Source organism: Pipra filicauda, unplaced genomic scaffold (genome assembly GCF_003945595.2).
Source record: "Pipra filicauda isolate LSUMZ 115617 unplaced genomic scaffold, ASM394559v2 scaffold162_size1660881_pilon, whole genome shotgun sequence".
NCBI classification, from domain to species: domain Eukaryota; kingdom Metazoa; phylum Chordata; class Aves; order Passeriformes; family Pipridae; genus Pipra; species Pipra filicauda.
In genome coordinates, this window is record NW_024104129.1 from 851,534 (window position 1) to 1,139,891 (window position 288,358).

At 37.0% G+C, this 288,358-nt stretch overlaps 1 protein-coding gene across 1 annotated transcript; it reads right to left on the reverse strand.

Moving 5' to 3' along the window:
* Window positions 1-43,865: 43,865 nt before the first annotated feature.
* On the reverse strand, window positions 43,866-199,175 carry TBC1D22A (TBC1 domain family member 22A). The gene is made up of 13 exons (XM_027731912.2): window positions 198,985-199,175; window positions 196,860-196,916; window positions 194,806-195,146; window positions 193,859-194,038; window positions 178,125-178,195; window positions 172,795-172,923; window positions 171,585-171,647; window positions 164,943-165,057; window positions 140,659-140,768; window positions 125,884-125,959; window positions 111,582-111,709; window positions 73,648-73,743; window positions 43,866-46,968 (listed from the first exon to the last, which is right to left on the reverse strand). Exons 1-13 carry the CDS (start codon window positions 199,044-199,046, stop codon window positions 46,840-46,842), a joined length of 1,557 nt encoding a protein of 518 aa, XP_027587713.1. The 5' UTR covers window positions 199,047-199,175; the 3' UTR covers window positions 43,866-46,839.
* Window positions 199,176-288,358: the final 89,183 nt, after the last annotated feature.

The following is a 288,358-nucleotide window of genomic DNA, read 5'->3' on the forward strand; positions in this document are numbered from 1 at the left end:
ATCATTACAGCACTCTTTTATTTATTATCCTTCCACTCTATTTTCTTTATCTAATCAGCCTGTGTTGAATCAGCTGCTAAGCATTCAAGAGCAAATGGTTTCTTTAGCCTTGTAACCGTTACAAGTTGGTAGGAGCTATTCTTCAGACCAAATGTGTTACTGTTCTGCTAAAGATCCAGCTCTACTTTCATTTTTAAATACTTATACATCAAGATTGTAATGAAAACAAATGACAACCAAATGCTTTTTCAGATGGATATAGAAAACAAGCTTCAAATAAAGAGTTTACCCTTCTGATCTAGGAAGTTTGAGTGTGCCCATTGACACTGTCCTCCTCATTAACTGTGGAGAACAAGTACTGCCCACACCGAATTTATGCTGGAGGAGAGCAGGGCCTAAGAAGGAACCCAGGCAAGCTGGAACACATCAGCTACACCTCAGCTAGATGGCTGAGGTTCAGTTGCACGCAACTGGTCTCTCTGGGTGCCTATCTGATTAACAAGGGTCTCTTAGAAAACAACACATGGCATCTGAAATTCGTACTCATTTGCAATCACTGAGACTGAAATACTCAAACATCACCGGGCCTGTGATTTGTAGGAAGCAAGAGGAAACCACAGGTAAGGATTAAACACCATCTTTTGTATATAAAAGTTATCAAAATTCATATAAATAAATTACAGAAAGAGGAAGTGCTAGACACTCTTTTCAGTGGAAAAGAAGGAAAATAATTCCTTCTTTGGTTTGAAGGAAGACCAGAGAGCACCCTGTGCTAGTAAACAGGGCAAACACTACATACATCACCTATTTGGGCTGAAAATACCAGAGGGAACTGAGATGACAAGCTAGCTACATCCTTTGAGTCTTATTACTAGTAAGTACTAGACAAAATAAGAGATATCTATCTCCAGCACTAGATAAAAAGGGAAAAACCTAATTTCTGATTTATGATTTCCATCTCAGCTGTTTTTATTTACCTATAGTGTAATACAGCATGCAGTACAACGTTACTCTGAGCTTTTCTATTTTGATTTTACAACAGATGAGAGTTTAAAGATTGAACTGATTTAACTGATAATGGTTCATAAACTGCTAAAAGCACACCTTTGTAACAGTCATGAACTGACCATGGTCCCTCAGGCATTTGGGAAAGAGTATTTCAAGGGACTCTGAGATGAAATCTGAAGTTTCTAAGCTGTTCCAGGGGATGCTGTGATGGCTGGTTTTGTGGGACCCTGCTGTGCCAAGGGGCCCATCTTTGGCTGGTGGAAGGCAATGGCTCTGCTGACTGGAGACTATAGCATAGGAGAGTCTTCTCTCCACAGCTGAGTCAGATGTTGCTCACTTTCAATTTATGAGTGAAGTTTCAAAGTGGAATGGAAGACAGTACCAAAGCACCGGCTCCAAACAGGACAGCCACCTCACAACTGGAGCATCACAGCAGCATGTGGCTGATGTCCTGCTGTTTGAAAAGAACAGTTCATGTGTTTTACCCAAAAAAGGCACCCACATATCCCCTTTTCAAGCATTTTTTTGTGACTGAGGGAAAGAAAAAGTTGTCAAGACTTTAAAATATCTAAAAAACCCTGTATCTATTCATGGTATTTATTTAAGAGAAGTACCTTGGCAAGTGGCATCCCAATGGCATAGATTTCAAGGAAACAAACCAATTGTCTAGCTAAAGGCTATCTAAAACTTTCTATCAAAACCAGTCTCCTCAAGTCTATCTTTCTAAAGTGACCATCTCAGTGCCTGCCTCACTATTGAACTTTACCAGAACTAACCCTGCAACGCTGTCCTGTGTGTTCTCCTCCTGTAGATCTACAGAAATAACTCTTCTTTCCATCTGGGAATCTGTTCTTTTTCTTATATCTTGGACCTCAAGTCCAGACAGAATGGGTGAGAGACTCAAATCATTTAATGTTCTTAAGAAAAATGTAAAAGGGTCATATATAAACATAAAAACAGAGAGAGGAAGGATCCTGTTTCGGAGAAGGTGCATGAAGTGAAATACCTTTTTTTCAGTTGTTTTGTTTCTAACTGGTAGGTAGACCAGAAAGGTTTTTTGTAAGCAGATGTTTTCTCTACATTTCTCTGCTTCTCATATAATATGAAAATAACCTATACAATATTTTTTAGGCAAAATGTTAAAATGGTAAAATTTTACCAGCATAAAATACACCCGCACAAAAAAAACAAAGGTAGTTCATACTAACTGAAATAAGAACAGTAAACTATATAAACTAAAGCCTGAGGGCTCAAACTGATCAATGCTGGAAGCCAAAGAGGATTTATATCCCCTTATATAATACTTTATTCCTGTCTAGATATCCTGTGAGCCTTTTCTGCCCTCTTTGACAAGCTAGTAGGCTTGATGAATCATTGTTTGTTTTCTGATTTGGCAATTCCCATGTTCTTATAAAGAAAATAACATATGACAAGGTCAAGAATATGAACACAATTATAAAGGAAACTTGACAGATCAGATAAAACTTCTGGGGTATAAAGGGAAAAAAAGTAAATAAGGATTTTGAGAATAGACATTAGTGAGGATCGTAGGAACACAAGCAGAAATAGACAGCTCCAGTCCTGGAAAGGCACAGCAGTCAGTTATTTGTCAGCAACAGAAAGAAAGAGAGAAGAAGTAGGCATTATTACCTGGTAGCAAATTAAACCAGGAATGGTAAGGTATACAATGGTTGTTGGGATTTTTTTTTTTAATAGACCAAATTTAAAGGAAAAAAAAGAGAAACCAAATTCTGAGCTGGCATAATTGCAAATAAATCAAAATTGATGTCACCCCACCTACAGGGCATGGTCCCTGCAAGGGTCTGGTCTGGATAGACATCAATTGGTGTTCAGAAATGTGTAATGGCCAAGGGCGCAGAGTTTGTCAGGAAAAGAAACACTGAGATGAGTAAATTCAGAATGGAGAAAAATAATCATAAACCGCAATTCAGGTTTCAGGTAAGCAAAGAAAAGAAAATCTTCTTGAAGGAAAAGCAATTTACAAGTGAGCAGAAGAAAAAAGATTATCTGAGGAACATCAAGTCTTTGTAACAGGAGGGGAAAAGTTCAGTAAAAATTAAATGCTTTTGATATAGATTACAGAAAATATGAAAGGATTTGGGCTGGCAGTGAGAGATGGGCATACAGAAACAAGATGTAGAGGAGAGAGAAGAGCTGAGGTAGAAAGAGGATGGTGTTGCAGTCCAAGTGCTGTGGCGGGACTTGATGAATAGCATCTGTTTAATTTTCTGGTTTGCAGTTAGTATTTTTTATGTTCCTTTTAAAAATCAGTGGCTGGATTAGCAGGTAGGAAGACTGCTTGTTTGCCTTGCTTTGACCACTTTGCCACTGGGCTTTGGCAGCAGGGGAATGTTTTACAGGCGGGGCAGTTGCTTCTTTTCTGACAGCAAATGAACTTGCTCAGCAGGAAAAAGGTGCAGGAGAGCAGAGCTGGGCAGCTGGGAAGGGACAGACTTGGCAGGCAGGGAACTGCTAAGGTGGAGGAACAGGTGGAGGGGAGCAGAAGACAAACATGTAGTCCAGAGCTAAAGAAAAGGGAATTTTCTGAGGTACCTGGTGAGATGGTGGAAGTCGATCCAAACCAGCAGGCTACTGAAATTTTCTAGACTGAAAATAGGGCTGGAAAGGAAAACCTGTCCAGTACAGCAGAAAGAAGGTTTGCAGTCTTTTGTTTTCAGCTCTTTTTCAGTTTCTCACTTCAAAAAAATACTTACTGTTCCAATCTGTTCTAATAAAAAGTAGTGTTAGAAGTTCAGTGTACTCTGATATGTTTTACCGTAGCTGCTTTAAGAAAAAGAGGCAGACAGTGGTTTCTCTTCTTTCTGGTAGATTCTGGCCACCGCTGTCACAGAGTGAGGACATTTTCATCTCAGCTCTAGTCCAAGCACAGATTTTTTAGGGGATCTTGAGGAATTTCATTTCTTCAGTACTATGTTTCTGATATATAGAAGATATATGGTCAGTGTATGACAATAAACCCTTGCTTACTTCTGGAAATTGTACATATCCAGATAAGCAGCAAGAATCTACCCTTGTGTGTCCTTTATGAACTTGTCCAGTTTCTCTCACATGATAGCACTGCAAAAGCTTTCCCATTAACGAAGATATCCTAGTTTTTAGGTGTGGTATAGTACAATACTAGTGCTAGTGTAGACATGTAAAATGGAAAAGATTAAGCAAATTTTAAAGAGTAGGAGAATGTGATCAGTATAGTAAAACTAATGGTTTAGGCAGCTATTATGTATGTTTGTACCCCTCAGTAACAATGTGAGAAACATCAAGTGTCTATGACTCTTTGGTTAGAATTGCAATTCTGAATTCATTCCAAAGCATGGCAATAAGCTTTTGTAACACAACACCACCAGAAGAAACTTGGAAACCTCCAGGGAGAATTTTTAATCAATGGGAAGACTTCACCCTTGATCAGAACTGGGACCTAATCCTGAGCTAGGTAGTGTACACTAACTCAGTCTTAACTGAGCTACTGTGGATCTGCTTTGTAGCATTGCCTTTATGTATGTTTGCTCTGAAGACTAACAAACCAATTTTTCACAGTTTATTCAGAATAGTAGTCGTACTGATTTCAGCAGGAATGTATGGGAAAATGAAGTACTTCAGAGACTAGGATTAAATTTTAAGAAGGGAAAGGGAGCACTGGAGATGGAGTGGCTGTAGCTTTGTTGCTTCTGCTAGTTGGAAGCAATGATTCCTGCAGGCATACCACTGTCAGCAGTGAAAGAAGGGTGAAAACAGAATCTGTCATGAACTCACTCAGACCTTGTGTCCTTCCTATTCTGAAAATCCGAAGAAAGACCCACTGCTTTCTTCAAGCTCCTGCATAAGAAGACAACTGATCTTTGCCCTGAGCAAACCTGAGGATTCCATTCCCTTTAGCAGAAAGAGATAAAAAAGGGGTTAATTCCTTATTCTAAGGAAAGCCACTGCCAGCACACACATCCTAGGTCATGGATGTGCTGCAATGGAAGACATCTTGTCTGTGAGAATGCCTCTCTGGTCAAATGCAATGAGCGCATGAATGAATCATAATGTGGTTGCATTATTATAGACTGAACTATTAAACTGTGGGAGCACAACAAAGTGATGCACTTTCTCAAAAGCCAGCATATATATTCATTAGCTTTTGATCACAACAGTGATACCTACAGTTAAGCTGATAACTGGTACTGAGGAGAGCAAAAGCCCAGAATATCGACATATCATGGTGTGATTTAGCCAATCATATAGGTGAAAGAACTAGAGGCTGTTTTGTTTACTGAAATAGAGTGCAGACACTTCTTAACCTATATCCTTATAGTAGAGTTCAACTGTTCATTAACAAAACTGTTTAAGGAAGGAAAGCTGCTATTTATTTCATGAGATCCTTGTGCAATACTATTGCTTTGATTCCTCCAGTTCTGTTTTAGTGTGTATATTGTTTAGGAAAGAACTCAGATAAGTAGGTTGAAGAAATGCAGCAGATTAGTATGTTAAGAAAAGTCACATATTAAATCATGCGTACATTCCATTAGCAGACACTGTCTCCAATATCATCAACGTCTGCTTTGTGATTTTTTTTAATTGATCAGTTATAAACACAGGGAGTAAAATTTTTAAAAGGTGCACCTGTATTGCACCAATAAAACAGGCAATTTTGTGCCTAACAGGCCATACAAATGCACTCTCATGCTCTTGAGGATTTTCTGAGCACAAACATCATTATGGACCTAACTGAGATTGAAGTGACAAATGGTACAGCCTGAAGCCACGGTTATCTATTTATAATAATAACCTTTCCCTCTTGAAAGCTGTATCCAACTTGTGACATGATTTCAAGGTAAAATTAAGAAATGTGTCTCCTCAAATGGAGTTTGGGTCGATCCAGTCAGAGCTGCCTCGATCCTTTATTGCAGTCTGAATTTGTAGGGAAACACTGTATTTTGAACCCAAGACCTGTGCAACTGGAGAATGGAATAAAGAAGCTATAATAAATTGTCTTACTGTATTAAGAGATAAGAATCTATCAGGAAGCTGCAGCAAGTGCCTTACCTTTTAATTGTGTAAGATACCATCTTCAAACATAGAGAAAAACTTTGTTCACAACTTTGTACTTGTGCCGCAAAAATGCGCAGTATTGCAGGAATTCCAAGGCATTATTCTTAATGACCCATTTAAGGCCACGAGTTCGCAAGTGCTTTAAGCTGGCATTTGACAGCATTGCCCCTAATAAAAATGCCCTGCTGACTTCCTCCACTTCTCCTGCCTGCTGCTGCGTTTCTCCTGTCACAAAGCTACATGCAGCTGAGTGGTGGACTGGGACAGGGAGTTCATACAAGCTCAGTCTGAACTGGGAGTGGAAGACAGGACAAAAGGCTCACAGTATTATTGCATAAGAAATTTAAGCACAAGGATGAAGGTGATGAACTAGCAAGGTCAGGCAGAAGCTTCTGGGGAAGTGTGTACATCAAGAGTGGTACTTTGAGCACCAGTGCCAGCTCCTGGAATTACAGCATAAGATTGTTCTGCTCTTGCCAAGAGACATTCAGCACCCTTCTCCTTCACTGAGACATCTCCAAATGCTGAAAGAAGCAGACTAGGCACGGCCTTAACCATGTCAATGTGTGCCTCAAGCATTTCTTAAAGCATTTATAGACACTCCTAAAACTACAGGAAAACTGTAAATTACATCCTCCAGAGTTTTTATTTGCACACTCAAAACAACCCTATTTACTTTGGAACTGTCAAAGCAAAATGTCAGTTTTTTGGTGTTAGATTCATGGTAACTCTGTCCTGGGAACTTCTTTTTTGCTCTTCTGCAAGACTAATTGTTAAATTATGATACAACTTTAGTCCAGTCTAAGAGCTGTGTGCAGTGTAAGCATGGGCTAAGCTGCATCCTACGCTTCCAAATCAAAAGTAATTATACATCCTGAATTACAATTTGTTCAGAAAAGGCATCATGTGAATGCTCTGTGGGCAAGATTCCACGTTTTTTCTCCCATCCTAGCACATCAGAGCAACAGCTCTGCTGGGGAACTGTATATTTAAGGAGGCAAAGCAGGATTTCTAATTGCTATCCTGATAAATGTGCTATTTTACATGATTTGTTTTTAATGGAGATGAGTTCAGAAAAGAGCATTTCATTCTTCTATGAGATGAAATAGGAGTGGGAAGAAATATTCATCAAAAGTTGATAGGTGATGACATGCCTGGTTTGGAGTGGGCATTACCTAAGGAGAAAGGCTTTTGTTTCTCTAGGATGGAAAGGGAAAAATATTCAGTGAAATAGAAAACCTGCGTAATGATTTCATTATATCGGATCAGTGATCCAGTCAAATGGACTAGGACAGTTAGTACCAGCAAATCTTCTGGCTAAACATACAAAGGAGGAGGTTACTCGCCCTTCCAGGCTTATTAAACTGCAGGCATCATGGATGCTTTTAAGCACGGTTAAAGATGGCAGATGTCTTTGCTGGTCACATTTAGTTAGGTAACTTGTTGCCTGGAAACACATCCCAGTGGATTATACACTATAAAGAGTCAATTAAAAAGCTGTCTTTGTTCCAAATTTTAAGTATTCTCTTATTTTCAGCTTTTGCCTTCTATAAGGCAACCATTCTGTATTTTGTAAATTAGCCATAATAGACATCAAACTCATGAAATCCCTTAAAAAAAGTAACCCTTAGTAAAAGTAACCCATGGTAGGAATGGGTACTTAAAAGAGCACAGCTAACACAGCAGAGGTATAATGGAGTGAGCATCCTTTTGGCCATCCCTTCTTGATTGACTGAGTAGCAGACAAGTATGGGATAAAGATCACTTTACGGTGCCCAAGAGGTAAAAGTGAGGAAATAAAATAGCGGTGGAAAGCTATTAAGGGATCTGGCTGTAGACAGCACACTTGTGTTTGCATAGGGGCTGTCCTTCAGACAGACTCATCAGTGTGTTTGGCCCTTTATAGAACATCAGAGACTCCAAGGCTCAATTTAAAATAAAATCTGATCAAACACTGTATGTAACCTATGCCTATCCTGAAGTGAAGGGAAATACTCCTGAGGAATGAGCTATATGCTGCTTCTGAATTACAAACACCTCAGCCTAGATTACAAAGAGACAAGGTGCTCAGTCTCACAGCCTCATTTCAGGAATTTGGCTCCCTATCTGAAGAGATGCCTCAAGAAAGGATCAAAAAATAAACCTGCTGAGAGGGAAGCCGCTTATCTAGCCAAGAGGAGACGGAACAGGTTTTTCCTTTGTTTTCCATGTTCTCCTTACTTTCCATCTCCTTCCATCTGGAGCAGTCTGTCCGAGATAATCGCTGCCCAAGGGTAAATCTTTCTTCCCTGAAAGCAGCAGGCTTCATCCAGTCCTTTCATGCAGTCACTTAGTGTGTAACTCACCTGAGATGCAGGCTGTTTCATGCCCTTCACTTCTCCATATTTTGAAACTGCAATTTCAGAACAACCTCCCTGGAGGAGATTAAACTGCTGGTCAGGCTGAGGACAGGCTGTAAGGACTTAAAGAGAACAGCTGCCTGTCTCAAAACACTCTTAGGCCACAGAAGGAACTTGACATAAGATAAGCCACCACAGAGGGAACTTGTGATAAGCACAGAAGGGAGGAATTTGCAAGACGAAGGCAAAAATTCCAGGCTGACAAGGCAAGATCTTGTTAGCACATCCTGGTTAACATATCCGGACAAAAATTCCCACTGTGGCAAACTGTGGGAATGGAAACAACTTCTCATGCACATATAACCCCAAGTTATGAGAATGGCATCTCTGACCACCCCATGGATACCCAGAACTTGGACTGTATAAAGGTGGTACCCCCATAAGAAGAACTCTGGGATCCCCACCACCGAGAAGCCCAGGGTGACAAAAGACCAACAAGGGCCCTGCTGGATCCACAGGTGGTAATAATCTTCTGCTTGATCTCCCAATATCTCTCTCTCTCCCTCAGCCTCCCCCCAGCCCACTTTTCTATATATTTCTATCTCTCTACCTCACATTTACTGTTAAATAAAATCCACATTATTGACTTCAGCACGTGGTCTTCCTTGTACCTTAATTCAGGCAGAGGCACCCCCCACAATTCGGATCATAACACAGGCTGTCACTCTTGTCAAAGATGGGTCACAGTGCAGTCTTCTCTGCAAAACTAACCAAGACATAAAGAAAGCTTCCAGAAGCAAAACTGGATTGCTACCTTTACCACAAAGGAACAAGTTCAGGAGGGGGTCTCCTGCATTTCAGGTTCCAGTGTAAGCTTTTTACAACCTTGTTAGCATTTTACTCAGGTATTCCATAATATATCAACAGTCTTTAGAAAAGGACTGCAACGCAGGATTTTCCTTTCTTCTCTTTCAAGTGGGGATCCCAATTTCTCATCCATGAGCTAGGCTGAGAGCATGTCTAATACACCAAACATCCATGCTGAGACAGATGGCACAGCATCCACTTTGTGAAAACTGAAAGCACTCAGGTATAACACAGATGCCAAAATGCTCAATATTGTCAAATATAAGGCATCTGTGAGCATGCACAGAGGTGAAGTTTCGTGTTCCTGCAATACATAGGGTTATGCAGCAGCTGAGAAAAATGCTTTGGGATTTAGTTATCAAATTGTGCTTATGTCCTTCAGAGGGATATAGGATTTGATCTTTAAACCCATGAGTGGGACTATTGTTTGATACTTTATCACTGCCCCGTCTGGAGCCTGCCATTATAGTTCCCTCTGGGAACAACCATTTTTAACATGTGGATCTGCCACCATAAAAGAACTAAGGCCATTTATTTTGCAGGATTAGAAATCAGTCACACAGGACAGTGGTTTGTGGGGAATGGGTATTACAGAATTACAGAATCACAGGATATGTCCAGTTGGAAGGGACTCACAAATGTATCTTTGAGTCCAACTCCCAGCCCTGCACAGAACCATCCCCAAGAGTCACACCATGTGCCCAAGAGTATTGTCCAGACGTTTCCTGAACTCCATCAGGCTTGGTGCTGTGACCAGTTCTCTGAGGAGCCTTTCCCAGTGCCCAACACTCTCTAGGTAAAGAACCTTTTTCTAATATCCAACCTAAACCTCCTCTGACACAACTTCAGGCCAATCCCTCAGGTCCCATCACTGGTTACTATAGAGAAGAGATCAGTGTCTGCCCCTCCTTTCCCCCCCCCAACCCCGAGGAATTTGTAGACTGCAATGAGATCTCCCCTCAGTTTCCTCTTCTCCAGGTTGAACAGATCAAGTGACTTCAGCTGCTCCTCATACAGTTTCCCCTCAAGGCCTTTCACCATCTTCATTGCCCTCCTTTGGATACTTTATAACAGCTTAATATCTTTCTTATATTGTGGTACTCAAAACTGCACACAATATCCAAGGTGAGGCTGCACCAGTGCAGAGCAGAGCAGGACAATCCCCTCCCTTGACGTACAGTTTCCAAAGTAACAGAAAAGTCTACAAACTAGTTGCAATATAAGGAAACTAATTAGTAGCTATTAGCTTATTATCTGACTTATTATGCACTCCAGACCAAAGTCATGAATGCATTTATGTGTTCTCTCACTCAGTACTGCCCCGTTCTGTGTCCCAGACATGGGTTCCTTCTTATGTACACAGGAGGAAACGGGTACCCTGGTCTGGAACTGCTGCAGCAGCACTGGGAATGGTGGACAGAGGTCAGCTAGTGAGCAAAAAAGAGATGCTGAAGTAAAACTTGTATCTGAAATGTTTTATGCAAAGGGGGCTGAAAACATTTCTTAAGGTGAGGTATTTACATCACTCTTGATATATACACCTTTCACCTATGGGGGGTTTGTTTGTGTGATTTTGTATTTAATAGGATAAATTCAGATGGGAAGGGACTTCAAGATGTCTATAGACCAACCTCTTCCTCAAAGCTGCAGCATCAGATCTTATATCAGACCAGTTTACTCAGGGCTTTATCCAGCTGAGTCTTGAAAATCTAAAAGGATGAAGACTGCACAAACTCTGTGGGCAACCCAGCCCACTGATTCATTGTCCCCATGGAGAAAAAGGTTTCCTTACTTTCCTTTCTTCCTTTGCTTTCCCATCTGAACCTCCCTTGTTTCAGTTCATGACTGTTGTCTCATCCTCCTTGCATGCCCTGATGTACAGGGCCTGGCTCTTCAATGACTTCCTGCAGGCACCTGGGGCGGCTCTTCAGCCCACCAGAAACTATACCTTCTCCAGGCCAGACACCCACAGCTCCCTCTGCCTCTTCTCACAGGGCAAGGGCTCCAGCTGAACTCATTCATGGGTATGAGTCTCTGTTTGGGACTGGGGATCCAAAACTGTTTTGTCTCTTTTCTACAACACTTCCACTAGATGATACAAATAATCCCAGGAGATGGCAAACTCCTCTTTAGTGCCTTCTTCCCTTTGTGGAGCCAGCTTTCAAGCCTAAGTGCTGCTAAGAGGGCTTCCAGATACCTGATGCAGTAGGACAGGAAGGTGCATGCTCTGCAGATACACCTGGCCTGTACAGCTGGGGATGGAAGGTTGATTGAGCCACTGTGCCAGATTTTTATCTCTAAGTTCTTTGGGAAAGGATGAAGAAAGCTGATTGTTTTCCTTTTGTATTTCTTTGTTTTAGTTTAACAGCTGCTTCATTCAGTTGAACTTTATCATTTCTCATCCAGTATGATTTTGAAAGTCACAGCTTCTCTGGCTGTCTTGCGTGGTTCTAAGCCTTAAGTTTCCCCATCAAAATTAACTTCATTTTCCAGCTGTTTATCTCACCTTCTAAATTTTCCATTTCTTTTTGCAGCTTCAGCCAAATAGAAATGTTATTGCCGCTGACTGTGATTTTCTCACATGAAAATGAAGCTCAATGTATAATGGTATGTAAAGGTAATGAAACTAGATCATCATCTGAGAAAAACAGAGACTTTTACGAGGTAGCTTTTATGAAATTATTCTCTGTTTTCCTGTACAATGGAGGGCTATAATCTCTCTTGTCCTAGGTGGGGCACTACTAGGATGATAAAGATATTCTGATTCCATATAAATTCTTAATGATTCTGTTTACTCTTAGAGATTCACTTTCGGCAGATTAATGATTGTTTTCTTTCTAGAGAAGATGATTCAGTAATAATACTTTTGGGTAAGAAAGAAAAACTTACCCCATGGAATTGCTAATGTTTAGGTGAAATATTGCACAGGACAGAATTGTAAATTAGTGCCCTATACACATATCTGAAATGCCTAAAATTCAGCTAAATTGTTTGCACATTTACTCTTCTGTGAATGTGGGGAAATTATTTAGAGTCAAGTGATGATCATTAGTCAACTATCTGATTAAGATGTAAGAAACGTTAACTTCGTGGACCCACAGGACTTTGTAATTAATTTTTTTCCTATTTTTAATTAGTGTAACCCTAATTATCTATTCATAAACAAGCCTACTGACCAAACTACTCCATGCAAATTGTTTCTGTGCACAGTACCTCAGTTGCAGAGAGGGTATTTGTTGCAGAAATGCAGGGACAAGTAATAATTAGAAAAAAATTTCCAGAAAATATTTTTTCAGAGTACTATTTTACTGTACTTAAGACAGGTCTGTCTTACTGCAGGAAAGCCATAGTCAGCCAGACTTTCTAAGTGTCTAGTCTAAGCTCTGAAGCCTGATCCAATACGTCCTGGAAGCAGATGTTTCAGTGCCCCCGTAGTCAGCAGGGAGCCCTAGAGATTCCAATACTTCTCAGAGTGCAGCTCAGGCCAAGAGCAGTCAGATGGCGGCAAACAACTCAGGCATAATAGGTGGGATGCCCCTTAAGCCTGTCAGTGTCAGAACATGGACCTTGTGGTGTCTGAAGAGTAGCTTGGCTGCAGGACATGCTCAACACTTGTAGAGACTGGTCCATGGCTGTGGATGTATGCATAGTCACCTCATGTTTCCAGAGCTAGGGAAGGAGAAGCAGTGGCTGCCAGCCCAGCCAGGTGTCAGAGGGGTGACATTGCTGCTCCAGCTGGGTGTCCCCATCTGGGCCAGCCATGGGGCAAGGAAGGGACAGGCACTGCCCTGCAGCTGCAGAGTGAGAGCATGTAGCTGGGGCTGAGCCACTCAGGGACCAGGAGGACACAGCAGGGGATAAAGCAGGCTCTGGCCCCCAAAGTCAGATGGGTGCGAGAGCCATATGGATGGCACCAAATAAAATTTCCCTGTGTACTCCCAAATTAGCAGGACTTTGTGGCAGGAAGGCTGGCTACCCTCTACTACCCTGTGGATTTCAGTTTTCAGCTACCAGTTTCACAAGGAAGACACTCAAATACCCCAGGGATGGAAAACAGTATAAAACAAGCAAACAAACATCATTTTCATCCACTCCTAAGCAAGTTAATCACTGTGAATATTAATACAGCTGTTAATCCCCTATCTAATAATGAAAATGCCTGTCTCAAAACCTCTCTGACTTTTATCTGTAAGCAATGATGTTACAATGCTCTAGCTGTCCTTTGATCTTAGATACAATGAGACTTTGAAAAGCAGGAAACTGTCCATTCCACCCTCAGAAATTTCCTCTCTGATCACAATGTTTCTGTCTGAACAACCCCACCTCTATGCTGCACTTGCAAACAAAGATCCTGCCTTCTTTCCTCACCTCTTCTCATCTTTCTTGACCTATTTCCCAACAAAACTTATTTCTTTTCAGAATGGTAACCAAGAAAAATTTGCAATTTTTCTTAATTTCTTTTTTTTTTTGCTTTCTCTTCTTGTACCACTGGTGACACACTAAACTCAGGACTGTTCTCAGCACTCTCTTCCTCCCTCTGGCTCAGTTTGTGCCACCCGTCCCCACCTTCTTGCTCTCCTTCCTCTTTATACTATTTGTTTTATGAACTCAATGAATATAACTATTATGTTTAGGAAAAAAAATTACTTTTTCTTTTGATGCTCATTGTACTACCTCTTATTCCATTCCTTCTACAAAAGTCATTGTTAAGCCCCTTTTTTGAAAGTATATGCCTTTTTTTGATTCAAAAGTCACTACTTCAGTGCCTTTTGAGAACTCTTTTATCAGTGCTGGTATCTTTTGTCAACTCCCACCACATTTTCAATCTCCATTTCCCTCAGTATGATCCCTGAAGAGTAATGTTTCATTTTTCTTACATCTCTTCTCCTCAGTGCTCATTTCACACAGGTTCCCATGTTACAAACAGCACAGTTGCTGCAATCCTTCATATATTTGGACAAACTACACATTTACCTTCTGAACATTAGTACACTGAAATTTGTTTCATGTCTGCTGTTCCAATTCATAAATGTCATAATTTTTTCTCTGCAGAAACAAGGGATCCTGCAAGCAGTTAGATTCACACCTTATTAATCTTTGAACACAGTCTACAGTTTTCCCTGTTTAAAAAATGCCCATGTTGTGATTTTCCTCATATTTGTGAGGCGTTTATTCTCCAGATTGAAGATTCAGCGTCTTTCTAAACCATAACTTAGTTTTGTACTATTGTCCCGAGCTACTTAGAGTTCAGCTTTTGAGTATACTAAACATGATGCTGCACTGGAGCACTCAAACACTGACTTACTGTTCAGCATATGTGCAATCTGCTCCAGCTGCAAGCACCTGCTCATGTATTTAAATTTAAATATGAAATTAAGTCCTCGGGTGGACCAGGCTTCATGGGCTCAGTTACAGAACTGAGCCTTAAATTTTCCTCTGATGTCCTGCAGTGCTTCTCAGTGCAGAACCATGTTCATGCAGCACCAGGTTCTCCAGAGTCTGACCTAAAACATAACATTTTTTTATAATACTAGTGAGTAGGAACTCTGTGCCTTCTGTGACCTCAAATGCTGACATTTAATTTCAGTAAACCCAAATCCCCATCTGTGGATCAGCGCCCTAAAAAATAGCTGTCTGTAGATGTATCAAGTCACCTTACCAATCTCCTGTGAAATAATTCCCCCATGCTAGTCAACCACCAACCAGACACTCCCCCAATTAAACCAGATTTCCTACACTACTTTTTCAATAACTTTAGCATATATCCTAGATTGCTTTTCAGTACAATGGTCTGTCCCTTGAAGCACAGGAGGAAATACAGCCTGAAATATAAATTTGGAAATTAATAGAGACCAAGTAATTATAAAACCCAATATTGGAATATATTATAGTTATGAAAAGTATAACAGAAAAATTGGAATAAATTGAAAACTGGTAGGAGAGAGGATATTAAAAGGACAGTACAGTACAGGGATCAAATTTACTGATGTGAATATCTGAGCAAACTCAAAAGTGATAGTGCTGCACATGCTAAATGGTTTAGAGAATTTTAACAGGAAATAATTGTGTCTCTCCTACAAAGCTCTCTCATTTTCTACTGACAAAAGCAGATGATTAGTGTCCCTTGAATATCAACTTTTTGCCATGCAAATTTGACAAGGAGTGTCAAGTTTCAGCAAGTTATCTCTAACCCAGGCTTTCTTGCACATTTATCTTATCTAGTTGCATTTCCTATCTAGAGTATTTCTGCAAATTTCCTGAGGATTTTATGCTTTTACTCTAGGTCAAGACATTAATTTAGTCTTTCTAAAGTATGTTCCCCTACTGAAAATGCAAAATAAAAAAGCAAACCCTAAAAATTCTAAAACCACTTATTCTCTTTATCTTTTAAAAAATCCACTACATTGCAAAGAATAAGTACCAAATGCTAAACCTAATCTTCAGAAGTATGTGTTCAGTTTTGTAACACTTCCAAAACAGCTGGAGATTGAATAAGACATTTAAATTAATTAAGACATTTAAATTAATTATATATATATATATATATATATATATTCTGGAAACCTATTGCTTAAAAGCAAGTTTTGACTACTATTATTTTTAATCCTTTATCAATTTCAAAAATGAATGGAAGGTGAAGCATGTTCTGCAGATTTAAATAATTAAGACACAAATAGACTAAGGGGTGGATTACTAACAATTGGTGCTTGAAACTGCCAAGTGATATGACTGCTACAGCCATTGCACAGTTGCCCTGTGTTACACTGGAGTTACTGAAGTTACTCAGGTTTCCATGAGTGAAATATCCCAATATCTGGAGATTTTGTATATCAGGAAGTTAAAAGCTTGACCTGAGCATTTGACTCCAGAAAAATGAGGAGCAACTTCAATACTGCAAGAGCCTGTGCTGGCTCCCTCCAAAGTTGGGTCCCAAGCAGTGGGAAGATTGGCAGTGGCTGTGAGCTGCTTTAAAAGTTTCTTAAGACTCAATTGAGAGCTTGGGCACAGAGCTCACAGCTGAGTTAGGAGAGATAAGGACCTGAAAATCTCTTTTGTGGACTTTTTGGACGTGCTCCAAACACACGTGGCGTGCGCAAGGCTCACATGTTTGAAGCTAAACAGATGCTGAGACATCCGTGGGCCTGGGGACTGCACACATCTTTCAGGAATAGCTGTGGATATTCAATCAAACAGCAGCAGTAACCTAGCACCTGCCCAGCTGCAGAGATTGAAAGGCAAGCTGAAGAAGCTTGTTAAGAAATGCTTCCAGCAAAACTCAACAGAAAAAATCATTGTAAGGGAAAAAAAGGGAACACTTCAAACGCAGCCTAAAATGATTATTCTGCAAATAAGTGCTGCCTTCAATCTCAGTAAAAATACCTGTTTGCATAAATCCAGCTGCAGGGCAGAGCAGTACATGCTTTAATTTGCAAAGCAAGGGGAGGGAACCTTTGGGGTCACACACTGAAGCAGCACAGCATGTGAGGAATCTGCTTCCCTGCTCCACTTCCCCTGTGCCATCCCCACGGAGCCTTCCTCTGTGCCTCAGGGGACAGCTCAGTCTCACAGGGACCAGCCATGGAGAGAAGGGCACTCAGTCTCTCCCGGCTTTCTCTCACCCTCATCCTCAGTTCGCTACCAGGGCTGTCAGCAGACCTGCGGGCCCCGTGGGGCAGCCACTGACACAGCACAACACGATGTGTGGGCATGGCAGCACCTGCCCTGCAGCACCTGCCTGGCACCCCTCCCAAGCCACACGTATTTTCCTCAGCACCCAAACTCAGCAACAAAAACGGGAACTCAGTTGTTCACAGTAGAGACCTATTTAGGGAATATTTTGCCAAGTTTCTTTGAAAACAAAACATAGCTGACACAGCGATGTAAATGCAGACCAGCCAGCCCGTATGACAAATTCCTTCTTCCCTTACAGCCACTTTCATTCCTCAGTTCAGGGTGCAACAGGACTTGAAAACAGCCATAGTTCTCTGGAGGGAATTAGGCTTTGGGGTTTGCAGTGTCTTTGGACACTGTGTTAGCTCCAGCTCCTCCCTGCTGTATCCTCTGGAAACCCAGGAGAAGAGTAAGCAATGGGCCTTCCCCTGAGTGCAGGCCATGCTGCTGTGGGCTGCTGCAGGGCTGGGACACCCCACACCTGGGCTCTGTTACCCCATCTGGTCATGTCCAAAGGAAGGGTTCTCAGGCCTGTGAGCTTTCTACTGGGGCTGTGGTGCTTCTCCACTGCCATCACAAAGCAGCTCTGTCTTCTCCTGAGTACTGCCCACCATGGGAGGAGTTTTAGCACTACCCACCACTCTAATGGACCGAGGTTATGTTGGTGTTATACTTCTTCTCCTCAGATGGTTTCATTTGTGAAACTGCCAGGAACGAAGGCTGAACTTTGTTAGGTGTTGCCAAATCCTGTAGCCCAGTAGGAGAAAGGCTACCACTGCTCCCTGTTTCCACGGCTATCCTAAAGGGATTCCCATGTTGACTACTGGGGATCCATGCAGGATCCATGGGGCTCCAGGGGCAACTTACACCAGACGTTCTGGTCCCTCCAGCAGCCAACTCTCAAAGTCTTGGGACTCTCCACTGCCCATCCCAGGGTGGGAGCTGTTTGCCTAATTGAGCTACTGGGGCTTCCCCTCTTGCCTTCCCTTGTGCTCCACATTCTTTCACATGTGTGTGAAGATGATCTTTTAATCCCATAACCTAAAAATTTAAGTTAGTATCTCCACTTTGTGCTGAAATGAGAATTTTGACTATGGAAACTATAATTTGGTGGGTATTTAAATTTTACTGGTTTTAATGTCATCTGTAAAAATATGTACCTGTTAGGAATTTCTTTGTATTTCCACACAGCAGTCATAACTTGCTTCAGGTGGGATGAGATTTATCAGAAAGGATTAAGGAAAAGATCATGCTGTTTCTACAGCTGTTGCCTTATGTCTCTGTTTTCATCTGATGCCTGGCTATGTACCCCCCAAACTAGAAAAAGCTTCTCTTGTTAAGCAACTGAAAATCTTGGGAGTGAGATAGAAAAAGATACTGTGCACTCAGTTTTATATTTGAGACATTTCCAGATGATTCTTCTATTTCCATTTAGTAGGTCACTTACAAAGAGAAGAATATAAATTATTAATGGAAGAATGGATCTCTTTTTTTCTTCTGTATCACTCCCACTGGGCTCTGATCAGTGGAGTTATACCAGAGATGAACTGTACCACAAGCAGAGTTTTTTTACAGTCTACTTTGTACTAATCAAAATGCATAAGCAAAATGTTAATCAAATTATTTCAGAAGTTGAATCCTAGTGTTCAGAGGTTGTTCTAGCTCATTACTGCCAAGACAGAATCAACTTTCAGGTTCTTGTCTTTCTTGCCATTCTGAAAGTATATGCACTGCTACAACACAGAGGAAAAGAATAATGTTCATGTATTCACAGTAGAGATTTTGTGTCATTAAATGTTACCTGTTCATGCTATTGGTTACCTGTTCATGTTATTGGTCCTAAATAATCAGACCTTCAAATTGTGTCATAAAAGAATTACCATGATTATTGGGGAATCATTTTTTGGAGCTAAAAACCCACTCTGAAGTCCCAAACTACATACTGTGGCTCTCTGAGTTAAGGCCCACTGAACACAGTGGGACTTAACATACAGCCAGTAACAAAATTTCTGGCAAATTCAGGAGATAAAAGATCTGTCTTTTGATATTACACACCTCCTTTTCATCTCTATAGCTAAAAATACTGATTTTGTTTCCAATTATCTTTTATTAAGCCTGTATAATAAATTAGGGTTTTTAATTACAGAAATAGAAATACAAAAAGCAATTTGAAACACAGAATGATTCTGCCATCAGAGGTGGAAGATAATTACCACCAGAGTAAAGTATTATTTGTAAAAGACATCAGGAGAGAAAGAGCTTTTCAGAGTCACAAGTGGCAATTACACACTAACCTCTCCAGGAATCTCCATGGCCACCAAACAACTACCAATGCTTCTGTGAAAAATCCCCTTGTTAATGTATTTCAGCATCTCTTGTTAGCAGTAACATAGGTTATAACCTATTTTGCAAAATAAAACACTAAAAAAACACTGGCTAATCTACATATGCAATGGTTGATGTCTAGAGGTTTGTGAAAGTCTAATGACTAAAAGACTCACCACTGCTGTAGCCAGGCGAGCAGTGCAGAAAGCATGTCTGTAGACAAGTTTTACTTGGCAGGTATGTGGTCTCTTCTTTTTTGAATAGAAGCAGATAGTAATGCCTAAAATACTAACTGTATTCTTGGAGTCATGTTTTACACTACTGCTTTTATGGAAGAAGATGATACTGGCAATGGGAAGTGTCAGTAAGAACCACTCTGGAGTAGACACGAATTTTAGATGTTATTCAGTGGGAAGACGTGCAGTTCAGAAAGTGCAGGGATATATTAGATTACAAGAGTTAGTGCAGGCTAAGTAATGAAAAACATGCAGAAGCACATTCTGCAGTTATGAATCATTTTTCTATCACAACTATCATTTTTATTAGCTACAATACTAATTGAGTTTCTTTGCAGTTACCTCAGTTCATCTCATTATTAGCAGAAGATGTATTAAATTGCGAATCAGAGCCTGTGGTGATCTCATGGAGGTAGGTTCATAATGAAGGAATAAAAGCACCCATTTCTGCAGCTATGTTTCATGAAGTTTCTTCAGCTTCTGAAGCTGACAGGTAAATGTTTACATGCCACAGGAAAACTACGAAGAGTGGGAAGAAATATGATGTATAGGAACCAGTGATGGTTTCCTACTGCCATGAGCTTATTAGAGCCTTCTTAGGTGTGAGCCAGTGGAACCCAGGCAGGAACAGTGCCACAGCCCACTCAGCTGCCTTTTGTCACTTAAAGCCTTGCTAGCCTGGTTGCATCCTCTGCTCACAGGGCTTATGAGCAGAGTTCCCTGCAAACCTGACATCACCCCACAAAGATGTCTCAGACCCTGAGCTTAGCCAGAATAACAGGTCAGTATCAGTTTTTCTTTTCCACATAGCACAGGGGAATAGCTGTTACATGAATTCTGAGCAAAACTGTCTCCAAATTATGGGTTTTCCACATGAAAACCAGTCTGGCAAATATCCCTTGTGCCGTGTCACACAGTGAGTTGTGTTGGCAAGTTGATCAATTTTCAAATAACAAGTCAGCTGCATCAAAGTTCTGTAATAATGATCTAGTCTCTTTTTTTCTCTTAACTTTAAAAATATTTTGTATGCATTTATATATATTTAGTTATTATATATCTGAAATTAAGAGGTTATCAGGAAATGCTGCTAGTAATTGACTTTGGGGCTAGAAAATGGGTGTAGACATGAAATGTTAACACTGGAATATCCCCTGCTATCTGGAAGGACTTGGCGTGCAGTGAGCTGTAAGGTTTGGCATGTCTGACAACCAAGATCAAAGTTACCTTTTGCTTGCAGGTCTGTCCATTGTGAACAGAGCCAGGTTAATCACAAGGTTGGTTTATGCAGGTGAGGAGGAAAAGGGATTATGCCCACCAGTAGCACAAAGTGGTGAAGGAACCAAAGAAGGTGACTTAAAGCTGTAAAATGTCATTGGTGCCACCAGGTGGACTGAACAGAATGGCTGCCAGAGATAGGTTTGGCATGAACAATTCTGTAAGCAGCAGAGGAGCAAGAGAATGGCAGTGAGTTAGTTCAGAACAGGAGAGTCTCTATAGGTGAAGCAAACAGCCAGAATTGGTTAATCAGACTTCATACTTGAAGAGGAGGAGGAAGCCCATGTGTTTGCCTGTAAGTCTTTGGGTTTTTTCCAGAGTTTTTTCTCCTACAGAGCTGTATGTTCTGGGTTTTGTTGTAGGATATGTTCTTAGGCCTCAAAGTCACAACAGGTCTTACCTCTTTCAATCTGTGAAACTTCACCTAACACCCATTTGCATGTAGCAATAACTGCTTTCGGCTAAAACTGTGTCTTCTAGGTAAGTATTTAGAGCTGAACCATTCAGCACTCTCTCTGACAGTTTGCTGTAAGGGATAATACCCACGTTGGATCCGAGCTCTGTTTCTTGTCTGAAACAGGAAAAGAGCTTTGCTCAAGGCAGTAGTTGCTCACTGTCTTCCTGTTCTATTTGAGAGAGCTTTCTCACAACAATCCTATGCAGTGCTTGGGAAAGAGTGGCTGGAAAGCAACCAAGGTGAAAAGGACCTGGAAGTGCTGCTTGACAGCAGCTGAACATGAGCCAGCAGTGTGCCCAGGTGGGCAAGAAGGCCAATGGCATCCTGGCCTGCATCAAAAATAGTGTGGCCAGCAGGACCAGGGAAGAGATTGTGCCCCTGTACTCAGCACTGGTGAGGCCACACCTTGAATTCTGTGTTCAGTTTTGAGCCCCTCACAACAAGAAAGACACTGAGGTGCTGGAGCAAGACTAGAGAAGGGCAACAGAGCTGGTGAAGTGTGTGGAGCACAAGTCTTATGAGGAGCTGCTGAGTTGTTTAGACTGGAGAAAAAGGAGGCTTGTGGGTGACCTTATCACTCTCTACAACTTCCTGAAAGGAGGTTGTAGCCAGGTGGGGGTCGGCCTCTTCTCCCAGTCAGCTACTGACAGGACAAGAAGACATAGCCTCAAGCTGCACCAAGGGAAATTCGAGTTGGACATCAAGAAGAATTTCTTCATGGAAAGGGTTGTTAAGCATTGGAATGGGTTGTCCAGGGTGGTGGTGGAGTCACTGTCCCTGGAAGTGTTCAAGAAATGACTGGATACGGCACTTCGTGACATGGTCTAGTTGACAAAATGGTGTTCAGTCAAAGGTTGGACTCAGTGATCTTGGAGGTCTTTTCCAACCTTAATGATTCTATGATTCTTAGGAAACAAACATATTTTTCCTGGGAGGTACTTACACCCTGTGAGCAAATCATCTCTCTTTTCTTTCTGATAAAGCTAACCATAGCAATCTCTTTAAACTTGATATTATTAGGCCTAATCATATTTGAAGGGGTTTTTGACAGCCATCTGAATTTTATCAGTGTCTGTTGTTTGTTCAGTGTTTGCCCTAGGACTATTCACATGTATTTGATGAATTTATGGAGGGAAAGCCCCTTCTCAGCTTCCCCTCTCCCAGACTGAAGAAGCTGAGCTCTCATCTTCCAAAGCAGACTGTTACACTCCTCCATCCTGCACCCAGTCAACACAAAAATCCCCTTTCTCGACCAGGAGTAACGAGAAACACACACATACATATTATTCATCATCTTTCTCCCATGTCAGTGGTTTTTCTTACAGAAGATCTGGGGTTTTTGGGTTTGTTTTCTTTTGTTTTATTTTCAGGAGTGGCTAAATGCTAACATTTGTGCTTCTGTGCCATATAATTATTTCCCAGTCTGAACTTTATAGTGTTCTCTCTGTCTTTGACAGTAAATAAGTTCTAGAATATTCAAGGAGTGTCTTTTTCAGTCGTTCCCTTGTTGTCCATATCTGCTACCTGGTATACAGTGATAACCAGCAATCCAAGTGTGCTGCCTGTGCCAGCAAGCCCTGCTGGCACTTCAGACGGATGTGCTCGAGAATGAATGGGGCAGAAAAGGGTTCTGCGGGGACCTGAGAAACCCCTCTTCAGTTGTCATTTGTAGCTAAATAGAGACACATCCTCATCTCCAAAAGAATACCTCATAATCATATTTATTCTCTCTCTTAGAAACCAAAAACTAATTCTTGCTGTTTAGATCTGGTTAGTCACTGAAAGAGGGATCATTTGCGCTAGGACTGAAAATCTTGTCACCTCAGAAGTCTAAGGATATGAGCACAATGCTCCTCGCAGACATGAAGAAACCTCTTTCTTAGGGACCAGCAATGGCACATAATATCCAAAAAGACTGAAAAATACAAGGAAGTTTATTTGTTGCAGTAGTTTTTTTCCAGCCCTATACATGTGAAGGCAGTCAACTTGTTATTCAGGGAATTAGTGCCATGGGATGTGGCTATTGGATAGTCAAGGTCATTTTGAAATGTATTTGTACCAATTGAAGCACACTAAAGCATCCATGGTGCAAAGTTGACATTATGTAGTGTGAGTGCACACATAAAGGAATCAGTTTAACTTTTGGCCTCCCTGCATTTAACTGACTGGTAGCTACTTACTCAAACAACAAGAGCATCAGCAATGAAACGATTTCTGTGTTCAACTGGATTTCACTGAAGTGAAAATGAAAAGTCCTGACAAAGAAAGGGGATAGACAAGATCTTGTTTTACCATTTTGTTGGCTTTCCTCTTCTAAATAAAAAGAATAAATTGTAACTAATATCATAAATCAATTTTTGAAGTGAATACCTCTCTAAGTATTAACAATAGACAAAAAAAATCTTATTAAAGAAATAGGAAGATGGCATCTTATATGACTCAAAGTCTCAGACTCCTGTTGAAAATTGATGTCTAAAGAGTCATGCTCAGCAAGCAAAAGGGCACAATTCTGCACCTGTACTTTCAAATGTCCTATAGTATGAGTTTGAAAGAACCCCTGCTGTGTAACATCTAGGCTCAGAGCAAGACTAGGCACTGAGATCAATACAGACACTCAGAACCCTGCAATACTGATAGGCCATTACAGCAATTCTAAAATCAGTGGAGTATTTAACAAGGTGCTAATATAATTCCATTGAGACCAAGACAGTGAGTCAGCCAAACATGCTTGTGAGAAATTTTTGCAGAAGTATTTTCAATTACTGCATATTTTTGAGAAAAGGATAAACAGCAGTCTTCTTTGTGCATGGCATCCTAAACAACCCCATATGCCCAGCCTGCCCCCACTATGCAGCCCACATGGTGGTGTACTAGGTGGTGTGCTTGAACCAGCCCAGCTGCTAAGACAATCCTATCTAGCCACTCACTACCTATACCCAGCACCCATGTAATTGTTCTAATACACTGACAGGAGATGTACCACAGATAAAAAAAGCAATGCTCAGAACAACCTCTTCAGCTGCAGCCAATTATTTAAACTCCTGTAGAGCGACCTATATAGGATATTCCTCAAAGGTCACTTATAACTTAATGTAGGCCAGTAAACTACTCCTTCTTAACATCTAGTACATGGAGCAGATGCTGTGGCAGCAATACTGATGGAAAATTCTTTGTCTGCATGGAAATGTGTGATCTGCAACTGCAACTTTTTGACCCCGAAGTGAGAAAAGGGATGAGGGAACAGGAATGACATTGCTATAATCAGTCACCTCGTTCATCCAGTCTCAGCTAGTGACTAGATACCAAAAGCATCACTCTCTACAACAAAGGCAGTATAAAAGGCCCCTCATTCTGTCCATCCTCCCTCACTGCAGTTTTCTGCACCCAGTTGTGCAGGCATCTTTTGGGAAAATATTCTAAAGTGGAACAGTCAAATTACTGTGTTTTTAAAAACAAAAACAACAACAACAAAAAAGACAACAACTACAACAAAAAAAAAAGACAACAACTATCACCCAAAAGCAATTAACCTTGATCCTATTGCGCAAGTGGTTTGGATCATGGTCAACAGGCAATTGTGTAAGTGAGAGTAATTGCAGGTGGGGTGTGAAAAGGTTTGCATCAGAAGAGAAAATCTACATGGAACTATGACCTGAAAAAGCATGAGATGATCATCGTCTCAGTCCCAGAGACCTCAATTCTGGAGAGTTCATGAATCTGTCCTCTCTTCTACCCTGTTCAGCTGCTAAAAGAAGCTGTTGGAAGAAGCCTCTACCATACAAATTAAGATGCAAGCAGTGGACCAGGGAAACCTTTGATTCACATACAAGAATCTTTATTAAAGTTTCCTGACCTATGGAAACTGTTGCTCCAAAGATTTTTTTATGATCAGGTATTTGCACATAGGAATTTGAGACTGCAGAGAGAAAAGAAAGATGAATTAAAAAAAAAAAAAAAAAGTCAAAATTGGGGAGTCACTCAAAAAAGCAGATGCCACTTGCCATTGTTACTTCACACTTCTTATGTCAAGAATCATAGAATCATAGAATGGTTTGGGTTGGACAGGACCTTAAAGATCATTTAATTCCAACCCCTTGCCATGGGCAGAAACACCTTCCACTAGATCAGGTTACTCAGAGCCCCATCCAACCTTGTCTTGAACACCTCCAGGAATGGGGCATCTACAGCCTCTCTAGGTAACCTGTTTCAGTGCCTCACCACCTCCACAGTAATTAATTTCTTCCTAAAATCTAATCTAAACCTGTCATCTTTCAGTTTAAGGCCATTCCCCCTCATCCTATCACTATCATCATGGCTGGGCTTCGCAAACGAAGATTTGGGAAGGCTCTATCCACATTTGCTGCAGGCACGCTGGTGGCTTATGAGGCCAATACGTGACAGACATATCCGATTGCATCCTATCACTAAGAACTGAGAGTAAAGCAGCCGGGTAAAAGCTTAAAGTGCTTGGGCTCCAAACCTCCCTTCCAGTCAATATCTGGAGCTGTGGGATTGAACATAGCTTGGCTAGAGGGAGATTTCCTTCTTTTTCACTTCTTCATCTTGCTTTCCTCCTCTCCTTTCTCCCTGATCGTAGTCCCTTTTATCTGTTCCCTGAATTTTGCCAGTTTCATTTGAGATGTTTTAAATTTAGTATTCTAGTAATTGTTTAACTTATTTAGGGTTCTTCTAGAAACATTTGATTCAGAGCTTGGTCTTGTGAATGCTAGATCCAGCACAAAGTAAACATTGCTAGGAACCACAGAAGGGGTGGTGGATACCATCACATTTAAATCGTGGCTGCATGAAGCCATTCACGGGGTACCTAAACTCAGGTTCTTTTCAGGTGAGGTTCTCAAGTAATTTTCAATGGGATATCATGCTGCAGTCAGTAGTCATTCAAGGTAATATTGAATGGTGGTCAAATTCTTTGGATATTGATTTCAAGAATCTGGAATTATCTACTGCCTGGCAATAGTTAGACACACTTCTGAAAAACAAGCTCTTTTCACTTGGCTGCCAGTACTAAATTAGTATATTCTTAATTCTTGGTATAAAGTATTTGTTTAAGACTGTTTTTTATAGTATGTATCCATCTACAATTATAAATCAAATAGCTTTACAATCAAAAGACAATCTTAGCCTTTTTTATCTTGTGAAGGCTTGTGTGAAATTGGAGCCTTGCTGTGGGGTTTTTTACATAATTTTTCAATTCACAAATCCCTCTTAATTAAAATCTACAACAACTTTTTATAAAAAGAGCACAAATTCATCAAAACAAGTAACAGCCCAAATTGTCACTAAATTGTTGCATCTGTGTTTCCTTGTCACCAAGTTAGAGATCTGGAAAGTAATGCAGAGGTGTAGATGACATTTCGTCACTGGTGTCACTACAGACTCCCAGCCCTCTTCCACCTCTTCTCCTTCAGGACAGCAGAATCAGTGGTTCCTTTGGAGCATGAGTGAGTGCCATCTGCAGCTCACTGATAACATCTTTCTACCAAAATATTGTTTTACCTGGTCTTTACCAATAAAAGTGTTTGTGCCTGCATTAATACAACCCTTCTCTTCTCCCCAGCCCTATGAATTGTCTGTCAAAGTCATTTCTACTCACATTGAAGAATACATAATCCACTTCCTAGGACAACAAGTTATCTTTTTCTTTCCTATCATAATACTACTTAATTTCAGAGCAAATTCATTTTTATTCTGTCATAGGCTCCAACCTTCTCATATTTGTCTGCATCATAGTATAGTGCAGTAAGCCTATGATAAAATATGAAAATTTTTTGTGGCTGCAGAAAAAGTCATGTGTACTGTAAGCTGAAGTAATTGGGTGATCCTACTGGGACATTCTCATTGTCCCTGAAGGATTTGAAGCGGCAGGTGTTTAGGTGTGATGTATCCTCTCACGCCTGTGCTGCCTAACAGCATGAAGGCAAATCCAAAGCTTCCAAAAGCCTGTAAAACTCTGATAATCCTGCTAAGATTTATTGCAAGGTTCAAGAAAGAGATACAAGTGAGTCCTACGATCAGATAAAAAAAAAAAGAAACTTTTTTTTTGAAGATAAGCAAGTCCACTCGGAAGGAAGGAAGCCTGTAATTCACCTTAAGTACTATCCAAGGAGAAACTAATTCCTTTCAGATGCAGGGTCAAGTTTTATGTGGAGTCATCTTGACCTGTAATCAGTTTGGCTATGAATAAACATATGTACTCGAAGGAACCATGGAGCGAAGATAAAATATGATTACTAACAAATCTAGTCTAACTCTCTTGGAGGTCTGTGGAAAGGCTGCCATTGATTTTGATGGGATTTGGATGTAATTCTGTCATTCAACACAGGTGCTTTTATTCAGGACATTTTGGTTCTCTCAGTGTCAGAAAAAAATGCAGCCCACCTTATCATCAGAAGAAACCAGAAAAGCATGATACTTCTGAAAATTAAGCCAGCAAATCTTTTAGAAAGAAGATGTATTACCTCCAAATCAGTCCTTCTCTGCTGGTGATGAACACCAGTTCAAGTGCTGGCTTAAATTGGAAAAGGGTTTTCAGCACAGCTGGAAAAAGCAGGCAGAGGTTTTGTGAAGCTGGAGGATGCTACTTTTGTCCTTCCATGAGTGGTACTTTTTTTAACATATGAATTCTGGGGCGCTCATTGATGACAGCCATCACTACCCAGTGGATCCACTTCCTAAAGTGGAGGAAATGAAAATACATGATTGCGCTTCGCAATGGTCAGTGCACTAACAAAAGAGTTCCCTATTTCAGTGATTTCTATAACTACCAACAAAACGTCCCAAATAGCCGTTTCTCAGACACATCAGCTATAAAACTGAATTAATTTCACGGCTCTGAGATCCAGGGGCTAAGTTCTTCCTGGTGCATGACAAACAGGGCCATAAAAAAATTTAACTCATATTTCTAATTGTTAGAGCTTTGGAAAAGATGAAAAGAAAAAAGAAAATATAATTTTCCATTACTTGAAGTATTTGAATTTCAGCTTCTGACTGGAACAGAAGTTAGAGGGAATTTGTAGGGCCTTTGAGGGGAGTCTAGAAGCGGCTGTTTAAATCAGATTGAATAAGATAGTCATACTGATTTGCTCTGACCATAACATCATTGGACAGTAGATCAATGGCTGAGCATAACTTTGGCACTCTATATAGCCTGTTGATAATTTGCTGTTATAAAAAATTTGTGTCAGAAAACAGTCTGGAAATGAAAGCAAAATTCCTTGTGGAAAAAAGTCAATATCAATGACTCTTTCCACTGAGTAGAAGGAAGGACCCCACAGACTCTCATCAGTCAGACTGGATTCTATTGAAATATTTGTGTTTTTCAGCTGGCTTATCCTCAGCCCCCAACAGGACAGACTCCTTGGGGCTGTATCCCAGCCATCAGTCCTTACATACCATTTAAGGCATGCATCCTGGGGAGGCAGGGATGATGGGGATCCCCTGGCACAGCAGCCCAGGTGTCAGGTCCCACCTGGGCCACCTGATACAGTGTGTCAACTCAGTGCAATGCCAGTTCCTAGTGGCACTGACACCCCCTGTCATTCTTCCCTCTTTCCAGCTGCATGTCAGACACTTCCTGACTCGCACTGGCCTCTGAGGACCATTCTTTCTCTAGGCATTTAGGTTGGCTAAGTAGGAGCCCATTCTTCTGTCCTTAGGATAACCATCCAAAAATGACAGAGCCTTGCAATTTTGCCTGTTACTCTGAAATTGCTCTTAGGAAAGGGTAGGAAAAGCAAAAAGCAAATTTGTGTACCAAATTCAAGGAGAGTAACTCCACTGCCCGTGGAAACAGTTGGACAGAAATGAAAGGAAATGAAGCATTCCTCACACATGACTGCTCCATCAGCATGGTCCAGCTGAGAAGTTGCCAGCCACCCCCAACCCTTCTGTTGAGGACACTTTCATCCAGCCTCATGTCCTCCTTTTGTACTCTTGAAAGAGGATGGGAATAGAGGGCATCCTGGTTTCTTTTGCAACCCAGGTCCACCTCTGGGTGTAACTCAGATTCAGAACTCCCCCAGATTTTTTCTTTATTACCTCAAGCAGAAGTATCTCTACCTCCCTCACACAAAGTTATTGCCTGTTACAACCACTTTGCACAGGTAAAGCCTAGTGCTCCTCTCAGCTGGCCATTGCTGACTGGAAGCCACTGTGCCCAGCTAAACCTTAGTAGGGTATATCAGAAGGACTTGTTCACAGATGTTATGCAAAGGAAGGAATAAACTTCTTCACATGTAAACTTAAAGTTCTTCATATACATCCACCTTATTAGTTGTATTTATTAGAATGTCACAACCAGACTGATATATGTGGTTCATTACCAACAGTCAGTTTCGATAGGGTGGTAATCACCTCTGAGATGGCAATGAATTTAGGATTGTCACATCAACCTCTCTCTACAAGCTTGACTTTAAAGGCTCACTTTGAACACAATCAACTGAAGATTTTAAGGTACCTGGGAATACTTTGAAACCCATGTGCTTTCAGATCACTGGAACTAAACATTGCAATATTTCGCTGGCACATTTTTAACTTTTTCACTTGAGGCTTTTGTCACAGTTCTGAATATAGGTTTTCAAAATATCAAAAACATGATAGCAGGATGGCAGCTAAATTTTCTGGACTCTGAAAGCAGACACTCACAGGCTGGGTTTTCTAGGAAGCACCTTTCATACTACACATGGGTGTAAGAGGTGCATCTAACTCAAGGCAGGGAAGTAAATCTGTAGCCAAGCTGTTTCAAGCAGTTGAGAGAAGAAAAACTTTCAGTCATCGAGGCTGGGACATTACAGTGTTTGGTTTTCACAAGGTACAGTAAAACCTGAATTGTTTCCCACTGAAAAATTATATTTACAGTCTGTTGAGATGAAGTAATGTACTTTAATTCATGAAATTTAGAAGAGTTGAAGGGTTACTTTTTAAATAGCATTCTCTGTTTTTACTGCAGACTGTAAGACACAGCAGTAAATGTAGTCCCTCTCCAGAGCCTGAAAGCTAAAGTGGCAGTGCTGACATACGAAATAGTGAATAATACAATTAAAGTAGTCTGCTCTTCTTCTAATATGAGCTTGGAGATGTCAGTGCTAGTACTCTTCAGAGTAATAACATTGTGCATTATTAAAGACAAGATTTCAACAGCTGTTTAATGTTAATACAAGACCCCTGAACGCATTCTGAGAGGCTCCACGTTGGTCCAATATAGGGACTGCAATTTTTAACTTGCAGTACAATTACTGCCCTTTCTTGCACTCTGAAAGTTTATTTCCTGTTTTGTCAGGCAATCATTAATCTTAAAAAGAAAAATAAAATTGAATGTTCAGAAAAACTAGCCCCAGTTCTCCATATCCCTATCTGAGGAAAAAGGAAGTTACTTTAGAGGCAGCTAAACCTCTGCCCCCTTCCTTGAGCCTTGGCATTCATGCCTCATCTTACTCATCTTCATTTTGCCTTGAGTAGAATTCCACTGTTACTGTTTTTCAAGACCAAGCAATACTGGCAGCAGATGTGATTCGTAAAGAGCCTCATGCAGGATCTGAGTTTAAATTCTAGCTGTTCACACACTGTGTGCTAGCATATGTTATAAGCAACTATAAATTGTGTGCAGATGTGTTCCGGAATTCCAGTGAAGCCAAGCTAACAACATTGAATAACAACTCATGTGCTTTGTAATTATACATAATGAATGTGTTTTCATATAACAGAGTCCATCTCTGTGGCAGGATTTATCCACTGGCTTTGGAAGCAAGAAATAAGAAATATGGTGTGAATTTTTAAACAGGATTTTTAATACAAGATGTGCAAACCAAAGAGAGGAGACTGATTTCTGGGGAACGTTTCATGTAAAAGATTCTGATTAAATGGGCACACAACCCAGGACTTTAAAAAAAAGGATTTGTTTATAACACATTTTTAAAGTCTAAAGACAAAAAACATTTACATATAAGTAAAAAGAGAAAGTATGTAAAGATTGCCCTAGTTGGAAAAGCGAAGTGCCAACGAACAGGAAATAGAGGGAAGCACAGTAAAGAAATGGGGGGGCAGGGAGAGTGCAGCCTGTAGGGAGAGAGAGGTCTAACAGTCAGGAAGAGCAGGGCTGAAGGGACATGAGCATCCTTAAGGTATCTCATACATATCCTCTGCCACACTCTTGTGTGAAACTGATGATTTTCACCAAGAGAAGATTAACAGCTTTCTCTCTGTAAATTAGAGTTTGGACAATAAATGCTGGGAATACTGACCACCTCTGTTGTCTGTTGCAGGGAGAGGGCAGTTCCTTGTCACTGAAAATCGTTGGGAAGAAATGAAACCCTCCAACACCATCTTTTTAGTGTTAGTGACTGAGGTTCTGACCAGGACATGTAGCAAGTCATACCAGCTACATATGTTCTTTTCAAGACTTTTCACATATTTATACATTTTTGGCAAACAAAGAAATTAACATTCATTGGTTCCAAGTTACACAATTCTCTTCATTAATTAGTATTCTATCTTCTACTGGTTATTGATCTCTTAATGTTAATTTGGTCCACATTCTTTGGTCCTCTTCTCATTCTTCCTCAGAGAATCTCCAGTTTTCTGGGGTAATGTCTTTGTCAATCTCCTCTGCGTCTTCTGGTTACTCCCAACATGTAAATGTTAAGATCCCAGATATCCAATTTTAAACCCCTTCAGGCTTTGTTTACTGAAGCTTATGAGGTCTAGCCCAGCAAAACCGAAAGCCTCAGTTATTTAAGGACCAAATCAACAAGAAAAAGTCCATGAAGAGAAACCGAGCCACCCACTGGCAAAAGTGGACAAACCCATGACCATCTAAAATTATCAATTAAAAAGTTGCTTGAAACCGTTAAAAAAAATTTAGGAAAGTTATATCATTTCCAACACCCTCCTTGCTCACGTACCAGCTGTGCCCTATCCATGGGTCCAACAGAACAGCAGCACTTCTTTTCTTGTCTTCTGACTAGTGGTAAACACCAAGCAGATACAGGCAGCCTGCCTGGAAGAAATAACTTTTCTTTTAGCTGTGTGGACAAAGCAGCAGAGGAAAAAGAAAGGCCTGAACACAGTCTCAAAACATGAGCGTAGGTTAGCTAGCAGCTGGCAGAAGAGCACACCTCTGTGTCCTCTCCCATGCAGAGCCCTCAAGAAAGGCATCTCAGTACATGTTTTAAGCTAATCTAAATCAAGGTTGCTCTGGTCCCACTATCCTGCCTATTTCCAGCTTTTTATCCCCTTCTCCTGTGTGACTTTGGGACAGGCTCTTATTTGATTGCACAGTGCAGTGGTTCACAGAGCTGGAAAAACTCAAAACTTACCATGAAATTAAATTACCAGCTTTCAGCCAGGTAAGTTCCCTGGATGGGATCCATGTGAAGTCAAGAAAGATGCCAGGGATAATGCAAGAGTGAGGATGGAGATGTGCAGTCCTGGTCCACAGGGAAAGTGCAGGTTACAGTTACCCAGTCCTAGATTACCTTCAGCTTCTGTGGAAGCACACTTTGATGCCTTTCAGAAAATATCACAAGCTTCTTTGCAACCGCATAGATACAATTTTGTCCCTTCTGGCTAAGAGAGAGAGAGAGACCTTTTCTTATATAGTAAGACATTTCGTGGTTCCTCTTCCCCAGGTTGCTTTCCTGATGGAAAGACAGTTTGTAGGTTTAATGAGAGTACTCCCCAAGTAGACAGTAGTAGCAAATCATTAGTGAACCACATAAGCTCTGGCAGAGTCACAGCTTTCAAGATTCATCCTGCATTTGAAGGTGATTTGCTACATCAAAGCTGAAAAAATATATTAATAAGGGAAAGGAAAAAAACTCCATTAAAATTTGATTATATCTTGCATTTTTGTTATTCAACTTACCTTTTAGTATAAATTTTCTTTCTGCTTGTATTACACATTCCAGTGCATTTTTCCGTACACATAGTATTTGCATCATTTGGCAGAGAACATGAAAACCTAAATCATGATCAGACTGTGCTGGAGAGGGTCTGTTAACAGAAAACACAGGCAGTTAAATCACATCATATTAAATCAGCAACATTCTTAACCCTGAAGCATGGCATATTATTTATGGACTATTTGCTCTTGACTCTTTGGACTCCTTATATCTCGGGAGCCTGATTAGCTACATATTTGATGGTTATGTTTTCTCCTCTCAGGTTATGTTTTCTCCTCTCAAACTCCTTGGATTAATCCATGCAGGTCATTTTGCTGACCCACTTTGTTCAGACTTGTGATACTGCTTGGTACCCTGAGAGTCTACCTGACAATGTTGATATAGCTTAACACTGGCTGGTCTCCAGCCATCCTCTGCCACAAACAAGAAGATGAATACTCCTATCCCTTATCTGGGAGGAACAGCCACAGTTGTACTTCCTAGCTCAATTTTAACTGTATATTTCTGAAAGATTACGTGCTTTATACAAATTCAAAGTGAATCTTTTGAAAACATATCTATGGAAATCACGTAAAAGCATGGAAGAACTAATACTAGGAAGGGCCATGGCTCAAAAATCCCAGGTAACACTAGCTTGTCTGCCTACAGGCTGTAACAGTCAGTGAGCAACATAGATTTCTGCTATTTTATTGTTCTATTGCCTATTTTTGCATTGAAAGTTATACTCTTTCCTTGAGACTTCTATTAGGGCAGACTATATTAGACCGCATTATTTAGCAATGTTTGCTGATTTTCTGGAAGAACTGGTCTGAATTACATGGATAAACTGCAGTAGAGGAAGAGGACTTGGTGATAAGTTATGACTGGAAGAATTTTTGCAAGGGATGGCATTTCATCTGAGTGTCTTGAACTTCATCTTAATAGCATGTCATAGAATTGGGCAATTGATTTCAGTGGTAATGTGCAGGACTTCATAAAGGGCCTGCCACCAGCTTTCAGACTAGAGTCACTATGGTAGACCTGGTATCAAGTACACAGCATACAGGGCAACTTGGTAAGAAAGTAAAATATGGTAAGAAGGAAAATATGAAGGTAGTGTGTCATACATATAACCAGAATAACCCTGGCCTCAACAACAACAACAACAACCAGAGTTGTTGTAACTGGCTCTAGCCATTTTAATAATTTTAGAAGAAAAACGGTACAAGAGAAGTTGCTCCATTCCAAAGGATATGTGTTGCTACACCAAAGAGCAGCTAACTACATTTTTAAATGTTAAGACTGAACATGCTCCACTGTATTCCCAACCCAGCATTCCCTACTTAACAGATAAGGAGTTAGTTTGGTGATTAAATTATTTCCATCACATGCTCTCCTCTTTCAGCTATGCTGGTTGTCCTTTTGTTGTTTTATTGACCCTATTTTCCAGGCCATTGGATTTCCAAACAGCAGTCTTCAGAAGCATTATCCCATTAAGGAAACAATCAGTTTGCAGATTTTAACGTATCTGGGGCCTTATTGGTATCTGGTTGCATTTCTTCATCTGTCAGCTTGTTTCAGGAGGTTTTGCATGCTTTTGCTGCCATTTTAATGGATTGCTTTGATTTATTAGGAGAAGCACTGCCGTGGTTGCCAGATCCAATGCCCAAGTACTAGACCACATTGTGCTGATATGCAATAATGCAGCTCCAGATGCAGCTCCCCAGATTTCAGAGGCAGGGAGAGAACAGCTTGGAAATTTTTGCTAGGGGGCATGATTGTCATGGCTAAAGACAAGTTCAAACTTGAAAAGGTGACATAAGCACCACAGCAGAACTTTCAGAGGTCAGTCGTGTCTCTGTAAGGACTTTGGCATGGTCTCCCTGCTGCAGCAGGGAGACAGTGTTGCCTTGTGCAAAAAATCAGGCAGGAGTGTGACTTTGCTTTTTTCCTTCATTATACCGTTGGCCAATATCTGTCCTTGTAACCAAGAAGCCATAGAAGATTTAATTGGGATTCATCCCTACACAATGCACGTGTGCTTTTTGTCTCCTTCCGTTTCAATATTGAACCAAGTTGCAGAGACGAAATCTGGCCCCGTGGTATTACTCAAGGTGAACAGCTGAAGCATTCAGATAGTCATTCTCTGAATGAGCTTGCAGAGGCTAAGTAGCTAGATTAGAAGAGTACAGGTGGGAGAGCGATAAATCCCATGATCAGAGGCATTTACAACAAGCTATGAGGCTCTGCTTTGTGCTGTTTGTTGCTTTAGGCTGGGATTTTTAAATCCCAGTCTTTGTTGTTTTCCCAGCTTTGTTTGCTCAAGGCAAAGTGATTGTCAAATACCTCACACAGAGGCCCCTAATTCTGAGTGGGACAGCCCATAATATACAACTTTAATGAGACACAATACTAGTATGCAGAAATATGTGATTCCGGTCTTACTGCTGTTGGTATTTTACCATATGGTTGATGTTTTCAGTATGCTATTTTCCTATAGTTTCAGCCCATATGGCAAAGCATAGCATGATGTACCCTAAAGGCCACATTTTGCCAGATTTGCTCCCCTGCTGATGTGTCCTGTCAGACCTGACCAGCCCCCAAACAGCCACAGAAACCGAGCACTGGGTTTTCCTGGTTCTGAAGGCATCATCATGGCTAGTTAAGCAAATTTCTTTTGACTGACCTGACTGAGGAGAAGTGAGTAATTTCTGAAGCCTGGCTTGTAATGTAACTATCCCTATCTGGCATAAGCTTTTGGACTGTGGCTATTTTTACAATTCTTATGTTGTAGCTACAGACTTGATTGCTACAGTCGGCTGTTGTATGCTCAGAAGTAAAGGGTTACTGCTGAGGAGTCGAATGCTGAGTGCGGCTTAGGCTCTGCAATTGTAGGATAGATGCGCCCTCCCGTGTACCAGCTCCGAAGTGTTTGCAGAGCCAAAGCATTCAGACGTCAAGGCACCTCTCTAGAGACTTGAAGATTCTTTTTTTTTTTTAAACAAAATTTTGTCTCTCCAAAACTCTCTTTCAATCTTCCAGAATTTATTAATAAAATTTTTCATTTAAAAGAAATGTAGAAGCTTAGACTTGCAAAACAGCAGTAAAAAATAGTGGGGCTGGGTCCCCCCTCACTTCTTTTTTCTGGTTATGTAAAGAACCAAAGTCAGAAGAAACAAACGAAGAAACACTCTCCAAGAGTTTTTGCTACTCCCAAGATTGGTCTGATAAGATTTTGTACATCTACCTTTCATAAAATCAGTTCAATTCCTATCAAATAGAGAGGTAAAGAAAGAAATGTTTCAAGGTAACAGTCACTTTGCATGAACTTCTTTTAAGGAGTGTAGCGCCAGACGCATATTTTAATTTCAGGGAACCACCAGAGTTTAGCTAGAGCCGCTGAGAAACCTTTTATTTTTTACTTACTTTGATTTTGACACCATCATCGCTGCATCAATTCACCACAAAACATTGAATCAAAATAGTGCCCATCATATCTGTGTCCAACAATGGAAATTACCGTGTTTTTTGTGCCTGTGTTTTTTCCTAAAATATGAGAGCTTATTAGTAAATTGTAAGGTGTCCATATTACAGAGTTGTAATACAGGAGTCTCTAACTGCCCAGGGGAGTTTCTTTGTTGACAAGGAAAAGGTGCTGAAGATAGTTCTATTCAAATGGTGGAAGAGTTATGTCAGCTATTTCTTTATATTTTCCCTCAGCAATGGCATGGAGTGGAAAGGGGAGGTATTCCTATTGTCCATTTTTGTGTAGCTGACTAGTCCATCTCAGTTCTTGGCACATCTCTTCCCCAGTAACTGAGAGCAGGACATAGGCTGGAGGCTGTCTCTGTATCTTTGTCTATCCATGGTCCCTGGAAGCAAGTTAAAGAGATCCTCTGAGTAATGTAGGCAGTAAGCTAGCTGTTTAAAATTGGGTACTGTGAATAATACCTTTTTGGGTGACAATAGAGCTGCTTCAAAAATATGCTTTGCCTTCCCTCCTCCTTGCTACTGCTATCCAAGGCAATCAAATGGTTGGTATCATTATTCAGTATTGGATTGCTTTCCTTTCAGTGGATTACCCAGTCAGATTAATTTTTGTCTATTCTTCTTTTCCTTTTCTTTCTTCTACAAAAAAGGAGCGATATTTCTATCTTTAGGTAGTTTTCAAGCTATTTCTCTTCATCTCCTATTGTAGGTAGGGAAATTCCAGATGTATTTTGTTTCCATTGATCTATTTTGCCTAGTCACCATAAATTTCAACCTTTTTCCTCTGCTGCATTTGTTCCATCCAGTTGTCTTACTGGCAGTTTCTTTAATAGTCCTTGTTCACATATGAGAATTTCATAGCTCTGAGCTACTTTATTTCTCTAGAGAGAAAATTAATTTGCACTTTAAACATAAGCAACACTTAGTCTACATTCAGGCACTGGCAGCTTTTATGTTGTGGGTTGCCTCAGATCTATCAGGTTTGTTGTTGGGGTTTTTACCCCAATTTTTTTCTTTCCTTTTATAAAAAAGAATTTTGTTACTGGAACCTGGTTTCAGAACCTGAAATTACACTTTCTTTCACTCAGGTCAACCAAGAAAGAAACCTACCAATTGCTTCTGAAGTTAAAATCACTTCCTTTTCAACAAACCTGAAGCTGATGCTGTATCACTTTCTCATTCTGTAGCTCCTGTAAGGATGCCTTAAAAGCCAGGGGGAAAAAAGCTTATAAAGATGACTATATAAAAGTGGAGATTGACATTTGTACTATTGCTAAATTCTCAAATGTATTTAATGTACACAATATAAAGTTATCACATAATATGTCAGACTAGGAAGGGACCAAAATTGGATTTGACAAAAAATCCAAGAGTACACATAAATGTTTTTCCAGAGTTGTTCTTTTGAACTGAATTTAAAACATAGCTAGTAGTATTTACTATCTCCAAGACGTTGTCTAAGACTACATGCTGGGATGCAGGATTCCAAATCTATGCTGTTTCAAACCCAACTTCTATTTGTTGTAGCCATATTAATCCATAGATATAATCTGCAGGTACCTTGGATGAGTTCCACAGTATGTTGGTGCCTATTCCCTCTAACCTCCATCCATTTCTGGTATCTCCTAAGTTAGATGAAAGTTGTTTTTGTCCTGTCTGTTAGAAAGGAGTCTAACAAAATCTATATAAAGAGCTCAGAGTAGTATAAGGAATGAAAGCAATAATTCAGAATTAAAAGATGTGTCCTCATGATGTTCCTGCTCAATAAAACTTGATGTATTTTCCCCTAGATCTACTTGATAATTTGAAATTAATAGAGTAACACTGCTGTCTTACAGAAACTTTCTACATCAATACTTCACAAGCAGGTGGTGTAAAATACTATCAGTATATGCAAGTAGTAAGACAAAAGATTAATGTTATTCAGCTAAGGAGCAACGATTTAAAGTGGGCTAGTTGGGCTGTGATACAGAGATGGGTCTAGCTAAAGAGAGGACAACATGGAAACTTGCCATTTCTTAAATCCTGTTTGCCTTTTCTCCTGACATGGTAAAACAGTACAACTCCATTCATAAAAATGAATGCAAGGTTTAGAAAAGCTTTGAGAACTAGTCTAACCTCTGATATGCAAACACTATGCAGCACCTCCTATATGCAATTACTTTTCAGATAGCTGTTGGATTCACACTAAACTTCAGGAATAGCCTCCGATTTTTCCATTGCTAGTAGTGTTGCTTAATATTGGTGTACTTGAACAAACAGTTTAGTTTCACAACAATGAAGTTATTTTGTTTATTCCATGGAGTGATAATACGTTACTGATGGGTTAGTCATTTTGAAGGTTTGTTTGTTTTTGTTTTATTAAAGAACACATTCAGTCAGGACGCAATCAGGCCATTATTTTGCTGACATGCTGTTTCTGTGTTCCAGAGAAACACACAGGTATACGAAGTGAATGTAGTTTCACAATAATTTGTGGATTGGGAATCTGGTCAGAGAAGCAGGGCCTCCTCTGGACATGTCTCAGGTCCCCACTCCCTGTCAGAAATCACCATCCCAGCCAACACAATCTGTAGTGCTCTGCACAGTCCATTCTGTGATGTAGGATCTTTATATTCCTCGCTGTAGGGAAAACTGATTATATAGTTTGGATGTGACTTAAATAGGAAGAGTAAACCCGAACATTACTATTACTTTTGGTTAGACAGAATGGGAATTTGTGCCCTATACATTTTACTTAGCAGCCTATAATGTTTATTGACATAACAAGTGGTAGGAAGAAGATCCCAGTGCAAAGATTCCATTTTAAATGAAGTAATTTGTCAACATTTCCTTTCCCACTCATTTCAATTTGCATGCAAAGATACTAAGTTTTATCTCTGGCTGTGCTACAGGGCTATAGTTTATTCACAGCAGGAAAGAGAGCAAATATAAACAGCAAGCTAATGGGCTGAACCACTATCTAGCTGGAGCTGAACCTTAGGCTGATGTCACTGTACAGTAGCTGCCACAAACAAGTCAATGTGTCCTGCAAATTATAGCTTATTTGGGCCATGTGAATATAAGACTTGAAATTCAAGTGTGCATTTTAAAAATGCATCAGAGAGAGTTTGTGATTCTAATTTGTGTACAGAAACGCTGTTTCAAATTGCAATTGCTGTCAGCCACTTTAAAACATGAAACGGACAATGTTGACACTGAGTTACAGGCTTGTCCTCTGGGCCCCTTCAGTGCCAGTGGGGAGACAGAGAAGCTTTTTTGGTGTCACTCAGAATCATCGAACAGTTTGGGAGGGAAGGGACCTCAAAGAGCACAGATCACAGAATGTGCTGAGTTGGAAAGGACCCACAAAGATCATGGAGTCCAACTCTTAGCCCTGCACAGGACCATCCCCAAGAGTCACACCATGTGCCTGATTAGTTCCAAGCCCTCTGTCATGAGCAGTGATACCTTCCACTAGACCAGATTGCTCAATGCCCCATCCAAAGCTTCCAGGGAGGGGGCCTCCACAGCTTCTCTGGGCAAACTGTTCCAGTGCCTGACCAACCTCACAGTAAAGAATTTCTTAATATTTTTAACCTAATTTCCTCTTGTTCAGTTTGAACCCATTGCTCCTCGTTCCTGAAGAGTCTCTCTCCAGCTTCCTCCCTTCAGATACTGGAAGGTATCTTCTCTTCTCTAGGATGAACAGTCCAAACTCTCAGAGTGTCTTCATAGCAAAGGTACTCCAGTCCCCTTAAAAACTTTGTGGCCCTCTTCTGGACTGGCTCCAAAAGTACCATGTCCTTCTTATGCTGGGGGCACCAGAACTTGGTTCTGGCACTTGGCACAGTTCAGGGGTCTACTCAGAGGCAGGGGCGATGGCACCTGGAAGGATCTGTTTCTCTCCATTGACTACAAAAGGAGTGTGAGCAAAGCTCAGATGCAGATGTCTCCATTTCTGACATACTGTAAGACTGGGGAGATAATTACTTGCACAAATATAACAAAGTGACTACTTAACCAACACTAAGCCTTTTGTCGTCCCTGTCAGGACCAATATTTTGTGTTTACTACCTTTCATGGGGAATGCTTATTGGATTTGGGTGTCCTTTGCTGGCTACTAGTGCTTTTAACTTAAATGGATATGAAAATTGAATAATATTATATACTAATATTATATACAAAATATATTATTTTCAGAGCATTTCCACAATGAATACAAGTTTCCTAAACCAAACAGCTACCCTTAGATGAAGAAAGATGGGATTTTTTCTTATTATTCTTTTGTGTCTTATAGAAACAATATTAGCAAGCATAATTTGAATTATTTGCAATAACTACTACAACCCAGAGCACGACCGTGCACATATAGCAAGGTAAGGCTGGCCCTTACCATCAAAATACTTACATAAAGTTTCATGAGTAGCCACTGTACTGAGAATGCAGTGGCTGCTTCACCTGAATCTGTGTATTTGATGTCCTGTATTTGATCACAGTGATGGAGAGAAAAGTACTTCTTTTTCAAACTTATATGACCTTTTCCACTGATGCAATAATGGTAAAATATCTGGGAAAAAACCATAGCAATGAAAACTTTTCTTTACAGATATGCCAAGTTTATTCATTTCTGCATGCAAAAGCTGAATTATTTGTTTTCATGAGGCAACTTATTCTATAGGGTTGCAGGAAATACTTGATGTCTTAGGAAAAAGTTTTACTTCATCAAGTTGGTATAGAACTAAGTTTCTTTCTCCAGATATATAGCTTATTGTTAACTACAGTCTAAAAGTGCTTCTACAAGCACGGCTTTGAGCTGAAGTTACAGACCTATTTTTAGACCAAAAGCCACGAAAAACTACCAAGTCTGTTGAGCTGCCTTGGCTGTTTGAATGACATCTTGTGAGTAAGATAGCCATCTAACTATTGATAAGCCTGGGTATCTCGTTACTTCCTGTGAGCTGTCATGACAGCTGCACATTTTGTATTTCTGCTGCTGCTGGAAGAGTGAACAGAATTGATCAAATGGGCTGGTAGAAGGAACTGTTCACTGGAAATCTCAGATCTTTCTGGAGGAAGATGGAAATATATGAAAATACATAAGCTGAATTTCAAAAAAAAGCTCTGTGTGAAAGACTGCATCCTGAGTTTGAGGACGAAGTTGTCCAAATACCCCAAGAGGTGCATTTTCTCCTTTCTGGAAATCAGAAAGTAATGGGAATAAAACTCCTCTATTCTCCCTGTTTGGTTTTGATTTTGGGTTTTATTTTTCTATCACTCTAAAATTCAGAATGTTCTTCTTTCCATGAGGAGGTTCTCTGAGTAGGCCCATGTAAGTGATGATTGGATAAGAAATTTCTGGAATAAAGTGGTTTGGATCCCCAAATCCAGATCTCGCAGAAGTGAAATCTCAGTTGAGAAGGATACATTAACATGAAAATCAGTGAAATACGTATACTAAATCTTGATTAATCTGATAACAAAGGCAGACTAACAGACATTGTGGTACACTTCTGCTAGAAATTTTGGCCATTTCTGACTTACATTTCTGGATGATTCTGTATTAGGAACAAAATTAATATCTGTACTGTAGTTCAGACTTTTAGGCTTCTGCCTTGAGCATGGTTTTCAAGCATCTCTGTACATACTGGTTTCAATTTCAAACTTTAATTTTCTCTGATGTGGAAGCTTGATCACAAGCACCAACATAGAAGACAAATTCAAACAACTATGCTTTACTCACTGTGCACATTAATTCTCCTCTGGAAGCTTGTAGGAAATTCTTTCGTCCAAAAAAAGCCCAAGTTTCAGAGCACCTGTCTCTGAGAGGCTTTCTGTAGAATCACATCTCTCCCAGCATCTCGTTTCTGGCACATGTATTCACTCTAATGTGGGCTACATACAGAAGACTTTGAAGTGCTAAAAGGCTCTCTGATATGGTGCCACTGCAATTTAATTATTTTTTCCAGTGCTGCCTCAGCTACAATAAGCTTAAGGAATTAGATGGGATGCAAGATTTTTGCTTTAACTTATAAAAATGCAAATGATCTGGAATTAAATTGCTCAGGAACTTCACTCTCCATCATACAGTGATAAGAAGCACTTGAGCTGCAGTTCCTTCCCACGGCACAGCAGCTTGCCTGAGTGATTACTGGACTGGGAGCTTTTCCACCTCACCTCCTCTTCCCATCTCCAAAGAATTTAATGTGCTACAGAGCACTTACCTTCCTCTCCACTCTGTTTTCAAGGAGGAAGTGACCTGAAGAGCAGATCAGATTTCTGGAAAGTCCTTTCTGTTGTACTTCACATATATATCCATGGAAAGTCCTCCATCTGCCCAGGATATCAGTTATCCACGACTGCTTTTGCACAAGAAAATCAACAAATAGCTTTCAGCTTTGTCTGCCAGCACATACCTTGTCAGATCTTGGGCCTTTACTCCACCTTCTTGATCTCTTCTGCTTTTGAAAAAAAATAATTTGAAAGATCTCCCATTGCTGATTTTATTCAGGATCTTCAGAAGATTATTTCAGATGAAGAAACACAAATTTCATTCAAGGTGAGAAACCAGCATGATTACAATTCATCGTCACTCAAGCACATAACACAAAGATTGGCTGTTGCATCCCTCTCTCTCTTTTCCCCTAAATACTGTGTGGACTTTTAAAGAGAGAAGTTATTATTTTTGCCTTCCTTGTATATTTTCTCACCAGACACACTGGATTATTGGAAGTCTCCCACTAGTTTCCTTGACATAAGGGATCTCAGCTTCCTATACAGAACATCTCTCCCTGACTGTTAATCTACTTAAGTTTCTAGATCTTATTGACACTATCACTCACTACCTGTTACTGTTTCCCCCCTATGAGCTGAAGTTTCCTCTTCTCCTGCATCTCAGAGCTGTAAACAATTCTGTACCTCCTCTATTTAATTTGCCCTGATTTGCTCCACCTTCTCTTCAGTTTAATTCTGCTATGGTATCAAATTCATCTGCTTTTTGTAGAAAATGCTCAGCACCTGTATGGACATGGTATATGCAGAGACACACCCTTGGAATTTGCTTGAGTTGCAAAACCTACTCTGGGAACAGAGTTGCAGAACTGTAGCTGAGAACCCAGGTTCTGTTAATGCATTTGCTTTTGTTACAAAGGCTTTTAAGACTGTAAAACAGAAACACACCAAATCCATGTTTTGATGTAGTATGCAATGTGCTTGATGAAAACAGTAAACAAAAGCTTTCCACTCTATATAGCATTTCATAAATATGCGTTTATTTCCTCATCTTTCATCAGCTTTACAGTTTTAACCAGTGCCTCAGTGGTAATATTTGTCAGAAGCATACAATGGAACTTCAGATACTTCTATTCTGTAGTTCTGAAGTTAAAAACAAATTAACAGGCCTTTCCATAAGGAACTGCACCAAAAAATAATGCAACTAATTTCTTAAAACATATTACAGAGTTACATAAGATTTCAACTTACATTTCTATTCTACTCCATGTACTGTATTTACACAGTTAACTAATTTATTATTTACATTTTTCAAATTCTGTAGTCATAATTTTTTTTATATTGTACATTCTAGTTTAAATTTTTATTACAGAAATTATTTAACACGCATTTTAGACACTGCAATTTCAATATTTCACATGAGTTCTAGGAGATTACTGCCTGGTTTCACTAATGATGTGTCAAGATGCCTCCTTCATAAGAAAATACATATTACAAAGGAATTTTATAATATTCAGAATCTTGAATTTTGAAAAAAGGAAGTACCTTGGATGTAATAATGATAATGTTTTTTCCTTTTCTATGCAGTACTTTGTTTGGAATGATATTTTTCCTGAGATGTAAAATTGTTAAGTGTAAGTTGTGGGTTTTTAATAAAAATTTGAGATTTTACATAAATGTCGGCCTTCTATTTACTGAAAGCTACTCCATCTGTATAGATATATAAATGTTATTTATATATCTTATTTTCCAGAAAAGTCTATATCTACATAAATAAACATTGCTATTATATTAGGAAACTTCCCACTATCCTTAAAAAGCAATGTGCTCAAGTACAATATTCAACTTCTGACACAGACACAACAGTAAATGTGACCTCTAATGGTAATACTTTCTTCCAAGGGAAGCAAGAGGTACCGGTTGAATTTGGAAGACATGGCAGACAACTTACGTGGACCCAGTGAAGGAAATTTTATATATCCAGTCCCAAAAATGTTATGCAGGAGCATCTGACACAGCAGACAACTTTGGGTCAACTTTCCATGTTACAAGTAACTACCTAAATAATGTCCTAATAGAAAAAAGTTAATTATAGAAAATCCTTACAACATTTAGTGCTGTGTGTCTTCTCTCATTACAATAATAGGCATTTATATTAACAAATCATTGTAGAGACTAAGTTTAAAGCAAATGGTCATAAATTTCATGTTTCTTTTATTCTGTTATTGGTAGATACTGTTAGGCACAATATGACATTCTTTGTAAACATAAATTTTGATACATTAGACCATGAACTGAAGTTACAGAAAACAGTATACAGACACTCAAGAAGCACAGATCCACTACACGCTCCAGATACAAATGTAGCCATCCAGGAGGCCCAACCTTGCATCTACTGCAACTGAAACCACCAGCTGACACCAGTAGAAAAGAAATGCATCCTAGTGACCAAGCATGCCTGCTTCTGAAATAATTCATTTTTTTCTCTTCTACCAAAACCTTTGTATATTTTTAAAATATAGGTCTCATAATCGCATGTTGGTAAAAATGTATTTTACTTTATTTACCTTGAAACACCTAATTATTATAAAGTCAGTGTCAAGAACTAAGGCCCCTAAAGCAAGTAATGTAACTAACACATTTAGAAAGCTTTCTTCAAAATAGGTATCTACATATTTTTAAGAAGTTGAAAATAATCTTCCAATAACAAGTCATAAGACAAAATCTCTTGAAGGTTTTTTATTTCCCAAACTTAAAAGTGCACTACATTTTTGTGCAATGCTGTGCAACTCAAGAACCAAACTGAATAATAAGTCTGAACTTCTAGTATATTGCTTATTGCACCTCTCACCCTTAATAACCTATAAGTGTATGGTAGGCACAAATTAATATGAGTTATTTACATCCAACAGAGCAAAGTCAGAATTCTTATCATAAAATACTTCTTGAAAAAAAAATAGTGCACTTAAATTATGTAAGTTCTAAGAAATTATTCAGTATCCCATGGTTATATGAAGAAACATTAATTTTAATCTATAAACTCATAGAGGATTTTTGTTCTGCTAATGATCTGAGTATATAGTTACTGTTAATGTTATTGGGAACTAGCTTCTCACTTCCTCCAAATATTCAGGGAAAAAAGGTATTAAATTATTTAACAAATAAGCTTTGGAAAGATATAATAATTTTCCTTTTCTAACATGCTAGAAATGGAGAATAAGGCAACAACTGAGATAAAAATACGTCTTGCTTTGTAAACCAAGCTTCTTAATACATTTCTTAAAAGTGAACTTTCATGCTGAAAAATTGAAAGGCATTGAAAGAAAAACGTTAATTACTTTGACAAGACCATGCCTTCTATTTAATTCAGTATTTTATAACACTCCAAAACATATTGAGAGGGATTTATTTTATTGTAATAGATGAGTCTTCAGCTTTAAGTAACTCCTTTGTATGGCTAAAAAGCTTCTACAGTATCCTTCAAGACTGAGAAATATTCACCAATTTCCATTGCATGCTTCTAGATTCTTCCATTATTGAAGTATTATAACCTAATTCCATTGAAAACCAACAGATGATGTGCTAATATCACTGTCTTCTGAGTTATAGTAGACCTCAAAACACAGGCCTTGCTGTCTCTTATGGTCTTAATGATCACAAAAAGTTCTTTTGTCCTACTCAAACTAAACATAAATTAGACACACAAACTGCAATTCTCCTATTTAGAGAAGGGAAAAAAAGAAGAAAATTACGTGATAAGACTTCTGAACTTATTTTCTGAGCAAAAAAATTCACTTTTAAGTTCATTCAGTGCTTGATATCCTGCTTTGTCCATTTCTTTGGTATTCTGTTCTCATTCTGCAAATTCTAACAGAATTTTAATGGTTATCTTACTTCAAACGAAAGAGCAATGAGCTGAAAGCACAACCAGAACAACAGATGCCTTAATATTGCAGAACATGATGGATTTAATGATTTCTCTCTCTTTATAGTCATTTCTTGTAATGATTGGGGGCATCTGCAAAAGCAAACTTCAGTCTGTAGGCCTCTGCTAGGAGTACACTGATGTCTTCATTTCCCCATCGTCCTGTGGGCAAATTTTGTAAAAATATCAATAACTCCTAGATGGAGAAAAAAAAAAGAAATGAATATATTTTTTCAAGCAACAAGTAGTGTAATAGAAATATATTACTTATACAATGATTATTTATAAGCAATAACTCATGTAGTACCTCTGTATCCCAAACAAATCTGAGATCCCATTAGTGTGACTTTCCTGTAACTTTTACAGATACTTGCTATTTGACCCTTCAGTTCAGAAACTTGCTATTAATTGTAGCCACACTATGGTTATTTGTTAGATAATTTTTTTTTTTAGAAAAGTAATCCATCTGTGTTGTTGCCTATCCAAATTATTGTTATGCTCCAGGGCATGGAGTCATACAATTGGATACATTTTCAAAATTATGGATGCTTGCTAAGTCTGGGACTTCCTCACAGTGATGCAAAGATAAGATACTTCTCTATTTATACATGAAAAATTATGAAATAAATTATTGTTTCAGTCAGTTGCAGTCAACTCCCACTTCAATTCTTAGCCCTGGTTTCCCACTCTTTGCTGGTTTCTTGGCCCAAAATATTTTCCTGTGGGTCAGTTTTTCCTCTCTCTTTTATTAGGTTTAGGCAAAATTCACTTCCAAGCAGCCTAAGCCCAAAAATAGAGGTAACAAGGAGCTCACTGGGACAGTGCCTGTATGTTCAGTTCTGATGAACATACACCAGAATCCACCATGATCCAGAGCTGCACAAAGCTTCAAATACTCATGATATGGTGAAACCTGCCAGCCCTGAGAGGCCTCTTTGGAATATCAACTACCACAAATTCTCTCCTGAGTTCATGCCAATGACAATATTTTTTTATGAGGCTCATAATTTGACCAAACTCAGGAAGTTAGTTTGTTCTTTTTAAAAAAATGGTGACTCAAAAAGTCACAAACCCTCAAGTGTGATGCAAAAGCCACTCTAGATTAAATTTGAAGTCCATGTTTTAAACTTCCCAAAGAACAGATCACCCGGAGAACCCCTGTCTTATGCTCTTAATTGTTTTGATAATCTGTGGCAAAGCAGCAAAAGGGAAGTTTTGGGTGAATCAAAACAAAATAAATGCAGATTTTTATGATGGGAGGTATAAGGCAATCTTAGGAGTAAATGCAGTTGTTAAGCATGCTTGTATCTTCTGTGTGCTCTATTTTTGCAGAAAAAACACAGACAATTTGTGCACATTTGTATACATGCATATGTATTTGTGAGGATATGCATATGTATATTTATGCATGAATATGTTTGGTAAGGTTTATTCTAAAGATCAGAAATAAGTAAGCAGGAATGCAATTAAAACCACAGCCATTATCTTGCTATAAATCAGAATCCTGCAGTATCATGTACAAGTACCCAGGGAAATTATTCTTCATAAGAGTCTTATTTTCCTTGTTCCCTCTTCTCCCTCCTCTGCACCTGCTTTCACAGAAGACAGCTGCAGGAGCCCTTAGCAAGGATTCAGTGATTTTAGGAAACAGCGAGGAGCAGATATTAACATCAAATGATTTTTTTGTGTTTGTGAGAAAATTATTTTGAGGTTTGGTCTTGCTATACTGGTTCTTGTAATATGAAAAGAAAAAGGATAGAAGTTGAGCAGTACCCTATATTTAATTATGAATAATAAGTAGTAATACAATAGTTAGCATGAGAATGTCTATATTACACTTGAGAGAACATATTTTTAATAAAGTATTGTATAACTGTCAAAATCCCACTCTTTTTTCTTTTATTTCTATGTACTTATTTGACAATTACACTGATAACTGTAATTAATAAATTAGCCATGCAAAGCAGGAAAGTTGTGTGGAGGGATGATAAATGCCTACCTCCCTGAAAGTTCTTTTCTCCTTTTACACAAGTAACTTTCAAGCAGCTCTACAACACAGCCGTTAATTCAGCGAGCTTTGTGAAATTGCCTGTTTGCAGTCCCAAGATTTCTCTGGTGCAAACTGCTACAAATGATTCATATTGCTGGAACAGTGCTTTGGTTTTCCTTTGGGCTACTAGTCAAATTAATTTGGCCCAAACCAATCCTCCAGCTGCTGGAGAACCCTGAGCTTTCTACCAGACCTCAGCCCTTGTACTTTGTAGAACATCATCTCACTGGTGACACAGCCCTCACCTGCCTGCACAGAAGGTACTACTAAGCTACTCAACAGCTATGGAAGGAAAGCTGAAATGCTTGAGAATGAGACTAGAATGCAAGAATCTATGTTGCTTACACATTTGGTCCACTACACTGATTGTTTCTCTGGCAACTGTACATGTTTTTCAAACCAGTAAATGCTGCTACATATTTGTGCAACACAGATAATTCTTGTAGATGAATGAATTCTGTTCATAAATTCAGTTTTGACAGTAAGGCAATCACACTGGATATACATATAAAAGAGTTATTACAAAAATACGGTTTATTTTCTTAAAACCATCTACATAGCAGTTGATTTCTCAATCATCTGACTGCTCAATGACTAAAAAACAACTAAAGTAACAGTCACTCATATTAATTTTGTTACATTTACTTCTCCAAAGCAGCGAAGGTACATTATCTTACTGAACAAACCACGTTTTCTATAATAAGTTCACAATTATAAAGGCTTGTTTGGAAAGGACGCATGGAAAAACACATAAAACACATGATTTTTCTCCTAGGAGACACAACATAACAGCGGGAGAAATCAGGTGCTTCAGGCTTACAGCTGGAAAACCAGAAGCATTTAACCTTATGCTCTTCATTGAACGTGCAAAGGCTATAGCTTCAATATCCACATCATATGAAATTTCACCTGCAGCTCAAATCCAAAATAGGACTAGTTTAATACTTTTACCATTATTTTCAAATTATTAATAATTTTCATCAGAATTGAATATATAAATAAATGACAGAGTAATCCATTGAGTGTCCAAGTGCATTTCTGCACTTGACTGGGCATTTTTCTACTGTCACCAAGGCAAAAGATCAAACTATAAGACTGATATTGACTAGAGAATATGTGTTATAAATCCACATGAAGTAACTGGCCAAAAATATGCTAGTTGTGTGATTGTCTAAAGATAAGGTTTATTCTCCTGTGATCTATTACAGAGCTTTAAAACTCGCCCAGATAAATAAAACTTATATCTTGTTAAAAATAAAGTAAAACTTGGCAAAAACCTTACTAAAGAAAATTTGATATTTTTTTAAATAAGAAAACTTTATTTTCTATAACTGCTAAAGACAATCATGCTGCATTTATGGCTGTTTGAGTATGGCACATTTTTTGGAAACAAGGAAACTTCCACAAACAAACAAACACAAACCGCCAAACAAACAATCTTCAGGTTTGAAGAAACATACAGACATCAACTACTTAATATTTACAGGACCACATGACAAGCTTGTCTAAAACTGCTCAATTCAGCATTTTACAGTTAAAAAGAGCAAAGATTACTACAGGTGACTGGAGCCTACTGATTTATTTTTAATTATTATTCTTACTTTTTCACCAACAGATAAAGTAGGAACTACTAGACTGTATGTGCAAATAAGGTATCCATGCCAAGTGCTTAAATTAATTTTCTTATCCACATCAGAATTAAAATATGAGACACTCTGAAATATGATGAATCATAATATGAATTAGTATTTATCATTAAAAACTCATTGGTGACAAACTGCCTGGTCTATTTCAGAACAAGAAAAGTGAGTCTGAAAAGCGGTATTTGCAAAATATTCCTGAAAGAATTCTATTTTCTCCTTAATTTAAATGATATAGTGATGCCACCTGGCTGAGGAATCAGGGCAGCCAGTACATATCAAAGCTAGGGTTTCCAAAATCCCAGTCCAATGTTTGTTTATATTTTGGCTCTATCAACAAAAAAATAGGCTCAAAATTATATCCTTTGTATTTGGTGGATGGAGGGCCCTGGTTTCTTGGACTCTTACTGAGCGGAATAGCCGTATTTATCTCTTGAACTAGGGCACAGCTGCACGGCCCAGCCTGCCAGCACAACTTCAGCTCAGTCTATATGTCCTGCTTGCCCTCTCATGCCATACCCTGGAAAGGCATCTCCAACCTCCCTCCCCTCCTTGACAGTCAAGCAGTGGCAGATTTTCTCCTGACCGGGGAAGTCACAGGTATCTGAGGTATGTACAAGCAGCAGGTAATTCCTCATCTATGGAATAACTTTGTTAAATTAAAAAAACCAACCAACAAACCAACCAACACAACCACCCCACTCCTACTTTTAATTCATGTTTACTTTACCCCTGTTAAAACTTAAAGAAAAATGAGAGTGTTTTCAAAGAGGTAAAAACCTGAACATTGTAGAGAATGGGAGAACAGTCTGATTACCTTCTTGCCTCAGTCCTGACTGACCACATCTGCTCTGAAATATTACAAGTCTCCATGTTCAGGAGAAACAGTTGGGTGAAGAAGTACTACCCATAGCAGAGGAGGATCAAACTACCATGCACACTTGCTCCTGCGCCCCATCAAGCACAAGAAAAAGTGAAAACATTTTAAGCACGGTGTCACTAACGTGGTTAGGGGGCTGCAGTTGATGTTACAGCAAGAGTGTGAGAAAACTGAGAGATTTTTTAGTGGGGAGAAGAGAAGGCTAAGGTAGGATCTAAGAGCAGTTCTCCACTACATACAGTGAGGGTTAGAAAGAAGAAAGAGGGGCCAAGAGGCAAGAGTAACAAGTTGAAGCTAACTTGTCATAATCCTTTGCAGTGAGGGTGCTTGAGCAGCTTGCCAGAGAAACCCAGAATCTGTCCACTGAGATTTTCACGACTCGCCTGGGCAAGACCCTGAACAGGCTGCTCGAGCTCTGATGCCCGCCTGGCTTGCAGCAGCAGATTGCACTGTGGACCTCCCTTCCACACGGAAATTTTCCAGTCCCTTAATTTTTAAAGGACATGGACTTAATTAGAAAAGAAGTCCAAAAGCACAACAAAAACCCACTAAACATTTACTCATTTGGACCATTTCAAGAAACAATAAAGGTATGTTTTCTAATAAGTAGAAGTATGTATTTTTTATTTGGAATTAAAGAATATAGCAGGCTGGTGTAGCAGAGTTGCTGGATCAGACTATGAATAAATTAAAAATAGATCAAACTGACTTTTTAATATGGCAAAAGATCTGAATGTAAACTATACACTATATATTTAAAGCACAGTTTTTAAATAATTCTTCAGCACATTTGAAATTCAACATTTTTGTTACCAAACAAAAACCCCTTCTTTTATAGAATTTCACTCATTGTATTTCTGCTACTTTTACTGCACTTGAATTTACATGATACTTTACATACGTGTCTTTGTAAAACACATTAAAATATGCTAAAACATTTTATATATGGCATGCTCAACTGTAAGGTAGACAATAAAGTATTTTTAAACACTTAGAAGCAGCTGTGGAGAATCTAATTTTAAAGTAAATGTACTTTCAAAATGTAATTTTCCTTTGATAATTAACATGTATTCTAGAACTATCCTATTCACCATGTAGTCAAGACAAAACAGTGGTAAACATGCTGGAAGTGCTGTGGTATAAAAGTACCTTTAGCCATATGAGAAATTAAAGTATGAGATCTATGTTTTAAACACCACAACAGGAAGATCTAGGAGTAGCACCGCCTGTTAAGCAATGGCTCTTATCAGAGCCAGATTTATTCTTGAGGGAAAAAAATGATATGCACATCTAAAATATGACCAGACTACCACATAGCTCAAAAGGTGATTTCCAAAGCCCTTATCAATCACTATATTCCTTACTTTCCTCTAAAATCAAAAAGGTCAAGGTCTGCTCCTTGTAAACGAAATCAAAACTGAATGCTGATAAAACTTCACAAAATACATTTTAATGATTATTACAAAGTTATCACCCTCTTTCTCCTCATTGAGATTGCAACTCAGTGAAATCTCAGCCTATTAAAACAATCTTTAGAAACCCCAAACCCAGAAGCAAAGAAAGAAAATTTTATCGAGTTTTGAAATCTGGTTCATTAGCAAATCTCCTTAGAGTCTGAAGTCTGCTATAAACCCTTTAATCAATAGATTTTTTAGCATAAGATTGGGCAATAATACTGGTTATTTGGCAATGGCTATCTGTAGTTATGCTATTTATTGTCATCTCTACTTTGTGAATCTTGAAGGAAGGAATATCAAAACCAATTATAGAACAAATAACATGTTGATAGTTAATAAAACATAACATTATTCTAATGAGTAGAGCATGAGGGTATCTTCTGTGATAATCAAAGCAATATATTTACTTCGAAAATTCAGTTCAGACTTTTTGTCTTTGTGAATTAGGTCAAAGTTCAACTGCAGGTGTTTTTTTTTTAATAGAACATACTTAGATCATAAAAACCAGTAATCGTGTTTTTATTTCTAGATAATATAAAATGGCAATAACTAAAGTTAAAATTAAACTTGAACATACCGAGGACATAAATAGAGTTAGTTTTTAATGTCAAAACTGAGAACCGGTCTATTAATTTAACAAATAAAGGCAGTCCTAAAATGCAGTATTTTTCTAAGAGAGTTGTTAAGCCTTCCTGCTGCTAACTGCAATGTAATTATAGTCTGAGTACTTCTGGTCTACCACAGTCCTATTTTGTACTGATAGGCAGAACCTGCAATCTTACTATATTCTATGAGCATAAACTTTTCAATATTATACTTTAGAACTACATATAAGTAAATGAAAGGTAAATTTAATTTATATATAATCTTTCATTATTTCATAAGGAATTGCTAACAACTATATTTTTAACAGGAGCTGTATCTGTTTACACATTACACAGACATATAAAACACTGCAAAATTTATGCTGGTAATTTGATTAAATGGCTCCTTTATGACAGTTATTTGTACCTTCAAAAGTTGTGCTTGAAATTCTAGAACTTAGCACCTGCTTTTTAAAGAACTAATGAGTTGAAATTCCACTAAAATTTATTTAGAATAATTACTGAGACGAGCTAAAGAGAAAATCAATTATTGTCAGAAAAAAAAGCATATTTATATTTTTAGATAATATAAAAGAGAAACAAACCAAATGCATCATATATGATGCATGATTTTATGGGAAGTTGCACAATATTGTGCTAAATATGAACAGTGCAGGAAAATGATTCAAAATTTTTTTTGCAACCAGATGTAACTGTGCAGGCAAAAGAAATCCTTAATATGGGAATTCTTTAATTCCTTTCCCATTTCCTTTATAACATTCTTTTTCACATGATTCTATTTGGGATTGTTAAGTGTGAAAGCAAAGAGTTAGATGGATGGCTGGGGCGAAGAGTGCATCTTCTCCGTGGCCTTGGTCCCTTCCCCCACGCTATGAAGCCGACAGACAGATGTGCAGAGCTACAGCGTGGCTCACCCTGTAAGAGCTGCAGTGACCAGGCTGGTTATGTGCTGTGCTGTGTTAACCTCTCATCCTCTTCCCAGATATTCAGGACGAAGGATACCTGCTGCTCTGGGACTCAGCCAAGCTCAGTCCAAATCCTCCCCCTTCAAGCTGCTATCAAAGCAGTAACAACCACACTGGCTGTGACACCAAGGCACAGGTCCAGCGCACGCTGAAGAGCCCAGCTGACCTTGTTCAGCTGTCTTAGAGCTGCTTATCCCTTCTCTCTGCCCCTCGTTGTTGATACCATAGTGCACCAAATGAATAGGGCTCTACCTCTGAGACAAGTCCTCTTTTCTTTCTTGAGTACTGTTTCTCCTCTTTCAGTGTGCTCAGCAATATTCCCTGTGCTGCTGCCACTTCTTACTTCTCCAGCTGTCCTAACCTGCTACATGGAGTTGCAAATAATGAGCTGTACTTCTGGAGTACTGTGCATCTTATTAGTTACCTATGTCTTGGAGTCAGAGAAAACATTTCTTTCCTGTTGGGCACAGCTGTAATTGAGAATACTAAGATTTCAAAATCTAATATTAAAGAGATAGCAGGAATAGGTCACCTACTGCAGCTTAAGACATTTTTCCTTCAAATACAGGTTAAGAGGCGTTAGTGGACCTGGATCCTTCAGTGGTATAGCTGACTGTCTGCACTGTTTCCTGAGCATGGAAAGCTATGTCCCCCCTCATTCAGTGTAGGCAGATATGGCTGACAACACAGAACAGTCCATTTTAGATACTGGATGCAACAATGCCCTCCTTGTTCTTGTAACTTCGAAGACTATGGATGAACCTAAACTTTGATAAGGACAAGATGGGGAAACCTTGGTTTATCTCTGCCAAGTGGCAGGACTGTTGAAGCCTGCACTGGACACAGTCTGAAGGATTTAGGAGACAGATGTTCTTGGCCAGTCTCAAATCAGTGTCACTGAAGAAATCCCACCTTGAATGGGAAAGTTCACATCCTGTCCATGACAGTTTAGATGAACAAAAACAAAAAAAGCCTTCCTTTACTGTGCATTACTTAAATTATGCATCTGGAATTTCTTGAAAGGGTTATTAATTATTTCAATCAGTCATACATTTTAATTTTGACCTTTCCCTCATACACCATGAAATCTCAACCAACAGACCACAGCATACAGAACTAGGAACAGTAGGAATCTAACTACAGAGCAAAAATGTTATTCAGAATTCAAGCTAGACTTGTTGCATCTTAAAATGAATACTTAAAAAAAAAATCTAAATAGTTTAAAGGTTAATTCCTTCTGCTAACAGCTAACATAGTATAACAAGTATATATTTTTTTATCCTTTGATTCAAATATATATATATTCTTCAATTCAAATATACATATTCATTTCAACTGATCAATCTCTCATTAATCTTATTAAAACAAAAAGAAGTATGCTATTCTTATAATTAATTTCATATTCCTAACAACAACTTCATAGAAGCACACCTTAACATCCTGAAAATGAAAGCTTATGGAAAGTTGATGGTTCTATCATTTCCCTTTCATGTTTTTCTTTTCATGACTATTGAAGAAGATTCCTCGACTCAGCATACTAAACCAGCAATTAAAGTCGTGTTTCATCCACTATGGATCTCTTACACAAGTCATTAGCAACCTTAATTGCTAATCATAAAATATGTGGTTCTAAAGGACTATGTCAGAGAAGCTGTGCTCACTTAGCTGAAGAGAAGATTTACATCTTCATTTACAAGAGTATGAAAATATATAAATTAATATGATTAAAAAGTACATTGTAAGACCACATCTTAGCTGGTGTTATAGGTAGTCTTAGGTCCTTGCTCTCAAATGTAAACAAAACCAAACTCACAAGTAATCTCCATGCCTACAATGAGAAACAAATTTGCATGCTAGATCTTTTTCTTAACTAAACTTACTATCCACACATTATTATCTCAAGTGTGTAAAAGGTTAAGGAGTTAAAATCAAAGCAAGCATTGCCACAGAATCTAGAAGATTCTGTTCAACTCAATAAACAAACATCTTATTTTTGTAATACCTTTTTATGCTGAACTGTCTCAAAATGCTTCAAAATTACATGCATGTGAAATAGAAGTTAAGGTACTGATACAGAATATTCAATACTCAAGAAAGAAGACATCTTTCAAAAGTACCCAGGTCAGGGCAGTTCCAAGCACAAGAACAGGATGGGAGGAGAATGGATTGAGAGTAGCCCTGGAGAGAAAAACTTGGGGGTGTTTGTAGGCAAAAAGCTCAACATACACTTGCACAAAAAGTGGCAATGTGTGCTTGTAGCACAGAAAGCCAAACATATCATGGGCTGCACCAAAAGAAAGGTGGCCAGCAGGTTAAAGGAAGGTCATTCTGCCGCTCTACTCTGTTCTCCTGAGACCCCATCCGGAGCAGTGCCTCCAGGTCTGGAGTTTTCAGCACAGGAAGGATACAGACTTGTTGGAATGAGTCCAGGGGAAAGCCACTAAGTTGATCACAGGGCTGGAGCACCTCTCCTATGATGACAGGCTGAGAGAGTTGGGGTTGTTCAGTTTGCAGAAGAGAAGGCTCTGGAGAAACCTTAGAGCACCTTCCAGTACATCAAGGGGGCTACAAGACATCTGGAGAGGGACCTTTTACAAGGGCAAGTAGTAACAGAACAAGGGGGAATGACCTAAACCTGAAGGAGGGTAGGTTTAGATTAGATATTCAGAAGAAATTCTTTACAGTGAAGGTGGTGAGGCACTGGAACAGGTTGCCAAGAGAAGCTGTGGATGCCCTATCCCTGGAAGTGTTCAAGGCCAGGATGGATGGGACTCTAGTGGAAAGTTCCCTGCCCATGGCAGGGGGCATAGAGCTAGATGATCTTTAAGGTCCCTTCCATCCAAAACCATTTGATGATTCTAAGATACTTGAACACTTATCTAAATTCATACTTAAATCAGACAAACAAAACCAGTCTGAGGTCCTTTCTCACATTTAAACTAGAAAAAAAAGAGCTTCCATTTTACATATCTCATATGAAAACTGAATATCCCAGGAAGCATCCAGAAAGGTTTCACAGTACTCCAGTTGCTACAGCTCAGAGCAGAATGGCCCTGAACCACTGTGATTATCATTTTTTGCCGTATTGTTTTATGAAATATTGTTGTATTGATGGTATTTGGAGATATGTGTACTTCTTATGAACCAAAATATAAATCATAACAATAATTAAAAAAGCCCAGGTATATCACTTGCCATTAGTTCCATGTAAAACACAACAAACAAACAAAAACAGATGCAACTATCCAGAGCATAAAATAGTCATGAAGATCAGTTGTCATTCTATTAAAAGAAAATCCAAACAAAACCCATCCAAACATAGAATGTACTGTACCAATTAAGACTGCATCTATTACAGCAGCATGTAATTTCTGAAATTACTTGCCAATGAGTAAGTTACTGCATTCTATCTATTTTTTTCTGTAGTCAAGCAAGATCAAAATATTTGTACAGCAGATTCCAAAGGAAAATTTACAATTCTGCCTCTCCATAAAGTTCATATGCTACCCACTCTTCTTGGTTTGGTTTTCCTGACCATAATCTAGCAATGCATTTTAAAGGGAACAGCTTTTACAGCTACAAATTCGCACATATTTCATTTCCTTATCTACAACGACTTAGATTTTAACACTGTGGTATGAATAGCTAAAAGCTCAGCAAAAAAAAAAAAACCTAGAAAGAAAATCATAAAATACCAATTGAATATAATGAATCAGAAGGACGAGAGTGTACAAAAATTTTATGTATTTTGGACTTAAACTAATTAGTATGTTTTGACAAAAAGGTATTTCACACTGTAAAATTGTCGGTGTAAAATCTCATCTTGTTTTAGAGAAACCATCTATTAAGGATGGCTGATGCAAAATTGCCTGTATATGTAAGCTAAATAGTATTGTCTCAGATATAAAACTTTTACAACCAATAAAGAGTCCACAATGCAGTGGCTACTTAAACTAGTGTATTTTTAGAAGTAAAACAAGTAGTCCTAAACACAATTCAAATTGAATACTGTCGGTATCCCAGGGATATAGGATTGAAAGAGGTCATTTCCATTCATCATCATGGCTAGGCTTTGCGAACGAAGATTTGGGAAGGCTCTATCCACATTTGTTACAGGCACACTGGTGGTTTATGAGGCCAATACGAGACAGACTTATCCGATTGCAAAAGGCACAGCAGAAAGACTCCTTAGATGGTGTATTCTGCAAGACACGTTTCTTTCTGCGTTGCCTTTTCTCCTCGAGAGTGATCCTGCGTGTGCTCTCAAAGGAGACAGCTGCGTTATAGATGGTGTGCCTCCAGGCCTCCCGATTGGAGGCCAGAGTAGACCAGTTATGGTGATCAACCATTTGCATTACATTGCTCAATCACCACCACATCAAGCCATATATTGGTGCTTTGTTCTGTATAATAAACAACCAATCCCCACTTGCCATTTCAAAGCCCTGTAAAGCTTCTGTGCACCTCTACAGTCTTAAGGACAACAATATAGAGAACAAACGACTTGCCAGTGGAAGAGAAGAGCCAAAGCACCTTCATGAAGATATTCCAGCTAAAGGAAAGGACAGATAAAGAACCTGCTCAAGTCTTAGGTCTCTACATTGGCAGGGAATCTGACAACTGAAAATTTCCAAGTTAACCTGAGAAGCCTTGCAAAAATCAATAAGAAGTAATCAAAAAATTCTTTAATCTCTGAGGAGAACACCACAGTTCACATTAAGAAATCCTTTAAGCTTCCTTGGTGAGCACAGCACGCAGGTACAAGAGCACAAGACGGGATCATCCAAGCTGTACAAGTTTTCCCAAGATACAAAACCAACAACATCCCCACAGATTTCTATCCACTTCTTGATTCCTTAACAGAAAAATATATGATATAGATTGCTTCATTCAGAGAGAAATTCCAAAAGTGCATTCATAGACAATCAGACCGAAGTATCAATTCAAATTAACACAATATAATTCAATTCCATGCTATTAGATAAGAATGAAAATATTCTAAAACAGAATAAATACCATGCAAGAAACATGATTAACAACTATGCTCAAGACATCTTTTAATTTGTTTGGGGACAACAAAAAACCCAAACCAGGATTAATCTTAGTGTATCACACAATAACATAAATTTATTGAGCTTTGTCAGAAAATATATACTGCTCTTTACTTCCTGACATTTTACATAGAAAGTGCTTCCCTTTATCTAGTGGTTTATAAATCAAAGTGAAATAATTTATATACTTTTGATCTTTCACCAAAATTATGTTATGACTTAAATCTTTACCCTCATTAAAAAGCAATACAAATGCATTCAGGAAGATAATCATATTCCCTCTCAAGCTTTTTGCTTCACAAGGTTAAATAAGCAACATTCTTTTAATACTCTCTGCTAGGACCAGCTTTTCATTTCCCAGTCTACTGCTGTTAAACACAATTCTAAAGAAATTACATAAAACCCAAACACATAATTCTCATGCAAGTCCCAGAGAGATGCCATTTTTCAAAAGCACACAGACAAAGAATATATTACTGGGACCACGGGAAAATAATAACTCTAAACGGAAGCCCTGAGGTATGCACAAATATCCTAAGGCCCTGGACTTCTAAGACAATTAAAATACTATCACATTTTCTTTATATAATATTTGTCTTACTTACGTATCATTATACTGACAAAACCAGAAATCTACAACTTAACTTTGACCAGTCAGAATTTGAGATCAAATTTCTATATAAGATGATAAATACCTCTATGTTCATAGCAACTATGAGTTCGCAAAACAACAGTTGAATGCAGGGTTTATTCTTTGCTTATCTATGAAAGAACAGCCTCCAGACACAAACATGAGAGAACTAAATGTCTTTTCTGTACAGTGGGTGACAATGGGGTAGGTTAATCTTTTCTGACTGCTCATTTTCAAGACTTCCAAAATTAAACTCCTAAAAGCGCTTAGGCCATGAGTACCTCTTCTTGGCAATCCTGGTCCACACACGTAAGGAAATAACAAGTTTACACTTTAAAACTTCAAAAGAATCTGCATGTTGAAAGCAGTGGACTCTGTCATGGTATCAATACCAACAGAGCAGTTTGGCAAAGGAACACTGACAATTGCACAGCAGCTCCCAATCAGTCATCCAAGATCAAGCAAGCCAAAGTCCTTAATTCTCCCACTACATAAGAACAAATATTACTAATACCAGGGAAAATCAATACAGAGGGAGAAATCCTGTTTTCATAACAACAGTTTTATCATGTGACAATTAGCATTACATAAACTAAATATGAATAATACTTTGCAGTATTTCTCCCTGGTGTTGGGTTCTTACACCCACTGGGTTTCGTAAAAATTCAAACTGCACTAAGAAAAGGTTTGTTGCCTTCAGAGATTCAGAGAAAAGCCTCAAAAAATCTGTCTGAAGGGGTTATCCAAAGAATCAAAACCACACATAAACCAAATGGGCTTTAAGGACAACATTATACTCAAATTCATTTTCTTTGGAGAATTGGACTTTCGACAAAATTATTTCTTTTATAATGAATAAAATGCCATTGTTTTTAAATAAATGAATGTGATCAAAAGGTGTTTAAGGGTATGGCCAAAACTGTACCAACAATTCTAATGGATAAACACTTCAAGTGATGCATTACGTGGTATAACATAAGTGTTTGATGGTCTGGTTACCGATGGTGATGACATCCCCCATCTCTTCCTTAGCAGGCAGACGAGAGGAAGAATTCCTGTTATCACAACAATCTCCTAGAAAGGAAACTATAGCACAGCTTGGAAGATGTGGTCTTTTCTCACAGAAGAGAGTAAAGACGTCAGCTCCATGAAATATATCTTCCAGAGGTATATTACTGCTGGCTGAAATTGCCAGCTTTAACAGGCTTGCCTGTTCGCTTTAACAGGCTTGCCTGTGAGCTGGCAATTACAAAGCAGCTCCATCCTATGCTCCATCATCTTTTCTCGGGGATGGCAATATTTAAGAAAGGATGTGGTAGAGAACAACAGCTATAAAGGATTTCAGGTGCCCCTGTTTAACCTGCTGACCTATGCGGATCAGCACCTGAAACTAAGCAAGATGTGTAAGAATTGTGAGGAAAAAAAAGTTAACACAAAGCTTTAGTGAATCAGCTCCTGAGGAGTGGATGCAACTACTGTAATTTGCTCAGCTAACAGCAAGAAAATGCTACTGTGAAGAAAATGAATTAGGATGGGATAAATGGGAGCTCTTACTATATTTGCAAAGGGATATCTAATGCAAAAAAACACTACAGAGAGCAAATGAGCTGTCATTTGCAAAGACTTCACTCTTTATGGCAATTGAAAGAGCTAACTAGGAGGCTGCAACAGTAATAGTAAATCTGCTATAATGGCATTTCTGGAAAAAATTTAAATCTGAGTTGTTTACAAGTAGATGACAAAACAATAGGCATTTCAGTTCTTGTTATTCTTACTGTCTTTTAGTTGCAATAAGACAATTTTGTTGTAAGATAGCAAAATCTACATGCACCAGCATTTAGGAAACCATAAGAGAGAACAGAAAATTGAAAGAAAGAAAATTAATCCTCCTCCATCTGCTTGTCTCAAAGAAGGGCATATGTCATTTCATCCTATTATTCAGCTCATACTCCAAAAGCTTCTAGGTCCTCTTTGTTCTCTTATCAGTAGTTTTGATTGAGTTTGGTTGTCAAGTGTACAGGCTCCTGTGATTTTAGTCTTCTCCAGGGTTACACACTGATAAGGCCAATAACTGACATCATTATGCAGCAGTTTCTGCTGAAGAAATAACATGGAAAGAAAACAGTTTTCTTTGTAGAGAGATGTCTTCAGTGACAGCTCTGAATTACTAACTAAATGGAAGCCCCGCCAGTGCATTTAGTTTAGCAGGTCACTTAAATTGCTCACGACAAACAAGAATTCTTTCTTTGTTCAAGAACATACTTTTATATTGAAATGCAGAAATTTCTTCACGGTATTTACTGAAAATAAATAAAAATACTTGTTGATGAGAGAAAAATACCTTACAGGAATCAGAAAATGCTTTTTCTAGAAACTTACAGGACAATAAAATCAGATTTTCATTGTGTGGAAGATTTGATTTATAACTTGGATACTAACAGCAGCTCTGTGAAGTACAAGCCATAAAGAAAGGCTTACAGGAAATCTCTCCAGATTATACACACTCGGCATCACATCCTTCCCTTCTTTTAGCAGGAGCCAGACCAAACACAAGTCTTGACAACACGTGAAGATTAGGGGGGACCCCAATTCTACAATGTGTCCCTCCCAGCCCGCTAAACGCGCTGCTGGATCTGGAAGGAGTTTAGTCCCAGCATCCTCAGAGCTGCAGAGCTTTGAACAGAAAATATACATATATTTCTTTTTACTTCATACAGGCTTCCACAACAAGGAAGGACACAACTCATAGGCAGAACAAAATGAACCTGCTTCTAGAGTTCAATTATGTTATCATACATGGTGACAAAAATTCAAAATAATACGGAGAAAAAGCAGCGAGTACTCAACAACTATTGACCCTTTTTAAAGAAAATAGTGCTTTTCCTCTGCTACTAGGCTTTACAGAGAATCACAATTTTAGACATCTTTTACCACAGCGGTGTTGTTCTCACACTGTGTTCTCAGTTGGTAAGGATAACTAAAAACTACTAGACACCAGAATGTTTAGGAGGCATTTGTGTAAAGGCAAAAACATTATGCATGTTTTAGAATGATGATTGTTATTTCAAAATTATACTCTAAAGCCAAATCATTCTCTAATTGTTTCAACAACTGTGAGAGCCTCAGATGTCTTCTGTACCTATATACTATAGCAACCATGTATGTCAGTGGCAGTATTATTTGTCAGATACACAACACAAATTTGGGATAAGAGATTTAGCTGTTACTCATATGAGGGTAAATAGAGTTGCTAAAGATGCACTGTAAGAAGAACTACAAAAATCCAAACCACGGTATTCCTGAAGATATAAAGAATACACATGGCTAAATACAGATTCTTTGGATGAAAGAAAAATAAAAACTCTCATTACAGTCTCAGTATAACTGTTGTCCTCATGTGATTAATAGCTAAATCTTTTATTTGGCAAAACACGCCTGTATGTTTGTATAATCATTGAAATAGAGTTCTGTGTGACTATATCTGAAACTTGTAATGGTTCTTTATCACTAGAATTAATTTCACTTGATATATATATATAGACTTTATATATATACAAGCAAGCACATGTGAAGCTTCAAGTATTGCTCTTCAGCTCAGGAATAAGTTGTTATCCATCACTAAATATCTTATGTGTGAATGCTTTAGGATCCCATCAGAATATCTGGACCCAAAAATTAGAGTTTCCGTAACACTGTTCAAAAAGAAACCTCCTTTAAAACAGCAATGATTACACTACATGCAGTCCAGGCCAGTCTCACTAATTCAAAATTTGCATTTGCTATTCATTTTTGTTGCTACATCTGGGCCGATTTATTGGGTGGCAGTTCATTCTGCAAGGACAAGTCTCAACAAAAACAATCACAGAAGGGACATACAGTCATATTAAATATTTTCCTGCAATTAAAACAACAATGACATTAACAAAAATGAAAAAGAGCACTTCATCTAGCACAAATTTCACCAGGCAATCTCCATTAAATATTGAGAATTCATTCCTGAGGCATATAGGAATAGCTGACCAATTACACCATAAGGTTAATAGGTTCAATCTAATTACATTCAAAATATGTAATTTTCAGGGAGTATAACGAAATAAAGACTTTTGTAAACTGCAGAACTTTGCAGATATGCAACACTAGGTAGTCAGCTTTACAAGACGGAAGAGTTAGGATCCCAGTGTTTTTATGGTACCCAGAGTTCAAGACAGAAATTATTACTGTGTCATTATTACTGGAATGATCTCTGAAGCTGTACTTTCAGGTAACTCTCCATGTCCTCTCTGTTTTGTAATCTTTCCTATTTCCTTCTTCAAGAAATTCTGATTCTGAAGAAACTGGTCCCTTGGTCAGGAACCAAGTGATATGTTGGTAATATCCTTTTTTTAGGTTGCTCTGCTAATTAGTCACTATGCAAAATGGGTAGTAATTGAAAGGTTTAAAACCAATCAATTATTGGCAAGAATATACAGAACACATAGTATGATTTTACAGAATAATTGTAAGTAAAATAAAAATGCATTCTAGGTTACACTCAGTTACAGTAAAAGGCTAAAATTCATTACTAACCAAGAGTTAAAGTTATCTTCCTATTACAACCACAAGGATACATTTCCCACAGAAAAAAAAAACAAACAAACAACACAAACAAACTGTATTCAAATCTGTGACACTAAATTCCTTAAACTCAAATAATAAGAACAGAGTTGCACATAAAGGCAAGGGCTTGGGATTCTCTTGAGAGTCAAATAAGTGTCCCAAAGAAGGAAGGCTTGCTAAAGGAGCAGATATTTTTTCCATGAAAACATTCAGAATGTAAAGGGATCTTGCAAGCAATATGAACTGTATAAACACTATGGTCCACAGTTTTTCTCCCCACAACAGCAAGTTTTACAAGTGGAAGTACGTTCAGTATCTCTTTCCCTCTATTAAGCAGTCTCCACTGGATTTGCCCCTGGATGCTGCAGAGCTTCCATCCCTCCTCCTTACTGGCAACATCTCTGGTAACAATCACTGCAAGAAACAAGACTCAGGCTTTCAGGAGACATTCAAATCTTCAAGGAAGTCTTTACAGAATATTTAATATTCGGACCATTAAATGTAGGGTTTCTGTCAGTGCCATGTTCCTTAGTAATTAGTGGAGTGAAATAAATATTTGCAGAGGGTAGGGCGAGATCAGAAGTGACTGATTCACACTTATGTCTTTCCACTGACTGCAAATGTAATTTAAAAGTGACTTTATTTCTAATTTAGACCTGACTCACAGGATTCGCTTTCTTTCATTAAACCTTAAGCCTAGGTATATAATGTAACACATTTTCAATCTCACTGGTCTCTGTAACATGAATCATATCTACATATAGTATTTGCACTGAACCATGCACCTGGTTAACACCTTTTTTGTTACTTAGAAGATTAATATTGAAAAATAAGGAAGACATATTAGATAATATCACACAGAATTGATTTAGAAAATAGAAATGACTGCTCACATTGTCATATAGTTGCTTTGTTTTGGTTTTTTTGAAGGACACAGAGAAACATTAGAGCTAGAACTCTGTCCTACTAATATATGGTATAATGAACTCAATTGTCAAATACACTAAATCTGTTACTAAAAATTTTGTTCTGCAAGAAAGAAGGGGTAGAAGTTAATGAATTGCAGTGTATTGTATCCAAGCACAAATCTGCACTTTCAGTGCTTACGTTTGAAATTTTTAATTTGATGTATCATCTAGAATTGCAACATAATCCCTATCACAAAAGCCAACTATTCATATAGGAACTAATTTGGAGCTAACTGAAGAAAAATCTGATGAAATCCAATGTTTGAAATGGCATGAACATTCACATGGAAGGAAACACAGAATATTCAAGATTATAAATTACTATATCCCTTTTTGAAGATTTTTGTTTCAAACAGTAAACAAATGTAAAAGTATTACACATTGATACTAGGGTGTAATGAGTCAAAATATGTCTCCAAACTGTTCTGACAAGAGACATAAGTTCTTAAGACCTTTGCTCTTCAAGCATACTCCCATCTACTTGCAAGAAAGAGTAGCTGGCAATCACTGCAAAACACTTCTTACATTTTACACATTTCCTCTAGAAAGAGTCACTGCAGCTTTTACAGTGAAGTACCTTTTTCCCTTTTAGATGCTCTCACCTAATGTGCTGAGGTAGAAGGAACTTTCTACTATGTCCCAGTACCTTGATTTTCAGATTTGTTAAACTCCTGAGTAATAAATGACTTGGTAAAAGCCATGTGCCTTGGAATTACACTTAAAAAAGTTTAGAGTAAAAATGAAAATAAAGTTACTAAATCTCAACACTCATAACAAAGATTACAGTTATAAATACTTATAAAAGATGAAGAAATTGAGGAAATATATATATCCTACTTATATCAATATTGTAAGCTAAAGACTCTTGTCCTATTTCTCATCACCAAAGTTTTCAGCTTCCTACTTTTCATGCCGCATTCCAAATAAAAGTTCTGCTGATAAAGTATCTTGACCCTGTGGAGCTAGTCTCCTTCAGGAGGGATTTTGAAAATGTCTTCCTGTTTTGGCAAACCTATTTCATTACAAAAAAAATACAGACAGATTTTCCAAGATAACTCATGGCTGTAGTAATTAGGTATTCCAGGAGTTGGTTTTGCTCAACTGCTTTGGAGAGAGCAGGGCTTTGTTTCACCAACTCCTGTGATTTCTTTGATAATATTAGACTAGTTCATATCACAAAGTAACTTGTGAGTTTCAGCAGCAAATACATATATTTAAGCTACTTGCGATTCAATACCATTGTACTGTAACTTGCAATTTTACTATGTGCAACAGTTCCAAATGTCTCGAGGAGTAAGTATGACTTCTGGGAGAGAACTAGATGGAAAGAGGGCAACAGAAACAGGTGCAGATTCCAAATTCAGATATTACAAAATTTATCTGTGTTACTGTAGTCTATTAAATATTTTTAAAGTGCCAGGCATGAGCATTATTACTATAGACTCTTGGCCTATAAACTCAAGTAAAAGAAAGAAAAAGAGGTGAATTTAGGTGTAAAAATATGCACATGGCTAGCTGTATGAAATGTAAATAAAAGTGGGGCTCTTTTATTTGTTGCTATTTTTTTAATGATTTTCATTCTCAGCTTTGCACATTAAAGCCAAGCTTTGAGAAAAAACTACGTATAAAATAGGAAAAATAGGCCTACAATCTCATCAAAAGAGAAAGGAAAGCCACACTGAAACTTCAGAGATAAGTAAGGGTAGTGTTAGGATTTTTATTTCCTTCTCCATCCTTCTTAGGTCATTTTTAGTGTACTACATAAACTGGTCAGAATCTTGCAGTAACCTTCTAGACAGAGGGCAAGTCCACCTCCTGGTACAAGGCAAGCACCATTAGTTTCTCCAAGTGAAAAGAAGGATGACATACAGTTTATCTTTTATATTTCAGTTGAATATTAAAATTTTGCAATAATAAGTTCTGTGGGACAAAACTTATATTTCTAAGACTGCATGTCAAAACATCTCCATGTTTACTTAACAATATACTCACATGTGAAGTCAAGATATTCATGATAATCAAAACATGCTGAAGTTTTTGACAAAGTTGAGGAGGGTTGTTAAAAGATCAGTTAACCTTTTTCCAGTCACATCATTCTCTGTTCATTAAGCACTTTGCGTGCAAAAATAAAGTCAGTACTTTTATTATTGTAAATTGGCTCTTCAGAACATAAATGATTCAACGATGTTGAATCCCAGCTGTCTGCTACCAGTACTCAGAGATTAAGGAGCAATCTCACTTTAGATTGCTAGCTATGATGTTCAAAGTCTAAAGCAGCAGATTCCAGTTTCTTGCCAACACATGACAATATCTTGAACGTCTTCCAAAAGTGCTCACAGCAGGGAATAAAATCACAGCAATGTTAAAAGACAAGCTCTTTAAAGTTAGAAAGATTTCCATGTTCACTCTCCTTAATTCTTTACAGGTTTTAGTATATTCACAGAAAAGACCCACTTAGGTTCCATACACAGAAAAGTGAGGGTGCAGGGTCCAGAACCACAAAATCAACTACTCATAAAGCTCACAGTGAAGGAGGGCAAACACTCCTCTTAATCAAAAAACTAATCCTTTCAGAAACAATTTTTTTCTTTTAATTTAGAAACATTTATTTTTCCTGCAGTAGTAATGGAAATTAAATTTCTAGCAAAGTACACACCAAGAAGCTAAATTAAAATATATTTATTAGTTACGCCTCATATAATATGAACGGAGAACTCCTGGACTTTCATGCAGAAAAAGTAACTATTTAAAAATTTACATCATAAACTAGGTACAAAATCACAAAAGATTAATGAAACCTGTATTACTGTAGTTCAGTGTAAAAAGATAGAAAAAAATCACATTTCTGATATCTGATATGTTTCTAGAGTAGATAATTGCTAGGAAGGATATCAATATTAAACTTTTTAAATGAAAGCCTGTTACTTATATACACAGCAGTATGAATTGGTCTTCTAAGCATCTTGTTATTCAGCATATAGCTAAATTTTAATAATTTTCATAATGCACAATTGTGCATGCATTCACTTTGGTAATGAGGTCATTAAGGCTTGCTTCCTAGTACCTATCTAAAATAATAATTAAACAATAATTATTTTAAATCAGAATAAAGCACAGTCACTATTCTGAAGATTTTATGGCTCAAGTATAAAACGAGACAACAAATTCACAGAAAAGTAAAAAGAAGCAACAAAAAACTATTCAATGTGACTGTGCTATTAACAGATTCAAGTCTACATGTGAAATCTATTCTGGGCATTGCAAAAAACCCAGAACTTAACAGAAGGATTTAAAGAAAAGTAACTGAATACGTGCATTAGGTGCTCCATTTAAGTAAGGTGGTCGGTCACCTGGGAGACAGCACAGATACTTTCTTGAGAGCTCAAGTGCGTGATGAGGCTCTCTCATCACTGGCTGATAAACTGGTAGTCAGCACCTCAATGCTGAATCTGAGATGACATGCAAGGTGTCAGTATAAGTCCATTAAATGCCTTGAAAGACAAAGTGTCTAAATTTTCCTTAGTGCTATAAAGGAAAGGGAGCTAAGGGAGATGCAAAGCAAGAAAGTAAGAAAGAATGGTGGACTGAAAAATGATCTTTGCAACTTCTTTGCAATCTGGGTGAATGTAATTGAAGTAAAAATGCACTTGTCAAAGAAAAGGACACTGCAGTAATAAAGATGTGAGTTGATGACAGCACAGGTGAAAATGTCTGTTAGACAGACAGAAAAGCCTATATCTTAGAATCATGAATAAGAAAAGACAGATTCCTTACCACAGCATATTGAATATATTTTTACAGCTCAGCTATGTCAACAAAATGATAACTTACTTAAACTAGAAATTTGGACTAAATCTAACAAATAAACCAGTATTGGTCTAAGTATTACTTACTTAATAAGAGTTACTATTAACTTATATTCAATTCGACACCTGAATCTGTCCCTGAAGTCCTGTATCCATACAAATCTCTCAGGTATCTTGTACGTGACACCATTAAACTCAACAGCCATATTTTCTATTAATATTTTAATTCTAAATATGCTCAAAATTGTGCTTGAATATTTTATCACTTAAAAGCATCAACCATTCACATCTCTCAAGAATCCAGGAAAATTTTGGAATTATGGTTGTAAGTAGGAAAATGAATAAAAGTAAATCAAAGTCTAAGACATGCTGATGAGTAGAAAGGTTTTCATTACTTGCATGTTTAATTACTTAAGCTTAGATAGTAGAAACTAAATGAATTTCACATTTTTCATTCACAAGACATACTTTATCACATTTTAAAAAATTGTATTTTTATCTATATTAAACTTACTATCTTTTTTCTTTTTTTTTTAATCTGATACTAATATGGATCCAGTACATTAACACAGAACATTTATACCATCAACAGAAACATCCTAAACCAAGTATGACCTGTGTGATTCTATAAAACATCACACTGGTTACAAAGGAAAATCTGAGGCAGGATCAAAAGGTCTTCCATTTACTGTCTGCACATTTTGTTCCCTGCTCCCCCACATGTGAAGTATAAATTGCTAATCTGAAGTATGAACAGAGCTACAGAACTACCCAAACTAGCTCTCTGTACCCGGGTTTGTAGGGTACCCTGTCTAGGTAAAGAAGACTCTTCCTAGAAGTGAGAACTGTGAGAGTATAACAAGCTCTAATGAAAACTAAAAAACCCTCATACTTTTCAATAATATTAACTTTGGATTACATGATAACATGTAGGTTTAGTTTCACTGCTATCAAAAAGTGACACTGTGGAATTTGAAAATTACATGTAATAATTTTTGCCCTCATTACATAGCATTGCATCACACAGCTCATTGTATTAAGTAGTAAATTCCAAAATGGGATCAAAGCTTACTAGAAAGATTAAGCAGCAGGAAATGCAAGCAACTATAAACTCCTAGGAAAACAAAACCATTTGACATTTTCCCCCTCCCCATCTTCCTAAAATCAGATGTTTTCGCTTGGGGCACTGGAGTTTGATATAGTTGCTCTCTGTTGTCCACTGCATTTTACAATAGTCAGGTAAGAACAATTTATAAGGATGTGGAATGGAGAAGTGGTGTGGAATCTTCTCGGAAAAGCCAAGAGGTCCCAGTTTTCATCAGGCAGAAACGTGGGACAACTTCTACACGTAACGCACATCGCTTGACATTATATATATAGAGCATCACCTTGCTCCTCACTCGTCCTTGGTAAAACTTACATTAACCTGCAGATCTCACGTTTCAGATGAGATCTACACTGATATCTTATACTTAACCAAATAAATAGCAGTGAGAGCAATAACTTGTTCAAATTATTCAAAGATGACAACTTCTATCATGACTTATCACCTTACAGTGAAAACATGATTTTTAATGTTATTTGAAACAGGAAAAATATGTCAGAGAATCAACACATTTTTATATGCTTGTGTTGCAAGTCTATATATACACCTGTTTAGGTATATACATGTACATCTATAATATATACATATAATATAGATACATGACTATTTGAACATTGGAGGCCTGAGTTGGAACCTTTATTTCTTCCTCTATTTCCCTCACCAAAACTTTCTTCTGTTGATTTCTTAATATTTAATTCTACAGATACAAACCAAATACCAAGAAATTTTCAGGTCGTATCACTCTATAGTATGAGTCCAGTCAGCCTAACTTCTTTCACTGAAGAATTTCTTTTTCTGCTACACAACGATACACAAAAAGCCCCCAAAGCAAGAATGACATACACATGGTGTCTGTAATAAGGAACTATTATTATTGAGGGACAAAAATTTGGTACATAAGTCAATTAATCTGTTCATATGAGGAAGAATGAACTTCATACTTTTACTGATTGCTTAGTTGCAGCAAGACACACTTATGAGAATGCTCTTAAAATATTTGTTTCCAAACACTATTTTCTACCACTGTCCTGTCTGTAACATTACTGCTAATATACTTCATCAAATAATAGGAATAAAAGTATTGCATAACCAAGTCCTTTAAAACTGGTCTTTGATTCAAAACCTGATCAGTGTCTCATCTGGCATATCGCCACGTCTGATGTTCTGGGGAAATTATTCTGACTTAAAATTCCTGTGAGGTTTGTAATTCTACTGAAAGAGGTCAAATAGACATGTAAAAGAAGAGTAGGAGTTTTCACAGCTAGTAGTAAAGAACCTGGCCCTCTGACTGACAATTAGGAGAGACCTCCTTTATTCCTGTCATACGCAGAAAAACAAATACAACACACACAATGTGCAAGAGAAATTACTGGATGTATATGATTCTTGATACAGTTTATGGTATAAAAATCTTCTGTACAAAATGTACTATAGCTATGACTTCTCAATAATGTGAATTCAGTGCAATCATAGTACTCCAACAGCATACACTGAACTTCCCAATTTTCCAATGTAGTTTAAGTGCTTATTACTTGAGCTACTACTTTGAAGACTAGGCAATGATCTACAGCTATTATTAATGAAGCAGAAGAATAATGGATTTTATTCTTGCCTGTGGGACAGAAGTATCATTTAGAGAATTGATAACACTTTAGTTTAGTCATTTTAAAAGGTCATGTTACACAATAAAGAAGGCCAAGCCATTTAGTGATAACATATGATAGCGATAAAACTAGCACTGGTCTACAGATCCTCAAAATTACTAATTGCATTTCTATATTGTAAGCAAGCTAAAGCAGTCTGATAAATGTATTCCAAGTGTGTTCCTGATTTTTATACTTTAGAGTCTAGTTTACATAGCTTATAAAGAAATTAAACCAAAAAGAAATATCTTAATTATTAAATAAGTAAACAAATCTGAATGCATGTCAGGAGAACAAATCTTCATAGTACTATACTGTGGGATTATTTACTTAAAGCATAGTTGTAATATATTCAGTAGCGAGGGGAAAATTATACTTTTTGGTGCAGGAAAACAACAGGAAAAATTTAACAGAAAGGATTAACAGTGAACAATTGAAGCTGAGAGGCATGGATATCAACATTAAAGTTGTTTTTGATAAAATACCCTAAATTGAGAAAATCTGATAGTGTTAGCAGGTAGTATAAATTAAAGCTGTTATGTTGTGCCCTTAGGGATTAATTTATTGAGAAGATAGGCAACAACAACTAAAGTACTCTGAATAAATCATTTTATGAAGAAAGATAAACTAGATTGAAGTGATGCACAAATTTGCACAATGGTTCATTTGTACAGGGCCGCAGAGTTCAGTCAGATGGAGAGAAAATAAGCTGGTAATGGGCCATTTCCCCAGGGTAGGCAATGGTGTGGGCTTCACAGCATGGGTTGTTTACATTCAGCCTCCAAACAAGACTTTAAAGCCTTTCAGGCATTGAACGCATTATCATAAGATAAAATCCAATATAAACATTTCTATGAAAGTGAACTGTCACCAGTTCACAAAAATAACTGAACTTCTACAGATGTATGCAAATCATCTGCCTACCTCACATAATCAAATCCTCTTCTAAGCAACTTCCTGATATGCTCTTTGCTGGAAAAATGTAAAGTTTTGAAGTGTAGGGGCCTGAAGTCCTTTTACTTCCTACTGAAAAGCAGTCTCCTTATTTTAAGAGACTGCTTGACCAGTTTATTTGAAAGAATGAACATGACCTTGTTAGAGAAAGTTGTTACAGATGAGAAATTATAAATAAATACTTCAGTGATGCATTTAAGATTAAAAAAAATCCAATTACCTTTTCAGAAAATCTCTTTGTGAAATATCACGGTAACAGCACCTCCAGAAATCATCTTCTCAAAGTCTGCCTCAGTTAAAACAAGATTTTTTTTCCCCAGAGTGGACAAAGAAAATACATCTCCTACAGCTTACAGTACATCACTTCAGGCCCAACAGTTTCAGAGCAACTCTAACTAACAGTAAGACATTGTCAGTCTTGTTGCAATTGCTACTATTTGTCTTAAATTCATCCCCAAGAAATGTTAGGAAGGTAAATCTAAGAAATACCACCCTGTGCTTGAAAAAATATTCCCCTCACTTACCTGAAAATCTTTCTCTTCCAGGATCTCTTTCCTCCACCTGACAAGGAAGGCAGCACAGACGTACAAATGGAAGTGAGAAAAACCCTCTGGTTCAGACTAGAAAAAATAAAAATATATCATCCTTTCAATACACAAATAACAATACTTTTGATCACCATATACTCCAAGGGTATTTTTATGACATTCACTACTAACTACAAATGTCAGCTATATCTGTCTCTCTTTGTACCACAAACATGCTTGCATTTCATCTATGCCAAATCTATTAATAGCTATTATCTATAACAGGTATGGAGGTGAGGTATGCATCCATTTCTCACATTTAAATTCATTCTTTACTGACGTGTTTTCCATTTCTGGTGTTACCCATTAGCTTATATATAGCATGAAATATTGTACTGTCCAGCTCAACATTGTGACATGAACATAATGCTTCATCTCCATTATTAGAAGCAAACTCTATTACCAGTAGTAGCTTTTGAACTATAAATTCTGCTACAGGGAATTATAAAGCATTTTAAAAATAAACAACTTGCTCTATATTCAACTGAATTAGAGGTTTTCACTAAAGGAAAAAATCTATTCATTGTAACATGAAACATTTACAATTTACTTTTGCATTCAGATCTGCAGCCTTCAGTTTAGTTCCAGTCAGTAGAATCTGTCACTTTATAAAATTCCCTCTAGAAATCAGTATTTTATAAGTATACCTAAGAGTCCAGAAATATTTGTGATCCTATTTTTAAAAGACATCACTAAGTTTTCTCATACTACCAAATCAATCTTAGCTTTTATTTTCTATACCACTGAGAACTGAAAAAATAATTATGATATTAAATTATCAGTGTGATGACTGAACTAGGGCTATGTAAAATCTCATTTAAAAATTTAAAAATAATAATTATAATATTAAACTACATAATCTGGCAAACGTAGAGATATTTAAATGTTGATATCTATATAATTTACAAGATCTAATTATAGCGCTTTTAAAATATAGCAAGTTTTTTCATATTCTCTGCTGGCATTTCAAAACTGCAGTTTACTCTTTAGAAAAATAGAGTATTCTGACCAAGTATAGTGAACTGAAACAACTTCTTATGTAAAGCATAACACCTATAAAATATCTATTTTATTGCTATTTAACCAAGAAGAACATGGTATTTAAAATATGTGCTAAACTTCCCTGCTATCGTAAGGGGAGAAGGAAAAGTATTCCCCTGCTACTTTTCCTTCTTCTCTACCCTTACCTGATAAAAGAGCAGTTTTGTACAAGAGGTTTGTACAAACACCTTGTTAACAGCTACGGAAACTACAGATCAGCTGGTCCACCAAAGTGGTAAGAATTAAGAAAAGAAATAATGCCAATTATTTGGAGGGAAGATTTAAGTTTAAAAGTGTGCTTGGAACTGAAAATAAGAATTAGCTAATTTTGGAAGCAGAGAAGATATATTTGGGTTATAAAATCCTGTAATACGTTTCCTACTCGAGGAAAACACTCATTGTAAAATGCCAAGAGAGAGAAAGCATATGGTAATTTTAACTAAACTTCTCCCTAGAGTTTGTCTTAACCAGAAAAATCAAAGTAAAGTCCAATTTACAATACTGAACTTAGCATTTTACAGAATCATGTACTCAGTACCATTCTACTTGGGATGGAAAGTTAATATATATAAAAGCATAGAATAGTATCTCAAGAAGACATACTTGTAAGCCAAGTGCTGCTTCCACTTATCATGTCAGACAATAATGTGACAATATTTAAATAATCTAACACAACTCTGAAAAATGCAAGGAGCTAATTCTAAGAAAACAAACCTCCTCCTACCATACTGTGTAAATATTTTCACAGAACAGGAGGTATTTCTTTTAAATTCAGCCTTTGATAATATTTTATAAACTTTCATCTCTAAAATGAGAAAAATATTTTAAAATTTTAAAAGTTAAGTATAAAAACAGTACTTGTGGTCTATTTTTCTCAGCCTGAACTGCAACCTCTTTCTCACTTTTAACATGAATTTTAAAAATGTCCTTTAATCATACATGAAGTTTCTATTATTTTGGTGTGATGGTTTCAGTCTAGGCCTTCCTGGAAACCAGCTTGTAACCAGGAAGGAACTAGGAAGGTGACCAAGGAAGTATTCCATGCTATTCCTTTACGTAACCTAGGGTATAAATAAGGCATTGATAAGATAGTTCGCTCTCTTCCTTTCCGGCGAGGTTCGAGAACGGTGGGTCCCTGTTTCGGTCGGGCTTATCTGGAGCCGAGGCCTACAGTGACTGCTGTTATCTGCCACCCGTGAGGGGAGAGCCAAGGGCCGTGTCTAGCCATCCTGCCTGTTCGAAGGGAAGTGGTGAGATTTTTGCTAATTTGCCTTCGGCTGGTTGTTTGACTTGTGCGGTCCTTGCCCCTTTTTGTCCTTCTCCCTTCCCTTCCCCCCTTCCCCCCCCCCCCAGTGTGTGGTATTCTCCTTTTGTGTATCTGTCTCATATATAAAACATATATATATATATATATATATATATTTGCTATAGCTTTGGCTGCTTGTTTCTTTTTTTCCCTTTTCCCTCTCTGGGAGGCGGGTCCTCGTTGTCAAGTTTCGGGGGACTTGGCGGGAAGCCAGCTCGAAACTTGCACATTTGGGATATACAACATAACCTCATAAGTGACCACCTTTCTTCAAATCTGGAAGGAAACAGGGAAGTAACGTCCAATGAAAACAGACTGTGTTTAAGTCCACAGTCTGTACAAGAAAACATCAACACACTTTCCAGAAGCCCACTCTGAAGTGTGAGCTGTCACCAGTGAAGACCTTCTGACAGAGCAAGAACCAGCCCAGTTCACCATTACGTCATGAACTGTGATCTGTGTGAACTACAGATCTACTTCAAAGAACGAGTAACTGAAAATCACGGCACCAGCCTGAGCATCTGTAATCAAACAGAAAAGCAGGGAAGAAGAGAAATGATGGTTGTGGGATGAAGGCAAACAAAACTGGATTGAGATTGCTGAACAGATGAACTAAAGTACAGAATTACTGCAGAGGGTAGATAAGAAAAAGTAAGACCATTTTTGCAGATGAAGAAGCAGAAAGACTGAATAGCCTGTAGGTAGAAAAATTTCACTTCAAATAACAATTGTTAATCAGGATATTTGAGGTATTGGATTATATGTTACCCCACCTAAATATAATAAAGGTATAGACTGCTTTAATTACATGATATAAGCAAGAAAGAGAGAACTGAGAGGAACTTGGTTTCATAATAATATATCCTAATTCTCCTTACACCTCCTCACCCCTCCAACATTACATAATTTCTTTAAAAGCACATGGGAGAAGGAGACAGGTTTAAATAAATCTATCTGAAAGCAGCATTTTAACTTTGAAAGTCAATTTACAGTAGCTGTTGACAAAATTGTTTATTTTGCTCTCTCTTAAAGTGACTCGCAGAACCATATCGCATAGGTAGTCAAATTAGATCATCAAAGTACTCTCTTTTTCTTATAATAACCTAAGATTCTGATTTTAAACCTAAGAATTCATTCTATTATCAATTAATAAAGAAAATTCTCCCATAAAAGGTCAAGACAAATAGCTTAAAAAACAATTAAAAGCAAAAATGCCCAGAACTGCAATTCTGAAAATGGAACATTTTTCTAAGGAACTAGAGAAAAATTATCAGGAATTATATAAGAACAAGTACTTTGTCTTGTGATTTTTTTGTTCAACTTTTTTTTTTCCACCAATGCAATTTTCTTCAGCTTTTTAAAATGAAACCAAATAGGTTTAAATATGCAATTCATTAGAGAAAAAATGCATATCCCCTACAGATTTAAAAATTCATCATGTTTCAGAGATAAGTCTAGGTACAAAGTACTTCCAATGGATAGTTTTAGACAGTTTTAGAAATTGAGTAAAGCAGCTAATGCATAATTGCCTTTTCTAACACCTGCTACCTATTATACTTTTCCATTTGTAGCTTTTGGAGTTACAAACAGTTTGATCTCTAAATGTACAGAAATACAGACTACCAGCTAGAACCTATTTAAAATCAAGTATAAACAATGACCTTGATTTAAATATTTTAGTAGAAGATCTCAAGACAGATGTACAACCTTCCAGAAGACTTATTCTGAACATATTACAGACAATTCAGAGCACATTATCTAAGAACCATCTGTCATTATCAATAAAAATCATTTAGATTGTTAACATCACAAATATCTCATTGCCCTGCAAATGCTGTATCTCCTCTGCAGCTGAAATGAAAGGCGTACTTTATATTGCACTTCCCAAACTTCTTGAATTACACAATCACTGAAAGAATGCAAATTTTGTTGTATGACTAGACTGATTATTGTCTAGTCAGTGATTAGTCTAAGCTGCCTCCCACATCCTGGATAATTTAAGATTTAGGGAGGGTAACACCTCATGCTATTATATTTGTTGATAAAGTAAATACAATACATAATTATTATTTAAGTACTCAGCATTATTAAAGCTATGAAGTTTTGCCAGGGTTAGGTATTAAACCACCACATTTCACACTCAAACAATGTCTCAGACACAAGGACTTCCAAACACTCAATGATTACGTACAAATAAAGCAACTTTAAGCATCTCCATTTCTACTGCATTAGAGAGAGCAGATAGTAGAGATGAAAAGAGATTTAAATATTTTTGTCCAAATTATACAAGCAATCTATGGCAGAAAAAGAGAAAGAAGCCAGCACATGAACATCAAGGAAAGTGGAATATGTTTTGCCTTTTCAATCAGCCAGGACCTTTGACTTCCTAGGCACAGACTCAATGCACTGTCAAAACTGAGACTTGAAGTTCCAATCTGAGGAGAAAAGCACCATGACCACAGAGAGGTCCATCACAGTAACTTGCCTGCCGCCAGGAATGATCAACAGCAGATGATTAAGAGCATAGGAGAGCAAGCATATAGCAGTACCTCTCCAGAACACACTTCCAATTTTCAAAGATTTCATGCTCACATAGGTGTTAATGGATTTGTGTTCACTTGTTTTCCTAAATCTTTTTGCAACTCTAAGCTTTTTGGTAATCACTAAGTCCTGTGGCAAAGAATTCCAAAACACAAGTGCAGGCTACATATCATGTCTGTTTTAAACCTAAGACCTGCTAGTTTCATTCAAAATAGTTCAGTTATTGCACTGAAAGAGTATGAACAATCGATTCCTGTTCACTTTCTTCAGTCCATTCATATTTCCTTCTCTTTTGCAGACTAGAATTTTTTTGTCTATTCCACTGTCCTTCATGTACCAGTTCCACTCAGCCTTCTTAAGCATCCTTTCCTGCAATTTTCTGATTTTGAAATAAGGTCCAAACTATATATAGCATGTAAGTTGCAGAAAGAACATTACTCTTGTAGAATAATGCTACTTTTTTCTCCTTTTCTTTCCCAGTAATTCCTAGCCTTTGGGGATTTTTTTCTTTTTCCATTCTTGACTGTTACTTGAGCTCATATTTTCCTCTTGCTCTTGAGTGTAGAAAGCTACCTTGAAGCCCATAGTTATACTAGTAAAGCTTGGATTTGTCCAAACACACAATACCACTTTATATCTCTCCACATGAAATTTCACCCGTTATTTATGCCTGATTGTTAACAGCAACATGTGATTCATTGCTGTCCACCTCTCACCATTACTACTCTTAGTAACATGGTGTTGTCAGCAAACTTTGCTGTCTCACTTGCTCCTGTATCCCTTTTTAATCTCTTCAGTAGAAAGATCTTAAGCCTCATGACAAATCCTAAAAGAATGACATGTTATATCCTTTAATTTTGAAACTAGTCTGCTTGTTCTTACCACCTGTTTTCTATCTTTCAGGCAATTATTCAAGGGCATTCCCTTGAATTCCACAGTTGTGTTTCTTCTTTAATAACCTTTAGTGAAGAACCTTCTTCACTGTTTTCAGCAATCTCAATATTCTACATCAACATGTTCACTGGTTCTTAAAGCTTTGTGAGTTGTGATTTCTCACCACAAAAATCATGATAACACTTTCTTAGAATGACATATTTAGTCATGTTGAAAGAACATTACGATTAAGCTTAGAGAACACTGAATTGAAGTCAACCTAATCTTGTCATTCTAAAAGATCTTGGAATAGTTTGAGGACTGCAGTAATTTCTATTGTACAAAGCAACCCACCAACTCATGTAGGGTCATAACCTTCTCCTGCCTGTCAGTTTTACAGTCAGTTATATAATGAAATTTTGATTATTCAGTAGTGCTAAAATCTATATTTTAGTCATTATACATGTTAAAAAGCTTTTCACAGTTATATGTAAAAATAGCTATTAAACCACTTATTTTTGCTGAGTGTGCACATTTTGGATTGTCTTCTGTCATTACTTTTGCTTCACTATGACTATTCCCAAGAAGATGATCCTAAAAGCAATAAGTGACCAAGAGCACTTGTCTAAGATTAATCTAATCTCACAATAAACACAGCAATGAAATTAGATCCTTTATGTTAAAAAAAAAAAACAAAAACAAAATACACCCTCACTTATAGGTAAGGCCTACAAGTAGCTGCTTATAATGCAAACATCCATCAATTAACATAAAAATTTATGGGTTGGTTTGATCTTTGCATTAAAAAAAATCTGATCCAAACACATTTTGTAGCACTTCAAAATCTGTAATGGAAAGTAACATTTCCAGGTCATAACAGTAAGCTAGAAGTACCTGTCACAGCCAAAACACAATGCAAAAATTATTATTTCAATCCTTAGAGCTCACTAAGTCCCTCATAGAAGAGCTGTTTTAAAAAAATCTTTACAAGAACTGTGTTCACATTTCCTATTTCTGCTAGGCATGTTCAAAAAATTATTTATTTTACAACATTCTATTAGATTTGGTAAATTTATGCTGAAAAATAGGTGAAGATCAGTTTTCATAACAATTTAGTAATTGGCCCCTCTGATTTAGTCAACACCAACTTGGCAACAGTTCCTAAAAGATGACTTGTGATATAAATCTCTACTGTGAAATCCCAGCCATGAAGAACATAGACCATTGCTGGATTTTTTTTGGATCAATATCTTGCCCTGTTAGAATGCTCCATATGGCATGCAAAATTCATGTTAAGAATATTAATCAATATCAAGTATAAACGGATGATAGTGATAATTTACCTGATTTATCTACTCTCCAACTGTTTAGTTTTAAGAAGCATCTTTCATATAAATCTCCACATTACCTTGTATTTTGAGAATGGAGTTTAAATTACTCCCCTCTTCACTTGCTAATATGCTCAATTCAAATACAATTCAAAATGTCAAGTGGGTATTTGACTTTTTTTTCTACCTTTTCCAGAATAAACTGGGGTGTGTTTGTGGGGAGGGAAATCAATGTTTCTCATTTGGTTCATTTAAAGAATTCACCACAAAGTTTCTAAAGAGTTCAGCCATGACTAGGATGTCAAGCAGATTCTCACTCAATGAGGTACCTTCACATCCAATACAGAAATGTGATTTTCCTTTACAGTTATTTTTCTCCTCATGCGTGTTGGTTTATTACCTTCGCACACAGGAGTGTTGCTCGATCTTAGCAAACGAACGGAGCTTCTTATGCAACTCCCCTACTGTCCTTTCTTGCACAATTGGGTATTTACAGAAGAAAGTGGAGTAAGGCAGTCTTCTTGGAGAATGCCTTCGATATAAATGCAAGAAGATGCTGCACTGCACACAAAGAGAACACTTTGCAACACTTATTTCCAAAACTACTTTGAAAAGAACCCAGACAGACACAGAAGCATTATGTCTAGTAAAACGATCAAAAAGCATAATGATTTCTTCTCTCTAATTTCCCATGTTAATAAGCCTCTTTGCATCTGCAGTGAAGAGTGACCATGAGTTGTTCTTTGTACTTACTGGAGAAATTATTACTTAATCTGCTGCTTTGAACTTCTACAAAGCAAAGGCAAACGACTTTCATTTCACCTACTAGTTATGACTATGATGAACATAGCAAAACCACAGACATGGTAACATGAGCATGAATTCTGCCAGTGATGGATCAATCGCTGCCATTTTAGATAACAACAAACAACATAATGCTGAGGAATGATATATAACCCCCAAATCTATTATACATATTTATGGCTTCTCTAGTAGAAAAAAAATTACTTTCTGCAAAGTTTACGTCTATGTTTTTAAGATCTGAAACTCCAAACTTGTTTGGTGACCAGAACAGAAGAACCAGCAGCAAGAACTAATGGAAATCCTTCAGGCTGGTTTCAGTGCATTAAAAAGTAACAGCCACGTAACATTATAAGTCCTCATCAATAACAATAGATAATTCACACTGTTTAGGTTTTAGAGAATAGTTGATTACTTACAGCTATACTTTCTTTCATTCACCACAGCTGATGTATTAGAGAACAAAGTATTTCGGTTAGAGCCATTAATATGGTTCCTAATTATCTTACCAAACCATGATGCAGTGCAATGACTCAAAGCAGTGAATCTCTATGTAATTAACAGTGAACATCACTATACCCTTTACTTCCTCTAACAGCATGAAACACAACCATACAATTAATTTTGTTTCTTGAATGCACATAAAGTTGAAGCCCACACTTATCTACACTCCTTAGTTCCAAATATTTTCCTCAGGAAAAGGCTTAGGCAGTCAGATCATACGAGCTGTTAAGAGGATATGAGAAGATACCACCACCAACAGCCTTTTCAAAAACTTCCACATGCTTGAAAAGTCTAACCCCCTAGCTATTTCCCAGAAAACTAACTTTGCATCTTCAATTTACTGAGATTCCCCCACCTAAACCTAAAATCTCTCTTGCACGCATGAAGTTATGGAAGTACCAACTGAGTTGTTACGGAAAGGCGGAGGAGCAGTAAGGAGAGGATAAACCCAAAAGTGACTGACTGGTTGCCTCCCAGACACAGGTGAAGTTGAAGGAAACACTTTCTAAAAGCTGCAGGCTATTTCTTTTTTAATAGGTTACAGGGCAGATTTGATTGAAAAGCTCCAGACAAAACATTTTCAAAGGTATGCACATTTCGGATACCAAAATTTAAATCTAATCTTTGTTTCATCATTCAATGACAGAAAGAAGCAAAGGCTTCTTTTATTTTAAGCTAGGCTTAAAGTTAGGCTTCAATTACTCAGACATGATTATTCAGCTGGAAAGAAATTTGTTTTGAAGTTTCCTTCTAATTAAGACCCTATTAATTCTATCTGAAACCACTAACCTAATCTGAACTTAAACATTTAAATTCCATCTCAAGTAGTGACTTGATGCCAATTAGTTGGCTAAAAATGTGGTGGAAAAACAAGGGAAGCTGTGTTACACCAAAATCAACACTGCTTTTATTTCCAGAATTCTACTGAAAAGATACGATTTAACTTACAAAGCACAAACTAAATCCAGATCATTAGCAAAAATATGCTGCAACTGATTTAAATCTGAAGTACTTTGCTGTAAGGCAAAATATTTTTACATAAATGTTAACCTGCTTTAAGCAGACTACTGATTTGAAATAGGGACAGGCACAATTGATTAAAAATGAACATGGCAACTTTTCCACCTGTGAGGAGAACTTCAGCACATCATGTGAATCAAAACCAGGTCATACTTCCTCAGTAACCTGCTTTTAAAAGGCAAAGGAGCACAATTAAGCAGTATGACTAATATTTACTAAAATAATTACCTATTTCACCCTTTGAATTTCTAAATTATTTACCTCATGTATCATTTTAATTATTTTTACAGTTCATTCCCAGAGAACCTTGATGCTGAGAAATTAATTAATGGGCACAATAGAAGAACTGTCAGCATTGTTTAAATATAATTTCAGTACTAGCCTCATTTACATGTATCCCTTTATTCTAAGCAGTGGTACGGTTGAATTTTTTGTATGAAATTGTTAGTTCATTAAAAAGAACACAATGTTATCCTTTTCTGCAGATATTCATTGATTATCGCATTTGCTGAAATACATGCTCAAGACAATCATTAGAGCTTTTAGCCCATGGATTTCAAATTAAAATTGTTTGATTATTTGGCTTTAGTTTTATCATATTATTAGCTTTAATAAAAGTTATTAAATTAATACTTCAAAGTAGACCTATGAACAGTGTTAGCTCACCATTTCACAACCGAAAAAAAATAATTTGAATAACTGTACATGTATATATCACATATTTATACTGAAAGACTAAATCAAAACCCAAGCAACAGTATTAAAAAATAATGGTTGCTTATTCCAACGTCTTATCAAATAACAAGAATATGCTTACTGACACACTGCCAACACGTAATTCAAAGACATCCTCTCATTAAGTATGTTTTAAGCCACATACATCACTTCCAGATAGGGACGTTCTTGTGCCCTTCTGGACAAAAGTTGATAGTTTGGGTGCAATTAACTCTTATACAAAATATTACTGGTCATTTGATTAAAACATATTAAACAATCCAACAAAGATACTACTGAATTCTTGTTCAGCGAATAGAAACTCTAAACTCCTCAAATTCCCACTTCTGTAAATTGAGGGAATGACTACATCAATATAATGTTTAAAAGTTTTGTGAAGATTTCTTATTAGATTTAACATAAAATGACATCTATACCAAAACTTGTATGGTCTAAAAAAACCACTATTTTCTTATTAATATTAACAACAAATAAATTTTCAAGCAAATTATTCCAACTATTTTTTCTTTCTTTCAAAAAACATACCGTTAGCGCTGAGAATGAAGAAATATATGTATCACATTCAGTCATATGTTTTCTAATAGGTGGGCTTGTTGACTAAGATGGTAAATGGGAATACCAAGAAGGTATTTAGTAATCAGCATGAACCATTGCCTTCCTTTCCCGTTTTCCAAGTTAATCTTTACAGGCTTAGTCACAACAGAGTCAAGTTCATGACACAGAGCCAAGAACATCATCTAACTTTCTGGCACAGCCACTACAAAGATACTCAAGACTCACATCACTGGCTGTTTCCATCCCCTTCTCTCATCATTAAACCACATTACATTCTACAAACTAGAAACTAGCAACAAAATCCCTAACTTCTGATCATCAGTATCTGATTTCTGGTCAGCCTGTTGAGGCTGGGAACAGTTGGGACTGGTATTTTCCTCCATTTGCTGGCTGGCAAAAATCTTATTCACGAAAATACCGCTTCCTTGGAGAGCAACACTATCTGAATCAGTCACTACCTAAGGATGGAAATTTGCCTGAATGTTCAATCTTGCTTCATGATGAAGATCTAATTACACCAAGCTTTTTGTGATCATATAACTGCTTACAACATTCCTTGAACTGCATGCTTCACATTTCATTCCGCTTCTATTAAAACATACTAATAATGACACAGAAGCTAAAGTAGGCAGTTGCTGAATGCAGCAACATCTTGTCTGATTAAAAGAGAAGAAAAAACACATCTGAAAACATAATTCAGCTGCTCTTCAGCTACGTCCAGCACAGAGGCTCTACAGCAGTGATTGTGCAAAACTGCAGGTTTATAAAAGGGCTGATGTCAAAAGCAACTGAAAAGGCAATGGCATTACTCATTCCAAGTATCTGAAAATTGCTAGTCACTCAATATCACAGCTGGAAATGTTAATAATGCACGAATTTTAATTAAATTCATTAAATACTTGATAGCTATTGCCAGGAGCTTGATCTTATCTGGATGAATAAGACTAGCTGCTTCTTTTGTTAATACAAAAGACTTCCCAAGCTAATCCAAAAAATACTCTTCACCAATACTCTTCCCCATCCACCAACTGGTTAGCACACAAAGAATTAATAGTGATGATCAGGTGCAGCTTTGCCGAACTCTGATCAGAATGAGAGTACATACAATTGCCTTTATTAGCTTTAGCAAAAATATTTCCTGTGAATAACACTATGGTTCTGAAGATGCTAAATGTCTCCATGGATGCCACACCCTGCCCAGTAGTTAAATATCTTTCAGGACACAGAATCAAGGTAAGCTCTTTGATTTGAATCTTCTTAAGATGCTGGCCATCAACAGCAGAACAATCAAGATAAAGTCTACACTAATAATAATAATTCACACCAGACCATTGATTGAAGACAGCAGCATGAAACAAAAGACTCGTGGGAATGGCAACACCCACAGAGTTGCAATCTGCTTTATCAGGGTTCTCCAGAGGTTACCTCTGATGCTACTATTCTTACCTTGGAAAACTGAAAGTTCTGTCTTGACCCTGAACAGCCCTGAGCAATTATGAGATTATTACAATAGTAACACACTCATACTTCTCTCCATCTCAGGTGCATCATACATTAAGCACCAATGCTTTCCTAGCAGCCGTTTTGTTAGAAAAGATTCTACAACAATATCCATTAGCAGAGTAAATGAAAAAAAAGTGGCAGAATGTGAGGCAAATTTTAAGATATTATCATCTGCATACAACTGTATTAATTCTAATATCACCAATAATGCACTGGGGTTTTTTTCTGGAAAACCTTACTCCATCACAGATACAGCACAGGTGAGTAACCTGAAAAGATCTTGCTCTACAACAGCTTTTTCCACAGACAGCCTGAGGTAACTTGCTCTGCTTCATGTTTTGCCCATTTGACATGCCATCACCCTTCTGTGAAGTTTAAGTTACTCAAATCTCTTATTGCTGTCAATAAACATGACTTGCTGTTTTCTTTCCATCAGTTTTTGTGAGCAACTCTCCACTAATACGTGTTGACATTTAAATAACTGAGTCTTCAGTACCAGGAGCTTGAGACAGATGACAAAGCGAGCCAGATTGCCCTAATCACTACCTCCAGCCTTAAGCAGCTAAAGATAGGAAGACAGCTTTGATCCAAAGAAAAGCTTTCTGGCAGAGTTTTTTGACCGAACACAGAATCTTCAGCTGAAATTCACAGTTAACATCTACTATAGTACTTCTGCAAACTCCTTAATCAAAAGCTATTGACCAAATAATTTAAAAGCACAACACTAGTCCCACTGAAACAACCTGGACACTGCATACTGCATTAGATTCCTAAGCATCTCTCCAAATTTCAGAAGCATTTTACAATTTATTTTATTCAAGCCTTTAAGAGTGCCTATTGCAGTTATAAGTGACTCTTACTGGATTTATTTTCTACTATTATAAAATTAAAAAAAATATACTTACATACAATTTTTTTCAAATCTCTTTTATTAAGTTGTAACTGGCAACAAAAAGACAATCATAAAAAAATCATGCTGCCAGGCTTCAAGATGAATTTTATGAACAAAATGAATATGAAAGGAACAAATATGTAGCACAGTAACAATTCAGCATCTAGAAAATTACAACAGAAACTAAACAAATATTATCTACCCAAATTGTGAACTAAAATATTTATCTATTAAAAGATGTACTATCAATACGTAAATGCAACTGTCCTTCAGCTTTATAATATTTTTCAAATTAATTAAACCAATTTTTCCTACATGATTTTGCTTACAGCAATGAACACTGAAGACCCTGAACTTTTAGACTTTAAAATCTGACTAAAATATATTCCAAAATGGTGGAAAAAAGGATGTAAAGCTGTATGTTCAAGCATAAATTTAAGTCAATGCCAGTGTTTTAATATCTTGGAAATAATTTAACCTGCAAATACAACTTCATTTGGCTACAAGATTTTTGACACAGCTTATTCATCCTCGTCTACTTTGTGTATGTAGTGATTCCTTGATTCCCAAACACCCTAAATCAATATCAAAATGGCAAAGGATATAGAAAAATTAAATAAAATAAACTAGATTTAATGCAATTCGATACCTTGCAAAAAAAGCAAGCAGAGATTTTATGATGATCAGTACTGACCACCTAATACCATTTTGGAAAACTGTTTTCTATACACCTTGTTTTTCAGGATAGCATTAAAAACTTACTGGTTTGAAATCTCTGCTCTTACAGAATGGTTCTGTGGAAAGATGAAGCTCGTCACATACTGACAACATCTGTAGCTCACTCCAAACCAAACAGAGGCAGTACAGTGTTAACAGCTGGAAGAAATGTGCTCTAAACAAGCACTGTGCAACATGAGCTACAAAATGAAGTAATCAGCTCACATGAAGTTATACTGAGAGTTTATACACTGAAAAGACTCCCAGAGCCATGCAGAAACTGCTTGTCCAGGTGCAGGGATAGAAACAGCGGGGACCAACAAGCAACTGATTCCAGAAGTTTTACAATTCTCAGGACTAGTGATGAGCTACTGAACATGGATCCTGGCCACTTTTCAAGAATCTGCATTTGCCATGTAACTTTCAGACAGCAAGGACTCTATCAGGAACATTTCTAGGGCTGTTTATTTTTCAGGTTACCTCACTATAGCATGGACAGCCTTTGAAGGCTGTGAAAAGTCACTGCATCCCTGGGCACTTAAATTATAAACCAAATTAATAATCATTTCTGAAAAGTGACAAGGTGCTGCTACTATGGAAACAGGTGCAAAGGAATGGTTGTCAGCACTGCTCACTGAGAGCCTACAAGGAACTGCAGAGTTCTGTTTCCATAATGGGTACAGGACCAGAGACAAAAAGAATGTAAAACAAAAAGAAAAAAAAAAGTCATAGCCTAGTTAGAATAAGAGACACAAAGAATACATGCGTAATGAAACAAGACTCAATACCAGAGAGGAAGGGGATCTACAAGTCAGAAAACCAAAAACCTCTTTACCACATATCTAATTTACACAGTAGGTATTCAAAGATAATATTAATAATCACACTTAAAAAAAAATACCGTAATCATACAAAATTTAGTCTGCACTTAAATATTTACCTTTAAAAAGTGATACAGTGTCATGAAACAAAACATATTTCAAATTGTATTTTATGGAAAACCCAACAATTTTTTTTAAAGTTCTTAATTATGAAAATGTTTTATTAAGAAGCAGGTGTTGGCTTGTTTCAAAATTAACCAAGAGCACATCACCTCCAGAAAAACAATTTTTTTCTTAAATACTAAAATGAAGTTAAAACATACCTAAGAGTCAACTTTCCTCTGTCTGTAATTTAAGCTTTAAAAAAGTATCATTAATGAAAGTTGTTTATACCTCTCAGAAAGGACAGATTGATTTGTTTTCCCACTAACACACTGCTTTTCCACAGGTTTGACAAATTACTATGAACAAGAAAAGAATCCCATTAGAAAGAAGAAAAACCTGTTTTTTAACAAACAGGAAGACTATTAGAACTTAAAGCCTCAATCATGAAAATGTTACTATTAGTTTTGTGGAACATTCAGAATGTATAAGAACGTTTTTCAGCAGCATGAGAATTTATTAAAGAATAATCAGAAGATACGTTCTTTTTTGAGCTGATTTGTATTTAATAATTTATACAAAACTTTCAAAAAAAACTGATCTCCTTTTACAGAAAGGAAAGAAAACAGTACATGATGTCATCCGGAAATTTTCATCCATAACTTTTTGCAAAAGAGAAAAATAATTGACTATATTTAAATGAAAAAGGAGGAAAGCCCAAGCATTTCAAGTGTTATCTGTATTGCCCTATCTACTAGGCCATGTTTTCTCTCCAAAATATTAATTTCTGCCTAGAACACAAAAAAACCTGCTGTATAGCTTTTTATATCTATTTAGCTTATTCAAGGTATTATTACTATTTCCTAAGTCACTACATAAAACTTGTATTTTCAATACTATTTATTGTGTTTCATAAAAGTTCCATTAGAAACAAATTCAGAGCAAACATAAGTTGGAGGCATCATTTCCATTTATTACTTTTCATAATGCCTTTTTCATTCAGAGGTATCATCACAATCTACAGAATTATTGCCATTGTTCTCAAAGACAGATAAAGGACAAAAAAACCACAGCATGTAATTACTCTAATCTTTTAAAAACAATGGAATACATATTAAAGGTTATACAATACAATGTACAGTAATCATATGTATGTTTATGATGATCCAGTTTAAGAGTATTGTAAAAGATTATTATACATCTTCAGTTTGTGTGGGTTATATTCCTTTTCAAAAACAGGCACCAGGAGGTCAGGATGATGTCTATAGAGGAAAAGTGAGATCCTTTAGGAGCTTCCCTTCAGAACAACTGAGGAAGGAAAGTTCCAGGGACCACAGTGAAGATCAGAAGAAAAATTACAGCAAAGAACTGGGGGCCTGCACCAATCAGAGCTAGAAAGACTGATGAGAGGATCAGGAAGCAAACAGAGTTTGATGAAATGAATCCTGTAGAGGCCAGAGAGGGCTCTCAAGTGATTGCTAGGATTCAGAAAGTCATTTCTGAATGACACAGCTACTGCAGTGTTTTGGTTTGGACTGCAAGCATTCTTTTGAAATACATTCTCACTTTCAGTCATGTACTGAATCACATTTCTCTCCATAGATCCATTCCTATTGCATTATACTGTTTGCCAGTATGGACACTCAAAGACAGAAATCGAACCCAAAAGCAAACCCATCCTACAAAGATGCATTGCATAAATGTAGAGTTGCCTACAAACTCCTCTTACTTCTGCTCTCCCATAATAGAAAGAATTTTATGACTAGTAAAGTAAATAATTATTTTAACTTCTACTTAATAAAAAACAACCTTTAAACAATTCAAAAAACCATTTTGGAATGCTTTCAAGTGAAAGAGTTAGCCCACCTCAAAGCTCAGGCCAACCTAAGTTTCTACTGGGCATCCAGGATCTTGTCAGAGGTAGTAGTACCTGTAGTTAAGAACTATCCTCTTGCACTTGAAAGTCTGCTTGCAAAGATTTTTTAATCTCATATTCCACATTACTTATAAGTACAACATTTGATGTCATATTTTTCCATACACTCCCTCTCTGCAGGAAAAAACAATCAGACACAAAGTATTTTGTTTCAAAAACGTTCAGCCAAACTAAATCACAGTAGAGCCTTCGACTTTATCTCAGTCATCTGCTTCATTTATAAGCAAAGAATGTTCCATGTACTGCAATAAATTCAAAGCCTTCAATCTGTCTCCTGTCATAAGAAAAACAAGAACGTTGCAGTGCAAAAGATGGGAAAAACTGTGAATTTCCATTAATTCCTGAAGTGTCCAAACACCTTTTGATTCCAGACTAAAGCAGAACATCATGCCCAATTTCCTCAATTCCGATATTCAGAAATAGAGAACTAATACAGTCACAGCTTCAATTACCATTTAAAAATGAAGATTTCTCAGTTCTTGGTAAACATTTATCATATAATTCTTAGCACTCTGAAGTAAAAATGGACACCACCATCTTCCCTCTAAGAAAGGAAAGCATAGCTAATTCAGAATTATTAACACATGCTCTCTTTCATTATTCACTCTAAGAAAGTATGGACATGCACAATTGCTAGTCCAACCTCCAGCAGTAATAGTATTCATCAGTAATCTTCTTGTGAGCCTTTACAATGGCCCTACTACTTGACTTCAATCAGCTGTAAAGCTCTTTTATTCTGTTATCACATCAGTGTGAGGGAATGAATGCCAAGGATTGAATGCCCTCCTAAAGGAGCGCAGCCATGCTGATAGAATAGCAATGAGCTTCATCTGACACTGCTCAACACGTTCTTTCACACTCTCACTCTGGCAGAGGAATGCATGCATGACAGAAATAAATATCTGTTGAGTGGGAATGCTAAGAAACATATCTACAGAATAATATACTAAATAGAGCATATCACAGTTTAATAAAAAGAGCTGGAAGTTGATAAAAAGGATGCAATTAATGGACAACTGGCAGCAGTTGTGTTCCATTTGTTAGAAGAAAAGGATGAGCAGAATAATTATTCTACTAGTGAGGAAGATTCAGAATTTCAACATAGAACTACTCTTCTATTAACACTCAATTCTCCTTAAGCACTTTTTATTTTTGCTGATGCAGGGACCTAAGAATAGACTTGCCCCTGCTCATTTTAACAAAGTGAAGAAAACAAGAGGTCAGATCAAAAAATCATGATTGTTGATATTTTAAGTAGAATCTATCTCCTCCCCATAGAGTTTAGTGTTGTGCACATTGTTTTAGCCAAAACAAGAGGTTTGGCCTGATACGAAATCTGTACAAGTATATACAAGTATGTCCCAAAAATCTAGACTATCAACAAAGCTATCAGACAACTCAGGAAGGAAACTGAACCATCATTCATAACTTAATATTGCTTTTAGGATTAACTCAGAGTTTTTTTACTTTTACTTGTGTCATTTCAAATACATCATCAACACTCCACCATGAAAGTAAGTTATGCTTTAGCAGGAAAAATAAAAAGTGCATTTTTCAAGCTCAAGTATATGGGTGGATTTTCAGTAATAAATATATTATAAAATGCTTTCCAAAAATTTATATTTCAATAGTTAGTTATGATAAAGTCCATTTTCTGACCAGCTATGAAGCAGTGTTGCTCCTCCAGAAAGATTATTTCTACTAAATATTTTTAAAATATTTTAATCAAAACTTGTTTTCATCATATGGAAAAACATACGTAACACATCTTGTGAATATCAAATACAGCAGCTGAAAGGAGGAAAGACATCAGAAAGTTTGGCAAAGAAAATTATGCAAATAACCTAAGAAAAAATTCTTTTTTAGGACATTCTCTTTTACATCAATACTAGGCTGCAAGTCCATTAATTCTGTAAATCTTATACATCATAATCACAAAACCAGTGGGTTTATGCTTCTATTTCCTGACAGTCACTAAGACATTCTGATTTTCTCCCATCAGTTAAATGTTTATACTAAAAAGAAACAATTTTCCTTGTATGTGGCCTTATTTAAATTCCTGTGCTGTTCCATAAAGGATGAAGAGGAAGGAGGGTGCTGTAGACTGCGAAATGCCTTTGTGTTCAACCAGAAGCAGATAATTTCAATAGTGCACTACACTCCACAGTCCATTGTAGAGTGAACAGGAATACAGTGAATCTCTCTGCTGTGAAGTATGCCAGCATCAACTCCAGCTTGGAGGAACAGGGGACGACATCTGTGCCTCTTCTCAGGAATAAGGTGTAGATGTGGTAAGTGAATAGGGCTTCTGAACACTGTTTTGAGAACATGAACTGACATCTCGGCGTAGTGGAGATGCAATAAAACTTAATGAGTGACTCAACTGATCACATTTTCTTGAGGAACTACACCAATCCAGTGACATAAACAGCAACTTTCCCAGTAGAAATGTGTTAAATACTTTCTCGCACCTCTCAATCATGCTTGTAAAAAGATCAAAACTCAGGACGGAGCTCTACAAAACACCTTCACCGGTGAAAGCATATAGCTAAAACTGCATCTGCAGTGGTGCTAGACCTTAGTACATAGTATTTTGGTGACACTCTTTCCCAGTAATGTAGGGAGGAGAAGGCATCAACAGAAATCAATTAACATTATTCCAAAGAACTGGGCTGCACCAAAGGTAGATTGTAACAAGACACTTGCTTGACGAACTAAAGACCTCTCAAGGTTGTTAACACATGTTTTTATACATTAATGGATTTATGGGCATCTGTTTCAGGATTAGGTATGAGATTAGGCTTGCTTTAGTACAGGTATGCATGCTTCCAAATATGCTCGTCTTCACACTTCCAAGAACTCTTTCTAAATATGAAGAGTTTTCTGATTCAGGATTTATTTGCACTTCTGAAAACAATGAAGCAGAATAAGGGCAAGACAGAGAAAAAAAAATTACTGCATTGGTGAGTAAAAACATTTAATGAAGATTTACCTCTACAAAGTCTACTTTTCTACTGATACTAGCAGAATTTTTGGAAATGACACCAGGAAAAAATATTTATAGCAACAAGCTGATTAATCTGAAAAAAAGCTAAGGTGATAAAATGCATAGAGTAGCTTAAATCATACAAATGTGCACTCAAACAGATCTAAAAGAAAACAGATACTCAGTACATTTTAATACCAAAATGAGTAATTGCTAAATTCCTCATTAAAAAGTCCTTTGCAAGACTTATTTACTAGAATAAAAGTACCTGCAACATTACTCTGACTGTGCATAATTTTCTGTTAATTATCTACATTTAGCAATATGATGGAAAACCTAATAATGTGGTATTTAGTACTTATATAAAGGAACAAACTGGCAGAAAAACTAACTCAGAATGGTTTTAAATGACGCAAAAAGATAAAAGAATTTCCTTAGCTTCCCTTGATTTTCCAAACAGTTATTTGAAGCATCAAAGCATGCTAACACAACTGTTTTATTTAGAAATCTTAAAAACAAGACAACGCGTTTCTCCTACACTTTGTTCTCCCTGCTCCATCCCTGCTCCCCTGCTGAAGGAATAACATTAGGCTTTGTCAGTGTTGTTAAACAATATAAATGTCTTGTAAGTAGTGGAAAGTTATCATGTTTAAAGTTAAAGAAATATTTATTTCCAAATATATGCATTCCTGGCATATAGAACTGATATTAATGTTTTGTGAAGAACAAAATGCTTCTGATATGAAGAATGTGGAACTAAATAAGATAAATAATGAAAAACTGGATTATTGGAAACATTAGATATCAAAATGGATGCTTCCCTGACACCAGGAAAAGGAAGTAGTAAAGACAGAAGGAGATGAACAAAAAGCAGGCCTTGTCTCTGTGAGCAATATTAACACATGAAGGAAGCCACTTTGTACTTTAAGTTTATTAACACAAGAAGGTCTACCTATCACAATCCCATTAAAAATAAGAGTTTTTACGAATAATTGTTTAAAGGCTGTCTTGGCTTATGTAGAAGACAAAGATATACTTTTCCTATGATACAAATCAGATTTTATGTAAAATACTTGTATCAATTTTTTTCTTTACACTTCTCTTTTCTCATTTATTTGTCAGCAAATCAAGCAACCTGCTGAACTGGGCTGAATGAAGAGGCCAGCTCTCCTCTCAGCTCTCTTCATATCTGGAGACCACACAGGGAAGTTAAATTTTCCTTCTGTGTTATATTGCCAAGTGCTCAAGCAAAATGTACATGGAAGGAAGAGCAGAAAATATATTTGAAAAATAAAGTATGACACATTCAAGAATATTGCTTTTAAACAAAACAAATTTACATAGAAAACAAACGTACTGACATCTAACAAATCAACATGTTACTTTTTTTCTATTTAAATACATAAATTACTAAAAAAATTCATTATCGATATTGTAAGCTAAAAAAATTGTGAAGGAAGAAGTGTTGTCTAATTTTGCACGTTGACTTTGCATTTCTTAGACCCTAAATGAAAAATAAAACATTCCAACCACAATGTCGTCATGAAAAAACACAGTGTCCTTGTAGAAAAAAGACATTCTTCTACCACGTGGAGTTTGTACAAAATTGTTAAAAATAATATCTTCTTCAACCTTTCTAACCTAAACATCTTGTATTATGTGGAAAATATCCAAATGTTATCAACAGAGCTTCAGTGTCCCAGTACGGCTACTCTAAAAGAACCCAGGTTGAATACCTTGTGTTTGACAGCAAGGGAAAATTCAAGGAAGGGTAAGTTTTAGGTAACTTACTCCCATCCTCTGGCATCTTAGCACAGAGATATCTCAAACCAGATATTGGAATCTGCTTCAATTCCTAATGATAGATTTTTCTCCCACAAGCTTGCTTAGTCACTTTTTGAATCCCCATAACATTCAGGACCCACAGAGCGTTATGGTAAAGAAATCGACAATTAAACTGTGTGCTGTGTAAAGAACTGTCTTAGGTTTAGACCTGACACCTATTTTTAAATGTGACTTTTCCCTATGTCACATGTACTTTGTACACCTGTGATGCATTATCCTCCCAACCTTTCTTCCTCCAGGCTAAGGAGTCTTCAAAGGAGACTTTTCACTCATTCTCGGCTTCCTCAACCCTGACCCTGTTCCATAGGAACACCACAGACTTATATAACAGCAATTTTAGGGTCTCTTTCATTCTCCATTCTAATATTTTCATAGAAGTACTATGACCTCCAGTCCTTGTTCCTAAGTGGCAATGCACAGCTCGTGGTTAAAGATTATGTAGCAAAACATGATTTCCTTTTTCTCCCCAGATCTTTCCATGACACTTAGCATTTATATGAATGGGAATTTGACGTGCCATTGTATCGCTGTCACTTCATCTCAGGTCTTTCCGCTTTTCTAGGTTCGTAAGTTCAGTTCTACGCTTATTCTGAACATACTGTTACCAGCTGCAGGCTTTCCTATCCTGTTATTCACCTTCCTTTCCTGATCACTTGTGATGATACTAAATAATGACATGTTCAAAATTAAATATGTAACGTTTACATAATGCATGTACAAATAGCACACATAGAAAAAATACGCAGACATCTGCAGTGCTTTATGTTCCTCAACCTAAAAACTGTATTTTGATCTGAAAACTTTCTATTTGTTATACTACCAGATACTACTCATTTGTTCAGATATGAAATAAAGGAAAATCTGTTTATTTCAACTTCATCTACTGTGCATTTGAAAGTTAACTGAATGACCTTTTATATTTTTAATCAACAGAGTGAGCTCCTTCACAGTGAAAAAAGAATATTGTTATATCAAAATTTATCTTTCCACTAATACCTCCCAGAGGCTTGTAGTCTTCTCTGAATTGATAACTACTCAACAACTGTATTATGTCAAAATTGATAACAAAAAAAAAGGTTCACCAAACTATCCTGAAATGTGTTTAGTTGGGTTTTTTTAAACCTTGTAATCTGCTCACCAACAGTAATATTTCTGTGCAACTTATCTCCAATTTCACAGTTTAATAATAAAGCACCACAACTATTAATGTTTCCTCTCTGCTCAGTCTCTGAAGTAATACAAGGCAACAGAAAGTAATGACAGAGTTAAAATAACAATGTATATCTGAAGTATACTAGGATAAAATTACACTTAGACATCTTTCTCTTTTATCTTTTAATTTTTCCACTTCATTGAAATCCTCAATCCAGCTGCGATAATTTTCTTCAATGTAAGTAGATTTACCAATTAAAAATAAATCTAGTTACAGTTTCCTGAATTTTAATACCAAAAATATCTAACAAAAAAAGACACCAGACTTGAGGACTTTCAGAAACATAGCAAGAAGACATTTTAAATACTCAGACATAGTTCTGCTGTAGTTAATCTTTAAACATAACTATCTGAGACAATGTTATAAGTGCTGTTACTATTTCTAGTTGCTTCCAGATGACAAAGTTTTCTGAAATCCTTACCAAACTCCTCTAAAAAAAAAAATCTCAGTTTTAGTCAGTGGGAAAAAAACATCACATCAAAATTAGAAATATACCTCTTATGATGAATCTCTGTTTTAAAATATGTATTAATCTGCAGGTTAAAAGAACATCACACAGGAAGATAACGTGGGCTTTGTATGAATCATTACTAATCAGCTATCCCCAAAAAGGAAAGTATCTTTGATTGAAATGCTATATTAAAAAGTCTAGAATCTATGTACTTTAGTTCTTTATAAAGTATCAGTATATTTTAATTACTGTTGATGAGCAATTGGCATATGTTTTCCTGTTCATTACTCACAGTTGTATATCAGCTTGACAGTTAAATCTTTGTTAATATCCTCATTTCTAAATCTTTTGAGTGTGATAAATGCTTACTTTCTGCTAAGAAAATGGCATAAACCACAAATTCAAACGTTTAATGGATTTATGAAGAAGAATATTGTAAGAAGGACTATTTTGACAGTTTGATTAACACAATCAGTTTCAACAACATATGCCATCCTTAAAAATACAGGTACTGCAACTTCCTTAGTGGATGCTACTGCATTTAAATTGAAAAGCTTTCACAGTTTTCCAATGGTAATTTCCATGGAAAACAAATTGAAACACACTGAATGGCATTTGATGATGGCATTTAAAAACACATACTTCTCACAAAAGTATAAGTCAAAAAGAAATGAAGCACAGCTACCTGTGTGTTTGCTTCTGAAGATGTAATTATATTTTAAAAATGTACATGAAATCTGTAACTACTTTGCATATAGGGAAAACAACATGACAATTTTTGAAATTATTGAGCTAAACAGAAAAAGATTACTAAGACATAAATTGAAAAATTTATAAAAGGCAGGTCCTGCTTGACCTGAGCTCTTTCTATGACAAGGCGATTTGTTGGGCTAGGTTCTGATTTATGGTTGCACAAATAAATGATGAATTTTATGTTGTATAATGATACCCAATGATTCTACCATGATGCAGCAATGTCAGATCATCTAGATATATGTCAGCTTTTCTTAACCAAGCACAAATAGCCTGAAATGGATATTGTAGAAATGTGCACAGCTTCTACATTTTTTCAGCAGATGTTGAAGATGCACTGAGTAACCTTAGCTACAGACTAAGAATAATTCAACAGTCTGTAGCGATCTCCATATAATAAAGTGCCTACTTAATCCAGGACTATGTGAGATGGATCAAATAGGGTTATCTGAAAGCTTATGTTTGCATTTACCTTAGCAAGTAACTGAAGGCAATAGGAGATGATGGGAAGATCAAAGCAAGTTGGGCTGAGGTTTCTACAGGATATTGCCTATAAGCACTACAAGTACAAACCTGTGTAACTAGCTGCATGGCTATTAACACCACATTGTTCAAAAAAGCTGGAAGTTCTCATTTCCATGGTTGTAAAAATATATCTTTAAAACAACAGCTTAATGGTTCTACAGAGAAAAAAACATTTTTAATTTCAAGGGGAAGAGGAAAAAAAACGGAAAATATGAAAGCTGCAGTTAGAGGACTTGGAAACAAAGGCAGAAAGGTTGGTGAATTGTCAGTGCTGATTAAGACAGTGGAGAAATAAAAGCTAGCCTGAGTGAAATTAAAGCATTGTGAAGTTCTGCAAGTGGAATGAAATCACAGTAATCAACTAAATACAAGCGTACTTTATTAGTCTGCTAAAAGGGCTGAAGTATCCTTAGTGTTATAATATTCAACCTTTCAAAATAATAGTAGCTAAATTCAGCACACTATAAACATCAGAGAAAAGGGTATTGTTCAACTTCAAATTACCAGTTTTGGAGTGTTCAAACAGAGGCACTTAAGCGAAAAAAAAAAAGTATGATTTTTTTAACTTATTTCACAAGTTACCTTCAAATTAAGTTCCCAAAGGCATTTTTTGCAACCTCTGTCAGCATACATGAATGAGAAACTTGTGCCATTGGCAAAACACAATTCAACTTCTATCTGATTGTATGAACTCTGTACTTCTCAAACATCAGGCTTAACACAGAGAAAGCTATATAAGGCACATAATTCTTTTCTACAATAAACTTTTTTATTAAATAAAAATCAAGTACTGTTTTTCCCTCTCTACTGCGGAAACACACAATTCCAGAATTTAACCCACATACCTCTAGCCTGAATAGAAATTTATCTTCCTTCAGTTACCACCAGTCATGGTTTTCAAAAACAAAGGCAGATGTGGAGTCACCACCTCTCAAAGATGTTTCCCACAACAGCTATTTCCACATGGTAAACTCTTTCATTGTTCACAAAGTCACAACAGTATCGCAGCACAGTAATGATGCTCAAGTTGTGACTCAGGGATTATCCTTAGTCTTGAGTGAGCATTTTAGAGAAACTTGATTCTTAGCTTCACTGAGAGATATTACTACCGTGTGGAACACTACTGAAGACAACTGAGTTGCCTGAAATGAGTCTTACCCACTGACTCCCATGTACAAGTTTGGTAACTGCTTTATTAAATACACAGTGAAAATGGATTATTGTAGCCAAAAAAGTTGAATATAGAAATGAGTGTTTGTTCATAGACATATGTTTACAAATAGACAAATAGACTAGACAAAATTTAAAACAGAAGACAGACGTATCAAATTAATTCACTAATTTAAAATATGTGGGTATTATTAGTAATAACTGATTTGTATACTTAATCAGAATAACCAGTAGAACAATGACATATTTCACCAATTGTACTTTAATGTTATATACTCTGTTCAGAGATCTGAATAGTCAGGATAACTTACTTTGTGAACCAGTGCCACCTAAAGATTCCTATGTTGAAATTTTTTGTTGTTTCAAAATTAATCTTAATAGTTAGAGGTGGCAAACATTCAGTGGAATAATGCTTCTTAAAGACAGTTCAGAGGGCAGCTGAAATCAGATTTAATTTGAAAGGCACTGTCCATTTCTGATGCCACATTAGGCATCACTTTAGAATCTCTTCATATTCACCTACATACTGCAGCACGTGTATCATTATTTCAGTTTCACACTATAATTAATTCCAACTAAGCACAGAACAGCCAAAATTTAGCACAGATTTATATACACTTTGAAATAGTTGGGAGTTTTTTGATCAGTCATTCCCAAACTACTGCTGGGAGAAAAGAAACTAAATTGGGATAACCACATGAATACTTACGAAGAAAAATGGCAAGAAAATGAAGGAACTGAATGATGGAAGATCTGAGTAATGACAGAAGAAGAAAATTAAGTATTCTGTGTGATTTAAAGGGATTCATATTATTCCTATTAGACAAAAGTTCAAAACAAGAATAAGAATTGAGCTTTTTGAAATTCTGTGAGAGGAAAGTACAGCATAGATTGTCTGGAAAATGTAAGAGAAAAATATGTTAAACAAAAAAATCCTATGCCGTATCTACTACAAAAGTTACAAAATAAGAGAAGCAAGAGCTTTATTCAGGAAAAGAGGAATTCTTGGTATCAGTAATTGTCATCAGCTATCTAGGGAGAACTGTCATACAGATGCTCTGAAATGCATATCTTAACTAAGGAAGACAGGTCAGGGGGAAAAAAAAGTAGATATGCAAATCACCAGCACAAGTTGACAGTGAAATTGTAAGAAAGTCTCAGATCACCCATGAATAGGATGGAGAAGGAAAAGTGAAAAAGAACCAAGAACCCCTGTGAGACTGGAAGAAAGGGCAGAACTGTTCTCAAAATAGACAGTCAAGGACAATGCAAGTGGCAGAGTAAAGCACAAAACTGTCATGTATCAGGAAAACAAGAAAGGCCAGAATATTAAAGAAGTAGTGATCACTACTAGGAGCTAAAGCTCTGGAGAGACAAAAGAAGATAAGATTCTTAATATTTCATGTAGTTCTAATGAAGTTATGCATTCCAGAAACAAACAGTAATTATATCTATTTCATAATCTCTCTACAAGTACCTATGCTACTATAAAGAAGCTATTTTTACTGGATTTTACTGGACTTGTTGAAACGTAGTTTGCCCTTTCTCCCCCCTCCCCGCCCCTCCAAGGTTGTGTCTGAATTTAGGTATTATGTCTTATACAATGACAAAGACTTAAAATTATCTTGAAAGCTAAACAGATTTTCTGTGCAGGCTGTGTTAGCTATGGATGCTTTAATAAATTCGAAACAAGGAACCAGAGAACTGTACAATGTTAGAACTTATTTACATTTCTTCAGGTTTTACAACAACAAGATATCAGAAGGAAAAGGAAAAAAATCAAATGGAAGTCATGGTTTAGTTGTTAGCATTCACCTCTATGAACACCAATAACCAACTAACAGGAGGTTCAGAAAACAGAACTAAAGACACTCCCATTTAAAATACTAAAGTAAAAAACTTGAAACTGTAGTGTAGCCTTAATGCAGTAATTTAGTCTTAATAATGTAATGTAGTAATGTAGTCTTAAGACATGTCAGTAAAGCTGATGAGAGGAAGGAGTAGCTCCATCCTGCATTGCAGGGGTGCCCTGCAAAGTTCCTACTGTGCTCCAGCTCCTTCTCCTGGGAATTGTGACTTACACACTGACTCCACAGACCTGCTCACAACCTACACTGGGGAGTCCCCGCATCCATGACACAAACAGGAGCAAAACCAGAATGCAATAGTATTGTGTACACTAACTCTCATGTTTAAAGAACAGTAGGGGTATAAGAAGAAAACCCATAATCAGTAAGCTCCAAGAAGTTTCAGATAAGAAAGCTTGTAATGCAGTGTTCCCCTTGTTTCTTTCTTTCTTTCTTTTCTTTTTTTTTTTTAAGAGTACCTAAAGGCAGAAAAAGTGAAACAAGCAAGCATAACTTCCACTGGATGAATTTTAACTGAACATCCTACAAAGACAGTGGCAATTATTTTACTATATTGTATTAAATAATGCTTACAATACATCTGATTTTTTTTCAGTAGTGGTTAAGATCTAATAACAACAATCTATTTGAATGGTGCTGGGTAACACTTCACCTCTACACCAGCATTCTTGCTCTGACAATTAGCTGATCCGCCTATAATGTGAGGCAGTTGGGCCAAATTCTTTTGTTCGCATCTCCACATCAAGAGGAGATGTGGCTACGCAAAATCCTCTCCACGTATGCAGACTTCCTCCAGAATGGAAAAAGGAAATAAACCATGTACAAAGACAGCTTTATGAAAAATTTCCTAATAATGGAGTTCCATAGCTGCTTTAGGAAAAATAAGCTTAGGCTCACCACCTTCCATGTACTTAGGTGATTTCATTAATGCCACCATAAAGAGTTACAGTCATATAAGGAGACAGATCATTAAACTCATCTAGATGAAAATTTACCCAACAGAAAATTATATCAACTGAAAGCAACAGAGAAATTACTACAAAGATGGACAGTTCAGCATGCCAGGAAACCTCTGACAGCTCACTCATCAGAAAGACATTCACCTTTGCCATTCTAGATGATTCAGCACATTGTGGGGCAGGAAAGCATGAGATCAGTGTAAGGAAAGTTGTAGTAATGAACAACAGCATACGTGGAAGCAAAGGCAAAAAATGTGTTAGTGATTGCTTCATTTAGATGTCTCAAGTACAAAATGAGGACAAATACCTTTCACACACATGCAAGAAAACCCTTTTTAAAAAGTATGTGATATATTCTCAGTTCCTCACTTCCCAGTCTGCATAGGCAAAACAGAAGTGAAGCAGCTACTCTTAATACACACTCATTTAACTTATGTCTAACATAAATCACTTAAGTTGGAAAGGACCTCCCAAGATCCTAATAATCTGCTGAAGAAGAGTCACCTAGACAGGGTTGTCTATAACTATGTCCAACTGGCATCTGAATATCTCCAAGGATGGAAACCCCATAAATTAGGCAACCTATGGCAGTGTTTGATGACCTTCACAGGATAAAAGTGTTTTGTTGTGTTCACATAGAATTCTATGTGTTTCAATTTGTGCCCACTATTTCTTGTCCTCTCACTGGGTACTGCTGAGAACTTTTAAAAATACAAACATAATCCAGAGACTAAGGGAATACATGGGGAATAGAGATACTAATTTTAAAAATACCTTTGAAATTACAGAAAAGTGTTAGGGAAGTCTGATGTGTATCCAAAAGATGCACAAAATTAAAGAGCATATGGATGTGAGAAAGGTAATCTTCCTTTCTGTCTTCTTGTATAGCAACACAATTCTCTTTCAGACTTCGATCTTTAAGAATAATATCAATTTTAATAAAGCCTTACTTACTCTAGAAACACCGACTACATTAAAGTAGCTAACGAGCAAAACAATTTTCTAGACTGTATCTAGCATTCTACTAGCATCCTACATTCATGCATCAAGACCCTGATCAGTAAAGCACTTGAGAGTACATGCTTAAATAACGAAATTCATGGGTTGCTCTATGGAAGTCAATGAGATCATTCACATTCTTTAAGCTAAGCATAAGAGAAGTACTTTCATCCTCTCTGCATTCACAATCAACTTCCATTTAATCACAGAAAATTAACATCTATTTGAACAGTACTGGAAGCTGCCTTTAAGAACTCGAACCTAGAAAAACCTACAGGCTTTCCTATGTATATCACTGAGTTTTGGTTTTGTATGGTTTTTGCATGTCTAAATACCTTCCTCCTAGGAGAGCATGGGTACACAATTTTTTCCTTCTTTCATTTTCCACACCTAATCTTTCCTGATGTCAATGAATGCTACTAAAGAAAACCAGACAAAAACTGGCAATACATGAACATATTTGGAATCCACACTAACTTATATCAAAACAGTTGATCTAGTGATAAAGAATGTCATGTCATAAAAAGCCCTTTAGAATATTATGAAAGGAATTTTAACTCACTTTTCACAGAAACTCAGAGAGTTTCCATTTTGAGACAAAGACTTCTAAATTTAAGTGTCTACAAGCATGCTGTGTACTTAAGCTACACAGGTAATAAAGATGTAGTGAGTATGTTCAATGCAGCCTAAAAAGGGATTCAGCTGACCAGTCACTCTAAACGATCAATCTCATAAATCACCCTAAATCTCTCTCTAGGCTCCTCTGTGTTTATTTACTAGGTGAAGCTTAGATACCTAACACAGCAATGAACACACACAAACTTACAGTAAGACACCTATGTTTTTGCATTTTTATCTCAAACTGAACCCCACCCTGGTAAGCCCCCAGATAGGAAGGCCAGAGACTAGGAACCTGAACTAGTCCTAGATATGTCAGACCTCTAAATACAGAAATTCCCATGGATTGGCAAGAAATATGCAAACCCATTCAAAGGCATGCATTTGTGCTAGATAACAATTTCAACTTTTATGGAGACTCATATTTAAGCATCTCACAGAGGCAGCTACAGTCAGTTTTATAATTGCTAATGTAAGTGCTAGTGTAACTGCAGATCACAGTTTGGAATCTGAATGGGAATACTGCTCTGTCCAAGAACGTGGTCCAATGCAAAATCAGAACCCCCTTAGTCTGCTTTCACTAAGAATTTGGGAACCCTGTCTCTCCATAAGAAACTACAAAATAAATAGGAACGACTAACAAACTAGACTTAGATGATCAACAAAAGAGTACAAATAGTACATACACATCATTATAATTCTACAAATACCATTTGGCTTTTTTCTGTTCTAGGAGAAAACCTCAGATTGATATTCATATATCAATGTGAATGAGTGTATTTTAGTGTCACACCGAAAAGCTGAATTATTCCTTAAGAAACTTGGGTTTTCTCCATTGTGCACATAATCCTTAGGCATGTTAAAGACTCTACATAAAGTTATATATATATATACAGTTAAAAGATAAAGCAGTGTGGTTCTTTTTTGGACTAACACTCTTACCTTCTTTTCTTTGAGTTTTCCATTATTCCAGATTGCAGTTAGCACAGAATAAACAATAAGAGGTCATTGACTTCAGTGCTATACCACTGAAGTATAATTGCCTGCCACAATAAATTCCTAATGAGCACAACTCTTGGCAATGGAAGGTTGCCCAGGCAGCAAAGTTATCTCTGAAGGTAACTATCCATGTGGTAGAAGGTGATGACAGTGAGTTTCCTGACAAAGATTTGAAGCATATAAAAACTTTTCAATTGCTCAAGTTGAATGGAAGCTTTATGTAGCAGGAGTGTATTGACACAAGAGAAAATACTTGCTGAATACAAAAGGATCAAGAATCTTCCAAAGGAATGCAGAGTTAGAATAAGAATGTTATATTAAAACAAGAACATGTTTAGATTGCCAGTGTTGCAATCTTTTCACAACTTCCTATGGTTTCAAATAACTAAATTTGATTTAAATCATACTTTTACATTTACTTCTAAAGAGAACAATACGAAAAGGTGTTCTTGAATTACAATGAAAGAAGGCAAGACCAAGGCTGGGCTCAGTAGACAGTAGGATGGTGAATTCCAGCTCCCAGGAAAGAAGCTAAAAAAAATTCCCAAGAGAAAACAAGAGGTGGCAGAATCAAAGGGAGAGCCATGACCTGAGTACAGGTTCCAGAGGATGCTGTTGCTTTTTAATCCAGGAGCTGGTTTCTCTTACACTATATGGCAGGTGGACAAGAAGTGTCACTACCAAGCGATACAGTATTTTTAACTTTATTTCCTAAGAAAATCAAACTTTTATGTTCACATTTTACATCTGTCAGGAAAGGTTATATCCCGCTATGTCTGCCTCCTTTACTCCCCCATATTTAACCTACTGGCCAGTTTCAGTCAAAATGACAAATGCCTAGAAATCTGAAGGACATGATCCTACCCACGTGTTAGTAATTGGATATTAAATATTCAGATATCCAGACAATTCTAACAAGGTCACTAAGCAAGATTCTAAAAGTAAGTTATTGTCAAACAAGAGAGAAAGTATCCATGAATTAAAAGGACAAAATTAACAGAATAGCATCCGTGTGGCTCACTAGAATACCAGGTGGTCTTGAAAAAGATTAGTTTGGTAGAGACGCAAAATTATTCAGGATAGCTTTTACTGGTAAAAAATAAAGTTGGCTGCAAAAAAGTTACAGAAAGCTATTGTGTCACTGAACCATGAAATGGCAAATGAAATTCAGTATGGATATACACAGAGGTAAAAACATTGATAGATACATAATAAATCTTGCAACTAGTAGAAGATGGGAGGGTATATACCTTCCCCATTCTTCTGTTCTCACTCTAAATGTTTGGTTTTGTCCACTTAACCTAACCTAGTTCAAGGATCTTTATGGTCCAAACAGCGCTTTCTATTAAAAAAAAACCAAAAAAAACAGACCACTGGAACAGTGAGAGTTCTTAGGTTCTCTATATTCCTGGCCATGGAAAATTAAATCTGCTTTCAGTAGGTGTATTTTGAGTCTCTTGTCTCAGATGGTTTAAGGCTTTGATTGAGACCAGAGCAGTAATAATGTCTTTCTTTTATAGATTCTACAGTGTCTGTTGAGAAATGCACTCCAGTTTCAACTTTAATTGATTTTTTTTTTTTAAATGAGTACTAAACACAAGACAACTACTGGAAAACAGATTTAAATCGTCCTCATGTTCAGGGAATGAAAATTTCTGACTGAGTCTATATAAAAAAATAGAAACATAGGAAAAAAACTATAACTGCATTTTTGCACACTTCTTAAATTCCAATGACTCGTGACCAGACAAAAATGATTATTCTGTATAATATTTTTCCCCCTCTTTATCTCTTTCTTTTTGTTTGGGGTGAGGGAAGGGGGAGTAAGAGGTAGTGGTGTTAATTTCTGTAACCAAACTTTTATTTTAATAATTCCTTGGAGTTGCACATCTACTTTTCCATCTGGATAAAGAGAAACCCTTGCTTCTTCAGTTTTTTATAAGCTTCAATAAGATTTATGGGTTCTCAGCACTTCTGGAAGATAGTATCAATATTATTTATTGAAATATATTATTTTTAAAAAATTATATATTAGAATATAAAATTAGATTTTAAACAAAATCCACTTGATCAAAAGCTAGTAATGAGCTACATAAATGATACCAACAAATAAATGAGAAACAAGTATGTCTGTTACCATATTGGCCAGTAGAGTATATGAGGTCCAACATGAGTTTCACGACAATAAAAATGAATACTAAGTCAGAAAGAGAAAAAATACACTTCAGCCCTCCTTGAAGAAGGAAAGAATATAAATGGCTGGTCAATTACATGTGATAATACTTGTTCTAACTGAGAAAAAAAAGGAATAATGTTTATCTTGGAGAAACAAAGCATCAGTCTTCTGGATTAAGAAGAAATAATAAATTTCAAGGAGGAAAAAAATATTTTTCTGAACCCATCTGCAGGAGTTCAGGAGGAAAGATAGAAGCCAGCAGGCTCCACCAGCAATGGGTGCTCCCTATTGAAGTGTGTCTAATGTATGCAACCTGAGAAATGTACTATCTACCAAAAAGGAAACTCTTCCTAGGAAAGATGGCAAATAAGGACAAGCAATCATTCTGATCTAACACTAGGGCTGCAATCATAGCTGTTCTCTCTCATCCTCTCTCCCTTGCACTGGCTGTGGTACTCAGCAGCCTCCTCACTTTGCTAATCTGAAGAAAAGCAACAGATACTGCCAAGGAGCTGAGGGGAACAGAAACTAGGAGAAAAACCTATTTCAGCAGTGAGACAGTAAATCAACTCACCAGTACTGTCAAATTCTGTCAGTGTTATTATTTGCTTTTTCCTATACCTTTTCTAAATCTTTGTAACTGCTTTGTATTTTACATGGTACGATTATATAAATATGCTTTAATTTGCACTTATTTTACATGGTAAGCCTTAAGGTATCTTGGTAACACTAAAGTTTTCCTCACACAAGAACAAGGCAAAGTTGCAAAGCAGGACAGCAGGGCCCTGTAAACAGTACAGGGCCTGGTTTTGTGTATCCAACGAGTCTGAGTGTTGGCAGCTGTATCAGCCTACTTACTGGTGAGCTGGCAATACAGCAGTCAGCTAAACAGCACAAAACAAAAAGACTTCATGGCAGGTGAAAATATTATGCTGTAAATTTTAACTCTAAACAGTCACACAGCATATGATACCACATATTTAGAACTGAAAACTAATACAGACAGTTGCTACTTTTTTTCATTTTCTATGTTCTTTTTTTTTTCTCAGCAAGTTTTTAGCTATGGAACCTGTGTCAGTGTCTCTTCTGAAAATTTAGTACTACTGATAGAGTGAGTTACACAGAGAAATCACTGCACGGAGGACAGCACAAAAAGGTAATTTATGTAAGAACATTAGATCAGAAGGAAAACACTTTAATGAAAAAATACATGCACTTCATTCTACAGGAAAAGTAAATAAAATGAAGTACTTATATGCCTATGAAAATGCTTATCCTATTGAAAACACCAGTCAGCATAACGCCACGTTATCTTGTATCAGGATGATTTGATGGCATTCTTAGAGACTTCCTTCCAGCTGCAAACTGTCTACAAATCAAATGTAGTTTTGAACTCAATATTAAAGCAGTTTAAAAATACTGATAGTTAAAACCGAACACTGTTCTTCTGCTCTAAGTATTGGTATACAACCACTGACATTCAAGTGCTGTAGTGCCATTTCCAGTCAAAAATGAAAAGCTCAGAATGGATGCCACCACTGCAATGGCATTGCTTTCTCCCCCCCAACACAGGAGTACATAGCTACATAAACACAGTGGATCTCAAAAGTGCCTGAAGGGCAACACACATTTTAAGAAATAAAGAAAAATGAAAACTTGATGCAAACGTCAATAAAATGTCTTAGTCTGAAGCAAGGATACTTTTGAGGTTTTGATGGCCAACATTTAAAATATTTATTTAGAGTAGGACAGTGTAGAGGCTGAGCATTGAGACATCTCCACCTTTTCTAATACAGTATGTTGAATCTTAAGTTAGAAGCTCACAGAAGTCAGTCTCATATAGCAAAGTAATCTTTAAAATAGTGTCAAAACACCCTTCTGGCAAGGAACAAATATAAAACTAACTTGCATTTTGTAAGTCCATAGAAATATGTTAAACACTTAGATCTCATGAATAATTCAGCTGTCACGCTACTTCATTTTATCAATCCTTTATGTCAAAAAGGATGATAAAATATAAGATAAAAAGATAAGATATAATAAAAGATAAAACTGAGGTCCTACACTACACTATTTTGTTTTGTGGAATCTTTCACACTTGACAAAGCTAAAGGTATTTCTGTTTAAAATGGTTGAAGAACATCAGGGAGTAAAAGTCAGTACATGCACATACTGAGTAGGCACTGAAAGAGCAGATGGCAAAAATGTGTAAATCCAAGCAGAACCACCATGTTTCCTTATTTTAATGCTTTAGGACACAACGTAGCAAAAGCAAGCCTGATAACAGGATCGTCAGCATTTGGGTACAGTGAGACAAGCAGTTCAGCATCTATCCAGGTCCTTACAATTATTAGTATGATTGTTCCTCCCATTAGTATCTGGAAAGTGATTTTTTTTTTTTTCAGTAAGATCCCCTATTAGATTTCTTGCCTTTACTCATTTTACATCGATCTTTCAAACCCAACAACACAGGTTCATCCATAGCTAGACCCTCTGAAAAACTTCTTTAAAATATAACTTTAAACAACCTTTTGGCCTATATTAGGCTTTACAGTTAAGAATACAAATCAGATGATACAATCAACTGAACAAATTCCATCTCTAAAGAGTTTTGCATTCAGAAAGCAGCACTGCTGATACAGTTGCAAATTATTAAGTAAGAAATCACATGCAGTAGAATGGCTTAGTGACAAGTTATTTGTGTAAAAATCTATAATGCTTTACACTTCAGCAAAAACTTTTCCCAAATTTTACTGGTTCTTTCTTGCAGGTTAACTGCATTTATTATCCATATTATCAGGGTGATAAGATCCATATTATAGGTTGATAATAAGTTTAGTATCAGCACAACTGAAACCTAATTAGCAATTTGAGGAATTGCTTGAGATTGTTCAGAAAAAAGGTTGGTAATAGAGGTGTCTACATTAAGATATTCTTAGTGGTTTTAAATACACTATTAGACAAGAAATGCATACACTACAGTCTACTAAATAATGAAATCTAGAAAACAGCACAGATCTGCTGCACCTGCTGAGTCAAAACACAGAATTATTCCTTAAGCTTGTTTAATATACAAAAATAGTCCCACTCTAGGTGTAAGAATTCCATTTAGATATTTAGGTATAAGAAACCTTCATTTAAAAGATACACTTGGAAATCCCATGTAAATATTTAAGTATTAAGCTTTTAAATACTCCAGAGAACTACTGCCATATAGCAGAATTTGTTAAAAGTCATAATTAAATCATCACAAAAACTTGTTATTGATAAAGATCCCATTGAAGTGTACCTTGGTAGGTGCCTATGGACCAGCAACGAGAAAGGGTTCCCTTCAGCATGGCAATAGTTTGTGAAATTAGCCACAGACTTGGTTTTCAAAGGAAGTTTCTCAAGTTATCATAGAATCATAACTCACAGATGAGCTCAAAGTGAAGCATTGGCAAAAACATCTTTTTTGGGGGCACTTATGGCTGGTTAGCTGGATTAAGGAAGTGCTCTTACATGATTTTAACACACAGATAAAGCTAATGATCAAGTATTAAGTAATAGCATGTAAAAAACCTTCAAGACTCAGAAATAGTCCAGCAATAGCAACAAAATTGTTCAAAAGGAGATAAACTAGCTACAGTGAAACATTTAAATAGTTCAATCTTTCGATTTATCAGAAAAGTCTTATACAGAATAAATATTTTCCAGTGGAATAAAATGCCAGGTAATAACAGATATTACAGTGAGTAACAGATACTATAATGAGACAAAGGAGGCGAAAGGACCCCAGATGGAAGCAACAGCCATTAAAGTGTATGAAACTAAATGGACATTACTACATAATGAACAGATATAAAGACACTGATATTTAAAGATGTTACATCTCTTTATGAGACAAATTATGAGTTAGCCTCATGTTTATTAACTAATTCAGTTGAAAATCCTTATGGAATTTAAAATCTTTTTACTTTTTTCTTGGTTTTTTTTTCCCATTAACTTCAACAAGAAAGTTGGTAGATAAGGATATATAGTTCAAACACATAGTTAGAAATTGCAACCAGAAGCTACTGGAACATGGAGTAATAGAACTACTAACAGATAAACAGTTTTTCTCCAATATCAACTCTTTCTCTTGACAGTCAGGAAAGAAATTATTGAGGAAAAATAATTACCGCAACCAGAGGTCAGTAATATAAAGAGTTTTGTCTGGACAAACAATAGAAGACAAGAAGACATGAAAATGGGATGGATGTTGAAAACTGAAGACTGAAAGCTAGTATTGGATTGAGTAGTTAAACAGATGGGCAATAAGAAGCCTGGCACTCACAGTCGATGGAGGGCATTGATTAAGCACAATTCAGTGTTTTGCTTCTCTGAAGAGACAAAAGGGAATATTGACATTAACTCTGAGTGAGTGTTCATTTTAGTACTATAAACTATCATGACGTCAAGTGCTTGGTTTTGAAGGGCAAGAAGACTGAAGACATCATATGTTTCTCAGTAGTAGTGATCATTAAAGGCTTTTTCTCTTATTGTGATGATTTTCAGATGACGTTATTGCAAATGTTCAAGAAAAACCACTCACAAAGACACTGGGATGTCCAAAACACATTACCAGAGTTATGGAGGTTTAAAAAAGTACTTACTTGGTATGTGTCCCATAACCTGATGGTACACCGCAAAGGAACTTCTCTCATCAGCAAGTTATTCATCCAACGGAAAGCAAATTGCAAGTATTTCACCTCATGCTGATCCAAGTGCCTATGAACTTGTTCTGAAGACAGAATAAACAGGTATTTTACTGCAACTTTTCTGAAGTCTTAAGTATTAAATGCACTGTCTAAAACAATAAAATACTCCTCCAACCTCAAGGAAATAAAATGTGGTGGTGCATGCAAGTTCTTGCAACTGAATGAAAATACTCAAAATATAAACTAGTTAACCATTACACTGGACTGATTTTTCTGCCTCTAGATGGCTGGTCTGAGTTGTGCTATCTTAAGAAAACATTAATGTCAGAGCTTACAATATATTCCAAAAATATATAATGTGAAATGATTAGGTACATACATCCTCATTAATTTCTTAGGCTACAAATTATTTGAGGCAAGACTACAAGAGACAAGGTGGCCTCCTAAAATAATGGGCTCCAAAACTAAAGTGTTGGTAATAAAAAGACAATATTAAATTAAGAAGTCAAAGAAATATAAGGAAAGAATATATAAAGGTTGCCTTCACTCGAGACCAAAAAAAAAAAAAAAAGTGAGATTAATGTGTAGGAAATATAGTGAGAAAACCAATTTGTAGCTTAAATAATTTCTTAGTATAACAAATAAATGTAAATAAAGCCAGTACAAATCAACGGTTTCTAAAACAGTACTTATAAACACTGTGTTTATTGTAGCACATTTACTATTTGAAAGCTGTGATAATCACTTGCATGGGTTATTGCTAGAGCTAATAGAACTAATCTACTACATGGTTTGTCTATATTTACCAGAATTTTCTTCAAAAAGGATCACAGACATTCTTTTAACAGGCTTTAGTTAACAAGCTCAAGTATGGCACTAGCATGGTCATACTTACATGGTGTAAATGACAAATACTGCGGAAATGCTAACGTCTTATTTTGGACAAATTTATGACAAGAAGTCTTTGTTAATGCCTAAATAATACATTCCTACTGTCTTTCTGTATACAAATACATTCTTGGGAGATTTTTTTCTACCCAGATCATCCTTCATCCTCATTCAAAAAGGTGTATTATCAGCTAAAACAATGAGTAAATGCTCATCTTCCAAATGTCACATTTCTCAGAAAGATCTAAAAAGGCACTAAAATACTAAATTAATTTAAAAAATAATCCTGAGAGTATGGTAGTACTATTACAGGAAGCACTACCTAAAAATTAAGGTAACAGAAGTGATACTAAATTATAATATAGACTGAAGTTGTTCAATGTTTTTTTTCCCCCTCAAGATGCATTTTGTGGCTATATGAAAGTGTCAGCCAATATAATATAGTTGTTTCGATGTAGAAACAAGAAGTAAAAATCTTCTAGATTTTGAAAACAACCAACTTCTGCTTTGGGATGTGAAATGGTAGGGAATGATGGTGGAGGAGTAATGATCTTGTGCTCTTCTAAGTGATCTCATCAAGTCCCTCTCCTTCTCTGTCATTATGTGTACAGGAAAAGTACTACAGTTTTATCACTGTATATTGTGCCTACATATTGTCAATATTTCTAAAATTAAATGAAAATTTTGTGATGGATTTTCCACTACCCATAACAGCCTCAGCCTTCCAGACTCAAGGTCTTGTGACTAATCTTCTTCCTTTCTCTACAAACCTAATAGCCTCCCATCACCTTTACATCTTTCTTTCCCAGGATTTCTGCAAAAGTCATCAGCTGCCCCAGTTGGCAGAGAGACAAAAGCCAATATTAAGGATCATTCTCAGCTCTCACTGTGCAAGTGCAACAAGCATCAAGCCAGCACTCCAAATATGACAGTGAACTGTGGGGCTTGCTCTGTAGCCCTTCCTCAGCAGCAACCTGGGTCACATTTTTTTTGGTTGGTTTTTGTTTGGTTGGTTGGTTTGTTTTTCAAATAAGCAACAAATGAGCTTTACAAAAGTCTTGCAATTCTGCACAGTGGAGACGTTTCTCCTTTTGGAAAATGATGATGAAGGAAGTACTCAAGCTTGAAAAGTTATTAGAAAGAGAAGACAAATGTGATAACCATATATGTTCTGCAACCTCAGAGAAACAGGTTTAAAAATTAAGCAAGGCAGTTTATGTGTAGAAGTCCACATTTTGAAGACAGTAGAAGCTTCAAAAGCCTCTGTATTTTCATTTTCCACACAAAGGCTTGCATGCCTCTAACTTCTAAACAGTTACAATAGTTCAGTTGGAAGGGATCCACAATGATCACCCAGTCCAAGTGCCTGACCACTTCAGGGCTACCCAAAAGTTAAAACATTTTGTTAAGGGCATTGTTGAAAGGCCTCTTAAACACTGACAGGCTTGAGGCATAGATCACATCTCTAGGAAGCCTGTTCTAGCATTTGACCACCCTCTCGTTAAAAAAATACTTCCTAATGTTGAGTCTGAATCTCCCCTGGTGCAGTTTTGAATCATTCCCATGCCTTCTTTCACTGGATCCCAAGGAGAAGAGCTCAGTACCTCCCTCTCCATTTCCCTTGCTCAGGAAGCTATAGAGGAAAGTAAGGTCAACTTTCAGCCTCCTCTTCTCCAAACTAGACAAGACCAAAGTCCTCAGCTGCTCCTCACAGGACATGCCTTCCAGCCCTATCACCAGATTTCTTGCCCTCCTCTGGATACATTCAAGAATTTTCACATCTGTCTTGAATTGTGGGGCCCAGAACTGCGGGGCCCAGAACTGCACACAGTGCTCAAGGTGACACTGCACCAACACTGAATACCATGGGATAATTAATCCTTTTGACCAGCTGGTGATGCTGTGTTTGATGCACCCCAGGATGGGGTTTGCCCTCATGGTTGCCAGGGCACACTGCTGGTTCCTATTGAGCTGCTGCCAACCAGAACTCCAGATCCCTTTTTGCAGGGCTGGTCTCCAGCCACTCCTCTCCCAGTCTATACTTATGATCAGCGTGACTTTATCACGCATGCAGAACTTGTCATATGTTCTTGGTAAATTTTCAAATTTTGAATAAATCACTGATGACTGCCCAGTGCTCCCATTTAACAGGATCCCTCTGCAAGGCATCTTATCCCTCAAGAGACACAACAGCACCTCCCAGTATAGTATCATCAGCAAACTTCCTAATGATGCGTTCAACTCCTGTATCCGGATCACTAATAGAAATACTGAAGAGATGTGGCCTTAGAATTGAACCTTGAAGGACACCACTGGTAAATGATTGCCAGACAGATGTAGCCTAATTCACTACAACCTTTTGAGGACTATCCTCTGCCAGTTCTCAGCCCAGTGCACCATTATTAGGTCACTTATTCAGGACAAATACTAAATTACTATCGTGTGTCTGCCTTTGCTCCAGGCAAATTTAGCTGCAAGTTAAATACATTGAAGTGAGATACTATGTTAAATCCATTTTTTTAATGTCACATTTAGATACCTATATTGCAGACTACTATAATTAGATAATCCACTACATCAAGCAGGATGCAAAAAAGTCAGTTTTATTTCTAAGTGAAGTTACTAACTCACAAATATTTTTGTTCTTCACACAGCAGAAATAAATTTCATTTGGTTGCTTGCAGCCACTGAAAGTAAGTAATGAAGAACAATAAATTGTGCCAGTTGTGATATTTCAGCTACAGTTGTTAATGGGAATAATGAATTTCTTGAAGGTTGCTTTCTAGTCTAAGCAAGCTGAAAAATGGATTACTAAATTCTGTGCATTACAGTCAATTGATGCAAGACTGGAATAGAAGATGCACTGAGTAAAGAAGCTAATTCTTCCTACTTTGTAAGTAATTGTGAGTAGAGGCTAATTTGCTGATAAAGGTAATTTGGAGTGACATAATCTAAATCTAAATTTTCCATTTCAATAAAAATAAGTATGTATGAGCAATGAACAAGAAAATATATCATTACTGTCAGCTTTGACTTCAAGTATTTTATATAAACTACTTCCACTTAAGTTTCTGATAGAAAAATTATTTTACAATTAAAAAAATAATTCTTTAATCAAAATTCATAGAATCATAGAATGAGCTGGGTTGGAAGGGACCTTCGAAATCATCAAGTCCAACCCTTGATCCACTACCGCTGCGGACTAGACCATGGCACTGAGTGCCACATCCAGTCTCTTTTTAAAAATCTCCAGGGACGGAGAATCCACTATTTCCCTGGGCAGCCCATTCCAATGTCTTGTCTTATTTATTCAAAATAAATAAGAATTATATTTAATAAGTTCCCCGATACTTTCAATAAATCTATACATAAAGTTTGGGTGAAGGAAGTCTTCTGATTAAGCATAAAATACATTATACAGATGCATTCCAAAGTAGCATACTGGCAAAAATAGGTAACTTGTAGATAAAATCCCTTTTTAATAACTATTCATATTTTTATTAAATACACTTATTGAGCCACCTTAAACAGATGCTCCTCAAGCCAGAAGGGCCTATACACATAAAATATTTATTCTTCGTGTTCAAAGTCAGCTTCTCATGTTGATTTCAAAATTAAAATTGTATGTGACTACAGAATCACAAACTAAATGGTTAAGGACAGAAATAACCTGTACTAAAGCATGACTTGATTGCTGTCCTGACTGGGGGATGGTGTTAGAACCAGTCCCCAGGCAAGTTTACACATAAGCAAAGAGGAAGTGCAAAATAATATAAAATTATGCACAAACTGCCAAATTGCAGTGGCACGGCATGGTGCCACTACATCTATCTGTATAATTTATCACTTCAGAACATTAGCCTTTTGATGTTCACCTTTACTGAAAGATTCCTATTGACCCTAGCAATCTTTTCTGATGTTTGACTTTGACCTAGTTTTGAAATTTTGAATATTACTTAAGGTTCATTTTTTTACTCATATTTCATACCTGAGCAGTTCATTTTTAATGCCATTTTATCAATATTGTGTACTTGTAAATATAAAAAGTACTATTTCTTAAAAGTTATCCAAAATACAGTTAACCTAAGAATCTCTGGCAAAGAGGCCTTTTAGTTCAACAAAAGGAAGAAAAGTGAGTATTTCTCATGAAGAGCAACACAATTCTTCTTAAAAAGCACACAGTAGCTAGAAGAGTAAGTGCTCTGACACCAAACCAAACTTAACAGTAAAATAATGAGCCATCCTTTGCCACAGAAGCTTATTGGCACTGCTATTTACATGCACAATTATTTTTGTGCATTGATCCTTAGAAAACGTGCAATAGAAACACATTAGCACTCCTGTTTTTCATGGAATCATATAATCATTTAGGCTGGGAAAGACCTGCTAGATCTTGATACTAAACCATTAACCTAACATAGCAAAGCCCACCACTAAACCATGTCCCTAAGGGCCACTTCTATACATCTTTTAAATAACTCCAGGGATGGTGGCTCGAACGTTTCCCTGAGCAGGCTGTTCCACGGCTTGATAATCCTTCTGGTGAAGAAATTGTTCCTAATATCCAATCTAAACCTCTCCCAGCACAATTTTCTCTTATCCTGTCATTTGTTATTTGCGAGAACTGACTGACCCCCACCTGGCTACCACCTCCTTTCAGATAGTTTTCCAGAGTGATAAGATCTCCCCCGAGCCTCCTTTTCTCCAGGCTTAACACCCCCAGCTCCCTCAGCCACTCCTCATAAAATTTGTGTTCCAGACCCTTTACCAGCAACAGTATCCTTCTCTGGACATGCTCCAGCACCAAAATGTCCTTCTTGTCATGAGGGACCCAAAACTGAGCACAGGAATTGAGATGCAGCTTCATTAGTGCCGAGTACAGGGAGGTGATCACTGCTCTGGTCCTGCTGGCCACAGTTTCTGATAAAGGCCACGATGCCATTGGCCTTCTTGGCCACCTGGGCACACTGCTGACTCACGTTCGGCCGGTTGTCAATAAGCACTCTCAGGTCCTTTTCCCCCAGGTAGCTTTCCAGCCACTCTGTCCTAAACCTAGAGCGTTTCATGGGAATTTTGTGAGCCAGGTGCAGGACCCTGCCCCTTGCCTTGTTGAACCTCACACAATTGGCCTTGGTCCATCGATCCAGCTTGTCCAGATCCCTCTGCAGTGTCTTCCTACCCTCCAGCAGATCAACAGTCCCACCTGACTTGGTGCAATCTGACTGAGGTTCCCACATACTGAACTTGCAGTCCAAAAGAAAGAACCTTGTCACCAGTCAATGACATTTGAGTACTCTACCCACTAAAAGCTAATTTTTAATTGAATTCTCTCTCCTTCTGAATAATTTCTGTATGGTTCAAAGCCAGGATGCTTATGGGAGACAAAGGTAAGGGTATGGAGTAAAATCTCAACACCAGATGTTGTCAGATGCAGATTAAGACTTACAACCCCCAATGTGAATTAATGAAATTCTGAACAAAACTAATTCTTGTCACGATTAGAGCTTAGCAATGACTTAGTAGTGGTTACATATATTAATTTTTATTAATATAAATTAATAACAAAAACATTCTTGACGACTGAAGATGACATTCTAAAGATCATAAACATGCACCTCAAGACAAGATCGCATTATGATAGACAATTCTGCTTCAAGTAATAGTAGAGATCCATGTAAAATATTTACATGCTGATTATATCTTTTTCCAGAGTTAGTTTGCTTTTTGTAACGGGATAAAACTGTCCACTGTAAAAAATGACAATAAAAGCATTTTAAAAAATATACATTGAAAAGTCCTAAAAAGTGAAAATATGACTGGCAGAAACCCAGAAATATTACCAAATTATATCCTCCTCATGGCCTACAATTTAAACATAATGGTCCATTTGAATTTAGCTCACTAAATGTAGTGAGAATGAATGAAATCACTGAGAAGTATTTTCATCATACACAAAAGATATGGTCGATACTCCAATACTGAAAAGCGCAAGATGCTGATACCAAAGCAAAAGAAGAAAATACTAGAGGAAGGAAGGAGGGAAGGTCTAGTTGCCTCAAATGAAAGTAGCAATTCTGTGGTATCTAACACAAAATGGAGAAAATTATTAGGAAAAACATCTAGCAGGGATCAAGAAAGATCTACCCTTCTAGATAGGAGTGAAAAAAACATCCTATGTTTCCCAGTGGACCTTGAACTTAATATTCAAAGTGCAACACACGAGAGAGAAAAATATGTTTGATTAGACACTTCTACTTCGAGGTACCACCATTGGACTTCTCGAGCCTGTTCTTCTAAATCATAACTGTGTGCATTCATAAGAGGGTTTATGTCTAACACTTTTTAAATTCCGAATCATATTAAACATCTTTTTTCATCCTTTTTTCCTTTTTTTAATTTGCCAAGAAAACAGCAAGTTTTGGCTATTTAAAAAGTGCTTACAGCAGTCAGGAATTTACAAATGATTTTACAGTCAGTCTCAAACTTTGCTAAGATCTCTGAACTCTGTAATAGCATACAAACATAATCTCCATGGTAAAACATAAAAATATGATTTAAAAGATATATTAATTAATTATAATGCCCAGTGAACAGCACTTACAAGTGCATTAAAGTATAATACAGTAATTACAACCATAAAATCAGATATAAAATAACTACTAGTGAGCTAAATAAAATAGCTTTATTAAAATGAAAAAGAGCTTTATGGTGCAAATTAATTAAAACAATTATGGAATGCTTACAAGATTTTTAATCACTTCAGCACCAAGCTGACATATAAAGATGGACCAAGAGACAAGGTCCTTATTAATCACTCGTTTTCAATAGCAGCAGTAAGGTCTAAATAAATTCTATGTCCATTTCCAATTCAAAATGCTTTCACATGGTTGAGAATACCAGTTTTGCAACTCTTACAATTAGAGCTCTTTTTTCCAGATACTTCAACACTATCCTAATTCAAAGTTATTGGTGTCAGAAAAATGTTTTACAATATAATTAAACATGAACATAATTTTGCACATACTATTATGCATTCTTTAACCATCAACCAAAAAATCATTAGCATGATTGAATACTTAACAAAGATACATCAAACGTCACCTATTACCACAGTTTTATTATCCGTTCATTGTATGGCCACTCAAGATTCCAATTAAAAAACAAATTAATTAATCTATATCTATCACGTATACTGAACAGATCACTTGTTCTGACAGTTCTTACTAAAGAACAGTAAACCATTTAATAGGAATATGTATTAGTCTTGGTTGATATATTGCCTTTTTGAGACCCAGATTTTCGTTTTTAAAAAAGCAAAACAATATTCTCTGCAGTTTAAAAAGTTCAATCACCAGAGAAACTGAATGTCCTTCAGAAACTACGAAAGTATTAAAACTACTCAGTAGGTATCTCTAAGCACTCTTTGGTTTAACTCGTCATATGAAATTAAGTTCTGAGCAGAACTGGGAAACATCTGTGTTCGAAGCATTGGACAGTTCTAAGGGAATAGGCAGCTTTATCTCTTGGGACAAGAACCTGCTGAATGCCAAACATCCACATAATGCTCAGAGAAACCCAAGTGAACTCTGGACATTTGAAACTTTAGTACCCCAGAAAGAACACACAATTCTTAAAACTCAGAAGTTATAAAGGATAATTCCACCGCTACTAATATTCTAATGAAGGATGTTTTATAAACCTCTCCAATTAAATAAGAAACCATAATATTATACATAAATATTAAGAATTTTATCAACTAACCTTTTAGAAGTATCTATAGCAAATATTTCAAAGCATGAGAAGTATGCAGAATGGTGCAATTAAGTAAGTTCTATCACCATGGCTAAATAAAAATGATAAATTTTTAATTGACTGTATTTCATTAGGAACTTGATCTGCACATATTTACACACAACACGTAACTATTTACCAGAGAGTCATATTTAAAATCCTTATTTGTGGCATTATTTAAAGTCCTTATTTGTGGCATTATCTACATAACTTAAGACAACTGGCCAACCAAGACATTTTTAATCCAAGATAAAAATAAGAAGTAAAGTATGACTAGTGGATCATTGTTTTTAAAAGGTAAAAGAGCGTTTTAACTGCATTTAGGCATAAGTAAAATATTACCCCAAACGATACTATGTAGTATTTTTTAAAAGTCATTATTTGAAATAATCCAAATATAACAACTTCAATTTGGCACTAAAAATACCTCCCTCTTAAAAAAAATGTAACTTTTTCAATAACATTAAAATGGAAACAAACTAGATATTGTCCCAATTAAAATACCATATGTAAGAATAGCTGTCATCCAAAACAGATGACCAGAAGATGCATTCCCAGTGGAAACAGCAAAAATTCTGAAATATTACTGAAACTTGGAAAAATGTAGTTGAATTCTAGATAAACTTCCTTATGGGAAAGTCGAAATGCAGCACTCTTTTTATGTTCTTGGGTATTTTTCCATCACTTCCATTTTCAAGAAAAGGGGAAAGCTATATACAGCAACAGTAAGTTGTTTTTTCTTTTTATTTTTAATAATTTTCTGCATTTTTATTTTTTCCCTGACTTGTTACTAAGAGTGAGGGTCAATTCCACAAAACGATTGGTGATTTCTGGTGAAAGAATCTGGAACAGTAATAGCACAGAATTTCTTTAACTACGAGAAAAAATAAGATCAGGTTGTGCAGAACAAAAATGCAAACCCTAGGCCAAGCTGTTCTATAGAAGATGCAGAAAAAATCTTTTCAAACTTATCCTCACACAAGATGCAGAATACTTACACTAAGTTGAGTCACCAATACTGCCTTTATAGTTTTTTGCAATACTAGTAAGAAGTCAACATAAATAAAAAATGTTTAACATTACAGTAGGATGGTCTTTTTCATAGAACTGCCTTCTAGCTAATTTTAGAGAATGCTACACGATTTTAACATCTTTTACCAATGTTTGTGGAAACCCACAGCTACTTTTATCTATGAATGCTCAGACTTCTACCTTAAGCTCTAATGTAATTACCAGATGTCTTATAGTAAACTGAAGAAACTGAGACTCTCTCAAGCATGAAACCAGCCAAATGCTGAGCACCTGGAATTCTGGAAACACAAATCCTGAATTAATTTTGGCATCCCTATACCATGTCTCTTTACTTTAAAACCTAAATGAAGCAAAAGTAGAAGACAGCATGCCATGTGAGTATGACCTTTTATAAACCATGAGAAATGGTTCATGATTTACAGCAGAAAAGCTCTATTGGCATTACAGGAAACAGAATTAGTTATAACAGATTTCTTACATTATTGAGCTACCTATTGACCCTCCCTCTCAGTTTTTTTGTATAACTCCTACAAAAATCTGAATTATGATGACAAGGAGATAATTGAGACTGAAAAATGTTTTATCTTCAAATTCCATTTCATCTATAACAACGATAATTAAAAAACCAAAAAAATTCCATTAAACACAATTCATCAAAATTGTTTTCTGGAGTTTAAGCAGAATGAGATTGTGATTAAATTAAGAGAGTATTTTGGCTATTTGAAGTCTTCTGCAATGTTCTGCAGTGCATACACAAGGACAGTTACTTTGAGGGGAGTTGTGATCCGTAATGCTGGGTTAACGAAGTTTGCTTGAATCGCTAACATAATGCATTAGCAGTCTCCAAAGCAAAAGCATCACTTTCCATACACTGGTAATCCATTACTACTAGAAAATAATCTGTATGAGCTTCATCCACTCACACAGCCACTTACTACATCAAGATGCTCTTCACCATGCAGTTACCCAGCATCAAGAAAATAATGTGACACAGTAACAACAGGAACACTATTTTTTTCCACAGTAACCTTAATTAGCACTTAGGATATGTACAGATAATATAGATTGTGAGTTTGTTTTTTTAAAAAAGCCACTGAATTCATATGAACCATACATTCCCCTTTAACTACAGTATAAAAGACAAAAGCAAATAGAAATGAAGACTAAAGCACAACAACATGTAATTTAACCAAATTGTCATGATGCCACCAAAAAGCCAACAAGTTCATGATCTCTTACCTCAGGCATCCAAAAGTTTATGACAGCAGTACACATCTGTCATTCTCTAATTAACAACCAAAACTTTATTTTAATCTTGCATGTACTTTGGTGAGCTTTTCTTGCAAAAGAAAGTAACTGAGTGGACAGTCTTGTAGACAAAAAGAAACAGCCCTAAGGATATTGAAAGTATCTTTTACTATCCAAAACTTTTAACTGAACCCCCTCTATTATAAAGGTTGTGATCAGTAGGACAAAGTCCAGTTGACAACTACTTACTAATGGTATCCCTCGGGAGTCAGCGCTGGGGCCAATACTGTGCAACATCTTTATTAAAAACTAATGATAGCATAGAGTGGACTGTTTGTGGATGTTACCAAACTGGGAGGAGTGGCTGACATGTTGAAAGTGAGAGCTACTATGTGAAGGGACCTTGGCAGGTTGAAGGAATGGCTGATAGGAACCATCTGAGGTTCAGGACAGGACATGTCCTCTATCTGGGATGAAATAGTCTCATTCAACAAGCACTGACCAGGCACAACTTGATGGAAAGCAGTGCTGCCAAGGATTTGAGGATCCTGGTGGACAACAGGCTGTAGCTGGGACAAAAGCATCCTTGCAGAAAGACCAAATGTATGTTGGCTTTCTAAGCAAGAGAGAAGCCAACAGGTCAGAAGAACTAATTCTTCCTCTGTATTTGCCACTTAGGAAACCATGTCTGTAGCATTAGATCCAGTTCTGCAACACTGGTATTGATGAGCAAGTCCAGTGGGGGCACAGGGAGCTGAAGCATCTTACACATGAAAGGAGGCTGACAGAACTGGGTTTGTTCAGTCTTAAAAAGAAGTCTATGAACAGCTACAACTACCTAGTGAGAGCATGTAGAGAATGTGGAGCCAGATTCTTCTCAGAGGTACACTGAGATAAAATAAAAGGCAGTGAACCTAAGTTCCATAAAAAAAAAATAAAATTATTTATTTATTTAAAAAAAAAAAATCACAATGGAAGTAGTTAAACTTCCAACAGCCTTACTCGAAGAAGCTGCACAATCTGCATCCCCAGAATTACTCAAAACTCAACAGGGCAAGACTCTACACAGCTCGATCTAAGTTGACCCTGTCCCCTTAGACAGAGATCAAGAGAGGCAAGGGCAGAAGTTTGGAACACTGATTTCCAGAGGCCCCATATAACCTAAAGAATTATAAATTTCCATAATGTCAATTACATTAATTACTTGCTTCTTTTCCAAAGAGCAATGATACCTTTTTAAAATACTTACTAGTTTCTACAAAGGAAAAACATCTAATGAAATTTCCACCATTCTGAAGCATTGTAATCCCATTACTTTTTAAAATAGTTTCCCTTAACATCTCCTCTGCATATGCTACAGGTATGCCATATAGACAAGCTGCAAAATACACCTCCTAGAGGATGATAAATTCTTTAAAGTAAGGATATGGCTTTGCTTTCTCCAATTATACTGCTCAAAACATCCTCTACTACTCAACCATGGAAATCATCTGGCATTAAAATTAATCTGAGATTTTACTTTGTAAGTATTAAGAACAGTAGGAAAAATCAACATCAGCTAGCAAACACTCATAATGTCTACTGAAAGCTACGAAAATTATAAAGACCCCACAGAATTATTTTAAATTAGATAAAAATTGGGAACCGCATTTTACTTTCAGTTACAAAGAATGATCAAAGGACAGTATAAGAAAACAGAACTATTTGCTATAACTATCTGCCTTATTTTTTTTTAAGTGTGAAATCTTAAAAATAATGCTTCCTAAACCTACAGAAGTTATTTAACTATATCCCCAAAGCACTGAAGGTACAAATAAGACTTCAGCATTTCCTTCTTCCTTAAAAAACCAAACAATAATATATTCTATTATACTAAATATTTTTATTAAATCAAAAAATAAAGTGGATTATCAGAATGCTATTTTTAATTTTAAAACCTTGGTTAAACAATTTGTTTATATAAATATTCATTGACCAAGTTAAGGAAGTCTATTTATAGGCCTTATAATTATACACTTTATTTAATATATAATTTAATATATAATCATTTGCTTCTATAAGTGAAATGTAAACACCAATATTGATGCAAACCTAAAATGACATATAAAAAGTCACATTACAAGCAGTTAGCTTATTTTTAAAGTACTTAAATACACTGATTTAAAGATATTTTAATATAAATATTTGGCTACCTAATATACAGAAATATCCCCTTTTATTTTTCATATTCATTTGCATTTTATAAAATGTATCTACATCAAGAATTTTTACATACATTTGAATGTATAGTGTAATATTACAAAAACATTGTTCTCCTGCCCTTAGTTTTTGATCATTAAAAATACTTTAACATCCTAGAAAAGCACAAAGACCATTATCAAATATTCAGGATGTACATATGAGCAGGCAAAATCTCCTATGGTAAGCACTGGCCCAAAAAAACTTCACAGTATGTGTAACAAAAAGATGGAATTAATGTTTCCAAGAAGATTATCAAATATTAAGCTACACAAGGAATATTTTTTTTAAGCCATCACTGACAGGCTAGTGTTGCCTGGTTCTGCTTGGCAACACTTTGTTAATACTGTGTTCATTAATTTAACAAACTATCAGGAGAGTATGTTTAGAATGGGCAAGCATTATCTCTTGCATTTCATTTAATTAAACTCTGTTCTAGTAATATGACAGTCAGCATTTCATGAAGGGAATTATTTTAAGGATGAAGGTGGAAAATATTTCAAAGTGCCCTGCAACAACATGAAAGCATAATCTAAAATTACCCCTGCACATACTGTAATTTATCTATAAAATTAAAGATGTTATTTCTAGAGTTCATAATTAATTGGATTCCACAGAGAAATTATTCAGGCATTCCAGATAGTAAAATGATGCACAAAGGCACAAAACATAGTGCCAAAGGACAACCATAAACAACCACTGTGACTTGCATGAATTACAACAATCATTGAGACTTAATGTGAAATGAATACTGGCTGCCTTTTGTATGTGGTCATTACTCTGCTGCAAAGAAATTGTCATTGAATTTTGATTATATTGCCTTTATAAAAAGTAATGAAAGTGGCTCACGCTCTGGAGGCTTTCTTTTAAATGACACATGACAGTGATCCGCAAAGGCCAATGTGCGACAAACTAATGATGACACCTCACCTGAGGAAGGCAATGTTACCCCACCACTGCAGGTGACTGCAGTGAAGTTGGTTTGTCTTCTTGCAAACATTTTAACTAAACACTTTCAATGAAACATCAGTCAGAAATAAGCTTAGCCATCAAGACTTACCATCAATCCGACTAACAAGTTCTTCCAACATTTTCACTTTCTTCTGAATTCCTGGTTGTGCAAATGTGTAGTTATCCTAAGGAAGAGAACATATGCAAGTCATTAGTTGTAGAAAAGACAAAAAATTTCTTTTCTTTCAATTACTTATCTAAATCCATGCATTTTTCTATGTTTCTGTTTTCCTTCTACATTTCCTAGGTCTGCTTCTGCAGTAAAATAGTAAATCATCACAATATATAGTCCTGCGAGTCCCCATCTCTAACAGTACATATCCTATAGCTATGCCTGCAACAATTGCTCTCTACTTGCTAATCTACTGAAGTTACAGCTTTATTGCACAAGTCCAAGTAGGTTTGAAAGGCTCTCATCTTATATGCCAAAATGTGCCATGCTAGAGTTTTCTTAAGGTGATTTTTTTCTCATAAATTTACAATTCTAACACAAATAATGTAGGAAACATGAAAATTTAGACCATAATCAGAGACAGGAAAATAATTTGATCTTTAGAAGTGTGGAATAATAACTTCAAAAAGCATAAGAAATCAAAAGTCTGTTTTAATGTAGTCAAAACTGTTCTGAACCCAAGATTACAGTTAAAGTCATGCATCCAAATCTAACACACAACCTATATAGCTAAAATGGAGTTATATTTGCATTTATTTGTTTAAATGTATTACCTCTAAATGGATTTTTAATTTTTGGATTGCAGCTCTACAATATAGACTAGAGTATGAAATAATGAGAACAAGACAGGTATCTCTGCTTGAACCCCAAAGTGATCAATCTTTTTAAATTATTACATTATTTAAATACAAAGCAATGTTTCTGAATATTTAACTGAGAATCCCTTCATTCAACTCATTTTGTTACGGTTTTGCTGTGGTTCTTGAGAGATTTAAGAAAAGAAAATTACCCATACATATTTTAAAAGAAAGTTGCTATGTAGAGGTTTTTTTGAGTAACCACTTCTTACAGAGTAAATGAGGGTAAAGGATTTTTCATCTCAACTGCTATTGTTTGAGTAATTCCTTTATCAATTGGAGTGATGAGTAACTATCCAAAAGTCAGCCCAAAAAGATTTTCACTGACATTGAAATATTAATTTTTCTTGACTTGATTTCAAATTTTAACTTGGTAAAGTAAAAGGTATGATTATCAGTTCATTTTTATGTATCCTGACACATTTTTCTATTAAAAAAAAAAGCCTTATTGACTTTCTTGACTGTATTTACATGATTTTTCTTTTGATTTGTTTTATGAAACTGAATTGCAATTTAATCTTCAAATTCTATAAAACTAGCATGAACTATGAAGTCTAAAAGTTCTCAAGGCAAAATGATACGCTAATAATTGTTAGTTACAGTGCATCAGCCAACAAGTTATTCACAGTATCAAAAAGTCAACTACTGCTCTCAGCACTTGTAACTGACCACAGTAGTAGCTATTTTAAAAACCATAGCAAAATTTTCTACTGGTCTAGCAGTAGCCCTTTCACAGTAATTAATATCAGAAATTAAAGTATAAACCACAACAGCATGGATGAGGAAGCAAGAATAATTCTCTGAGTTTTTGAATTTTCCACAAGAATCACCAAGTAAAATAGGCATCCATTTCATCTTGTTGGCGTTGTTTTTCACACAGAATATAAGCCTCCTCTGTAGTGCAATAAAGCACCAAAACTGAAAGAACGGAAAGACTCACACAGAATTCAAATCTATTATAACCCCATTATGGGAACAAAGAAACTATCCCATGCACTGGAAAACTGCCTTTTCCAAGGCAGACACACTCCTGTATAAGTCAGGTATAATATCCAGGACACAGCATCTTTAGGTAATCATTATAATTTTCTTCACAGAACCTACTCTAACAAAAAAAACTGTATTAGCTTTTTTTTTTTCCATATGCTGTTCTATTTATTTAAAGAAAGTTAACTGGTGTTTCTAGAAGTAGTATTGCACTCAAAGTACAGCAACATGGAACTCAATTATTTCCTCTGTAACAGATCCTCTGTAAAAGTATCTTCACATATTTAACACTGAAAGTCAACACAGAGTTAAAACACCAGTGCTTCGATCATTACTGTCTCCCCAGATAGTGCAATTTCCAACTGTGATCTATGAATCTGAAACTGTTTTCTCTCTCAAAGCCTAATTTATTCCACACACACCTGGAAATGCAACCCAAAACTGCCATCTTGATTTGAAAACAGGCAAGTTTGCTTTTTACTACATTTGATCTTTTGCTTATTTATTTTTCTGTTCATTATTTCAGCTGCAAATGAACACAGCTGGGAGTCACTCTTCTATTTGTGCTGACTCATCTAACTGGAAAGGTCTTTCTTGGCTCCTCAAGTTCTCTCTTCTAATTAAACTATGTTCTACATATCCCCTCCTATGACACTTGTAGTTGACTTTCTGAAGTTTGTGAAATTGTGAGAAGGACTTTGTAAACATAAAAGGTATTCCCTTATCTACTATCCTTGCTCCTTTTGTTCTTATAGGTGAAAAAAAAGCTAGTAATGCAGTTATAGAAAAAACACATTAAACTCAGGAAATTCATGAACTATTGCTCAAGGCAACATCAAAGTACAATAGCTAAGATTTTAATTCCTCTATTGTGGCAATGGATTTGCCATATGCAGGATGGAAAAAGTCCTGTCAGAGATGGACTGGTGAGGAAAACAGCTCTAATGTTATAGAAACAGAAGTTTTTACTGTGGTTTAAACATGTTTCAAAATGGCTTTTTGTATTTTCTGCAGTGTCACTGTCTCCCTCTCCCAGACACCCCCTGTGAAGCTATTGTCTCACACAAGGTGTCCTGGGAAGGTGTCCTGAGGTGTTTCTCATTGGTCCTTTGTTAACCCCTTCCTATTGGCTGTGGACCCTTTACCTGATGGTTTTTTCTGTGTGACCCTGAACTTGTGATTGGTCCCCTTTGACCCTCCTAAAAGCCTTATAAACCCCAACCCCACAATAAACTTCCTCTTTCATCCGTCCCTCCCAGGTGGTCTGTGTGTGCTCCTTGCGGGGTCACCGGGCCACGTGCTGGGGTGGGGGGAAGGGCATTCATCTCTCAGGTAACGGGGCTAGAAGCTTAAGGCCTGGAGGTCTCCCCCATTCTCCCTAATCCGCCGTACTCTATCATTCAATTTAATTGGCGATACCAGCTTTGAAATTTGACTCAACTTTTCCCTCAGCTCTTCTATCTCCTCCTTGCCAAGTGCTGCAGGGGAACGGAGAACACGTGGTCAGTTCACAACACTTCATCTCTCCTGCTCCCAATGAGCCATACATCCTGCCAGAAAGCCTGCTCCTGTGAGGGCTCCTCTCCACAGGCTGCAGCTTCCATCAAGGCACCTCCCCCTGCTTCAGCGTGGGGTCCTCCACAAGGGCTGCAGGTGGATCTCTGCTCCACGATGGACCTCCATGGGCTGCAGGGGCACAGCTACCTCACCACGGTCTTCATCAGGGGCTGCAGGGTGCTGCTCTGGTGCCTGAAGCATCTCCCCCCTCCTTCTTCACTGCCCTGGGTGTCTGAAAGGCTATTTCCGGTCATATTTTCTCACTCCTCTCTCATCACTGCACAGTGGTTTTTATCCTTTCTTAAATACATTACCACAGAGGCACCACCATCATCACCAATGGGCTCAGCTTTGGTCTATCTGGGAGGTGGCTGGAACTGGTTCTGTGTCACACAGGGCCTCTTTCACAGAAGACACCACTGTAGCTCCCCTGCTACAAAAACCTTGCCACATAAGTTCTCTGCTAACTTTCACAGAAAAAAAAAAAAGTCTAGCATTTAACTCTCCTACCTATTCCCCCTCACAGTTGTGGGTCCTCTTTTCATTACTCATTCTACATATTTTTGTTATATTTCCTCATTTATTCCTTGTGTAACTTTGACCATCGTTATTAAGCAAAAGACAAAGTCTTAAAAATGTCATAAGTAACTGAGAACAGAATTGTCTTGCCTCAGCAGATCTGTATCAGAGAGTTCACACAAAATATCTGTTATTTCTAACCACTGTTCTTGACACTTTCCAGTAAGCATTCACATATGACAAAGTATGCATAAGTACACAACAGAATCCATGATAAATATAAAAAATTCATGCACTGGTGTGCAATATCTAAATTCCTTGATGTTCTGCTCAGATGGCTTCCAACACACTTTCAGGGAACTATGCTAACCTACTACAGCTGAGTGGTTATAATATCTAGTTCAGACTCTGACACATAATTAGTTTCACCTTACAGTACAGAAGGTCAAGACTTTATAATGTCACAAGAGATCAAAACTTGCTTCAGCTTCAAATTTTTGTGTTAGTAGTCTGTACTTATTCTGTATAACCACCCCACTGTCCGCAACTACAACTAGATCTGGCAGGACCTTCTTCTCAAAACATAGTCATTATAATTTATAATAAAATACTAAAATCACAGACTTCACTAAACATTATTAAAAGTATTGGGTAACTTCTTACATTTTTTAAGGGTAGAGAAACTCTAAATGGAAGAAACTTGAAAAAATGCACAGGACAAATTTAACTGGGATTATCCTCCTATACTCACAAAAAGAGAGCAGGGGGAAGAGGGTGGAAAGAGGGGAGAAGAGAGGGAGTGAGAGAGAAAGGGAGGGAGAAGTTGCAGGTGTTAGCTTTTTCTTTAAATAGGTGATGATGGGATAATTTTAAAAGAAGAAGAAAGCTGAAGAGGAAAGGAAAACAATCTTTTATGTCATCATGAAGGAGAAACAGAACCAGCCAAACTGAAAGAAAAACCATTGTCAATAATTTGACATAATGAATGCAGCCAAGCAGAGGTATAGGCACAATGCTTCTCCATCTTTTCAGGTCACACACGCTGTTCACCAACAATGTAGGGATGAAAATATCAGCATCATTTATAGAAGCAAGTGGAAAGTTTTGACACGAAGTCTTCACGTGTTGTTTGTTCATTTTTAAAAAGGTTTTATCAATCAGAACAGAGCATTTCTAAAAAGGTTTTATCAATCAGAACAGAGCTTTTAAATATAAAGCATACATTAAGCATCATAGGGACACACAGACATAGATGTCTATTTTCTCTACTGATGTAAATTTAAGAATTCTTATACACCAATTTAGGTATGTTCAAGTATAGTATCACATGAACAAATGACAACTGAAAGAAATAAAGCTTTCTTTCTTATCTCATTATGTCAGAAAGTGATCTTAGGAATTTTATTTTTTTTAACTCATTTAAGTACTTCATTCATATATTTCTGAATTCTATAAGCAAAATCCTATTTAAAATCTCAGTTCACCCTGCTCTCAAAGTTATGTGAAAAGGTAGGGGAAGAGGGAGGGAACATGAAACTAGTTGATGATAGGCAGCACATATAATAACAGTATCAGTGCTAGGCACAGTTTAGCCAAAATGTTTCTTGAAGATCGAGATTATAATGTAAATTCACTCTTAAATACAGTTCAGGAGGAAGAGAGCGTGCATGCACAAGAACAAACACAAGTGTGCTGGACTATGCTGTTAGCACATATAGCATGTTCTATAATTACTCCAAGATACTTCCTTTAAAAGAAAAGCTCTTTCTACCTTTGTAATTATTAAGCCTGACTTTTGAAAATGTAAAATTACCTAAGTACTAAGAAAGAGATTTACAAAGCATTGCAGCTCAAATTTTTTTTAAATGCAAAACAGTATCTTACTTATTCTTACATAAAAGGATGAAAAAAAGCAACAGCTTATTAAAAGGTAGGTACTGATTCTCAAGTTAGAATAGTATCCACAGTCTCAGAACCAAAGATCCAACCTTCTACTGGGCTGTGCAGTCAAACCTAGTTTCATACAAGTGGATTTATTATAAATTACAGAAACTGTTCAAGTAGCAATAACAGAAGTGCTCAAGGTATATTTCTGGATTCTGGCATAGGTCAGACAACAGTTCAAATCTAGATAAGAGCTAGGAATAATAAATATGGACACCTACAATCCCAAAAACTGATGCTGTAAATTTTAGGTAGAAGATAAAATATTTGTATGCTGAAGCATTCTGATAGCACAGTATATATCATCTATAGATTACAAACAGATTTGTTGTCTTCCTGAAAATTTTGCTCTCAGCGACAGGCTAGGAAGCTGCATCATTAGCTTCCAAAGAGACACAGGCTCTTTAAGAGCTTCTGATGACACCTGTTCTTAAGAAAAACTACAGCCTTCAGCATAAATCCTACCGCTACCCTCAATTTTCTATTACCTGAAGTACTAACCAAAGCTTATCATTACAAACTTAAAACTGGCTACTGGGCCAAACAAAAGAACCACCTTGGCTTCTCCCTTTTAAGAGCAGTCAGCAGCAAATTACTGTAGGGGATGGTAGGAGCAAAAAAAGCCTGCAGTGATATATTTGCAGCATTCCTTCAGCTTCCAGTTTGCAGTGCTGAGACTTCCCTAACTCAGAGTGGTATCTTCATAATTAAAGTTGTTTGAAGATTTTGTGTCAACAAAACTTCAAATTTTTCAGATTCTAAACCCATGTAAAATGTTTTTCATCCTTTGACAAGTAGCCCAGCAGCATAGCTACTCAATTACTCTTTTTTTAAGACTATCACTCAGCAGAAGTACAAGATACTATCTAGGTCTTGCATCAGACAAGACGGAAAGCAACTACTCCCTATACACCTTCTTCATGCAGCTCATCATTTTAAAAACTTCTATTACATTCCTCCACTTAGCTAAGTCATCCAAGTAGGAGAACATAATCCATCACCCAGAAACTGTTCCACTTATTTGCTCCATTATTATTTTTTTGACTTTGAAGCCATCCTTTCAAAATGAGACAGACAAAAGGGACTAAAACAGTACAGAGCATACTGAGTACAAGCTGATTTTAGGTTTTAAAAGTAGCAAAGTGATGTTTACTCTCAAGAACTACTTATATAAACCCTTCTCCTCCCTATGTGATAACAGGCAATGTTTCTACCATATATGCTTAGCTTTTTTATGAACTTCTGGTAAAAAGGACTTTATCAAAATGCACTTTGGAAATACAATTAAACCATACAGTTGTTCATCCTTCCAAAATCTGTCAGGTTTGTGCTGCTTTACAGGAGCTATAGAAAATCTTAAATAATATAGTTTTTTATCTTTTCACCATTAATTCTGCTTATTCTACACTTTCTCCAAACTTCCCTGATGCATGTGTCTAATTGTCTGTGCTCTCCTGAATCCCCTTCAAATCATTTTCAAAATCTAATGTCATATCTAACCCATTCCATTCCACCTAGTACAAAAGCAGTTTTGAGCATTGGCCTTCTCGTTTACCCATTACCAGAGACCTAATAGGAGAAAATCACAGATACATACTAAACTGAGCAGAGTTAGCAGTTGACCCTGAAATTCTTACTAGGCGTCCTGATGCACAGCATCCTAGTGATGCATTCAGTCTTCTCAAACTGATGGGGAGGAACATAAGTCCTCCAGTGACTAAGCAAGCTACTAGAAATTTCTTTAATTGAGAAAGGTAATACCTGCTTACAGAAAAGTTTCTAAACTCTTGCTCTTCTTTGAATCTTCTTTTCCTTCACTGAAAGTTTGAAACACCATAAAGCAGTATTTGCTCCAACAGATTATTAAGAGAAATAGAATCAGATATCTGAGCACAAATACAAAAAGAATTCTGGACAGAAGCACCTACTGTGGCCAGGCTTATGTTTCGGAAGATTTGAGTCTCATATATGACATACAGATAGAGTAACAGAAAAATACCACTTAGGAGTATCATTTGATAAGTGATTACTAAAAATGGTGAAGTTGTCCATTTCTCATCAGAAGAAAAGCCATTCTAGAATGCTGAGCAAGCACAAATCCCTGCCTTGATTATAGAACCTATTTCTCATGAAATTTCTCATGTTCATGACTTTCCAAAAAGCTGTTATTTTTATAAGTGTTTTAGAACACAATTCTAATCAAGCAAACCATTGTTTTTCCTTGTATTAGTCACATCTTCAGGACAAAACCCACCATGTTTTGTCACTCTCAAGATCCAACTTGGACAAGACACTAGCATAAAATGAACAATCTGGATTTCTGGAAACTACTAAACACTTATCACCATAGAAAAGTTCTGACTCACAGATGGAGTTACAGCAATAGTAGCTGCAGGGACAGACACAGACCATGAATATGCAGTTGAAGCGTTGAAGAGAACAACACACAGAAATAACTGCTGCTAGCATTTCTGACAATCCCCGACAAGGCTTCCACATTTCTCAAGAATACATTTCTGACTGGCATTAGAATCTGTTTATACAGGAAGTGGAGCACGACTGCAGTACTGTCTTTCAGTCATACAATGTTAGCAGAGACTCTGAAGAGTGCTTGTCAGATAGTTATATCATATATCCCATTTTCCCTGAACACACTACATTTGCTGTGCTATATTCAGTTGAGAAAGTTGGGATGAAAAACTACTTTCTCCATTCAGCTAAAGAAAAGGTACAAAGAAAGCTATACTTGACCTATTTTTCCATTAAAATAAACCTTTGGAAGGTCCTATAAAGAATTATTTCTGCACATACTTCTCAACATTTGAAATGTATGTTCATGTTATTTATCAGTTCCAGCAGATCTCTGAAAGGCTTTTCAAGCAGCATTCCATCCACCCATCCATCCATCCATCCATCCATCATCCAGACTTCAGGCACACTTTAGCAACAACTTTCCATAACTCAGGAGTGAGAAAGAGCTTTGCAGGATTCCCTTCAAATATCATAAATCTTGCTATTTGATCAGCCATAGAAACAGATAATATATACCTCAGCATACTCCAGTCCCTGGGAATGAATTATCTCCCTTTTATTCTAAAAATTACCAGGCCATGATAAATAATGATATTAATATTTTAATGCTATTTTTATATATCTGGTTAGATAATTATGCAATGCATATATTTCCTCTTTGGTTATTTTATTACCATTACACTCAAACTTAAAATAAAGAGTTATACTCTATTTTATACATGAAAATTATATTTCCAGGTGGCACAGATCAATGTGAACTTTTTCCTTGAATATTAACGAGACTCTATTGAGAAAAGTGTTATAAAGGACGATTTAGTAATTAAAAAAAAAGTTAATTACAATGGATATATGGGAACGTCTAGTTAATTAAATGGAAAAAATACTCATGGGATAATTTTAGTTTTCCCATATGCACAGCCACAGGTGAAAATGCAAAAATGCACATGCATCATCTACTGTTTGCAAGTGTTCTAAAGACAACCAGCTTTATCACGAGCATGGAAGATATATTTTGCATATGGCCACACACATCCTCAGAAACAGGCTTTTATAAATCCACATAAATCAGCACACCCTGTAAGAGAACACAGGCTGGAGACAAGTTCTGTGGAAAAGAAGCTGAAGTCTCAACAGACAGCAATCTCAGAATGAGTCAGTGGCAAGTCCTGGCAGCAAAACTGGGCAGCAGCCTCCCGGCCCAGTGGATGAAAGGATTATCCCCACTCAGCACTCACTGTGAAATCACAGAGATTGGCAGAGACCTCTGGAGGCCATCTAAGTCCAAGCCCTGCCCAAAGCAGAGTCACTTGGAGCAAGCTGCTCAAGGCCATGTGGAGTCAGGTTTTGAACTCCAAGGATAAGGACTCTACAACCTCTCTGACCAAACAGTTCCAGAGTTCAATCGCCTTTACTGTGCAGATTTTCCTCGTAATGCTTAAAAATAATGTCATGGTTTGAGCTGTCTCATCCCTGTGGGGGGGCTGGAAGTGGTTGGTCCCAAGTGAGTTTCCGATCAGGTGACAATCAGAGCTGCATTTCACTCCTTTCAAATTAGGATATTATAACAGCCAGAAGGAAGTTGTTGGCAGTGAGAGAGAGGGATTCAGAAGCCATGAGGAGAGAGGCCTGAAGGCCCCTTGCCGGGGGCCAGGCCCTCTTTCCCCCCCCAGCTGGGCTGCGGGGGAGCCTGGGACAGTATTATAACTGGACCATGTGCCTGTGGTCAAAGGCTAGGGGTTTTTTCCCCCCCACTGCCCAGGAGAGGCAGTGGCGTAGACTTGAGAGGCCAGTCAGGAGGTTGGAGCTAGCCCCCCTGGGCAGGCATTGGAGCCGAGCCAGAGACAGGTCAAGGGGTGGCCCAGGAGCTGCAGAAGCAGCGGAGATCATGCAGAGCTGGAAGAATTCCAGGCAGAGGATGAGAGAAAAACTTCAAGCAGTCTCACTGCTACCCCCCCCACAATGGCAGGGGAGGGAGCGACCTGGAGCTGCAACTGAAAAATGGAGACAGGCCGAGGGGCTCGGAGGTGCCCTTGTGGGTTTGGACAAGGGTAGCTGAAAACTGAAAGACAAGGAATGTGGGGGGTGAAATGACCCCCCCTTGCCACATGAAGTCAAGCTGCAACAGCTGAAACAGAGAGAAGCCAAACCAAGCAGGTTTTTTCTGAGTAAGGACTTTTGGTGAAAACCATCTGGGGTATATAAAAGACTGAGCAAGACCCAGAAACCCTGCAACCTGGAGAGGCAAGAGTGGACATTTTACTCTCTGGGAAGAACCTTCACAAACCAGGGGGGAAAGGACTCAAAAGCCGACTCCCTGTAATCATGACGAAGACCTGGTAAAACAAATGTTCCTTTGCAATCCAGGAAGAGACCTCAGCAGAGCCCGAGGAGCTGGTGGGGGTGCAAAAGACCCCTTCCTTGATACCCCAATGAGAGAGACTTTAGCTATCGTCCTGAAGAGTTCTTCTGGATTGATGTGGAAGGACCCCAGGGGTGGTAGAGATTGTATTAATAGTGTGTATTTGTTTGATTTCTAGTTTCTATAGTTTTTATTCTGTTAGTAATAAACTTTGATATACTGCCCCATGCTGAGTTGTGCCTGTCTAAAAACTTCTCTTCCACATTAAAACAAATTGTGGGGGAGTTTCGAAATTGGATTTTTGTGGTGTATTTTAGGACCACATCCAGTTTTAGGGACCTCAATGCAAAAAAAATGTGAATAAACTGGAGCAAGAACAAAAGGTCACCAAGATGCTCAGAGGTATGGAGCACATGCTCTGTGAGAGGCTAGGTTGTTCAGCCTAGAGAAAGGGAGGCTTTAGAAGCACTTAGTAGCAGCCTAATAAAACCTATATTATCAAGACAACACAGCTCCATTTTTAATAGTGGTGTATAGGGAGAAGATAAGAGACAAGCAGCATAAACAAACAAAAACTGTTCCATCTGGCTATCAGGAAGAAACTTCAACATAAGGACAAGCAAACATTGGAACAGGTTAACCCCCAGAGACTGTGCAGTCTCCATCCTTGGAGGTTTCAGGACCCAACTGGACAAAGCCCTGAGAAACTTGATCTGACCTCACAGCTGACCCTGCTTTGAGTCGAAGGTTGGGTAGAGGTCTGTTCCTACCAGAATTATCCTATGTTCTTATGATTTTAGAAGTTCTCATTTGTTTCCTTAAAACAAGTAGGAAAATATTGGAATGAGGACAAAAAATAAAGACAAAATTTAGAGCACAGAATCATGATGCACTGAAAAGGAAAACCATTACAGAATATAGTTATCCAAAATTGATGACAGTATATGCAGCTACAGATTACAAGATTAACTGACAGTTTAGAGAGAGAGAAATTTCTATTAAAAAATCTCCTAGTATTTCTATTAAATCAACTTTTAAAATCTCAATCAAATTGTGATGAGACACAAGTGCAGTCACTTAGGAACCTATAACTAGAGACAACCAACACAGAAAGAAGGTGCAAAGTAATCTGAAAACACAAAATAGTTTAAACTATCATGCAATATCAAACATTGAGTCATGGAAAAGTTCTGCAAAACTCTTTAACTGAAGCCAAAGACATAGAAACTCCCTGATCACAAAAAACTAGCACAAGTAAATCTATTAAAGCAACATACGATTTGATCAAGTTTTTTATTTCTTCTCTCGGCTAAGAACTGTATACATGTCAGGAAGTGACTGTCCTGATTCTCAATGCCAGCTCTTATGCTTTATTCCATAGGTCTCTGTGGTTCAAAGATGTGTTCTTATAATAAATATACACAGAGTCACATCAGATACATAAGGGAGGGAAGTGAGATGAGTGAGGAATGGAGAAATAAGAGATACCATGTGTAGCAAAACTTGAGCAAGAAATACATATCTCTTAATAACACCTTTGACAATTCTGGAATCAAGAAAACGAGATGTGCTGGAAAGATAAATGAGTTTTCTGTTAAGAATAATAAAGGGATACAAATACAATCATTCTTCCATTACACTCTTATACACTGAAAAGACAAACACGCAAAAAAATGTATCTAGTTCATATTAGTAAAAAATTTCACAAGATGACCCTGATATCAAAACACACTCTTTAAACTTATCCACTACTGGTAGGGCAACATCAAATGGAAGCTTATATTGAAGAATAAAATGATGGAAACATTCCGCAGAGATTCTTTGATTGCCGTTATTACCATGTCACATATTTCTCTACTCTAAAATCCCTGTACGGTTTATTCAGACATCTCAGACCACACTACCACTAGTCACACGTGAGTCTCTTACACCATATTTTCAGAGAAAAATGATTGTGCATCCAGAATGCAAGTCAGCTAGAGCCATAGCATCATACAATGAATCCATGTGGAATCTTTAAAGTTCATCTAGTCCAAACCTCTTGCTAAGGACAGAGATAGTTTCAGCTGAATCAGGTTGCTTAAAGCCACATCAGACCTGACCTTGAACACCCTTCCAGGAAGGAGATATCCACAACTACTTTGGGTTCCGTCATCGTAAAAAATTTACTCGGTATGTCCAGTCAAAATCTACTCTCTTTCAGTTTGAAATGTCACCCCTTACCCTAACACTACAAGCCCTGGCAAAAAGTCTCTCTCCAGCTTTCTTAAAAGCCTCCTTTAAGTACTGAAAGGTTATAATAATGTCTTCCCAGAGCCTTCTCTTCTCCAGACTAAACAACCCCAACTTCCTCAGCCTTTCTCATAGGAGAGGTGCTCCAGCCCTCTGATCATCTTTATGGCCCTCCTCTGGACCCATTTCAACAGGTTCACATTTGTGTTGTCCTTGGGATCCCTGAAATGGATGCAGCACTCTAGGTCAGGTCTCACAAGAGAAGAATAGAAGGGGAGAATCAGCTCCCCTGACCTGCTGGCCAGTCTGATGCAGCCCAGGGTACATTTGGCTGGCTGGGCTGCAAGTGCACACTGCTGGTCATGTCCAATTTCTTGTCCACCAATATCCCCAAGTCCTTCTCTGCAGGGTTAGTTTTCCCAGCTATCTCAACTTGCAACTACATGACTGTTCTATCTGGCAAGTAAAGTGGTATCATCACAGAAAAGAAAAGAAATAAAACAAGAGAAGAAGAAAAACAAGAAACTCTTCCATTTCAGCAGCACTCTGCAGTTGCACTGAATTAACTGTAACACCATTAGTCACACCACTGGCATAATCCTTCAAGCCTGCTTTTGATAGATGAGTGCATCCTTGAATACATCCAGTACCATTCCATTTATGTAACAGCTTAAATTTTCATTGATGCAGTTTAATTCCATTACAATTAGTTTCCATATTTTGCTTATCGGTACTTGATGGTTTTGCATGAAAATAGAATTTTAAGGACAAATGACCTAATCTCTAAACCTCCATCCCTAGAAAAAAAATTGAGCAGCAGGCCAGTGACGGACAATGCTCCAGAAACAGGTAAAACAGTTGGAGGGCTTGCATTTCTTTACCTGGCTTTCTTCCTTTCCAGTAGTTTCCAAGTTCTCACTTTTTTTCTTTGTAACTTTTCACATATTTTTACAGTGATCAAGTATTTTAAAATTTAGTAGTTCTGAGACATTGAAATAAGGAAAACAGCATTTTTTACAGGAATCGACATGAGAAAATGACTATGCATTTCAACAGCTCTACACAAAACATTAAGCTATTTGACTTTTAACCAGGAGAAATACACTTAATATACCTTCAAAAAAGTGAAAGACTTCTGTTGTTGACTCAATTTTACAGCAATTTTGTCAAACATGAACTCTGTTATAAGTTTCAATTCACAATGTGCCTTAGCCAATATGCCTTAGCCAATGAAACATTCATAATAAACTATTAGTCACAGGAAAGAATGTTGTAGGTACTTCTTCATAAACTTATATGCCCACGAATGCAAACATGTACACACAAATCCACCATTATCAGATTGTAACTTGCTGCATTTAACAGAAAATTATGCCTGCATTTATAGCTTCTCCACATAGAAAAAAATCAAACAGTGACACAGCATAAGTATAAAGTTGTAAATTGATATTTTAAAAATATGAAGATAATTTCAGGAACTATTAAGACAGCAATCACCTATAGATTGCTATATTAATGACTTAAAAATTAATATGTAGGCCAGGTTTTCATCACCTCAGTGAGATCTTGAGCAAACATTCTTCATGCTTGGTGACTGAGGTACAAAACATGCCTCTAGAACTGGAGATTTCAACTATGCTCTAGAATATCATACCACAATGAAACATGCAGACATTTTGATGAAAAGAAGTTTCATGATTATTTTTTTTCCCTTTTCCTTTCTTTCCCTTCTATGCCAAACTAGCAGTAGATTTCTCCAATGGGAAAATCAACTTCTCCCTTGTTTTTCATAGATGTACTCTTTCTCAACAACCTTAATGTTGTTCAAAGCCATGACATTAATTGGTTAACTCCACTACTTACAGACAGGAAAAACCAATTTACCTGAATGCCATCAAGCAACTTGCTCATGCACCAGTAACTGTCAGCTTCTATGTTCTGCAGCACTTCTTCAGCCAGAATGGAAACATCAAAATTTTCCACTTCTTCTTCTTCTGTTTCAGCAAAAGAGAGGGAAAGACAAGTCAATGAAGTGCACAGAATAAATAAAGCAAGGACGAGGAAAATAATTGAAAACAAAGACAGCCACCACTTATCTTCTAGTCAGAAACTTCAATGCACATTTACTTTAACAGGGACTAAATGAATCATTTATTGCTCAACTGTGTCATCTAATGGCTTTAAATGTTAATGAATACTTAATTTCTTGCAGACTGTGAAAATCTCAAATCATGCCTGGTTAACCAGAATTAATATATAATAAATTACTTTATTCTAAACATTTCACACCTGAAAGAAGACCAGAAGCACTTTGAGAGCCCTCAAGCTATATATGAACAATCTCTGAAGATGACTATGTTTGCATCAATGCACAGAAAGTGCAAATATGTTGCCAGTCTTCACTGAAGAAAAAGCCCCGAAAAATACCTTTTAGAAAAACCACTGAAATTTATTCAGAAAGCAGACTACAACTTTTCAAGGAGGATTTGTTTTTCAGGCAAGCATTTGGAATTAGAAGGAAATTACATAAAAGGAAACAGATTCCCACCCTCCACCCCCAAAAAACACAATTCTCAACACTGGAAAAGCACAGAACCCAATGACGTATGGATTCCTGGAAATTGTCTTTCACACAAGCATGTTAAAAGAAATTCACATTTCAACATGAACCAAAACTTTACCACCTAAGCTACATTGTGTTTTTAAAGCACAGCATCTGAATTAACCCATTTTGAAAAGAACACAGAATGTGTGCTGTATTGCCACCTAACTCCCAAAGCTCCCATGCAGCTCCAGAAGAGAGTTTAACATGAACCGTGAATGCTCTGAGTAAATGCTGTAGCTTCTTTCTTGCAGCAGCTCACTGGGTCTTACTGTATCAAGATGAGTATCAGAGAAGCATCTGTCTCAGCCTTGGTTTATTCTCAAGGAGAGGGACATGCAGAAGAGAGAGGTGTTTAATTCTCCCCAAATAGTGCATAATACACCATTATATATACTCCATTATACAACTGCAAGGTAGCATAGAATACCAAGAATATATAGTATCTTAAAACTCCTCTATTACCTATCTTATAACTTTTCAGTATGTAATTACAGACGCCTAAGTACATCCTTAGGTTATCACATTTGATTATGCTACCTTAAAGCACTTATTTGTCAATTGACATTACATACGTTTTAAAATAATTTTAACATACCAGTGATTTTACCACTAGTAATAGACACCACCAGCAAGGTGTTACCAAAGCACTCTTGTTTGCATTGCTGTCTGTATGTGGGTGTGCACCTTCTAAAGGATCACTGGGTTTGCATTGTGAAATATTAATGGCTGTAGGACAGGAAGATTAGGTTGTATTAATAAAGCATTAGTTAAGATATTTACTTACCAGGGAAATCTGGTAAATAAAACAGGGGATTGCAGCAGAGACTCAATAAAATAACAGCACAGGATGAACTCAGAGGTGGCAGGGTTGTAAACAACATATCAGTAGTCATTTACTGGTTGTTAAAGGAATGCCACCTTTGCATTGGAGTGCAGTTTCACAAACCCAGACAAACAAGTATTCAACATATTTCAAATATCCTGTATAATAAACTCAGATATAACACTGCCTTGCAAAACAGTGAAGAGTGAGCAGCAGACTGCAACAGCAAATTTTTTTACAGAAAATCCTTTTGTGAGTAGGAAGAAAATCCTTCCCTAATGTTAGCAGAATATTCCTCCCAGTAAAAAGGAGGCAGATCCCCCACAATGGACAGAAAATTCTATCAATGCTTCTTGGAAAATGGGGGTAACATAGGAAGTAAATGGAGATGACGCTCCCCTTTCTGCTCAGGTCCCATCATTCACTCTATTAGACTCTTCTCATTAAAGACAGTTTCTAGAACAAACTTGGCTTCATTTCACTCAGTAAACCTAATCCCTGCACAAAAAAACATATTAAGAGAAGAGCCCAGCATAACATAAAAGTATTTTCATGGTAAAGATGCTTGAATACAATGGAGATAACAAGAAAGGATTAAAGGAAGGCAAACAGGTCAGCATCAGTAGAAGAACTGAAACATCTAGCAATGAAGAAATAGATTGAACAAGTAGATAAGGTGATGTATATTTGGCAATATTAATCCAAACTGAAATGCCAGTTTTGCAGCTCAAAAAAATACAAAAGAAAGGTCCCTGAAAGTCCAGAAAAAGTAACAAAGAAACATCAATATGTCCTTTACTAAGTTCCTTAACAGAAAAATTACAAGAGTTAGAGAAAGACAGAAAATTAGTAGACTTAACATGGACAAAAATAGGTTGATTTAAGATGATAAGTTTCATATGAACCTGTAAAAAATATCAAGTCTTTATCTATCTATCTACCTCCAACCTGATGTACCTTGAGACTTTTAAACAAGAAAACCCCACAATTTTCAGAACAGAAGCCTTTTTTAACAGTTCATAAATCAAAATTAAGGATGAAGATTCACGTGAATTTAGAAAAGAAAAACTTTTCCAGAAAGAAAAGAAAATTAATGATGTATCCTCTACAGTAGAAACAAATTCTTTGGTACATCTTATACATGTTAACTCACAAAAAAGTCTTACAGTTACACAGTTTATTAGATATTCATAAACCAGTGCCCCAGTGAAAAAAACACCTCATTAATATTTTTAATTTTCATTTTAATATTTTAAACAGAAAAAAAAAAAAGTAATCCATTCCCTCTCTGATTCACTATGTCTATAGAAAAAACAATAAATGAATCAGAGTTCCTCATATTTACATAAAACACAAACGTATACTGAACTTCACTTTGAATGAAGCAGTCTTCAGGCCCTCCTCCACTAAACATTTGCTGAAAGAATGAGATTACAACTATTTAGATAATGTGTTCCTTTGCAAATTTCCTGCCTTGGAGCATCTTTTCATGATACTGCTATCGTATTTCTGAACAAAAAGGAAGCTATAAACTGTAGCACAACACAATAACTCTTCTACAGGTGGGTGTGAAAAGATAATAAAATAAGACTTTTTATCTTCTCTTTCTCATCTTTCTTATCTTACCTCCTTTTTTGTCCTCTTACAAAATCTACCATTTCACACTATATTCTCACAGCAGGATTTAAACCAATAAAAAAGCTGAAGATACACATAACCTTTGAAGGTGGGGCATCTTCACCTCCCCTCACAGTCAACACAAAAGAACAAGTTTAGCTCGTGGCTAGTCTTCGTGAACGAAGATTTGGGAAGGGCTCTACCCACATTTGCTACAAGCGCGCTGGTGGCTAAAAAGGTCAGTGTGAGATAGATGAGTCCGGTTGCAAAAGGCACAGCAGAAAGACTCCTTAGGTGATATCGACAAGACACGGTTCTTTCTACATTGTCTTTTCTCCTCGAGAGTGACCCTGCGTGCGTTCTCAAAGGAAGCAGCAGCGTTATAGATGGTGTGTCTCCAGACCTCCCGACTGGAGGCCAGAGTCGATCAATGATGATGATAATGATAGAAGAACAAGTAGTGTTGGAGTATTACCTGACTTGTTCTAAACTAGTAACCTAAAATAAATCAGATTAACTACATCCAAAAAAAAAAATCTTGTTTCTCAGTATTAGCTATAATTTGGTCTTAAGAGGATTGTCTCAGAATGCAGACCTCTAAAATGTGGGAGTATAAAATTAGCTGAAATAAAACACCCATCAAAAGATTTTCCATTCTGTGACTGAACTACCTGCAACAAGCAGTCAGAAAACCACAGCAGTTTGCGAAGTTAGGCTGAATGAAGCAACCTGGACAGCAAAGACACTCCAGCAATAATATTTTGGAAAAACTAGATTCTGACTGTTCTAGTACAGGTGGATTATCAAATTCAAATGATGAATTTTTTTTTTCCCCAGAAAATACAATATAACTTTTAAGAAATATCTTTCAATGGTTCCAATTACTGTCCATCACAGGTATGTTCCCCAAGCACAAAGAGAATGTCAGGACAGGCCCTTCTGAAAAGAGTACAGGTCTGACATATATTCACTACTCTAAGTAAAATTCTTATTATTCCACCAGGAACAACAACAAAAAATTAAGAGATGGAAAGGCAACCATTATCGAGTTCTCTCTGCTCTAGTATGGATGACTTTATAAAGCAACAGATACAGAAAGCACTTAAAATATCCAGTTCTTTCACTAAAAGAATCCATAGTCCCCAATTATAATGTCACAGAACCACAAGCTCAGTCATTACAGAAATAAAAATAGCACTTTTTGGAAGCACTCATCCAGGCATCTTGTTCTGTCTCTTCCTTCTGAAGAGACATCTGAGAACAACATTATGTTCTTCTGTGGCTTAAATGGACTGATCTCTAGCATTTTCATAAGCCTCTTAAATGCAAAATAAATATTCAATATTTTTATATGTTCTTTAAATATATAAGCTACTTCTAGCCTAATTTTCAATCCCATTGTGCTTCCAATGCATCACTAAGTCATCTCTTCTAAAGTCAGATAAAAAAGTTTTGAAATTAAAAGAAATCTAATTAAATGTGTAAGACAACTCAATTGTACTTTAATTATACCCTAGTAGCATTTACCGTATGTAAAACAACCATGTCAAACTTCAGCTTAAAACTCAGCAACCAAATCTTCCAAAGAAAAAGTCTAATTACTTCAAGCTATATTAAAATATATGTTCATTAAATCAGCTAAGTAGTATATTTTTGGATATGTTATATTAACTGGTACTTTTTGATTTAAATGTGGTGTATGCTGAACAAAGACCTACACTGTGGAAGCATCCAGGCACTATTCTAATAAAGATGGCACAGCATCACAAAAGCAAAGTCACAAACATGCAAGTCCTCAGTGATGTGCAATGGTTTCTGCTGCACCAATTCATCTTAATTTGCTATACTTTACTGAGGAAGTTCAAAGCTGACATTAAATATCCAAGTGACCCTTTTCCACACTACAGCTGAAATTGAAAAGGCCATCCATTTTAATGATAAGCTCCAATTAAAGAACATTTGATTGGCAGAATGCTATGTAAAATTATAATTTACATATTTAACATTTACTCATTTATTTCAGTAGGAACATAGTGCAAAATGCTTCTTTTCCATGCGGTTTTAAGGGGGAAAAGCAATCAAGCTCCATGTTGCTCTCTTTCTTTTTTTTCCTTTTTTTTTTTCCTTGTTCAGATGAAGAAATAAACACACTAGAAAAGTTTAGAAAAGAAAAAGTAGAAGGGATTTCAGGAAAAACAACAGAAGAAACAAAAATAACCATCCCAAAAGTACACAAGATATTATTTGTGCTTGACAACATAACTGCAATTTCTGGTTTTAAATAACTTTACATTTATTTTCAATGAGTGAAATCTGAATAGACAGTAATATCTGAATAGACATTAGTATAAAATAAATAAAAGAATATGGACAGAAATAGAAGGCCAGTGTGTGCATGTATCAATATCTGGGGGAAAAAAGATCACTGTACCCAATTACAGTCTTACAGAAACATTTCTCATTTTCTTCAGTTTCCTGTGGAGATCTTTATCATGTTATCTATGTAACTGTAAAAGACAGCAAAATAGTTGCCTGGAGGAAAACTGTTGTAGGATGGAGTCTATGACATGCTGATCTGAATATGTGCATTGCTGTAAGCATGGTATTAGCTGTTCTTTACTCATTCCCAGGGTATGCTTCTGAAACTTCCCACAGTGAAAAAAGAGTAACTTTTTCTAAAGAGCTTTAACTGGATCCATTTCCAAAGGTAGACACATAAGGATAAAATGAAAAAAAAATTAAAAAAAAATATTACTTACAGCTACTTACAGATTTAGTTTTCCAATGACAGTAGAAAATATACATACCAAATAACTTGCCTCCATTAAAAATAGATTTTAAAACAAGATTAAGCTTAACTGATGACTTTGGTGGAAGGTGTTCAAAATATCAAAATTAAGTTCATATTTGAACTCTGCCTGTTATATGTAATTGATTTCTTCTAAAGAATGCTGGACTTTGACCTTTTCAGTACAGATTATGCATAAAAACATCTGCCATCACAGACAGATGGAATTACACAATGCAAATTTTTGCATTAAAGAACTGAAAAAATTTTATTTCAGAGAGAATTTTATTTATGAAGAAATCATGCCCTGAAATGAAATACTGAAAATGTATGACATTACTAGAATGAGTTAATGATATTGCTACAATAACTAGTAGCCCTCTCAATGCATCCAAATAGCAATCTGTCCAACTGCATTCAAATGCAACCAACAAAAGGGTAACCTGCATTTAGAACTTCTCTTAACTCTGTTGCCAACACCAAAACTCAGTCTTTATAAAGCGGGAAAAAACAAAAAATGTAACTTGATAGTGTTAGTACTTCATTATACTAAGCAAGCTCATACAAAAGATATCTCTACTAAATAAAGCATACATTCTCTCAAAGGAAACCCATTTTTAATGAAACAGACATTTAATTGTGTTATTAATGTTTTAATTTCAGTTTTTTATCTTGAAATGGTTTCTCAACACTCAGAATCAGCAAAACTCAGATGAATCCACTGGAGTAGGAGGTAGGGAACAAAATGGATGGTGGTACAAGAAAGACCCCAGTGCTGAAGCCCAAAAGAGACTGCAAGATCACCAATAAATTATGACTGTTCTTTACATACATCTAATATATATAAAACAATACAAAGAAACATTAGATCAGTTAATTATCTGAACATTTTAAAATTGTTCTTTGTTTTTTTAGCAATAATTTGTGTAAATTTATTTCTCATCTGATGTATAAAAAGTATTACCGTATACTTCAAGTCCAAATTATATAGCTCTTGCAGTAGTGCAAGAAAACCATTCTGACCATACATGCACAGGCAATTGTCTGTATAAAGTTTACTCTGCTGTGATCTACTTCAGATGTTGTATCTTTAGATAGACCAAATCTAAAAGTTGTCACCCACACATACAAACTACAAAAACACCTCTACATGTAGAGGTGCATGTAGAGGTGCACAGTAATATTTCCACAACTAGAAGATCTTACATATTCCACTTCAAACTCAGTTTTCAAAAAGCTTTATGAAACAGCTGTTCAGTCACTGCTTAACTAAGGCAATGTTTTTCTGAGAAGATCATGACATAATAGAGCATTTAAATGTAAATTCTTTCAGTAACAGTTACCTAATTAAATATGTACAAAACCACATCAATATCTCTCATTGAAAAGGTCCTAATTACATATTAATCTGATAGAAATAGCTTTTGAGTTGTTAAGGATTAATCACCAAAGTAAAGCCTTCCCTTTCTCTGTGGTACTACAGTCACAAAGGTATAATTAAAAAAAAAAAAATTAAAAATAACTTAATCATCTCATCTGTCCAAGCTTAGGTAAGTATGACCTTACTGCATTTCAAATATTCCCCTACAACCAGTCATGTTCTCACATACACGATGTATTGATGAATTGTCTGTTTTAACACTGTTAATAATCTTACATTTGCTTTCAGTTGATCCATTACAATCTCCTTAAGATGCAATAGGAAGCAAGACGAATCTTTTTATATATCAATATAAGAATGATTATACTTTATTAATTCTCTAAGTAATTTTACTGCACATGGCAACCTCTGACCTGGAGAGCAAGGTAAACCATCATGTCCAAAACCACCGTAAACTTGATAACTTGGACCGAATTTCTATGTTCATCAAAATTAACGTATGATCCTGCAAGTACTCTCAATTTGCTTTATTACAAAACAGTAAATATTTCATATACTTTTTCTCTAATTCCAGATTCTGTGTGAAAGTAATCAGTAAATCATTCAGAGACTTCCTTTAGTGGGCCTACATGATTGCCAGTAAGATTTTTCTACTCAAGCTTTTTCTTGACTAGATTTTAACAGCAAATACCCTTTTTTCCTCCACACTAAATAATCCAGACTTTGCCCCTTAATTTGTATGCATAACCCATTGCAAATATCTATACAGAAACAGGTCTGGTTTTAAGGATAATAAATTTATTTGAAAAACGGAAATTCTCAGCTCATGACGCAAATTAAACAAAAGAGATCAGTTCCTCATAGGCTGCAGACTGAGACTACTGCTCCATAAGTCAGACATGAGGAAGATGAAAAATATCTTTATTACTTCAAAATTTCTACAACTATAACAGGGTACAAAGGAGAATTAAGTAAACCTGGTGGCACCAATAGGTCTTTGACCCATAGGACTTGCATAATGCCAAATACAAGACTGGCAACCTCTTATAGGGGTGAGAAATGTGGCTAGTAAACCTGGCAGTTTACCATTGCAATAAAGAGTATGAGCCACATCCTTGGACATGACATTATTGTGAAACAGGAGCCTTCAAAGTTTATAAGATGGCAGCTCTTCTTAAAAATGTATCTGAGCAATAATCTAGACCACAATGCTCAGCACAAATTCTTCTCAGAGTATTCACCTCAATAAGTTAGCTGCTGTCAACCAAAACTGCTTGCCAGGGAGAAGTGGTGCATGTGATACCAAATTACAGGACTCATAATTAGCAACCAGAATGCATGATAAGCACAAGATCCTGATGACTATTTTCTTAGAATGCCTGATAAGGGAATTTCCTGAGAAATCCAAAAGGTGCTTAGAGAACCAGAAATGAAAGATTAAAGGTTGAACATGTCTCCCACATTGCATTTTAATTATCTAGTTTGAGCTTATCATTTAATTTTTTAAAGCATCAAGTCTATGTATGCGCATACACACAAACACACCAACACAAAACATTCAAGTATGGGATAAGAGCAAACCAAAGAGTGGTCAAACAAGTCTAAAGCAAACCTCAGGAACACAGGCCTTCCCTGTGCTAAGGGACAGGTTTGATTAGAGGGCTATTTAGGGACCATCACTCTAGCACTGGAAACACCTTCAAAAAGAATCTATAAATTAATTTAAATTTAAATCTGTAAATTTAAAAAATAATTATTTATTGGGGAGGGAAAATACCAAATGCACTAAAAGTTACAATGTATTTAAAAGATAAAAAAACCAGTCTATGTATCTGCATATGCAAGGGTGACTTTTAAAAGTATTGAAAATTAATATTTCTTACCTGAAATTAGAGAAAAAAAGGAAAAGCAAAAAAAGAATTTGTCTTGCACATAATTACTTAGAAGGCTGGCAAAGAGATTCATTTGAGCAATCCCATAAAGAGCAATATGTTTAATGCAATACCTGGATAACTTAGAAAGGCCAAAGATTCAACTCTAACTTAGACAAATATAAAATTATACAAATTATCCAAGAACAACTATGTAAATATAAAAGGTTCTAAAAATTCAGAAATTTAATTTTTTCTGTGACAGAAGACTGAAAAATTTGCCACTGTCAAATAAGCTCAGCATCCACTTACATATGATTATAACTCTATATAAATTCACTCACTCATGAAGCAATTTTTACTTTAATCTATTAATGTAATTGAATGGCAGAACTAATAAGTTCTCAAGTTAAAATGGACAGCAGAGGAAATAACTGTTCTTCAGCGACATACACACAAGTCTATGACAGTGGCAGTTTGCTGCAAATCCACGCTTTGTAATATCAGTCAAATTTCTTATTCAAAATTATACGCTTCCTTATTTTGTAATCTCCCACATCATTCACAGCTAACAAGAAAGAAATCCATCTTACAGACTTCTTGCCTTATTTACAACAGAATGTAAGTACCATCCATTATTTCCACATTTTAGCACAAACTGCAAATACTGAATTTGAAGAAGCATATTGGAGGAGAATGCACTCTGCAGGCAACACTACTTCTTATGTTGCTTAATTGTTACGTGCATTCCTTAACTGGCTTAATCTGCTGTGATTTAAAATTTCCTAATGAAACTATAACATATGCTTCTGAGGCAAAAAAAGCCGCAAGGCTTGCTTTATTCATGAAGTTCAAACCTATTTCTACATTCTGTATAGGTATTTATTGTTAAGATAAATAATCAAACCTCTAGGAAAAAAACCCTGTTCTATCTATTCTAAAGTAATAGAATAGTCTCTTCAATTTTCTTCCAGAATGTTACTTTAAGAAAGGTAGTTGCCTTTAAAATACAGCCATACTGCACTAAAGTAAAATTTTATCTCATAATTTACTAAAGATGGAACTCGTAAATCAGTTCACAAATATCTTTGATGAGAACACAATTCATAAGTCAATTTTCTTAATGTATTGGGTTTTGTCAAAATGAATGTGCTATAAAAACATTACATCCTTTCTGCTACTTTGAAATAATGCAATGAAAACCTACAGAAGAAAAACTGTTTTGCAAAAAACCTTTCTTTTTCCTATTTTGATTATTGTGCTTAAGTACCTAATTTTTCACTTCTGCTTTATGAACTTGTTTTCCACAGCTTAAAATTAAAAGTATCAAATTTCTCAAATAAAAGACAAGCAAAATATCCCCATGCCGATGAAAACCCCAATGACTTTATTATTACTGATTTAAAAAGGTTTGCATTTAAACTACAAGCAAAGTCAATTCTTAAAGTTTCAGCAAACAAATTTCTCACAAATCTATTTGTATTGGTTTGAAACTTATAAAGCATTACTAACTAACCGAATATCTCATTGAAGAGAAGACATAAAAAATTTGCCTACAATTCTGTTTTAAGCACTGATCCACCTAATCTGAAAATCTCTTCTTAGATCATCAGATGCCACTGATCTATGCAACAGGATTTGAATGTTAACGTTCCTGGCATTTGTACAGCATGTTGTCATTGCTTAAGCAAGTCTCTCTCTTTTAGCTTTTCTTCCTGTGAGTTACTTCATAATAAACACACAAAGTTGTGATATTTGGATGTCAAAAGCCACCTTTAATGGCATAAAAGCCATTAAATTAATTTCCCAGTCTGCTGGAAAGCATGCTTGAGAAGATTTATATCTGAAAGTATAACCACCTCTGTGCCACTTCACCATAGAATGATGATCGTTAATTATAACTATATGGAGACCACGGGGAGAGGGATACGAATGCAGAAGCCAGAACTAAAATAAGCTGCTCTCTTTGGAATACATATCTCTCCCATAGTTACATTAATTGTAATTAACTTTCTCCTTCACAATTCTTTCATTTTTATACTGAAGAAATCTTTTGATTTCTCTTCAATATCATTTTACTGCTCCTACTTATTGAAGATATTGTTTTCCATTTATTCCCATGACCCAACATTTCCAGTCTGTAGTTTCAAATAAAATATCTTGCACTAACCTCTCATGACTTCCTCACAGTACAAGCCTATTATTTCTTAATTGCCTTCAAAAATAAGACAATATAAACCACAAAATATATTTCAAACTTCAGAAATTCATTGTTTTTTACACTATTATAAAATTAATTTATTTTTTAAATTCTGAGAGTGTGCATTAAGCATCTTAAAATAACACATCTTCCTTAGACAGATACATTTAAAAATTTAGAAACACACACACACACAGATGCAAAACAAACTTTAAAAGTAGATAATTAAAATCCACATCACCCTATGCACTAAAACAGGACTTTCATTAACAGATTTTTTTTTTATATACATGGGGAACAAAACTTCTTTTTCCTCAAGTACTTTTTGGTATGGCTTAGAGAAAAAAACCAAACAAACTTGAATAATACAAAAATACTGTGATTTAATGGACAAATCAGAGTTAGTTGAAAGCATCAAACATTTCAAAACAATAGAAAGGCTACAACTGACTTATTTATTCAGATTACTCATGACAAAAGTTTTGAGCTTATTTTTTCTTATGAAAATGTGAAATAATATTTAATATAGAGTACAGTTAGATACTCGGTGAGAATAAAATCCATACTTGAGCTCTAAACTACCTGAGCTACTTGAATTAGAACACAAGCAAGATCGTGGATCTCCATCTCAAGAACAGTAAAGACTTACAGAATGGTCTGGGTTGGAAGGGACCTTAAAGATCAGCTAGTTCCAATCTCTGTGCCTTGGGCAGGGACACCTTCCACTAGACCAGGTTGTTAAAAGCCCCATCCAACCTGACTTTGAGCACTTCCAGGGATGGGGCATCCATAGCTCTCTGGGCAGCCTGTGCGAGGGTCTCACCACCCTCACAGTAAACACTGCTTTAAAAGATAAATAAAATTAAAAAATACAATATAATAAATAAAATAATCACATAGCCAATGGAACAATTGCTATAACCTTACAGACTTTCTTGGAGGGAACAAAAATGCCTGGCTGTAGTAAAATGATGTGGAATAAACTTTCAGGAAAAACAGATAGCAGAGACAACCTGTAGGCCAAGAAGCAAATCTACTCACCAGTCAGCAGAAATAAAAGAAAAACTACTATAATTATGCTACCTCAGCATTTTTAGAACTTGTGCATTTACCCACAATATAAAATTAATATAATTTAATTAAACCAAGCAAGTTTAAAGGTCTTGAAGACTACTTCTAGTAAAACACAGAAGGTAAGCTGGTAAGTAACTCAAACTGGAAGACTCTCCAAGTTAGAGAGAGTATAACAAGCAAAAAAAAGAGCAAGGTAGAGTTCATAGAATGAATGTGCATCTTATCATGCCAACTGATTTATAAGGGAGAACAAAAGACAAGTTTACAGACAAAAAATTTGCTTTCATGGTCTTTAAACAGATATTATCATAGTACAGAAACATTAATTTGATTTTGTTAGAAACCTCTGATTAGTCCTATTTAATCTTAGAATTTTTTTATTAATTTAGAGATTTCTTCTATGCATCTCCTATAGCAAAAATTCAAAAGAATTCCTCTGAGTTTGTCCATAAGACAGGATCTGGAAAGTTTCTTCACAAGAAACATCTAAGCAAAAATTCCATATAGCTCCCCTGCTATGAAGTGACATTTCATAGGTTCCATCACATCTCTGTCAGACTTGTTGACTCTTTGATAGAGTTCCTGGCACTGATACGATTGAAGAAATTTTTATTAGTAACTTTCAAGTCTCTACTTGGTTTTTCCTCTAATGTGTAAAACCATGACAGTCATCTAAAAGAAGATGGGCTTTACACAGGTTTGAACCTCCTGGCTGCTTTTCAAAAAAGTATTCACACTACAGCTTTACTAAAAAACAAATAAATGGAGGCTGAGCCATACACTGTAGTATACTGATCAATATTCTCAAGACACACTTCTTTGATATGACATGGAAGTATTCAAAGATTTAAAACAAAAACTCCAACAAAACAAGTAAACAAACAAAAAACCACAAAGAAATCACCAACAAACAAAAAAAAAATCCAAATACCCCAACCCAAAACCTCAAACTCCATCTACAGATGCCTCTACTTGCAATAACATGGAGAGAGCAGAACAAATAACAAGAAGCTGTAAGTTTAAAGAAATGTAACCCAATTATTTTTGTTCTAACAGCAATAAGAAATTTTGGTAACATTATGAAGAGTAGGATGATGATTGTAATCTTATGCCTACAGACATAGTCCAAAAAAAATAAACTGGCAATTGCCGTTCTTTCAGCTACTATCTTACATTAACAAAGAAAAACATCAAAAATTTTCATTTAATTATCTACTTCACAAGAAAGTCAGTCATATACAGCAACATTTTAAGAAAAGAACATTTAATTCAAACAGTGGTACCTTGAAGTAATTACTACCAGGCATGAGAAACTGTTAGGTCTGATAAATCCTCTTTCCAACACTTATTTTAATCTTTGAGATAGTAGGTGTTTGTTTCTTCAATAGCTACTCTTAAAGCTTTTCTCTGCAGTCAATCTTTCTTAATCCCTCTAGATACTTTATTTAAAGCTTGTCAGTCACAGATCAAAAAATGCAGCAACTATTGCTTACTACACTTTCAATGAAAATACTGCAGCATGATAATTAGATATGATATTGCTTTGAAACACTTATTTAGGAAGGTTAAAGTGACAACTTTGGGACTCAGAGCACGGCAACTTAATATGTAGAAGCTATTCTTAAAAGGAAGAGCATCTTCTAATATGACAAGTCTGAACAACTCAGATATTTTCTTCTTAAATATGGAAAAGTTCTTTCCTTTATTCAAAGTCTAACAAAAATAATGCTGACATCCAGAAAAAAAATAAGAGGAATTTTTTTTGGTTTAATTTTTTTTTAAAAATTTATCTCCCCCTCTCTTCTTCCAAAGAAAGGGAAAGTTACCTTTTAATATAACACAGTTTTCCTGTGAAGGTATATTAAAAAAAAATCATTTAACTTTTATATTTTAAATACCTGAGTAACCTCTAATGCAGTCTTTATTACAGATGCACCACTAACTTTTCTATTCATCTTATTACCATATTTTATTTGACTCAAAACAACAAGAGTTAGGAATAGCTTTTAAAACAGGTGAAAGTATCTTTCTTTTTACACTCCCTTATTTATAAAATTGGACCAAATTGTATCAGATACACAAATCAGGGAGATTACACCAAAGAACTGTTCTTAGACAAACATGATTTCAATTTAAGGCATTATGAAAGTATAAGCACAAAAGAGTAAAGCAAATGTTTTACAAAGTAAAAAGAAAAAAAACTGAAACATGTACTACTCTTAGTAATCAAACAGCAGCTCATGAGAAAAATTTTTAATCAAACTATCATCTTGAATTATATCTTGCCCACAAAAGTATGTTGAATATGCAACAGTTCAGAACTATAAAACCCAAGGACAGCGTTACCTGAAAATTGTTTGAATAATCAAAAAAATACCATACTTAGGCTATAAACAGTAACATTATAAAGCAATGCAATGATCCTATTAAGATTTAGTAAAGTCTACCGTGTAGTAGAAAGCAAACTATTTCCAATGATGTGTAAACAGTGACAGGGAAGCTTCATAAAACTCTAGCAGATGAACACAACTGTGACAGCTGTTCTTTCTCCCTTTTCATCCAAACTTGAATTTTGATTCAAGTATGAAAATATAAATGCAACAGAGAAGTTAAGTTACTAATAGAACTGGAGTCTTATCACTTCACTTTTCAAAAGGTTGGGGGTTTGGGTTTTTTTCCTTCTGTAAGTTTTATGAGTGAAAATACTCAGTGTTGGCTTTGTGAGCTGACTTTTGACAACTCTGGTAACTCTACTAACATACAAAATTGCAGGAACTTTTAAGTTTTACACCAACATGACAATAGTTGTGTTAATCACTTGTTAATGACTTTTTTAATGACTTTTTTTTCCATGCAAAACTATTCTTTACATACTTTTTTCATTCAGTATTAATATTCAAGAATCTATGCTTTAGTTATATAGACTGTCCTTTCTTTGAAGATAATTTAAAAATTTTAAAAATGAAAAGGACTAATACACCTTAAAAGTTATGACACTGGGGGTTTTTTTGTTTTGTTCTAAACAGGCACCCATAAGACAATACCATTAACTCAAAATACTGGTTTTCTCTCACATAGAAAGCTAAAAATAACACGTAATTAAGCAGTTGGATATACTTAAGATAATCATGTCTCTTTTTTTGACAGCTATTGTTAACAAGATCCAGAGAATTTTAATTTTAATTAGACTTATTCCACTACAAACAGACAGGAACATTTTTTAAAATTATCCACAAAAACAGTTTTAGTTAAAATACATTAACTTTTCCCTGAAAGATAGTGAAGCTGAGGTACATCCTACTTTGTCAACTAATACATCTTTATGATTTAAGTATCCAGCACTATTCCAACTCCCTATCCATAATCAAACTAAATAAGATATTTTATCACTGCCCACACTTGATTCAAGCTTGAAATATGTGCCAGTCCATAAAACCAAGACTTCTGATTTTGACAGAAGTAACATAAAAAAAATCCACATATGATAAGCAAAGAAAGGGGGCAAAGCCCAAGTCTGTAGGATGCAATAATGCATCTAATATTTCAGATGAACTGTTCTCATTAGCTTGAAAATCTGAGAGTATATTAAAGAGAGAAATAAAAATTGAAACAGAGAACGATTGATTTTGTAAAACAACACTGTCTATAATAAATCAAGGCCCTTCAAGACAGTACTAGGAATAAAAATACTAGAAAAGCAGGTTGCCATACCCTGTCTGTTGAGATACTTTTCTGAGTGCTCCCTAAGCAAAAAATAAGTGGAATTCACAAGTTCTTATCATGAACATGCAGTTTAATAACATAGCTAAAGTAGTCTCAGCGCTACCTGGCATTAAACAGAGACCTTGTTTCCCCCTTCTTCCCTAACATGCTCCTATCCCCACATCCCTACTCTGATCCTCAAGATGAGTGCAGAAAGTTAAATTATTCAGTATATTATGGGCTTAGTTTCCAGCCAATTTAACTGAACTGATCCACTGTGCCAGAGAAAAGCCAATGCTGACCAAAAAGAGAAGATAAGAATGCATGTTTCAGGTTGGGAAAGAGAAAGCAAAGCTACCCATTCTGACAGCAGAAAGCCCTGATTTAGCTGTGTGATCTAAGCATATGGCAAGCAAACCCTTTTCGGTCCAACTCAACCTAATCTGGAATTACTCAAAGATGCAGCTCCACTGTGAAGTTTAAGGAACAGTGAAAGGAACGGGCAGGGTACCCCCCAGTGACCTCTTGAAACAACAAATGGGATCTGGAAGAAGATGAATTCTACAGCTTGTAAGAATCTAGTTCACACTGTTCCAAGCTCTCATTGGGAATCAAATATATCAATGAGTAAAATATATGTAGCAATATACTATTACCCAACTACATACAGTTACTTGTAAATATATGCTCAGCTGCTACTTATTAACACCTTCTCAAGGTATATTCCAAAAAATGCCAGAATTGGGTTGGTGCAATTAGCTAAAAATTCACTAACTAAATAAGTAAATCATCTCATTTTGATCAAAGTAGACAGAGAGTGCTTATGCAAACAGATCCACTCGTGTATATTTGATACTAAATGCCACCACTAACATCCAGGAGGTTAAGCAACTAGGGAAAAACAGTAGGGAATAAACTCTGTCACTACCAAGCTACCCACGAACTGCATATCTGGGTAAAGTTCAACTACATTCATTAGGACTTTTATACTATTATAACTAGGTAATATATTTTATACTATTATAACTAGGTAATATATTTTATACTATTATAACTAGGTAAAAAAATAATCCTTAAATGAAATAGTTATATAACTCTAATCCAGAACAAAGGGTCACTACAGAATTAGTCAAACTGCAACTAAAAAATTAATACTCCAACAAGTCATGCTGAAAGATAAAGATGAATTTGTCCAGATAAATAATTAAAATAAATATCCAAACACAAAAATAAAAGGATCAAAAGATTAAAGGCAATTTATAGTTCACTAGTCCCCTATTAATCAGTTCTCTTCATTACACAAGTTCTGTCAACATATTTGCCCTTCTTCATCCTCTCTTATTCCCTAACCCTTCATAAACTAATCATGAGATGTCCTCTTAATATTATCTACATTTTCCTTAGTTCTGTTTGGAATGCCTTCAAATATTCTACTTTACTAACCAACCCTCGACACAGCAGTATATCACGGAGTACACTGCTAGCTGACAAACAATTCAAACAATTCACTGCTAGTTGTTTCCACATGGATTTTCCTACTTGTTTAAAGTGAATAAAAGAATGTAAAATAGTAAGATTTCTTTACCCAATTCAGCATGAAAAATTATATTATATATTAATAAAGACAATTGCTGAGATATTGTGAATAATTAATTTTTTCTTAAGTGAGACATACAAAAACAAATTAACAATTTAAAAATATAATCTCTCTAAGTCCTTAAAAAAAGTGCTTTCTAAAGCACTAAAATTCAGGTCTATATATTTATTGTCTTTGTTTCTATGTAATTTACCTGAAGGAACTTTGGGATTTTTTTCAAAAACTACAATTCCAAAATATTTAAATGAATGAAAAAAATTTCTAGCTGCTTTCCCACTGCAGTCAAAATCAGTCCTGCCATAGAGCACAGAAGCCTGGCACAGAAGTACCAAGTCCTCTGTGGATGGGCTCAAAACTTGTGGACCTTCTTCACCTTTCCCATGGCACAAAGTGGGAACTATCAATGTGTAAAACCAAATTCAAATGCTGTTTATCTTACCCATCCCAGTCCTCCCTCTCTTCAGCTCCTCTGCAGCATCTACAAAATACTTTCACTGTCCACAGATTGGCACAGCAACAGGGAGTGAGGGGGGAAACATATTCATAGAAATTGAAAAAGTGAACAGTGGTTACTTCAAAGCAAGCTAAGATAATGCTGAACAACTTGTGTGTCATGTTATGGTTATATATTCATCTATGTGTACATACAGTAAGTGTTCCATAACTCATGAAAGCAAAGAGTGCTTGAAAGAGAACTGAGAGGTAAGTAAAAAGTTTCAGGTCACCAAGTAGCTCAGGTATATTGCAGTTCTTTTTCAGAGGAAAGTATATGATGTTTTCTAGACATTTGTAGAAGATGTAATTGGCTTTTCAGTACTTTCAAGTCTTGAATTCCAAAGTTTTCTGTAACCTTTCTTCATTCTCTGCCCACCCAAATCACACAGATAACAATATTCCATTTAATTATCAAAGAATATTTCACACAATATTGCTCATGTTTATGATAAAACTTCACTGATGTCATGAGTAGTACCATAAAAAGTTATGGAAATTACTAAGAATCAGCACCAAAATACACCTTTGTATATGGAAATTACATTACTGGCAATTTGCATTAAGGAGAAAAAATTTAATGTGATCGAAATGGAATTCGTGGTATAGAATTTTCATATGACAGAAAAGTGATTTAAATTACTTTGAATAGTTTTTCACACAGTTTTACAATGGTTCTAAAAAACATTTGTTTTCTTAATACTTTCATAACTTGCAGGAAAACATTAAAATGTCAGTTATGTTTCACGTCCCTGCTTTTACGTAAATTTAATTTGTGTAAATTTCATAAATAACTTCAAGCAAATGTGTAAATAAAAACATTTTAATACAATATTGTGCAAAAACTCATATTTATTTAAACAAAGAAAAACATTAAAATAGTAGAAGTTTGTTACTAAAGTTTAATGACAAAATTCAAAGAAAAGTTCAGGAGCATACAACAGTTGCAAATAAAATCTTTTCATCTATCTCAAGTTGAAGAAATCCCCCACATTCCTGAGCACTCAGTCCTCAGAGATTTTCCAGAATTTCTTTCCTGGTAAATCAGAAGACAGTAAAACTTGGAGGGCCTGGGAGAAGCAGAAGCACCCAGTTAATACAGTTACAGTTCCTTGTTCAACTTCCACTTTAAAAAAACAATCTGTTGTTCCTTCAGTTTCATTCAGTCTCTTTTAAGTTGAATAACTACAAATACGTTCCATCTTTTCCACTTTATCTCCTCAAAACCTCAATGCATGGGTCTTATTCATAATTCTCCAAGGACTAGTGAATTGGTGGAAAGGTCTAGGTGTTCAGACAGCAGGATTAATTATCTCAAATTAATTTACATACTGAAGCAATCAAGGCTTCAGCTTCGTCTTCTGAAGGAAAGGAAATAATGCATGCTAAACAAAATTTTACCCTAGAACCCTCCAAGTATGAAGAAAAGCAGTTCTCTAGAGTCAGTGGGTTAATATTCTTTGTTCTCTGGCTTATATCATTCAGAAATTCAATTTTATGTACATTCTAAACAGATCTACTTATTGCACAAAAATTACAACTCTCCTCAAGAAAAAAATAATCTCTGCTTAATTGACAATTTTTTCATATTTTATAAACAAACATTGAGGAATTACCTCAGATACTGCCCTGATAAAATGCTCTGAAACTTTACTCCAATTATATAATAACAAATTTAGATACAGCAAACTGTGGAAAAAATAATTTTAAATATAATTATTCACAGTAGATCTGTTGAAAAAGAAGGAAAGAAGGCAAAAATGAGACTGCATACTGGTTTATAGAGACAAGAAGACTTTCTGTAACACGTGAGAGGAAATAGAAAGAACTGTGAGCAAGGGAGCTATAGATAGATGAAGGCTTTTTCAAGACCAAAGAGCCTTTCTTTACTCATAGTAACACTGGTCTGGGAACAAATCCCACCCCAATCCCACTAGGATTTGGGCCTGGATTAATTATTCCATGAAGTCATGGCAGTATCAATTTAAAAAACACTAGGTAACAGAAGTTTCATTTAATGCCTTCTATGAAAGGATTTAAGATCACATGAAAAAATACTTACAAGAGTAAGACCTCTCTTTTCAAAGTTTTCAGTTCATGAGTTCTTGTAAGCATCATCAAGCTCCTCTACTTCAAGGAGATTGTAGACAATATCTCAATCGCCATTCCAGTCTTCAGCAGCCTCATTTTTCTTGGCATTCTTTATCCGACATAAAACTATGAATTGCTACAATAGTGTTCATTTTCTGCCCCGGACTTCCTACTAACTCCTAATGTGCTCTCGATCCAGCACTGCTAAGGGGTCTCAAAGTTATTTCATACAGCCATTCCACTTATCAATGGCCTGACATGCATTCTTATTATGGTGGTGTTTCTCTTGAGCTTTCATCTCCCTGGATAGTGAATAAATCCAGGTCCTCTCCGGGGTTTTAGATTTACACGCAAGGCCCAGTGAATTACTGAAATGACAACTAAAGCGAAGTGTAGCTAACTCTGCGAGCAAGAAACCACGAGCAACTCTGCAGCACAACCTAATACTCGGAAACAATGTAGATCAACAGGAATTCAGGGCAAGAGGAAGGTGTACAAAGAGCGCAACATGTGGCAACTTGAAATAGGACTTGCAGTCCAGTGCAAAATTTCTTGTTCATTAAGGCTGTGAACAGTGACAAGTCACATGGTACATCTTATTAACAAAAACACCTCTGGTGCATCCACAGGGATGAGATTCATTTTGACACAAACTAATATGCTGCAAACATACAGAGCTTTTAGGAAAACTTCCCTGACAGTAATTAGCATTTGTTCTGACAACACGTTAGTTACACCACCGCTATGTCATCCAGGAGGTTAGAAGCAAGCACAAAATAGTTTTCCTGCACTTGTAGTGTTTGAAATTCTAAAGAAGCTGTTATAATATGGCAGGAAAAAGATCTATAGCATTTTTCATAAGGGGAAAAGTTAAAAAAAATAATGTTGAGATCAACATACAGAATCTTTTGGTATAAGAAATCCAAGGTTTAAATTCCTCCTTCTCCTAATTTAGACCAGAAATTCAAAACTGAAATTACTGTATTCCAGTAGGGGCCACTGTTTATCCCCTTTGAAAGTTTCCTTAATTGCCATTTTGCCTTTCCTGGTCTGGTTTGACAACCAAATTTTATCTTGCTGAAAATGTTACAGCATTCTGCTTTTATTGCAGAGTGGGGAACTAATGAGACATTACCAGATTATACTTTCATCATACTTACACTGACGGAAAGGTTGAAAGTATGCCCTCAGCACTTAACATATTCAGTTCCTACATTCAGTCACTCAATCTATTCTCCACGTGTGAACCTATGTGTTAAAATCAGGTACCTCAATCCACGCTAAGCCATAAGGACTTCAGTCCTTATATACAGACCCACAAAACCTATTTTATGGCATTCAGATTTGAATGAGAAGTAAATTAACACTTTCACCCATGTCATTTGTATCTTCAAAAGTTCTGTAACAACACTGTTCCAAAAAGTTTGTAGACTTCTTTAGCAGAAAGCCTCCCATCACTAGAATAAATATGTCACACATTTGTTATGCAAGATTAAGGATTAAGGGCTCTCTCAGTTGTCATAAAGCCAAAATAAACACGGCTTTCCTCCCACCAAAATATTTGACAAAACTGCAGCTGTGTTTAAACATTACAAGGATATACCATCAGATGATCTAATCAGCACAACCATTAGAGGCACTGTCAACCATTAGAATTTATTATTAATCTTTAATAATTCTTTAGGACCTCTTTTTTTTTTTAATTATAGACAGAACTTAAAATAAAAGGCATTATCACTTTCAACTGTACAAATTAGGACCCAAGTGACTTTGAACTGCAACAAAAATGTTTCAGTTAAATTGAGAAAGAAAATACAAAATCAAGTTAAAAGATAGCAATAAATAAAGCACTTTAATGTAAAAACCAATATTCACTTAAAATCAAGAAATGGGATCTAGAGTAAAAACACAAGTACATACAGAGTATCACTAGAGTAAATATTAAATATATTAGCAGTTTAAACATTTTTGCTAGGACATTTCTGCAATTCTGCAATTATTTCTATCTAAATTACTAAACCACAATTTACAGTCTGATTTGTGATTCCTATCATTTTATTACAAAACTCAGGATTTTTGAGGTACTTCATAAATTTCAAGTCCCCATTTCAACTTTAAATAAAATGCATTCTCTTATTCATTCTAACTTGAATGCATCACTCAGTGGAACTTGAATATATTAGATTCAAATCAAAAGGCTATTTAAAGACAAATCTTTGAAAGTTTTTATATGCCCCTGAGGGGAAATAACTGCTGTTGGCAGTTAGTCAGGACCACTGCTATATTGAAAGAAATACCTTCATTTTGCTATTTTTCTTATGACAGATATTAGCTTTTAAATGAGCTTTCAGAATGCAGTTTTCTGAGCTTCATACACTTTCAGTGGCAGAATATCTTCTCTAGTTGAAAGTTTTTGAGTTTTGTCTTTCTTTACTGAACACTTGCTGGAACAGCTATGCTCTCTGATACGAAAACACTGACAAACTGCAAATACATTAACAATCACCAGGGTCTCCAAATGTAAGTTGGTGGTAAAGACAAACTTATTTACCATATTAATTAAATGGCCTATTTAACATGGAATATCAATTCTCTAATCACATCTCATTTGAACTTCTTATTTCAATTAGCAACCCTAAAGTCTACTAGAGACCCCACTGCTCTAGGATCATTAAGAACATTTTCATTATCTGTCAAATGAGGGAGTAAAAGGCAGAAACTGCAAATACTCTCAGGAGTGGGCCTCTACCATACTTAGGAGATGATTAGGGAGAAAGCAGCAGTAGTTCTCACTGGTTGCTTAGCAATGAAATGTCCCCGTATGAAACAAGAAATGAACAAAGCAACAGAGGTGTTGCCATGCAAATGAGTAAATGGATAGTCCATCATCCACTCAAGGATAATCTGTCCTTCATTAAAACCAATCAATCTGGATTAATCTGGATACCAATGTGTATCTTGCATAGAGAAGGCAGGAAGAATGCACTGAAGTAGGCAGACAACGCACTTCTTAAGTTTACATACACAACACTTACATTCTCACTGTGTGTATGACAAACAGAAGTACAAGGAAAACAGTTTTAATTCAAACCAGATTAACACTGTCATTTTTACTCTTAAATCTTACCTCTTATATCCATAGTTATACCTGAGCTATTATTCAATTATTAACAATTAGTCATTCTCTTAATGTTTATAACAATTTAAATACTAATCTATAAATTTAAGATTTAACCCACATCTGAGCTGGTTAAGTTTTCAAAAATAAACTCACACATAAAGCCACAAACAACACAAATAGAGCTGTTGACACTATTGTTGTTACTAATGTCATAAGCCCCAGAAGAGGTAAGCTTTTAACCAGGGAAATTTGATTACTGTTATCTTAAATTTCAGAGCCTAATTCCAGGATTTTTTCAGCCACAGATGCAGTTTTAACAGGTTCTTTTTATTTTCATTTTCCCTCAAGGTTTCCTTGTTCCTTGGGTTATTTTTCTTGTTTTGGTATGGAGTTTGTTCTGGGTTTTTTTTTGGGTCGGTATTGTTGGATTTCTTGGTTTGCTTTTTTGTTTTGCTGCTGTTGTCTAGTTCATATGTACAATTTAAATTTTTCACAAAAAAACATGAACAGAAGAGAAAGAAACACAGAATAAAACTACCTATGAAGAAAAATGCACCATGAGTGGTGAATACTTTTAAAGTACAAATCAATATGATTCCTGAACTCCACTGACTACTTAAAATCTGATTGCTTCTTAGTATATATTTAAACAGAAGAATACAGATTTATAATTTTAAAAATTATTATAAAATTCATATATCAAATTATGCTTTGATTAGCTCATCCAAACCATCAGTCAGATTAAAATGAAAATTATGTTTCAAAACCAATATCAATTCATAATTTGGTATTAAGATAAATCTTACCTATATATTCACAAACGAAGACCACAAAAAAAGGAGTAACAAGATCATTTATGCCCTGAACATATCCACTGGCTGGATGGCGTATTGCCCAGATAAACAAAATTCTTTCAAAGATCTGAAAAAGAGTTAAAGAAACCATCAGATAATTTAACAAGCGACGACCGCATTTTAAACAAGACACTTGAAAATTATCATAGAATCATACAACATGTTGAGTTAGAAGGGACCCATCAGGATCACTGAGTACAACTCCTGGACCTATGCAGTTCATCCCAAGAATCACACCACGTGCCTGAGAAGCAAATGCTTCTTGAACTCAGACAGGCTTTGTGCTGTGACCACTTCCCTGGTGACCCTGTTCTTTTCACCCTCTGGGGGAAAAACCTTTTTCTGATACCCGACCTAAGCTTTCCCCAGTACAGCTTCATGCCATTACCTCGAGTCCTGTCACTGGTCACAAGAGTGAAGAGATCAGTACCTGCCCTGCCACTGCCCTCCATGCTGATGTTGACGACCTCATTGCAGACAAATTTAATATCATAGAGCTACTAGTATAAAAAAACATACAAAAGCATAAATGAACACTGGTATTCATAACTAACTTCCAGTGCTATGTAAGTTTCTCAGTTCTTCAAAAGAGAGCATTTTCAGGGTATTAGTACATGTTAAAATCAACCTAGTATATAATTCAGTTACAGTACCTACTGCAAAGTAGCCCTTATTCACTGGAGCTTTTCCAATAATATAAAATTCCTCTTTCCTCAAGAAAAAGAAATATTACATGATCTTCCCATGATTTTTCACCTTTTTGAAAGAAGTATTCTATTAATGCAGTATTCTATTTATTCGTAACAGAAAGAAGTACTTGACATAGTTTAGATTTTTTAATAACATGCCCATAAAAAGAGATTCCATAACAGCTAAGCTTGCCTAATACTGCAGTGTGGAGTTTTACACTTAAGAAGTGTGTATACTGGTTAATAAAAAATGTGAAACAAGCAGAAAATGTAGAAATAAGGCAACTGCCTGCCATATCACAGAACCTTACCTCCTCAGCTCTGTAAACTGCAGCTTGCTTAGGATCTGCAAAAGCTCATAAATCCACAACATATCTCAGCATGAGGAGACTGGAGAGTAGGAAAATCACAGAACTTTCCTCTGACTCAATTTAGGTCTGTGACATTCTGTATTTCCTCTCAATTATTTGCTTCTGAACATGCTACTTGCCTTTGAAAGGCTGCAAATAAGCAGCAGAGGGAAAGCTGCTACGTGCCTTGTCCTAACTACAGGTACTCAATCAAGTATGCATAATTTTCTGAAACAAAAGAATGTTTGCTCATTCTTGAGAGCACAAACAACATCACTTTACTGATCAGGCCTCAATACTAACAAAAAAGGAGCCATTTTCAAAGGACCTCAAGGGTTGTGTAGTTTGCTGCAACCTCAGAAATCGATGAATGCTCAGGCTTCAAGAAAGCCTGTAAAGACCTTCTCTGAAAGGACACAATAGGGAGAGGAAGCTTATTTATGAAGTCAGTATTATTAATATTTAATCTCACTTCAAGTTTTTGTTAGATTGAGAAGCTGACTATTTTAATTCAATTTTAAATAAAATCTTATTGTTTAGTTTAAAAGTCCTCTTGCAGTTATTTTTAAGTAAGGAAAGGTGCTTGAAAGTCCCATTACAGGCTTCCACACAATTTACCTGATACTGAAACATATTTGCACCTTTTGCTTTGAAAACAAGTCCCAAATATCAACACCTACTCTTTCCCCACAGGTTTTCCTTTGAGAATCAACTGTTTTATGTTTCCCTGGCTGAAAATTCATGGAACAAGGGAGACAGTCAACAACAAAAAGTACAAAAAGTTTTGGTGAGCACTGAAAAACAAGCTCTAACGCGGCTCACGTCTGATCCATTACAACTACAATTAAGATTCAGTATTTGCTCAGCATGATTTCAGAAATTAGTCAGAAAGGGAGATACTCATTAGCAAATTCTCCATAGAAGCCTCTCGTTCCCATTAGCCAAGATGCTTATTTCTTTAGCTACAAATTCTTGGTGCTAGTCCTGTCACCTCATGTTTTTTAACATGCACTGCATACTAATCCAAAAAATACCAGTCTCTGCCCATCAAGCAATAGCCTGTGGGGTTTCACTGTCTATCAATAACTGTAGAAAGATTTTACACCCTGCAATTTACACCTTACTTTTACATTTTACCTAATTATACCCTTATGAAATTGCAGTTATATCCTAATTTTTCCTATTACTGGAAAACTGCAAATCTAGCTAGGTTAGTTAGCTCACAGCCACCCCAACTGCTTCTGGCAGTTGCCACTTCCAGTTTCAGTAACAGCAGTTCTCAGTATTATCAGTTATCAGTCTGTTTCACTTCAGAAAAAGGACATGTTTAACATACCGCAAATACAAATAAATTTCTTGAAAAACAAACAGCAGATACAGGTGACTAGAGAAACCTATTTAAATAGCAATTACTGAATGCAGAACGGTGTTATATACTAGGCTAAATAAAAAACTCCTGGTGTGATGGGGTTACAAAATATGCACAGTTAAAAAAAAAAAACAACAGACAAACAAACCCCCACAGTAATTCAGTAAGAACTATCAAAATACCCACTGTAAAAATTATAAAAATTGTGTTTTTTCATGAAGCCATTTCTAAAGTCAAACAACCCACAAATTGGTACCACCAACCTTTTGTTTCCTCAGAATCTGACAATATATGCAGTTTACACTGCAGATTGAGAGCCCTATGGATTTTAAAACATTTTTAAAATCCAGGTATGGAAACTAAGGGAAGTGGGGGCCTATTTGGGTTTGCTGGGGGGGGTGGTTAATATTATTGAGTAGGAAGCATCACTGATGGCACATCAGCTTTAATATCCCTAAATGCACCTAATCAGAAATCCAACAAATACACACTGAAAAAGTGTTTTCAATTTCCTACCCATTTTCATAAGGTTTCATTTACTGTTCTGAATTGAAAAAAATGAGCACTGAAAACTTGAACAGCAGACTGATTTAAGTTTCTATACAGCACTCATCACTGTGCTCAAATAGGATTCATTAAAAAGGTCACTTTCCCAAAAGCTTCCCTTCTCGATTTCCAAATCAGCAACAGAAACTGGAATTATTTTTCTGCTATGAACCACTACATCTCATGAAATGTCATTACCAATCTATTATTCTCTTTTGAATTTAACGCTCATTCATAATTACAGCAAGAATTATATTCACATACATAAAGAGAAGAAGCCATCAGCTTAAATGCAGGTTTTGAATTTCTTGTGAGTTTTGCACACAGGGTAACCCTTTGAAACCTGTCTTTGACCCATAATTTAATTTCCTTCTCTTCTTTATAGCCCTTGCCATCTCACCTTAAAAAAGGGGAAATGACTGTTGCCCACCTGAGACCAGCACCATCTTCCCTCTCCCTAGAAGGGAGTCAGTTCTGGGAACAACACAAGGCCCCTATCTAGATAAGCCCCTGGGAATAGGGTGGGATCCCCTGCGAGGCTAAGGGTTTCAGCAGTGCTGTGGCAGGTGTCCAGAAACCCAGAAAGCAAGGGAAAGAAACAATGGAGAAGATGGATGCTATGACCCTTTCAGCATCTTCTGTACAATGGCACCGAGCAAGTTGGGCTTGGTTTGGATCAAAGAGAGAGCAAAGACATATGCAAGCCCATCCTCACAGTAGCCCACACATTCAGTCAGATCAGTGGAGCTCCAAAATGAAGAACCTGCAACTCTGTAACATTCAGGATATTAACAGATCTGTAAAAATTAAATCAGATCTCTATCACTTCTTTATAACTCAAATACTTCCTAGATTTCCCCTTATCCTACTGCCATCCACCCTTTTCACAGTTTTCTGTACTTCAAGACCACTCACTCCCAGCTATAAGAATCTTATTAAAATAGACTTTTGGTTTACACTTTCTTTTTTATTAATCAACTGTCCAGTCTCACTCCTCCAAGCCTTCTATCATTTTTGCATCCATTTCCTTACTACTTGCCAGGGAAGAAGAAAGGTGTTGGAGCAGGGAAGATGGATGGGACAGGGTATGGACAGGGATTGGAGGGAGAGTGATTGTGATGTGGTTTCTTTAAACATTCTTTTCAAACATGAAAGCAGCAGCACTCCAGTTGTACAATGCCTTAATCTACTTTATAGGGATCAATTATGGCTGTTACGTGGCTCAATTTACTAAACCTTCAAACTGAGAAGGGTAAGTACAACCTGCAAGTAGGGATATCGAGCTGTATTCAACAAACTAATTTAAGGAGCTGTATACATACACTGTTAGCGGTGGAAGAGAACTCAATGCCACTTGCAAGTACAATCACAATTTCTAGAAAGTGTGGATTTAAAACACATTTATTTTAAGGCAGTGTTTAAGATGCACATATCCAATCAAGTATTAGAAAAATATTCCTTTGGACAAGTTCAACAAATAACTACAAATGAAAAAAAGTCTAATTTTGTGGAAAAAAAAACAGCAAATGAGATCTCAGTAAATAATATTAAATGAATATGCTACTTGAGCATTGTTACCTGCCAAAAGACAATTCAAAGCAAAAAAGACCTTAAGAATTTCACATTTAATGATCCCACAAAACTGACTGAAACTGCTTTCCATACTCAAACTTTACTAAATAATATTTGGCATTGAGGAACTATTGATATATTTGATTTTACTTAGAAGGAAGTTACTCAGACACAGTATTTCCTTTTTTAGTTATTCCCAAGCAAAACGAGTAGTGTTTCATTCTACTAATCTATTCTACTAGTGTCTACTAGTTCTGTCAGCATTTTCAGATTAAGTATAATTCAGTTATTCCAAAAAAATCTTCAACTGTGACTGTTTGTAAAAAATACTGCACTACTATCTTTTTCACAGTAATATATTCTCTGAGTTGTCAAATAAATTTTTAAGTTCTAAGTTAATCATTCAACCAAAAAGGGATTCAAGCTCTTCCGTAACTAATTCTTTTCAATGTCTTATTATAGGATGTTTCCACAATACACTAAATATTTAAGAAAAATACACATTTCATATGTTGGAAAACCTTAATGAGATCTTCTTTAATTATCTATACAAGGTTACTCTAACATTTCTAACTGTAGTATGGAAAAAGTAGATATCCATTGTAAATACAAAGTAGTGTTCCTAAAAACTATTATCAAGTTCACATATAGTCTAAAGAAACACATTAACCATCTCTTAAGAGCAGTCATATATCTTGTCTCATGCATAATCAAAGGAGCAAAAGACAAAACCAGTCCAAGATCCTACAGCTTTCTATCTGACGGTCTCATCATTTTACTAAATAACACTTTATCTCAAACTATTCTCTAATGAGAATTTGATACCTTGGTATCATTTTTATTAAGGTAGTTCTCATCCAAATATTTTGGTTAAAAGAAAGGATATTAAGCACATTCTGTGAAGATGTTTACCTGGAGCATTCTTCTTCCAGTGACCATCTTATAATGAAATAATATTCACCTTCAATTTCACTTATGGGCTCATTTCTAGCTAAACACTGACACTGATCTTATTTATTTCTTTAAGTTTATCTTACTGGTATTGTTTCCTTCTCATCCCTTGATTTTACTTACATTACTCCTTGATTCACTCCTAGAAAAGCTCAGGTAAAACACCAATGTGTAGGAAAGCACTATATTTATACTATTTTCTCTCAAAAATAGGCTATTTCTTCAAACCAATTTCTCCAACACGTGTGGAAGAGCATTTCCATTATACAACTAATTGCAATAATGGAAAAAAAAGTGAAAGCTAGTTCTGCATTTAACTTCTCAGAATGCCCTATCAGAAGATGTTTTATTGGGCTCTATAATGGTACAAACAGAAGCTACATAGAAGTACATTTGATGGTCTAACTAGAACCATTAGAAAGGAGAATAAATTGAAGAATTAGAAGAAATAATTGAAAGAGGATGATCCACATCATCTATACAATTTATGACCCATATACTTTAAAATTAAAAGTCCCCATGAGATTCAATTACCCTACAATATAGGCCAATTTGACTAACATATCATTAAGTATGTATTTAATCATATTATTATATATTTACATTAATCATATAATTACAACAGTAGGAAAACAATTTAAATAGTGTACTCAGCATACAAAACTTAGAAGGAAGTAAAATCAGGTAATGCACTCATGCTACAAATTCAAAAAAGAGAATTTCCCAAATGGAACACTCTATGATGAGAACTTCCAGGCCTTGAATAATTTTGACAAATGCACGGAACTATGGGACTATGCTCTGCATTACTTCAAAAACACAGTATTAACAAAATATATAAAAAGGAAAAAAAGGAAAAAAAAAAACCTCAAAGGCACAAGACCAAAGAAAAAACTGACAGATTCGATACAGGAAATTAATGAGATGCCTTTGCTTTTACTACTCATATTTACACTGCTATTCTTAGCCTATACTTATATATCCTCATTTGTCTCAGGTAGTTCTGAAGTCAAAATAGCAAGTACCGTCAAATTAATTATTAATCAAACTGTGATATCAGATTCATTAATAAAATGTTCTCTAACCAAAAAAAAAAGTCTTTAGATCTCATTCTTACCTCTGTTACTTTGGGCTGAAGTCTTAAAACTTCAGGACTCATGCGTGGGATATCTATATGGATCTAATTAGACAAAGAGGAATACTGTAAAAGGAACCAACAGCACACTTTCTGAACAACACAGTACTTAAAGTAATTCTGTTATTTTACAGTATTAGTTATAATCCTGTTGTATCATTATTTTTGGAATTTTTACTGTATTTCAAAACATACATCCAAAGCTTTAAGTCATTGTTAATCTATCAAAGAGGTAAAAGAAAAAAACATATACATTTGTATTCACATTTTAGGATCCTTACATCACAATTTTTTGCAAATTAGGGGCATATTGACAATGCTAATTACCTCAGGGTAATTACAAGTAAGCACATACTACTACTTCTATAACCTCATGTTCAACTGCCACTGTCATAGAATCATAGAATCTTCTAGGTTGGAAAGACCTGTAAGATCATCAAGTCCAAGTGTTCAAAGGTAAAAACAGAGTTTAACACCTATTTTAATATATTTGACAATCAAGAAGAGAGCACAAAAATACTAGGATTTCTAAATTTTTATTCCAAACTTCACAAAGGAGTTTTATGCAACAATCCTAAAGTGATAATTTTGGGCTCCACACACAAGTACCTTATGTTAGTGATGCTATATATTTCTTGCTACTAAATATCAGGCTTGAAGCTGAAAGAAAGATCTCAGCCTCCTCTTTGGGAAGGTTAAAGTAGTATTGTTTGGTCTATACTTAATGTTACAAATTATTCATTTCAATACCAAACTTGAAGATAACTTATCTGCTTATCTGGGTGGGCATAACAATTTGACACCCCTATGTTTATTGTACATCATACACAGTTTCAACTTCCTAAGCAAAAGTATGGAGCCAGTAAAAAACAGTCACTGTTGTACTTTCCCTGTCTATCCTCACTCATTTGAAGGAAGGTCTGAGCGTGAGACTAAAGATTTTAAACCACTACTAATCTTAAACAAAAAAACATGGCATCACTAAAGCTGACATAAAGAGAAACCCACTATTTCGTATTTCAGAACAAACTACTCCATCTTTTTGCTTCTGAGATTTAGAAAAATTATTAGAGAGTTGTCTATCCAGTAAGATTAAAGAAACAGAGAAGAGCAGTAGCAAACATCAAAAACAATCTGTTTAGGTTCTTTAGGAGTGTTCTGCAGGTAAAAGTCACTTCAATGGGTGTTCTACCTGTCTGTAGGTATCTTGGTGATTTTCATCATTTCTGGAATCATAGTATTGTTCAACAAATGCAAAATACTCTTTGCGTTTTCTTTGTAAAGTGCTTTCTCTTCGGTCCACATTTGCAGGAAGATAGCCCTGAAAAAAAAACAGTGACATAAGGAGGATATTACTCTTTGCCTTGCATACAAAAAGCACTGCTGGCATTTAATCACATGTGACATAATTAACTGACATAGTGCCACGTAGTCCTACACAGATCTGAATAATCCTTCAATAAACCATTTTTCTTATCAGTCCAACTGGTACAAAAGTTCAGATACAAATACCACATAGAATGACTAAAATGATGTTGACTTCCAGAGAGAAAAGTTCAAATAAATGAGTTCAGGTAAATATAATGCCATATGAGTTCTTTAATTTCTATGTGGCCAGTACCAGAGCAGGTTTATTAAGTTTTTAAACAAAATGTATATTAGCTCAGTTGCCTTCAAATAGGAATTAGATACATTAGCAAATAAGTTTAAAACATGGTTAAACTTGTAACACAATGAAGTATTAATTCAAAAGCTTTAAAAACATTCTAGTTACATTATCTCACTGTTTCCAGTGAGAAAAAAAAACAAATTCAAGCTTTCATTTTATCTCAGCAGGTTACTAAAAGTTTCATCACAGAAAATAAGCAACAGTTAGTGGGCTCTTAGTTGTAAGAACACTTGATGTGTTTCCTTAGTTGTTTCCCAAAAGCAATTTATAAATATTATCTTATTTTGCACATGGTATGGGCATACAAAGGAAGTTATGTTAATAGATCTGCAAGATCACACATTGTTGCATTAAGTATAGAATAGATCCGAATGGCTCTTCATTGAAGTAATTCATATATATATTTGAAAATCCCAATCTTTCTCCCCCCAAAAAAAATTTAAAAATTCATTCTTATTTTCTTCTTTAGTCCAGTTTGATCATCATCTGTAGTATCTCAGTCTACTTTTGATTTAAAAAACAAGCTTAGGATACTACTTCAGTATTTTACAAAATGTAAATGTTATTGAATGTTCAGCTTATATATAAAGTACACTTATTAGAAACACTATTATTCATGTAAATGGTTACCAAAAAGTTTCCTGAATATTCACAAATAGTTAAAACTTTCCTGTAAGCAACTTGCTTTCAAATGGTCAACACCGACACCCCACAACACTGCAAAAAAGAAAGCCAATTCAAATTTAACCTACACGGCCATCCTAAATAAATACTTTTATAAGATTCATTTTAAAGATGGATGGCTTTGAAAGAGATCTGGATATCCAAGACAATATAAGAAAAATCTAATTATTTACTAGTCAAGTCAAATTAAAATATTTCTTGCCAACAATCCATAAGTTCCCCTTCCACAATAATAGCTTTCGCTATTCTAATAATAATCAGTAAAACACAGAAATCAAACTTCTGTCAGGTTTAAGTTTCATTAACAAAAATAACCTTCATAACATCAAAAAAATCCTATACTAGAAGTGCAGCAACATTTGTGCTCATACAATGAGCCACAGCCATCACAGGTAACTAATAAAAGAGCAGATCATGTTGACTGTCATCACACAGCATGTACAGGACAACCAGTGGATGAGTCCCAGGCAGCATGGATTTAGGAAGGGCAGGTCCTGCACTGGAAAAGGCTGCCCAGGGAAGTGGTTGAGTCACCATCCCTGGAGGTATTTAAAAGACATGCAGATCTGGCCCTTAGGGACATGGTTTAATGTTGGATTTTCCAGTGCTGAGTTCATGGTTGGAATCAATGACCTTAAAGGTCCTTTCCAACCTAAAAAATTCTATGATTTTATATTAAAGGCAGTTAAAATGTTATTCCTGTATACTTTAATTTCTGAGCTAATAATAACAACAGAGTAAGTGCAAACCATATTACTTTCCAGATAACTTAAGAGGTAATTGCTTTTGCAAAACCATATCTTTTCAGATATACTGGCTTGTGTCTGGTTCCAGGTACTTTAAACCACATCACCTTCATTTTTGCCTCAAGACTCTATCTGACACTTAATATCCTGTCCCAATCTTTTGTGTTAAGTTAGATATTGAATTCTGACGCCTGTTTATTCTCAACAGTTGTGGGGTGGGGGGGTTTCCCTGTAGGATACCTTAGTTGGTTGCATTAGAAAAGAATTCATTTGTGAGATCAGATGTGATTGTCTGAAGGACCCTGATACTTTCTCACTCAGTCTTTTTGCCATTATTCAGTTTCAAAGACTGAACTAACCTTTCAATTCAACATGTTGTGTTTGCTGTTCAGTTTACAAATTAGGTTTTATTTTTAACAGTTGGAAAGGCTTGCAACATATTATCAGTGAATAAACTCATGGAGAGTTTAATCCATTTATTCATTAATTTCCTCCAAAGGCTTTTGCAAACGTATCTTTAGTTTTGTTATTCAAAAGAGAAGTGAGCCTGGATAGTTCTGCTTGCTGTTTAGGTACAGTGAACCTAGCATTTCTGCTATATTTTAACAATAAATCATGCAATTTTTATATATACTGTTACCAGCAGATATGCATAACATTAACAGATCCTATTATACTGATTTTCACATGCTTTCCATTAAAAAATATATTCATCAAACATGTTAACATTATTAACCTGCTGTCTATGTAATAAATATCTCAGCTGATCAATTTCTTAAATCATTTTTAAAATTCCAATTTCCATGCTGATTCTACAAACAAGATAAATACCATCTGCCTCAGATACTACCAATTCCCTGAAAAAGTCTTAAGTTTGGGCTTTTTAAATAAGACTTTTGAATAATTCCAACACAAACATATCCAGCCTTAACTTAGCTCTAAACTATACTTTGGTTTCTTCAGTTTTCTGTCCTTTTTTTAGCATTGCAAACAATCTTTAATCAAAATGTCGCTTTTGATTTTTAAGAAGACTTATTTCCCCAGGAGTTCCCAGTGCACTGTATGGAATCACAGAAAGGCTTGGGCTGGAAGGGACCTTAAAGATCATCTAGTTCCAACTCCCCCTGTCACAAGCAGGGACACTTTCACTAAACAAGGTTGCTCATAGTTCCATCCAACCAGGCCTTAAACACTTCCAGGGATTATCACACTACTCCTTACCTGGGACACACATTAATAATAGCTCAGTATTAGGTTACCATTAGAAAAAAGCATGGTGAAGCTTATGACCACAAAAACTGAAAGCACTTTTTCTTCCCCACTTGGGAAAGAAGATGAAAAAGATGCTGCCTTACATCATAGAAAAGTAATGATTACTAAATGACTCATCTTTGGGTTTCCAAAATATATCACATGAGAATCAATTAACAGATAAGAAATCACGGTAAGACTTTCTTAGAAAAGCTGAGAACTTTCAAAGTATTGCCATTTGGAGGTAGAAACAAACCAACCAACTAACCAAAGTCTTGTAGGTCTCTTATTAAAAAAGAAAAAATCCACTTAATTCTTAAAGTACAAAAAAAGTAACCTGAAGACAGTTTTTTTGCAGAGGTATGACAAGACAGATCAAGTTAAGAATTGAACTGAAATAGATCCTGAACTGGAGTGGTTAAAGCAACAGAACGACGAACTCTACACTTAAGAACTCCTCTAGACCAGGAATCTGAGGAATACTAAAATAAAGTCAACTTAAGGAATTAAATCGAAGCTCATGGAAAGCCCATATTCTTACTAGAGAGCAAGAAGAGCTAGTTTACTTTATGTAAAAGTTATGTTTTCAAAATTTGCATAATTCTTACTCTCTAAACCTCAGTGTCAGTCTTCTGATTCAGAACTTAAACTACTCTTATGCTTTAGCTTACTGTGTTTCAAAGTCAAGTTTGAGCTAGCCATATTTTTTTTAATTTGAGTATTTTAAAACAGGCATCCTAAACTTCAAGAGAAAAAAAAATGCCCTTTTCATTACCAAAATCTCACAGACAACTTTGGAAACAGAACTAAAATACACTGTAAGCTCCATGTTTAATTTCAATTACAGTAGGATATTTGAATATCCACCATTAAGCTGCATCTGCATTTAGCGCTAGAAGGAACTAAGCTGCAAATTTAGTAGAACTCATCAGCAAGAGAGACTCTTTCAGTCACTGGAAATCAGTGTCAATCTGAAGTAAATACTTTGCATTCCCTACGGAATTATTCTATAAAAAGCAAAGCAGTTTAAGTCTACTCTCTGAAAAATTCAATAGTTTTAAACTGGTGTGTGTATAATTCAGAATTTTAAACAGTTCTTAAATGCATGAAGATTTGCTGAGAAAGTGTCTTTCATAACCTCTGGAGAGTAGACAGACCAAGAGTTCTGTTTCTTTTTAATACAAACATCTTTGCAAGCCTTCTCCCAACCACAGGCAGACAAACAACAGCTAAAATGCACAACTGTTTGCCATCAAAAGTACTATAGCTTAAAAGGTAGACAGGAAAAATACTTCTATGAGTAAAACACTATTTTTGCAGGAGAACCATTTTAATTAGAGAGTAAACACTGAGATTAAAAAAATCTTGTTCTCTAACACCAAACCCAGTTAATCACAGATTCCCACAAGCTTCTCTCCAATGCCTGACCAAAGCACCTCTGTGTGCTGCTCCACAGTATTTCAAGCTACTCTCAAGCTACTGCCATTGCAAAATCCTCTGGCTATTGGGCAAAGTTCAGAGCGCTCAGCCAGTCAAAGATTCACATTACAAAAAAGTGATTAGCTTTTTAATTAGGTTGTCTCTCTGAACTGACTCACGGGTCTGACATCAAGAGAGCCAATGCCACAACTTAACTGACCACAGCAGTTCCGACTTGTTCATCCTAAACCACTATAGAAAAATCAGCCAAAAAACCTACAGATCCTATCAGAGCTTTTCCTCAGTACGTTGTTAATCCTTGCAGTTACTTTAATGTGCAGTCCGAATGAAGCCTTTCTTAGGACACTGATAGGCTTCGTTTCCCCTACTGTGTGTCTATTCTCAAGAAAACTGCAAGAATGTTCTTGTCTTTGAACTCTCCACCACTCCATCAGAACTGGTTGAAAGAGGCCTCTGTTATCACACAAGCCTTTCTTTCATAGAAAGCCAGGCTGAAAAATAAAGATGTATAGCTGACATGATTTACTACTACTTCTCATCCCCCTCCTTTCAATTTGATAGGATAAGCCTGAAACTGAGCAAAAGAACATAACTTCCATTACAATTCAGCAACAGGACACAATATTTTCAACTATCACTAATGGATTATAACTCAAGCAAAATTATTTGCAATGCTTGAAAAAGCTATTATTACTAAATGCAAAGGAAGAATTAAAAAGAAATACAACTTACTGAAAGAAGCTTCCATGCAATTGGACGAACCTGTTTGGGAATGCCAGACCAACTCAATTTTCGCAATTCATCTATTAGAAGAGAAATGTTTCGTGAGAACCAAGGAATCTATTAATTAACATACACAGATATATTCAAATTAGCACAAAGGTTGTAACAACAATGATCATGTCTTCTTAGAAAATCCAACGAAATCAGAAATATAGGGCAATCCTAATGACAATAAAATACTGGATAACTGCTATCCATAGAGATACCTCTGATAATTGGTACTGAGTGTGATAAGGTAACTTTCTGGAGTATTTCTCAGCATTAATTTTTAGTGCACATGCCTTACATTGTCTCCCTCGGCAACTTACTATATAAATGTATTATTCTCCCACTGTTTTTTGAGATACATATGAAGGGTACACACACGTAAAGCAGTTGTAATACATTAGAGTATACACGAAATATAAGGAGCAGTAGCATATGCTTTCAAAAATATTAAAAGGTTCACAGTACTTCTGTACACTATGCATGGGTGAAGGAAGCATGAAAGCATGCTCATACACATAACCCCAAGAAACGTGGTGGTATCACAATAAATTTCTCACTTATTCTTCATCTCAAGGAGTTGAGAGACACTGGAAGAATACAGGATGACCAAAGGATCAGTAATATTAGAAAAATATGACACTACTAGAGTTCATTGTGAACCAAAGTCTCAAAGAAACAATGAAAGCAGAACTTGTGCAGACTATAAACACAGATTAAGAGACAAACTGAACAGTAAGTCACAGGCTGGCACAACAAATATACTTCATCATGAGTATGTTGTCACTGCAAATACAAGGATTCAACGGGAAAAAGACTCCAGCTGTGATGATCAAGCACAAGATGCCCAACAGGGACCCCCTGACAGCACCCGGTCACATAATTTTACCTTTTTTCCCATTATTTGATCTTCTTTTTCCACTACGCTTCTACTTCCTTTTCTCTGTCCCAATTTAACAAACCACTCCAATTACTTCTTGCCTTGATGGTCCCAGCTTTGCTACAGCTATACCCAACTTTGCTATTTCTGAAATGATTACCTTCGCACCATTGGTCTTGTAACACTGCACTTTCCAAAGTGGCCCCCGTGGCCACTCTCCACACAATGGCACTGTTCGGGCATTTCTCACACAATTCCCCCTTCACTACTCGTGGAATCCCATAAGGTGCTATCTAGAACTTCTGACAGCTTCTCACACTGTGGTTTGTTATGTACAGCAATTTCTCACATCATCTCTAGTAGTTCTGCACACCCCAGGGAGTTTGCTCGGCCTCCGAGCAGCTTTGGTATTTGCTTGCAGTCCCACCATATCTGCAACAAGCTTCAATTCCAGCCATGATTTGATGTCAAGCAAATCCCCATGATACCAAGCACTAAATCATACGTAACAGTATCACTGGTTATATTCTTCTAAGAGCCAAAAAGGCAGGAATCGAACAGAAGAAGTAAAGGCAAAGTAAACATATAATATAAACAAAAGTAGAAAAATGGTATTTTGTATAGTTTATGAACAAAAACAACAAAAAAAAGAGAGAATGTCTGCTGTAAGTAAACACATCTACAAATTATTTATGTATTTCTACTCCATCCCAGAACATGATAGTTAGCTCCAGTTGGTTTAATAACAATGAAGGCCCCAAGTCTTCGAGAGCAAGTGATCTCCAACTGTGCATCATCCTGCTCCACTCCTCCTTGTGCAGTATTTATGAACAAGTGTGCTTTACTGGATCTGATCTATTTGTGTCACTGATAGTCTGGCTGAAAGGAAACTGATCTTATGCGTTATTTTATTACTTTCTTATGCAATCATTTGGGTAAAGTTTCACGTTTTGGCTACTGTTACACACAACCATACCATTTACAAACTATGTAATTAGTATCTGCAGAAAATAGAAAATAAGTTGCAACTCAAAAACTACTTTTATTATGTTCTATCAACATCAATTGTTCATTCTCAACTCTACACCCCACCAAACTCACTCTAATTTTTAACCTTTCTGAGGTTTTTCTCTCCTCCCTTAACAAAATAGCAATCTATGCACAAACATGGGCACCAAGCTTTAAAAGCAGGCCACGTAAAGAGAAGGGGAAAAAAAAAAGGCATGAAACAAGAAAACATGCAAATCTACTGTCACAATCAGAAATGTGGAGCATGTGATTAAATCAGTAACAAATCGTCTAGTACAAAAATTCTGCTTACTCCTAAGTAACTCATTTAAGGCCAGAGACAAGAAGTACACAGACAAATTGGAATACAGCTTATTCCAGTAAAGCTTTCTATCCCGTGGTGCTGCTGAGATTTCCTTCTATGTTCATAACCAAGCAAAGACAGTTTTGACAATGACAATTTAAATTATGGCACCATTGCAAATGAAACCTCTGCTTTGCATTTAAGCTAAATATAAACAACTGCTTGTAGGACTTGCTTGAGCTAAGGATTCATTCTTTGAAATTTAAAGAGAATGGAGAAATAATGTTGTATTTCTGCAAGTTTCAAGAGAAATGAATTTACCCTTCTGATGCTATTCTGCAACGAACGTACATTTCCTTTAGTTAGGGATAGCCTGGGCTGTCACGTAATTTCAAACAATAACACATATCCTATGGGACTGGGTTTCAAAGGACCCTCGTTTCTGGAAGGAAATCTCAGCACTGGACGTGAAAGTAAAAACCAATGACAAAACATCTTTCTATTACAACATAGCACTTACTTGAAACAGATCCTCTAATTATCCATAACGCGGGATTTGGGAGCGAATACGTCCCTACATTCTTCTATGCTAAACACAAATATTTATATTCCTCTGCCATTGCCTTATCCTCTCTGAGTGCTCTTTTAATACCGAGATTGTCTGCTGGGCCTCCAGAATCTTTGGCAATGTTCCTTCTCCCAAAATATTGGAGAAAAAGCATTTAAAGCTTAGTTTTATATGTTTTCAAAGTTGTTTCTCAAACTCTCTTTTAGAAATGCTTCCACGCATTTGGCCTGACAGGGTTTATATTCCGCTCTACTCTCCTTATTTCACATCAAACTTTACCTTTGGACTGTATTTAATAACCTCCTATTGTATTTGATAACCTCCTCTGCTCTGTTGTCATGTCATCCAGGATGAACTTTCCAGGTCTGAACTTTCTCAAGGCTTTTGTTTCTGGTTTTGCTTTTGTTAAGTGGTACAGTAATTGCTTTCAGGACAGAAACTGTTAGACGGACATGTGATTGCACATTTGAGAATTAAGAATCTAGAATTAAGTAAATTCTATCACAAACCATTAGCCCTGGGTATGTGATAATTCTACTTCTTCACACTGACTGATGCCCTAAATCACAGACCTCAGTGATCCTTCCAGTATCTCAGACTATTTCAAAAAATCACACAAAATTCTGGTTCTAACTTTTCACTACAGTGAGCTCAACTAGCATTTTGCCAGTGACAAAAAGAACACAATAAAATTGAAAGAGGTTATGCAAGAATTCTTATCAGGTGCAGTAGAAAACCTCAAAAGCACAGTCTGACCCTTGCATGTCACTGTTGTTAAAGCATCACTTCATGTTATGCTTTCCTCTGATGGTTCATCACCAAAACAAGAGGAAAGAAAACAAGGAAACCTGTCCTTTCCAACAGCAATTACAAAAGCAGGGCAAAAGTCATGCCTAGAAGACTTAGTCTAACATTGTTATAGTAAAAAATAAAAATTATTCTGGTGATAAGAGAGAGAAGAAAATATTAAAGCATATACACAGAGTACCACTTTAGATATACCCAAAAGACTGTCAGTGAAGCTAAATTCTAATAATGCTGTTAAAATACATTAATCACACGTACATTTTATTTGACATACAGAGCTAACTTTTATAGAAAGTGTATCTATTACTGTTTTTAAAGTGGGTTTTATTCTTAGAAGTGACCTACCAGGTGACTTCATAAAAATCAAATGATAACCCAAAATTGAAATACTTGCGTTCCAGTTCTCAGGTTACATATAAGACATAGTCTTAAACAAAAAAAGAGCTGGGATTAAATCATTCTGACATTTTTATCTCATAATTAAAATACTAAATTCATAGAATAGTTTAGGTTGGAAGGGACCTTTAAAGGCCATCTAGCTCAGCAACCCTGCAATTAGCAGGGACATATTCAACTAGATCAGGTTGCCCAGAGCTCCTGACCTTGAATGCTTCCAGGGATGGAACATTCACAACTTCTCTGGGCAACCTGTTCCACCACCCTCACTGTAAAAAATTTCTTTCTTATATCTAGTCTGAATCTGCCCTCTTTCAGTTTAAATCATCACCCCTTGTCATATCAAAACAGACTGAAAAAAATTCTGTCCCCATCATTATTATATGCTCCCTTGAAAGGCCACAACATCTCACCAGTGCCTTCTCTTCTCCAGGCTGAACAATTCAGGCTCTCTCAGTCTGTCTTCAAAGAGAGGTGGTCTAGCTCAATGATCACCTTCATGGCCCTCTGGACTCACTCCAACAGGTCCACGTCTCTTTTTTCTGAGGACTCTAGAGCTGGATGCAGTACTTCAGGTGGGGTCTCACCAAAGTGGAGTAGAGGGGGAAAAGGAGAGAATCACCTCCCTCAACCTACTGGACATGCTGCCTTTGATGCAGCCCAGGGCACATTTGGCTCTCTTATCTGGTCAGCCTCTCATCCACCAGTACCTGCTCCCTGTCCCTCTCCCTGGTTTACTGCCCAAATCCCTTCATCCCCAGTCTATATTGATATTGAGGGTTGCGCCAACCAAGGTGCAGGACCGTTCACTTGCCTTTGTTGAACCTGATAACATTCCCATGATCCCACTCCTCCAACTTGGACAAGTGCCTCTGTATGGCATCCCATCCCTTAGGAGTGTCAACCACACCACTCAGCTTGGCGTCATCTGCAAATCTGCTGAGGGTGCACCTGATCCCATGGAACATGTCACTGATGAAGGACATTGAATAGCACCGGTCTCAGTGCAGACCTGAGGGACACCACTGATCACTGATCTCTATCTGGACATTGAGCCATTGGCCACTACTTTCTGGGTGTGATCATTCAACCAGGAGTCCACCTCTCTCCAATTTATAGAAGGATTTTGTGGGGCACCATATCAAAGGTTTTAGAAAAGTTCAAATACATGACATCTGCAGCCTTCTGTTGTCTACTGATGTAATCACTCCATTGCAGAAAGCCATAAGATTGCTCAGGAAGGGCTTCCCCTGGGTGCACCCATGCTAGCTGTCCCAAATCACCTCACTGTCCTGCATGTGCCTTCACAGAGCTTCTAGGAGAGTCTGTTCCATGATCTGCCCAGGCACAGAGGTGAGGCTGACAGATTGGTAGTTCCCAGGGTCCTCCTTTCTACTCTTTTTAAAAATTGGTGCAATGTTTCCCTTTTTCCAGTTACCAGGGTCTGCCATGACTTTTCAAATATCATTGGAGAGTGGTTTGGCAATGACATCAGCCAATTCCCTCAGGACTAGAATATACCTCATCAGGTCCCACAGACTTATGTATGTTCAGGTTCCCCAGGTGGACAGAACACAAGCCTAGGCAATAGCACAGACTTGAGGAAGAATGGCTGGAAAGCTGCCTGGCTGACAGCCAGCTGAACATGAGCCAGCAGTGCGCCCAGGCAGCCAAGAAGGTCAGTGGCATCCTGGCTTGTATCAGCAATAGTGTGGCCAGCAGCACCAGGGAAGCGATTGTCCCTCTGTACTCGGCACTGGTGAGGCTGCACCTGAAATCCCATGTTTAGTTCTGGGCCCCTCACAACAACAAAGTCGTTGAGGTGTTGGAGCAGGTCCAGAGAAGGCAACAGAGCTGGTTAAGGGTCTGGAGCACAAGTCTTATGAGGAGCAGCTGAGGGAGCTGGGGGTGTTGAGCCTGGAGAAAAGGAGGGTTGCGGGGGGGGGGGGGGGGGCGGGGACCTTATCCTCTCTATAACTACCTGACAGGAGGTTGTAGCCAGGGGGGCGTCAGTCTCTTCTCCCAAGTAATAGGGCAAGAGGAAAAGGCCTCGAGTTGTACCATGGAAAGTTTAGATTGGATATGAGGAGAATTTTCTTCACCAAAAGGGTTGTCAAGCACTGGGACATGCTGTCCAGGGAAGCGGTTGAATCATCATCCTTGGACGTATTTAAAAGAAATGCAGATGTCACGCTTGGGGACATGGTTTAATGGTGGAGTTGAACTCAATGATCTTAAAGATCTTTTTCAACTTATATGATTCTATGATTTTCGTACAGTATGAGGCACTTTGCTCCTCCAGTCCTTGTCTTGCAGTCCATCCACTCAGGAAGTGTGGGAAGAGAGGTTGCCAGTGAAGACCGAGCCAGAAATTCTGCTGAGTACCTCAGTCTCCTCCTCATCTGGCAAGACTGGTTTGCCAGTCTTGTTCATAAGGGGGGGTTTGCTTTCTTTGACTTTCTGAGTAACATACCTGTAGAAGCCCTTCTTTGCATTTCTTGCCAAGTCCAGCTCCAGCCATGCTTTGGCCTTCCAGACCTCCACCTTACACAACAAGGCAGTATTCCTATACTCTTCCCAGGATATCTGTCCCTGTCTCCACTGTTTGTCTAAATTCTAGCCTGTAAGCTGCGACAATATCACAGTTTTTTTATCCAATTTTCTTTAGCTTTTCTTTTAAACACCTCATTTTTCCTTTTTCCTCCCATGTTTCCTACTAAATATTTAACTTTCCCACCAAGAAGTGCTAAGTACATGCACATTTTACAGTACCTTGCAATAGAAAAATCCATTTGAGGCTGAATTTTCTCCACATAACACATGATAAAAACTTCTTTTTTTAAGTTTCACATTGAGCCAATATATAGCACACAGCATGCTCAAGGGAACAAAGAGTTAGAAATTAATTTGTTTAGAGCACAAGAGCTACAAAAACATATGAAATGCCTGGCAGAAATCAGGAGCTTAAGAGCAGGTAAGTCCACAAAGATGTCACATAAAGAAAAAACTATTTGAATACACCTCTAAAAACCTTCTGTCCAAGAAACAGAAGCAAATGAGACACTTGATATAAGATTGTTAGAAAACTGGTACAATATTCTGTTATAAAACAGCCTTAACATGATAAGAATCAGGACAAGATCTAAGCTCACACAACATCCAGTGCTCAATCCTTCCCGGCAACCAAGAAAGTTGCTGCCTGAGTGTCAGGCCTTAAGAGCTGCCACCAGCCCCATGTGGCTCCTACTGTCAGAGAAGTTCAAAACCTGGAACCCATCTCAGAGCTTCAAAGAGACTGAAGAGTCCTCACGTCCACAGATGTCAGATCTTCACAAAGAGGAGGCAGAGAGAGAGAAGCAGACTGGAAAACAAAGCACTACTTTTCTAACTTCCGTCAGTTTTCTACATGAGGAATCTGTTCTCTTCAACCTGTCCCACCAGCACGCTTTCATTTCCTTCCTCATCTGAAAATTTTTTGCCTTCCTCCCCTTAATATGTGTCATTATTCCCATGGATTCACAAAATTAAAGGATGAATGGCAGCTAATGGAAAGAGATGCCAAAAATAACTTGTTTATTTGAGAGTTTTGTTTGGGGCTATTTATTTGTTTGTTTTGTTGTTTGCGGTTTTTTTAATTCTCACAGCATCTATACTCACAATGTCATGGACACATCTTTTTTTCCCAAAATTAGACCTTGGCTATTAGACTGTTCGATTTTGTTTTTAATAAAGGCAAATAGGAAAGAATGAAATTAGAGGAAAATAAGGAACAAATCTAAAGGTACCACATTTCTGCTCTGTAGGGTACAAATAGACTCCAACCACACAGTAAGTTTATTAACTTCTATTGCATAGAATGCAGTAGCATGGAAGTACAGATGAGAAAGTTTCACGCTTGGAAACTGCTGTCTTGTAAAAACGCACTTGACTATGTATGTCTACCTCACAGTTTGAAACGCTTTAAACTGAGGTGTCAGAAAAAATTCATCCTCAACCAAGACATTAAGAATAGCAAGGAAATGTGCTTGTACTTATATTTGAAACTTGACCTCTACTGATTACCTAATTAATCATTAAACTATTTGTCAGTGGCTGAAGTATTACATTCTCCCTAGTCAAAGCATAATTTCAATTTATTGTTATTAGAGTAATTCCTTCCCTTGTAGATTTCCCAAGGAATTAGACATCCTAGTTATGAGCTGGAGAACATGCTCCCAAGCACAGGATTTCTACAAAAAAGTTTTAATAACACCTACAAATCATACACATACTTTCAATCAAAATAGCACTGAAAAAATATCTTCACTTCACTACAACTAATATTTTCTTAAAATTCCAGAAAAATTATTTTGAAAATGGGCAGTTGTAAAACATTCTAATTACAGACATGACCACTTCTTAAAAATGTGAGCACAGAACAAGTTGAAATTAGGCGGATCCAAAAACAGTATTTGTAAAATCCTGTCTATGAACTCTGTCCCAGACTGAAAGGATACTTTCCGAAGAAACAGCTTGAACCTCAATTGTTACTCTGTCTTTCAGTTGTCTTATTATTTGATATAATTCTGTGACCAATGAGTATGAAAATCTGTACAAATCCCCCTAGATTTTAGACAAAAAGTAACTTAATTTGCTCGCACTAGTCAACTATCACTTCTGCTAAGGAGACAGCAGTTACTTTTCACAGAAACATTGTTTGGTTACGATATCTTATTATGAAGGCATAATGTGGTAGGAAATTGCTTCAAATTGATACAATTAATTTAATTTTGGAAAAATTTCTTTTATCTAGTTTACTACAATACATTTAGATATACATTTCCTCTCTGAAGAAAAAAAAGTTTAAAGAAATTATTCTAACAGAAATCTTAGGGCAGTATCCTTTTACTGCAGTAGATTTAAAGATTCCTCATATTTCATAAATATTTCATGGGGCATTTTACAAAGAAAACATTAATTTACCAGCCTTTTAACCCCACGAGCAATTACTAGAGCTATTAACCACTACGCCTAAAATACATTAGGGCAAACAACCAAGTCTACAAGTATTTTTCTTGGAACTACAAGCTTATAATTCTACCCATTACAAATAAATAAATAATATGTCCAGAAATATTAGAGGAGTTCAAAATTTCTCTGTATGTATTATTCATTTCTGATACAGCTGTTATTTCATTGAGATCACTGTAAATGGCTACATGAAGTGATGGCCTGCATGAACAACTCCACGACAGATGTGATAAACTAGATTTACATGTTTTATGTTCCTATAACATAAATTCCCTAGATATTTTAACTATACAAAGCTGGAAAATTCTTTCAGGAGCACAGATGCACAGAACTGCAGCTCCCCCAACAGCATGTTATAATACAGGCAGCACATATAGAAAATAGCTTTAATAGAGGGCTTGTTATTACTATGGCAACCACAGTAACTGGTTTTCAAAATGAATAATAGCTCTGTTAGGCACTTCATTAATTTTTTTTTTTTTTAAATCAAACACTGCCTTTAATCTTCTCAATGGAACAAAGCGTTACTCTGAATGCATGCAGAAACAGGAAATAAAGTCCAATCCACTCTTGTAAAAAGAGGGGAAGATCCTTTTCAGAACCTTTGGTAGAAAAGAACAGGAAAGTACACCTTGTCCATTATTTCACTTCGAAAGTCAGAGAAGCATAAATAGATGAGGTTGGTGTTAGAAGGTAAAGAAAAGCAAGTGAACATAAGATTATAAACACTAAGGCAAAAGGAAGATTAATAAAACTGCTAAGAAAGACCTACAAGTGAAGCCAACGATGGAAATGATGGTAAGTAATGGAGAATAACTATGTCAGCAGAAGATGTTAAGTGGCATTATAGTTTTTCACAGTTCTCCCAAAACATTTGATGTCTGTGCATCATAAACTGTAATGCCATTCAAACAGTCTCTAACAAACTTTCCAAGTAAAACTAAGGGAAAAGCTTTTAAACCCTATTCTGAATGTTTTTTAAAAAATTGTAGCTCTTACTGTTTTAATTATGAGTCTTTACTCCAGTGGTTGCACTGGGAATATCATTTCAGTTCAGCTATACCTTAGATTCTATTATATCAAATTCCTGTAAAAGGCAAGCCCATAACCTCTAATCCATACAAGTTTCTGTCAGTTAACTGCAAACATGCAAACATCTCCAGAGCAGTTGGCCATTATGGCTGAAATACAGTGATCATGACTTGACAGATAGAACTAATGTCACATCACATGAAGCAGCAGCAGGACACACATTCACTTTATACTATATATCAACAAACTGAAAGAAGAATAAGCGCTAACATGATCAACTACAAGCAGTTCCAGACTGCAAGGGGCAATAAAGTTCTAAATTATATGGGTGAACTAGGAGCATAGAGATAAATCACTATGTAGCTCAGTGCAGATAAATTAATGAAGTTGGGAACAAAATTAAGTGCAATTCAATTAATGCATTTTGTAAAGTTACTGAAACTTTTCACCAGCATCAGTTTGGCAAGCAATTTTAAAGGACATAACAGATTGTTGTTACAGAACACTGTATTTATGAGCCCTAAATTTAAGGTAATTACTTTGTTAAATCAGGTTTAATATAAAACTAGAATGGATGTGAGCACAAATAGGAAAATCCTACTTTTCAAGTTGCTGCAACAATACAGATGACCACTGTGATGAGAAGTTTTCTTTCTGAATTTAATTTCTAGAGAACCATCCTAGAATTCTTTTATTATAGTACACACAGACAACTAGTTATTGTTATGAGATAATCTGAGATAACACCATTTTTAATTCCTGTAAAACTATTTAATTATTTTCTGCCATCAGATTAATCAAGAATTTGGCTATTCTTTACATGTTCTGTAAGACTTCACAGCAATCTACTAATTGTATAGCAAAGAACTAAGAGAGTACAAGACTCAGCAGCTACTGGTACTCTATGAAATCTCTTTTCTGAGATTTCATTACAATAAGGAAAAGAAATAGATGAGGTTTAAAAAATGCAATGAAAAGTGCTGTTGAATGTGAACATAAGACACGGCAATATCAATAAATTTAAGATGGGAACACCTTACCATTTTCATGGGTGCTTTTACAGGGCCTTCTATTATTTTTATCAAAGTAGTATGCTAAAACTTCCATATGTTATTTTGTTCAACTTGTGAACATGACTACTCTACTTCATGACTAAGTAGAAAGAAAAGTGACCTTAACAAGCAAAACAGCTTTACAACTTAAGAAATTAGTTGGTTTGACTCTAAAAAAAGTGATATACATGTTTTATGTTGCATAACAGTAGCATTACAACATTGTGAAGCTTTATTAAATCAGAAAAACACAGTACACCAAGCTCACTGTTGGTTGTTGCTTGTTTCTGACATCCAATCACATACTCATTAGACATATAGTGTAAAAAAATCAAAAAATTAGTTGATTTTAAGATAAAGAAGGAATTAAGGAAGTGCTTTAATAGGCTAATTTTTAAATTGATATTAAAACACCCATCATACAACTGCTATGCTGAGGCTGCAACTATGTGATAACTTGTTTGTTTTTGTCATCTGATTTTATAAACATAGTCTGCTTACACTGTTTACACATGTAAACAGCTCCCCAAAATATTGTGCAAGACTACTTAAAAGCACAAGTTTAACAAATTTAATAGAATTGAACTTTAATTGGAAATCTGACAGACACAGAAGTACTGTTCCTCTAATATGTACAAAGTGCCTGTTGAAGGAAAGAAATTTCTTCCCAGAGACACTCTCCCTACGCTTGTTACAGTTCCATCCCCTCCTCTTAAAGCAACCAATTGTTCGCAAAAGATTCTGCAATCTCACCTTCACTCAGTGACAGAAGCTCCACTGCAAGGAAGGACAAGGCATGAAATTAAGTAAGTCTATATCTTGACTGCAAGTCAAGCATAAGCACAGGCTGATTGCACAAAACAACTGCTGCAAATTGTTCCTTCTGAATAACCTGGCATGCAATACCAGGAGTGGGAGGCTACACAGACACACAGACCCTGCAGTCCACTCTGCAGCTGTCTACTAAAACCAGCAATACTACCAACAGTCCTATCCTGCTTCCTGAATTTGCATTCAGTACACCTCAATGTGAGTTAATTGACAGGGGTCAGTCCTCAAGTCCCTCACCAACCAAAACTGCTTGTTACAACAGGCTCCTTCCACCAGCCCACATTTCTTGCAGTAACATGCTTCTACTTTTTTAGCAATTTTCATTCTGTAACTTTAACTTTATGAGACTATCTCCCCATGCTTTGCATTATACTACTACTTGAAGGTAAATTGTTAGGGCCATTGAATACCTCTCTCTTGCAGCACAAAACATATACCTAGAAGTAACATTTCTATAGGAATAGGGTTTTTTCATACAGCTAACTGCTCTTGAGATCCAATTCACATTATTCGTCCCCATTTATAACATAGGTAATAACATAGCAATAGTCAAATAAGAAGTGCCAAATGGAAGTAAGGTATGTTATTTGCATGTATTTATCATACAAACAACAAAAATGCCTGCAGGACAGAGAAGTGTCTTGGGAGGTCTTAAAGAAAGACTCAAAACAATTACTAGGGCAATTATAAATTATAAGCATGAGTTGATTAGTTCAGCTCTACAAAATATTAAAAATTAATTAAGGGCACTTTTGAGCCATGGAAATAGGCTCTTTATTCATAAATAAGAGTAAAATAACCTAAAAATTAATTATTTTATATTCTGAGAATTCTGAGGGGTTTTTTTCAATTCCTTTCCTAGTTCATGTTCTCAGATAATGCCTTGTTCTAATAACCATTTGTGTATGTAAGCACCTGCTGGATAAAACTGTACATTGAAACTTTGAGAATGACTCTGTCATTATATATTTATGCAATATTTACCAGTGGATTCATATCCCAATTACAGTCTATACCTGGTATATTATTTGATGGGGTTGATAGAACCTACCTATTTCTACAAGTTCACAACACCCAATCTGTGGACTAAACCCAACTTCAAAATCTGTTGGTGGCTAAAATAATCTTCACTTTCAAATTTATACACATAATCCACTGTTTTGAGAGTTTTCTTGTGAAAGAACACATTCTTTCACAACTTTTAGTTGACATACAAGACTAATATTGTATTTTACACTGTCTTTATAGGATAATGATTATTCAAATGTGACTGAACGGATTTCAAGGTCATTTGTATTACTTTGTGTTCATAGTTAAAGCTGATTTCTTACGTTATAATAAGCGAAAAGTCTTGAGTTGAAAATGTGCATGACATGGCTACAGTTCCACAGATTAACTTTATTTTATATTCCTTTGAAAGGACTTGTCACATAATCTATTCCAACGATATGCAAAACTATATCAAGGAAATGAAGACAAAAGAAATATTTTACTTCTCTTACTTCTAAGCAAAACAAATACTAATACTTGCAGAAATGAACATATGCAAAAACGTCTCCAAGTCTTACTAATTCAATTCATCATGACAAACAAAACCCAACTCTCTCTGGATCTAACACAACACAGACCCACAAACACAACATCACACACACACAAACAGCATAAGCCAGCTGCAACACAATAGCTATCTGACCCCACATTATACAGTACAAATTTTAGCTTGGAGCCTGTTGCCTAGTTCTACCTTAGTCCATTTTCAGTATTGCTCTGAAGAAAAACAGGAAAAAAAAAAAACACTCCAACAAGAAATGAAAAAACCACCACACATAATGCACAACAGTTTCCCAATCTACTGTTGTCATTATAAATCAAGAATTCCTCTTAAATACAGTCTTCATTGTAGCACACAGCCAAACTAAGCATCTTCCAAAAATGCATACATTTAAAATGCATATACATATTTGCATGTATACATGCATAGACACTTTCCCTAATATATACCAATAATGTAGTCCAAGCACTATCATATATGATCTACTCCTAATAGCTTCATATTCAAGAGTTTGCATGCCATCAATAAAATTTATTTATTTCATTAAGAAAAATCATTATATATATATAAATATATATATATATATATATATATGTCTGTGTGCAGGCTACTGGATATATTCCAGATAAAAAAGTAAAGTTATTTGCATCAAAAAAATCAAAACCTGGTTTCAAATTCTACTCACACAACTTTAAATTCTGTACTAATTACTTTGCACAGCAAAAGAAAGAACAAGCTTCCTAAAAACAGACCTAGAAAAGGCATTATTTAGTGATTTGTACAGGAAATAATACTGAGAGCTTACTAAATATTTTTCACATTTTAATATCAAGCAAACGTACTCAAATTTCATATCCTATATTTCAGTGTGAGATTTATAAAGTTCAATAGGGAAAAAACCAAACAAACCCAGTTTGTTTAAACAACTTGCCATCAGCAGGGTGATTGCACTCCTACTAAGAGTGAAAATTTTCTTGCAAAATTGTTTTACTTTAATCCATAAATCTGATTTACCAGGAAAGCATTCCCAACTAATTAGACAGCACAAGCAAAATGGATAGTTTTAAATTAAACTCTGTCTTCTGACTTTGTAACCTTACGTAACAAAGATTTTTACCATTACAACATTCTTAAAAACTATGAGTTTTCATCTCAGTCACTGTCACATAACTCAACATCTTAGATCAAAGGGAGAAAAAGTGATATTTGATTATCATTTTTGAGTTTATGAAAAATATGTAATGTTTCAACACCTCACTTTATTCACAGTTGCATTTCATAAGAATGTCCTATAACTCACTGAAGTGCTAAGTCTGGTCCAGTTCAGATTATTTCCACAGTTGTATTTTGCTAGCATCAATCTCACAATAAGACACAGCACAAAAAGAAAAAAAAAAGCCACAACTTGGACTATACCACACTGGAGAAGTACCATGACAACTACCGAGCAGGAGACACCAATTCAAGACCTGCAAACATGCAATTTCTACTTCCTTCTGTAGTAGATACCCTGCAGATATCTTCCAGAATGGTCTACCTCAAAGACATTTTCTGTATTAATTATTTTGCCATAAACTTCTCCTTCTAATCACAAAGTTCTCCAAATGCAGTGCACTAATTCTACTTACTCCAGATTTTCACTTTGGATACAAAGCCATTTGATTCTGTGATACCCTCTCAGCACTTGTATTGACTATTCAGCAGCTAAAACCCAGTGCACAAAGGGAACAGTCAAGTTATCTGACAATACATTTGTTTTCACATTAGCATGTTGTCAGCACTCACAGATGAGACACAGAACTACTGTATCAGCCTGTGAACATGAAGAATGCTCACTGAGTAGAGAAGCAGCAATACTTACACGCCTCATCGTCTCTCACATTTCTATTTATTTCTAAGCATGAAGATCACTCTTTCACTCCATGCTGTTCCATTATCAGGCATTAACAATACACACAGCTAATTATACTTTGGGGTTTTTTCTCCAGAGGTTAGTCTAGTAGGAAGAAATAATTTGAGAAAGAACAAGAAGCCATCGAACACCCTACATATTAGAAGGACGCACACAAATCACTTATTAAAGTATGAATACTAGAAGTTTTCAATTTTATTCTATCTTTCTTTTGCCAGATCAATTCTAAATGTTGAAAGGACTAGATCCTAACCAAACTGTCAGACAGACAACACATCAAACAGGAAAATTCTACAGCTTAAGAATAATTTAGATGCATTTCATAGCTCCTATAAGAAACACTCACCAAGATCTGTATTGGGGCCAGCAAGTAGCTGCTTAAATTTGTCTAATCGGGATGCTTCTCTTTCAGTTAATGCAGGAGTAACTGAGGTGTTGTAGTCTCCCATTCCACTCACCAAGGGAGGTGTGGACGTTTGTGGAAGTGACTGTGATCTCTGCATGGAAGAATTTTCACTTGCATTATCTGAGGGGAAAAAGAAGCAGCTAGCAGTTAGCCTCAGCTAGTAAGAAGGCTACTGATCACGTGAATTATGTTTTTGAAAAATGCAAATTCAAGTACAGCATAAGTTTGGACTTCAAATTACTTTGATATAGCAGAAGCAGCATTCCTCTTTCAAGCAGTATTCCACAATTAAAACACATCAATGAGAGATCGTACTAACATCAAGGCTAATGGGTTTCTAAAATCTCTGTGTTACCAAAAGCTGCTCATATTCCCCTTGCCATTCTTTAAAAAAACAAATTGAGAAAAAAAACAGACTGAGAAATCACTGCAATTGGTTACTTTAAAGCTTATATATAAGCCACGGACCAGATCACAAGAGTGAATTTCCCAGTCCACATGCATGATTTTCTCCAATTTTTTAATATATTTTATACGGTACTACTTTAATAAGAATTTTTCACATTAGCATTACTATTTATTGCACACACCTTGGTGCATCCAACCAATAAAATACATTCAGTAGTGGAAGTTCCTTCCAAAACTGAAGATTCATTAAGGCTGAAAACAAAGGAAGTTTAATTATTCTTGCCTCACACATGTACTTCTCACACACATACATTACGGTTTAGTATGGCATGCAGTCTCTCCCTCAGACAAATCAATGTTAACAAACAGTATTCTCCTGTGGTATTAAGAAAATGTTGGGAAGTGACTATTGTTTTACAGGGCAAATATTATAGCTCTCTTCGTTTAACTTTCAACATCTTTTTCACTTTTTAATATACCTGATGCACTCGTTGTATGACCTTCACTGACTGATTTAACAAGCCTATTATCACCACATGCAACTGAAGTCAGCTGTGCAAATTCCTCTTGTTTTTCTTCCTGTAGATGTTCTTCCTGAAATTTATGCTGTTCTTGTAGCTTGCTGTGATTCTGAATTACTTTGTGAGCTGTTTCCATGACCACTTCTGTATTTAAGTTTTCAGCAGCTATTGCTAACAGTTCATCATCATCATCCCCAAGATCCCAGGCATCACTTGTGTTACTTTCAAATTCTTGGAAGGTGCTGACTTTCTTCAGTTTCACTGGAGTTGTAGGAGGCTTTGAACCTGGTTTTACCAAGCTGTTCAAAAGCAAATAAACAATATTTAGAAAACTAGTAATGAAGCTATGGATAGGACTAAAAAGCAAAATACATACTTGATACTATATAGGTAGAAAATATTTATCTCCCTCCACTCATGTTACTGCTACATCCATCCATGATAACACACAGCTGAAGAAGTCTGAGAACAAAGGCTGTAAAAACTGACTCCTCTTTGAATAGAAGCTGAACAAATCTTTCCTTCCCTTGTGCTAAGAAAACAAAAAAAAAAAAGACCAACCCCCAAGTCAAATAAAAGGATTACTACTAGAATAGCTTCAAATAAAAGGATTACTACTAGAATAGCTTACAAAAGAGACAGGACACATTGCAGTGCTCTTGCTTCATAAATTTCTGTAGAGGTTTTATCCCTTTCAATGCAACTGCTGTATAACAGCACAGGAGCCATAATCAAGTCATGGTCTACTCCTAAGTCATCATAAGCAGTCATGCAATACAATCATTGTCATAAACAAATCAAGTCTCACCATAAACTTATTAAATCTATCATTCCTCCCCATTCAGGCATGCCAGCGTGGATTTGTTTCAGAACTTTGCTCTTCCCACAGGCAAGATATCTCCTCTACTTACTAGTCTAAGTGGACCCTGATCAGCTCCTAATCTTTTGTCCCTCTATCAACGTGCAGTGTGAGATATGAACCAATATCACTCCCTCGCCTGGCACTTGTTCTCACTGAAAATAATGCAGAGCAATTACATCTCCCTTCAGAATTCAGTGAATAAGGTATAAAATTCAGAAGGTTTCTTAGTCTGCTCTCAAAAAATAAAAAAGTTACTGCCAGTAGCTTAACTGTGCTTTCACGGAATGGGTGAGGTTGGAAGGGACCACAGTGGGTCATCTGGCCCAACCTCCCTGCTCAAGCAGGGTCATCCTGAACACATGGCATGGAACTGTGGCAATACCGTTCTTGAGTATATTTCTGATCATCCCTGCCTTCCCACCTGAGCTAGTTTATTATTTTTTCTGGTACGATAAGGCTGGCAGAATTGCAACTCAGAAAAAGCTCTCACGGAGTCCTCATACAACGTCAGAGAGTTTCTATTACACGTTACAGGGAACATCTTCCCTAACAGGTGCTACAACACTCACTCTTCCGCCCAACTTGTCATCACTGTCTAAAACAGCAAGGTCTTTCTCCAATTCTGCCATTTCAAGCAATAAGCTTCTAGTTTTTGTTTCTCTTTATGAGTCTGTATTTTGAATGAATTAATCCCATTTCTTTTACTTCAGCCCTCAAAATCACACATTTCAACTGCCTTCAACTTTGTATTATCTGAAAATTAACCAGAATTTTTACTTCTTGCACCATTTTAAAACAGCTCTTAAAAAAAAGTCTAGTAGAAGCACAAGGTCCTTCCAAGCAAATATTTGTCCTTCTAACACTTTTCTTTGTCCTTACCATAATTTCCCATGTATAGACATTTCAAATAAATACTAAAAGTTGGCAATCTGCATTAGTTAAGAGCTGAAGAGCTGATTTGTTGCTCCCAATGTGGTAAGCATCAGGAAGTCACAAAAGAGAAGTCAGAACAGGGAAGTCAAGATTATGACTAAAACTGAAAAAGTAAGATTAACAACAAACTTAATAGCCAACAGGGAAAAAAAAAAGAGATGACAAAATAACTGGAAATCCAAAATACCTGGAATATTTAAATAATAAATTAACTTACGTTCCATGCAATAATGGATCAAAAGGTGGATGCTGAGCTCCATAGACATGTTGAATACTAAAGGAAAAGAAAGAAAGTTATCACAAAAGTAATAAATATTTGGAGGGTTTCTGTGTATTAAATAGTAAATAATAAACAGAACTGAAATGTTCCAACGGTTTTCTGTTTCAAAGAATTCCACGTACCACCAAAAATAGTGAGGCTGCAATTGATGTGCATACTAAAATGTTACTTAAAAAAAAAAAAATCACAGATTTGCCAAATAGGAGCTCTTTGTGAGAGCTAAACTAACTTAGTCTGTCTTATTTTTCTGACCAGGATTTAAAACAAGAAATAAGTTAACTCTGCAATAAGAATCTACATTGCTTTAAAATTCTCTTCTCTGATTCATCATTTCTTCATTTGTCTCTTGCAAAAAAAATTAATTCTCAAAGAAATATCTGCAAAGATTTAATCTGCTGTGTACCCTTGTCACCCAAAATCCAAACAGACAATTTTTAACCACTACTAAAAGGATGACAAATTCAAAGAAAAATGCAAACGGTGCCATGTTAGAGAACAAAAGCCATAGAGGTATTAAAAAATGCTTTGAAACAAATAGGCTTCCAAAGATAGATTTATTCACTACAGTGTCTAACATTATAAAACAGCACGTTATTGTGTGAAAAACAAAACTCCCTACAAACTAAACGTTCATAATCTCCCAGTTATCATCTATAAAATCATTTTTAACTAAAATACTCCACAGAAAATGCATCAAGATTTACATGTGGCTTCATAATAGCAATTATTACTACAAAACTCTGATTGTAAGAGAAGCAAATCATATGCAACATTAGCATCTACCTAAACCTGTACCAAAAACCACATAAAAGACGATAAACATGGTCTCCTGACAAATAAAGAACAATCTCCAGACCAGAAATATAAATAAGTCCAAACTGTAAACCTGAGATAGAACCAAGCCAAAAAAACTGTAGTCATAACAAACTTTAAGAAAGGCTTTGACTCACAGGACAGGGGCAGCATTAACACTAGTGAAATTAGCCCTGGCAGTGACTGAGACTGGTGGTTTATAAAAACTCTGATTTATATGATTCCATGGGAAAAAATAATCAGTCCACCACCAGCCTTTCCACATGACTGTATTCCATACTCTCCACAGTCAAGTCTCTGTGCTTCTTGCTCTACCTTCACATGAGGCTCAAGTGTCACTGTCCACTTCCACACAGAATCTGCCTTTTCCTTACACTGCTCTATCAATACCCACAATGGAAATCTAAACAAATATAAAGCAACAACAATCCTCTCCATGCCATTAAAAAAAAAAAAGAAAGAAAAATCAAAAGCACATTCTCCCCAGTGTCCTTGTTTTGCCACACGCCTACAGTTGCCTGCAAATTAACTGCAACTATTCATAAACACCGCCCAATGGAGAAGAGTCAAAAATGTTTTACCCTCAAGGGACTCAGCAAAGTTACAAAGTTTAGAGGAACAGCAACGTTGGACTGAAAAAGTTAAGTTTATAACTAGAGAAACAAAGCCACTTCCAGTCAGGGTTTATGGGTCACTGAAAACATAGCAAGGTAAATGATGAGCAGGACAGCGTTGTTGAATTCAAGTAAATGGCACAAAGTGCAGAGAACCACAAATACACTCCATTCTCACAAAAAAAGAACATTAAAAACTGTACTGTGAGAACAGTTTAGGGATAAGAGCAGAGAATGTTCTCGCTTAACTATCATCAGAACATGCACTCCCAGAGTCACACTGACTCTTTTAACCACGATGTCAGGCTAGGAGCGCACATTCAGATAATTGGTTAACAATTTCTGATATAAGTTACAACTAACCCTTACTGAGACCACCAGCATCTCCCCCGGGCCCCCAGGGGTGCCCGCGCCGAGAGGCTCCGGGAGAGGAGCTCACAAGGCACCGGGTTCGAGCAGGGACCGACCGCACACGGTCCGTGCAGAGGGGACACACTGCGGGGTCCCGCTGCACTGGGCAGCAAGAACGCGGTGTTGGGGAGGCAGCGATGCAGGACTGCCGAGGCCGGGCAGCGCCGCCCCCCGCGGCCCGGCACCGCCGTCCAGGGCCCCGACCTTCCCGCGGCGCCGCTTACCTGCCCGGCACCTTCGCGCCGCTCCGCTTCCAGAACTGCTTCCTGCCCCCGTCGCTCGCCATGGCGGCGTCACCTCATCCCCGTCCGCGCCCGCGGCCCCGACCCGGCCCCGCTGCCTCAGGCTTCACTCCCCACCATGGCCTTCCACGGGAGCGGCACTGAGCGCCGCCATCTTGGCACGCGAAAACAACGCTGCTCCTCATTCGCCCCCCGGAGCAGCCGGGAAGTTTAATCCAATCAGAAGTGAGATTGCTGCCGGGTGAGTCCGGCCGGGCCAATCGCAGCGAAGGAGCGCGGGGGGCGGGCGGTGGCGGACCCGGTCCTGCCCCGACCCACGGCTCGGACGTTCCCCCGCACGGTTGCCGTGGTTCCAAAGCGTTCCCACGAGTCAGGTTTAACTTCGTGGCATTCTGAGTATGAATGTTTTTGGACTTTAATCCTTTTCGATTGAACCATACAGACTAATTCTTCAGCGTACTCCTTACAAAGAAATGCAAAACTCGCTACGTCCGTAGAAGGAAACTTTAATGGAAGAGTTTATAACAGTTTATAACAAAATCCATCATATTTTTTTTCCACTTTACCTTTTACAATTATTTCCAATTATTGAGCCAGTTACTAGGTGGTGGCTTTAACCTTTCTCTGTTTTAAAGTTCTCCAATCATTGTACCCACTTCATTTATGGCTTTGGGATGATACGAGGCTCAGAGGGTTTATTTGTCTGTAGATTTCTCAGCAATTCTGGTCCAAGGATACATCACTTCTGCCAACAAAATAGGTGTGGGTTAATGTTGTTCTTTGGAGTATGGCTCCTGAGAAAACAGTGCTGAGTTACAGGGGTTTTCTGTTCTCTGTGGGATTTACTTTTGGGATTTTTACTTCTAAGAACTGAAAAAAATAAAATGTCTCATAGATCTTTCTAGATCACAGTCCACAGGTGAAAGCTGTAATTTCAATGATACTTATAGATAAATATGCTATGGGTAGTATCATCTATTTGTGTCCTTTAAATAGGATCCCTCTTAAAATTCTGAACCTCGGGTTTTATCAGCATTAAAGAAATACACAAGAAACATAAATGTAATATGATCTATGTCTATTAGCTAAAGTGAAGTGGAACCTGCAAAATCATGAGTGGAACTTTGCTTGGTCGTAGCAAGATAAATTTAAATTAGGCCTTCTGCCATTAGAATGAGGTACTTTCAGTTGTGACATTCTACCATTAGTATTAATATGGATGTTAAAACTGTGTTTCAGTTCTTTCCATTTGTTCATTGTTGAAATTTGTCAAAGGGAAATGTAGTTAGATTAAGTCTAGACAGCCCCAGCCATCTGTCATCCTTGTGACAGTTGACGTGGATTCTGAAGTGACGCCATTTAACTTTTGTGTCAGTCTGGTGGAACTTCATTTTAGCAGAGGAGGTTTTATTGAATTACATAATCAGGTCAGTACAACCTTAACTTCATTATTAAGTTTTCATTATATTCAGTGTATATTACCTTGTGTTTAAGCTTTTATTGTGTTGCAGAATTTTGTACTGGAAGCAACTAACTATTGCATTGGTTGTTCATGTGAATAAGTCTGAGCTGCAAATGGAGCTACTCTTGTGTCAAGAAGAACTGCAAGGGCATTTGTCTGCTACTGTGGAGGGCTGCTGCCAGTTTAGACCCGTGGGCTGGTCACATAAAGCTGGACTGGGCTCTCTCTGCTGTTTACTTTCTAGTAGGCAAGGACACTATTTCCATTCCCTTTCCATTAACTTTTATATTTTCTCCTCACCCCATGTTTTATTTTATCTCTTACACAAACCTGTGTTGCCAAGGTTCTGGAAATGCAAAGGATTTGGAGAGAGGAACCTTTCAAGACCTCATCGTGTAAGTTGGGTACAATTGTTTATGCCCATAACTCAAGGTGATCTGAGACCACAAAGAGTGTGTCCTTGAAGAGGGCTTACAAAATAGTACTGACTGAGTATCACAAGAAGCAATACAGTACTTGGAAGGAGAATGTGGTCTGAACATGTATTTTAGCAGTGTTCCTGCTTAACTTTTCTGCTTACGGATATGTGACATGGGCAGCTGAGGCTGTGTACAGGTTCTACTGTTCCACTCCTTCTGTTTGAGAAGGAGATCTGCCAGAGTCCAGGTGCTCTCAAGGAGCACAACAACGCTGCAGTCACTGCTGGGACTCACTTACTGCAGCCGATGAGCACAGTCTTCAAGAGCATCCAAACACCCAGATCAGCTATTTCAAAAGTCTGCACAACTGTATCAACTAAGCTCTGCCTTGCTCAGATGGCAGTAATTTTTCAGTTACCACTTGTATGGGAATTTTTGTTATTTCAGAGCAATAAGAAATATTAAAATGTCTGCTGTGGTATTTGTTCTGCTTCATGCTGTTTGTATGCAAGAATTTATAGTTAGGAGGAGGTTTTGCTAGTATGGTCAAATAATGTATTGAGCTACAGAGAGGTTTGTGGACATCTTTCTTTTTTTCTTTTCTCCCTTTTTTTTAACTTTTTTTTTCCTTTTTCCTCTCCTGTTTTCTTTTTTCTTGACCATTTTTCAGAATCAAGTAACTGTGCACAGTTGGTAAATATTATTGAAGATGCTCAGGAATTTTCTGTGTGTTCTAAAATGTACAAATGTAGCCATGCTCTTGGCTGATCAGAAGTAGGAGTGTTGTAGCTTGCACTAGAAATGTTTTGAACAAAGTAGACACTGAGATGTTTGTTTAGTGTCATAGCCGGTGGGCTGTGTGGACAGGTACCAATTTGCTTTTCAGCTCTGTTCTGGAAAGCTTCTGCTGGTACAGCTGTGCTGGTGTGGTTACACAGGTAGACTTTTCTGTGCAGGTACAGTGCATTTTGGGAAAAGAACTCTTTCTGATGATAGATGAGAAAGTATGGATTGATGCTAAACATAAGTAACTAAGCTGACAACAGCACTCCCCTGCTAGCTTAGCTGCACTCAGACCAGGAGGATTTGCTGATAAAGTTGTGTAAGCTGGGGAGTGCTTTTTCCTGCTTATCCTTGCACTGCTGTGTCAGCAGCACGCTGCAACACAGACGCAGCTGTGAGGGGTGGTTTAAACTCACCCTACAAACTGACAAGGCCACATTTCTCTAAATGCAATTTTTTGTTTGCTTTAATCAATAAGGGGAAAAAAGTGAATTCAAATGAGACTTCTATGTTGAAGCATTATTTTCTGCACAGTTTTATCACCTTAACAAACTAGTGGAAGTGATTCTGAAAGTAGCACACAAGGCTTTCTACAGTGGCTGGTCACTGTTTCTGTCTGGTCCATGGTCATGCCTTTCTACTAAGCTATTGTATCCATGTACTTTATTGTAATGTCACAGAAGAAACAGTTCTTTAAAGTAAAACTGAGCAAATGGAGTGAAGTTGCAACCTAACCCAAAATCAGAACTCTGGTAGAATCAGAGGGAGGAAGACAACATTTATTTATCTTGGGTAGAAAACAATCCCACAGTGTGCAGTACTTGGTTCTCAGACAAAAAGGTATGAGGCAGGATAAGATAAATGGGGTAAGCAATCATGTAGAACCATGGAAGAAAGAGCAAAGGGATGTTAAAGAAGAGGGATAGGCATAGCTGGATTCAGAGATGTTAGACATGGTCCAGAAAATCACGTAGTAACAAGACCTCTTTCAGGATAGTGCAATTTTTCTCCACAAAATTGGAGAGGAAAAAAGAGAGAAGGAATCAACATTAGAGAGTAATGCTCAGGAAGAGTCATCATTGAAGATAAGGCATCATCATAGCATTTTGTAGCTTTTCGTCTGTAAGTGGCCCTTCCTATTACACATGAATTGAAAAAGATTTTGAAAATAAAAGCAGATTGCCAAAATACATTTACAGTGGTAGTGCACATGTATGGAATCATGCACACTCACACTCTGTATTCAATATCAGTAAAAGAAGGCTGTGACACAGAGAAAGAAAGAAATAAATAGATAAATATGTGCTGGGTTTGAGTAAATGTCTTTGTCTTGTTTCTTCTTCTAGAAGACTGATAAATGTGGGTAGTTTTCAATCACTAAGATATTAGTGGCAGTGCTCATGTTTACATTTCATGCATTTTAGGTGAAGGTTTTTAGTTTTATTTTTACCTTTGTCAACACAGCAACTGACACAGTCTGTTGGGCGTAGTCTGGAACAGCAATCCTTGTCCAAGAAGTGATTGTTCACCAGCAGACCAGTGTATGGAAATGCTTTTTCCAGGAGTCTGATGCAATATGTAGTTAAGGCTTAAATGACTCAGAGAAGGAAGGATGCTTTGTAAGTGGAAGTACTGGGTAGAAGACAGGGAAGTTGGCAAAAGCAACAGATCCTCTCTCAAACATATTTCTAGTTCCTTGAAATTCCACCTTATTGTGCCTCCTGTACATACAGTGAAGGTTTAAACATAGCATTACAGCATGACAAAACTTCAAACACTAACAGAAGTAAATCAATGCTTTTTTGGCTCTGAGCCATGATAATTCACTTCTGTTCGTTGTTACATAGAAAATTACTTTCTTTAACTGATATAACTCATATGAGTTTCTGAATTTCACATTCAACTTGCTATCAGAGCAAGGTGAAAAGCAAAATCACTGGAGCATTAGTTTATATTTCCTGAAGCTAAAAGACCTTGAGATATTGGGAGAATTTTAAAGATGCCAGAAAACCTGCTTGGTACTGCAGCTTGATGAGGAAATAGGCAATACCAGTTCTCTAAGGTCACTAGGAGTAGGCAGCTTCTTGGAACAGGCACAGAACCACTTTTTTTTCTTTTTTTTTTGGGGGGGGGAAGTCACAACAAATAGCAAAGCTATTGCTTTATCTAAATATTGGACATGGAATAGGGAAAAATGTAAAAGATGGATGTCTGGAGCTTTTCTGAATCTACAAGTTGTCTTTTTTTTTTTTTTTAAGAAATATCATCTGTAATGTACTGGAGTGCAAAACTAGATTTGGGCACGTAATATGAGAGTGAGTAGGGCTCTCAGATCCTTTAAGTTTCTGTTTAAAACAGCCATAGTTATCTTGCTATGTGCCTCACCTTTTTTTCTTTTTTTCACAGGTTGTATTATTTAATTTTTTTCAAGAAAGTACCTGAAACAAAGTGTCTTGTAACTCTAAGGAGGAATTCTACAGCAAATTTCAGTGCTTTGGTTCAACCACTCAGTTTTGGTCATTTTTATTTTAATGGACAACTTAATCTCAAATTTCATGAAAAACACCAGACAGAGAGAGAAGTATTTTTCAAAATTATTTGTTTTTTCGTTATTTTAGTTCGTTCTCTGGATGTTTCTTCTCCTGTTTGATCCACTGTTCTCAGAAGATGTATTCAGCATGGAGACATTACATTTGGCATGCCACTAGCATCGATCATGTCCTTGGCCTCTTCCTTTTTTTGGTCAAAAAATGCTATTTAGAAGTGAATCTTTAACTCTTCCCATGTAGGTAAGAAGAATGGAGACATGATGATACAGAGAAATTGCAATAGATTATCTTCAGTGGATATTTTCAGGTGTTAGAACGCATCAAGCTTTGTGTTAATTGCCATCTACAGTTTACCTTGAGAGCATACATTTGTTCTCTCATAATATTGACTGACTGCTGCAGGGTTTGGTTATTGGGTTTTGGGGCTTGGCTTTTTTCTTTAGTCTTGCCTTTGACTATCCAGCTTCATCACAAGTGCTTTAATTGTTTTTCCTTGGATCTCTGTATCCAAGTCTACTGACATCTCTTTTCATGCCTCAAAGCCACTGTTAATGCATTTTTCATGTCATTTGTATCTATTTAAGGGATTGGTTTTTGTTGGTGTTTCTTGAGGATAGCAAAGCCTTTACTATGCTATTCAACCCCATTTATCTTTCAACTAATTTCTCTTCCATCCAAATGTATATTAGAAGGTAAATAAGTTTCCCCGTTTGCTTTTTAATCCATTGCAGTTTCTCTGCATAGCAGTGGAAATGTACACTTGAACTGAAAAGAGTCTTATTCACTTCTTTCTTAGTGTTCCAATATTTTCAGCATTGAAATCCTATTAATACAATTTCTGTAGAAGAGGATTAGTGGTACAGTGAGTTCAGGAAGTGTAAGATGAATGAAAAATACAGGATAGAATATAAATTTACAGCTGCCCTTGCAGTGTGTTGCATAGATATAATTTCCAGAAATATCTTCAGTATAATACATTGTAGTTATTATTATTCTTCGAGTCAAAGTGAATTGTATCAAAGTCATGTTTTCTTTTTCTGAGAGAGGAATGGAGTTTGCTACTTAAGAGGTAAGTCTATATCAGGTCTCATTAATTGTCCATTATTGAATTTTTATTGCTGTTTTTGTCATTTGTGTATGCTTTTGTTTGAATGAGAGCAAATGTAAACATGAGAAACAAGTATAATTAAGATATTGCAGTGGGAGTCCTAGTAACAGAATCTTTCCAGCATGACTTTCAGTGGAAAAGAGTTACTGAGTGCTCCTGGGGTAATGTTGGCTGAGCTGAGAGTGTTGGGAAGGTTAAGGATTTAGCAACAGAGAGGCTGAGAGCTTTGTGAAAGAGACATAAGAAAAGTTATTGTGCAAAGAAAATGGGAGTAACTCCTGATATTGGGGCGAAAATACATGATAAAGGTAACAAAGTATTTTTTACATTTACTTTTAAGTGTTGCTGCTCCTTGTCCAAGAGGTATATCCTGTTAGTGAATTGGATTTACAAAGTACTCATTAGCTGAAGATGATAAATGTTTTCCCATATTTAAGAATGCTTATGGAAATGGAAAAATAATCAAAACCTGCAGTTCTTTTTAGACCTTGTTACTTTTGAGAAATGGGTAGGAGTAGTACAAGGTTTTCAGCTAGGGGGAAAAAAGAAAACTCAGACTAAAAAGTGAGAATTAAGTATTTCACTATTCATATCACTTTCCCATATAACACAGCATGTAGCATCATATTATAAAGTAATGAAAGAAAGAACAGCTTAGTTTCTAAACCTTGAAATGAAAATTTGCAATTTTGCTTGAATGGTCTTGACAGTTGTTTCAAGACTGGCAATCTTAGTGCAAGGAATGAACTGAGAATACTGATGTAAAACAACCAGAGAATCTCTGAGTTTTGAAGAAAAAATGATAAGGCGATCACAAGCAGCTCCTCAGAAGTTAAAGCCATTTTAAATAGAAAGAGCTCAAAGGATTAATCTCTTCTACTGAAATCCTGAAGTATAGTGGTAATAATTCTAGTATGCATGGTCATTAAAATAAGATTTCACAAGTAGCCAGAGGAAATAAATCCATTATATGTGTCATTTTTCAAAAATCTCTCTAACTCTGAAAATCAGCCACGGGCTGCAGAACAGGAACAAGTTTGAAATACTAATGAAGTTTGAAAACTTGTGTGTTTTCTCCTTTTTGGCTTTGTTTTGTGAGAGGAAAGACTTGCTCAAGAAGGTTGTCTCTTACACTGGACTAACTAATATATCCAAGGGAAGAACAGATAGATTTCTACCAGACAAACCTTTGTATATTTTTTTAAATGACCTTAAAAAAAAATTTCTGTAATATTGAAAAATAAAATTTTGTAAGTACTGGAGGACAAAAATTTCAAATTCATAGCTCATTTCAAACTGGATTCTTGTTTACACATTAATAATAATATAATTATTAATATTATTCGTGTCTGTCTGATCCCATACTGTCTTTGTTGTCTATGATTTATATAAATTTGTATATGATACCCTTCTGTTTATACCAGTTCTCAGATAATGCTAGCCAACATTCTTAATAATGCTCTAAAAATTAAAAATCACCCATGACAAAAATTAAGAGTTGCAAGTAACTATAATGGCAATCACTACTACAGAAGGTAGCAGAGCCATAACATGATTTAGTGATTGGAAATTAATACTGGAAAAAGTAGATATATTGTTGAAAACTATGTTGTGCTTTAGCTACAATTCACTGGTCTTGATTGAGGTTTTTACTGTGTGAAAAATCTATGTTCCTTGTGCAGAAAATTAGAGGAGATGATCATAGCAGCCCCGTGGGCTGCACAACCTATGAATTGCTCTCAAAGCTATTCCCTTTTGAATTTATTATTACTATTATTCAATTCTCTTTGGCTTGTACTACTTAAACTCTCAACAATATTACATTGTTTTAGACGTGGCATATGTATATATATGAATGCACATTAGATACAGATGCTTAATCTCATATAGAAATCAAATTAAAATGTGATTTTTTTGGAGTCTCAGCAAGAATAGTGGACTTTTCATGTTTGCGGCAAAGGAAATTTAATGGAACAAATTTATTTAAATTGCTGTGTCAAAAGTCTGAAAATGAGCTTTCCTATGTTTGTGTAATGAAGAAAGGAGGCCATCTCAGCATAGTCTTTAGTCCAGCTAAGATCTAAACTGCTGTCTGGAAGTATGTTCTGTCTCTCTTCACTGAGAGGGCAGGAGAGTTGGAGCCTTCTGCAACATGGCTCATGGAAGGGGGGCTTGTATCAGGGCCTTTTCCTTAGGAAAAAGTAACAGGCAATTTCTTCAGAGCTCTTAAATAATTATCCAGCTAAAGTGTGAACATATGGGAGTAGCAAAGGGATAAATCACCACAGCAGCAGCTACATGCGTTTTTTATAATATCCCAATTTTCCCTCTCTTACACACAGCACAATACAAGAAAATATCCAATTTCTTTCATTGCTAATAGTTGGCAGTATGTTGAAAACCAGTAAAATTAATGAGAAAACTATTATGACAGAGAAATACCAGTCAGTTTTCATCTAGTGCTTAGAAATTATGGATCTAGGAGAAGGCTTTGAGTTTAGCTATGATGCTTTCCATAGCACCTTTGTTGTTTGGTAAACTTTCAGTACCTAACTTAGCTTGGGAAATCTTCTGTTGTATTTATAAGCCAGGTCAAAGCTTGAAGCTTATGTGCTTTTCTTTTCATCCACCTCAAAATGTGAAGGAAACATATATTTTAATCAATCCTTGTTTGCATTCAAGTTCTCCTTTCTTGAAGGCGTAGAACTATTCATCAGCACTCTGCATCTCGTTGCACTTTTCAGTGTGTCCAAGCATGTCTGGAAAGAGGCTGAGGTGTCCTTGGCTCTACTGGAAACATTATGTCATCATCTAAACAAGATGTTGTTATGCCAGGAAAGGATCAATACTCTGATGAGGAGCTGCTGACTCAAAACTTCATTTTTATTTGATAAAGGACTACTTGGAACACTTTCCAAAGCATCTCTCATGGTATGAAGCTCTAGGGACTTGATTCGTCTCTCTGCCCAGGAAACTGAGTTGATTCATCTGTAAATATATGTCTGCCAACTTCAGATAATAAGAAAAAATGCACCTTCTGCATTTTTAAGCTTCACCCTTTCAGCCATTTCAACAGTATACTCTCTTTGTGAAGGAACTACTTCACATACCAACAATTAATTCAGTGGGAAAGAGGAAAAAGTTTTAGCTTTTTTCCTGCTGCTGACACCAGACAAGTCTACCCTGGGGTCTGTATGACTGCACAGACCTGGCAGCACTTCACTGCACAGGGTGCAAGGGCTGGACACCCCCCAGGTGCTTGACTTTGAAAGGATACTATTCTGCAGTCCTTCCACCTGCCCCCAGGCTGGCTTCCCGGCCAGGCTGCTGTGCCAGTGCTGACAACTAAGTTTGCCTCAGTACCTCCAGCTGAGAGAAACCAGAGCTGCATGACTCTGGGTCAGTTTGTGGTGAAAGGACATCTAGAGCTAAAGGGCTCTGCTGAAAAAAGCTCAGCTCTCTTCTGAGAAACAAACCTTGGAAGAGATTAGTGTTGCTCAGATTGCTATATCAGTATTGTTTTGGATAATATCACTAGTATAAAATAATCAAGGATTATGTAACTGGTTAGTGAAATGGATTAAAAACCTTTTTGTAATCTTTTTGCATCCTCTTCATGCAGTCAGAGATGGCTTTAGCTGAAAGGGCATATGGTAGTCTTGTGGCTTCCTATGACCTCCTGTCATTTGAGGGGAAAACACTACCTTGCTAGACATTGAAGCATCCTTTAACCCTCCCGTTGACTCATTTAATCATTCTGTTGGCTCAAGTCCCAAATAACCCAGTTTGAGGCTTTAGATGACCAAAGACAAAGAATTATTTTGTGAAGGCTTTTTCTTTTTATATTGAAGATATATAATGACTCCAGTAACCTTAAGAAATACGGAAGAGGGAAAAAAGGAAAACTCGACATCTTTTCACTTTTTACATTGTCTGTTTATACAAAGGTTGATAGAAACTCAGTACAGTTTTGAATGAATTTGAGTTGTTTAACAGAGAGAAGATGCTCATTGGTGTTATCAGAGTAAACAGATATATTTGCCTTGACAGAAAGCATGCTTAACAATGTCTCCTCACTTCTATCGTACTTGTTCAGGCCCAATTTGTCAAAAATGCTCCCATGTTCTTCTTTGTGTTCTGAGGTGCTGAAAATCTTGAAGAATTCGTTTCCATTCTAGCTCCATTTAGCTGATATATAGTACCACCAAAACACTGATTTTAACATCGGGCTTGTAAGAGCTTCAGAATTAATGACAAAAACATTGCTTATTTTCTTCAAACCTAACCAATGCAGAACCTGCTTTTTGTACAGAAACAATGTGATTCTCTGCATCTGCAAGGCATGAGCAGCCAGAATACTTATTTTACCTTAAAAGAATTGCTCAGTGTTTGTTTGCTGTTTTGTTTCTTTCAACAGTGAATCCATATTATCTTTTCCTCTGGCAGAAGAAATAGGCAAGGAACTTTATCAGTGCTCTTGTGGAAAGCCTTTCACAGCATCCGTCAGCTCCTGCAAACTTCAGTGGGATTGTTCATCTCTTTGATACCAAGGAAAAACGATCAATATCAGAGAGATCTATTGTAAACCTAGGAGTCCTGAAGAAATCAGCCAGCAATAGGCATCTGTGGTTCTCTGAATGTTTATTCTTTCACACGGTCTTTTTTTCTGTTGCCACCTGCTCATCTAACCTGCATTGTTATTGATTTTTCTCTGGCGGGTAGGCCTCAGTATCCACATATACAATACCTGGGAGAACTGAACCTAGGTGGTAAGGTTTCATGCTGCTCTGAGAAAACCTGACTTTTATAAAGAGCCCAGATACAGATATTATGAATTCTAAGGTCTGTAACCTTGAACAAAGACATTTTTCTCAGAAATAATCTGAGAACTTTTATAACATCCACAAGAAAGAAGAACTTGGTGTGCTTTTGAGAGGACTATTCTTTACGACTTGGTCCTTTCTGTTAGAAATGTCTACTTCATCTGTCCTCTATTACATAACAAACTGAACTTGTATCATCATTGTGTAAGCAGCTCTCACTACCATTTCATACAGGATCAATGTTTTTTCTCATTCATGCAGGCAAAAATAAAAATTTGTCTTACTATTCCTCATATAAAAGTATCATCAAAGCCCACTGTCTTGGTTTCAGTTTTCTGTTGACCAAGTATTGGCCTTTAAATGTTCAATTTTTCCTGTCAAAGGAAGCACATAGATCAGGATTGTCTCACCACTTCCAGAGGAGGATTCAGGGAATGCTTTTCTTGCCACCAGCGTTTCCATCCTGTACACCACAGTAAACAGAGTTCGGCATTTACTGATAATACCTCTCTGAGAAAGAGCAAGCAGTTTCCTCTGAGGTTGGTATTAATATCTCATTAAGAGATTATGATAAGAGGTCTTCCTAGAGTCTGCCAGTAAAACAGCTGTTGGAGTAGATGTGTTGATACTGCCCAGTACTGTAATGTTGTGGTAATCTCAGTCTTGAGGATCCAGTCAAGCATCATTTGCAGCGTGTCCAGATGTCAGTCAGATGAAGATCAAAGAGTTCTGGTGTGGCGTTTGAACCTGGCCTTTTTCATGCCAGCGTGACCGCTCGGCTGGTAATGTGAATCTGCATTTTTGGAACCTACCTACTTTGATAATCATCATCATCATCATCATGGCTAGGCTTCACAAATGAAGATTTGGGAAGGGCTCTACCCACATTTGTTACAAGCACGCTGGTGGCTAAAAAGGCCAATATGAGACAGGCATGTCCGGTTGCAGAAGGCACAGCAGAAAGACTCCTTAGGTGGTATATTCTGCAAGGCACGATTCTTTCTGCGTTGTCTTTTCTTCTCGAGAGTGATCCTGTGTGCTTTCTCAAAGGCATCAGCAGCATTATAGATGGTGTGTCTCCAGACCTCCCAATTGGAGGCCAGAGTAGACCAGTTATGTTGATCAATATGGCCAAGGCTGAGATGTTGTTTCAGGGAGTCCTTGTATATTCTCTTTGGGGCTCCTCTCTTGAGGCAGCCAGTGGCAAGTTCACCATAAAGCAAGAACTTTGATAATAGCATTAGTGTATATATAGATGGATGATTGGATGGGGATTTCTGCTTGAGATGAGTAAAAATTTCTGCTTGTTTATTTATCTATTTTTAAGGTGGGTTTTTTTGTCAGTTCATACCTTCCCTTTACACACTTTCCAGAGATTTAGCAAAAGAATATTGATTTAAAAAAGAATTCTTCCTAATTCCAGTGCTGTGATACCATGCCCATACAAACTCATAAAAAGCTGCTTGAGCAACCATAGTAAAAACTGTGCCAAATACATTCAGCTGTTTACTTTCGAGCTAAGAAGTGCTGCAGGGATCTTGGCATATGGCCCCCACTATTTGAAATCTGAGGAAATTCCCACTGGGCCTGAGACCAAACACTTTCTTGCAGCCATTTGGTGGGCTTTTACTACTGTGGTGTTTTAAAAGGCTGTGATGGTTAGCAGCCTCTCACTGCTCAGGAATCCAGCTGAGCTGCCTTACACAGTGCTGCTCAGTCTGCCTTGGTTGCAAACACAATTCAGCCACTCCCAGCTGTGTTCTGCCTACTTACAGCAATGATTAGTTTCTTCCCAAGGCTTCAATATAAAAGTGATCTGCACTGAGTGATGTGCAATGCTTCTGTTTTCTTTGCCATGTTTTTTAATATTAAACCTGTGAATTATTGTTTTTTCACATTAGAATTTTCCAAAAAAAACATTCCATATATTCCTGGTTTTATTGTGGTGGCCCTACAAAAGCAGGCTGAAAACAAACCTGTAACTGAAAATTAGGGTGTTTTTTTACATAAGAGGCAGACTTAGATCTCTTTAAACAGTGCTTACTGCTTATTGATTAATATATAATTCATACATATTAATAAAAAGTTGTTGATAAAGTGTGAGCAAAAACTGCTTTCCTTCCTTATCATTCATTTTTCCCCAATTTGGTGTTTCTAATGTGTGTTTATTCTAAGCAGGAATCAGGGCATTAGAGGGGTTAACACATGGTGAAGGGTAGAAAAGTTGATTGCAAACTACAGAGTCAGTAGGCCCAGCACTTTCTACACTTGTTTAAAATTATTATGGGTGCCAAAGCATCCCCATGGCTTCTCATTGCAACTGCACTGCTGCAGTTCAGACTGGTGCCCAATTATGAGAGGGCAATTTCACTGCAGCCTGAGAAAAGAAGGGTAATGATTAAAACCCATTCATGTGGAATGTCCTAGAATATTGTAATAAAGAAGGTTTTTGTAATTGAAACATGTTCCAACAAGCCTTGAAACTATTCTTAAAGTTGCATCATTTTGCATCAAAGAGCAAAATCTTATAATCTGTTGAACAACCATTGATTTGATGAAAGCTTTTGGCCAACCAGAAATGAGCTTGATTTTGAAGCACAATGGAAGGACCTGGCTGTTTGAGAGAGCTTCCCTCGGGCATTGTAAAGGTCAACAAAATTCCAAGCCAATCATTTCCCTCACAACAAATAGTAGCAAATGAGATTCCACCTTAGGGATTTACTGCATTGTGTGTATTATTTTGTGCATTTGTGCTATGTGCTGCTCTAAAACAATCAACAGCATTTACTCCTGAACTATTCCATGCACCAAAATCTCATGCAGGATTTGATCATTCATTAGTAGGCTGCTCTAAACAAGATGATTAGTTTACAGTCTGATTTTCTACTTCTACTATCAGTTTTCAAATATTGATGACTCCAAGAAAAACAAAAGGTTACGTACTAAAAAGGAAAATGCATTATGCCTTCCAAATTAATTGGGAGAAATAAACTTGAAACTTGACTGCAAGAGCAGTTTAGCAATTGCATCAGCATGAAATAGCTTCTTCACCAAATCAAAGAGACACAGCCTTTCTGTGCTTACCGTGCTTCTGTATGAGTCCAAGATTTTGAGAAGAAAATGCGTTTACACATAGATTTCTGATCAATAGAAAATTCTGTGTACCTGCTGTTAATGAAATAATATGATACCTTTTAGAGTTTAGCTGGATCAATTGAATGTTTATTGAGTCGTTAATAATGATGCCCCAGCAGCACTGGGTAGTAGGTGTGGTTTGGATCATCATGGCTAGGCTTCGCGAACGAAGATTTGGGAAGGCTCTATCCACATTTGCTGCAGGCACGCTGGTGGCTTATGAGGCCAATACGTGACAGACAAATCCGATTGCAAAAGGCACAGCAGAAAGACTCCTTAGATGGTGTATTCTGCAATACACGGTCCTTTCTGCGTTGCCTTTTTTCCTCGAGGGTGATCCTGCGTGTGTTCTCAAAGGAGACAGCTGCGTTATAGATGGTGTGTCTCCAGGCCTCCCGATTTGATGCCAGAGTAGACCAGTTATGGTGATCAATATGGCCAAGGTTGAGATGTTGTTTTAGGGAGTCCTTGTATCTTTTCTTCGGGGCTCCTCTCATGCGGCAGCCAGTGGCAAGTTCACCGTAAAGCAAGATCTTAGGGAGGCGGTGGTCCTTCATCCTGGAGACATGACCTGCCCAACGCAGCTGTGTTCTCATCAGCATGGCCTCGATACTTGTGATAGCTGCTTGCTCTAGAACAGATGTATTGGTCACATAGTCTGACCAGTGGATGTTTAGAATTGTACGGAGGCAGCGTTGATGGAAGCGTTCTAAGAGACGCAGGTGGTGGCGGTAGATGACCCATGATTCAGATCCATATAAGAGAGTAGACAACACTATGGCTTTGTAAACACTGATCTTGGTGCTTTTCTTCAAGTGTTTATTACGCCATACTCTTTTATGGAGTTTTCCAAAAGCACTATATGCCTTTGCTAATCTGTTGTCTATCTCGCCGTCAATCTTACCATCTGAGGAGATGAGGCTACCGAGGTAATTAAACTGTTGGACTGATTTGAGCTCTGATTGACCAATGGTGATGTGGGGATGATGGGGGACATCCTGAGGTGCAGGCTGATGGAGGACCTCTGTCTTCTTTAAGCTGACCTCCAGACCAAAGAGCTCAGCAGCATCTGCAAAGCAGGATGTTAAACGCTGCAGAGCTGCTTCTGTGTGGGCAACAAGGGCGGCGTCATCAGCATAAAGCAGCTCCCGGACAAGATGGTTTAAGGTCTTAGTGTGGGCCTTCAGTCGCCTTAGATTGAATAGACTTCCATCAGTACGGTATCGAATGTAGATACCGTCCTGATCATTGAGGTCTGCTGTGGCCCTTTGGAGCATCATGCTAAAGAAGACGGTGAATAGGGTAGGAGCGAGAACGCAGCCTTGTTTCACACCATTCTTAATTAAAAAGGGCTCAGAAAGTGCATTGCCATATCTGACTTGGCCATGCTGATCCTCATGGAGTGAGATAATCATTTTGAGGAATTTAGGGGGACAACCTAAACGTTCCAAAATCTGCCACAGACCTTTTCTGCTCACAGTGTCAAAAGCCTTGGTGAGGTCGACAAAGGTTACATAGAGACCTTTGTTCTGTTCCCTACACTTCTCTTGCAGTTGTCTGAGGACAAATACCATGTCTGTGGTGCTCCTGTTGGCTCTGAAACCACACTGACTTTCAGGGAGGATACCTTCTGCTATAGTGGGTATTAGTCTGTTCAAGAGTATTCTTGCCAGGATTTTGCCAGCAATGGAGAGCAGAGTAATACCACGATAGTTTGAGCAGTCAGATTTAATTCCTTTCTTCTTATACAAGGTGATGATGACTGCATCACGAAGGTCAGATGGTAGTTCGCCGAGTTCCCAACAGCGCACCACGAACTCATGGAATTTGGTGTGGAGTGCAGGGCCCCCATGTTTCCAGATTTCAGGTGGAATTCCATCAATCCCAGCTGCCTTGCCGATTTTCACCTGCTGTATGGCCTTGAGGGTTTCTCCTAAAGTGGGGGCAGTATCCAATTCATACTTTACTGGTTGTTGTGTGATGGACTGAATTGCTGAGTCTTGGACTGTGCGGTTGGTACTGAATAGAGTCTGAAAGTGTTCAGACCATCGATTCAGAATGGAGGTTTTATCTGTCAGAAGTGTTTGACCATCAGCGCTGAGTAGAGGGCTTTGTACCTGGTATGTAGGCCCGTATGCTGTTTTCAAGGCCTCATAGAAACCTCTGTGATCACCTGTATCTGCGCATAATTGAGTTTTTTCAGCTAGATCAATCCACCATTTGTTCTGGATGTCACGGAGTTTCTGTTGGAGTTTGCTGCACGCAAGACGAAAGGCTGTTTTTCTTGCGTGACAGGATGGCAGTGCAAGGTGTGCTTGGTGGGCGGTTCTCTTCTTCCTCAACAAGTCTTGGATTTCTTGGTTGTTTTCGTCAAACCAATCCTTGTTCTTCTTGAGGGAGAACCCTAAGGATTCTTCGGAGGATTGCAGGATGCTGTTTTTAATATGATGCCAGATTGTTTCAGGAGAGGAATCTGCAGAAACTGTGGGAATGTTATCGAGCTTAGTATGAAGGTTTGCCTGGAAACTGTCTCTTACTGTGGCTGATTGGAGATTGTTAACTTGGAGTTTTCTCCTTGGGATGCTGCCCCTTTTTGGTTTGATTTTGATCTTGAAATTGAGTTTACAGCGCACCAGCCGATGGTCTGTTTGGCATTCTGCGCTGGGCATCACGCGGGTGTGATGGACATCGCGGACATCTCTCCGTCGCACCAGGACATAATCGATGAGGTGCCAATGCTTAGAACGGGGGTGCATCCAGGTTGTCTTCAGACTATCTTTCTGCTGAAAGATAGTATTAGTGATGGTGAGTTGTTGCTCTGCACAGAATTCTAGCAGAAGTCGACCATTATCATTGCAGTTTCCAACACCATGCTTGCCTAATACACCTTTCCAAACTTCAAAGTTCTTGCCTACTCTGGCGTTGAAATCACCAAGGATAATGATCTTATCGTCTGCAGGGACCTTTTGGGTAAGGAGGCGCAGGTCAGTGTAAAATTTATCTTTTTCGGCAGGGTCAGCTTGGAGAGTTGGGGCATATATACTAAAGATGACAACATGTTGCTTGTTGTTTAGTGGAAGGCGTAGGGAGATAATGCGGTCAGAGTGACCTGTCGGCAGATTTTCGAGTTTAGGAACAATAGAGTTTTTGATCATGAAGCCGACTCCTGAGAGGTGTTTTTCGGTTCTGGGCTTGCCTGACCAAAAGAGTGTGTAACCGGCACCATGTTCTCTGAGGCTGCCTTCTTCATGAAGGCGAACTTCACTGAGAGCGGCAATGTCGATGTTGAGACGAGCCAGCTCATGGGCAATTAGGGCAGACTGACGCTCAGGACGTCCGCTATCTGCAGAATCGAGCATGGTTCTGATGTTCCAACATGCTAGAGTTAATTTAGGTACACCTTTGGAGGCAGGTGCGTGCCTTTGACTTTTCTTTGTGCGACCGCATTGGAGGAAGATGCCCGTTGGCCTGCGGTTAACCAACCGGGTGAAAGTGGAGATGAGCTTTGTTTAGGCCACCTTTTCTAGGCCCCTCTCCGAGTGGAGCAAACAGTGCTGTCCTTGGAAAGGCTGCTTGGTCGTTCAGGGTGCTGCCTCAAGAGACTGTCATCTCCGGTCAGTCTCAAATGACCAATATCCTGAACCGCCTGCATGCAGGGTTGAGTCTGCGGCTCCCAGTGCACCTTTCACCTGCCGTTTCGACCCTCGCCCGTCGCTACAGGACTTTTTGCATGTGGGTAAAGCCTTCAAGCCTGCGCAATGGATTTTTTAGGTGAGATGCAGTATGCGCGGAACTGAACCCACCCTTTAATCCTGAAGTTCATCTGCCAGGGCCGAGCGAGCTTGGACGGTGGCAGTGAGGTCCTCAGGATGTAGGTTTGATTAGAGTGACCTTCTCTTAGATGGATGGCCTTACAGGGCTAAGCGAGCTCCATCTGCCCGGGTTTGGAATTAGAGTTGACCTTCTCCTAGGATGACTGCCAGAAGGCTAATGAGCTCATCCTGCCCACAGATTTATTGTATCCGACCCTGTAGTTTTGACCTGTCTGGCATGGGTGACCCTACTGAAGGCATGTACCATCGCCAGCGTAGCTCGCAACCACATAGGGGTATACAGGTTGCATTCTTACTATTAAAAATGATTAGGCCAAGTCTTACACTACCTAGGTTTCTGCCATCTGTCTATATTCAATCCCAGGGAAGCACCCAGGAACAGCCCTTTGTCCTGACCAACCTTACAGGATGTAACAGATAAATCCAGGACATACCAAACCTGGGCAGTAGCCACGGGTGAACCAAAAACAAACAAACGAGCGAAACTGTTCTGGCCACCGTACCCATCTAGGGCTCGAGGCCCTCTCTAGGCCCCAGTCCGACCAAGAACTCCAAGCCCCAGAGGAAACTATTAACCACTCTGATCTTGTCCTCCCCCCACCGTGTTTCCTCATATCTTCCCACGCACTACTTACCTGACCACCCTCCAGTCCGAGGACCCCCACAGCCTGCCTGGTACCCCACCCCCCTCCCCAAACCAGACCGGCAAACCTCTGTGTATTCCGAGGCTTCAATTCTCCTCTCTCTCCTTTCTCACGAGGGCACAAGGTCACGCCGGCGAAGCTCCCTCTATCCTTTCCCGCTGGGGGGGGAGGGGACCGGGGGCGGCCCCGCGCGGGACCCCGGGGCGGCCCCGCGCGGGACCCCGGGGCGGCCCCGAGGCCGCGCGAGAACCGCGGGAGCGACCCCCGAGGCCGCGCGAGAACCGCGGGAGCGACCCCCGAGGCCGCGCGAGAACCGCGGGAGCGACCCCCGAGGCCGCGCGAGAACCGCGGGAGCGACCCCCGAGGCCGCGCGAGAACCGCGGGAGCGACCCCCGAGGCCGCGCGAGAACCGCGGGAGCGACCCCCGAGGCCGCGCGAGAACCGCGGGAGCGACCCCCGAGGCCGCGCGAGAACATGCATCTGATGTCTCACAAAAACCCCTGAGGTACATAATTACAGAGTTTGGGCATCAGATTTCCTTTTCAAAAATGACAAGATTTTGATATTTCCCACAGAATAGAAATTAATTTTTCTTAAATCACTACTGCAGTTTTCTCTCATTGTGTCAAAATGTTGTGTTTTATAATTTCAATTAATCTCATTTTGTCATATTGAGCATTATTTTAGTTGTAACGCAGCTGACTGACAATTAGCTATGATATGCAATTCACAATGAAAAAGAATCAAATAATAAATTGAAATGAAATATAAAAAGGTTTCAATCCATTTTATGGAGAGTTGCATGTTGTTATTTATTTTTCTAGTTCTGATAAAACTGTAGTTTTATAGAAAATCCATATCTCAAATATTTTTCCTATTCTTACTACAAACACAATACATTTGAAATGAAATAGTAGGAATATAAGGCATAGAAAACATCCAAATCTTCACAATGCCTCAGCTCAATTGTTCTTTTTTAGATTTGTGAAGAGGAGCAATTTGACCCAGAACTGTAAAGAGTTATCTGGAGGTGAAATGACTTACCATATAGTAGCATATAACCACAGTACTGGAAGACAGGAGTGATGACAGTTACTTTCCTTCCTGCTTGTTTAACCCAGAGCTCAACAGCAGGTACAGGATGTTCTGAGGTATTGGGAAAACTCATTAGTTCTCTATAAGGAAAGTTTGCCCTGAAGTCCACAGTTATTATCCTTGAAGTTTAACAATGTGAGCTGAAACTCTATGTAGCTTCAGAGCAGCATGTCTCTGCATTTACTGTGTCACCTTAGCTGAACCCTCTTGGCTCCTAGAGGCTTGCTGCAGCCCATCAGCAAAATTACAGGTTATGGTGAAAAATGCTTCAAATTCTTGGGTAATTTCTGGATTAATCAATGGAAATTTTTACAGCTCTAGTATTTTTCTGCTGAAAGGATAATTATTTTTCCTATTTTGCCTTGAAATGAGCAAATGGATAACACAGACTCCAAGACTAGAGCATAAACACACATATTTCTAGAGCTTCATGTGCACAAAATTTTATTCAGTGACATGAGTGCTGTCCATTGAATTCCCCAGTCTCTTACTAAACCTGCAATTACTACTGGCACTAGGCAGCAGGTAGAATGCTCTTTGCTTGCAGGTGCAATATGCTGAACAGCATTCATAACATTTTTCCCCACAAGAATCATTTATATGGATGGTAATTCCCCCATTTTGTTCTGTTTACACATTTGTACTAGAAATCTATGAAACCTGGATATATATGATGTAATTGTGGATACAAGAGGCAGATGTATATGCAGTGGACCAGATTTTGAGAGACTTGTGCTTGGCTGTGAGAGCTGAACTGTTAAGTGGTCTCCCTCCAATGCTGCTGGCTAGTGCTAAGGTCGTCATTCACTGTGAAGTACAACAAAAAGTTGGCTTAAATTCATCTCACTGGGCTGACCTCTTAGACAGGAGACCTACGTGGCTCCTATCTAACCAACTGCGTACATTCCTCACAAAGAACCAGATTAAAACACCCATCCGAAACACACCCCTGTGACACCCCACTTGTACTAAATTCAGAGCTAGACTGAGGTTTAAAATGTCTCTATAGAAATTTTACTGTCTAAATGCTTACAGTTTCCCTGCATGAGGGAAGAATCCAAGTATGAAATTTAGTGTCAAATACTTGATCACATTATAAAAGATTTTGCACACAAACCAACTTTTTCAAAAGTTTGGTATCTTCATATTTACTTACGTTGCTAATCCCATTTTGATGAATAGATAATTAAAAAATAAGAAATAGTTAAGTGCTATTGTGTACCAGAGTAAAAACTTATAGGGTACATTTGACAAAATCCAAGACTTCTAAACCTCATTATAAAGTGAACCAAGGTCAGTTGCATGTATACAATCTGGAATCTCCACTTGTAATTTAATTTTTAGCCTGAACAGGACTTTCCATTTTTTCATTAGAATCTAGGGTAATTGTGTTGTTTTGCATGTAATGGAAGAAGCCCAAATTTACCACCCGAGATAGGAATACAATCTACATTCTTGTGAGGGTTGTGTCAGGGGGAACATCCTGGACTCAGTGGTAATTTTTGAGCTGTGTAGTGGACTCTAAAGTGATTTGCAGTCCAGACCACAGACTCTCACCTCAGAATGTGCTTGTAGTTTCAATTTGATTTTTATAACTATAAATCATACGAACTATAGTGAATCTTCCAGCAAAGTGCAATGTGTCGAGCAATGACATATAGAAAGTTAAATGGGATCCTTTGAAAGGCAGTGGACCTCAGTTCGGTATTCCCATTTCTGGAAGGAATGTCAACACAGGGTGAATTTGTGTCTTCATCATGGCAGCATTGAAACACATTTCTCTTCTCTATTGGTGGGTAAAGGTTCCTTCACCAAGTTTTCCTGTTTTGGCATGATGCAGAGAAAATGACTCTTCCTCTCGCCTTTGTGCACCAGGGACCTATCCTGAGCTAAGCATACCTCTTGTCTGAGAGGGGAGTTTACCGAAAGCACTAGATTGGTGTTGTGTCTCAGGAATGCAGGCAACAAATAAGAGAACTGGAAACACAGTCAGCTTAGGAAATATCAGCAGAGAGTTTAATTGGTTACAGCCCTTTTGTCATTATCTATGCATAAATCTCACAGCAGATCATAGCCGATGTAACTCACAGGCAAAGAAGGACACTATGGGTCAGGGTCTGATCCAATTGCCTTCTACTAAGGACACAAATCCAAAAGTGAGGGAGCCTCAATGAAGATTGAATGCCACCTAGACTAGATATTAACTGAATTATTAAAATGAGTTGGTTTATTTTAGGCAAAGGTTGTCACTGTGATACTGCCATGCCACCTAAGGTTTTGAAGTACACAAGCATGCAGTGGCTTTTCTTGGTAAATGTGGCTTATAATTCTGTTGTTTCCACCCCTATGATCTACTTCTACCAAAAGTTCTGTTAAAATGGAACCAGATTGTTGTAGTGGATATTTGCAATTACCAATATCTTGATCACTGGCCTTATTTTGATTCTTAAGATTGGACTGCTGCTGTGGACAATGAGAAAAATGTGAAATTTTAAAGTTTGATGTTTTTTTGGGGTTCGAGTTTCATGGACATGAAGTAAAAATATTACAGGGACCTGACCGAACCCCAACTTTGCTCAAAGTTTCATGTCATAGTATTGACAGACTAAAGGGCATGAAACATGATGACAAAAACTTCTATCCAAATAACCATATCTCCTGGACATCCTCTAGCACTGACTCTGAAAGTATGCCTGTATTGGGTATTTTTCTTCTATGAAAGTAAAAACTGAGCAGTTGTTGTAGTAATTTAGATTTGGAGGCTGTTGGATAAATGAAGACCCTGACTTGATCCAGACTAAGAATTTGACAGGTATATGCTCTTTCCCATGTAATGACAAGAGCCACCAGCTAAAGTAGTCCATCAGACTGAGCCAATGAGGCAGCCCAGTTGTGGATTCAAAGTATGAAAGCAGACTGGTATTGAATCCTATGGTGGGACTGACAGCTGCCTCACCCTGTTTACCTGTCAGTCTCTGAAAATAGGGAGGAGTGGTAATGATGGGCCACACACCAGATGACCAACCTAGAAAGTAGAAAATCTACTATGCTTTTGTCGTCAACAAGGACAAAATTTTCTGTTCCATGACAGAGTTAACTTTGCAGCAAAATAAGATGACACATCAAATTCCTTTCAATCATATAAAGCAGTTAAAGCCTCAGCTCACTGACTTCTCTAGAGAAACAGAGAAAGTCCCAGGTGGTGCGTATGTAGAATCTGGTCCTTACTTTCCATCTTTGGTACCAGTGATGTTGAGATAACCCCTTTTCCAGTTTCTGTTACGGTTATTGTCTCATCCATCAATGCCTCAGTTACTCCTATCATTCCAGTAACCTCACCAGAACTTTGATTACATTTGCATGACTTGGCAGCATATTTCACATCTATACAAAAACTTCCCAGTCCTCATGGACAAACAAAGACAGGTCAATACCACAGAAAGTGACAAGTATAGGGACCATGTTTGACTAAGGATTTTACATAACAAATAAAGAAACCACAAAGCTGCCTAATTAATTAGTTTATACTGAAAGATTATTTAAATATAATAATATGGAATCAAATTAATGTTGACTGAATTTTCAGACTTAATAGTTTCCATATTACAGGAATCATATAGAAGGTATTGAAAGGTAATATTATTCTTTCTACTTTAACACGGTCAAAATTCTGTATAAAATTAAAACACAAGGAGTTTAAGCTTTTTGAAATTTGATTGCACGGTGTCCAGTAATGTATTAAAACAGAAAGAGCAACAACATGATTAAAGATTATGATATGCAACTAATTATCTACAAGTTTTGAAAATCAATATACATTTCATATATTGTAGAAGCAACATTTGAATTACATGATAGAGATTTTTCTTGCTTTGAACTACAGAAACCTCTTTTGTGTTGTGTTCATATTCATTTGTGAGTGGAGAGACAAGTGTAAAACATGAAGTAGAAACATAAAGAGAAATCATAATTCTGCATATTCCTATGTGGACTGATGATTCTCAGAATAGGCCCAAGGAATGAGACACTCCAAGTGCCACTTGGTGGTGGCACCACTAAGGTGGTGACTTAGGAGGAGTTACTGTGTGATCTTCAGCCACTCTCATTCTGACCTGGGTCTGCCGGCTCTTTAATTGAGGCATTATCTGAGGCTAACGTAAGAGCTAATAGCTAAATCCAAATGTTGTAGGACTGTCGAGGCTATAAGAGCAGTTATTGCTTTCCTCTCAGCTTCAACATGCATCCATAAAATATGGTTTGGTAGTCTACTATTTCCTTAAAGAACACCTGTCTACATGAGTAGTAAGGAAAGGATTTTGATCCAGCCCCTCATGGGGCTTACCTTGACTAGCTAATGACTACACAGGGTATATTTTTATAATGAGCACCTTTGTTTTTCTTTTTAATTAACGCCTTCTGTTTCCCACTAATTCTTGCTAATGGGAGAATGAGGCAAATTATTTTTCAACCATGGACTTTTCCTAGACAGCTTCAGAAAAAGATAAGGAGCAGTCTCAGTAGCTGCCACATTAATTCTGGATGCTTCTCGACCTTTTTAGCTGAGATGCTCAGCAGTCTATGTTTATTTAGAGATGTTGTGCTCAAATACAAATCCATGTGTCCTTCTTTTATTTTTTCTCCCTGATGTTAAAAATAAAATAAATAAACTAAAATAAAAGTAAATAATACAGCTTGTGGATGATCCAGGTTATCTATTTTGTGCTTAGGCAGTGTGTAAGGACAGCACCCATGGGACCTGTTCCAGATGCGATTGAGTTCTTGCTGATTTCTATTCCATCATACATTTCCTTATCACAAGGTGATGTCAGAATAACTCTAGTACAGTTCTATGGGCATCATGATGATGCAGAGGAATCTCTTTGCTCGTGGTCTTTTACCTGATCCACTACTGCAGTGAAAACACAACATTACAAAGTCTTATATCTGCTGTATGTTTATTCTATTTTTTCTTTAATTGTTTATTCCTGACAGTGACTCAGATGTGTAGTATTCTAATTATCACAATTGTGTCCAAAAGAAGCATTTCTATTACTAGTATGTCGATTTCAGAATTTGGACCACAGGATCCCATTTAACTGCAGCTGTTGAAATTGGCTGAATTTTTATGATACCAACTGCTGAAGCTATAGTATGGTTATGTTAATCCTACAATTTATATCAGCACAAAAGTAATTGAATACTAAAGTTGTTCAATTTGCATTACAAAATCATTTCAGTAAAATAATGGCAAGTATGAATCTTTATTCTTATGGCATCAAATAAAACTGGCCTTTTGTGCATAAGATTTATTTCAAAATAGAACTAACCATGAACAGGTCAACAGGGAATTCCTGCCCTTTTTTCACATGAGTTTTTAACAGCTTTTTCTAAAGCAGGAATGGATAATATTACAATTCAGATGGGCAAAATAAACAAGTGCAATTTCCTTTAATCACCTATGAATATGCATAAACAAAATATCTCCTCTGTGGTTTAGATATCAGAGGCTTATTGCTAGTGTAGAAAAGCTTTGAAAAAAACCCACAAACTGAGGCAAAAACAATCAGCTGACAATAGTCTGTTAAAAAAGAAATTCCTTCATCCCAAGTAGATTAAGTGGCAACATGAATTAGGTGCCATGTAAGCGTTCTGTAAAGCCTATAAGCTTTTTTAAAAAATTTTTTTTCAACCTTAGTTAAAACAGCATCCTGGGTAAGAGTTAAAACAGTCTCAGACAAAAAATGAAACCCAGAGAATGGCTAGTTTATTTTCAAATATTTATCAAGTGACTTGGATAACTTTGGCAGAGCAAGAACAAATCCATCTTAATTGGTATTAAACAGCAAATAAAAGTGCATAAGAGACTCCTTGCTGTAAAGAGCTTAAAGACTAATTGCAGGCACTGTGCATTGAGCAAAAGGAAACGAGACGTCAAACATGGCGGGAGAAGAAAGAGAATCGTGTTTTCAAGGTCGCATAGTTAGCAAATGTTAACTGCTGCGTGATGCCTCTACTTATATTAAAGACAGTCTGATTCTCCCTTGGATATGGGTTTCCTTACTCTACCAGAGCAGCAAAGGAAGTTTTATTTGAAATAACACTTAACTCCTGAATGGGCCAAGCATCCACTTGCCCCTCTGAGCAAATTACCACATCAGGAATTTTTAGATCACTTGAGCTGCAGTATCTGTCTATGTGTGCTCATCAAATACAGATTCATTCAACCTAACCACAGACAAATGGGAATGCTGTGCTACCCCCCATTTGCTGAGAAAATGCACAGATGCTGGAGGGACTACTCAGATGTCAAGAGGTAACTTGTTGAAAAAAAATAACCGTGCCCATGTTTGAATCTTCAGATAATCTTGTAGGGAAAGTGCAGGAGAAGCAGTAATGTCAATAGTTTGGTGAAAAAGCATTATGAAGATATTCTATGTGTAAGGGAAAAGGCTCCTAGATCCAAGGAAGTTGGTGTTACTGGTGGAGCAGCGACTGCACACAGTAAGAAGTTAACATGTTTAGGAGACCTGCACATGCTGAATTTAATCATAGAATCATAGAATGGTTTGGGTTGGAAGGGACATTAAGGATCATCTCACTCCAACCTCCTGCCATGGGCAGGGACACCTTTTACTAGACCAGGTTGCTTAGGGCTCCATACAACCTGGTTTTGAACACTTCCCAGAATGAGTCATCCACAATTTCTCTGAGCAACCTGTTCCAGTGCCTCACCACCCTCACAGTAATGAATTTTTTTCTAACATCTGATCTAAACCTACTCTCTTTCAGTTTGAAGCCATTACCTCTTGTCCTGTCACCACATGCCCTTACAAATAGTCTCTCTCTATCTCTTTTGTAGGGCCCCTTCAGGTACTGGAAGGCTTCAGTTAGGTCACTTCTCATTTATGAGTGGGAGAAGTGATAAAGGCATTCAAAGAGTACTGCAAAGCAATATAAACTATTGTCCATGCTAATATCAATTACTATCCAAGAACAAAATGATGAAGAATCAGGATCAGTGTTAATAAAAACTTTGAGACCTACAGAGGAAAGTCATTGCAAAAGCCACACAGTTTGCAGTAATATTAAGGAAAGAATAATTTTTTTTCCTTCTCTCCAGTGTGACTACCTGTAGGATGAAATTGGAGACAAAGCGCTAGGCTGTGCTGTCTTTGGTTTTTAAGTGCAATGCAACCCTGCTGTTTTCAGCCGGAATTCACATATGAGATGAAGAATAATGATTTTGTTTCACGTGTGATATTGTCCAGATATTTTTACAAGAATGCTGAACACAGCTGTGTGTTTCGGTCTCATAATACACTTCTTGCATGGTTACACGATACAGCTATTTCATACCCAATTCTGTTAAAAGCAAATAGGGTCACTAACTTCCTATCTAACATTTCTGGCTCACGGAGTTTTTCAAAATGACAAATAGGTTCAGTGTGGGTTCAACATTTTTTGAGGCTTGCTTTTTGCTGGTACTTCTTAAAATTCCAGCTCCTTCTCCCTCCTTCTCCCCAGACATTGCAGATTAGATGTAAATAGACACCATTCTCATTCATGTCACTTGTTATGACTGCCTTATGACTCCTGAACTGCTGGGAAAGTATACATTTTCCATAAACTTTTGCCTTCAGTATTTACCTGCTTGCCAATTTGACATTCATTCTCCTTATACCAAGATATATTGTGTATAATTCTATTCGGATTCCAACTTGCATTTTTCTTCAAGTGGTTTGGAACATGTAAGTAAAAGGAAACTTAACATAAATACATTTTTTTCCTTTATTTGTGAAATTTTATTTTAATTTTCTACTTTTCTCTTGAGTATTACTATGTGTCACCTATGAAATCTTCATGGGGTGCAAATAAGTACAGACCTGTTTAGCTGCATAAAAGATTCTAGTTTATATCAGCCAAGAGTATGGTCCCGAATTTAGAATAACACTGCTCTAACATATGCTTTTCTCTAGTGTGGCTCTGACAGCTTCATTACTATATTAGTTTCTACTGTGAAGAAGAATATATGCCTTTGCTTTACTCTAGGACAAGATGAATCATATGATTACATATTATCTTTGTCTAGTGTTCCACATATGAGTGGGTAAAGAACAACCCCATGGTAATAACCCATAGTCTGTCAAGTAACAGGTGCACTGTGCAGATAGCTGAAATTCTTTAATCAAAATGAATAATTTAACAAAAATTATTTCCCAACTTGCAGTCATATTATAATGAAGTTTTTCAGGGAGAAGTGCTTTGTGCTAATTTCTAGTGGCTACAATTTTTGCCATCCTCCTTTATCCTGCGTCCTGTATCTCATGCACTATTTTCTTCACAAGAATTATAGTACAGATCACTTTTGTCTGAACACAGTCATGCACAGCATTCATTATTGTGATGTTCTGCCTTATTTTGAATTAAGTCTTTGAGTTGTGTTTCTGAAGGTATTCCCCCACATCTAATGTCACGGTCAGATTGGTCACACTGTTCTTACATTGTTCTACTGTGATTATTTTTACAGAGATGCTGCACATGTCTTGACTTAATCTTACATATGTGAATGGTTCTGCTAAATTGTGCAAGCTGAACTTATCTCACTAAAGAGAATGCATTGTGTTCACATTTGGCTTTGATTTAAGACTTGCCAATACCTATTAACTGTGTTGGTAGGTAATATTACACAAAACTTTTCAGTATGAAAAGTGGTTTTATGATTCTCAAAACTGTGCAAAATACTCATTATGTAGTAGAAACCTTTAATTAAGATTAAATATTTTTATCATTCTGACCTAACTTAGCTCTGCTTTTCTGAAAATACCTAGTCTTGCCCATTTCTTGCCATTCTTATTTGTGAAGGTCTAGCACCTTAACGTATGATTAAGTAGGGACTTGGGATCTATCTGGGAGACAGGAATGATGTGGCCAATTTAAATTTCAGAAATTTACCCTCTGTTATGTTTTCAAAATTCCTTAAATACAACCAACTGATCAGACTTTTAAAAATTTCAATTCACACACTTTCAGAGAGAAAGTCTAAAACTTGCTAGCTTATTTCCTTGAGGATATCATTGCCAACAAAGGTGGGCACAGTAAGAAGGACTAGGAAGAAAGATTAGAGAAGACAGAGTGTTAGAAGAGTGACAGGTCTGGGGGAAGGGATATTATCAAGGGAATGGATGGAAAGCAGAGGGAAACAGAGCACACAAGACTAAAATGGCTGGAATAAATGTAGCCCAGGATGGTACTTCACATTCTTTTACTGTCTAGCAAGTGTCTGCAATAAATATAGGAAATGTAGAGTTATTTACCCTATGGAGACTGGGGCAGATGCCTACGAAGAACAGATGCCTGATCATATTGTGTGATTTTTTTTCCCCATAGGGCTTCTGCTCTATACAATCCCTGTGTCAAATTAAGACACTGACCAGATATCTGCTGCAAATTATTTTATATCTTCATAACTGAATTCACATACCTTCCCACAAAATTAACACCAATAATGTTAGGATTCAGAGAAGCGATGATGATTTTTCCTTATGACATTGCAATAAACAAGACCTTTCAATGCTGTGGAAAAAGAAAACAATTCCCTCCCTTCCCATCACCTCCACTCAGCCTGAACTTCAGCCTAGACTAGCCCAAAGACTATAATTTAGTACAATTGCCCAGAGTATGAGACATCATATTTCAAATTCCCTCTTTAAATCAAGATGAACATGACTTGCACCTTTGTCTTTCACACTATTGCCTGGACTTCAGAGTGTTACAAATAAAATTCCTTGCTAACTTTGACCAGTACAAGTTTCACTGAAACTGATATGCTTCTGTGGAGGTGTTCAGTGTCACTGAACACGAAAGAAAAGCCATAACACCGAGAAACTGTTGCTGAGTTCTGATTTGGAAAGCCACTAGATATGACAGTGGTGGGAAGCAGAGAGTGTAAGTAACTTTTTACATAGTTTGAAATGTGATGCAATAGGAAAAAGATGATAAAAATATAATGCTTTTATCACTTTTTAGCAGGACAGAATTTTAATGAAAGCTGTTTCTCATAACCTTAACATTCTCTTAATTATTACTTTCTGGAATTTTTTCAAAACTACACAGAATTCTTATTGTGCAAGAATGGTATAAACAATGACCTAAGGAACATGCTTTCTAAGTTCAGTCAAGACAGAAATAAATATAGGTTGTGAACAAGAGAACAAAACTAAATTGTAGAAAAGGCTATGTCACAATCAGGAAGAAAATATGATTGGATAGGTGAGTAATCAGCTCAATTGGCCTACAAAAAAATAAATGACACCAATTTCCTTTACTAGACCTTTGTGCCTAGACATTACAGAACTTGGCATGGAAATCACAAATAGATTCAATATAAAGAAACAACAGGTGAATTTTCTCAAATCCTTATTTCCATCTGCTGTTAATGATAGGTGTATAAATGCATATTTGTATTCACTCTGCAGAATACAAAAATGCTTTATTTTTCTTTCTTGATCTTGCTCTATTGATTTGCACTGGAAAATATATGTGGCAGTTATGAACTACAGACTTTGACAAGAAATGATCTGTAAGTTTTCTTATGAAACAGAAAGTATAGGGAGAAATGAGCAGTAGAAGGGATAGTGTACTCCTTAAAGGGAAAAAAATCCATCAAGTGGGATGCGTTGATTTATTCTGTTTATTTAAAGCAAATGGTGCTGTTGATTTTTTTGTGACTTTTATTGATTTTTCAATTATGAACTAGATCAACTACTGTTAAGAAAGATCATTCTTATCAAAATGGTGCAGATTTTCATGACTTAAGAGTCTTGTTTATTAACCTTATATTTCTACACAGGTTGAATTCATCTGTAACTGATTTAGATTTAGGATTCCTGGATCTTCAATCCACAAAATTTATTGGAAATATGCTGTTCAACATAGGACTTTTACACCCATTTACAGAGCACAGATTTTCTATGGAAGACAGCCAGATGTATTGAGAAAAAAAAGTCTTCTTTATACAGTGCCACTGAGTTGATGCAAATTTGATGTATTTTATTCATGAAAGAATGGTAAGACTACATTATACTCTCTACCTATTAGTGTGAAAATGAAAAAGTCAGATCACAACATATCTTAGGATCCTTTCAGATTTTTATGAAGAATACATGGGTTGTGCATTTCCATAATTCACTGCCATAAGAAGAATTTGTAGGTTTTTTATTTGTCTATTTTGTTTTGCTTAGAATAATAGAATCACTGAATTGTTTAGGTTGAAAGAGACATTAAAGATCATCTACTTCCCCTCCTGTTGACAGGGACACCTTTCACTAGACCAGGTTGCTCAGAGATCCATCCAACCTGGTCTTGAATACTTCCAGGGATGGGCCATTCACCACTTCCCTGGGCAACTTGTTCTGGTGCCTCATCACCCTAACAGTAAAGAATTTTTTCTAACATCTAATCTAAACTTACTCTCTTCCAGTCCCATCACTAATTGTTCTATCACCATATGTCCTTACAAAAAGGCTCTCTCCAGCTCTCTTGTAGCCCCTTTAGGTACTGGAAGGTACTATTAAGATCACCCAAGAGCCTTTTCTTCTCCAGACTGAACAGGCCTAACTCTCTCAGCCTGTCTCCATAGGAAAAGTGCTGGAGTTCTCTGATCATATTCATGACCCTTCTCTGGGCTTACTCCAACAGATCCACATCTTTCTTGCGCTGGGGACCTCAGATCTGGATGCAGTATTGCAGGTGGAGTCTTACCAGAGCAGAGTAAAGCAGAGCAGAGGGGCAGAATCACCTCCCTCAACCTGCTGGCCAAGCTGCTTTGGATGCAGCCCAGGATACGGTTGTGTTTCGGGGTTGCAAGTGCACATTGCACAGCTCATCTTGAACTTCTTGTCCATCAACAGTCCCATGTCCTTTTGCTGAGGGCTGCTCTCAATCAATTCTTTCCCTGCTTGTATCCGTACCTGGAATTATCCCAACCCAGGTGCAGAACCTTGCACTTGGCCTTGTTGAACTTCAAGATGTTTGCACAGGTCTGTTTCTCAGGTCTGTCTACATCCCTTCCCTCCAGCGTGTCGACTGCACCACACAGCTTGGGTTGGCAAACTTGCTGAGGGTGCAGTCTATCCTATTCTCCATGTCACCAAGAAAGGTATTAAACAGTGCCTGTTCCAATTCCAGCCCCTGACGATCACCACTTGTCACTGGTCTCCATTTTGGGCTTTTTTTTTTTTTAATGCAGCTGTCATGGAAAAAAAAAAAAAGATGAACTAAAACTAAACACCTGATATCCCTTCATGTCATAAAAAATATTTCCTACAATGTACCATATGGTCTGCCTGCAATTCCATAATAAACAGCAGACGTACATGTGCGGGAAGACTAGGTTAGAATGCTCAGAACTTATATATATTTCCAAAGGAAAGTAATTTCATCCACAGAGCAGCATTTCCCACCTCTCTTGGGTTTTCAGGTTACTCTCAGTTATTCAGCTTGATATGCTTCTGATCTTTAAGCACAGTCATGTCTACTTTGCAGCAAAGAAGAAACCATTAAATACATTTGTCTTTCTAAAAATTAGAATTCTTACTGGTTCCCTTGGATTCTGACAGGATAGTGAACAATTTTATTCAAAATCAACAGCTGGGCTTCTAAACTAGGCATTTGTTTTATAAGTTGCCTTCCAATGATGGCAGTTATCTATAAATAGAAGTTAATTCATATAAATTCATATGATCCTAAAAGTATCGTTTCTCTCCCTTACTCTTAGAGTGAAGCACAAATGAAACTAAACAGAACAAGAGGCTCTTACCCTATATAAAAAGTTGTAGAGCTATTAAAAACAGTTGTTACAGAATAACTATCCTTTCATGAAAAGATAGATAAGTTCTTGTCATTTATTGCCAGCTACCACTGAAAACTTTCATATGAATCATGCTTCTTTCATGCTGCAAATATTAACACATACACACATACACCCCTGCAATTGTCTTAACAAGGTCTAACTATTTGAAGACGACACTGAGGAGTGATCCTCAAATCAGGCTGCTATTGACCTTGGATTTTTCTTCCTGTCTAGCAATTATTTCAATAATAAAATTGGTTTCTTTTGGAATGTACAATAGATAGCAAATCAAATTTACATATACTTACAGATTTTTCTGAGTGTTAATTATGAAAAAACTTTCATTTCAAAATTTTCTTCCAACATGAAGTTGTGCTTTCTAATAGACTTTCCAAATTGCAGCTTGTAGGAGAAATAAAATAGGGAATCTATCCATAACTGGTTTTCAGCTGTGACCTTACACTGCTTGAGACCTAAAATGTTACTTTTTATTATGCAGTAGCAAAGAATTTTATCATTATTTCATTAAATTTTGAAACAAAGGAAAGGAATAATGGATCAATGTTTTATGTTCTCTTTAAGGGAAAGCTAACCTGAGTCACAGAAGACCAATGGGAATACATACTATAGGCACCATATTTATTCTAGTTGCAAATGCCAAGTGATTCAACATCTGTGAAGCCACATTTAAAGGGAAACTTTCCCAGACCGTTTGATGGTTTTTACATCTGTAGCAATGTACTCTGGGTCATATTAATAACTGCTTAAGTTGGACAAGAAGCATTTCTGTTAGGATTTTTTTCCACGGCTAACCTCTGTAAGAAAAATATTCTGAATTTCCAAAATAATAACTATAATCCCAAGTACAAGATCTCTTTTCTTTTTATTCTTCTATGAAGGATCAGATTTATGCACAAAATACTGTTTCATGGTATCAGCTAGTTCAGAGGATATTTAAAAACAAGATTTAGGAAAACACAAAATCTTTGTTCATCTTCATTTTGTGTAGAAGAACATATTTCTCAAATACTTAACACCTATGCAACACTGTCACAAAAGGCAGTAATTTGGTGGATTTTTTGAGTAGAATCTTTATTACTGCAAGGGTAAATCTCAAGAAGTTCTTACTCTTTTTGAGGGAAGCTACTGCACTTTACTTGGCTATGTTCCACATTTTGCATATTCCTTTCCGCATCCTCTGTGTGCTGTCATTTGAGACTGACTCCAGTGGGAGTCCAGAATGCACTGGGTGCTATTGTAGGATATAGAAAGGATTAGAACACTTTTTCCAGTAATTAGGCAGGAATTCTTCCACTGAGGTCATTGCAGAAGTTATTGTCTTAGCTTGAGTAATTGAAATGTTTTGTTTAGTGCTCATAGTTGCATTCTGAAAAAGAAGAATCTATTCCCGTTTCACTGGTAAGATGTTTCTATTGTAAATATATTGTAACAACTGTATTGCTTTTTGTCTCATATAGGCACATGATTATTACTTCTAATTTTCAAACTAATTAGGCAGAAAAAGATGGGAATAAAATTATAAAGAATAGATTGCCCTCTCTTTGGTTCCACCTGTATAGCTGGAGGTGGGGAGAGGGAATCCTAAAGACATTATTGCCTCTGCACAATGTTGTCAGTATGGCTCGAGTCACACCAGACACTATGACTGTTTAGAAGTCTTTTGCTCTTTAAACTCTGTTCTGCACACCTCCTATCCTTGACACACAAGACAGCTTCTGCAGTGTCTGGGCTACTTATTTTGCAGGTCATAAAGCTTTATACAGAGATTTTGTCATCAAACTCAATGATCTGTGAAGGAACTTGACTCATTCAGGCTTGATTTTGGAACTCATGCAACTGCTGCTACCTTTCCTTATCTTTGTCTGTCATTTTCTGTTCATACTTTTCAATAAAAAATTCCTTACTATAACTGCAATTTATTTTTAAAATAGGATGCATTGCCTTCAGTTAAAGAAAGAAAAGCGTCTTGACTAATTAATTTCTGGTAGATTGGCAAGGGTCTTTTTCTTGGAGACAAAAGGTAAGACCAATATAGAAGAATGTATTCTCATGGCACTCCCTTTCACATGCCTGTTTGAATCACTATGTCTCCTACCATAAACAAAGTATGTTCTCCATATTCTACATCCTCTGCTCCTTGGTCTATCTTGAAGTACAAAATAATCTAATTTAGACATCTCTTTCCTCTAGAAAGTATCTTTTCTATTAGAGGTGAAATGTGATTGGGCTTAAATACATGATGTTCTCACAGATCACTTGAATAGTTTCTACCTTTTTTGTTGGTCATGAAGTTAATTTTTAAATTTGTTTCAATATTCATAATTTTTCAGCTGTTATTCAGTCATTCTTTTTTACCTTTGACAGCAACACAGAAGTGCACCTAAGACATATGATGTGCCCAAGGTAGATGTCTGTTTCCATTGGTCGTAGTCCCTGTAAACTTTGGTCAACTTGTTTCCCCCTTAGTCACATTGATTGGATGTCTCAACTCAAGCAGGAAGAACTCTTGCCATAATGAGAGAAAAATGAGATTACAGCAGGACAGTTTTATTCCATTTGGATAAAAAATAATTTTTTTGACTGAATACCTTGAAGGTCTACTATGTTTTCCCTATATTGGTAGATATAAAGGCCTCTTTCCCTGATTTTTTTGCAAGTAGAATGCATGTGCTTCTTTTTACTACGTTGATGTAGAAATTGAGAAGAAAGTTAAGGACAATAGAAATGTGAATTAAAATGAGCAATTATAGTAAAGCCTCTTGAACCCAAAATGATATTTAAACAGAATTAATTTATAATTCAGTTGTTAGAAATGTCTCTTAGAGGGATTAACTTTTCATACATTGCCAAATAGAACACAAAGAACTAGATGTTTTAAACTAAGCATGAGTCGACTGATATTGTCCAGTAAGTGGCACTACATTGTTGAACACAAAAAAAACACCCAGGTTTTTTTCCTTAACAAACAATATCAACAATAGTGCTGCTTCTTCTTTCATATACTCTTTCCACTGCATTAGTGATTGATATTTGCTATGATACAGCTAAGAATAAGATGCTATGTGTGCTGGTTTGGTCTGGAGTAGACTTTAATTTTCTTCACAGCAGTTTGTATGGGGCTGCATTTTGGGCTTGTGATGAAAATGGTGTTGATAATATAGAGACATTTTTGTTATTGCTGTTAAGCAGCGCTCACACAGCACCAAGGCCTTTTCTGGCAAGGAGCAGGCTGTGATTGCACAAGGAGTTGGGAGGGGACACAGCCAGGACAGCTGACCCCAAGTGATCTGAGGCATATCCCAGACCATTTGGCAGCATGCTCAGCACACAGAGCTGGGGGAAGAGTGAAGAAGGGGGTCACTCAGAGTGATGACGTTTGTCTTCCCAAGTCACAGTTACGTGTGATGGAGCCCCCGCTTTCCTGGAGATGGCGGAATATCTGCCTTCCTGTGGGAAGAGGTGAATGAATTCCTCGATTTGCCCTGCTTGTGTGTGCAGCATTTGCTTTGCCTATTAAACTGTCTTTCTGTCAAACCACAAGTTTTCCCTTTTTAACCCTTCCAGTTCTCTCTGCCATCCCAGTGGAGGAGAGTGAGCAGGTGGCTGTACCATGCTGTTTTCAGCTGGGGTTTAACCATGACACTGTGCAAGATAAGTCCAACAACATGCATACTGTCATTTTCTGAAGATCAAACAGATTGCATTCAACTGCTTTGAAAAAGTTACTTTTTTAATTACGGCACAATGAATGTATTTGTTTTTCTTTTGAAAAGTTAGATTATTACATGTCAGAATTACCTACCCTTTTTTATTAATTTTAGATATTTCAGTAAATTGATCAAAAAATCTGACTTGTAGTTTAGGGTCATTGAGAACAAAGATTAGTTTTATTTGTAATATTTAGTGGAAAAGAGTTTTGTTCATATCATGAAACAACAATAATAAATTAACATGAATTGTCAGGCTTCTTTCAAGCAATGCTAGGTCAGTAAAACAAAGTAATAAGCATATATTTTACATTCATTACAGGCTTTGGGAAATAACAGAAATAGCATTAATTAAGTTACAAAACACTGTGCCCTGTGGAGGTTGCCTGAAGGAATTTAATGAACACTTTAAAATTCTGAGTATCACTCCACCAGTGGGCCAGGTGTTTTACATGTCTGTCCCAAAGCACAATCTTTCACTGTCAGCATCATCAGTGCCACTGTATCTTTTGTGTGGCATCTGCAATATTTATAGATAAATACTAAGTCAAATTTCTTCTGCTAGACATTATAATTTATATTGACCACGCACTTAGGAAAGCCATAAAAAAGAGATAGAATTAACCTACATTGTGCTGGGGGCTGTCAGCAAGGTAGATGTCACTGTCCTTTGACTGAATCTAGACTTACTGAGTTCTCTAAGTATTTAACACAGATTAACTGCTACTTTTCCAGAACTGCTTTTAATCATCCAGACATCTCCCATAATTAGAAAACAGCTACCAGTAAAACCTATCACACTTAGAACTAGGAGTCTCAGAGGCTCCATGAAGTCATTAGTGTTAGTTTATTTACTTTTGAGGGTATCAGTTACCTCCCTGAAAGACAGGGTCATCTTGCCTGGCCCCCAGCAGTCGTCAGTGCCAACAGTCAGCATTGGACGAAACAATAGTATTGAATTCACAGCATTTGAATGTGTCTTCTTCAAGTGAATTTTATAACTGATCCCAATGGTTATGATCTTCAGCACACTTGAAACAAGGCTGAAATTTAAATTTCACAGTCAGTGTCATGTAAAATTTAATTCTCACACTATTCTAAGTATAAATACAAATAAAGCATCTAACTGAAAATAAAATCAGGTTTTCTACAACATTTTATTTGAAATCCTGCCCCTCCAACTGCTATGCATTGAAAATTGTATCACAGTTCATAAAAATTACCATAATTAATTTTTTTCTGCAGGCCTCATGCCCAAGAGCTACCTACTGCTCTCCTACTTCATGGTTACAGTGAACTGTGGTGGATTCTGGTCCTCATAATGCATTTCTGTTATTTCTTCCTTTTGATACAATGGACAAACATCAGCCATGTTTCTGAGTCAAAGTCTTTGTCCCCAAAGAGTTTTGTGATGCTCTTAACCTGCAGTTGGACTTAAATATGAAACTGGGACAGACATGGTCAGCTTGCCTAGGATAGTCACTGCTCTGTAAAGAACCAGAAAAAAGAAATCTATTTGGAAAGAAATGAGCAGTTAGTGCTTTTCACATGACCAGGTGGGTAGATATGTGTTATGAGAGCCATATATGGAGACTTATACCCTTAAATTTCCATTAAGGCTTTGCTTTATTTTTTTTTTTTTTTTTGATGCCTTCCATCAGCTTGGATCTTATTGCCCTGACTATTTATTGATTTACACCAAAGGCAGAAGACTACAGGAAACAATCTGGCCAGTGCCATCTACAGGTAAAATCCACCTGCTTTTGCAGAAAGCTGTTTCCAGTATTATTAACCTATATTATCAGTGATACAGTATTATTTGCAAGTAATCATTCATTTCACTTTGGACTGTCAAATATAGCAAAGTCCAGGAAAATTTGATGCATATAAATGAGCTAACAGAATCTATTTATATGAAAAGATACAAGACCTCCATCAGAAAACAGAAAATGAGATCCTAGATTTTTGCTTGACTGATACATATTAATGAGATTTATGCACATAGTGAATACTATAAAACCACAGGAGAACTGCATGAAGGGACTCTTTTCTGTCTTTGTTTTTTCTCATTTAGGTTTGGTGAAGGGTTATACTTAAATGTCAGCAGATGTTCGAAAATGGGAACCAAATCTTAGTCAAGCTATTTGGAATGCTCTAAACTCTACTTTCCATTCTTGTGTTAACTCCTTTGCATCAATACAAGGGTAAATCAATTTAATTTACTGATTTGATCTCATAGTTTTTCAACATCAAAAGTCCATCTGGTGCTGTGCAGGACAGAATGGCAAACTCTCTGATTTCGGTGATCTGTAAGCACATAAGGACTAAGGGGTAATATTTCTCTACCATTTTCAGCCTAAGGTGTAGCTGAGAAAGAGAAATTTTAGAAGAGAGACTATGTTGAAAACAGGCAGTCTAGATAGAAGAGTAGTAAGGGTACTGTCCCATTTCCATGTTGGTTTGGTAGTTCAGGACAGGTTCACAGGTGCTCCACAGATCACACTGCAGACCAGACACTGGGGAACTGAAATAATGTGAATGTCCGTTTCCCACAGATGGCATAGGAAATATCTGGGTTTTTTTAGCCTGCATGAGATCTCACAGAATATAAATTTGGGAGTGGGGGAGGGAGGGCAAGGCATCCTTGAGCAGATGCAAGATGGTCTTTCATAGGTTTTTGTGGCAGGAAGGGACAATTCTGAACATCTTGTCATGTTTGCACAACAAAATCTAGTTGTGTTTTCTAAATGGTGTAAGACATGAGGAAGCCAGGAAAAAATAAATTTGTACGTTAGAAGAAACTGCCAATAAGATAAAACTGGTAGACCAACACATGAAATATCAAAATATGTAAACCACTGCCCACACCAAGCTTAAGAGCCCTTTTAAGTGAAAGGCTTCTAATCAGTGCAATCACTCAATAGACTTTTGTAGGTTTACTATGTTGACATCCTTATTATCATATATCAACCAGAAAACTATGCTTTTTAACATCATTACTTGAGCTCATGCCTAAAGAATATGCAAGGACTAGGACATTAGAACTTTTGTTTTGTTGGACTGAGATGATGTTACCTAAAGACTGCTTTGGGGTTGCTGCATAAGTAGGATAAGACTGGATTATCTCCCAGTTTCCAAACAGTACAAACAGGATTCAAATTTCAAACAGTTTAAGAACAGAGACCTGTCTGCTGAAAGCAGAGCATAAGCCGTTCAATTTTGTATTTCAGAGGCTCTACATAAAACAACTTCTATCATTTAATTTCATCTTTTCATGGCTAGGCTTCGTGAATGAAGATTTGGGAAAGGCTCTATCCACATTTGTTACAAGCACACTGGCGGCTAATAAGGCCAATACGAGATAAACATGTCCAATTGCAAAAGGCACAACAGAAAGACTCCTTAGGTGGTATATTCTGCAAGGCATGATTCTTTCTGCGTTGTCTTTTGTCCTTGAGAGTGATCCCGTGTGCTTTTTCAAAAGCATCAGCAGTGTTATAGATGGTGTGTCTCCAGGCCTCCCGATTGGAGGCCAGAGTAGACCAGTTATGGTGATCAATATGGCCAAGGCTGAGATGTTGTTTCAGGGAGTCGTATCTTTTCTTCGGGGCTCCTCTCATGCAGCAGCTGGTGGCAAGTTCACCATAGAGCAAGATCTTAGGGAGGCGGTGGTCCTTCATCCTGGAGACATGTCCTGCCCACCGCAGCTGAGTTCTCAGTAACATGATGGTAAAGACCAAAGCAGCAACAATAAAAAAATGTCAAAAGTCTGGAAATGGCAGCTTTTATCCCTAAAAGTTATTTCCTGCTACAGAAGACTAGAAACAGGGGTGCAATTGCCTTTATTAGATCCAGCCATTATTCATTTGCCTCTGGAAAACATCTGGCTATGTTCTGATGGTTTTTTTCGTCTACAATGAATGTGACACTCTTACCTAGGGGCCTGGAAACCTTCCCCTGAAACCAGGTGTCTCACATAACATCATCACTTTTGAAAAACATGGTGAGTTTTACCTTAGATGTCTTAAAATGTGTCCTTCAAGGAGAAGATGAAAAGGGGACATAGGGATCAAAATGGAGATGGAGCAATGCTGCTGCACAAGGAGTGGATAGCAGCAACATCGTCACATCTGAAATTTTGTGTTGGTTTTGCTGACTCCTTTCTTTGGAATGACCTTTTCAATCAAGAATGGGCGTAATGATGTGGTGATATTGTACAGGTAAGTATACTTCTCAGTGCAGGGATTGTTACAGACAATGAAATTAGAAAGTTGCTGTGGTGGTTTGAAAAACCTTTTCTCTGAGGTAGTAATGGTTTGCCCCACTGATAATACTGGACCAATCAATAGTCCATGTGCGCCCTACGGAAATTACATACCCGCAGAAACGGAAGAGAAGGTAGGGAAGACAGTTTAGAAGGTAGGTAGCCATGATCTGAGCCAGGAGGAAGCAAGGGGCCAGTGAGCCCCTCTGGGGGCCAAGGGGCCTAGGGCCAAGGGCCCCCAGCTGAGGCTACGGGAGACCCTGTGTAGTGTCAAAGCTGGACTGGGTCCCGTAATCAAGAGCTGGAAGAGTTTCCTTACTGTCAACAGCAGCAGAAGACACTGAAAGCAGAAGCAGAGCAGTCCTGAACAGAGACAACAGTGGCTAAAAGCCAAAAGATAGTCAGTAGCAGTGACATAACGTGAAGCCGGCTGAAAGACACAGAGATGGTCCTGCAGGAGGGAGAGCGGGCAACAAAACAGAGGTAAACTCAACAGAGTTGGTTTGGGGTAAGACTGTATTACTTTCCCAAAAACCAGAGATTTTCTGAAGAGGAGGGGTGGACTTCCAAACCCTTAGGGAGTCCCAAAATGCAGCAGTAGCTAGAGAGAGGGAGAGAAGAGCTGAAAACCCTGGAGTTGTCCTGAGAGCCGAGCCAGGATGGAATGCGGAGGAGGTGGCCGTGCCCTCTATTGCTGTTGCTGCTGCTTCTATTGCTGACGAGCTAAGACAGAGCAAAAGAGCGTTGGTAAGACTGAACTGAAAGCTGCCTTCAATGTTCTAACCCAAGAGGAGTGAAGATCTACAAGGAAATCCCCTGAAGCCTCGGGCTCAGGGTTGGAATTTCCACAAAGTAAGAACAAAAATCCTGACTGCCACACTTAAATCTGCTGCCTCGGGAAAAATGAAGGACACTAACCAATGCCACAAAAAACTGAAATGAAGGAACTGTGGCCTGAGAAGTGACAGAAAGACTTTTCTCTTTTCTTCTTGGACTTTTATTGAAGAAGAGGAGAAATTTAATTTAATGTAAATATATTTGTGGGTGTAAATAAACCTTTGTAAATATTTTCCCTTTCCCCCAGTAATGAATGGTTGTGTTTTGTCTGAAAACTCTCCACATGAGGAGAAAAAGATATCAAGACCATACCATCACTAAACCCTCTCACAGGGGCAAACTATGGGAGGGAGGCTTGAACTTAAAAATTAGATTCTTGGGAGTTTCAAACCACCAAAGTTGCAATCCACATATCAATGAGAAAAATTCAGTGAAAACAGATTCTTGATAATGCTTTATTGTAAATACTCTAAATGACTTTAATATACATCAGGGCACTGACATAACCATTTTCTACCCTTTCAAGAATCCCCAGAAGTTGTTTAAGAACAATAATTTTTATATTAACAAAATATGTTAATGTGTTGTGTTGTCTTTAGTTTAGGCTGCTTTTCAATAACACTTAAAAATAATTTTTACTGGTAAAGATTATTGTTGGTAAATTGCTGTCTGGTAAAATTTTTGAAAAGTATAATATTCAGAAGGAACGAAATCTTAAGTAATCTGAAATGATAGACAACATTGTAATTGATTTAACAGAACCACAAGTGTTTCAGAGTGATCTAACCCAGCCCCGAAAACCTTCCATATGCCTCAAAACCATCTTTATTTTCACAGCATATGTGGCAGTTTCAGCAATCAACATCTGTACATTTAGATTCAAGCTATAATTCACATACCTGTTTTTGCATATTTGGGGAACAATTTGGGCAGAAGGGACTTGTTTCCACCTGATAATTTAATCACATTTATCAGCAAGGAAGATATATTTTTTCAGACGCATAGACATAATCCACTGAGGCCACCTTCTATTAGGTGTCTGACAGCTGAAGCACTGTTTGTGGGTCAAATTTGTGGGTCATCTTTCAGGAAAAAGAAGCGATTGAGCAATAAGGGACATTTTCCTTGCTGAGTGAGGACACTGTTTATGTAGTCAAGATTACCAGAGAACTTTTACTTAAATTTGTCTGTCCAAAAGTTAAGTGCCAACTCAAGTTAGTCACTTACCTGGTTACCCCTACAGTCAGTGAGGGAGACACTTCTAGGGGGTGAGTTGGCCAACTGCAAGACATGGGTGTAGTAATATCAAGGAACAGATTTATCAGGGTGAATCTCACTCTGGATATGTTTGTTTCACTTCACTGACCAAAATAAAGCCTGGATGCCTACATTCCACATGGCTAACACTAGATGAGGGAGGGCCACTGGTGCTAAAAAAAGGACCAGTGGGGCAAGTTATTAGCAGAATTATGATAGATCTTTTCAAGGACATATTGACCTGAGGCAATGCTAAGTTCTCATGTAAACCGACAGGAAACCTACATAGCTGAGCATAGACCTACATGAGACTAAACAGATGTGCTGTTAGTTTCCTGATCTAAAAACCTGTCTTGGCACCTTGCTCCAAATATTCCATAGAAGCAGGCTGTTTATGGAAGGGTGTGGGTGTATATTTGTGAGTATTAGTTCATTTTGATGCTTTAACTGAAAAATAAAATAGAACTGAGAATGAGAAGTCAAAGAGAAATGTTCATACATTTTTAGTAAGTTAAAAAATTATTTTCAATTTAAAACATCTTTTTTTTTCTGACACAAATGGTAAGGTTTGCTTTACTTCCACTGCTTTTAAATAGTAAGAATTACAACGATATGGTTCACAAGATCGAGGAGTAAATGATTTTTCCCTTACACCGGAAATTTATGGTATTCACCCAAGAAAAAGACCCAAAATCTGGAGTCTTCTTTATTTTCCCTCTAATTCAGTCGGTGGGCTTTCACTGGATGTGAAAACTCAGGCTCTCAGTCTTCTATTTGATGCTTTCTGTTTTGCATAAAGACTTCTTTATAACCAAATCTTAAGGTAGTATTTTTATCTCCTTCTCCAAATGATGACAGAACCGCTGTAAACTCTTTTTCTATTCTGATTAAAACTGAATTTAAGAGGGTCACTTCTCTGGGCAACCTGTGCCAGTGCCTCACCACCACAGTAAAGAATTTCTTCCTGAGGTCTAATATAAATCTACCCTCTTTCAGTTCAAAGCCATTGTCCCTCGCGTTACTAATCCATAGCCTGATAAAAAGTCCCTCTCAAGGTTTCCTGTAGCACCTTTAGGTACTGGAAGATTGCTCTAAGGTCTTTCTGGAGCCTTCCCTTCTCCAGATAGAACAACCCCAACTCTCTCAGTCTGTCTTTATAGGAGAGGTGCTACAGGCCTCTGATTATATTTGTGGCCCTCCTCTGGACTCTCTTAAACAGTCAATGTCCTTCCTGTTGTGGGGCCCCCAGCGCTGGATGCAGCACTCCAGGTGGGGGCTCAGGAGTGCAGAGTCAATGGGGAGAATCACCTCCCTCAATGTGCTGCCCGTGTTGCTTTTGGTGCAGCCCGAGGTATGGTTGGTTTTTTGGGCTGCAAGTGCACATTACATGCAACATTTTGTGACTTTGAACAAATAAAAAAGGAGGTGCATGGTGGATTTTACTACTTGACTATTCTTATACATCACCTTGCCTTGTATTTTCATGCTTTAGCAAAATCTTTGTTGGTTAATTTGAATGTAATCCTTTCAGGTAGTGGACAACCATCCAGCATTTCTGAAGGTAATTAGTGAATCAAATAAAATGCTAATGGAAGCAGGTAATTACTTGAGAGCCCATGGGTAATAGTGGGAGGTAATTATTTCAATATCTGAATGCTCTTACGCAAATTGCAGGCGGATTGCCACAGCCTTGCTCTAGGAAAGCCTGAAGTGTCACTACTTCGTTTTGAAATGGATGGGAGAGAATCCTTGCTTAAGCAAGGGTGCATTTCACACAATATAAAAGGAAGCACGGTCATATAAACACTTTAATTTAATAAGATAGTCTGTAATTTTGACAGGCCAAAGTAGTCCAGTGTATGGAAAATGCAACGCTTCTTAAAAGCAGATTTTTACTCTGTACAAAGTTGATTAGAAAAATAGGATTCATTAAAACACGGATGGAAAACATCTGCTTATATGACAGATGGTAATTCAGCTATCAACACATGCAACAGTTAAATGAATGGACTGATTTAATACAAAAAGTATGACTTTTCCTCCTCTATGGCTCATTCATTTGCAGATTGTTAAAGTAATTTTTTTTCATATTAAACTGAGCTCTTCAACAATTCAAAATAATTCAAGTCCTCCTCCCTCTTGCCTCTGGCATACACCTTCTTTATTCTTTGTTTTAGTATTGCTGCTAAAACAAAGACAAATGATTCATCCTTAATGCGGAAAAGTGGAAAATTTGTGTGTCCTTTCCAAGCATTATAACACACTGGGACTAATTTTTGGCTGCTGTAACACTGATTTCTAGGGAGTTGAACTGACTTTATCTGGTTTCTCCTATACAGTAGAGAAGGACATCATGATTTACTTCCTGAGTTCCTAGAATAATTTCATAATCAGAAGTACAGCAGTAAAGATCTCTTTAGATACTTCTGTCAGAAACAGTTTCCCGAAACAATTACAGTGAATCTCACCCTTAAAAGCAACATAATTAAACAATTATGAGGCTCTTTGTACAGTGCCTTTGATATCTTGGAGGACATTAAAAAAAAGGTCATTATACATGGAGCAGAAAGCATTTCTTGGCTCTTGACTACTCATTGCAGAAGACAGCATTCTGCCTTGCATTCTACTTGTGCAACATTGTTGCAGTCAAAAAAGTTGTGAAACTGAGACCTGCAGATAGAATTTCAGGTGTGTTGCCCTGTATTTATACTGCTCAACTGATATGCACTGCTTTCCCTGTTTTGTGAAGTCCCTAAATGTCTGTATTTGCTACAAAGAAGACCCATTCAAATGCTTTAAATAGACACTTTTGATTCTTTATAAGTGTAACAGCTTTGTGTTTGATCCTGAAAGTATTAGGAAATAGAACTTCCAGTTTTAGAGTAGCAGAGAAAACCTCTGAAGGATATTGACACCAAGTCAGTGTGTGGCAAGTGGTTTGGGCTTGTCCCAAAACCTAAAAAAGGTGGAGAAGATGTTAACTTAAGCATAAATCCTTTGAGTAGGGAGGTAGCATCAGGACCTTAAGTACGGACTCCTTTGGGACATCTACTACATGTTAACAGACCTACATGTATTTCAAATAGGAATAGTAGCTTCAGCTACTGTTTATTATTACTAAATTTATAAGACACACAATATAATAAATAAGTTGACTGTGATGCTACTTGGGATAAATGACCATCACAAGCATACTAGGAACCAGGAGTCTATAGAATAGAAAGAGGAACTGATCAACAACAGAACTATACCATGAAGTTTAGAAAGTAATGAAAAGAGTGAGAAATTATATGTCAAGCTTCTTCATACCTCACAACAGAAATTAAAATATGTAATAAGATATAAGTGCAGAATTACTGATAAAGTATAAAAACATATGTTTAAAAAGTACAGTAAGTGGCCTCTTGGTCATATTGACAAAAAGATAAGATGAGGTAAAGCCACTGTGAAGATAGAATCAAAAGAAAATATACTAAAGTGCAGAATAAAAATTAGTATTTTCTTCTGTTTTCAGTGAGAGGTTTTCAGTGCAATTGATGTTCCTGTTTAGGACACAGAATGTCCTTTGACTCACATAGCTGTGTCTTTGGTGAGAACAGGAAGCTTCCCACTCATATCAGTAATACCTCAGGAACTGACGCTTGGTCTTCCCTCAAGCGCCTGATGTTTATAATGAGCACTTTGAAAAACACATCATGTCCTGAACTTTACTTCCTAATGACTTGAAAATCCATGTTAAATGATGATGTTTGCATATCCAAATGTGTAACCATAATAAACCATAGCAGAGAAATGACAATATCTTTTGTTAAAGTTACATGGTTCATATAGCATAAAAGTCCAGTGGAGTGAACATACTATTACTTGAAAATGGGTTGTTTATGTTGTGCTAACATAGAAATATTCATACAAGAAAGTCTCCAAAGTTTTAAAAATCTCTCCACTGGAAGTAAGTTCCAAAAGAATCTCAAAATCATTTCCATTACTCTATTGATCAGATTTCTCAGCAGCAAGTGTTTCATTATTTGTTCTTTGAAGTCAGTGTCAAAAAAGTATGTTGATGAAAAATTCCTCTGTCTCATTTAAGGAAAAAAAGGTCTGGCATGCAAGCTATTCTCAAGCTATGTCAGGAATTCAGCATGTTAAAGACTGACCTGTTATAGGGCTGTGTAGAATTCGTGTACATACAGACATCAAGAAACAGCGCCCACTTTTATTTATATCAGACTGGGTCTGAAACTTGTTGAACACTGGATTGCTACTATCTCAGATTCCAGTTAGGAATGCTCACCTATTAGTGAATGGACTTGTGCTTACAGTCACAGTTGTAAGAACATTGCTATGCTAGCACTCATTCCTCTCCAAGAAAAAAACCAAACAAAGCACAGATTTGCCAGCAATAACATCACTAGACAGGCTGTCTTAGTACATCCTCAAAGCAGTTCAAAATGTGATTTTCAGAACATGGGACTTTGGAATAAACTTACACTGTTGGTATAACTGCACATAATTTAATGAACCTTTCAGGTAGTAAACTTCACTCCACTTATGAAGTCTTCTCACCTTCAGGATACATTTCTTTGGAACACAGTGTTTAAAAATAATTTCCCTTGAATTGAATAAGTGACCCATCAAGACAAATGTTTTGACCAGGAATTTGTATTTACTGGTATGTTACAGAGATGGGATCAATGAGTGGACACTGCTTGAAAATCCAACCAACCTTTTGAAGAGCCTGAACAAATACTATTATGCTGCTGCAATTGTAGAACAGGGGGTATCTATTTCCAGCTATAGTAAGAAGAGGGACAGATCATTCAATAAATCATTATAAAGTCAATAAATTTTGGTGGGTTTTTCATATTTTTATATGGTGTAATCCATTCATACAGAGAATATGTATTACTTTTCTGTTACTTAAGATATTCCCTTATTCTATTGTTTTGCAAATTGTCAGTTTCTGTGTAAATATTTTAAAAAGTCAATTCATACCAGTAAAAAAAATGTATTTTGTAATGTATTTTCTTCTAACTGTTCTCCAAAATGTTTTCTAAGAATTTGTGCTACTAATGAAGCTAAATTTCAGCAGTAACAGAAGAAAACTATAAAAGGTCTTTTTGAGGCAAAGGTTAAGCCATAAGTTAAACATACCAAATAAAGAGATCTGTAACAAATATTAAAGCTTAAAGGCACACTGATATAATAGGTCTTAATATTAATTTTTGAATTGAGCTGACAGTGAAATATTAGGGTTCAAACTCACTTGACTTCACGTACATACGGTACAGATACCTGAGCTGAGAGTCAGATCTCTCCTGCAGACAATGGACAGAAAAAGAATTTTTCTGGCACATCTGATCTCATCTGTAATAAGTCTTTACTGTAAGTGAGATGAGATGCACTCTGCAATTGCCATTTCTGCCCATTGGCCATACAGGATGCCTATGCACTTAGCTCGGATGCACATATCTTCACTGTATGTTTTTTGTCAACAGAGGTATATTACAGGTCTATTTTTCAAAACAAATAAGTGAAGAAAATGCTGTTCACAAGGACCTCTCTTTGGTGGAGAAGAACAGACTATTACAGGTTAATATTTCATGGAAAAACTTGACGTTAATATTTGACCTTTCTTTCACCTATGTGGCTCCACTCTGACTTCAGAAACTTGGTTGAATAGATCCTAACTTATAATTAGGCAGATAAGATTATAGTACAGCTTTAAACATGAGGAAAATACCATGCTCATTCAAGTCTGGAAGTTCATTATGGTCATTATATTTGGACCTAATTTAAGTGACATTTTTTCTCACTATTTAAAATGATACAAAAGCAATTTGTTCAATGTGAAGGGAATAAATAAATCAACTATTTTGTTTTTCACACCATATTTTCATTAGAAATATCCCCATTTCATTATTATTTTGTAATATGTTTTTAAAATCATCCACTTCGAGCCCTTTCACCCAGGACACAATTAATCTCACCTGAATGAATCTGCTTACAACGCAAAGACTGTTGAAGTCAGTGGACAAATTCCACAGAGTTCAATGGACATACTTGAAGGGAACATAAGTCTTTTCATAATCAGTGTTGCAAAATCTCTAAAGTTTATAACATTAAATCAAAACCAATCCTGTGTTCTTGGGAAAAAATATGTATCTCAACACTATTCTGATCAGCTTCACAATTCAAGCCAGTTTTATTCTATTTAAAAGTGGTCTTGAAATAGAGAAAATTTGGTTCCTTTATTTTCACAAGCTTTAAAAATTTTGATTTCCTAGAAATCGGCACAGAGGAAATTAATCCTTTAGGTGGATTATCCAAAAACATAAGCAACCAAAAAACCAGTTTATAAGTACTAAAGGTATAATAATTTAATTACAAAACCAGACGTGATGAACTGTAAATGTACTGCAATATTATAATGAATATACAATACAGGAAAAGATGTGAAATATTGGCAGGTCATTGAGCAGATGAAATTAAACTAGAAAACATACATCAAGACATAGTCAAGACTTCAATTTGCCATTTTCTGGCAAATTCATGAAGGAAAAATATAGCTTTTACCTCGAAAGCCTCATGGACTATAAATCCATGAAGAGAAGCCTTGTGGGATCAGTCAGTGTGTGGTGGAATAAATTAATGGGTAGCAATCTAAAAGAAATTAGCAACAGCAGCTTCTTTCAAGAACATTTTGTTGCAGCTGTTATTCGATTAATTTTTCAGATTTTAAAAAATATCTCACATCTCAGAGTGCATACTCTGCAGAAAACCCAACCATGCATAAACATACATTTTCCCCACTTTGGTTATTTGTGTCCTCTCACCTCTTGGGAAGGAGCATGAGGAAAAAGAAAGCATTCTATGATTAGTGTTAAGTGGTGTGACACTTATCTCAACAGCTTATTTCTGTAGGCAAAATGTAGAAAGAAAAAAGTGAAACATAACAGTGCTTTGTCCCATGGGGAGATTTGTCTACTGGAGCTGAACTGTAGTCCAGCACAAGATCTATTTCTTCTGCAATGCATTTGCTCATGGGGAATAGAAGGGGAAGCCAAGAGACAGTTTGAGGGAACAGGTAAATGAATAATTACACGATCAGTCAAAAAAAAAAGAGCAAAGAGGGAAAAACAAGGACTTTTCCTTTCTTTCAAAAAAAAAAATAAACTCCAACCTACGTATAGACCAAATTAAATTATTTACAAAAACTAAAGAATAGCTTTTAAAGGTAAAATTAATTTGACTATAAATTCTTGTCAGCTAGCTTTATTTAATAGGACATTTTAAACAATGGAAATAATTCAAAGCTCTAGATGAAAAACAGCCAGCAAGACTCTCTTGATTCTGCTAGATATTGATTTCTCTTATCTAATGTACTCAAATTTGGTCAACACAGTAACAGCTGGAGGGAAGAACAGCAGCTGTCCTGAAAAGAACCAAACTGAAAGACGCATTGCCCAAGAAGAGAAAAGATTACCTACAGTTGCCCAGCATGGCCCGAGGAACAGGCAGCCTGGCAAACAAAAAACACAGGCTGAAACAGCATGGAAAGTCCTAGAGCAAGCCAAGGCTGCCCAGCTCAAGGCAGAAAATTACATCACTCTCAGATTGCTGCCTTTGGTAAGATGTGAAAGGGCTGCTACAAGTCCCCCAAAGCAAAACGCAAAAACAATGTTTAATTTTGTGAGGAGAATGAAAAAGAGCAACTGAGTGACAAGCTAGTGATCAACACAATGCTTGTTTGGCAAAGTTAAAGCAGTTTATCTGTTTTAAAAGCAAGGGAGGAAAATAGGTGAAAATGCTGTGATCAGGAACTGGCCAACCCGGAACCTGTGCTGGCTGTGAAAGGTCATAGAACAATTATCTCATACTAATACTTTGTAGCCTTGCTATTTTCCCTTTGCTTAGTTAAACATATATTTACAAAACATATTTTCTGTGTTTCACATGAAGAGCTTAAAAGTGACAGAGAGGACAATCCAGTCCACTTGCAGTTCTGGCCCACAAAATTTACAGGACACAGGCAACTACAGTCACTGCTCTCAGTAAATAACACATACAGAGCTTTGACTGCTTGATTTGATATTCACAGAAAAAGTAAACCTCATCACCGCTGAGATTCTGAGGAGGAGTACTGAGAGACAGTGAAAACAATTAGGTCTGCTGAAGTTAAAACACACTTGAGTCATTTTATTTCTCCTGCTGTCAATGTTATTAGGAGGTATTGATTCATTTTACTGGTAACCACCCAGCAAACCAAAGGCTTTAAAACCTTCTGCTTGGGTGGGAAGTTTGATGTATATTGGTCTGTGCAATGGCTGTAAATGGGCCTGGTTCATTATATCACTGTAATTAAGCTAAAATGTCACGAAAGTGAAATATTCTGGAAAATCTGAAAATATTTCCTTATATAGTGTGAACAGCATATTAGAAACAGGTTTCCATAGAGGATAGCATGCATATAAACAAGTAGCAAATATTAATCCATATTAAAATTTTCTTTTTACAGCAATCAAAATCAGGGAAATTTTTTTTGAGATTAAAGTGTGGCTGCCTCAGATAAGCATGCCCTTCAAGCCTAAGCTGTACCTGTTAAAGTGAACAGAAATATATCAGGAACAAGGAAGTAGGTGTGCATGAAAGGAACATGAACAAACCAAGGATTTGGTTTCTTGCCTTCTGTAGTCTCCAGACTATATTTACATTATGCCATATATTCAGACCGTAACAGGAATGATGTTATATGCAATGCATAGAGATGAGGCCGCACTGAAGAAGGAGGGAATCCCAAGTGTGGCCACAGTGACCTGGCATGGTACCTTCCTACTGGAAGGATGTGACCCAGTGTTCTTCTTTCTACACGGCTGTGCTGGTCCATCAGGGACTTGGGACATCCAGGGGAGTACAGGAAGGGTATGGCACTGTTTCTTGCAATGGTCAGTATATTGTAGACAGCCTAAGCACATATTCATTTTAGGCTACTTGTAAGGAAAACATGGATGAAATAGTTTAGGAAATGTAAGGTTCCTTCTTAGATCAAACAGCTTAAATGAGATTACACAAGGCATTGCACTGTTTTGTGTTTAGCAGCCAGTGAGACTAACAACCAACGCTTTGTGAAACTTCCCGATGGCTGCATCCTTGTCCACATAGAAAGGGTCAGAGGAATTCAAGTGTTTTGAAGTTTATATTAAGCAGGGATTTTTCCATCCAGAAGCTGAAGGAAGCCTGTTTCAGCATTTTGTCACTACTTTGGCATACTCTGCCTGGGGACCACCCAGCCATCTTGGCAGATGGTGGCTACTAAATGGAGAGATGAAGCTGTAATTAATATAGAGGATTTGGCCTCTTCTGTTACAGACAGTTCTCATTCCAGCTTCTCTGAGAAGGCTGCCTACAAGTAGGGGCTTGGGACTGACTGTCATAAAAATTAGGTACAAAAATTAGGAGAGGAACCATTGTCTACTGCAAGGGTGCTAAACTACACTGAGTAAGGAGGCTTTATTCTGTCTCATATTTGTGACAACAAGTGAATAAAAACCCGTAATTTAAACTCAGTCGAGTTGGATTACAGATACACATGTAAGCTCCCTGATTCAAAAGATCTGTCACTTAATCTAGCTCCAAATATTACGAGGTTGTGTATGAAAAATGCAACACAGGAGACTGATTTGTGCGTATCGGATATGTGAATTTTCTAGGTTGCACATACTCCCTATATAAACACACCTGTTAACAGGATATGTTGGATTTTAGCTGTTGGATAGACAGATCCTGTTATTATTGCACAGCCAGAGACATAATAATGTTGGGCTCCTTTGCTGTTTTCTTGACTGCCTGAATACAAAAATTCATCCAGATTTTAGTGGAGTTCATGGCCGGAGATGGCCACAGACACTGATGATTGAAATGGCAGATTGCAAAGGGAAACAGAGCCCCAGGCTAGTCCTTGTTTATGTATTTCTAGGTTTTATAGAAAATACAGTAAAAATGATTCCTTTCTTAACAAGAAAGATACCTGATTACATCCATGACTAAAACATTTTAGTTTATTGTCCAGAATCATAGGCGTACAAGCTTTATATCTGAAATGTGTTCAAACTATGGTTTTTTTTTTCTTTTGCATGAATTAGAATAATTTAATTGGGCTTCTTTGAGTTTCTAGTCCAAACAGATCTTTAAAAAACCACCATTAGAAATAAATGTATCCTAAGGGATTTTTTCTTTCCTACTCCTTTTATCCACCCATTATTTTCTTTAACACATTTTATTTTGACAGTGTCTGCATCCTACCCTTCTATCTAACTTTTCACTGCTGTGAAGAGTGTTTTGGAAAAAAAGGTGTTTCTTTTTTTTTATTTTCTGACATAAGGACTAGGAAAAAAATTGCCTGATGGAGCTATTACCTTCAAGTACTTTGCCAGTCTGATGATAATGAAAGTTATTTCCTCCTGTAGTTAAAAATACACTTTTCAAAGTAATCATTTCACTCCTTGAGCCACTTCTGATGACTCATTGCTCGAAGGCAGGGATCCACAGCATTGTTTGTGAAGTTCTCAACAAAAAAAAAATATTAAAAATATACCATACTGCAAATCAGTGTTTCCCTGAGTGTGAAAACCAATTAAATCCAGATGCAGGTGTAAATCTGAAACTGAAACAAACTATACAAAAAGACCAACATGCTAGATAACAAGTTGATCTACTTAATTATAGAACTTTGAAAATGTTGGAAACCACCTGATGTTGCAAAGAAAGCAAAATAAGGCTAAATTAGTGTTTTAAGAAACACCTAGATGCATAACTTAGGCTGACACAGCTTTGCAACTGCCACTTAGAATACTCTAGATCTCTAGGTTAATACATCCATATAGTTTAAGTTTGGATATTTCCACTCTGTTTACGGATTTTATCTCTTGTGGAGTCTGCACTTTAGGTCAATAAAATAGTGGGTCTCAAAAGAGTTATAATTATTAATGAAATAAACCTGTTCCCCTGTAAAGAGACATGTTCAATGGGGTTCTTCTGAAAAACTTCTTACTATCCTACCCCACAACTGCAGAAATAAAGTTAGCACTTTCTCAGGAGCAAAGAGCCCTAACATTGAGGCAAAGGCACTCCAGGCTGACGGACGTTTAGAAATCTGACTGCTATACTTGCAAGGGTGGAAAACTATGGTAAGCTGGTCAGAAGCAGAATGTATGGATGCTGTAGTGGGTTGACCCTATCTGGACACTTGGTGCCCACAAAAGCTGGTCTTTCACTGTCCTTCTCAGCTGGGCAGGGGAGAGAAAGGCTCATGGGTCGAGATAGGGGCAGTGAGAGATCACTCACCAGTGACCATCTAGGGCAAAATAGACTTCACTTGGGGAAATTAGTTTAATTTATTACCAATCAAATCAGAGTAAGATAATCAGAAATAAAAAAAAATTAAAGACACCCTCCCCCCGCCCCTCTGGTTTTGCTGGGCTAACTTCACTCCCGAATTCTCTACCTCCTTCCTACCAGTGGTACAGAGGAGTGGGGAATAGAGACTGTGGTCAGTTCATTGCACATGCCACTCTCTTCACAGGGGGAGGACTCCCCACACTCTTATACTCCTCCAGCACAGGGTCCCTCCCATGGGAGACAGTCCTCCATGAACTTCTCCGACATGAGTCCTTCCCACAGGGTACGGTCCTTCATGTAAATCCAACACAGATATTTACAAAAAAAATAAATAAGCAATAAAAATCTTCATGCAGAGGTGTCATCTCCGAGTGCTGAAACTTCCAGAAAAATCACTCAACAAAACTTAAGTACTACTTGACTGTATAACAAACTCCTGAAGCTGCCTGTCTGGTGGCAGCACACCATACACTGTGTGGGAGGAGCTGTAACTTCCATTGTAACCGTGGTTTATTAACCTTCTGCTAAGGAAGTCCCTGAAGAAGTAATGTATCACAAGGAAGAGAACAAGAATCTCAGTATAAAGCCCACTCTTCCTCCACCACTGAAAATGAGATCTTTGGTGCATGAGCTCAGCTCGTTGCTGTTCTTTCACACTTCTAATCACCGAAACAGGCTGCTGTGACTGTGGAGGTGGTATGTTGGGTCTGCGGGAAGCAAACCAGCCAGTACATATGTGTGGGCAGCCACCTTATTGTAATTTAGAGAGGTTTGTCAATGAGCTGTAAGGATGGGAGCTTGGAAGAGTGGCAGAAGCAGCTTGAGGCTGTGTGGGAGGAGCTGGTGGCCCTATACATGCTCTGCCTGCGGATGAGAGCACCAGCACTCCACTGGAGGGGAGCTCAAATGCTGAGAAATTCCAGTAAAACATGAAAGCTAAAGATAAAAGGCTGGCTCTTTGTCTGGAGTAAATCAGCAGGGATATGTTGCATCTCTGGATTTACTTCAGCTGAGAATCTCAACCTGTGCACCTCACCCTCATCTCACACTGCTCTACCAGCACTTCAGGGGGTAACTGGATCATCTTGATTTAACCACATTTCAGTGCTGGGGTGGTGGAAGAAATTGGTATAATAAGAATTTTTCATAACAACTCTTATTCATTTACTGCTGTTCGTGTTTATATTCCATATTGGTTGCTATAAAATGAAAGTTTCATGTATGATAAAAGTTTTCTCTTTTTCAGACTACTGTAGAATAGTTTAAAAAATAGAAGTTCAGTTGAAATCAAGAGAAACATTCTAACATAAAATTATTACAGTGAGAAAACTGTTGCTGTGATCTGGTGTCTAAAACCTGGAGCCTCTAAAACAGTTAGCTGAATTTGCAAAGCCACTATGTACAACTTGCATGTATTTTCAGAAAACATGCAAATTGTCATGAAGTAATTTTTTTCCCTTCTGCTGAAATCAGTGCTGAACTTAAGAAAAATTAGTAATATTTTACCTGGAAGCACAGCATGTCCCTGGTTGGAAGTTAATTTAAATAAACGAGAGGCCATCCACTGCTGCAATTAACTAATTGTCAAGGCTTTCTTGTATCAGAGTTCATTTTTGGAGAGCAAGAGATGTTGCCTTGCCTTTGAAACTTTAAAAGAAAGGCATGTTTCAAACCACAAAAAAGCTGATTTGAGTGTAACAGGTTTAATGCACATTTAGCTGGAAATCAGTGAGATTTCCTTTGACCAATTTCAAACATTCAGAATCTAGGAAGCCCACATCTGTGTTTATAGTCTAGAAGCAACATCTCTGTTTCTGTAGGATCAGGATTTCCGTGTGTAGAAAAAGCAAATATGGGTTTCATGAGATGGATCTTTGCAACCTCCCAGTTGTTCTCTATGAATCTCGTGTCATCATCCTGGTGCATTTCCTTCAGAAATAGAAAATTTCCAGTAATCAGCCCAAGTTTAATAACATATCACTATACACTGTAGAAAGGAAGAACAGCACTTTAAGTTTTACCATCATGCTTAAAAAAGCATACCAGCCTGGTATTTCTTAATCTGAACTTGTTCTAGCTCATCTCCTCTGTTTCGTATTGCCATTCATATCCTTGTTTAAAATAGCAGAGTCTCCATCAGTTTTTATTTCCCTGTCATCTATTATTCCTCTCAGCCTTGAGCCATATTAAACCAAAGCTTTCATACTTTCCATCCATTGTCATCTGTCTCATAATCAGCTTTTACTTGTGTTTAAAGCACTCTAAGTCAGAAAAAAGTCTGCAATGTGTGATCAAAGTGTGGTTAGGATCTTATCCTTTGTTCTGTTACTTAGAAACTGAAATATAAGCATTAGATGTAAACAAATAATTTGTAATGAAGCATAAATGAGAGAAATTTTTTTGTGACTGTTGTGGTTTATCTGTAAAACTTTGCAAATTTATTATATTCAGGACATGCCGTAAAGTAATTCAGTGTAAGCTGTTACGAATTACAGAATGCGTATTAAATAAAATCAGAATATAATGTGATATTAGGTCATCAAATTGTCACTGTACTTTATACCCCTGAGCTGTTTATGAATAGGTAGCAGCATTGAAAGATTTATCATTTCAGGAGGTTTATAAATAGCTATGTAATATTTTTCCCTGTACGAATTACACATTTTCAGTGTTCCATATTACAGCTTGAAAATCATGTCATACTCATTAGTGTACATTAAGCCACAGGACTTTGGCTCTTATCTGAGTTAATTAGTGAGAAGAAAAAAAAAAACCTAGTACATTAGAGCTGGTAAAAAAAAGAAGATGCAAGGAAGGACACAAAAAAGAAAACTCATTTTCAGTTGTGGATTATTTATTCATTGAGTTCCATATAGCAATTGCAAGCACAAATATATTTATTCATACAGTGTATACTATTAACTTGACTGTGATAATTTTTTTTTTTTTTTGTTTTGGTGTTTGTTTTTTGGGGTTTTTTTTGTGGCTAAAATCTGTTTGGAAATAATGCAGCTCTTAGTTTTCTAATAATTAGTTAAGTTCCAAACTATTTTTTTGGCAATGTCTTTAAATTAGTTTGTGGCTTTGAGTGCATTCAGATTGCACATGAAGTCCTGTCCTGTGCTCTGGGGTCAATGGTCTCTAGGTTGCTCCAAAAGGCTTGAGGTCTCTTGCTTCCCAAAAGAAGATAATCCACCCTTGATGCTGAAAAACCCCTGCACCCCTTATACATGTGCATGGTTCTGGCAGGTCTCTGGACATCCTCTTCTGACCCGCTGAATGCACTGAGGAAATGGAAGTGGATTTAGACCCTATCATCCTGCTGTAAGAGAATGCTGATAAAAGTGAGTAACATGGCATTAAGGGACTCAGCTCTTCTGGAAGGCCACAAAAAGCCACAGACTGGTAGCTTGTCATTAAAACAAATGAAAAATGTCACCAAAAGAGCTTCTGCTGCAAAGATAAGAGATTAAATCAGGAGCCTGGGTTGCATTTTGGAGACTTCAGGTGCTCTTACAGAAGCAAGTGCAACGAGACACTGAAGTAAGTCTCAACTATTTAACACCTTGTTTTGCTAGAGTTTTCTCTATGGATATCACAGTTCCATGGCATAATTTGCAGGCTTTGGCATTGCTTTGAAATAGAGTACATCTCATCTGAGAATTCAAATGTGACTTTGTTCTTGCTTAAACTGGGATCTGCAATGATGACAATGAGTCGGGCTGGGGTTTGACAGGGGCGTTTTCCCACTGAGGTTGATTTGTTCTAATGGCTATTGATTCAACAGAGTGTAACTTGGAAGAAAGGAGGAACTGTGAACAGAGCTGGGCTGGAGGAATTAAATTACCCTAATGTAACTTCTAATGGACCTACCAACAGTGTCCACTCCTTCTAGAAGGCCCCGAAAACAGCTCAGTCCATAATTTCAGGCATTATCACAGGCAGTTGCATTGCTAATGCTGCGTATTGATAAAAGGATAAATGCTATTTTTGCTCTTGGTGTCAGGAGGGCTGGGTATCACATTAATGGCATAGATCACTGAAGTTCTGTCCTTGAAATAGTCATGGCTTTCAATTTCTTTCTCAGCATGTGTTTAAATATTCCCAAGAGCCCCAAACTGCCTCCAGTTGCTTCCTGTTTAAATAAAAGATGATTCCTCTTTTTATTCTGTGGAATCCATTCAAAAGAAAAGGTCATGCCCAAAGGGAGAAAGCAATTTCCTTATTCTTCATTTCAGAGCTCTAGGGATTTGTAATTTAAGTTTCCCAGAACTGTCTCTATTTTTTTTTAATTGATATTCTTTGTTAATTTTTCTTTTTGAGGGGGAGGAGTAGTGGTGTCATGTTTGTCTAGTCCAAAAGCAAACCCAGCATTTACAGTTGTTAAAGCCCTGGCAGCTCAGAAAAGCAGATTAAGCAGAAGGGTAATTAAAAGAAGTTATTTCTTTAATGTATTTTCAGCTGATGCCTGACACCAGTGATTCTAAATGCACCTTTCTTTCTCAGTTAAAAAGGGGAAACTATGGATTATTTCACAGGGAAGTATTAAAGTTTAATAATAAACATTTCTTCAGGGTTTCTTCAAGGTTTTGCCTTTTTTTTTTCCTGAAGATTTTACAAAATTTTTGTCTGAAAATTCATGTGGCCTGGCCATTAGGCTGATGGGGGGAAATTACTCCAGCATCCCCCAATGATATTTAAAAAGAAATTTATTTTCCTGATGATGAAATAAACCACATGGATTTTAAAGATAGGTTTTATGTTTTTTTTTTTTTTTTTTTTTTTTTTTTTAATGTTATGTCTTACTTTGATTAAACTGGATTAATGAATAACAGAAATAGGATAAAATCTTCAAGGCTAAGTCCCTATGGACATGGTAAACACCAGCATAAATGGATTTAAGTCCATTTATTTCTACAGAAGTTCAAGCTCAGGAGCCAGAACATAACATCTTAAAATTATTAAATTTAATTATAATAATTATTTTTACTTTTGAAGAATGGATAATAGAGAGATCTGTCACAAGAGGGGAAGAGCTGCTAACATAAACTACAATACATAATTATTTATTAAAAATTTTATTATAATATTTAGTAGTGTTCAACTAAGTTTAAAAACTCACAGTCAGGAGACCAGTATCTTTGGCTGGAATCTTATTTATTTTCACTTACTTGCATTTTACATGCTAGTTAGTAAGGAGAAACTACTTGCTAAATAACTCAATACTGCCAGGCTAACAAGTATGTCAAATATTTTTAGGCTTCTTTTACTTTGTTTGCAACCTCTTTTCTCCCTTCTTACACAAATTTTGTTTAGTTAGATGTCTGGAATTACTCTACTTGGCAGGAAGAGGAACACTGTTGGGGTTCACTGTCACCTACTTGACTGTCTCTATTTGGCTTTGGGCACTGTCACCAACCCTCCCTTCCCTCACCTCTTCCTGACCTTCTTCCTCCACCCAAGCATGCTCCAGGCCGTGAAATTAGTTCTGCCCCTGCATCTACTCTTCCCAAAGGTTGCCCCAAGAAGCATAAGACCAAAATTTGTATTCGGTCCCACATACTTGCGTGTTACTTGTCATAACATGCCTTGCAGTGGCCCACAGCATCACTTGGAGTTTGGATACTCCCTGAAGTGATGAAGGTTTTATGGATGCCTGGTGTTGTTAAGGTTTAGCTTAGTTAGGCACAGGAATTAGTGAGTGCAGTTGCTCTTGAGTGATGATGAGAGGGACTGTAAAACAAACTGGTCGAACTATTTCAGAACAACAGCCATTAAAAGCTGGGGTTCCAAGCTGACGTAAGTGAACAAGCTTAATGAATATTTACAAATAAAAAATTGGTTTAGAACTGTGTAGGTAAGCTCATGTATAATTCAATAATCAGAGATGAAAACCAAAGACCTGCAATCTACTTTCCTTAATGTAACATTAAGAGTATACATTTTTATAAGTAGGCCATCACCTACTGCTATCCCATACAAGTCCAGACTGATTACCTCCTACATGTGCATTTATTATTCATAAGTATCAAATGAAAACTATGGATTAACCATTTTAAGAGCATGGTTCATTTGTGAACTTTCAGCCTAGCTTTCTACATTTCTTATTTGTGAGGGATAACACTGTGAGTGGATGACTGAATCATTTTGACAGTAGAGCTAACAATGGAGCATGAGACCATGATAAAATCTTTCCTTATAAATAATCATGAAGATTAAAAAAAAATCATGATGCTAAAAACCCTAAAGCTTTTTGGCATACCAAGTATATTACATGCTTGAGAGGAATCTTTGTGGGCAGTGAATAATGCGAGCACAACAACAGCAAACCACACTGGTAGTCTCTGTTCACAGAGACACTGCGGATCAGGCTTCCCTGACTGTGTGTCTGATGCTGTCTGAAGTCGTGTATGAGAAATTGTTCTATTAAGGGGAACAAAATTTCACAAGGGTGCCATCGTGGCTCTACAATATTCTTAATCTGACTATGATTTTTGTTGATTGGCTTGAATGGATGAGGTCTAGGGTAGCGTGTGTGTGTGGGAAAGATAACAGGAAGGATGATAAGTGACAAAATACACTAAAGATAAAAACAGACTATTGTTATTTCATACAGGGTACTGGATGTGATCTCTCCAGCAAATGGAAGAAGCTAAATGTTCAACTACTCTTTCTAAATTTTCATTTTATGCATGCACAATTACGTGCAATTACAAACCCAATTGTACACCTAGAAGAGGATTCAAATTAATATGAAAAATCCTACATATGTAAATTTAGAGTCTGGTTTAAAAACTGAATAAATATTACCATGTGGAGGAATCTTTTTCCAGAACTGACTCAACAAATGTGTTCAGAAGTGAAAATGTGTCTGATCCATAAACCTCTGTACTCTTTCAACAACAGGTGCAAACCTGGTAGAAAATTACCAGTCTGAGGAACAAACCAAACCAAAGGAGGCACTGCCCTTTCCCTGCTGCTACCTACTCTAATGAACAAAATGCTCAAAGATACAAACCAAGCTGTTGTAAAACTTCAGACTAAAGAATGCGCAGCAGGTGGCAACATATGTGTCCAGTTAGTTCCAGCCAAAACAGTCTAATTTGCAGAAAAGGATACAGAATTTCACCGTGACTCAGCCGAGGGGGTGACTCAAAGAGAAAAGATGCTCTAGCTCAAGTGCTAGGCTTGTTGAAGAGAACAGTTATTAATTAAATGGAATTTCTAGATTCTCACAACCTGCTGGGTGTACAATAATTCATTTTAAATTTTCTCTGTATGGGGCTCAGTTTCCTTTGGTATTTAGTATTCTTCTGTTTCTCCATTTCCAGAAACATTAAATTAAGAACATTTGTCTAGTTTAAAACTTATAAAAGAATAAATTACTTAGACTAAAACCAAATAATGAAATATCTGACCTTTCAGTCATTGTAATAAACAGAACTGAATATTTAATTATTTTTAATACGTCCTGTCTCCCTCTAGTGGTGACTTAGTCACTGCTTGAACCAATCACCTCATTTCTAACTGCAATGAGATTATGTCTTGTCTGAATTAGTAATTTTGATGACATTATATCAAAAGCAATTGTTCTGACCAGCAACTAATGGCAATTGCATGATGAATAAAGAAAATAAGAATGAAGGAAGCAGCAGCTTCCAGAAGGCAACAGTCTAAACAACAAACAACCTATTAGAATAGTGCCTGTGACTAAAAGTTATTACTACCTGCGGGGTATGTGGCTGGATTTTGGTGGTTTCTCTTTAATTATGTCTTCATTTACAAGCACTATCATAGTTATGAAATTATTTTTTTGGTTTGCACCAAAACTAGCACAGGCCTAATAGTGCTCTAAAGCTCATGTGGATATGCATGATTACTGAAACCACATCATTCAAACAAGTAATTAAATTTCATTAGATGGAATATAAATGAATGTTAAGTATGTATTTAAGGCCAAAAAATAATATTTTCCTACATCAGGTCATCAACATCTAGTGGAATGATTCAGGAAATAATAATTTATTCTGATGAAAGGAGGAAAGGAGAGAGGAAAGATGAATGGGTAGCTACTCTTGAAAACAGTCTGAATTTAAGTCTTTTTTTTTCTTTTGGGGAAGGATTATTTTTGGGAAACTCTTTTGAGCACATAAAACCCTGATGTCCAGTTTTCAACAAAAAGAAACCAATGTGTACCTCCTGTCTGAAACAAAGCCAAACTCAACCAAGGCAAACCAGAAAGCAAACCGGAGTTTCATAAATTAGGGATATTCCTTGGGAGGGCCTCAATTATCACAAAGCCATATTTTTCAAAAAGTACACATTTTGACAGACAATTTCTAATAGGCACATGTATTGAAAGAGTGTTTCATTCTGAGCACTTGACATCTCAGATATGTTTGTTGGCTGTAGTAATAATGGATCGTTCTTACACAGGCACTTTTGAACACTGTCTGCTGAAGAGATTCATGAAAGTGGTTGGAATAATTCTATTTATTTTTTCATCTGGAGTGCTAAGAAAGAAAGAGAACAAATTTACCAACAGATCTGATATCTGATTGGTAATAAAATCCTGGAATTTTAAGGGGCTAAACCACTTCCTTTTTTTTCTTTTAAACATGCTCAAGAAAACTAAATTGATGAATAAAAAATACAGGTATCTTGAAAACATTCTGTTTTGTTAATTCAAATATTACATTTTTAATTATAATAAATGCCGTTAGGAGGACTAAGCCTTCAGTGAAAATATCAGATGGAAGAAACCCCTCCATTTTTTGTTTTTGATTATGTCAAGAAAACGTTGATTAAAAAAAATTAACTTTTAGAACAATTGAGAATTAATTTTCCTTTGTGATTTTTCAGAAATCTGAAGTTCTGTCAGTTATTTGCAAAGCTGTGCCTACACATCAACCCAAATCATCCTGAAAGATAAGTAATGTGGTTACTTGTATCAGCATTTTGACTTTATAAAGTAAGCCTTGTCTAGTTTGGGTTTCTTTGGTTGAGGGATAAGAAGAGCTAATTAATATTTATTTATGTATTTATACAGGGTTTTTTTGCTTTTACGAAAGGAAACCTTTAAGATGCACAGGCTCCATTTTAAACAAGTACAGTTTCTTTTTTAATGTTTCTCAAGAAAGAAAATGAGATGCACAGATTTAAGATATTTAATTTCACTCCAGTGAGCATACATTAGCTCAATAGATTGTGGTTTTGAGACTAAATTTTTAAGTAATTATTAAAAAAAAAAAGTACCCAGTTTAATGGTTTCTGAAGCATCATTAGCAACTAGATAAATCCAAACTGAGTGCTAGAAAAACAAAAAAGTAACATTATTACTTAAATAATTTTAAACTATTCATTAAGAATACGAGACAGTCAAGGAACTAGAAAAAGCTTTGAACCCTGTATCTTACCTTTTCCTAGATTTTGTCACCTTTCCCTTTTTTCACACTCACCCAAACCCTTTTTCTCTTTTGAGGCAATTAAGGTGTTTCTTGAACTCAGTTTTGGAGCCTGGCCTTCACAGTGGGAACAAGATACTCTGTGTACTTATTAGAAACACAAAGTAAGCAAGTAAATACGAGATTTCATTCTACATATTGAGAAAGCAGTAACTACTGCACTTTTCAAGACTCCCCTCCCAGGAGGTACCTAAACTGACATTACTGTCTTTTTTGTATATTGGAAATACTACAAACAGACAGTATGGACAAGCAAATGTGTTCAGAAGTGAAAATGTAAAAATGTGCAAATGAGGTCTAAGAAGAGACGTACAAGATACATCTTCCTTGACTATCCTTTTGTCCTATCCTAATCATGTTTTTCACTTTCCCTCCTTACTTTGTGCTGAACACTGATAAGGGGAAATTCAACCCAAAGCTAATATGTCATTTTAAAGATAATGAATTTGAGTATCAAATGTTTGGCCTGCACTTTTGGAATAGCAGACATATTAGATCACTTCTTTTGTGGTGCCCTTGTTTATTGGAAAGTAGCTTGTACTTTATCTTCTCAGCCACAATCATGTATAATGTTTTGGGTAGTAGAATCTAGTTTTGATTATTAAATTATACATTTAGAGCTGCATTCTTATTGAATTTCCAGGTTAACTTTTTTGTTGTGACTGCTCATTTTAGTTATGACTGCAGTAGGTAAATGAATGTCTCTGTCCTGACATAATGTAATCCGTAAATAGGGAAATGATGAAAAAAAATCCAGATTTGCACAAAATAGCAATCTTACCCTAGCATGATAAGTTTTGGAAAGACTATGATACTAGCAAAACAAAATCTGAAGCTTAGCTGGCAATGAGTCATTCATTCTTGCCCGAGACATTCTTCCTGAGAAAATCCTGCCGTCAGTCTTTCTACATAATGGGACATAAAAAATAAAGCAATATATTGTAACTCAATGGTCAATCTTTACAGGCTCCCTGACAAGTTACATTGTGAGACATTTGAAAATCTGCAGCGGGGGATGCTGAAAAAAAAGCATAAACTGAAATGTGGTGAAGAAGTATGGAGACATAACATATAAGAAACACTTCAGAATAATAGTGTATAAATTCTGTATGACTCAATAGCTGTACAGGTAGAGAAAGCCCAGCACGACATCGCCTGATTTAAGAAAACTTGAAGGTAGAATTAATCATTGATGTGGCTATTTCTGGAAATGAAAGGGATTTTGAAAGAGAGGAAAATGTGAAAACCGTACAGATTGAGTGACTGTACCATAAAATAAGATTACTCTTGGTAATTTAGCAGTAAAAATAAAATATGGCCAGCTCTAGCATCTAAGAAGAATGTGTTGGACACAGAAATTGTCTGGATTTTACATATGATGCTTGCCAAATCTACCATTCTTGGAAATCCTGCCTGCATTCTTCTTTCTCTAAAGGGAATTCATGGTTCATATGTTTGCTTCCAAAAATGAATATGAACAAAATTTATGTCCTTATGGGAGGATGCACACCATAGCCCAAAGTAGGAGTGCAAGCAACCTCTGGTACTTTTCCTCACAAAGTCAAAAAGTAGAGACTGTCATCAGCAATCACGGCAGAGAACATCACCTGTGTTTCAGTCATTGACGACTGATCTTCCACATTTCAGGTAGTGACTGCAGTGAAATAACAAGTGAAATCAATTAAAAGACAAAGAGTTGAATAAGGCAAAACAACTAATAGAAAAAAAACCCAGGAGGTAAAATTGTCTGGAGGCATGGCAGTTTGGACAGGAGATACCCAGGAGCAAAACATGCAGGGTATGGTGGTGAGGGGAACTTCCCACCAGAGGCAGGAAAATATTTTGAGATACAGGACTCAGTCAAATGCAGCTTTTTGAGCTGAAGGATCAGCAACAAAGAGACTTGCCCACACCTGCAGTTATGACTATATGTGAAGCAGACTTGGCAGGAGAGTTAAGAGAAAGAACCTGAACTGAATTTCCAGGATCTTTGATGTAGATATTACAAGTACTCGTTTAAAAAGGTCTTCCTTAGGGACCTGAAGCAGCACAGAACTACCAACTCCTAATGACTTGTACAGATCTTAAAAAATACTACCAGGTCCTGATTCTGGTCTCAGAGTCTCCAGACTCTGTACAGTCAGAGATGTCTGCTGCCTTTGAAATCTTATGGATCTCAGCTAAAAAGTTTCTTTTTAGCACTGTTCTCTCAAGCTAAATTGCTAGTCCTGCTTGGTGGTAACCACATGTATTATGAAAGGCTGCAGGGAGAGCACTGTTTCATGAAGTATGTGGGGAAACAGGTTTTAAATTCATCGAAAGTTGAGCGCCTAACCTTGTAACTTTACCCCTCTGTCTGTGCTTACAAGTTAAGCAGGTTTAACACAGATCAGAGGTATCTAGGATGATAACTGCCTGCAGTAAAAAATACCAAGGCAAACGAAACAAAAAAATCCTCCAAACCCTCAGACAACCCTTCTCTCTCCCAAGCTATTCAGCAGGTTGCTGTGTTTTTCCTGAACTGATACCCCTGCTTATTAAGAACAGGCTGCTGCTAGTGACATTGCCTTTGGAGTGTGAAATGGAGTGGCATTAAGTTCTGGCTGCTGTGACTCATATTTGTTTGTCCTCATACAGCTCCGATTGCCTGCTGGCATCCTGGATTGCAGGAACATACACATGGCGCATCCATGGAGCAGTGCCTGTTTCCTCAGACAAAGAACTGAACACTGTGTGACAGCAGGTCCACCCCTCTGGAGATGGGAGAGCACAAATCTGTTCTCATGATGAAATCCACAGATGATTTCATGGGAGAGGACAATGAAAGGAAACATTTCAGCAACGCCACAGTAAAGTATTGTAGCACTTTTTTTAGAGGAGAGGCTGTGAACAAAAAAAAATGAATATCTGTGTTAGTAATTTCTGATGCTGTAGATTTAGGGCAGAACTACAGCTGCTGACCTTTTTGTAATGTTTTGCAATAGCCATACATTTTGATCTTCAAGTTTTTGTTAATGAAAAGTTATGGAAAAAGTTCTACATTAGAATAATTATAAAAAACCTTTTTGAAGACTTCCTTTGTGAGAGAAATTTGTCTTGGCCCTATTGATCTGAAAGTGTTGATGCTTTGTTTCATCAAATTATGCTCTCAGTAAAACAGTACAACCACCATGCAGGGCTCTGTGCTTCCTTTCCTGTGCTGCCCACTCATCACCCTGACCCATGTAAGCTGCTGTCATACAGCATAAGCTGAATTTCTTGACACGCATCTGACAGATAGGCTTCCATCACTTACAAATGGATGAAGAACAATGAAAATTTGGACCAACTGAAAACAGGAACATAATTCAAAAATGTATCTTGGTCTCTGTCATTTAAACTTTGGCCATCACACTGGCAGGTGTGGATGAAACAGCAGAGCAGACTGCTGAGATCTGCACCATTGAATAGCAATATGGAACACCAGGAGCAGGCAGGGGCCTTGTTTTCTGCTGGGTTCAGGGCAGCAGAATTGCTGTTTTCTGTTGTCTCAAAATACTGGAAGTGTTTAATAAGGGGGGAGGAATGGAGGAATTATTTCCTTTTATGACACTGAATTTATGCAGCTCAAGAGATTGTTCTGTTGCACTAAAACCAGGAGTTGAAACAGGCTCTCATTTCTGTCTGCAGCAATGGCTCTCCAGTCCCAAATCCAGCTAACCGGAATCTCACTGGGAACTGGAATTCGCTGTTCCAACATGAGGACTGATTAGATAAAGCTGCTTTTGGTTGCTGTATGAGGCAGATCTCTCTCTTTTTTTCCCCCTCCCCCTTCCAAGCTGGGCATCCAGAGATCCAAGATCTGTCTTCTTTACAGGTAACATGCTGTTTTGCTCCTGTGCAAGGAAATAACAACCACAACAGCAGGGATTGAGTGATAGTGTAGCTACTGCCTAAAAATCAGTGATACTGTGTTGTTCAAATTAAAATAGTGATTATTTGGAAATTCCGTTAAATACCGAGCCTATGTGAGCATTGGGCATCATTACATTTCTAAAGACTTACTGGAAAATTTAGCAGCATAATTTTCCTGGTACACACTATCTTACAAATCACAATGTGGACAGTTTTTTTTCTGAACAAGTTTAGAATTGAAACTCCCAAAGAACACTTCTATTCTGGAAAGTTTTAGGAATTTGTTTTAATGTTTGAATCTTTTACCACTTTCTCAAATGTAGTTGAAATTTTGGAAAAAATGAGGAGTATGAGCAGACAGCAGACAGACACCTCAATAGGCAGACAGCATGATCACATAAGCACTGTTTTCTTAGGAAACAAAATTATATTGGAGCACTAGGACGCTAGTTGTCTGAGATCTCTCATCTATAACTCTGGGGTAAAAGTAATGTTGGCTTCTTGGCTTTTAAAGGTCTGCTTCTATCAAGCCTTTGCTTAATAACCTCACTGATCACTAATGGAAAATAGACTATTCAAAAATCTTCTGAAACAAACCAGTATTTTCTGAAAGATGCATTTCTGAATTGTTATTAACAACATTACTTGCTCCATTTCATTGGTAGGCCTGTGATACCATCACAAAAATATGGTGGGCTCTTGGCCAAATTTTTCTTCCCTAACTGTGGAGTAATGGCTTTTTGGCTTCTAATAATCACTCCAAGTTCTCTCACTTTTTGTTTGTATTTTCCTCCTACTCAATATTACTCATACTTGCCCTCAGTTTTGGGAAATTAGTTGTTTAGAAGAGCTGTGTATGCAGCTGATTAGGTCTGTCCTCTGGTTAATTATCTACTGAATAGAACCAGACCCTGATCTCCACTCCGTAGGCAATCACCTACATAAAACAATTAAACTTTGTCTATCTTAACATTAAATAAAAAAAATCATTGTTGAGTACCAGACAATTTATATAGGAAATCATGTTACACAACTTTCAGAAATTGTAATGCCTGTGCTCCACAGCCTTCACTTCCCAAAAAGAACTTAATTAGTTTTCTATAAATGATAAGAAGATATTTTGGAGAGTTTTCTGGTGTCGTTCTGTGAGCTGCTGCAGGCCTTCCATGATCACTACCTCCTGAGATAAGTCACCCAGTTCCCAAAACCCAAAAATGTTTTGCCACATCTCCATACTTAATCTCACTGTGTCCTTACAACTTGTAGCCAAATATCTTAAAATTCCAATCATTCGAAATATGCTTACTATAACATACTTTTCCAACTACAACACACTTCTGCTCTCCAAGAAATTTCTGTTGGTTTTAGCTTGAACATGTGAACAAAAAAAGTAATTTCTTCATCTTGTTTCTCCCCTACTTAAATAAATTTGAAAAAAAGAGAGAGTTTGTAATATATTGATTTTATCATCTCTGTTGATAAAACTATTATTATTGCCATCGCTATTAATCAAGTCTTCCATACTACTTTATTTTGCCATGGACTAGGGAGATTAGTCTGTATTCCTTATTTATAAGCCTCTACTTATATGATTTTTTTGTGAAAAATTCCCTAAATCCCAATATATACTCAACAGTCCACTGCTTTCTCAGTCGTGAAGTATCTCCAGGGAAGTCAGCTGAATCCTGTTTAACATTCTGAAGACTATAATTCACATAATTCCACTTGGTATCTCTTTATGGAAGAATGTCGCAATTGCTGTAAGAGCTTCCCAAACTTATTGTTGCAGATTTATTTTTACTCCCATGAAATGTTGCAGCATTTACTGTCCATGTGACTTCTGCTGATGCCTATTCTAAGAGCCTGAGGTAACAGGGCTTTCAACAGTTTCCGAACTATGTTCACTAGTAACACTAAAACTGATCAAACTTCATCGGAAAATAAAAAAGACTGATCTCCTCTCCCTAGTACTATTGAGCAGCTATTCCAGAAAATGACTCCTCAGGGAGTTGCCATCTAATTTTTAGCTGTATTCTTGAGTTTACAGAACTTATTATTCTTCATTCTTCCCAGTATGCAGTGATGAACAACCATACTTCTCTCTTGCAGGACACTGAACACCCTTCTTAGATGCTGCTTGCTCCATTCCACCAGGATTATTATCACACAGACTTTGTAGCTTTCAGTTCCTTCAGGTAGTTGTTTGGTATCTGTCTCACTGAGTAGATGGTAGTGCTGCTGCACGCAAAACAGAGTTGAAAGCATTCTGATTTTCATTTTCTGTTTTTTCACCAGGAAACTTAGTTTCTTATAAATTCCAGTCTGGTGTTTTCCCCCCAAAACCTTACCTACCTGTATGGTTTTATTAATGTAATAAAATAAAGCACGACCCAGCTGCATGGATTTCCAACAACCAAATCCTTTATTAGAAGAAAACAGCCCCCTTTAACACCCTCGGGTGACACAATGGGATTCACACTGCCCACGTGTGCCAGAGTGTAGCTTGGAAACCACCAACCCCAGAATGCATCACCCAGCGTCACTGGGACACGTTTCCTACATACCTGGATGTGAAAAGGCATTAAAAAACTGCTTGTAGACAACATGAATTTTCCTATGATATGTTGGCCAGATTACATTTGATGCATTGAAAGGAAGAATACATGAAATAGTGTATCTCTCTACATATACAGAAGAAATAAAGGCCCTCTCTTAAACTCTCAAGCCCAGATATTTGCCAGACTTTATTTAGTTGCAAACTTACAAGAAACGTCGGGTTAAAGCCATTTTCTTGACTGCAATGAGAGATTTGCCACAAAGGAAAAAATTTGTATTACCTGGTTTTGAACATCTAAACCCTGGACATTTTTTTCTTGTTAGTTGCGTATGTCACTTATATAAGATAGAAGTGGAAAGAGAACATCCTGCCTGTCATATATACCTATTTTAAGATACTTTCCAGAAATGTTTCTCTCTCATTTTACTGCACAAAAAGCCTATACAACTAGTTTTAATGAAATTTCTAAATTTTATATGTGTCTTAGTTAATTCTCCCTTAAAAGTTTTTAGGCACTGTCATAAATTTTTGACATAGATTTCCTATGATTTCCCTAATTTCCATAGATGGTATTTCACACTGGTATTTTCTGATGGCAAAACACCACCCACACAGAAAATACAAAAGTCCTGTGCAGCCTGAGAACTGGTTTTGCACTAGGGTTTTGCAAGGAGGAGGATCCAGACTACCAGCATTAAATGAGCTGAAACCAAGAGGCAAAGATGGTGAGAGAAGAAAGCTGCTCCTTATCAACAGAACATATCAATTAGTATCTTCCCTCTGGTTCCTAGACCTGGAATCACTGCTTGTTTTGTCCTAACAGCTACTCTTTGAAATAAAAAGGTATTCTTTACATTTAATGACACAGACTGTGATACTCATCACTCTTCATGTGACAGTGATTTCATTGGATGTACTTGTGTCATCAGGGTAATAGACTGTATATGAACAGGAATAATGCTCCAGAATTCATTGTGAAGCTTCTAAATTCCCTTAATTCTATGTCATTAATTTTTCCCTTGCAAAAGTCTGACAGACCACAGCCTGACAATCTGCTTTCCTTCAGCAAAGGAGCAGTGACATAGATCAAATAGTTTCTGTAAGTGACTAAGTGAAAAATACGGATTATTCAAAGAAAAGGCATTTTCTTAAATTTGCCAAAATCTTGGCAATAGCAATTGTGACCATTTCCAGAATCCTTTCTGTGCATGACCTTAAACAAGTAATTGATTTTTCTAATGTTTTAGATACTCCATGTATATGAGGGGGATAATAATATTTTCTTTGAAACATGCTTCAAGCCATACAGATGAAAAACACTAGATAAACAGCAGCTATTAACTTCGTTGTTATTAAAACCTTGCTGACAAGACACAGCTAACACGGCAGTTCCTGCAAGACCTCAAGATAGAGTTTTGTGCCTTTTGCAGACATGATTCTGTACTTGATGCCCTAACTCACTCAACATAAAAAATAAGCAAGATACTGTAATTGTTCTCTGCTTTACCCGGTCTGACTTTTAATAACAAGATGGCTCCTGGGGACAACAGTTTGCTATATTTTAATAAAAATTTGGAACAGCTGCATGTTCTGCATTCCAAGCTCTCCTCCTTGTATAGTTTATCTCCAAATCCACCTTAGAGCAAATCTCACTTGTTTACTTCAGTGGAAGTTTTTCCACTAGGCATGTAAACTCATCCAACCTATCTCTCCCTAGTGTTTATATTTAAAAATACCTAATCCATCTATGCCAGCAAATTCAAGGAAGAGAATAAGCGTAGGCTATCCAAGGCTAAGCAAACAGAGAAGTCATCAAGGCTTTGGAAAAATTTTTAGTTCATTTTCTTCAGAAGAACAAGAAAAATAAACAGAGCAATGATTGAAACCTGGGTTCCTAACTTAGTGTTCCCTATTTTCAACAGGTTACCTCTGGCTCTGCCTAAATGCAATAACTTCCTCCCTTAAATCTGAATGGCAAAAAGACTGGTAGGGCTGTGGCTATCCTGAATCCATGGTAAGAAAATATTTGGACTCCAGGAGAGTGGTGAACTCATTGAAAGGGCAGCTGAATATTTTTGTTTCCTGAGAAAATCAAGCTGAAAGTTGCCATAGATCCTCAGTAAATCACCACTACGGTGCTGAAGGCCAAGTTCTTCAAGTGTGTAAAGATTTAGCTTCTTCATCTATGTGTTCTATTGGAGAACCTGTGTTTAATCCACTGCACTTCCTTACAATCCACAATGCAACCACAAGCCTCATTTCAACCACCTAGAGCCCGTGATCCCTACTGTCACACGTCTGTGACAGGCATATGCAATCTCCAAGGAAAAGATTAAATTGCTTTTTCTTTTTCTTTTGTTCTGCTTACCAATACTGTACTCCTAGAATCTTACTGGCCAGAAGTACTGTGTATTAATACCATTAATAGCATAATGTCTAGTAGGATGCTGTTATGGAAAAATGATGCTGATATAATATATTTACATTTCCATCAAAAAAAATAAAATGTATGGATATTTTAAAAATCATTCTCCTATTGGTACTAAGTAGACTGTAAACTTTTAACCGATAAATATAAATTGGTTCAGCTTCTGTGCTTAGATGTTGACATGTTAGATTGAAGTGTACCTGCTTTTACAGCTAGTCAGCCTGACTGCTACTTCCCTGAAGGGAGAAAAGTGACATGAGATCCCAGGATATAACTGAAATATTAGCCAAAGGCTGACAAGTATCTGAACAGTTTGCTGAGGCATGTAGAGATGGCTTCCTCCCAGGGGAGTAGCTGTGACCTCAGCCCTTGTGTTGTATCTGCATTAGTATAAATCTGGCAATATTCAGGAGAATTAAAAGCCTTCAGGCTTCCTGTGTACAACTACCTTGCTGCCCAGTCAAGGAGAAGGCCTCAAAAATAATCATCTTGTGCCCAACCTCCCATGGTGGACACAGTAAGCAAGAAATTAAGTCAAAGTTCCTACTGATTATTGAAACCTACTGGCAATATCACCTTTTAACCATGTTCAGACTTCAGGATATGTTTGTCACATGTGGTACTCTTGGCTAAGACACAGCAACATTTGCCTCAGGGTTGTGACAAAGATCTGTGGGCAAAAGTAAACAAAATCAACTGTATTGCTCCAGTCCTTTCTTTCAGGATGTTTCCGGAGTGTGGTGACAAGTGATGGCTTTTTCCACTTTCCAGAACATTGTTTGCTTATGTCACCAAATGAGAGGTCACAGACAGTAAGAGAAGGAAGACCCTGAACTAATGACATAATAATTGTAGATCCTGAACCGAATGCTTTCAGTCATTGGGCACATGGTCATGCCTCACTGTTTGGTCACAAGGACTTTTGTTTAGGTTCAACCCCACAACATACACTCACAATTGCTGAAGACATGTGAATGGACAGACAGTTCTGATCAGGTACACCCTGAGCCTAAGAGACTTTAGAAACTAAAGATGATGTCCAACAAAGATGTGGTTAGAAGATTACTCCTTGGTCATGGCTTCTCACATGTATGGCACAAAACACCCCAGCTATCATTCTGATACGGAATCCTGTCACACTCAGCTCTATTATTGTAATAACTGGGGAGCACAGGCCTAAAGGGACAATGCACATGATGGCACTCAAGACCTGCTATCATAAGCACTCATGGAAAACAGTAAAATTATAAAGGCAGCAGCCTTCAACTTCAAACTAGGAGTTAAATAACATCTCTCTTCTTTAATGTGATTCCATGTTCTAATGCTTTTGGGGTTCAACATGAACCTTTTGGATTCAATAGGTAAGTTAATTCTGATGGCTAATAATATTTCTCTTTATCATGTTTTTGTCTGAAAGCCTTCACTGGAACCAGATGCCTAGGAAGGATCTTCTGGCTGTATTCTTATCCTTGGAGTTGTCTGTAGGATTTGGTACCACTGACTTCTGGATAGCTGTCTGTGCCAGGACACGGAGGCAGCTCCTCAGCTGTTGCAGGCACCATGTCTGATTATCCCATGCATTAAAGGCCCAGACTTAATCTCAAAAAACAGCTAAGATTTCTGCCTGTATTTTGATTGGAAGGCTGTTTTAAAACATAATTTTTCTGACTGTTCTAATTTCCAGAGCAATTTATTCCTGCACAACTTATACTAGGGTATTGTAGTGCCAGCATTGTTCTTTAGCTTAAAATAGCTCTTCTGAATCTCTTCTTGCTCCCAAACAACAACTTTGTTTTCTTAGTCTAAACCCCTGTCAGACAAACCCTCTGCTCCCTCATTGCCCTGGCAGTTCCTTGCTAACTCTGCTCCAGTCGGTGTTTATCGTTCTGGAACACAGATGAACAGAATCATCTCCATCTCTTGCACAACGGAATTAATGCTTCCTAGCATCTTTTGATGTTTTATTTCTCAATACATTTTAGGAACATATTATTTTCGAGTAGTTACATCAGACTGGCTCAAAAACATCCCCTTTCAAAACTCAAAACCTTAGAGGTGAGAGCTTTATTTGTTTGTTTGTTTTGATTGTTTTTGTTTACTCTTTTAATAGGTGGACAACTATCTATCATAATTCAGCATCTAGCTGATTTTTTTTTTTTTTATATTTCTTTATAACGGCATCATCTAGTATTAAGGAAAGAGAGTTTAAAATATAAATGTAGTGTTCCTGATTGTTTAAGGCAGTATCTTCCTTGTCTTAATATCTTTTGCTATCTAATAGTTAGGCATCTCAGCTAACTCTCTAGACTTTTTTGTCATCAATGGAGAAAGACAGGAAACTTTAGCATGTGATTTAACTCATCTTAAAATAGATAACTAAAACAAGAGGGACGTATTGCTCTTTGGAGATTGCCTGTCTCTCCCTGTAGATGATAAAGGGAGCCCAGACAACTGTCTCAGATGTTTTGCCTAACTTGTGTGGCTAAAGTAAGAAGAGATGAATATTACCCTAAGTAATTCAGAACAGTGAAAAGTTGTTTCAAAAGAGATTTAGATTTGCTGGTATCTATATTGTACTGAAAGGCAATAAAATTTCTATTTCTAGCTAACTGGGAAACATTCAACATATTTATCTATTAACTGCAACAGATTAGATAAGTACAGGAGTGTTTCAGTAATTTAAATAGGCCCCTTTGAAAAAAAAATGAACTACCTGAATATGTCAAAGGACTTTATGCTTGCTGAGTTGCTCTCACAACCCTGGAGATCCACAGATACACCACACAGGTATGAATTCTGACCTAGATCCTATGACTATCAATATGTTTATTTACCTGAAAAGGACTATTCACTCATGAAAAGTTGCTGGTGAATGCAAGTGGTCTCAGGATTTGGGCAATAATTCATTGCAAAGTTACAAATATGTTATGCAGTATTGCCATAATACCCTTCCTATTGAGTACATGATATGCTGGATTAGGGTCAAATATTTTAGCAAAGGTCCTTCTATTATTTAATTTCCATTTTAATATTTTATCTTTTTTTGTCTTGTGAATGAGGTTGATACAAGCATTCTTATTATCACTTCCAAGCAGTGTAAGATTAAATCAAAGGGTTTACCTAAAACATGTTAGATGCTGATATCATTATCTATAGACAGTTTTCAGTAAGTTTAAGTAAGATTGACAGTTAAAAGGTGTCCTACTACATTTGTTTTTAGTAGGTAAGAACTTAACAATTTATTCCTTTATTGCAAAGAGGTATTTAAAAATTACACCCGCTTTTGTTGTGCTGAGACACACTTTCCATTCACCCACCTGAACATGAAGAAAACATAAAGTCCATTGAACAATTCAGTTGTTAAATCTGAGATCACCTTTTGTCTTTCACTCAAAGACACCCCAATCCTTCCACAAATAAGTGTAAAAATAAAATTGAGAGAGCTACTTCCACCTTTCTGTCACAGGAAATCTTGCTAAGACTAATCTGCTTTTTAGAAGGTTTACTTTTAAATAGGATTTCCTCTCACTGCATGTACACACACTGAGTCAGGAAGCTCCAGTCTGAGTCAATGCTAAATGCATTTGGTTTTCAACTTGAGTTGGCTTGCAAATGATGGAACCAATGATTCATAATTTCCATCCTGACCTTGTTTATTTTGCATTCGCACTGTGGCAGGTGAACTGTTGTGTTCAAAATCACCAAGTTATTTAAGGGGAAACTGATGCCATCCATTAGCCTGCCAGGTGAAAGACACATTTGCATGCATGAGAACAAGTTATAGGAAGGTGATATGCCACTCAGACATTTCAGAATTCACATTTTTTGCAAGTCTATCATAATTTGCATATTCTAGTAATGCTGAACAAGTTAATTGTCATCTATTCTCGTAACAGACCTATTATTTCTCATTCATTCACTTTTAATACCTAGTTAAATAAGCTGATTTTTTTTCCAAGGTAAGTCTCTCTGAGAATGGATTTGCTATGCTGTATGCTATACCTTCAATATAAGAAGTCTAGTTTTAAACCTGAGTATGCAGAGATGCATTACAGTCTGTTTTGCTGGCATATAAAGTTTCTGAATGGCCTTTACATTTCTATTTATCTTGTCGCCTAGTGTCCAATAGAAAATATGAAGCAGAATTAAAAAACTTTCATTGTGTTATGGGCCAAATCCTCTGAAGTACTGTTTTCCTGACACTGACACCTGTTCCTCAGAACTTATCAGAACAGATTTCTTCATTCATTTTATCATTCCAAATTTATACTCTATGAAGTGGTGTAAGAACACAAGGAAAAGATAATTGCAAGTCACCCATTTTGAGAAGAAAGCATGCAGTTTGAAGCCTATATGGAATGTTTCATGGAATTTCTTGTTGAAACATAAGACTTATGAGTCAAATTCATTCCATGTCTCAGTGAGCAGTTTTGATCACTTACCAAACCTTAACAAATAAACAAATATACACCTTTAGGTCACAACATTGCTAGGGTTCTTTGTCCTAAATGGAAAGTTAGTGGAGAAGACTAGGACTGCACAACTGTCTAACCTTCCCCTTGATGTGTCAAGAGAGTGCATGGGTCTATAACTTACTGATAAGGACACTCAATATTTTTGAGCGATAACTGAGGGACTATGGCTCTAGGTCTGTGTGTTTAAACTTGCTCAAAGTGAAAAAGCCTAGAACTTCATATTTTCATTTCCTTTGGTGACACTACTATCCCAAATAAGCCTTTTCATCAAAAGAATGCTTAGCAATGTCGATCTGTGCAGTATCATCCAGATTTTCACACTGGCTGGCTCAGGGCACCTCTGTGCTTAACATGTACTGAAGCCAGTCTACAGTAATGTTTGAGGCCCATGATTAATGAAGGCATGAAAATACACTTAGTCTTATGAATCATTCTTGAGAGGTACTGAGTTTTCACACTATGCCCATATATATGTCTATATATAGGATGACTAGCTTCCCCATTTATATCTTAGGCCAGCTGACTCACTATGTTGAGGGCAGGTGTTTGCTTTTTAGCCAATGACCTATAAAAACTAGGTAATCTGGCTGTAACCCCCACTAGTGTGATTCATTTTATTTAACATTAAACATCTATTGGTCAACTGCCTAAGCCTAAACCTTGCCTTCCTCTCTGGTCAATAGACAGAAACAGACACTCATTGAAGGTAATTTTTCCCAATAATTTACAGACATTCATTTCAGGATTAGTTACGTTGCCATCTGGTGTTGCTTCTTATTTCTCAACAGCTAACTTAAGTTTAAATAACTTACCATTAGATGTCTGAGGTTAACTGAGTTGGATCCATCTTAGCTATTTTAGGTCTCACCAAGACTGATTTCGCTGCGCCTTGGTCAGGCACATTTAGTCTTGACAACATGAGTGACAGCAAATGGATGGAGGGTCACAGTAATTCTTTATTGGAAATATTAAGAAACATGTGAAAAGCAAGCTACAATAAGAAAAACAGAAATGTCTGAAAGAAGTCCTGTGTAAGGACTGTTAATGGTAACATTATTGCTTAGGAAGTCTCTAGGCATCTGCTATTGGTTGAGTAACTTCTTGTGCAATAGCATGGCCCCCAGAGTCCAACGATGCTTGACAGTGCCCAGCACAAACAAAGCACTTGCCGTCAGGTGTGCTCTCCCACTTGATGTGCGAGAAGAAAATGTGACTCACTAGAGCTTGGTAGCACACACTTATCAGGGGGTTTTCACTTCTGGCTGTAGGCATAATAAAGTAAAAAAAATTCAGTAACCCAGATCTGTAGATAAGTGATTAAGAAACTTCCATTTACCTTCTGAGTCCAGTATGACTGCCTCAGAAAACGGTGCTGCAAGAAAACCCTAGATCTTGGTCAAGTGAAGGCCAAAGGACATCCCATTACCTGAGCTTTATGATTTCATCAAGGTCATATTAGTAAAATTAGAGCAGAATAATTGGAAATGCTGTGTTGTCAGTGCAGTGCTAGAAGACGGACTTGACTATACATGCTGTGCCTCTAAAGAATGCACTGTAAATTTAGGCAACTGTATTATAAAAGAAGCACTAAAATTTGCAATGTGCACTTTTCACAGCCGTATTATTACATGAAGAAGTGGAGAGTGGTCTTAATGCACAGAATTCCTGTAAAGACAAAAAGACTATGTTCCTGATTATTTTGCTGAGAAAATGAAGACTAATACTGAAGCAGTAACAGTAGGACTGATTATAGAGCTAACAAGGAGTAAAGATAATTATGCACTTTGGAAAACTAGAAAAGCTAAAAGTTCAAGCCCCAGGAAACAGAAGAATAAAAAGTTTATTTTGAGGAAGCATGATGCCCTTAGAGATCATGATAAGAAACCCTATCACAAAACTCCGTCTTTCAAAGTCTTCATTTCTTTCTAGAAGCTTCATATACTGAATTTCATTTTCTGTTTCCAGTTCAGTTCCATTAAATTGGTCACCTATACTACACCTATAATATAATAACGAAAGGGAAATATCCCAATTACATCTCCCCAATAGAGAGTTTTTTCTTGACTTAGATCCCTCATCTATAGGGTTTTATTAAATCCTTGAGATGTACCTGAGCCATATCCCACCCACTTTCAGATAAACAACAGCAGAAGGAGTATATCTGGGTCTTGACTTACTGTGTAATCATTTTCTTGCTGAAGGTATTATAGTACCAGGAATGTATTTATTCAGCTGTTATAAGAAAACAAGCAGCTGGAAATTAGTTCCCTTGCTGTCTGCAAGAGAACTGTTGGGAACATGTTTATTACTACTAAAATGTATGTTTATCAGGGCATCTGGACACAATTAATTTTGTCGAGAGTGGGTATCCTGGAGGCAAGGTAGTCTGAATATCCGAGGACTGTTTTAGGTATCAGATCTTTTATCAATTTTTGTTCAATTTTTTCAACATAATATAAGCTTTTTTTGCAAGAATTTTTTGAAGCACAGCAAGATACCAAAACCAGATAGTCTGCAAGAAGAATTTTCTTTGATCTGATTTATCTCTAGAGTATTAATATACTTTAAAAATAAACTGAACTCTGGCTTCATATCCAAGTGATGAACCCATACTGTTCACGAGCCATACTAACAATATTAATAAAATAAACATATATAAATAGTCAATATAATCTAAAATATCTTGTTACTTTATTGATGTAAAGTAGAGATGCTTTTTACAAGCAAAGTCTTCAAACTTTTAGTGCTCTGAAAATGGAATTGACCCCATTTTTCCATAACTAAATAAACACAGGAATGCAATTGCTTTATGTGAGTCCCTATTAACAAAATTCTAAAAATACTTAGAATGCACATCATGGGCACAGCACATGTGTGCACCTCATGCTTGGTGCAACTGCCTCTGAGAATCTAGGGGTTGGAAGGGGGCTTCCAGTTGCTTTTCCTGGCACCAAGGAGCAGGGAACAAAGAAAAGAGAAACACTTTTTTTTTTCCCCCGTAAGAATTAGTATTTGGGAAACAAAGACGCAATGAAAATAAGGGATTATTTTAAATTCAAAGTAGCTATAAATCTGTAGATGAGACTATAGTTTAGCAACAAATGAGTTTTGAATCCTTCAAAAACAAGGCTAGGTAGTTTTAAAAAAAAATATTTTGATTTATGGTAAAGAGTTGGAATTATTTCTTGCACTAGACTTGTTCAGACCTGAGAGACCTCTTGCTGGACAGGCAGTGCCACCAGACACTTGGTACCCTGTCAGCCAGACACACGGATGATGAACAGCAAGGAAGGCGAGCTGCAGGAAATGAGGCAGGTTTTGGAACTTCCTGATTTCTGTTGGCCTTTTGTTGATGAACAGAGGAAGATTCCCAAGTTCTTTTGGAAAATGCCTGACCAGCGTTAGTTACTGACCTTCCTTCCTCACTTCTGCGGAGGATCCTTATGTTGTCATGGGAACAACACCAATGAAGAAATAGAAACTGTTTTTTTCTTGCTGTGATGGCAGCTATTTTGCAAACCAAGCAACTTCAGAATGTTCCTTGTTGTTTGCAGGGACTGCTAACCTGTAGGACAAACAAAAAAAGGAAAAGAGAAGGGAAGGTAAGGCAAGAGTGGATCCTGTGGGTAAGAATAATTTTCTGAGTGAACAGGTAGGGAGCCCTAAGGGTAAGACACATTCTGATTTTTGCTCAAATGCTCATCCACATGTCCTTTTTCAGGTGTTTTGCTGCAGACTTTTCCATACCATGAGGCTCAACCTACAGCTACAGCTGATCTAAAGTCTTCTCTCTCCTTTCTCTCTTTTTCACCACCATTCAGTGCTCTCAAGAAGGTAGTATGATCACAATCCTCTCATGTCCTCGAGCTGCAGGAGAGCAGCTTTTTTTTAAGGGCGTTGCCTGTTAACTCAGAGGCAGAGGAACTTTGACAGCGTTTGACAAGGTAGAGGCAATACACCTTTTCTAAAGAAACAGGCAACTTTGAACATGGAATTTTACTTAGAAGGCCATGAATAGTCATGGTGACATACTCTTTCTTATGTGGCAGTACGTGGTGTAACAGGTGACTCTGCATTCCACATACATGAAAGATGTAATAACCGAAAGTCCATGTTTAATTATTACATTGCGACAGGAAGAAGATTTCAGTCCCAAACTGCCTCCACTACCTGAGAGAAGAGTGACTGTGCCTTCTTTGGTACTGGCTTCAAGCAGCACAGCCATGGTTGGACTGAGACAACACCACCAATAGTGTCCTGTGGCTCTGTGTTTCAAACTGAATCATCTGAAAGGAGACTTGTGCTCTGAAAACTGGGTAACACAATTTTTTGAAATCAAGTGCTTCTGAAATATCTTAGGAAAATTTTGAAAAATTCTGATTTTACAATCTTTCTTAGGCTTTAAGTGTTAGCACCATGGGGACTGAGCATGCCCCATAAAACCTTTCAACTTGAGAAGTCATAGGCAATATAGCCTGGTTATTTTTTAATGACTATGTAATAAGGGGCATTTCGTCACAGCAATATTTTGCATAGCAATGCAAACCCCTGCAAAATTTGTGCCATGAGGCAGAAAACCTGAGGTTAGAGACCCAAAACACCACTTCATCTTTTCTATGCAGCACAACAATTGTTCTCATGCTACAGAAGGCCAGGAAACTACTGAGAAGCTACTGTCTGAGGTTACAGGGTGACATTTCTGGATTATTCACAGTACCACACATTAATATTTTACTCTGGCACCATTTATGAATGGAAAGCTTTACTCTTATTAAGGCTGGGTTCTGCAACTGACACATAGAACCTGCTCTGTGTGCCCTTGTTTGCTCCGTGGCTTTGGAAGTGTGTTAGGAGAAGGTAGGAAGAGTTTCCACTGCATCTACAGACCTTGGCAGAGAAATACAGAGTCATGTCTACTCTCTCCCTCTCCCATTAGAACAACCAGAAAGAAATGAATGCAAGCTGCTTCTCCATGTTCAGACAGGACAAGGGAGAGGAAAGGAAAAGTAGACAATTATTTAGACTCTCTACAGTCTGCCTAAGTGCAGGGATGTGTGCCCTGGTGTAGGGATTAGGCATACATTTGTTTCACAAATGGTTATAGCGGTTTTAGGGATTTTTCCTAGAGACTCCTGCCTCTGGCTGTAGGTTGCACTGAATGAACACACTTAAGCTACTTCAGTGTAATGACCATTTACATAAACAGAAGGGTCAAAGGACCTTAGCTGAAGCTAAGTTCAGAGCTTCATACCACACACATGAGGAAGGTTCATACTTCTTTTCTCCTGCTAGAGTTGATGAGGTATTATTCTCTGGTTGATGGGAAGCAAAGCATCAAACTACTCCAGCCACTTACTTCCATGAGGACACATCTAAGCCATAATTGAACAAGACCTGAAATACCCATATGAGACCATAAAAATAATTTTGTGGTCAAGAGAAAAGATGACCTGTGGTTAACTCAGGAAAGCAGTGCAAGTTGCTTATAGCCTGGGATGAGAAATTCAACCCTATGCAAAAAGTAAGTTAGTAGAGTCTGTAGTCTGATAATGGGTAGTTTCTGTTGTTTCCAATTTCTTAAATCTTCCTTTTTAAAATGAATAAGAACATAGCAGATTATGGCTTTATCGTGTTTAAAATATACCTGGTATAATTTTGATAAAGTATTTATAGTTAGAGGATGGCTATGAATAAAAATATAAATTTTTGATACCTGTTAGATTCAAAACAATTTTATTCCCAAATCCGGGATGGCCAAGCAAAGAAGAGAATGAGAGGAGAAGGGAGAAAGGGACATAGGGAGAGAGAGATCATAACAAAAGACAGGCCAGAAAAATGGTCAGGACATTTGTCTAGGAGACTGGTATTCAATTCTTAATCTTCTGAATAACTCATTAACAACACATTATTAAGTATTTTTTAATGATTCTCTCATTGTCTTTACCACAATAGATCTTATATTATTCTTAAATCTCTGCTAGAAAACCGTTTCTAGTCCTAGTTCTTTTTTTAAGGTAGTTATATCCATTTTGTCTTAAATTAAAACTCCCACTGATTATTTTTTTTTTTCATGGCCTGTCTTCGCGAGCGAAGATTTGGGAAAGGTCATTACCCTTCCAACCTGCGCAGTGGATTTTTTAGGTGAGACACAGTGTGCACTGAACTGAGCCCACCCTTTAATTCTGAGGTTCATCTGCCGGGGCCAAGCAAGCTTGGACAGTGGCAGCGAGGTCCTCAGGACGTAGGTTTGTTTAGAGTGACCTTCTCTTAGATGGATGGCCTTACAGGGCTGACGAGCTCCATCTGCCCGGAGGAGTTCCCTGACCGGGAATCGAACCCAGGCCGCGGCGGTGAGAGCGCTGCATCCTAACCACTAGACCACCAGGGGGCCCCTCCCACTGATTATAATGCCAAGTATATCCACAAATGTAGGGGAGATATATTTTATTGTACTAAAAAGTTATCTTGATAGAGCTGACTCTGAAGCTTCATTATAAATACTAATATATGATAGTCTGAAGTTCTTTTAAAGTAAAAAGAAATTAAAAACTCTTTTACTCTTCCATGGTAAAGGACACTGAAATAACACAACCCCATGAGATAGTTTTCTTCCACATGCTTCAAAGATAGGGGAAAATTTCACAGAATATCTTTCTTTCTCTAATGGAGTGGGAATAAACCTCTGTTCTAAAAGCCCTGGAGCCCAGGAATTATAGGACCAAGTATTTCTGAGCAACCCAAAGTATTTCTGATTCAAAAGCTTTCAGCAATCACATTTGCACTGTACTAAAAGCTGCAGCATGACGACTACCACAGTCCAATTACCATGATGACGCAGGAGGAAAGTCTATTCTAAGCTTCAATGGCTTTTCATTAGGCCATGTTAAGAGACCTACTCACAAGGCTCAAGTGGCTCAGCTCTTAGGGAGGGACTGGTCCAGAGAAAATGCTTCAGAAGATGGCAAGTTTTCATCAGAGTTCAAGCAAGTTCAGAGCTTATGAATGACACCTCCAGTATAGGCAGGCAGAGCTATGAAAGGAGGAAGAGGCATCAACAGGTAGGAAAATAGTCTCAGTACCACACTGGCTATTTTGTATTTTGTTTTTACCTTTTCTAATTTCCTTGCCTTTATTCTTCACAATTTTTCAAAATTCTTCACAGCTGTTCAAAAAAACAGCTGTCTGGAAAATTTTCTAAACCAAAAGAACAGAAACATCTAGGAAGGATTAAGGTACGGAGCTCCTTGTGTTCGTTCAGTATAAAGCAAAGTAAAATTAGGCCCAGCTCTGTAATGTCTGCAATCACAGCAAATTGCACCTGCTGCCAGAAACCATACCAGTAGTTCTGCCTTTTTAATACCCCTCTTGCTTATCCTCTCAACCAAGAAATAACCACTTATATTTCCTATGGAAAACCATTGCCACTGTATATTGCAGAGTATTGCAGATGCCATCCTGGCTATATAGATTTTTCCTATACTAAAATAATTTAAATAGAAAATTTTTTTAAATAGTGTGATGTATTTCAAATTTCAAATGTGATTCAGGGTACAAAGTCATTCACATTTGAAAGCCATCTCCCCCCACACACCAGAGATAAATGAGTAACACTATATAAGAACATTTTCTCTGAATGCTCATTACAGAGTTAAAGAAAGAATGTTTAACTTAGGAAATAGAATTTTTTTTCTGTCTATATCTTAAAAGACAAGGGCATACAATTTAAAGTTATTTTGTAATAAGTAATTCTTAAGAGTCTAAGACAGCCAAGATGGCCAGTCTCTATTACAATGATTATATTTAATAATTACATATAGTGATTTTACTAGTTTAAAGGACTTTGCAGAAATCAGATCTGTCTCGGCACGATATCTCAAAATCTCAACTTAATAATTTTTTTTTAATAAATACTGAATTAAAATTTACTAGAAGGTATTAATAAAGTTACTGATGCTAATTACAAACCAAAGATAGTAAATGAGTGATATTTAATTTTGAACACTTAATGAATGTCACATCTAACATTGAGTCTTGAATTAGTCTACCATATTACAGAATTGTTGACTTGGTGCCGTGCACATCTCGAACCCTTTATACTGGGCAGTTGAAACCAAGGCAGGATATTTTTTTATGCTATTTCATTCTGTAGTCAGTTACAAAAAAATGGGTTTATGTACCTAAGCCATCTTTGGAGAGACTCAATACTTGACTTGGCAACTTGATCTTACTGGACTTGCTCAGAGCAGAGGTTGCAGTGAATGACTTCTGGAGAACCCTTTAAACGTATATGATTCTGTGAGTTCATTTTTACCTACTTGTAAAAATTCACATTTGTATGTGCCTCTACAATCGAAGGCTAAAACTTTTTCAGAAGCTGATGCCAGAGGAAGTGAACTTTATTGTCTCCTGTAATGTAGCAGTAACATAATTAAATCAATAATTTTAAGATCTTAGGTGTACAAACATTCTGGGAAAATATCCAAGACAAAAGATCTCAGGGTAGTCAATTGTCTGTAGCTCTAGCAGACCTACACCAGCCAGGAGATGAGCCAGACTCCTTACACAGCAAGGCCTTACCCTTCCCTCTTAGCAGGAAATTGCAGCACTGTCCTTCTTCTCAGTCATTGTCGCAAGTTGACTCATCTGTGTACACCTGTCTGGTTTGAGAGGTGGAGGTTCTGTTTCAAAACTTAAGAAGTGTCTTCTGGCCTGCAAATAATATCTACACTGACACAGGGGTTATTAGACTTTTACAGAGGTGTTAGGAGGCTTCAAGATGTCATATTGTAACAGCTACCTCGCACTGGTGTAAATGACCACGCACAGTACTTAGCAGAGGACAACCAAGGTTGCAATGAATTTGCTTGAAAGTAGTCTGCATTTTTTGATGATTTCTGAATTATGAACTGATGCACAAACATTTCTCTAAGTTATGTTCAAGTGTATATAGTGATACGTAGTTTTGCTGTTAAGATATAAGTGATACATATAGTGTTAAGAGATTGTATTATTTGCAGCGTCTGAATCACAATTTGTTAATAGGAATATTGCAAATAGAACTATTTGGAGAGTGTCAAAAGAGCCAAATGTTTGCACACATTCACTTCTTTGACTACAGAGTCTTTTTGAAACTTAATTTCCATTGAAACTGCACATATTAAAATATGCCCTTTCAGATAGTATATATGACATTCTGCCTTCAATACCCCTGGGGCAGCCCAACCACATGTACAAAGGAGGATTTAGCTGTATATAATTTAAGTTGCTCTTTAGAAAAAATACTCAGGTTTTGATATACCAAAATATGCCAAAGAAACAAAGTAAACAAACAAAGCCAAATATAAGCCGAGATTCAACAAAAGTAATTTTGGAATTCTGGGACATCGACAGCTCTCCATCTGTCTGTTGAACAATACAATGTGCTCATGTGACTATTCACCAAAACAAGTTTCAAAAATCATCAAGCCCTCTGCTCTCTCATTATGCAGGTGGTGTGCAATGCCAAATGCAAAATAATTGATGTGGTTTCAAAGTTCCTTGGATCATGTCAGAACTCATACATTTTAAAATACATAGGAACTTGCAATCTATATGACAGTCTGTGCAAAAGTCTATTTTTCAATTTAGTCTTTATAATCAGAAACTTTTAAATATTCAGATGGTAGTTCCGATACTGTTAAGCTATAAATTCTCATTCCTGTACATAACTACTGGAATCTTAGAGAAATAATCATAATACCTTCAAAAATGATCTACAAATTAGTTGGAAGATAAAGCTTTTTAACACCAGAATTTCAAAGCCATAACAAGCAGGATTTCTGTGTTAACATGAAAGCCACAACTTGCAAGAAAAAGAGTTTGTTAGCAGTCTTTCAGGGGACAGGTTCCTAATCTGTGTATCTGGTAATTACAGTCTATTTATAGCACATGAAAATTAAAATATTTGTCCAATTAGTCAGTTAAAGAGGATTAGGAGTGGTTAGGGCTATTAACAGATCCAACTGTTGGGGTCAAATGAAAATGGGGAAGATGTCTGATACCTACTGAGAGGAAATAAAGAGCACAGCCATTCCCCAATTTATAGCTATCTTTCTCAAGAGGGAGAAGTGTTAGCAAACCAGACAGGAACTTATAAACTGTGCTCCTCTCTGCACTGCCTTGTCAGGCTACATGTAAAACTGGGGCAGAGAGGGCACCACCTTTGAGACCTGTTATGCTCCATTTGTGGTCCCGCCATTTAATGGAACTACTGAATTAAAACTGATGAACAGAAATGTTATGTCTAAAGGTAGGCTGAGGGAGAGTGAAGGGAAAGCAGAGTGTAAATGCACAGACCAGATCTGGGGGCAAGAACTTTCTGCTTGTGAACAGCTCCTCTTGCCTGGTTCTCTGAGATACTAACAAAGATGAAATAAACTGAAAAGTCATAATATATCTTGATTTAACCTTTCCCCGCCTCACTCTTCACCCCTTAAAAAACAATAGTAATTTACATTAGAGAAGGCTTACTGCAGGTAAGGAACCACAGAAACTATTTGAAAAAGTCTTATGTGGTAATCAGAAAATACAGGGGAAGAGGATGTTAAAGATATGGCACCACTGGGTAGGAAAGATCAAGGAAGGAAGAAAAGCACTCATGTTGTACTTCAGCAAATCAATGATACAGATGACAAGTGTTTTCCTTTTTGCTGACACTAGACTGCAACATTTCATCAGAATCTTGGTTATGCATCTGCAGTTAGATACTGATTTTTATATTGGCCAAGGCAACATAAAATCCAAGATCTCAGTCCTGATTTTACCAAAGAAGCAAAATTCTCACTAATTAAGATGAAATATGCTCTTTGGCAAGATACAGCTGAGTGTCTATTACTCTTTCCAGTAAATGTGGAATAACATGCCTTGAAATATTCTGTTTCTAAACTGTTACCCACACACTTATGTAAGAAACCTTAGAGACTGCTCTTCTCCCCTTGCCAACTACTGCTGTGCTTTCATCTACCTGTTTTAATAAAGACATGTAATTAAGAGTTTTAATTTAGAGTTCTTGTTAATCATCAGATAAGAACTCTACAGTCTCAGCCTCTTCATCACCACAAGTATTTTGTGAACTCTCAAAATTTACTTAAAAAGCTTAAATCTACCACAGTTGCATTCTTATCGACCCAGTCTAACTTTCAAGCAACATTTACAATGATGTGTATAGTAATATACCATACTGCTAACTACTGTATTATCTTCTAAAATTGAGACATCTAGGACTTGGGACAACTTCAGCCTCATATTTATGGAGATTTCTCCCTTAAAGAGAGCAGAAACCATATCCCTATGTGAAGAGGGAATTTTAAAGGGTTCTGGTTTTGCAGTGTGTGAAAAATTGAAGATCTCCTGAACTGTTCACAGCTGGGAGGAAGAAGGGTTGATCCAGGAGGCTTCCAGGGACGGACTTTGTAAACAACAAGGACTGAAAACAGATTTCCTCTAGTAGTATTCTGATTATCTCTACCTGGTACATGAATGGATGCTAAAATTTTATGTTATTACTTTCAATTATGGTGAACTTACTCATTGTGGTGCTTGTGGTATTACAGTTATGGCAAAGTTTTAGCCGATTAACTCCTTGTGGTGGGTTCACCTTGGCTGAATGCCAGGTGCCCACCCAGCAGCTCTATCCCTCCCCTTCCCAGCTGGACAGGGGAGAGAAGTAAGGTGGGAAAAGAAAACAACACAAATCGCGTGTTGCAATAAGGCAGTTTATATTTATGCAAAAAAAGAAAGCAAAAGCAGCGTGCGCGCGCACGAAGCGGAAACCAGCAGTTAGTCTCTACTTCCCATAAGCAACGATGGTCGGCCACTTCTCTGAGAAGCAGGGCTCCAGCATGTTGTCAGCAGGCAGCCATCAGAGACAACGAATGCCTCCCGCCCTGCTCCTTGCCTCAGCTTTTATATCTGGGTTGATGTCATATGGTCTGGAATATCCCCTTGGTCAGTGTGGGTCAACCGGCCTACTTGCGTCACCTCCCAGGATCTTGCCCTCGACTGAAGAAGGAATGTCACAGTGCTGTGCTCAGCAGTGGCCAAAACATGGGTGTGTTATCAACACTCCTCTAAGCTACCAATGCAGAGCAAGGGACTGTGAGGGCTTCTATGGGGAAATAAATTCCAGTTCAGCCAGACTCACCACACTCCTGCTGAAAGTGACTGAGAACTAACCTGACTCCAAAGGCACAATGGTGAAGCAAGCTTGTATGGTAAAATTGCAGGAATGACTGATACACTGATAAAAACTTGAAGGACTTAATAAAAAAAATGATTGTGCCTTTCAAACTTCATAATACATTTCATGTCCAAGCATGA

Coding starts and splice junctions, on each gene's coding strand:
- TBC1D22A (XM_027731912.2), bottom strand. CDS start 199,046: ATGGCGAGCGACGGGGGCAGGAAGCAGTTCTGGAAGCGGAGCGGCGCG. Junction 171,648..172,794: donor ACCAAGATACCTACAGACAG/GTAGAACACCCA, acceptor TTGTCTAATTAG/ATCCATATAGATATCCCACG. Junction 140,769..164,942: donor CTTCGTTTGTGAATATATAG/GTAAGATTTATC, acceptor TTGCTGAAACAG/AAGAAGAAGAAGTGGAAAAT.